A 282697-nucleotide genomic window follows, 5' to 3' on the forward strand; every position below is an offset into this window, starting at 1 on the left:
CCTCAATCACATGAAGAATTCACAAAAGCATTTCTTGGACCTACGATGAATACACAAACAGCTGTTTGATGGATTTTCTCTGCAGTGCAAAATAACACTGAATTCAAATGAAGGCATCTTTGAAAAAATTCGTCATAGTCTAACTCAGAAATATGCTCTGTAATTAATAAACAATATATTTTTTGTTTTCAATGTGTTTGTTTTTTAAAATGAGATTAATCACCACACCTGTAGCTTTTAGATCAAATGAACTGATGCCATCATAATGCGTATTGGCGCATACGCTGATTTTCTGACAGATGAGGATGAGCTGGTTCCGACTGCCGCGGCACCTATGGGCATGACATGAAGCCGCATAAGCTGCACCACATTTAGAGTTGATTGCGATTTATAAAGGGAAACCGGCGTAGGACGTGAGTGCACACCGTTCTATGATTCACAATATTTGTATGCGCACGCAAGTCCTATGTATCGCCTGAACTCCACCTATTGACGTGAATCTTACAGTTTTATAAATGAGGCCCCTGAACTGCGCCCATAGACAGCAATGGTCTGTTATTCAGGAATGCCAAAATTGACCAGTAAGTATCGAGTTCCACAAAGCCATATAATAATTAAAATACAATCTTCATTATTGACCTTTGAGAAGGAGACTCTGGCACAAGATCCAACAGACTACTGATTATGAATGAGGGCTCTGTGTCGACGCACCTCGTTCTAAGATTATTTTTTTGTTGGTAATTTCTTTAAATAAGTTTCCTTCTTAACATCAAGTTCAAGGACCCGGATCAATTAAATAAATCAGTGTGGTCTAGACCTGGGGCTGTTGCAAGAAACCTAGATAAGCGATTAAGCCATCCTGGCTTACTTTATCCATGATCTGGTTGCATGAAAGCACAGGCACCTAAATTACCATGGAGATGTATTCTGTGCTTTAAGCCCGGTCCAGCTAACAGCCAGGCTTGATTCATTCTGCTGCTTTATCTGTTCAGTCAGCTGTCACTCCGATCACAAATCAAACATGTTTCACAACTACTCCGTGATCTTTTAGCCTAATTAGATTTTTATTAGCCATGAAACTACCAGGGATACATTGACTTGGACTTCTCTTGATTGATCCCATTGGGATGACTGCCGCAAATAAAATTGAATTTCCAGCAGTTCACAAAAACACAAGGGAGGTATAAAAAAATACATTATAAGATATTGTGTGTGTGTGTGCATATATATATATATATATATATATATATATATATATATATATATATATATATATATATATATATATATATATATATATATATATATATATATATATATATATACACACACACACACAAACGCACACACGCATACACACACACACACACACACAGTGGTGGAAAGTACATTTACTCGAGTACAGTACTTAAATACAATTTTCAGGTACTTGAGTATTTCCATTTTATGCTACTTTATACTTCTACTCCACTACATTACAGAGGAAATATTGTACTTTTTACTCCACTACATTCTTTTGGTAATTTACGTTATTTTACAGCTTCAGATTATTAATATAAAATCAACAAATACCATATATTGTTATAGATTAAGCTACACAGCAATATATGAAGTGTATAAAACTAGCTCACCTTAATCAGCTGCAATATTAATATATTTAGAGAGAGATTATCAGTGTTTGTAGTTAGCTGTCTTTCCAGAGTAACATTAAATCCCACTGCTCTTTTTAACGTGTTCACCTGTTCGTTTATGAAAAGGACGTGACACAAATGTCAGGTGTATATTTGTGAACACTTGTGCGTTCTGTCGGTCTGATATTGCCCGGCACCCTTTTTCTCGTTTTTGAATAATAGCGGCCGACTTTCCTCTTTCCTAATGACATGCTTCACTTTCTCATCAGTTTGCATTACTTCTTGCTGTTTGCACGCAGAGAGGAACGCTGCACGCGTCTCTTCCTTGTCTGCATCTGTGCGCGAACTCGCGGTCTTACTTTGAAATCCGCTAACGCGCACTCAACAGAATGACTTACACCCGGTTTGGCATAGACGCCGCTTCTCATCCTGGTTTGGCCAACGTGCAACCGATTAAGCCAGGTTGATCAGACCAGACTGTTGTTTTCATTTCATTTTCAAATACATACATTTAAATGAATTAAATTACCACTGTTGCAACAATGATCATTTGAATAATGAGAAGTTATTACAGCTCTCAGACAACAATCAAAACTTAAGGTTTAAATGTGTGAATACTTCTCATTTGTTCTGTGTTGGTGAAAGCAGTGTGGTCTCTTGCCTTCTTTAACAACACCGCAGAACAGCTTATTGTGTATCTTGAATGATAGAGATGGAAAGAAGTCTTATTTTTCTATTTTTAAGTAAAAAATAAATAAACAAGAAATCTTCAAATTGTATTGCGCAAAATATATAAATTCAAGCACTTTCAATGATTCATGTTAGTTTTCAAATTCACAAAGTATTAAGGACCTGTGGGAGCCATCTTAATTTTTTTTTAAAATTATGAATAGACTGATTATCTGTGTAATTAAAACAATAGAAACCTTTTTTTTCAGTCATGTGTCTGCATGTAGCAAAAATTAAAAGAAAATGCAATGCTGGGGATAAACACATTTATTTCCCAATACATAATCACAACCTCATATCATCTCACTTCAGACAGGTCGGGCTGAACCACCCACTGCTTCACATTAAGAGTGATGAGAAGCTCTCTAAGCAAGTGAAAGAGATAATGAGGGGTTTGTTGAGTACATCTTGTCAATAATATATGAAATAAGTACAGAGGAGAAAGCAAAGATAACACAAGGCTGTGTGTTATATAATGATTGTCCCAGATAGCTTGGTTTCCCAGTCGCATCTACTAGGAGATAATATAATGGTCTCCTGCTTACTCCAATGCTTCCGCTGTGACCAAGATAGAGGAGGGGGTCTGGCGGTGCAAAGCAGAAGTGTGCATCAAGATACAAAAAAAAAAGTTTGGTTTTCTGGAAGAGAGAGCAATCCCATTGAAATCTCTCCTTGTTGGGCTACGATAAGTCATTTTAGGATTATCCGACAGTGATTTTCATAAAGAGCAAGCCATAAAATGCTTAAACTACTTGTTCCTAATACTGTGGCAAGTTAGTGTTTGGTATATAGATTGCCATACAATGACTTTCCACAAACAACTGATAAATTCATCATTAAATCATATATATATATATATGCAGCAAATCTGTGAAACACGTTACTAAGGGTAACATTCTGTAGGTAGTAGCCCATTACTGTGAGCAAGTTATTCATCAAGAGTGTTAACATTTCTGAAGCCACAACAGGCTGAGTAAAGAGTAATAAAATAATGATGCTGTTGGACATTACATGCTTCATGGTTTCTACAGGACTTTTAGTCAAGCTGACAATCGGCGTGACCATTTTAAAGACTGAACTTCTGATTCTAAAAAGGAAGAATGCATTTGGCTAGAGTTTAGAGTAACAAGGCAGGAATGTGGGCTTTGTGTGTATGACCTTACGGTGAGAAAATATTTATGTGTACCATGGGAGTGCAAGGGGGCAGGGTGATTGGCTTGTGTGAATGAATACAAAACTAAAAACACCAGCAGTGGCAATATTTCTCCTCCATCTTGAAATTCATAGGCATCTTCTAGTTCCAATCAATTGTGCGATTCAACCCTGTGAAGAGGAAGATCAGTTACTTTTCTTTTCATTTCTACCACAATATGTTGTAAAAAAAAAAGCATAGGTTGAATATTTTGGGGGGCAGATATGAGATAGCTGCGATTAAAAGAGATAAAACTCTAAAGTAGACTGACTGTAGTGGCAGTGGCTGGTGGTGCGTTGTAGTTGAATAGGCCTTTGTAGCGACCCTTTTCCTCCTTCTCTTTGGTGCGGATCCTGTCCTCCAGGGCTTTTAGCTCCTTGTCGACAGACGGTCGCAGAGAGGGGTCCAGCTCCAACACCTTTTCAAAGTCTGCCCGTGCCTCTACCTCGTTCCACACTGCAGCGTTGGCCTTAGCCCGCTTGTAGTATGCCTTCAGATTGTCTTTTAAGAACGGGACAAAGAATAACAAATAAATATTCTTCATGTACATAAATGCAGGTTGGAACCTACGGCCATCAACAACTTAACATAAAAACACAGATAGGAGGTTTTATTAAACCATAAATAACACTTCAGGTGTTTTAATCCTATGGGGCTATTGGTCTATTGGCCACATAGCCACTACATTACAGTACGTTTGTGTGGCAGCCTCATAAACCCTGATAAAACCTAGTTGTTGTGTTTTAAGAAAGAAAGTCAATAAACTGCTCTATTTAATACATTATGTACCTCAATTGTCATACATTATTTTATAGCGATGAACCACTTACCAGTTTTATAATAATATGCGGTAAAATTGCTCAAAATTGTAATCACTGTTAAAACCGTGTTTTTTACCGCGCTTTAAAAAATATTAAAGTTATTACTGTCCAGCATCAACCAAAGTTAGAAACCGCTTTGCAGATGCAGGCGAAGCACCGTGATTTTTCTTTTTCATCAATGAAATATGGTGGAAGGCAGTGACAGCGCTTCAGAGAGTCTAAGTCTGAAGCGTGGTCGTAATTTTGTTTTTCTATGAATGCTGATGGAAACTTGATTGAAGATGGTCACCCTGTCTGCAGAACATGTAGAAAGAAAATCTGCGAAAGGCATGTTATTATTTTAATGTTTATGCAAACAAAAAGTGCTACTAATGCCATTTTGAGGTTTTCAATATAAAACTTGGTGTGTCGGCAATAATAATAACCGTGATGTTATGTAATTTTAATAGTTTCATCCATAATGGCATATGACTCCTTTTTTTTTTTTAAACTATGCTGTGCATTTAATTTTCTATTTTAGTGTATAAATACACCACAGACAGACTCTTACAATATGTAACAATTACAGATCTGCTAATGTCAACACAGCGATCAGCTCAAAATATCAAAAAAGCAGCTAGGAAGGAGACAGTAACCGTGTCTTACTGCAGCTACAGTTATAACAGAAAACCAGAGCAGTTTCAAGGAGCCTGAAGGGATGAGCGTCATTCCTTTAAAAAATATTCCCTCATTTGGTTTTGATTATGGTGGTGGGGGATGCAGCAGCATTCGTTCTCATGATGGTTTTCTGGAAGCTCAACATCGCAACCACAAGTTTACACTTTTTCTAATCTACACCAATCCCAAATAGACGGCTCCCTCTTTGAGATCACTAATCACAGCTCCGTGAACAACACCAACAACAAAGCCTCACCCTCATATTTGAAGACTATTGATGAGCAGTGTTCGATGACTTCGTAGTACTGGCCCTGGAGGAGCTTGCACTGACAGTAGTTGAGGAGCAACGGTGTGATCATATGGTCCAACTTTACCCATACCTCGTCTCCAGGGTGCTCCTTAAAGGGGGGGAGACAAAAGTCACAAAGAGGAGTTAGAGGTTACATTTTATTGCTTATTTATGTTTATACAAAAAAAACATTAATAGGAAAAAATGGATCTCTTTATTTCATCTTGGCACTGACCTTCATCTGTAGATTTTTGAGGCAGGCAATGCCATTGTAGTACTTCTCTGTGGCTTCTTTAATTTGGCCCTGTTTGAAAAGCATGTTGCCCTCTTCATGGATCTGAGGCACAAGTTTGAGTTTCTCTTCGTCCGTCATAGCCCACACATCAAGCTGGAACGATCCCGGAGGCAGAACCTGAACAGAGAACGGGATTGCAGATCAGTGGCAGCGGGAGCTTACATAATAGAGAGTAAAACTGTGGTACAAACATATTATGTTAAAAGTTAAGTGTTTTTATGCTTTTGAGCGATCTATCCCCTGGGATTTTTTGTGTCATGATAGAGTTGTTGTTTCATAATACAATTCAATTCAAATCAAAATAAATAATTACAATACCCCTGCAATGAATTATGTTTAAGTTCTGTCTTTAACATAAGTTTCTGTATTAACTTCAGTTATTGCTTAAAGTGTGTTAAAGAGGTATCAACAATAATTTTTGAGACCATAGTGGGTGAACTGAATTATATCGAGAAGCATTTTCAAAATGTTGTTATTCTCAGAAACACCTTTGTTTTCACATTTGCCATGTGATAACTTTTGATTATTTTGCAAAATTAAAGAGGTTTGAATAAAAAAATTAAGTATACAAATGTCAGAGAATAAAAATGGTTACCTTTATTGGTGCCAAAACACAGGCATTGTGTCTGAATTAAACTAAATAGAATATAAAACATTATTGTGAAACTCTGGGCTCTCTCCTGCCTGCTCACCTCCAGCAGCTCGATGGCGAAGACAAGAGGCTGTGGACTGGCCTGAAGTTGATCCAGGTCCTTGTGTCCTAGAGAGTGATGGGAGTGGATCTGGGCAATGCCACAGCAGTGCCTCTGGCCTTCCAGGGGGTCCTTACCAGCACTTATGTTTCTCAGGGACTGGGACACAAGTGGGTACAGTGATGTGTGCTGAGGAGTGAATAGAAATGGTCAATGCACGCAAAGAACACATTCGCCACTCCAAACCAAATAGCCAGCTCACTAACCTTACTGTCACAGGTAAATTCTGCAACTTCGCCTTGTTTCATGGTGCTGACCACTCTCTCCCACACAGCTAGTTTAAACTTCTTGCCCAAGATGAGCTCCATGGGTTTGCTGTGACCCCCCATGGTTCTGGAGTCATCCAGAACTGTGCCATCACACTGGCTGGTTCTGTAGTGAAAGACCACCTGGTAAAAAAGATCGGACAAAACCAACAACATTAAACACTGCTTAACAAACTATATAAGTAGATTTATTTAAAGCAATCTGTACCCCACTGTATACGGCCCACCTGTGGCTTCATACAGGGAAAGCAACATGCAAAGATTAAAAGTGGCTTATAATGACGGCATGAGACTGCTTCTGAAACTACCAAGAAGGTGTCGTGCTGGCCAAATGTTTGTTAGCGCTGGTGTGCCTAATTGTTCTGCCGTTATAAGAAGTCTTATATGTCGATTTATGTGCGGATTGTCAGTCTCAACGAACACTAATATGCTGGCATTAGCCCGACCAGAACGTCGAGACTGTAGAGAAATTGGCACGTCTGTCTGTTTAAGTGAAGGTTGTTGACCTTATCTTTATGTTTATCGTTTTGTATTGTACTTTATATTAATTGCTATATTTTGTATTTATTGTGATACTTTTTTATTGTACTATGGACCCTCCGATGTGTCCTGAATAAAAGCATTATTATTATTATTATTATTATTATTATTATTATTATCCGGTTAAAATAACGGTTGTGACATCAGGCTTTTATGGATTACGAGATCGATGCCGCTTGTTTACTAGAAAACAAAAGAGCCATCTGTACTTCTCGGACAGGCCTGAGGGGTGTCTCGAACACATTCGGACCAATCACAACAACGGAAAATTGACTGACGTGGTATGCTGACCAATCAGCATTCATAAACACATGCCCATCCTGTCCCGCCCCCTCAATATTTCCATCAGATGAAAAAAATGGTAGAAAAAAATGTAACCCGGCGTAAAAAAAACACATAAATGTGACGTTGTACTTTATCACCACGCAGGCAGCGGTGTCTGTATACACGCTTCAATGCGTTTGGTGTAACATCAATCTAACTGACTGAGTGTAATAATGTGTTGGCTATGATAGCATTAGCTTACGTGCTGCGTCGCATTTCTTAATCTGATCCAGGAGACTGGATTAAACTGGTCCAACCGTCGACAGGTGTTGATTGTAGTCTTACCTTGGTTCCATTGGGAAAGGTCGATAGCTCTCCTTTACCAGGACTGACCAATTTCTTTAGTATTCCTTCCTCGAGAAGCTTGTGTGCCTCTTCCTCCATCCTTGACCGAGTTTTACGACGGATGACGATGATTGCCGAAGTCGTTGCGTGAGGCGTCACAGCGCCCTCTACACGTACACTGCGTAAGTGTCATTATAGTCGAGGCTGTGACTTTTAATAGCAGACACACAATACAGAATATGCACGTGTCTTGTGCACCAATTCGTGAAAATATACGTCAGTCCATTGGCTAACAGTTAACAAGCTTCTTTTATTCAATGACTGCTATTTACTATTATATTTATTAGACACTCACAGGCTCTCATTGTATAATTCATTATATATCCTAGTGATGGTGCAATTAATCCCTCAGTGCAATATTCCTCTAACACATGCTCTGTTTGCATGCGCTTTTTTATATTTTATTCCTTCCTATATTTTTATATTTACGGCATATATGTGTGTTTTTTGTTTTAATATGGCATCTAAAATATATCTATTTACTTTGCAGATTAAAGGCTGAATATGTAGAATCCTCATTAAAGCTATATATTTATTTTAAATAATACACCCATGGGTCGTTTTGAGGGGGTTCAGGATGAAAGTATTGCTTTTCCATTAAAAAATATATTTAGTCTGAATTAATATTTTATTTTGGACTTTCTGTCAAGTTCAGTTTACATTGTAGCAGCCAATAGCGGCCGGCATTGCGTGTTGCCAGGGTTGCCTGTTGTTCGGCGCAGCTACTGTACAGCTACTGTAGACTGGCACTGGTGAAATGGAGTTTGCCAATCCTGCAGCTGCGTTATTTGTCCCAGCAGCTAAGTAACAGGAGGGGGGGGGGGATCATTATAGGCCAAGCATTCACTCGATGGACTGAGATAAAGGAGTTCAACGGCATTAAAACGCACGCCGTTATAGCTACGTTTCTCCTTGATAGGTAAGCTAACTTTCATGACTTAGCTTTAACAGCTAACAGTGACTGTCAGTCAAACTCCTCTGCAATACATGTTTTTATGGTGAGATTTGCCGGAGGAGATGGATTCAAATGGGCTCAAACAGACTCCGGTCTGCTGTAGGCTACTGGGCCGGGGTCTGAAGAACACAGCAACCTGAGTGGTGGAACGATGGCGGTGTTCTGCTCATTCTCCATATTCAACATTTTAGTTTTTAAATACAAAATACAGTGCATGAATGTTAATGTATTTGTTCCAGCACTGATGTATCACTCACTAATATTTATCCATTAGTATAATAAATAATGATACAACACTGACAGGACAGGAGCTTTTCAGCTGCCCAATTAGTACTTTTACTTGTAATAAAATATACAAAAGTTTTATTGTAGTTTCACAGTCATTATTCACACGACATTAAAAAAACACAGGCAAGACCAATCTCCTTCTTTTTCATGTACACATACAGCAATATCAATTCATGTAGTGGAAACATAGTCGAGGCACTGAGTGGTTGAATTAGTAGTGGTCATTACAATGACAAGAAAAACAACAACCATGTGACAATACGTTTTTTTGTTACAAGTGACGAAATACAATTCATTTTAAGATAAACAAAGAATGTAGTGAAAATGTAGTGTCTCATAAAATGTCATTTTTCAAAATACGGTAGGTAGAACAATTTGAATCCTCTCCTTCCGCGAACAGCACAGCTGATGTATATCACATGATACACTGAAGGGAATACAGGGAATTACACGGTTAATATTGACAAAACAAGGCAGGCATTTACTGGTGCAGGCCAGGGGCGAGGAGCAATTTACCTCCAGGGATGAAGAGAAGAAATCCAGGCACAAAGAAAATAGCACTTGAAACGCCTGTAAAATATAGTTTCATTAGTTAAGACCAACAGTAGAGTCACAGTCACCAACATCAATGAATGCAACTACACATTAAAAGAATAGTTCAACATTTTGGGAAATATGTTTATTAGCTTGTTTGCTAGGAGCTGGATGAGAAGATCAATACCACTCCCTGTATGATAACTATGAAATTACAGCCACAAGACTGTTTTTTTGTTGTTTAATATCTCCCTTTCTATCAAAATACTTAACGGTAATGGTAACACAAAGTTAATGTGTAGTACTTGGCAGCAGAAAAGTTGTAGCCCAAGACAATCATTTGTTTCCAACTTTCTTGCAAACTACAACTATGTTATCCAAGGATTTTACTAACAACTGTCAAGTAATAGTACAGTATAGTGTAGCAGCCTTATTCCTTTACGTCAGTTGTAAAAGTAGAGAGGAAAGAACTGCGCTGGATTGAAAAACACCGCTCTTTATCATCAAAAGGACTTTGGCCCTGAAAGACTGGTGCTTCTTCACCATCAACCCAGCAGAGAGAGTGTGTGTGTGTGTGTGTGTGTGTGTGTGTGTGTGTGTGTGTGTGTGTGTGTGTGTGTGTGTGTGTGTGTGTGTGTGTGTGTGTGTGTGTGTGTGTGTGTGTGTGTGTGTGTGTGTGTGTGTGTGTGTGTGTGTGTGTGTGTGTGTGTGTGTGTGTGTGTGTGTGTGTGTGTGTGTGTGTCTCACAGGAATCGTGTACAGAATAGGTTACACAAAGAGCTGCCAAGCTTTGTTTGAGGCCCGCCAGAATACACATTCAAACCCTCTCTATGTTCTTGTTGATAGTGCTTAAATTATTGCTGTTCTAATCTGCTATGCTAATCTTGCATCTGGACTAACAGATTGTATTGTGTCATATAGTCTAACCATATGGTTTATTTTTCTTACCTGCATTTGGATTCAGCTGTATGACAACACCTGTGAAAATAAGTGCTAAAAAGAAACAATGCAACAGAACATGAGTGAGGCAGGGTGACAACACAGTGTCCGTGTGTAATATATACAGGTTGTCCCAATGGGTACACACTTAAAATAATTGTTGTAGGTGTTTATTAAAAGTCATTTAATTTTTAAAATGTAATAGAATTTACAAACATTATTTTATTGTTTTGTTACCGCCTGTTCTCAAACGGATGTCCTTTCTGTCCCAGTCACTGCTGACAACGCGAAGCAATGGAATCACATCACAAACAATTCTCTAGGTATTTGCTTGCATTCACGTTCAATAGCTTCTCTCAATTCAGTGACTGTTGCAGGTCCCATAGCGTAGACTTTGTCTGTATATATATATTTTAGTTATCAGCTGCTAAAGTGTGTTTACGTTTTTGGGACACCCTGTGTTTACACACACACACACACACACACACACACACACACACACACACACACACACACACACACACACACACACACACACACACACACACACACACACACACACACACACACACACACACACACACACACACACACACACACACACACACACACACACACACACACACACACACACACACACACACACACACACACACACACACACACACACACACACACACACACACACACACACACACACACACACACACACACACACACACACACACACACACACAAAGTTCAGTGTGCCATATCACTGACCACTGAACAAACTACGAGGTGTAAACTTAAACTGTTCAAAGCACCATCTTAGGTTACAATAATGAAGCGCATGTACAATTTCATATAATGCACTCCTTTGTCATACAAAATAGTTTCTGTGAAGTAAACAAATCACTTAAATTTACGTTTATTCATTTTATCTACTAGAAAAATATATATATTTCAATTTATGAACCATCTACTGTAGATTTCAGAAACTAATCATAAAGGTTAACAGCCAATTTGGTCATGCATTATTCCTGTGACACTAGAATAACCCTGAGGAGAAACCTGGGAAAATGTGAGAAAAACAGAAATAAAATAAATGCATCTCTCTTTGAGGCAAGAGTTTATCACGGTAATAAAAAAATCAAAAAAAATCAACAACTCTGCCTAAGACTCACCAACTCCAGTGATGAGGAGAAGGAATGAAGCAAGAACAACTCTTCTATTCTTCTTCACCAGCGGATGAGACACCCACCTGGGCAAAATATTTTTTAGAGGAACTATTTTTTGGTGTTTGTGTATGTGTATGTGTGTGTGTGTGTGTGTGTGTGTGTGTGTGTGTGTGTGTGTGTGTGTGTGTGTGTGTGTGTGTGTGTGTGCTCACCCGCAGCAGTGTGCAGAAATCTGTGTTACAGAACTCAAGGTGCTGAAGGACCACTGGGAGCTGCAGTAAGACAGAGTTGCAGGGTCGCTGTGGAAAGAGCAGAAACAGACTTTATCTCACATTCAAAGCACATGAGGGCGAGGGGGAGAGAGGGGGGAGGATATTACCTGTAGGACCCACCTGATTTTAAAGAAGTTATTGAAAGAGGAATTGCCATTATTACCCAGGGCCTCTTCATTTTCCAGATTCTAAAGACGCAGCAGAGGACAAAGCAGTTGCAGCTTCAAGTAAAAAGCTTAATATATACTGTACAGACACTAATTTGTACACAGTATGTTTTAATGTACCTGATACTTTAGGTTACTGTGTTCAGGGGAGCCGGCGGCAGCAGCAGGTGACGGATGAGTCTGAGGTTTGTTGAAAGTTAGAGGACCAAATGTCATCTCTCCTCCTTCTCTGTCCTTCCAGCCTTCTGTCTCCCCATCAGACACAGCTCCGTCCTCATCTCCCTCCAGAACAAAGGCATCATCGATACTGAACTGCGTTGCCATTGTAATTGCCTCTTATATCCCGAGTTCCTGTGGCTTGATGCTCACTGGGGATTCAGAGAAAACATTATGCACTCACACTACATGTGCTCACAGCAATAACATTTTTTTTTTTATAGAATATTTCAGTGGAGACATGCTTTGTCTACAATGATGTTTTCTATGGCAGCTACTCAGCTCTGAAAAAAAGATTCCTGGAGGCTTTCAGACAGGCTGAGGCTGTGGATGCTTTTAAAGTGCACCTTGAGACACACTTTTATTCTCTGGCTTTTAATTGTGTTTATCATTTTATCTGGTTTCCTAGGTTTAAACTTTGCTTTAAACTTGTTTAAATTGGACTATTTTTTCTATTTCCACAACATGTATGCACATATGTCTTTGTGAAGCTCTTTGATGCATAACGTGTTTGCTTTTCAAAGCACTATATAAATGGAAAAAAAAAACCCTCTTTCTCTCTTTCCATACCTACTGGACTACGTGGTGCTCTTTATTGGCACCTTTGATCCCTCTATTCTTTTTTATTGACATCAATATTTCTTTATTGACTGCTTTAATGTCGTTTTGACTCTCTGAGCTACTGGACACAGATTAATACAGTATCCATCTATATAGGATGAGATAGAATAATCCTTTACTAGTCCCATGGTGAGGGAATTTACAGTGCCACAGCAGCAAAAGAGGGCAGTTAAAATAACAAAAGCATCAATCGCAGATGCAAAATATAAGAATAACCCATGTACACATAAAAAAATGAAGTAAACTAACAGTTAAAATAGCTAAAACCTTTTTTTGTGCACTTACGTTTTAGAAGCATTCAAAGTACGTGCACACATGCCTACACGCACAAAGTGTCTGGAGCTCCATAGCATCTAGCTATGCAATAAACTGAACACATAAGCATCAAATAAAGGCGTAAAGGCAGACGATAGCTACAGCACTGCGTCCATTTGGCCTCCATATTCGAGCAGATTGGACCAAAGATGACTAAAACTCGGCAAAGAAGCAGCAAACTGTCTGTATTGTTGGTCTCTGCCATTGTTTGTGCTCTTTCCGCTAGTCGATCAGATGACCAGGAGGAAACTTACTGTCTTTAAGTGTCTTTCTCCGGGGAGGCTCAACATACAGTCTATGGACTCAACTCGACTCCACGTCGCGAAAGCACGGGTCACATACTTGCACACACACTGGAGGTGATCTCTAAAGCCTTCATACACACTCTTTGATTTGCTCTCGAGTGTGGAAAAGTATTTCGTAAAAAGTTTTGCGTCTCTTCCTTTTTTTCGAACACCCGGCTCTCGATTGCACGCGTCTGATTACGCCCAAAGACCTCTTTAGGAGTCAGTCCACTTAATCGAGTGTCGGTTTGTCGATCTACACTCGAGTTCATGAGGTGGATGAAAGTGAAGGCTGCTAAATTCCTGCTACACTGTAAAAAACATACCAGATGCCCAAATGACCTGCATATAAAATGTTAGTAAAGTAACGTAAAAGTTGTGGAAATTACCCTTTTGACGTTACTAGGCTACTAATTGAATTGTTTTATTTATTATTAACCATGTCCCTGTTTGACCTATTATGACTATTTTTGTCACTATTGTTGTCATTGTTTATGTATACATTTGTTGTACGGTAACCGTCAGTCAAACTCCTCTGCAATACTTGTTTTTATCGTGTGATTTGCTGGAGGGGACGGGTTCAAACAGGCTCAAACAGACTCCGGTCTCCTGTAGGCTACTGGGCCGGGTCTGACCAACCTGGCAACCAGACTGCTGGAATTACTTTTTGTTGTTGCGACTCCGATCTTGAGACAATAGATGGTGGTGTTCTGAGGTTCTCCATATTCAACCTTTAATTTGTTATTTTATATATATTGTTTAGCTCTATTTTTTATTTTCACCCTGGTCTTATTTGTATTAATATCTGATTTTGCGGCTTGTCTGCTTGTTCTTAACCTGAAATAAAGATTTCTAAATTGAAAGAATACATCACTAAGTTCAAATGTAGTAATGCGAATTTAAGTTATATGACAAATCTCATACCTGCAATTGGTAAATTTCATATTCATAAAGAGATTGAACACAGATTGTACATGGACACATTAACCCTGACGACTAACAGAAAAAGTTAACACACACATTGCTATATTTTAATGAATTATTCTCCACCGCCCCCCTGAATAATATATATCATTGTCATTGTTTAAATATTTATTTTATATATTTTATTTAGCTTTATCTCTAGTTTTTGTACACCAGAATCTTATTTGTGTAAGAATGTCTTTTTTTTGTTGTTGCTGATTTTCTGTTTGTTCCCGTTGTTTAAAAAAAAACAAACTATTATAGCCTATCATTAGATTGTCATTACTCGCACCTCCATGTGTAAGCCGTATCTTACTGTTGTAGTTGAAGTGGAGCTGTTTTTTAAACTATTTGAGGACTACAACTGATTGATTTCCTAAAGGATTATTTTCTCAATCAGTCGATTTGAATCACACTATTGAGGATACTAGATTTTTTTTTCATTAAACTTCTGGAGCAAATGTTTCCGTCATCAACATATACAGTTGCACAAAATGAAAGTGCTGAAATACAGTGCCTGTTTAAAAACTGTATTTAGATCAAAAGTCCCTTCAGCTGGGGATCATGATACCAATACCCACCATACAAAAAACCCAAAATAAAACAGAACAGTACTTAAAAATTAATTTAATGATCCAATCAAAACACTCAAAAGCCCACTGCCTCTATCATTTAAGCACTTCACTGATATGTTATGATTGTTGTCCACAATGTGGCAAAGCTGTTTTCTGCCAGTTTGCACCAATTTGTCTTCCACTATTTTATGTTGTCATTAGGTGATATGCAACCTCTGACAAAATCAAATTATTCAAAAGCACTTCAGAGCAAAAACCTTTTACTATGTAAATTGAAACTGCTTATCCACCCCCAACTACTTATCATAACAATGTCCCACTTGTCAGCAGTTATGATTGATGATCTTACAAATAGGACCAATATCACACTGTAAGTAATATAAAACTGTGTTTTGCAGTGCAAATAAATACATACAATGTAGGCAAAATAAAACAGGAACATAAATCAGCCCTCTGTATTTGTTGCCAAAATGTGAAATCATGTGATTTCCAGCAAGTCAGAAGACCTGCATTGTGCAAACAAACATCTCTAAACCAACAATCACAGATTAGTCATTGTTGGATGCAATTTGGAGAAGCAGACAGTCAGAGGTGGTAGATGGAGTGAACACTGACTGGGTCTAGCAGAAACACTACTGGTAACATTCGGATATATTTGGAATATCAAGAGGTGTGAGTTATTTAATGTTTCTGTGACTTTTTCTCTTGATTAATCACTTAACTGAAGCAATAATATTTACAGTATGCTGTTATAAATAACTATACTTTATTCTCTGAAGTCTTTTAATGGGATTCATTTATGGAAATAGTGTATTTATTAAAAATGGAAGCTGTAGATAAATGCTCACAGCTTAAAAACGTTTAATAGTGGAAGGCATTACGATGTTTCAAAGATTGCGCCACATTATTGACCTTTTTTTTAGGGCTTGGTGCCATATTCATTTTGAAACCCTCACTTGCAAAACAATTCCATCAACTGTTTGCCAATGTGCTTTTACCTGCTGCTCTGTTCTCTGCTTCAGATGAAACTACAGGCTGTTCTTTGCCTCTGGCTGCAGCTCCTTTTTGAGGTAAAATGACCTGAGAAATGTAGAATGAGCTTTTTATCGCTCAGGCAGAATGTTTACCAATACCCTCCATAGCCATTATTATGACAGTTGACCAAAGGGTTTAAAGGGATTGTTCACATTTTTGAAGCATAGTTGTATGCAGTCCTTATCCATAGTCAGCGTGTTACCTACAGTAGCAGGACAGATACGGAAGTAATGTACTGCTGTGGAGCTAAACATATTACCTAGAAAGTCCCCCATAAAAAATAATAAATATCAGTCTAAGTGTATTCTATATTTAGAATATTTTCAATGCTTTATCTTACTGTAAAACAGCCGGAACAGTTATCTATGCTCTCTTCAAGGCTACCAGACTCCATTGACAAAAGCAGTCACTTGACCTCGTAGAACAAATGTGTTCTACCGCTGCCTCAATCGGTTAGTTTGTTATTCATGTTAGATCAAGGTCATGTGGTGAAAATATTCCAAATATAGCATACACTTCACCTGCTATTGATTTTTTTCAAACTTGGGATGTAACGTGTACCTCATGCAACCACACTTTTGTAACTATCCCGTTTTTGACTCTTTTTTTTGACCCTCTCACGTTTAAAACTGTGTTTCTAATTAGCTTTCTACATGCACAAATCTCCGGGTGATGCAGGGGTCCACTCTGGACCTGCCCTGTATCTCGTTTAAAACTGACTTCACTGGAGAGACCATCACCTGGAAATTCAATGGTCTTGTTGTATTTCCATAACTTCCATTCATTTTTTTTTTTCACTGTATTGCGAAAAGTTATTTATTCAGTTTGGTCTTCTTCTGAATACAGATATTATTGTCACTGCTAAGTCATCTGGCTCGCCTAGAGTCAAACAGAATGGCAGGTATCTCTCAATATCCCCTGTTACTGCTGCCAACGAGGGAGAGTACGAGTGTCTGTTAAAGGAGGAAAATATGGAGCTGAAAAGGAAATACAACATTAAAGTTGATGGTAAGAAATAGATACTTATACATACACAGTGGAACATTTTGAAAACGGCTAGAATTGATATATATAACATTCACGAAAAGCTTGGGTCTAAAAGAGATTGAATTGTATGTGCCTCCCTTTGCAGCATCCATCAGCTATACCATTACGGTAATTGAAGGCAACGCTGCTTACCTCCCGTGCCATTTCCCATATTCCCACCAAATTAAGGCCAATGCACTTTGGTTCAAAGAGACGGGAGATAGCATGAGGAAACAGCTGAATACTGAAGACGACTCTGATGGTAACAGAGTGGAGCTTCTTTATCCACTTGACCATGAGCAGACCATTATAATCAGAGACATTGTTATGGAGGATGCTGGACTTTACCTGTGTTCTGCTGAGGGGGAGACGCTGAGCTCTGTTTATATCATTGTTGAAGGTAGGTTTGGTCTATATACTTCTATGTTATTGAACAGTCCCTGTAAATATAACATTTAAAAAAACAAAAAAAAACATAAAACTTCTTTTCAGTTGCTCCCACTGTTCGTCCTCACTCATGCGAGGGCTTCACCGGTGCATGGGAGCCGTGCCACGATGAGAATAGTCGCACAGGGGAACCCATATTGCAGGAATCCATCACAGAGTTTTCCATGAAGCTGTATTCTCACCTCAGAGAATCACAACCCTCCAGCAACCTGCTCTTATCTCCTATCAGTATCAGCGGGGTACTCTTCCATTTGTTGTTAGGTATGACATTTTTTAAAGGTCCTATATTGTAAAAAAGTGAGATTCCCATTTATTTTTCAAGGTGCTAAATATTGTGAAAGTCCAAAAACGCTCATTCCACAGAGTACTGCACACAGCCTGTATTCAGAAAAAAAGCAGTTTAGCTGATTTGATTAATTGTATGTACTTGCATGATTCTTGCAGTTTGTGGGTGGTATTTTATGGCTGAAAGCACTAATTGTAAGGTTTCTTTGGATAAAGCTAAGTGAATAGAATATATTTATACCCTCCGTAGTAACCAATGGCAAGTATTGAGGGGACAGAAAAATGCATTGCTAGGGTTTTTTGTGTTGAAAATAAGAAAAGTAGACTGCCAGCCTCATCCTTGAATATTATTTGCTCTTAAAGCAGCATTGAACACAATAAACTTTTATATGAATTGAAATGTCACAGGTTTTCTTTACGTATATTAAATGTCAGACATACACCTCCGAGCTTTAAATACTGATCTATGGGACAGTATATCTCTTTCTACATCATGTCTTTTCTTCGTCCTGTTACCTTAAGGTGCACGGAATAACACCCGTAAAGCCATTGCGAGGGCCGTCTGTGTGCCTCATGAGTTCCACTGTGTTCACCTCCAGATGAAGAAGCTGAGAAAGAAATTGGCCGGCTCCTTGCAGATGGCTTCTCAGATCTACTATAACCCACGTATTAATATCACTGTTTGAAGCTCACAAAACTTCTCGGCAATCAAAGAGACAGGTGTGGAGATTCTGAGTCTATACAAAAGGAACTCTATCTCTGTAGCTCATCATGGTTTCTCTGTCCTCTTCCTCAGAAATAAATCTGAGCGAGTCCTTTTCTAACCAGTCCATCCAGTTCTACGAAGTGGAGCCCACCAGGCTGCTAGAAACCAGCGAGGAGAACGTTCAGATGATCAACAGCTGGGTGGCAAATAAGACCAACAATAAAATTCAACATTTGGTCGACTCTGTATCACCCAGTACACAGCTGATGCTGCTCAACGCTGTCTCTTTCAGTGGTCTGTAAAGTCTGTGCGCACAGGTGTCTGTATGTACATGTGGAAATGATGGAAACTAATAAACTGTGTGCATTTGTGCTTCAGGTCAGTGGAAGGTCAAGTATGACATGAAACCCATGAAAGGGCTTTTCACAAAATTGGATGGAGACATGGTGAATGTGCCGCTCCTCTATCACCAAAAATACATGGCAGCTATGACGCATGTAGTTGAGCTAAAGGCGCAGGTGAGGAACAGTCGACACCCTGTTTTTCACATACTCTACAGCAGAGGGTTTCAAACCGAGGAAGGTAGAAAGGAGGTGCGGAGGGAGAGATGTGAGGCAGTGTGGGGTGAAACTTGTCAAAAAGAAAAGAAAGCAAAATATTGATGAGGGGATGTGAAAAAGTTATCCCCAAATCAAAGTAAGACAAAGAAGAATTATAGGAGGAAGAAAATCCGTAATTAACATTTTTTTAGTACTGCATTCATATTTTCACATTAGAGTAGATGGGATGGGGGACTGGGACAGTTGTCTCAATATTGTCTGCGGGGGGCCTATAGAGTTACACTTTTTTAAAAAGACACTGCTGTACAGTATTTTTATTCTTTATTTTGCTGGCAGGTGGCAAGGTTTGCTCTAACGGGGGACAGCAGTCTTTACATCCTGCTGCCTCGCTCCCACACGGCAAGTGACCTGCAGCAAGTGGAGGCGAGGATGTCCGACACGGCCATGATTCAAATGATAGAACAAATGAAAACAACGTCTCCTCAGCTTATCGAAGTCACTCTGCCCAAAATCAAACTTGATGTCCAGCCAGATATGAACATACTTATCAAGAAATTAGGTTTGTTCATCTTTCATGTTCTTTTCTGTCCGTCAGACTTATTCAGCTCATTAATACCCCTAATTGAAAACCACCCATGCTTTTAGCATGTGTAGGCCTATTACTTTATCTACCAGCCAGTTGACAGCCATTATGCCCCAACTCTCATTTGTGAAATGAGCATACCCTTCTGCTCTCTGATCCACTTACTTTGCTTTCCTCCCTGCTTTTTCCCCCACCATCATCTTTCTGCACTTTCTTCCTCCCAACCAGGACTGTCGTCACTCTTTGAGGAAGCCAACCTGTGTGGTCTCTACTCTGAAGAGAAGGTGGTTCTGGACGACGCCAGACACAGAGCCTTCCTCACACTGACCGAACAAGGAGTTGAGGCCGGGGCGCTCACCAGTGTGTCCTTTTCTCGCACTTACACTTCCTTCTCTGCCCTGAGACCTTTCGTCATGCTGCTGTGGAGCGACCAGGCCAACGTGCCACTCTTTATCGGGAGAGTGACTGACCCATGAGAGGGAGAGAGGGGGGACAGGCAGACACAGAAAAAAGAGAGGGGGTTAACAGATCTCCAAAAGGGCAGAAAAGAAACAAAGATATGGTATACAAAGGCCGTCTGGTAGAATTGAAATACATTTATTTGTCACTTACATCATTTCAGAATCAGTATTGCTTCAAGTAGTGAGTGGCCCTCACAAAAACATACATCCAGGCCTGGATGTGGATTGTTTTCAAAAGTGATGATGAATAAACACATGTTAACACAACACGTATGCTGCCTGTCTCGTGTTTTTGAAGAATTAATCAGACACGGATCACGTTTCATTCAAAGGAAGACATACGACCACTGAAACAAATTCAATTTATTTTGCGAAGTAGTTACACAAACCCACCACAGGATGGCAGCCATACTGTGTGATTGACATTGAAAGTGAATAAACAGGGACTGCAGTAGTGAATTCCCCCACCTCATTCGCCCCTGCCCTCCTGCATCATTACCACTGATATCACTTTAAGGAAGACGGAAGTGTCAAAATCTGTGACAGTAAAGTTTTTTTAAACCAATAGCTTGCTTGGCAAAGCACAGCAACTGAGGAAAAAAAATACCCTGAATCATCGTATTCACAAACAAATGCACACTGATGACGTAGACTGTAAACACATCAGCATTCAGAATGATCAGCTATGGTTGCACTCTATTATATAAGCTGAGAGTGATTGCTAAACATGCAGCTGTATTGCAGATAAAATTATCACGAGCAAAGCGGGGTCAATAGACAGGATTTAGAAAATTTGGTGACTGTAAACAAAACCAACAGATCCAGAGATAAGAAATGAGCAACCATCCAGCCTGAAATGTGAACTCTATTAGATCACTGTCACCCAGCCTAGCCCCAATCAAAGTACTGAGTATTCCCAGAAATGCATCTTTGATGCCTGGATAACATGTTGTTTTGGTTTGATTATCTCACTGCCGACGTGCTGGGAGTTCTGATGTGCATAGAGAAAGTACAGAATCAACCTCATGCTAAAGTCATTTAAGGTCTAACTGAAAATGTATGAGCTTACCGAAAATGTTTAAGCTTAACGTTACAATATAATGCCCAAGCCCTTTTTATTCTAAACCTAATTCACCACTGAAGGATCCACTTTTCTTTTTTGCAGTCAACAATGAGACATTCACAAGGTTGTCGAAGGACACCAAGAATATGAGCAGCCTGATCGATTCAACAGTTAGAAAAACTCTGGAGGCCGACTGTGGGTGTGCTTTTGTGAACCAGTGTACTGTACGGTCATGGCTGTGGTGATAGATGAACCGAGGGAGTACGTATCATATCCTGGCAGGCATTTAGACGATTCAGTGATAGTCTGGCCCATATGCACCATCAATATGCAGAGATATGCATCAAGACACATAATGGGCATGTGGGTTAAGTGTGCATTCTGGTGTGGTTTTTCAACATCTTGGATCCTGTGATTATCCACTGTCCCCCTGCTGCCGTGCATACAGGGTGCATTCACATTTTACCTCCTGTGGTTAAAGTGTCAGGGGGGGGGATTTCTGCTAACAGAGCAGTTTATCTCAGCAGGCGCTCATGTGTCAAAGACATGGACACAGTCGTTCCAGTGTCTGCTGTCCAAAGGATGACATATATGCCACTACAGTAAGACTTGATATCTAATAGGTCAGAAGTAACGTGATGAATGTAACATTGATCACAGCAATGACTCTCCCTAACACTCTATGTATTTCAAGCCAAATTTATTGTTAAAGGTGGATTAGTGGATTATTTTTTAAGATTTTGGGAAGCCCTGCTCTCATAAATAAAAGAACAGAAATGCCTGAATATTCAAATTAACACATTGCTGCTGCCATATTGCCATGCAGGGAGAACATGTTGCATCATCTGTGACTGTTGGAGCAGAATTGTAGTCACTGCTTATATCCTGTTAAAGCAATATCTGTTCAGTCATTCATCAGGAGAGTCAAGAAGAGCAGTCAGAGGTTACGCATAAAGATATATTCCATTCTTAAAGTTGCTCTATGAATGTCTGGCAATGGGAGAGAGAGATGGCAAAGGGCCCGGCACACATGATTGACAGCTTGTCAGTGTCCTCCAGCCAGGAATGCTAACACCAGTGAGGAATGTGGTGGTGGGGACGGCAGTGGAGAAGAATTTCTCTCTTGTATATGTTTTATGTCCTTTGTTATTATTTCTTCCCACCTCTGTGCTTCAGAAGCTGGACAGAGACATTTTGAACGGAGCGCAACGTGAATACAGATACACACACACACACAGTACAGACAGAAAATGTAGGCACTCATATTCTCATAGCCCTCACACACACACACACACACACACACACACACACACACACACACACACACACACACACACACACACACACACACACACACACACACACACACACACACACACACACACACACACACACACACACACACACACACACACACACACACACACACACACACACACACACACACACACACACACACACACACACACAACACACACACATTCACAGACATATATGGAAACGTTAATGTCTGATATGAAGGTGTATAGAAAGCCACTGTCACTTAAAGACAATGAGAGACATAAGAACAAGAACACTGAAACGGTAAAGGTACAAATCCACCAAATGGATTGTTTTGTGCTTTATAATACGGTATGTTGTTTTGCATCAGATCAACAACCACTAAAATAGAAACTTCTCAGTATACAATCACCCTTTTATAACATTCCCGCTCCTGTAACTATATACCACATTATGACTAGCGTGCACATACTTTTGGCGTCTTTCACTGAATTCATTTTGAGTACATTAATCTCAAATCTCTTCATTAGGTGTAAATTTGAATGACAGAATATGAGCGACTTTCACAATACAATACGGTCTAAAGCACAATTTTGTGAGTATTGTTTTGTTACGTCAACACTTTAATGAGGGCATCGTCACAATTTGGTTCACCTTTTTAAAAAAACAAAGTATTCAGATTACACCTTATTACCATCACTAATATTAGTATGAATATCATAAACTAATACTTGGTGCAGTAATTATCGGTGTTCTATGATTATTATTATTATTGCATGTTTAATCCTTTGCTCTTATCACTGCTTTACTTGGTCTCTGTTATCAACCATCTTCCAGTGAGATAAATCTGTGTGTGTGTGTGTGTGTGTGTGTGTGTGTGTGTGTGTGTGTGTGTGTGTGTGTGTGTGTGTGTGTGTGTGTGTGTGTGTGTGTGTGTGTGTGTGTGTGTGTGTGTGTGTGTGTGTGTGCGTGTGTGTGTGTGGGTGTGTGTCTTGTGCAGTCTAGTCCGGTTTGTCACTGCTCGGGGCTCCTTGCTGTGTGAGCGTATGCCAGTACTCCACTTTCTTCCCTTTGTTTTTGAGACAGTCAAACCAGTGTCTGAGTCTCTGTCCGCTTGCGTTGATGCCCAGCTCCACTCCACCTGCAAATTGAGAGGCAGAAACATAAAACAAGAATCAAGAGGTGATGGGAAATTGATGGTGGGGGATATAAGGATACAGAGATTGTGAGGAATCAAGGAAAGCAATGAAAGAAAAAAAGATCAGTGGTAGAAGAAGTCTTCAGATCCCTAGATAAAATACAAATACAACAATGAAAAAATAGTCCAATACAAGTAAAATGTCTGCATAGAGGTGTCCCCTGTGACTCATATACAGTATATTACACTATTAAATTGTCCATACTAAGCCAGTGCACATGTAGAATTTTACTGTGGTCGAGGTGGAGCTAGGTTCAACTACATTGTACAGTTTAGCCAAATGGTTCCCAACCTGGGGGTCAGGTCCACTCAAAGGGTCACAAGATAAATCTGAGGGGACGTGAGATGCTTCAGGACTAAACACTCATAAACATGCATGATACTTTCTGGTGTAATAGATCAACAGTCATAAGTCACATTATAGATGTGGCTTATGATGAATTATAAGTTTAAGTGTGTTTTGGATGCTTTTGATTTGTTAAAACTAGAGGTTGACTGATGGGGCTTATCATACATTATGACTACCTATACTCACCTGTTCACGCCTATACAATCAGCTGTAGTAAGGACTCATAGAATGCAACAATGCAGCATAGATTAACAAGAAAAATCTAAATGCATGAAAATGCATCATAGCCTGAAAAGTAACTAGTAACTTTAACTTTCAGATTTAAAAAAAATCGAATTAATGGAGTGAAGAACAATACCTCAAAATGTAAGTGGAAATGCAGTTAATTACCACCACTAGTGGCGTAAGAAAATAACAACAAACAAGGGCACAGACTGACAGACCTTTTGTCAAATCTAATATTCAATAATGTAATTGAACTTTTGCAATAATGTATAACACTGATGGCAATAAAAATCATTATTATTTGACTAGCGGACAGATAGGAGAGCAAAGAGGGAAGTAAATAGACATTTGAGACAAATTCCTCCAGGCAGAGAGAGTGAAATTGGCCGCTAGCTGGGGAATTACAAGACAGAGATTTAGATAACGAAAGACTTATTGCAAGAGCATTGATGGGAGGTGGAAGGGGGGGGGGGGGGTGCACAGGGAAGCAGGAAATGAGTCAGGTGAAAGTCAGTGGTGGTGACGGAGGAGGCGTTGGTGGATAGGCAGACTGTAGGATAGAGAGATGCGGGCAGTCGTCACACTGAGGTTATTACAAAGCCATTCCTTTGGCGGTGATTGCACAGTTAATGGAGCGTGAAGTTTAAAACACAGCATATTGGCGATGCTGTCTTCTAACAGTGTCTTGGAAAATGACAGCCGCGAGCAAACAAGGCCCGATTGTTGATCTGCGACTCATCTGAGCTTGGCATTGAGATGCCCGAAATGCTGCTTTTGGAGGGACAGCAGCAGCCTTTAAGTGGTTCCAAGCCTGAAGCCTCCCTCCCTCCCCTCTTTCCTTTCACACACACAGACACACAACTCTGAGAGCAGGTCCAAACCTGTTGACAGATTCAATAGGATAATCACGCACAACACTACCGCCCCCACAACACTCCCACCACCGTCGAACAGTAATCGATGGAGAGTTTGCAGAGCCTGCAGGTTACTTGTGACAAACGGTCAGCCATCCTGACACGGGAGCAGAAGAGGGATAAGGAACCAGAGCTGAAGGAGATGATGCAGACGAGTGTGAGGCTGACACTCAGGCTGGCAGGCTGAGTGTCAGGTTCGACCGTGTCCTCTGTTTACTTATTTTTACCCCTTACAACATTTTCCTCTTCTGCACATCTGCCTCACTTAACCCCACCAGCAGATACAAAGGAACGTGTGTGGTGAACTAAATATCTAGCAGAAGTGTAGACCTGAAGGCGTGTGCTTCAAACAAAGTTCTTGTTGTTGATCATTGTGTCCAACGATATCAGTAACTTTTCAAAACTGTCTCTGTGTCGTCACACACCTCAACCATATCCTTAGCTGTCAGTAGCTCCTCACAGGATGCTGATTGGTCTAATCCGCTGGGGGTTTGGACACAAACACATTACTTGAAGCCTGATAAGATGGATTTTCATGTGATCTTGTAAGAATCCAGTTGGCGTGCAAGGCAAGCACTATGAATACCTTTGAAGAGAGAATGTCCGAGTGTGTGCACCATCACTTGCACAAATTAATAAAATAATTAATCTCTCTTGCCTTCTTTTCTCGCTCAAATTTTTAAAAAGCAACACTGCACCTTAATTTTAATTATTTGAGTTAAATACTATTTTACCGGCTTTTAATACAATAATGCAATTACAGTTTAAATTGACTTGACTTGAGAGTGAAGATGTTCCTGAATCGAATACCTCAGTTTAGCGAGTCTTCCAAGTACCAATCCGATACCTGGTACAACTGTATATGGTATCTTACTTTGTGAAACTCATTGGAAACATTTCCACGGTAGGTAACATGAGTCAGGGATCGCTGTGACATTAGAGGGTGAGTCTGTGGTTTAAATCTAAAAACAGTTTTAAAATCTATAGTGTCTATATAGTTTCTTTAGCCGGCTGTATCCTGTTTTCTGTAAGGTTTTACGATGTAACATAGACATAACTCGGCTCACTTAAAATCAGAGGTTTAGATTTCATTCATTGTGAAGATGAAATTTCCCGTCTCTCCTTGCTTATCGATTCTTCCCACAAGTCATCTACTTGATTTATTGTCTGTGTTTTTGTGTACTTTTGCCCTCACAAATTTTATTCTCTAATTTTTTATTTTTCTCCTCTATTCATCTCTGAAATCTCACCTTTTACCATGTAACATCCTCTACATCTTCAGCTAAGCCCATTAGCCCGCTTGTTCCTGATCTCTTCTCTTATACAAGCGCACTGGGATTATGTTCGCTCAGCCTCTTTATCAACTCGTTTTCTCCATTCTTCTTTGTCTCGGTGTCAATTTTCTCCCAGCCTGGATTAACATTAACATCACTGGCAGGCTGATGTAGCAAAACCTGTAATGATAACGGTCAGGTGGAATGGTCATTATCGGGGGCTGAACGTCAGACTGATGGTCTTTTCTCCCAGCAGGGCTAATAACTCTGACACTGGGTGTCTCCCACCAACCCACGGCCTCACACTCATGTGCGCACACACACATTAGACATAGTAAAACGCTTTGATCTGAAGGCCTTTAAGCTCACAGGGTGGTAATCCATTCTCACTGTGCTTCCCCACTATTTCCCCATCACTCCATAATCTCCCATGAGCTCTATTGCCATGATATACACATCAGGCAATGCCAGAGCTGTTAAGCAGTCTGACGAAGCAGCAGCGATCTGAACTGCCAAGTCCATGAAGGATGGGGGTACTTTTTGATTTCTAAAGCATCTCTACTTCCTTTTCCAATCAAACGCTCATGCTCGCTCAAATCGTTCTCCTCAAGCCTTATAATTTCCCCTCGTCTCTCTGCATTTATGTATTTTCTTTTACTTCTCTCTCCGCCCACGCTCAGCCTGGTTTTTATGTTTTCTGCAATTGCATTGCTTTCATTCAGACACTCTTGTACAGTCATCTACTTTGCTGCTGCAGCTTCCCTCTCCACCCCTCCCCTCCACACATCAGGTTTGTTCTTTTTCTCAGCCTACCTATGAAGTCGTTGCTCATTCCCAAGTCGTAGTCCCACACAGTGATCTCAAGGGTTTTCTTTGCCAGCTGGTCCAGGGTAACTTCATATGAAAACTCCTGTGCAGGTGGTGCACACAAGAGCATGTTGATATTAATGATTCATTAACACGAGAGTTGAAAGGATCTGAATTCCTAATTTAGTGCATTTTTGAGTAGAAACATGAAGATTGATGCTAAGAACATATTCAAGGAAGGAATGTCAGACTTGAAGGAAGTTTAAAAAAAAAAGTATGCTTAATCGCCATGCTCATCCAAACCTCAGATACACTACAGAACATTATCTTTAGCTCACTGTAGAAAATCAAAGAAGTTGCCAGTTGTATTGTGGTTATTTGTAGAGCAGGAGACGAGCTGTACCTCATTGAATTCGGGGTTGAGAGTCTTTTTCTTCACTGAAGTCTTGTTCTTGGACTTTTTCCCCATATCTGGCTGCAAGATGCTGAGGAAGAGAGAGAAAGGAGAGCAACAGCTAAAGAGGTCATAAATTTATCAGGACTTTGGGGAATAGTTGGACGTTTTATAAATGCGCTGATTTGCTTCTGGCCGAGAGTCAACCGTTGAACTATAGATAGAGATTTAGAAGTGCTGTTAGGTGAAGTTTGTACAATGGAGCTCAAATCTCAAATGCATTTTACCTTTTAAACAAGAACAGAGCAACCATTATTGCTGCAATTCATCCGTCACTTTAAAAAAAAAAATCTTTTGCCCTTTTGTGACAGTGAACTTTGCTGAATGGCAGAAACAAATGAAGACAGAAAGTTTGCAAAATCTATTTTTGAGATAATTGGGACCCAAGTCTTTTGAACAAAGACAGGGGCAGTGAGAGAGTGAAAGAGAAACAAAGAGAGACAGTAGACCCCAGCAAGATCATAATCAGGCTGATGACGGAGGCCTGTGCTCCAGCGAAGAGGCAACAGAAGGATCGCTAAAGGTCGATAGGAGTCATCATCAGCATAAATTCCAAGTCAAGATGTTCAGGCGGTGAGATATCTCACTCTTCCAGCGACGACACCCCCCACCACCAAGTGATGGATCCTGACCTGACAGCTGATGCATGAGATGGGCTCGGGGTTGTGACTGCAGAGCCGGAATCAGAGCGAGTGAAGGATGGAAGGATGAAGGTGGGAAAGAACAGGAGTGGGAGGAATTGATAAAAAAACAAAACAAGGTGATGGCAATAAGACTTGAGACACGTTGTCAGTGATAGACATTTTTTTGGATGAACGTCCAAAACGATTGGACTTTAGTTATCAGTGACAATTATGACTTCAAGTTATCCTAAGAGGCCTCAATATCAGAGTTTGTCCAGATGTTCTCAGCAAGACTCCACATCTACTGTAGAGGGCTTAACGGGTAAGAGAAATCTAAGGGATGCTTAAAGTAGATTTATAAGAATAAGTCTGTATGAAATAACCACATGGTAAAGCCGTTTTGTATACTCCTTTGTGAATTAAATACTTGACAACTGAAAAGAGAGAGTATTTTGTATGTACATAATGTGCGAACATCAGAATGTAAAGCATTGTCAAAATGACGTAGAGATAACTGTAACGAAGCCACAAAGCCACAGAGAACAACAATACTGTTCGGTTTAAATTCAGTTTACTTTTCTGAAACAATCTGAGATGGGAAAGTTGTTCTCTGGTTGAACTGCTCACCACTACATAACTAAATGTGAAGCACTAATTACTACTCATCATAAATTAGTTAAATTGGTGGGTTAGAAACAGGAGCTGACGGATTGGTACAGATGTGTTTAATCTTGTCAGTTAGTGCAGCTACAGCATAATAACCTTCAGTTTAAAACTGTGAAAAATAAGGACATTAGCACTTTGGGGCAAATAAACACAAATGGTCCAGGGGCCAAATATGTGCAAATGACATGTAAATTTGCATGAAGTTTTTCTGTCTGCACACTCTCAACAGCTCTCTCTACCCTTTGGTGAAACACCCTCTGGAAGGACATATACAGTACACATCTTCTGACATGATTTTGTTCATACTACTAATAAACCTACTGTGTACTTTTTACACTCTTGATTATAGTGTGTTTCAGTTAATGACATGTTATCAAGCAGCTTCTTGTCACTAGTCACAGGCTGTGTTAGGTGTTTATTGTATTTTAAAAAGGTCATCTTCTCCATGAGCTAATCAGCATTAAAATACCTGGTGCCTATACAAAGGTCTGACTACCTTCATAAGAAAAGAAACAAGAAGAAAGAGAGAAATCCACTGAGAAGCAGCCAAACAAAGCCTCTGTTTGACCAGCGGCATGTGAGAGGGTGAGGTGAGAGCCTGGGGGACGTCTCAGTCTGAGCCGCGCAAAATCACATTTTACATTCGGCTCTGAGGCCGTTCACACGGGGGATTCCAATTTCCAGAGTAACAAAACACAATTTGACAGCAACATTCATAATAACAACAGCATAAATAGAAAAAAAAAATATGTACAGCAGCAACCAAAATATGCCCAAATTACCATAGAAAATTCAATGTGAAGAATCATTTAACATGGAAGGCTGGCCCACAGAGATAGGGGGGATTATCCCTTCAGTTATTGTTGTCTGAGTCTTTAAAAAGTAGGTCGTTCACTGCAAATAAACTCACATTTTTCAGCGCTGTTTTTCTCTATAATGATGATGATGCATAAATATTATTCAATAAAACTGTTTTGTTTTTCTCATATGGAGCAGTATGGTTGTTAGGACAACTCTTTTTAAGACTGACGTAAGGGGGTGGACAAAAACACAGGAAGAAACCAGAGATAGCATACTCAAACCTTATGCACGAACAGCTCCTCAAAATCTCAAGCATTTATTGATTTACATTAGGTAGTATTTTTTTTTCATGGTGTTAATGCTTTTCCAACTAGCAACTGCTAACTGCTGTCTTCATGCTACCTACCAGCCCATGCTACAGTCATAAGCTTACTAATTGATTGAATAATCTGTAGAATACTCGATTACAAAAAGATTCGATAGCTGCAGCCCAAGTGTGGAGTGACCAGCAGAAAAGTGAGACAATGACAAAAAGAAACAACCAAAATAAAGAAGTGACAGGAACAGATGAGGGAGCTGGTCCTATAACCAGGAACCAGAGTTATGATGGTGAGATGCGAAAACCAAACAAAAATATATGATAGAAATATGGGTGACAGTTGGAACGAAAAGCTAAATATATGCCTGCTGCAGAGAGGAGTCAGGATTTTCACTTCATATAAGCGTTCAGAGGGAAATAGAGACAGAGCAAAACTGTGAAGCTTGGCAGTGTTACTTGGTCAGCAGTAAATAGCTGACATGTTAAGCACTTTTTTCTGCCATCACGTGTCTTTTTTCCTGACAGAATAAATTATTCTTCTAACATTTTGGTTAAAGTGTGAAGAACAGGGGAGAGGAATGGAAAGTCCTTCTGAAGGATGTAAATTTGGTGTTCAAATGCTAATTTGTCCTTTTAAATGAAAGACAAATTAGTTCTGCGATAATTCTGACCTTGTGTCACTTGAATGGCTTCTAAAGGCTGATTGAGAGAAAAGACCAATTGGAAAAGCCCTCTGGGCGAATGCACAGACACACACACACGCACGCACGCTGCATGCACGATAAAGACAGCATCAAGATCAGCTTCGGTTTCAGATTCCTCAAGAGGATTGCTGGTGTTACAGCTGCAGGAAATCACCGCTCTGACAGTGAAGTAGGGCAGAACGCTAGCTAAGCAAATTAATTCTTTACCCCTATGTCGACTTAATTGCTCAGAATACTCAAGAGACATAATTCACCTATGCCAGCAATACATTCACCCCCTATTTTGTTTATTTCTTTGTTAAAGTTAACTTCCCTAAAACTTCAGACCATGAATTATGTTGGGTGGAAATCATAAAAGGATGAATGAAAAGAGCAGCAAATACTCTGCAGAGCAACCACTGAAGTGGGGTGAACTAGTAACAGAGGACAACAAAAGGATAAAGTTGGAAGACAGGCAAATGAAAAAAAAACCCAAAACAAGGTGCCAGAAATACAAATCAGATCAGAGCAGTCGCTTCACAAAATCATGTCAACTAAAAAGAGCCAGTAGAAAAAAAAGCATCCTGTAAAAGGATATAGAACAAGATGAGGGAGACACAACGAAAAAGTAATAAAATGCACCATTAAACAGAAAGAAGAGGATGAGCTGGATACTCTAAGTGCATAAGGACTTTTTTGATGCACTCGAAAACTTTGTGCAGCAAAGGAGACTGATAAAGCACAAGGCGTCACTTTTAAAGCAGAGGAACACATCGCAAGAACGAAAGAAGAAAAATATCCACGTGAGACTTCTTTTATACAATTTTTGTTTCTCTCATTTCTCTAGAAGAACTTTAAAATCCCAATACTGTGAGCAAGTGTCAAAAAGTTGTGCTCAATATTTTGACACAAACAACTAAAAACACTGTCAGACAGAAAGTTTTTCAATACAGTTATTGTCTGTGTCCCTCTAATTCTTCTTCTCTCCCTCTGCTTCACATCTTCCATCTACAACAAGTTTTCTACAATAAAGGCATGAGTATGATTTCTCCATTGCAGTTTGTAAACTCAACATTCAAGGTTGGCCTTGCCTCCCTGGCTCAACGGCAGCTTTTCGCATCACTATTTGCGGGGTTGTTTTTGGCACTGTATCTGCCTTTTTCGGGACTTCATCTTGGATGCCTGTTTTTGCCTGCGTGGAGGCTACACAGCCATTTCCCGGAGACTAATGCCAGGCGCGGAGCCAGTGGCTCATTACAGAGGGGGCGGGGACCTCTTGTGGGCCCTTATATCCTATTGGCTGACAGCTGATCAATCAGTCGCAGTGATAAAGAGGAAACTTACAGAGACAGAAGGGTGGATCGGAGAGAATATGGATATGAAGTGTGTTAATTCAGGGCCATGGGCAGTGCCATGGATTCATTCTTAAACACTGAACTGCTGATATTTCAGCACCATGGCCACCACCATGAATTTGCTAAAACCTGGGTCGTTACTGCAATGACCAAGCATTCTGCATTAGCGCTGGTGACTGGTAATGTTAGGTAAATATGATATAAAATACTGATGTTGGGAAGGGGCAACAACATTCTTACATGTTACATGTTACCTTCTTACGCACCGTCTGCCCTCCTGCTGGCTCTGCCATTGGCTAATGCCCAGAAACATCCAGAACTCAGCCAAGTGACAAGAAAAGAGAAAATCCAGGCAGATGGCATCTTGATGAATGAGAGGGATTCTTTTTGAGTGTTTTTTTCAAGGGAAATCCTACTCATTAAGTCTTTAAACTAGACAAATAGGTTGTTCATCCATGCCTTCTGAAAGGCAGGATTTTGTTGTTTCCACACAAATACAACTTGCTTAGAGATTTGAGTTAAAATAAGTAATCGTTCCATTTATAAAGCGCTTTATCCAAAGAGTTTCACAATTTGACCATGAGGAGCAATTTGGGGTTCAGTCAGCGTCTTGCTCACAGACACGTCGTCATGTGGACTGTAGGGGGCTGCAATAATAACTACGTCTTTAAGATTGTGGAATGATTGTGGTCATGGTTAAAATAAACCAATGTTGACTGTAAATAGGAAATAAACAACAGCCTCTCTTGTTCAATTCTGACGTTTTATTGTCCCTCCCAATCACCCTGACCTCTCTCTGCAGACTCTGTGGCTCTATAATAATGTCACACTACTTCCTACTTCACGCCGATGGACAAGTCATACTTCCTATGCTAGAGGGCGTCGTCACTTCATGGTAAACAAACAAGTCTCTCCATGACTCCAGACTTATCATAGTTATGTGATGGTGCCTGTAAACTTCTCTATGGAATTAGTCAGAGAAGGGTGTTATAAGTAGATGTAGGTCGCAATAACTTAGCAGAGGATCCAAAGTGCAAACCTTCGAGATCTCAAACAGTGTGTCATGCAACTGTGCATGTCAAAAAAGCCAACCAGTTGAACAGATTTTCTGCCAGGAGTTTGGTTGAAAACAGAAAAGAAATCATACATACAGTATATGAATAAATGTGACTGTAAAGTATTAAAACACAATAGCCAAGTAAAAGTCTCTAAATGACACCAGTGCACATTCACTTATGTGCCCGCCAGCCGAAGAATGTTCAAACTTTAAACCTACATTAAGCGCACAAAGGAGGAGGTGGATACTCAGACTAATCCAAATCTTTTCTGCAGCCATCCTCAGGACATTAACAAACATTGTCTTGGTCAACCAAGTCAAGAGTAGCTTATTGAACCTTCAATAACTGTATTCCAATCCACTAGTTTGTAAGAAACGAAAAGTTACAAAACCTTTAGAAGTCCTTTAGATGCAATTTCAGAAACTCAAAGCTCGTTCTGCTTCTAAGCCTCCCACTCCTGGAGGTGGCGTTGGTTACAGGATTGGTTGTGCTGTGTGGGAGCTCTCTCAATCCCTGCACTGATGGTATTTAAGTGCACCAGGCAGATCAGAGATTGAGATGTGTGGGTTTTATCCGTCACCATGCCTTACAGGCAGCTTGGCTCAGGTGAGAAGTGTTGGACACTTTGCCTTTCCTCGGCTCTGTGTTTAAAAAGGCTTGAACTGGTGCAGTCTAACAGAATGATAGCACATTATGATTGGCAAAATAACTAAATCGTTTTAATTAGTGATTACAACCTCTTGACGTTCGGACGGCCTCTTGGCTAAATTAATTTGTGAGTATGTGAATGTGAATATGTTGGTATCATTGTAAACTACACAATCTAAAGAATCCATTGGTACCAACCATAACATGTTAGCTTGTCAGGAAGAGCTTAATTACACAAACTGGCATGGACATTTTTCAAGGGGTCCCTTGACCTCTGCCTACAAGATATCTGAATGAAATTGATTCTATGGGAACCCTCTCCCCTTTGCAGACATGCCAACTTTATTATAATCCCAGACAGTTTAGGGTGAAACAAAGGATGCAGTTTTTCCTCATACAGTACAAATATTCTATTTCTGCCATTCTAAAATGTATTTAAATATTTCTGTATACTGAGGTCCCTAAACAGTCTTGGGATGGCATGAATTGCATCTGACTGTAAAGCTGAGACTCCAATTATATTCATGTGTGATGGTTTTAGTCCCCATAGTAGCCATTTCATTGTAGTGAGACCATGTCTGCTTTTTTTTAAAGATTATTTTTTTGTCAGTTTTCCAAGCCTTTTATTAGATAGGACAGACAGGAAATGGGGTGATAGAGGGGGAGACATGCAGCAAAGGCCCACAGGACGGAGTCGAACCCGCAGCTGCTGGCTCGAGGACCTTCAGCCTCTTTACATGGGGCCATCAGGACCATCAGCCCATCAAACTGCAACCCCTCCCCACCACGACTACGCCTCGATATTCTGTCCATGAAAATCACAAACAGGATTGGTGACAAAGCGCACCCCTGGCAGAGGCCAACCCCCACCGGGAACGAATCCGACTTACTGCAGAGGATCCGGACAGTGTACAGTGTACAGAGATTGGATGACCCACAGAAGTGACCCCCTCACCCCATACTCCCGCAGCAACTCCCACAGTATCTCCCGGGGGACCCGGTCATATGCCTTCTTCAGATCCATAACGCACATGTAGACTGGATGGGCATACTCCCAGGCCCCCTCCAGGATCCCTGCGAGAGTGAAGAACTGGTCCGTTGTTCTACGTCCAGGATGGAATCCACATTGTTCCTCTTCAATCTGAGGTTTGACTATAGGATGAACCCTCCTTTCCAGCACCTCGGAGTAGACTTTACCAGGAAGGCTGATAAGTGTGATACCACTGTAATTGGCACACACCCTCTGGTCCCCCTTTTTAAACGGGCAGTGTCGAGTTTTTTTTAAACTTGTATAAAATGAGCTGTTGTGACCTTTAGGGTAATCACAGCCTCATGCAACTTTACAACCACAGACTAGAGACCTGGATTATTCAGAATGTATATTAGGTATATTGACACTAAGGGGGTTTCTGAGCAGTTTCCACAACAGAAGTGCTCGCCATCCATTCACCCAAAATGCAATTCTTACAGAAATCTCCAAATGTCAAAAATTTGACCAATTACAATAATTGTCACGTGGTAAAAACAAAGTTAAATTTAGCACTAAATCCGTGTAAAATATGGTATCAATGCAAAAAATTGCTGCAACAACACAACAACATTGCTACTGAAACATAATTGGGCATGTGCTAAGGAGTTAATCTAATAATCATTAGTTTTGATTAATTACCGGTAGTTCAGTCTATAAAATGTGAGGAAATCACTGACCCCAAGGTAACATCTTCAAATTGCTTGTTTGATCAAAACAGTTAAAAAAAAAAGAGAAAAGCAGAAAATCCTCACAGTGGAGGAACAACCCAGTGTCTTCTTTGTTTGATAAATGACTAAAACAATTAATTGATTATCAAAGCTGTCTCCTAATTTTTCTTATAGATTCATTCATTCAATAATTTACAGATCATTGCAGCTTTAAAGTAATCCATCCTCCATCATAATCAGCAGTGCGATTGGAGTCGTGTCTCTATTGGATGGCAGAGACATTTGAACATGCCCCCTCTCACAACAGAAACCTTACATATAGATAGATTCTCCATCAGCTAACGAAGATGGAGTTTAAGTGTGTGTGTGAGGATGGTTAAAGGGAAAAGTGTATGTGAAATAACAACAAAGATAACGTTGTCTAACTCTCAGAGCCAAAACTCAGCTGGATTCATACTACACACTAATCAATAGGCTTTGAGTACTATGCATTCATACTGTAGGAGACAAGTGAAAAACTGAAGTATACTCAAAAAGTCAGTATGCAGCCTTAAAAATGTTTGATTCTAAAGTGTACTGTCAATGTACACTTCTATCCTTCAATGTAATCCACAAAGGAAATGGAGCAGCTGCTCACAGGAAAAAAAATAAAAGTTGTGGTTGGTGACGAAACACCTTCAGAAACTCTGAGTGCTCCTTCAATATCCACACATGGATAACACATGGCATGGTTAATATACAGTTTTTAGATGAGATCAAAAAAAGATTATAGCCACATACAGTAGTAGTATATGCATATCCAAATATAACATCAGATACCTTGGCAAAAATGATCAAGATCAAAGGCACACACACCCACACACACACACACACACACACACACACACACACACACACACACACATACAATATATGTTTTCCACAACTCCTCCTTTCCCCATTCTCTTTAAAGGGGGTAGATAAAGTCACAGTTGCCACATTTATGGGAAATACGGCAGATTGAAATAAAGTAGAATTGTCCTTTAACTCGGGCCACTGCTGAACCCATTGTGCCAACCCACACACTCTGACATTTCGCACTGTAAGAACATCACATTACTGTGAATTGCTAATGCAGAATAGCAGCATATGAGCATAATTTGTAGGATGCCAGCTTTGTTCATGAATATCAGACATGACTTACATTTTGACAAAGGGGTCAGAGTAGCCATTGGAGTCCATGGCGGCCAGATGGGCACAGCGTATGATCCCAACGAGCAGGCAGCCCTTCTCTGTGTTATAGCACAGTGACACCAGGATGCGGCCTCGCTGGGGACACAGAAAACAACAGTGTCAGACACAGCACCGGTTTTCAACCTGACGTTCCCCTCTTAAATTAATACACAGTGGGGGATCCTGCAGCAGGGTCAATAAAGATCCTAAAAACTTTTCCCTCAAAGCCACACACATAAAATAAGGAAAACAGGGAAATGGGATTCAATTCATTGTGATTTGCTGCAATGTTTTCACTACCTAGGATATAGTGTTTTTTTATGCACAGGCAACAGGAGGATTTTAATTAAAGCTTATAATTAAAGGCTTTATCTGAGCTTAACAAAATAACACTGCTCCTTTCTCCTTTTAATCTCGAGAAAGAACCAAAAACGAAACTACGAGTCCAATCAGAAACCAAAAGCTATTAGCCTCTGTCTCTGAAATCATAACGTGATATCAGATAACTACCACCAGAAGAAGAAAACAATGTACCAGCAGCATTGGTGTAATTTACGACATGGACTCCTGTGAACAGTTTCCCATCACAACAGTCTGTTACAGTTCATGCCTCAGACACAAATACTCATTAAAAATCACCTGATTAAACTTTCTTTTCCTTTAGAGCTAGTGAAAATAGAGGATCAATTACAATGGCTGAAAAGATAAGAAAATATATCAGATAGAGGAGAGTAATAGGAAATTATAATGAGCCATGTGTTGGTTGAAAGCGGGAACAGAGACGGCTTAGAAACGAGACAACTTAGAGTCATTTACTTTATCTGTGTCATGTGGGTTTTGCCACTGCTCGGCTTTGTGAGGAGACTAGCAGCAGGTCCTGAGTGTATTGATTCCAGTTGGAGAAGTGAACATGAGGACACATCATGGCCGATTCTCTTCCCCCATAGTCACCAAGTAAATATCTGACCATTTTTTTTCACAAGCCACATATCTCCCTAACATTCTGACACCAAAGACACCTATTCAGATAGGATTAGTTTAATGTGGGGACATGAGGTAAAATAGTTTTATCTCTGAACACCTGTAATACAAATGACCAATTCCCACGTGATAAAGAAATACCTTTACTCTACCAGAAGTGGAAGGGGTTACTCGATTTACGCACTGCCATCACCTCCCTGTTGCCATGTGCGTTCTACGTAACTTCCTGATATCACAAAACTAACTTAACACGAAACTAAAGTACAAAATAATTTACCTAAAAGCAGTGATAAGAGTGCTTCTTCAAGCACCTCAGTGCTAAAAAAATGTGGAAACTAGGCATTGATGGGATATGACGGAATATCAACATATGCTTTACAGAGGGTCATATTCGGACAGGACTAGTTGTACTTAGTATTTTTTCCAGACTGTTTTACAAAAGGTGACAATTGCCGTATATTTTACTTACATTCTTCGGAATAATTACTAACACTGCGCATTCGGACAGGACTAAAACCTCTGCTTAAAATGACCTTACCCCACGTCCCTAAATTAAACTAATCCTGTCCGAATAGGGCTTAAAATTGCATTTTTCAGTCTGACAAAGCAGGGAAAGATTTACTTTGTTCAAGACCGGTCTCTGTCTCATTAACACACTCTCGTAAGATCTGGCACCAGGCTAACTTCACCAAACCTTCGCAAACTCCCTCAAGTTCAACTAATTTTCATAATGCTAAATTGGGCTGTTAGCTGTGTAAATCTCTGATGTTAGCAAAAGTGAATATGAATACATTATGCAAATACAATCTTCCATTCATGCATCCACCCTGTCTTACCTCCTCCTCTGCCACGACCGCTCCCTGCTCCACCGTTTGATTGTTAGCTTCTTTATTCTGAAACCAGAGGGAGAGACATCATGGTTATATCACACAGAGCCTCCAGGTGAATATCTATTACACATTATAATGCAGTATTTGAAATTGATGACTGATATAGCCCCCAGGCAAACATGCACAATGGAAATAGGACACATCTTGAAATATGTCCACAGAAACCTATTTGGTATTTATGTGCATGGTCACACATGCACAAAAACACAACACACCTACCTGTGCAATTCTCTCCAGGCCCATATTGTAGCGCTTGTTCTCGCCCTCTTTCAACTTCTTCAGAGCCACTCTCACCTCTCCAATGAATTCATTTCGTCCAAGTCTGTCCATGTCACACACACACAGCCTTTGCACGCATACAGATGCAGAGATGAAGAGAAGAGGAGCAGGTGAGTCATTGAAAAAGGTGCAGATGAACCCAAGACGCTGCTTTGCTCCTCTCATTATTTAGAAGCAAGCGTAGACTGTGCCAAATATATCCAGTGCATCTGAATAATCAGTCAGATCCTCATGTGAGCAACCCTGTGAATGGTAAAAAGTTGTGCGACTGCTGAAGAGAAAAGAGGGGTTTCCAAAGGATGTCATTCATTTCCAATTTGGCTGTTTCTCCATCAGACACGTCGTAATTGAAAGATGTAAGCAGAAAGCGATTGTTTGAAGCAGTTAATCATTTCAAAGGACAATGAAAACAAACAAGCACAATATTCTTTTTCCACCAAAATTAGCAAGTATATGCTTTTTTAAACATAGACTCCTTTTCCATTGCCAGTAGACATGTATGCCTTTCTTTTTCTTTTCCTGGAGTGTCACGTGGAACATCACAAACGGTTAGTAAGCAGTAGAAATGTGGATGGTACCAACAGAAAATATTGAGGTATCTCGCACACTGAGCCGATACTAAAAGGAGCAGACAGCGATTGGTTCAGCTGTTCCTCTGAATCGTGGTTGAAGAGGAAATACAGTGAGAGATGGATGGAGCAGGGAGAAATTAAAAGTTTTTCAGCTCCTTGTTCAGCTTGTTTTTCAGCTCGTTTTTCAGCGCATGGCTCTTACCATCCGGTAATAACCCCGCACCATGAGTAAGTGTACCGTCTGAGGTGGAAACACAAAACAGATGTTAGTGTAAGTGTTTAGGTACACGTCCATATGGGTTACGTACGGTTCTCAAGGTACTATACCAAAAGTGTTTGATGGAAACACAGCTAAAGAGTCACACCAGTTAACAACGAAGACGCAATGTTTTCATCTCTTTCCCAAACGGAGGTGAAGCCGATAAATACCTGTGACTACTGCAGAGTCATTTATTCCAGGAATGAATGCATCCTGGGATAAATCTCTCTTTAGCTGCACTCTAAATTTAAAAAGACAACTGAATCAGTATATTTGTCTTTGTTGCTACAGGTCTATAAAGTGATTTACTCCACAGAGCACACTTATTTAAACTGACGGTGATGGTTGATGGAGGGTGAATATTCCATCAGCTACAGTAGTCTTCACAGCCCATCACCTGCAACAATATTCCCTGTGTGCTCAAATATTCCCAGATGGACTGTCACTGCTCTTGATTTCTTCCTCGCTCTTCAATATCTATTCAACCTTTGTTCTCCGTCTCTCACACACATACACACAAACGCACACCTTCCCTCTCTTCCTGTTCCTCTGACATTTGGACATTTGACATGCTGGTTTCAGCCTTTCAGTCACAACGGATGAGTATATCTAGCAGAAGCTTCAGAATAACTCTGACTCATGACCACTGCTGTCGGATGATTTATGTGCCTTTGCTGTCATACATGCAGGTTGTCTGACAAGAAGATTGTTATTGTGATATATGACACCAGTTCCACCCCGAACCTTTGGATGCATATGTGCAAATGCTTCGTCTGTTTCCTCGTACCCTCTCCCACAATTTTAGGGCTTTAGAAATGCTCTAAAAACCAAACAGACGCTTGTGGAATCTGTTCAACCTGTGGTGCCAATTTTTGTGTGGAGTCACTGACAAAATCCGCCTTGTGTTACATTAGATAATCAGGGTGTTTTACCACTCCTACGTGGTGTCTGTGCTTGAAAGCATCTCTTTAATGGCCTCAAACAAGTAGGACAAGTGTCGACAAAAAAACTGATTCATGACAATGAGGATGACCTTTGCTGTGGCATTTTTACAGCTTTTCAAAAAGAATATTTCCAAGTAATATGTAGCTCATTATTTTATATATTACAAATATATTCAAGTCAATATGAATAAAACAGAATGTTATATGCCAAATTAAATATTCAATACTTAATATGAACATAAATAGCTACTTCATATCCTCTCTCCTACTGTGACACATAAATTGTTCCCCCTCCGCCGGCATGGAGAAGCTTCCAATCCCTAAAAATGCACCTTGAGGCTTCTGAAGGAGCCTAGACCGAGTGAACACAGGTGTATCCTATGTAGAAAACTTTTGACAAGTAGTGTGATGTATAAATTCGGCACCTTCATATAACAGATACAATTGTACAGCATGTCATAAGTAACTGACATCACTTAAGATTGACACTATGGTAGCAAGGATTTCTCATTTGGCAGCTTCGGGGCTTGCGTCTCTTAATTGGATCGATCTCCCACATCCTCGCTGGGAGAAGCTTAGGTGGGAGGGAGAGACGTGGGCGATAGAAGCGAGGACACACGTTAACATAATGAAAAGCACCCATAGTCTGCATTGATTTTTTTGTGGAAAATCACAGCAATGCATGCACTTTAGATAATTAAAGATGCAAATCTCACTTCAATTTCAGACAATGTTTTTAAAAAAATCAAAAGGAGCATTCTGCTGAAGTAATCAGCTGATTTCTTAATACAAGACTAAAAGTCTACCATCATGCTAGCAGTTTTGTGAGGCTGCACAAAGGCACACCAGTGCTTTGCGTTAAATGCTAACATAAGCATGCAAACATGCTCAATGACGATTCCTGCATGAGTGAGTAGGAGGTTTACTATCTTAGTTTATCATATTAGGATTAGCATTAGCATCTGCTAATGAACCCAAATAGAAAGTACAGCTGTCTCTAAAAAATGTTACGCTAATCTATCCAATAGTTGTTGAAACATTTCACTGAAAACCACAAATGTGAACCTAATGGTGGCAGCAAAAGTCAGAATGAATTCATCATCTGGGGACAATGAATGTGTGTACAAAATTTCACAGCAATACATTCAATAGTTGTCGAGATATTTCAGTCCGGAACTAAAGAAAACTGACCGACGGATCAACATTGCCACTAGCATTGAAAAATAATTTTAAAAAGCGACGCTAACCAAATATATAATTCTCATCGTGACATCTAACACCTAATCAAAAATCTTTTTCCCCCTCAAAAATTTAATCAGTACCTGACTATACAGCTCACCTGAGGCATCCAGTAGCCAATCTCAGCCTCACTCTCCATCTACTGTATCAAGCCTTGTATTTGTCCCCATTTCCCCCCACAGCAGAGGACAGTGCCAGTCTATTACGAAGCCTGACAGAGGAACAGAGAGATAGAAGGAAGAAACTGAGAGAGACTAGACCTGGCAATGACATTGTGTTGGTAATGCTCTAACACGCACACGTGCTGGATCTCTTGATACCCTCCCCTCATCACAACACCTCGACGTGCTCCATCTCTCCTCCGTCAACTGGCAGCCTGATAATCGTTTTAGTGATAAAAGCCACAAGGAGATTTAAAGATGACATTCTCCCCCAAAGGCATGAATGTACAATTCACCTCAATTTTTTGGTGCAGCTTTTAAAAAAGGAAAAGTGTTGAGTCATTTAAACAAGGTGAGGGATTGAGGCACCACGTTATCACTGTCACTGCATTCTAAATCATTTGGAATTTGCCAAAAGACAGAGGCAGACTGTTAAACGGATTAAGTGTGGACTTAATCTCAGAATCACGTCGGCCTCATTGCAATAAAACAATCTTCAGAGCAACTCAATCTGTCCTAAATTACAACTTCAAAGGAGACCGATAAATCGACTTGTTCCCAGTGCAGTTTCTCATGCTTCTGGTATTTTTCTAGAAATTTCTGACAGCTTATAAAATCAGCCTTAAAACACGCAGATTTTTGCTGGAGATCAAGTCTTTCCAATGAGACAAATAGAATTCAATAACAGATTAAGTAACTTTCAGTTTGGTTGATTTTTTTTTACGCCTCAGGCAGCCTTGCTGCACCAAATGAAGGATTAGCCGTACGAGGCCAATCGTAAAGTCTGGATTAAGGACATTAGTTATTAGTTTACTCAGCTGATTCATTCTTAATAACAAACGGGACCTCCAGTGGCCCTTGGAGATAGAGTCTGCACACTGAGGAATAGGGTTGTTGTATAGAGAACATAAACAAAGAATTCTTACTAACTACTTGGAGAGATTTTTTTTCTCAGAGCCATTTCAGCTTCTATTAAGCTGTCCCTTTCTATTTAAGTGTGTTTTGCTTCGGCATAATGGCTTTACATAATCACTGTAACTGCAAATGAGTGAATGAATGGTGGAACAAATAAATAAATAAATGCACAAAACCAGTCTTTTCCCCCCACTTTACTAATGCATTAATCTTTTTACAGCATTTATCCTCCAGTACAAAGAGCAGTGAGGCAGAATGGACTTGACACCAAAGAAACTTTTAATGACTGAAGTTTTTTGCCTACACTCTAGCTTTTATCAGTTTGTGATGTGCGCTGAAGTACCAAAGAGTAAAAACAGCTTGAAGACATAATCATAGAAGATTTCCATGACATCAAACCCACTTTTTGATACTATTTATGGTCGTCAGTTCTCTGCATGTATTCCGTAATTACCCTATGTACAGTAGTTTTTAATTGGTAGTAGCTGATTTACCTAAGCAGGAAAGATTCTCATGAAATGTGGTGTACCACAAAAGAAACCAAAGGAGAAAATCCCTCATATGCATGTGTGCACACACCTTCAGGTAAAAAGAGTAGGGCTGCCCCCAAATAGTCGACCAAGCACTGGTCGACCAAAAAAGTCATTAACAAACCAAAATTGCATTGGTCGCTGGAAAAAAAACAAAAAAAACATTTTGGGCCGTTTTTTGTCAAAATGAAGTGAAAATTTATGACGGGCGGCTGGCATGAAAGGCTGGAGGGCTTTTAATTTGAAGGGCCAGATACAGGAAGTCATGACACTCACTCACTGTCAGTGTGTTTGTTTTATAATACGACAGCTCCCTTGGCCGTACATTGTGGTTAGAAAGTTAATAATTAATAGCCAATCATGTCGGGAAAACGTCTAAAATACGGGATCACTTTGAAAAGAACAAGGATAACCCCCAAGAAGGTCACATGCAAAACTGCAAGAAAAACTTCGCCCATCACTCGTCCACGACCAACATGACATACCACCTTAAGACATGTAAGTGACGTAACCCTGCTGATTTTTTCTGACACATTTAGAATTAGAATTTGAAATAATTTGCTGGTGTCATTAACAGGCTGCAGACTGTGCTCACTTGTAAAATAATGGTTATTAATTATGTTGAATTATGTTGTTCAGTCGCTGAGGCTGTATCTGGGGGGGTATATGAGTCAATTAGTTGACTAATCGTTCTAAATGACGACCACTGGTCGACCAAGACAATCCATGGTCCGGGGCAGCCCTAAAAAAAGACCCTGCAGCAGAGGCAAAAGAGGTAGAATGCGGGCTAATGCAGGTTTTCACTGTATTTCTCAAACAACATTTGCATGACAATATTGTTATTGGTAGCATGTCATATGTTGCATTTAAATTCATTCTTTCGGAGTTTGTCCGGTACAGGACAAAAAGTTTGTAGAACTTGGCGAGCAGTCAGCCTCCATATCCAGGCGGGTTATTTACTGTTAAAAGCCACATAATCAGAAACATGAATGAATGAGGCTGAGAAAAAATGGTCAGGTGATAGTAATCACAGGAAAAATCAGTTACAGTGACAATTAAAAGTGCTATACTTCTTATTTTTGTCTGAACCGAGTTTGTTTGGCTGCGCTGTAAACATATATTACACCAGTTGCTCTTCTGTTGTATTTCTGACAGAGTAGATGCTCCCAGAGTGTTTGCTGTAGTAATGAAAAGCACTTGGACAAGGGTCACCAAATCAACCAGGTCTGAAAGCGCTACGATTTCAATTTACAACACCTGAATGAAAACGCTCTTTAGAAAAAAATCCTTGTTCTCCCTTGAAAAGGCATTCATCTAAAAATCTAATGGGTTTGCTCTGACTGCTGGATGGCCCAGTTTGCACTGTCCAGGCCTTCAGGCAGGTCTGCAGAGAGGCCAAGTCTCGACAGTGTCCTCCCGCTGAGCAGTTCACCAAGCACGGGGATCAAAGAGTAAGCAACCCCTCCTCTGCCCCCTGCTGCGGCCGGCAGAGGGGGCGCAACCCAGTGAGTACACAACTCTCCAGGGATCACACTCTCTTTTTACATTCTCCAACTGTTCACTGTTCACTTTCAGTAGAGTAATGAGAACAAAGTCTGTCTATTGGCAGAGTTATCGTGCTGGCGCCTGAACACATCCACAGAGTCCAAGCAGACTTTGTTCCTCTCTCTATCTCTCTCTGTCTGTCTGTCGCTTGCTTTCCCCGTGTTCTTTGCTGTCAGACAGCTTTTTAGTCACTCCTGCTCATTTGCTGCCTCTAGTATTTCTCACTGTCCTCATTCTTTCATTGTTTTGCTCCCCTTTGAGTAAACTCCTCCTCATCACTTGTCCCTTTTTCCTCAGCTAAGTGAATTTCCTAATTCATCACTTTATCCGTCTGACTTCGCTCTCACTTCCAACCCCATCTCTCTCTCTTTAAAATTGACCCATGGATTCTCTCCAGGCTTCCCATTCCCCGTTATCTTCCTCAATCTTGGCCTCTCTAGTTTCTGTCACTTGACATCAGTCATGCTTTTCCGGGACCCAGTGAGAGAGCGGGCCCTCCAACAATGTGTTGGGCAGAGAATAACTGCATCTTATTATGTGCATTAGGCTTCATTCATTTAACCATCATCTCTTGCCTTTATATCAAACAGGAGTGCACCAGAAAATGAGTGCTTTTTGTTAAAGTCAGCACCACAGTAAAATAGACGGCTCCTCTGCTCTCAGGCACTGATGCTTGTTTTCACATTTCAGCATTTTATGGTCAGAGCCCTACCTGTGCTTTCTTTTTATCCTCCGTTCTTTTCCAATACCATAGCTTAAATAACCCATCAGCCTGTAAAATCCAACACATTGTTACTGAAATATATGTGTGTGTGTGTGTGTGTGTGTGTGTGTGTGTGTGTGTGTGTGTGTGTGTGTGTGTGTGTGTGTGTGTGTGTGTGTGTGTGTGTGTGTGTGTTTGTGTGTGTGTGTGTGTCATAACTAGTAACTAGCGTGCACTAAAGCCCATCATAACTACCATATGCCACTGTCTTTCTCCATCTCTTGCTTGACACTGGCCACAGCCTCAATTTGGTTTCCCAGAGCCCCGTTGCTGATTTGTGTCTGTCGGCTAAGTCCTTGAACAGAGGTCAAGTGTGTATCCTCTAGTTTGAGGGGTGTCTCCTCATGCTCCTGTGTGTGTTTAGGGAGGGACAGTAAATGTTATTTTTGAATCTGTGTCTTTGTAAAAGCTCAAGGACGTGTGTTGTTTGCACGTGTGTGTGTGTGTGTGGGTGTGTGTGTGTGTTTGTGTGTGTGTGTGTGTGTGTGTGTGTGTGTGTGTGTGTTTTCTCTACGAACAGAGGAGGGACCATTCATGTTCTTTTCTGCCTGTGATTGACCTTGACATACACACAAGAGGATAAGCACATACCTGACTGTCAGCATTTGTGTGTGGTGCAGACTGGATTCATGTGTGTGTGTGTCTGTGCTTGTGTTTCCTCAGGATAAACAATACCATCCAACCCTATTATGAATCTGCTAAGCAAACTGACACTGATTGTACGCAGTGCACATTCACAAACAAAACACTAATGAAACTCTGTCTCTGAATCAACGTACACACCAAGGATGACACGAGTGTGTCAGACTTTTTGGGCCAAGATGGCTACGCTTGACCTCAATCACTCCACATGGAGAGTACTGTGGGAAGGAGGGGTCAGAGACTCGCTGCGCAGCCAACACCTGAGCAGTTACCGCAGCAACAGCAAGTGAAACAGTTGGCTGGTGTTGCCTGGCTGAAATAATGAATTACCCGGAAAAGCGCACTGGGAAGCATACACGGCTACTAGTTCTCTGGAGGATTGGAAAACATGGATCGTCATCCTCTGCATAATAAACTGGTAATTTGGCTGTCTGTGGAATAGTGCTAATTGCTGGCCAGAGTGAAATTCGGAGTGGCGCACCTACCTTAGCGTTTTGGTGGTCATGTCAGCTGCTGTGATGCCGTGATATATTAGCGTTTCGTTCCACACTGGGTTCAGCGTATTCTTCAGGGTTTTTGTGCGTAGCTTGTTTGCCTGTGGGCACAAAGGAGAAGAAATATGAAAAGACATCCATGGAAAGAGACGGATCAAAAGAAGAATGAGGAATGATTTAAGGGTGAAGGAGCAAACTCCTCAGATCAAAATGAGAGAGAGAGAATTAAAGATGATGAAAAGGAAGCTAAATGAGTGACACTCAGATCAAGAAAGATGGAGAGAGAGAGTGAAAGAGTGGGGAACCATCATTTATCTCTGTCCCTCAGGAAATCGCAGACATCTGCTGCCTACTTTGTAGAGGAGAGGGTGAGGACGCAAAGCTTGCCTCGCCTCACCTGTCCGTCTGTCTCCTCCTCAACGTGATAACACCTCCAAAACAAGCACTGTGTCTCAAACACAACACAGCAGCCAATTAGGTTTCACAACACATTCAGCGTGAAAAATTAAAGCTTTACAAGAGAGGAAATGCCCACAAGCTTTTAATAGCTTCACCATCTATAAATAAAGTTTGAAACCGCTTGCTAGCTCATTTCCCACAGTTGCCTTCAGGATGTGTTCCTCTTGTGTAAGTTTTTATTTCAGAGTTTTTTTTGTATGTATTTAAATGTCTATAATCCCTTCAAGAAATGTAGCTTGTTTGCCAATAAAATGCATTTTTTACCGAGTCCCCAGATACAGAAATTCCACACAGCTCTTGTAAAACCAAACCTCTGGTACATCCTTGTCATAAAATGTGGGTCAATAAGACTTTATAGAGCCAAAGGCAGAACTAATAGGCTCTTCTGAGCTGCAGGAGTAGCTATCAGTGGAGGGAAGTATTTACTTAAGTATTGCAAGTAGAATTGTGTGGTGCTTTTGCTTTGTTTACATTTTCTGCATCTTTCAACATCCTAGTTAGCTCAGTAGGCCGTTATCATCTATTGGTAAGCTAGATCACCCATCTGCGTTGCGCTACACTGTGGCTACGTAGTATGAAGAGCGTCATCAGATATTCATAGTGACCACTCCGTGGGTTACAGGCGGTCTTCCATTCATCAAAGCCATCATTTTACAGAGCTCCCTCTAGAGCCATTGAAGACATAAAACAACTGTTTTTACAGGATCGTGATGACTAAACTGACCTTCATGTGTAAAATCAGTGGAGTGCCCCTTTAAAAACACATAAATAAGCCATAGGAACTGTAGTTTATTTTTATTTAATCTGCCACTGGAAATAGTCCCCAACAAATGCACTATTGACACTTGAGCAGAACTGTACAATACCAGTACCCAGCTTTTGGGGAGTTATGTGTTTAAAAGTATGCATGTATTTGTGACCATTTATAATCTTCAGTGTGAACAATCTGGACTAACACATTGTTGATCTGGGTCTTTTTATGGGATTTGCTGACAATAAGAAAAACAAGGAGCCTCAACAGTCATATCTATAAATTTTCAACAGTATATCAAGTGGTTAGAGTTATCTCGGCCAGTTTCATTGTAAAGATATCTATTTATATAACACTGAGCTATTCTCCTTGTATATTGATTATTTTTTGCTATTGATACTTCAATACTTTTACTAAAGTTAAGATTGGAAGGCAAGACCTTTATTTGTAATGGAGTATTTTACTTTTCTAAGGAGACTCCACCGCTGGTGTTTATGCGTAACTTACGTACTCTCTCAATGTCCAGCTGGTAAAGGAAATAAATACAAATAAACGCCCTTATCTCTCGCTGCCTCTCTCTCTCTCTCTCTCTCTCTCTCTCTCTCTCTCTCTCTCTCTCTCTCTCTCTCTCTCTCTCTCTCTCTCTCTTCTCTTCTCTCTCTCTCTCTCTCTCTCTCTCTCTCTCTCTCTCTCTCTCTCTCTCTCTCTCCTCTCTCTCTCTCTCTCTCTCTCCTCTCTCTCTCTATCTCTCTCTTCTCTCTTCCTTTCCTCCACAGTCATCCTCTTGCTAACAGCCTCAGGGCCAGATGCTGAGCCCTCTCTTCCATCTTCTCTCTTTTGGTCTGTATTTGTCCCTACATCCCATTGTTCTGCTTGTTCTGCCTTCCCCTCTTAGTCCCTTTACTCCCATCACTGTCTCCTTTTCATTTTCCATTTTCTGCTGGAAACTTTTGGCATATCTACAAGAGTCAGACCCCCAGAGCTCGCTCCACGAAGGGCACAAGTGTTTTCGATTCATGCCATTTGTTTGTGTCATTAATGTGCAGGAGGAGACATGCACAGGCAGAGTCACGAATTGCAGCGATGTTGCACAGCTGTAACTGTACCGAAACAACTGAACAAAACAACTATTTCATACTTTCCACATGCTACATCTACAAACACTTAAAACACCAGTTCCATCTCCCTGCCCTTTGTCACTCCCTGCCTCCATTTTTCCCTCTACACTGGTGCTTTTGCATCTGTTTCTAAATGTTTTATCTCTAGCCCTCCATCTGTCCATCACACTCTCCCTTCTCTCCATCTGTCTGCATGCATCTCTCTCTCTCTGTGAAATCTTCCATGCATGTTGACTAAGAATGGGAAGATGAGAATGAGGGAGGGAGTGATGGAGAAGGAGGGACGGATGGAGGCAGGAAGGCAGCATCTCTGTGTGACTGTGACCAAAGCCTTAGCTTTTGTCTGCATACATGCAAGGTCACGCGCTGTATGTGTTGCAGTTCGTAGTCGACATCACAGAGACAGCATGCTGGACTTTATACTGGTTAAAGGGCTTGTGCTGGGGGATGTGAAACTGAGAGAGAGGGAAAATTAGTGGAGCAGAGGAGCCGTGTGCCGCTCTGCTCTCTGTATTTTTGACAACTAAGTTCTTTTGCAGAAAATGACACCTTTTGTGTTCTGGATTATTCACTGCAATGTTTGCATGCAGGGTCAGAATGTGGAAGAGGAGTAGGCGCCTGAGTGTGCACCCGTCATCCTCTCTTCTACACGTGCGCACACCGACTTTTCAAGTGATGCGGCCCCACGTATTTAACAAACGGCTGTTCATGGGTACTTACCTACTCATTGACGCTTTCTCTGCACACCCCCCCACACACACACACACATCAACACCCGCCTGTTGACGTGAGCCGTGTAACAATCCTTCCTGTTTCCATGACAACCACCTGCTGCTGTCCTACCCTCATCTGTCTATCCCTCCCTCCCTTTCTCCACTCCCTCTCCCCCCTTTTTCTCCCTCTCAGTTGTCTCCCTTCTGCACACTGTTGGTATTTCAAGGTCAAAGAGGGTCACAGCCAGATAGTGAGATAGAGAACGAGATAGGGGTGGAAAGTGGGGAGCGGAGAGCGATAACAACGGGAGAGAAGACAGACAGAGGAAGGTTGGAGGACAAAAAAATCCCCCAGACGTTGTTATTGTTAGCACCTTAGACCCCAGACAGTTGCCTCGTTCAACCTATCTTGGCTCCGTCTCCTCCCTGAACTTATCATAACCTCATTTCGTGTCAACCTTGAGCCAAAATGGCCGACAACAGGTTCCGTTCTGTAGTAGCTGGGGGCTGCTGTTGTGGAGAGCCTTATCTTCCCTGCTGCTTGAGCTGAAAACAAGACAAGAGCGTTGCAGCAGACCAGAACGTGTTTGTGCTCGATAAAGCAGAGTATTGGACGAGCCACATTGAGCGGTAACCAACCGAAATGCTCCCCACTCAATGGCTTGAAATGAAACATTAAATAAGCCCGCTGGCATGTCACATTCTTTGCAAGAGAGTCTGAATCAACACTATTATTTACATTATTAATGTAAATCATGTGTTTTGTTTTCTTCAGTTCAGTAATGTATAACATGTTTCCTTATTTTCAGTCTTCTCATTAAATTAGCCTCTTTTGTCAGCAGTTCCTGTGTGATGTGGGAATTGAGGGAGTGTCAGTGTCTGGGACAGCCCAGTGTGGTAGCATGTTACGTTAATTGCCATTGAGGTAAGGTTGGAGCAGTGACCTTGCTAGCCCCGGGGAGAAGATGAAGCTTGACGTATGGATCAGCCAGTCCATTGGAGTCCATGGCTTTCAGTCCCTGTGGACACAAGCACACACGCACAAGCATACCGTAGTGTCAAAGGTGACGTCATCACGGCCTCAAACACTTCACACACTGACAGGGTCATAAAAAGACAGCAGATACGACGGACCTCTTCTACTGTGGTTACATCTCAATAGCGCTCCTGGGTATAACTTTCCATGCCACTGTTTTCTACCATCCTTGACTCCTCCGTGTTGTCCTCAACCGTTGTGTGGGAGATTTACATAATTAACATCATGTGACAGCACACAATATGTAATACAAAGCATGTGTCCTTGTATAATGGCCAAACCAAATGTGTCTGCCACAGCAACGGAGCAACACTATCCAACATTTCATAGTGCCATGAGGTGATGAAGGATTGAAATGACAAGCTGCTGAGGGTGCGTGGCAAACACGTTACTTTAAAAAAAGAAAAAAGGTTCAGAAAAAGCAGTCTGATGTTGTGTGTGAAAACAAAAAAGCATCACAGAAGAATTGTTTTCATTGGGACTTCAAGGAGGATTATGCAACCACACAGACAGATAGACAGGCAGACAGAAGTCTGTTTATACAGTATGAAAAAGGTATTGAAATTGTGTGTACCTTTGCCTTGTGAATAGTACAATGAAGACAGTTGTTCTCCTGATCAAAGAGCAGGGTGAACTCCAATGTTCCCAGGTAGGCTGAAAACAACACAAACCACGGCAATTACTGCCAGTAAATGGAGCAGACACACACACGCTTACACACGCTTACACACGCGCACGCAAGCATGCACACACGTACGCACAGACGCACACACACACACACACACACACACACACACACACACACACACAAGCAGATGGCCTCTTAAAAACATGATGCTGCCTAATATGAATTGATCTGTCTTGTTTCATTACTGTATGAGTAGAAACTTTGCACTCCCACTATTGCTACATTGTCTAATAAATCATCGAAGGCGCTGTGTCACATAAAGTGGGAGTGACAAATACTCTTGGAAAAATGCTTGAATCAACATTTACTCTGTGAGCATGTGTTATGCTTCTGAGGAATAAAAACAAGAAAAATAGATGGCTTTCCTCTCCAGGTTTTAGAATTGTAAGTGTTTGTTTTCTTGTAATTTTTCACATCAATGAACACACAATATTTGACGCAACTTTTCTACCACTAAACTTTGTTCACTCACTGTCTTCGTCGTCAGAGTCGACCGCTTCCTCCCTGTCTCCATCATTGTCCAACCTCCTCTCCCCATCCTTGTATCCTCCCCCCGTCTCCCCGTTGAAAGTCTCCTCTTTCAGGATCTTCTTCTCCCGCGGAGGCGGTGGCGTGCAGGGGTAGTCGTGGAAACGTGGGAAGAAGTCTGAGATCTGTGGGATGGGGAGGATAGGGCCCGGGCACACATTGATAGCAAAGTGCTCCTGCATAGAGATCTTGACCGGCGAGGGAGGGGGCGGACCGGTGGAGTGGGGCATCGCCGAGGGGGAGGAGGCAGATGAGGAAGGGGTGGAGGTGGAGGAAGGGGGGATGGCCAGGTGGGAGGTGGGCGGAGGGGGTTTGGAGACGCTCATGTGGGCTGTCAAACGGGACTGTGGGATGATAATGACGAGAGAAAGATATGAATGAGGTGAGAAAGACAAACAGCTGGGATCATAGAAGAGGGGAGAAACAAGAGACTCAGGACTAAAAGAGAGAAGCAAAATAACAGTAATTTCCTCTGCTTCCTCTCTGAGTGTCTCCACTTTCTCCATGCTCAAGGCAAGTCAATGTTGAGATTGAGAACTATTTCCATCCATTGACGCAAACCTGCCTTCTCAACAGTCAAAATAGAAAGCTGCTGGAACCTTTGACACTTGAAGTGTGACTCACACATTGTGTCAGCACACCTAGTTTGTCTCTGAATTAATATTCAAATAGTGCTGTAAAGTGATGTCACTTGTGTATCTGCACTTCACTCTAATCCTCCCCTTATCTCTGGCTTTCACTCCTCTCTCTCCTGCAAGTCTCCTGAGCAATATTTACATAATACTATTTGAAGCCTTTTCTCACTCCTGTTGTCACCAAATGAAGCTCAATAACTCAAGAACTCCAACCTCGTTAGGCCATTACAATTTCCTTTTTTTTTCTCTCACAGTGATTAAGAGAGACTGAAGACACGTTTTCTCAAACACTTCCACAGTGACACCCTGTATTATTTCAAGAGCTGGTGTGATTTCAGAAATCACATAGACAACCTTGAAATGGTATTCTTCGTTTACTGGTACTGCCCCACATTAACCTAAAACATTCACACTTTCACTATACTGCATAACATGCATGTCACCCCCCCCCCCCCATCACTTTATCTGTGTGCATTTTGACTGATACATCTGTTGTGTGTATGCAAATGAAAAGCCAGTGTGGCTCACTGTTATTTGCCTTATGTTGTTTTGAAAGCTCACAGATCAAAGTGTTGACTCGAGGGCTACAACTACTGATTTTCATTATCAGTTAATCTATTTGGGCTTTATTTTTCAGTAAACTGATTCATCGTTGGGTTTATAAAATGTCAGAAAGCAGTGAAAAATGCCGTGCACAAGTTTCCCAGAGCCAAAGCTGACGTCTTGAAAATGCTTGTTTTGTCTGACCGACGGTCCATAACCCCAAAGATAATCCATTTATAATCATATATAGAAGAAAAAAGCAGCAAATCTTCACGTTTGAGAAGCTGGAAACATAGAATGATTGGCATTTAGCTTGATCGCTCATCGCTCTTAAGAAATTAAGATATGTTTTCTGCCAATCAACTAACAAATTCATCGTTTAGGCTCCAGTAAATGTTCACCAATCATTCATAGCTGACAAATACTGTGAAACCAGTCGGATTCTCGTTTTTCATTTTGTGTTTGAGTTATCCTGTATGTTGTCATAGTATGCATGTTGCCAATAGATTTGAAAATTGCCTTGACATTGAAATTGTCTCAGTTGTATGTAGAAGCCACGCAAAAACCAGGAACAGAAACATAGGTACTAAGATGATTCCTCCTTCAGTGTATGTGAAAATACTGGCATTTTGTTTGATATTGTTTATATCAGTATTGCTATAACACACCTCTAGTGCTCTGTTAAGCATATTAAGACCCTTATTCTTATATACACACATTCACATACATGTCTACATACTGACTACACTGAAGCTTTTGTTAATCGAGCCAACACACATCCACATCCAAACGGAACAAGACTCAATAGTGAACTTGCATTTCCAAGAGCACATCCCTCCTTACTAAGTTACAGCACTTAAGTAGACTGTCTCTGACACACACACACACGCACACACACACACGTGTGAAGACCAGACACATACACAAAAAAACCCAAACTGCCTTCTCCCATCTTCAATATCTACGATCATTCAGTCAATCATTCTTCTTATGTAATGAAACCCAAATTCACTGCTTGGGTACCCACGCACAAATGATCACTTGCAGCATGTTGCTGACAAACTCAATCGCGCTCATCCTTCTTACATACAGTCACACACATGCGAGCACATGTGCACACAAACATAGCCATTCACAAATACGTACGCAGGGACAGTCTTCATCTATGCCAGCACTCCATCTTGCCTGCTCTCAAGTCCTCTGTCTCTCACACACCAAGGAGCATGCAGACCAGCTTTGAGTCAATATATCCCTCTGTATTCTCTCTCACTCTCTCTCCTTCTCTCTCTCTCTCTCTCTCTCTCTCTCTCTCTCTAATTCTCTCCGTGTCTCTGTTGGTTTGCTCTCCTCCTCTCCTCTCCTCCCTCCCTCCCTCTTTCCCTTCCCCTGTAGTTGTGACGCGTCTGGTTAAAATTCACGTCAGTCCTTTGCAGACTGTGCATATAGTGGCGTCACTCGCTTTCTAAGCGGTGGGAAGATTTAAGGAAACGCGGGTAAAAGAGGCATGAGAGAGAGAGAGAGAGTGTGTGTGTGTGTGTGGGGGGTGGGGGGCAAAGATAGAGAAAGTGAGAAAAAGATGAGCAGAACAAGACGGAGAGAAGACACACAGAGAGGCATACATATATACACAGTATATATATATATATATATATATATATATATATATATATATAAATATATGGGTGTGAAAACATTGAATGCACACAATAGGAAGTGTTGCTCTGGGATGAAATGAAACCTGCTGAAGGACAGAGAAAGGAAATTAAATTCAATGTGTTGACTGAGCTGAACAAAACACACTGCAAGCCGTACAATCACACTGCCAGATCACTTTGAGTTGGCTAGGACTATGGCCAATTTATGCCAGGCATATGTGTTCTTTGTCTGTCTCTATGCTTGTCTAGTGCAGTGCCTGTTCAAAACATGCCTGTTGGGAACAAGCCTGGTATTGCTGCCTGCAGCTCACTTGAGAACCGCTCATCCAAACAACTTCACACTTGACACCACGCTTCCTTGAGTCCTGGGCAATACACCTGACATGACATAGCTGCGGCCCCTCAGTATGAGGTAGGCTAGAGTATACATGTCATTTGCAGCCAGCTATATCGGTCCAGGCTATTTCTGGCTACAAAAGCACTAGTAATTCCTAAAGTCGTATTGCTGCTGCTTGAATGTACTGTGGCGAGCAACAGAGAGCGAGCTTTACTCAGTGGTGTAACAGTTAATAGAGGTCCCCTCTCAATTAACTACAGGGTGTCCTGTTCGACTCAAGAGCATACACTTAACACTGCACTTCCTTTGGTCCTCAGCAAAACAACCGTCATGTGTGAAGTTGTTCGGATGAATGGATGTCGAGAAAATCGAAGGACGGACTCACTCGCTCCATTATAGTCAGAGATATCCAACTGTAGCAGCCCTCATAGTAACAGCTAAAACCTGCCACAGTAATACAATTAATCAAAGACAACAATACATAAATAACAGTGGACTTCGGCAAGGTGACTGCAGTAAATTACTGGTGGACATAAAATATGGCTGCAATGGATGAATGAGAAGGACAAGGAATGGATGGGTGTCATAATTTAAAAAGTATACACATTGTAGGACTTTTCCTTTTCTTATTTTATTTTTCTAATTGCTTTAAACATGATTTTGAACCTATGACATGTTTCAGTCCAGAGTCCCAGAGATCTCAGCTGTACAATAGAATGAAGTTGTATAATATCTTATGTATCTGTGAGTGGTGTTGACTGTACTTTTTACACAGCGTTCCCCTCGTGAATCCAAATAAGTCCATTTGGATTTTCTGCTATGATTTTATAACGGTCAATCATGGTTTGATCAGAACACAGACTTAAACTTGTCTGGGGTGTAACTGACCTCATACATAAGTAAAATTATTATACATGATTAGAGTTGCAAAGGCTCAGTCCATTTCTGGAAATTTTCCAAGAGAAGTTAGTGAAGGACTAGTGTGTCAAGATCGTAGCCGCAACAACAGAAAATAATTCCACCACTCAGGTTGCCATGTTCGTCAGGAGACCGGAGTCTGTTTGAGCCGGTTTGAACCCATCCCCTCCGGCAAATCACATCATAAAAACAAATACTGCAGAGGACTTTGACTGACAGTTACCATTACAGCTAAGTAAACATGAAAGTTAGCTTACCGATTAAGGAGAAACGTAGCCATTTCATCATGCGTTTTAATGCAGCTGCAGGATAGCCAAACTCCATTTCACCCAGTGCCAGTCTACAGTAGCTGCACCCAACAATAGACAACCCTAGCAGCCCGCAATGCCGGCCGCTATTGGCTGCTACAATTTAAACTGAACGCGTCAGAAAGTAATTGTTGAGACCCGTAAAAAAAATTTTTAAATATTAATTTAGACTAAATGTTCCCCTCAAAATGCCATGTGGGTGTATTATTTATTTATTTATTTTAATATAGCTTTTAATGAAGATTCTACATATTCAATCTTTAGGCTCACGAAATCTTAATAAAAAAACAAACTTTTCAATAGTGAACTTAATAATTCGCCAAGAGCCCATAAAAAGGAATCCAGTAAAATCAACCTTGATTGATTTTCTGAATGCTTTGCAATTATGTCTGCTTATGATAAGGTAAAAGGTCAGTTAATATCTGCATATGACATGTAAACACAATTTAGCAAAATACCCCATTATTTCTATTGTATTCCCATTATTTCCCATTAATTCCCTTGTAAAGTTTGTGAATGACTTCTGACAAACAAAACAATATAGATTTGTTTATTAGTACCACATAAACTAAAACATTAAATATTTCTTAATTTGATGTGAGTGGCAAAGGAAAGGATCCCCACTCAAATACATTTCTACACATTGGGGTTTAATAAGGTAAGAAGAAAAGAAAATGTCTGAAGGGGGTAAAAATGGTTAATTATGCAATTATAATGAGGTCTCTGGTATCAAAACCATGAGAAAATACAAGATTTAACAGAAGCAATTTCTAGATTTTATAGTAGAATGTATGAGAAGTGGAGAACAAAATTGAATGGTATTATAAATGGGCATTAGAATTTTAAAAAGTGCTAAGAAAATGAGCTAAACACACATTCCCCTTTTGACGTATACACTAGGAGCTCAGTTTATTACAGCACGTGCCAGAGAATATAAAAAGATGCTGACATTTAATGGCGTTTTTCTGGTTGTAAAACCATCAGAGCTTTAATTGATAACTATGTAATTTTCCACGGTTGATAAGTAACAGATGAACAACAACAATCCCGGTCAATTAAATTAATGGTCAGCTAGAGGAAGAAGTGGGATGCCTCCATTTGTAAACACTTTGATTTACTTTTGGCATCTCATTACTATCAGCATCACCTCATCAATATTGTGTTAACAGACCATTACACTGTATATTCATTAATTTGCAAAAAGAACATGAGGGCTAAATGAGTTGAAATGAAAGCTCAGTCTACCAATGTGAAACTATCTATCTATAAATAGGTGCTTCAGACATGGACTACATGCTTCAAGTGGCTTGAAATGAATGCAGAAGTGCTCTTGACGGAATATGAGTCCTCCTGTTGTCTTCATGGGAGATGCTTGTCTCTTTGGTGAAAATTGAAAAAAGCACACAACTGCATAGGTGAGGGCTCACTCCACCCAGAGCAGCAGTAATCAGCTCCGCAGAGCCAAAACCCTCAGAGGCTCTCCATGTAACTGCTGGGCAGCCAAAAGACACACTGTACATCGAGAAGGCTATCACTGCAGTCTACATGTGTTCAGGTCATGGGTGATTTGCACAGAATTAGTTTTCTGATGTACTTTTTCAGGGTTGGTTGAACAAAATTACAAAAATATTACCCTTTGTGGTATCTTGCCAGGGTCGTAGCTACCATTGAGGACACAGAGGTCACGCCACCAGATTTGTATTCCAGGCAGCACAGTCTTTATTAGGGAATAATTTGGCAAGAGAACTATGTAATTTGGTACTAACTACTGGGAAAATAGAGACATTTACTTTAGTCATAGTTTAGTTAGTTGAGGTTATTAATGGCGGATAAGACATTTTCTTGAAGAAACTATACAAATAAAACTTAAACAATTATACCTTACAGACAAAATATATTAAAAAAAAATTTTTTAAATTGAGAGGCTTTTGAATTATTTATTTTTTTATGTTGGTGAAAGTTACAGGAATTCATATGATGTGTGATATAAAATATAGACACAATACTCGTTCATTGTTTAGTTATCATCTACTGTCCTACATCCCTTAAAACATTTAAAAACGTGTGGATTGATACCTTCAATAAAATGGAAGTAGATCTGGTGATGAAGGCTTTTTGAAAAGTCTTTTTATATGGATTGCAGCTGCAGCTTTAATATTTAAAGACTATAGACCTCTCTCTCCTCTCTCTCTCTAGAGCATGCAGGAGGCAGGACATGATAAAGATTATACCGCAGTCACGTAGCGTTAGCCTGTTCGTTATTTGGCGATAAACAACAGAGTTTCTTAACTTTGTATGACATTGTTGGCATCTGTCCTTTCCCGACAGAAATTCCATAATCTTGTTTGCTTTCTTCCAGTAGCGCCAGCCGCATTGGTGGAAACATCATCAACACACCCACCGGCTCGCTGTGAATTCTCCAGACGACCAGCTGGGCTCAATCAGACATAACACCGACTGAACCTTTAGAGTCACCATTATGCTGCTTTTTTTAGCAATCAAATATTCATTTTCAGATTTGAATATGTTTTTTTTATTTAAATATATTTTCAAACTTAGAATATCTATTGCCAGGCCTAATTCCTACTAGTCTATGCTCCTCCAACCAAAACCTTAATTTTTAGTTGTAAAAGTGACTGTCAAATGTACTGTCAAATGTTCCGTCTCACACTCTGAAAGATGACCACAGAACGACAACGGGGTGAGTGAGGTTATAAGTAAATTCAACAGGCACAAGGCTTTAATTGACACCTTTTCGCATTCATAGCAACACCAAAATCACCTGGATATGTCTGGTTTAGCATGTGACAAGGCCGGTTCTGAGGAAGAAACGCAATCAATTGTGCTTGAAGAATGAAGTCTGGACAATGGCACTGCAGTATTGATCTTTCTCAGGGGTAAACAGCCTGTCAGATAGATATTTAACACAGTGGCATTGCCCATGAACTGACAAAAGTAAATAATAGACAGCAGCATCCAAAAAAAGGAAAGGATGTGAGAGAGCAACGTCTGATGATGAAGAAATACAGATGGAGGCAGGGGCTCTATTATTTAGCAAAACTGGAAGGTTTGGGAAACATAACCATAAAACCTACCTCAATGACAAATAACAGAGAATCTAAAAGAAAAACCACGATCAAACCAAAAATCCATCCAGCCGCCATTCGTCCCTCAGCTGCTGTGTTAGTAAGATTAAAGCATTCACGGTCATGAGTACAATATAAATAATAAACATCTAGAATAGGAGAGAGAGAGAGAGAGAGAGAGAGAGAGAGAGAGAGAGAGAGAGAGAGAGATCGGAGGAGAGGAGGGAGAGAGTATGACCAATTCGTGGAGGAGCATTCATCCAGTCCTTCTGCATGGCAAGATAATCTCCTCCCATTACTACAGCACAAAGCAGTGCAGGTTTTCCATTAAGTGTACAACCACAGACTCCTCAGCCTCTCAGCCAGCCATTAGTTCTGAGATTAAATAAACCTCTATTTACATACCGTTGCACTATTGCATGATGAATTTTTCAACATTTGGCACCACATAGGATGGAAAAATTGCATAAATCTTCTGATAAAGATCAAAGGAAATGCTCTCCCTATCCTACATTCTTAAAAGTATGTGTAGACATATCTTGAATTCCTGCGTTACCTCTCTGCTTCTTTGACAAAGTGTAATGCTGAATGTGTGCTGTGATGCTGTGAGCTAAAGTTGGACTGAAATGAAAATGTGTTTATAGACTATATCTCTGGTGTTTGTTTTGACTTGTAAACATATTTGGTCAAAATTGTACTAAGCAAAAAAAAACGCTGTAGTGACAACGCTCCCTATTTTAGCACACTGTACGTTACTCTGTGACTCCAGATTTTATTTGGTGCCATGATTCGAATCACAGCGGTTCAGGACAGAGCTGCAAGCAGCACTTCACGGCGACAACGAATGAATAACCACGCCACAAATGGGATCTGCATTTTTCTATCAATGCCATAAGCTACTGATAATACCCGCACAAGTAAGACTGTAGCAACAACAATCCTGAGTGCTGTAAAGAAGCATGGGTGCATTTTAGTGCTTATTCATTCAGCTCTTTATCTGAAGAATGTGTTATTTCTTCTTTCAAAAGTGCATGCATCTCAATGAGCGGCAGCCATAGGATTCCTTCTCAATGAGAGAGAGATGTGAATGACGCTATTTTTCCTTGAATTTCTGTCAAATTGAGTGCATTTGAATTCAGAAGAGGAATCGTTAAGAAACACTTATCTCATCTCAAAAGCGCACATAAATCCCCCAAAATTTAATTAATTTAATCGTCAGTCTGATGTTGGCGGGTGCATTTTTAAACAGGTGGCTAGTTGTTAGAGTTCCCCCGGGGTGGCAGTTGGTGTCACAGGTGCTGCCTTCGCTCTACATAACTCTGCTTCGGGGGAATCATTGGTCGTGCTGGCAGAGAGTGCTATTCTGTCAACGTGCATTATTCTTTTCACCCCATGCTGTCAACCCAAACTTCAGCCCTGCATTGCTCCTGATCTGGCACAAGAAGCAACTCCCTCTGTCTTTCTTTCTCTACCATCATCTACCACCAACACCACCTTTTCCTTTCCCTAATTTCAGCAGACTCCTTTCTTCCTCCCTCTGAGGGCTGTTCTGACACAGACAGAGGTTGCACACAAATAAAAGACGTGGGTTTCAAAAAAAATCTAAATTCATACATAATGTCACTGAACAAGTTTAAGTTTTCTAACGTTTTGTGACAGGGCCAGCCAGCAATGCAAAAGAAAGAATGACCCCTGTCAAATAAAATAACAGCGAGTGAATGATATTCCCTCAGGTTACATGTGTTATTTCATTCATTTTTTTATTTCATACTTCTCCTCTTGCTCTTTTTGGGTGCACACCGGGTCCCTCTAATATTTGTCTCATTCCATATTTTCATAAAAACAACTCACCCCCTGGTTCTGAAAGAGAAACATATCAAGATTTGACTTATTTCTTGTTTTATCTCCCGTGAGATTGAATCATTCTACTGACACTGATCTCCGACCAGCCTGCAGTTACAACTCCGAAGCAAAGCTCAGCACTAACACAGCCACATTGTTTGCCACTGACCCAATTAAATCCTGCATGGATCCTGTGATACATATTCCTCTCTCTCCTCTCTTTCCCTTGGTCACCCTTTTTCCTATTTTTCCTCTGCTCCTTTTGATGAATGACTTTGCTTTTTAGGACAAATGACAGCTCCGTGATTAATTGTGTGCACCCTTTCGCCTTCTAAAATATTTTTCTATTTCAATTTCTGTTGCTCACCCTGTGTAACTAGAAATATTCTATATTTACCTGGGTTTGCCCCATCAGCATATTCCCATAAATAAAGTGGGGGAGAGGTTGAGGGTGAGCGGAGAGAGGGGTGGAGGGAAGTGTGGCCCAGAGGCAGGGCATTGGGCATGTGCGAAATGGAGGGCTGAATGGATGGAGAGGGAAGGGGGGAGACGAGCCAACTGCTCCAGATCAGTATGAAGGTGACTGGTGACTGCAGTGAATGAGACGGAGAGATTGAGATGAAATGCAAATGTTTGAGAGAAGAAAATAGACGGATGAGGGGAAGGAATGCAAAAAAAATTAATAAAAACAGCTTGAAGTTGAGATGGATATAAAAGAGCAGGAAGAGACATGGCTTAAAAACGCCAGAGAAACAGGGAGAAATTGGCAGAAAAGACTGAACAAAGCGGTGGATTTTATGAGGATGTCATAATAATTTCCACACTATGAAATGAAATCCATGAAAACCTTCATATGCCCCAGTCTTTTCACAATTTGACGAAAAATGGCCCTCGCTATCAAACTATAAAAGAAGGTTAAACGTAGTACATGACAGGGGAATGAACAGCAGAGCAGAAGATGAAGGAGAAAAATGGGGACATATTGAAAAAGCAGTCATTGTAGTGAGGTATGCAGCCAGTGCCCCGTGGCAAGACGTCATGCTGTGCTTAATGAGGCAACAGTGCAAGCAATTAGTTGCTGATATGACATTATCAGTCACCAATAAGTGCACACATCATTAACCATTAACCCCTCCAGTAGCCTCTCATCCACTGTCTCTCAGTCACATACAAACTGCACATGTATGTTTATTTTTTAGTTTCCTTTTATCATCTCTTAATCTACACAAACATGCAAAAAGTGCAAATATCACTAACATCAAACCTGTCTGCAGAAATCACGTTCATATACCACTAATTTGAGACAGCAAATGTTCTAAAGGAAGCACAAATGTTTTATCTCAACATTATGATGAGCATTTTTAGTTAAAAATCTGGGAAGTATCAAAAAAATCAAACCAGAAATGGACAATCTGACACACACCTGATTGATTTTCTTGTCTGATTGACGTGTTAAGGCATCTCACAGCACTGGATAAGGTTAAATACAGAAAAAGTTGTTGTTCTATCAACTTTTTTGGAGCCAATAAACTAGGCTGCAGCTTAATTTCATCCTACGTTGGTGCTATAAGCTACACTTTAGGCATGTATGCAGAGTAAAACAGAGTAAAAGAAGAAGAGATTGTGGACCGAAAAAAAAAAATAGTCGCCTTGGCCATCCAACTCATCTATGAAATAAAAATGGAGAGAGGTCTTCTGGAATTAGTTTCAGTTAGTCAAGATTGAATTGTTCTTTCATGTCAGCAATTATTGTCCATTTTTCATACTGTTCACAGACAAAGTCACGCTACTGAATATCTGGGAAGACAACCATGCGAGTTAAATGTTCGCTAAGTCAGAGTTTACTTGGCAAAGGCGTTTCCATAACCCACGTTGTGCGTTGAATCTTTTTTAACAAAGGCAAAAACCTATGGCAGAATAATCGCAAATGCGTACTATATTGTGTCCTCTTAGAGCATTTTCGATTTCCAAGGGCGTTATCACGATGCAGAGTGATAGGCTTATGGATGCAATTGGAGAGACCTACAACCAATCAGAGCCATGAAAGTTGACCTACAATCAATCAAAGCAACAACATGAAACATGAACTGAAACATTTTATGTGTGAACTAGGCAATATCGTAACAGAATATTGACTCATTTTTGAGCAGAGTTGTCTAGTTTGACAGTTTGATCTGAGTTTAGTGAGCCTGAAAATCTGCACCGAACTGACCTGCAGACTGGACGTTCTTAAACCCACCTCACATGAGACAAGTTGTTGGGCTTGGTCTGCCCAAGGCCAGGTCAGCAGGAAATCTGTCTGAATGGGAGAGTGGCCAGACCTGTCTAGCAGAACAAATAACATACAAGTCTGGCAGATTCGTCTGGCTTCCAGGTTAGCAAAAACTACCCCAAGCAAGTGCAAGAACTTTTTTGCTCAGTTGAGGAAGCTTTATCGAATGTTGTCGTTTCCATACAGCTTTCCTAATGCGATACTTCTTTGTTAACATGTAACTAAAACCAAGTCTCAGGATGTGAATCCTGGTCTCCGGTGTCAAAGTCCTGCACTTTAATTGGTGCTAATGTGCTTCCATCAAAATGTAACTAGCAAAACAAATTAGCAGTAAATAAATGTGATTTCTAGTAGACGGAATTGGGAAAATAAAGTCACTTATGAGTTTGCACAGCATGCAGTATGGCCTCATAAGCAGCATTTCCAGGATTGGACATCATGCTGCTCAAAACTGCACCAATGCTTTCAGCCAATCCAGGCCAAGACAAACAGAAGTGGATTTTCACTTGAGTACACTATTTCAAAAGGTCAACACTCCATTGGGAGCTGACTGGTGCATGACATTATTGCACTCCATTGTCTTTTCCTGTGAAGGTAAGGTAAGTGGTGAAATATCCTCAAAGCAATTTTCAGTCAAAAGCAACTGGTTATTTGTCGAGGAAGACGTTTCACTTCTCATCCAAGAGGCTTCATCAGTTCATGTACGCATCTGACCAGGCTGGGACTGGTCCAACTAACTGTTGTGGAGATCCAGGTATTTAACCTCTCGCAAGGGCGATGACGTCACTGAAACCCTTTTTGCTCCAAGTGCCAACGACTGTTGTTAGAGAGGCCGTCGTTGGGAAGTTGGCTTCGGCTTCGTCAACTTCGCCAACTTCCCACCAATGACGGCACTTGGCGCACCAAAGGGTTTCAGTGACAACATCGCCCTTGCGAGAGGTTAAATACCTGGATCTCCACAACACTTAGTTGGACCAGTCCCAGCCTGGTCAGATGCGTACATGAACTGATGAAGCCTCTTGGATGAGAGGTGAAATGTCTTCCTAGACAAATAACCAAGTCCAGTTGCTTTTGACTGAAAATTGCTTTGAGGATAACGATGATCTGGACAAATGAGAACATTCACAGGACAAGTGGTGAAATAAGTTTCCACTTCTTCAAAAAAGCAAAATCAGAGCTTTGGTTGGACACGCTAAGCATATTTGAGCGTGGCGAGTGTCTGATCGCACAGGGGAATAGGTTCCTCAACAGCTTCCCACTCCAGCACTGCCTTTTTGGGCAAAGAGAGAGAGGGAAGGAGGAAGAAACGGAAACAGGGGATAAGGCACAAAAGTTAGATTCTGTCTTACCTGCAGTTTCTGTTTTCTCATGAGCACAACAAAGTTTTTTCTACTTACTGGACTTTTGTCTACCTATTTAAAATACAGTTGGTTCAGGAGACCTTCAAGACATGCATCTGTAAAATTACAGCATATGTTTTTCACTTAAATTACAAAAATACAACTTTAAGTATTTACACATTTTAAAGCACATTGTGATATTTACAAAAGACATAGGTCATACAGCAGGTTTGTCCAGTGAATTGACTGACCTCTGAAGAGCAAAGCAAAATGCTAAGGAGAGGAACAAAAGGGTTTGTATGGACAGTTACACCTCTTTAATGGCCAGAGGGACTGAAGTGTCATTTATGTGACCCTGGGTCATTCAATTCCTCTTCAATGTTTGTCTTACTTAACAAACAAAAAAAACAGCAGTCAATCAGTGAACTCTATATCTCTAAACACTATGTGATAAAAGGACGGACGGTACAAAGATGAAAGGATCGTCACTCAAGCTATGTATACGTAAAGCACACAGACATGCATACACATTTACCCGCCACTACCCAAGCAGCTGTACACTGTTTTTATCTTAAACCTCAAAAAGTGAATCCACTGTCATTATGTTGGCGACATTTAACATCCCATGATTCAAAAAGCTAACTTGTCACTTCAGGCTTAAATGGACATCTACATCTTTTTCAGCTGTTAGTTAATTAACCTCTTGGGCCTAGAATTCTTACTTCATATTTTCTCTTTGGTTGGTCCAATAGATTTTTTCTCATCTTATTGCCATGTATGCAGTATATATTCTCCTTCCGCTTGCTCTGACATTTCATTAATTTTCAGTGATCATCCAAAGATGCCATGGTTTATATAATATAACCAATAATATTATATTCATCACTCAGTATAAGAAGACATTTGAAACAGTATATTGTAACCAAGTGTTGCATGGAATTAAGGAGGAGGAGAAAATAAAAAAGTGCGATCTACAAATGATAATATTTAGTGCATTGTAATAAAAATAGGATGAAATATTTTTCGGGATGAATAACCATAATGGCCCTCATTTATCAAACGAACATACGGCAGAAAAACGTGTGTACGGCCATTTCCAAGCAAACTTCGGCATTTATCAATTTGGACGTGAGCGAGAGCTACGATCAAATCTCACGTCAGGTCTGAGATCGTGTACGCAAATTTCAGTCTGTGTATTTGCGGTGCAGCACAGCAAAATCTGGCTGAGCATAAGCAGTCACATATTAAGAACAGATCAAAACGGATTCTTAAAACAAATTAAAAAATTTAATTTGTGGTTCGAGCAATTGATTGTACTCATGTGCGTCTGAAGGCACCATCCATGAATGATTACGCATTCATCAATCGCCAAAACTACCACTCGATAAATGTACAGGTGATTTGTGACGCCAAGCTGTCGCTTTTAAACGTGGTGGCCAGGTGACCAGGGGGACACACACGATTCTTTTATATTTCAAAACAGCTCGGCTCCAGCCCCCCGCGACCCCGACAGGGACAAGCGGTTGAAGATGAATTAATTAATGTGTTGGCGCGCGCTGCAGGAAGGCGCACTGCAGAGCCAAAGTCATCTTCTCGGTAAGTGGCTACCCTCGATAAATTGCATTAAATCAAACAAGGTATCAGATGATTGACATTTTGGTATGGTAATTCTAGGTGACAAAAGTTATCCTCTAACGGAATATCTAATAACCCCGCTGGCAAACCCCGCTACAGAGCAGGAGCGCAGGTTCAACAGTGCGCACACACGCACACGGGTCACAGTGGAGCGCTGCTTCGGGTTGACTGCCTCCGTTATTCTTTTCCATACAGCATTTTTATGGGCCCCTTTTATTCCACTCTTAAGACTGCCAAAAAGCACATCTTTATTTTGCTCCATCTCGGATGTCAGGATGCCGATCTGTGTGTCGGAAAAGTTTCTTTTCCTAACAGTGTTTCTCCTCTCCATGTTTGACCTCAGTGGCCTCCGAACCAGGAATATTTAAGGGCTTAACATGTTAATTACGACCGAATTCAGCCGCCGTATTTATCAGGGCCCGCTCATTCGTACGCTGAAATTGGTCAGATACGAATGTTTCATAAATCCCACGTGTGTCCTGCGCCCGTTTTCACGCAAGATTGATAAATGAGGGCCATTGTATGCAGTAGAGGGATAATCTACAGAAGCTGCTATACTGATCACTGAAGCTGTGCACTCTCTTTTTCTTATAGTAGATCAAATTGCAACCTCCGGGTCTGAGAAATGAAGCCAATGCTGAAGTGTCAAAAACTGCAGTTCCGGATATCGGCTTACGCTGACTGAATTTAAGTTGATACAGCCACTAAGTTACTCCCTCGCCAGACTATCGTCCTCTGCTTTCCTCCCTGGTGAAATACTCTTGCTCACTTGTTAGCCTAACTTGTTATCCGTCATTTGTTTAGTAGCTTTGAGTCAGACTTCGTTGAGCCTGCCTTGTCTCTGTCTCTTTGAACGTTTTTGGATTAGCCGGGGGCACGAGGAGCCATGATACTGCCAAGATGGCGACAGTAGGGATAATTCTGTCGTCCCCAAAATATTATATGCAAACCTATGCCCTTGAAAACAAGCCTCTGTAATGATGGACCCCTGTTGGTTGACTGGGGTTAAAGAGGTTTACTAATTTTGCATCTTGTATCTGACGTCAATCTATTTTAGACCAAAATTCATCTTCAATAGTCTGCCTCCCCACATGTCTGCAGTAAGACAATATCATTGCCCTTTTTGTTCTGGAGGACAGTGGCGGTGAGGTACATCTCTAATCCAGACATTTAGCTGGATAATCACCTTTCATTGTATAATCCTCAGGTTAGGTAAGGCTTCATGCAATAGAGATACACCTCATTCATATCTCTCAACCACGACAAATAAGAAGGTAAGCTTGTATAAACGTGTATTTTTCTGTGCTAATGATTTGGAGTGAAGTATCAGCCTTTTTACTTCGTAATGTTTAATAATTCAACACTGGAGCTATAGTTCATTTGCAGTGAGCAAGCCTTGTACACTCTAATAAGAATGACAGATGTCTGTTCTCTGCTGTATAATATTTCATTATCTGGATCTCAAGTATATTTTGCTCTACAAGCCGACAGATGGCCAGCCCACTGTTTGCATTTGTTTTGGTTCAATATTTGTGCCACTGTTGCTTTGCTACAATGCAGTCACATCAACAGATGCCTTTAAACCAGCTCCAATGTGTGATTGTCAGACTGGCGTCCAGAAATACAAAGTGAATGAGTTCGTATTAAGACAACAATTATACAAAGCCATATTAAGATGTAATAGGGAGACTATCCCAAAACAAACTCCAGAAAAAAATGTCTGTGAATGTGAAAAATATCTAACGCTCACACTCTGTTCCCCCCTATCTGTGCCAATACTGAAGGCAACATTCTCATTTCAAAGCTGTGACATGAAATCAGTGGTGGGGTGGGTGGAGGGGGATGGTGTGTGAGGTGGAGGAAGTGGTGGAGAGGTGTTAGGATGGGCGAAGATAAGATGGAGTGCCAGCCCCGATTGCATTACTATAGGTCGTTTATGGATAAGACACAGGCTGGTTTGGCCCTCTGGGATTGATTGTCTTCTGACTGGACAGCTGGCGAATAGAACGATAATACGAAAACAATGAGAAAATAGAAGGAGAGTACAAAGACGACAGAAGCCTCACCTGAACTCACAGCCAATCTGAGTGGAGCTGTGATTTTGGATGTTGTGTTTCTTACATTCATTTTTTGTGCTGGTTTGCTCACCTGTTTAACCTGTTAATTGGAAACAATTCAACAGATTTCAGTGACATTTGATGTAAATTTCGCTCCCCTGCCAAGGAACAAGTAATTTGATTTGACGATTTTCTGTGAACAAATATGTGTGTGTGTGTGTGTGTGTGTGTGTGTGTGTGTGTGTGTGTGTGTGTGTGTGGGGTGGGGGCGACGACTATTAAATATATAAAACATTTGTATAAAGTATTTTTTTAATCCAGAGCGAGCTGCAAAGTAGTGATACATTTCCTCAAGTGATGTTTCTTCAACATCGGTTGGGTCCAACCCAGGGCTGAAATATTAGGTCAAAAACTGCAGTTCCTCAAATGGCCACTTGAGACTGTCTCCAAAAGGGAGTTAATCTCCATAGACCCCCTCATGTTAAAATACCCAACTTTAAAGTTGAAATAAACATGTTTAAAGCCTTGGTGGAGTAATGACCTCTGAGTGTTTTCTATTTCTGTCTGTTTGTGTCACCGTGTGTGAATTGTATGTGGGTCTCATTTGTATGACATATACAATGTATCTCGGCGCCCTTGACTCTAGTGCCTCTTCTGAAATATATTTAGAATATCCATTTAGTGTTTAACCCCTAACGCTCCAGCCAGGCCCGTTCGACTCCTACCACAACATTGCAGCTCTGAAGTGCAGCCCGCTCTCCATCATCAGCTGTGTTAGTTGTGTTTGTTTTAGTCCAGTCCACCTGGCCCGCCATTTCATTACTTCAATTAGTGTGATTAGGATCTAAAATTGCTTGTGTCGGCCCGGTGATTGACAGCAATTGGCCACTTAGGGAGGAGAGCTGCAGATACACATGGTGCTGCTCAGCGGCTTGTGTAGTTTAATGTGCATGTGTACAGTGCTGTTCGGGTGTGAGTTTGTTTGTTTACCCTGATGGGAGTTGTGCTCACTGAAGATGAGAGAAATTTTTCAGGCAAACAATGGGAAACATATCTTGCTTTACACACAACATGAATGTTTGGGGGTGTGTGTATGTGTGTGTGTGTGTGTGTGCGTGTGTGTGTGTGAGTGAGTGAGTACATATCTTTAATGAAACGCTGAATTTATCATCTTCTGTATGTATATGTTTACATAAATAAACAGTACTATAAATACGGTCCATTTTTTAAAGATTTGCACTACTGTAACCATGTGAATCAAGTGTGATATGAAAATTCCTCCTTTCTCCACCCGTACAGTTTAACATGCTCCAAGCGTGTTGCAATCAGCTTGTATCACATGCACACTGATTGCGTGAAAGCGTGACAGTCAGGCAATCACTACTCAGTCATGGCACGTTGTGTCCGACCCAGTGGGAGTTGAGAATGCGGCCCGTTGTGGAGGCGCATTTAACGATTGAGCGTAATTTAGAGGACTGGCCAATCTTTGTGTCTCTTCTCATTACGGCCCCTCGGTGTCTACACGGCCATGAATTGCGAATGCTGGAGTAGATCTTGGTTATCTGTCTTGGTGACGTCTTCGCGGCATGCAAGATGGCGGAGTGAGACGTTATGTTTATAGCACATCAGTGCCGAGTACGGCCGTTCATCATCAGGAGTTGATAGCCAGAACCGCAGAGGTCCATGACAGAACATTAATCTACATATCAAGCAGCCATAAGTCACTCTTTCTCTTCCTCTGAAAGTCCTACACATGTGGTTGACATTTATTCCCTTTTTCTTTCTCTTCATCATCTTCCTCTATTACACACTACCCTCTATCCGTTTTTTTACACACCATTGTTCCTCTCCGCTCCCTTGATCCATTCATCTTGGGCTTCCCACTCAATTTTACTCTTTGTGTATCATTTTAATTTTATTGTTTGGGTGTGCCCTCTTGTCCAAATTACTCTGTCTCTTAATTGGATTAAAGAGAGTCCTCCCCCGTCTCGCTCAGGATGTAGTAATCGTAGTTTAAACAGCACCTGTGTCTCTTGTTTAACGAACTAGAGATTTTGTGGAATTTTATTCTATTCTAACAGTTGTAGCTGCTCTGATCAGTATTGCAATATGAATATTAAATCAATTGACTGAGTGTTATCCATCACCCTAATTTCCTATCCGAGCAGATAGCTGTTTTTAGCAACTACCTGCCAAGCATCCAATGGCAGATACACAAAGTTTGCAACTTGCTCACGTAGAGGATAGTAAAGGAAACAAAGCTAATAATTTTGCCCATGAGTTGATGGAAAGCAAAACCAAAAACACAAATACATGAATTCATCATGTTCCCAGAAACAGAACTGCAAATGAATGCCAATAATGGACGTGTAGATAGAAAATGTTTGCTTACACATATGCTACTGTATAGCAACGTTATGAGGTCAATAATGCAGCTTTAATCTCCATAAACAGATATCTGCATATGAATGCAAGCTTTGGTTGAATGCTGCAAAAAAGGCATTTTGCATTGTCCAGACTGCCACCTTGGAACCAATCAGCTATTGTCTGATAATTAATTAGCCATTATTAGTTGTATTAAATTTAACTGCATTTATATGCCGATATCTGTTTTTAAAAATAAGCTGGATGCAAAACACCTACAAAAAAAATGTACTCCGAGTGTAACAATGAATGACGCAAGTAAGGGGAAGAAAGGACTGAATCATCAAAACAAAAGCAGATGGGTTCAGCTCTAATGATGTTGATTATTAGAATTATTCGGTCCAAAATGCATATTTAGTATGGATGGCTAAGAGTAGTTAATTCCAAGATCGAGGGATTGCATCAATCCAAATCTACTTTTAGAACGCAACACATCTTCCTACAGGAACAATGATGCACAGCAATACAGCCTACCCAACACCTACTGCTTATTCTCAATCAAAACAGTCACAGTTACCCTTTAAAGATTTATTTTTTTTCCCAACCACAACTTCAAAACATTGTTTCCTTACAAAAAATGTAATTAAATTACGTTCCCATTCGGTTAATGATCAGTCCCACTGTGGAGAACAGGCGCTCCCCAGGCAAAGAGGTGGCAGGTATTAGCAGGTGCTGCTTCGCCAAAACGCTTTTGTACAGGTGCCTGTTGGACTTCCACCACTCCAGTGGGGTTTTCTGAGGGCGAATGCATGGCTCACTGAAACAACCTTCTAGCTCGTTGACACCCATATTTTCAAACTATATATTTGAAATATATATATATATATATATATATATAGAGAGAGAGAGAGAGAGAGAGAGAGAGAGAGAGAGAGAGAGAGAGAGAGTCCTCCCTGAAGAGGGTGCCCGGTGCCTCTGTGCTTGTAACCCCTGTCATGTAGGTTCCAAAAATCAAAGGCGTTTGTGTCTCTTGTTAAACGCAGAGGCAAGGGTTGCCGTTGTTTATCAATTTGAGTTCATTTGAAACGAAGATTACTTGAGGAATCGATCACTCACGCCTGTCCCTAATATTTAACTTTTTGGAATCTTGGAGTCTTCTTCATCTCTTTTCACTGTTCCATTAGGAGATATTTTCCCTACACTTACATCCCTTTCTAAATGTTTTTCTTCCATCCAGGATGTCTGTGAAAGGTGCAAAGGGAGGACCAGAAAGTAGATCACCCTCTACTGCCAGGTCAGTGAGATGTAACCAGAATTAATGGAGAAAATGCTAAAGCTGCTGCCCCCAAGACCCGACCCCGGATAAGCGGTAGAAGATGAGATGAAATTAATACACTTACAAAGTTTATCAATCATCTAATTAAAAGCAAAATCAAGGTTGAGGTTGTGAGCTTTAATCCTGTACGTAATAAGGTTTTTATTTTAACACATTGCATCAGTCTAAATCACAATCTGGGGCTCTAATCATAAACAAGAGACATACCCCCAAATGTATTTCTCATAAAGTGACTCACATAACGAGTGAGCAGTTAATCAGGAGGTAGAGGGAGAGATGGTCTAGCCTGCTTTGCAAACATTTTTACTAAGTTTCTGGGTAAAATCATCTTCAAACTTCCAAAAGTTCAAACAATAGTGTCTCATTGTTGCTGCTGTCCATCAGATTTTTATTGTTGGTTATAAGAAACCTTTTAAAAAGTACTTATATAAGAGACATTTACAGTAGTGCACTGTGAAATGATTAAGGCCGGGTTTCCACCAGTCACCAAAGAGCCAAGAGTTTTAATTCCCCTCTTTTCCATGAGGAAACAGGTCAATCAATAGATCATTTACTATATTTATTTTAAAATAGCCCTGTGTAACTGCTGTTTGTGATTGTTGTTTAAGGGTGCACTTACACTTGCCAATCGTACTGTGCCTGAGCACGAATGATGGCACAAGTCTAGTTCGTTTTTTCCAGTGTGACCACTGTTCTGCGCCTAGGCATGGCGCGCTTCTTAGCGAGAGAGGTGCGCTTTAGTAAACCACGGACACACATGTACGAGCATTGACAGTGGTCCTAAGATTATTTTTACGACTGCACTTGCACTCACATTACTAGAAATGATCCGAGCCTCGGCTTGAATGCCTCTTGCTTATAAACATCATCACCCCTCTTTTTTTTCGTTGTCCAACTGCTTTTGAATATTTTCAACTGACAAAATCTGCAGTAAACACTCGTGCTTGTACACGTGCGCATGTGCGTACATCCGTTCGTGCATCCCTGCTTTACTAAAAACCCACCTCTCTTATCCAATCCGCTGCTGGGAAGCGCACCGTGCCTAGGAACGAGCAGTTGTAAACTGATCAAATGAACTAGACTTTCGTGCATCTATCATTTGTTCTTGGGCACGGTATGAATGGCAAGTGTGAGTGCACCCTAAGTGCAAGCGGGCCTGGGCCAGAGGGCAATCACGCTAAAGCACGACTAAGATCATCTGGGCCAAGTGTGAGTGCGCCCCAAATAACTTACTTGTTCCACACATTTGTCAATTAATTGTGTCTGAACAGAGAGCGACAGAGACGAACATGTAGGCTGTCTGTCTGAAATGTGTCCCGAAGATAGCCTGAGTCACAGTCTCTCACAGTCAGACACACACACACACACAGACACACACACACACACACACACACACACACACACACACACACACACACACACACACACACACACACACACACACACACACACACACACACACACACACACACACACACACACACACACACACACACACACACACACACACACACACACACACACACACACCAGAGGAGCAAATTCGCCTGTTGACCAGGGCAGAGAAAAAATGTGCTCCTGGAAACAGCCTGCTTGCACGTCTCTAGATATATCAAATGCAGTGCTTCGGCGGCTGGTGAAAACCCGCTGTGATTAAGGCTTCTTTCTCTCCTAGCATGTCTTCACGAGGGGGGAGGGGTGCAGCTGCTGGCAGATCGCCCGCCTCTGGGAGATTCAAGAACAAGGCTCTTCAGCTCAGCCTCTCCAAGAAATTCTGGTTATTGCGATTTTGTTACTAATCAACATTGATTTGTACAAGGGGAGTGGGTTGTGTACTGTAGGTTGTGTAGATTTTTGTATCCAATTAGTTTCATCAATTGGTATGTCAGCTGCAAAACAAGCCTTCCGAATTTCAAACTTGTACTCAGAAACACACCCTTTTTTTAGTGAGTCAGGTGATTGGAGTGCTGACGTTTTTCAATCATTTCATTTCAAGGGAGGCTGTATGGAATAATCAAGCAAAAGGCGTTTAAGTGTGTTTGTTAAAGTAAGTGAGGAGGGAAAATTATAGGCCTGGCTTTGATGATGACAGCTTTCAACAACTGACACGCAAATGCACACTTCGCAGCTCAAAGTCACAGTCTCCCTCAGACCAAGGGAAGAGCTCTGGAGAGGAGGAGGGACGTCGGCACAGTAAAAGGAGTCTCAGCAACAGCTCAGTGGTGGCCGCTGCCTACATTTCCTTCCTCAATAAGCTCTTTGGACAGGTCAGTTTTACAGCCAATTACCTCTCATACTCGCGGTTTCTAGCTTTCAGTTTTTATAAAACCCTCATCAGGAGCTGGTAGATGTGTCATGAAACAACATTTATGCCCCTTACCCACCGGATAAAAACACCTACTACCACCCACTAACATCTGGCTTCTTTCGTCAGTGGGAAAGGTTACAATCAGCATTAGTCACTGGTTTAACGGCCTCAGCTCCAATCAACAGATACGGAAACATGACATCCATGACACTTTAACTTACCCATCTTTCCTGGAGCGTTTTTGACATGTGCCTCCATCAGTAACTTCTGCGTCTCTGTCATCTCGGCCACAAATTCTGTCCGTCTCTGCCCAATCAGTGCTCAAACATCACTCCGATTAAGTATTCACTGAAATTGAAAAAGAGACTGAATAAATAAGACGTAAAACAGATTGTTTATTGACCCGTTGTGTTTGTGATGTTGCATGTGACACACCAGGAGAAAAAAAAAAACTAAAAGTCATTAGTCTGCTGGAAATGGAAAAGGAGTCTTTTGCCTATTTTTATTTTCCCACGTTTAAAAAACTTGCACACACACACACACACACGCTTATTTTAGTTTAGTTTAATAAACAGCAGGTATGCCAACTGATTACACAGTTGCATCAGTTAAACTAATGATGTTACAGGAAAGCTGTTTGAAAGATCAAAACATGTCAACATCATGTTAACTGATTCCTGACACATCTACCTGTTCCTAAGAGACTGTTCGCGACTACAGAGAAAGTAAAGAAAATAACCATGAAATTTCATTCCAGCAGGGTTTTTTTTCACAATGTCATTATTCCCAATTACTGTTTTATTTTTGTAAGGCCACTTTTCATAATAACATCTATCTAGCTAGCCAGTTATTATTATTGGCTGTACATTCATTCTGGCCTGACCAACAGTCGATACTAGAAACTGACAAAATAAAAACTCCTGAAATGAAATAAAAATGACCTAGAATATACAATAGACTAGACCGACAGTATACTATGGTGTTGTGAAAAGGACATTTGTGTCTCTTAGAGAGATAGTTGGAAGAGACTGGAGAAGAAAGGTTATTAATGTGGAGGTTTATAGACTGAGTGAGCCATAGCCGGGTGAAACAACACATTGACTTTAAAAGTTATACAGAATGAAGAATGGATCCATTTGTTCAGCTGATTCTCAGTGGTAACTATCGATTGAAAATCCAGACACTGGTTGTACCCTTCTGCAGTGGACCATGACTATCCAAGAATGAATGGCCTGTTAACAAAATAGTAATTGCTGATATTGATATAGGTCAAACGATTTTGAAAAGTCAATATCACTACCCACCTTTATTCAATCAAACATGAAACCATTTGATCAGGACTGAGGGGTGTTACCTCATCCTCTAAAGAATCATCCTTTCCAAGAAGTCACTCCAGTAATTTCACTTCACAGATGATTTACTGCCTGTACAGTGGGCTGGCTTCCATTAATGCTGTGGCTGGTTCAAGTGAAGCACTGGTCTGCTTGCGCCTGATCCCAGATTGCTGCAGGTCATTACTGCATATTTGGAAAAATTACAACTGGAAATGAGCCAATGGAATGATCCAGCTCAATGGCACCTTCATCATTTCAGTTAAAAACATTAGGTGATTTATATAGAGAGAGTGTCATTTATGTATAATACAAATCTTTATAAAAGTTTGTAATTTCAGCACTGTAGTCAAGTGGATCAATGCAGTCCTTAAACCAAAGTAATGAAGGTGGTGTTTGAAAAAGTAGGAGACAGAGTAAGACTTTAGCTGAATGGCTGTGTTGTCATGGCAAAAAATATATATTAATTTTTTATGTGTAATAGTGATAATGGAGGCTCATTAGTCAGAACAATGGTCTTTTGTCACTTCATGATTCCTCTTATTTTATTGTGGTCCCACAATTATGTGTTTAATTGTTTAGTGCTTATAGAGTGTAATTTCTAGAACTAAACGGGGTATTATTATTATTATTATTATTATTATTATTATTATTATTATTATTATTATTATATACTATATGTTGATCATTTTAAACTTGGTACTGTATGGAACCCTGGCAAGACCACAAAGTAGAGCCGGAGGCTTTTCCATAAATTATTTCATCACAGAAGAGGGATTTAGTGTTAAAGATAACATAATAACACAATAGAAATCTACACCAAGGGGAGTCGTTTGCCAAAAAAAAAATGTTTTAATGATATTTCATAGCCAGATTCCTTAACAACTAGTGGGACCGTTTCATTGTTTTAAAGCAATTTATGTGAAATGACAACTGTTTCACAGTGACCTTGGGCTATTGTGGACTCCCCTTCCACATCCTTCTCTGAGTTACTACCTCACCTGCCATGACTGATCTGCCTTGTTTTACTGACAGCCCCTGGGTTGAATTTACTAGTAGCCAGGTAGAGAGGTTTGCATCGTATCGACAGGACAGAGGACGCACTGTTTTGGTTACTGCCCTGACACTGAGGCAGGGAGACTATCCATCCCTCAGTCCTCATCCCTGCCTCAACACAAGTATTAATAACCCCCTTAGCAAGGTTCACTGTCAGCCTTCATTAGATCCAATTGAAAAAGGGGCCTGGAGAGACGAATAGCTAAAGAAAAACAATTGATGCATTTACACGTCAGAGACACAGTAGAGGACAGATGTGAAGCAAAATCAAGCATATCCATCAATGACCATCATATGTGCATAGTATGACTGTATTTGTAAGTGTATTTCCCACCTGAGGACCACATGTGTTTGTCACATAAGTCTTATATGTGTTCATGTATCATGCTAACAAAGCAGAGGCTTCTCAATGGACCATGTGATGAACAATGAAATTAACTGTTAATGGGCTCGTTCTGACATGTCTGCATGGTATGCTGTCTAATCCTTTCTGGATGAAAAAAAATCCAATTAATGTGTTGACCTTGCTATCTTAATATGCCCTTGTAGACTGGATGATCCTGTGCAGGGTAACAGCGCTCCTGGAGGTTGTTTTTCTCTAACTGTAGCATCTAAAATCCTATTAAAACTTAAAAAGCATTTTTTTTTGTATTTGAGGCAGAGTACACATGCGGGGAGGTAACTCTAGATGCAACTGCATCTTGGCATTGCATTTGTGTTTGAACTCTGTTGGCAATATTATACAGTGAATAATCATTTGAACTGTTGCCATGCGGAGCAGCTTCCAAATAAACTATGGGGGCCTTCCCTTTTCCTGAAGCTATTGTGCACTTGAGCAGGATGACCTTGTATGATTTATGTATTAGCCACCCTGATTGCCAACATGTATTAGGAGGGAAATATTGCACTTATCTTTGCATTTCAGTTCCACTGCTGCTCTGTTTTTTGTCTTCATATCCTTTATTTTTTCAGTAGTAAAAAATAAAAACTGACGGCTGAAAACTCAGTTTCGTCATAGAATAGAAGAAGATGCTGGATTAATAGCAGGAAGCTGCATTAAAAAAAGGATAGAAATGAGCATTAGATTTGATCAAAGGAAAAACATGCGAAGCTGACGCATTTAAACTATTTCAACATTCAAGGCTATGTTCAAGGCTCTTCTATATCATACTCTTAACAGTGCAATATATATTTTTAAGTTCTTCATTTAAAATCTTATATGTAGTTGCTACAGAAATCACATAATGCAATAAGGCAAAAATGGCTAAATTTCCATTTGAAGTTAAATGGAATAAAAGTAGAATCTGACATAACAGAAATTATAGTACATATTGGATACATATGTTACTTACACCTCTGCTAGTATTTCTTTATCTCAGCCTTAATATTTTTTCCTTACTGCATATCAGGAAGGAGAAAAAAGCCCACAGCAAATGTGTGCTTGTAATAATCAGAGCTTTCATAAGCTTGTGTGTCAGTCTTGTTTCTTTGAACTTATACATCCTCAGGCTTGTGCCTTTTTTGTGCAAAGCGATATCTCCATATGTCAGACTTGGTTGCTCTATACTAGGATGACTGAGTTTGCGCGTGTCTTGCCTCCCCTGTGGATGTGATGACACTTCAGCAGGAGAGTTTCACATTGTTAGTAAGCCCTAGATAGTCGAGATGCTGTTGGCACAGGAATGAGTATTTTAAAAGGCATTATTGACTGGATGAATTCATTTTGGGATCTTTCAATATCAAAGCTTTACATATGTGAATTCAAGTCAGTACATGTTAACAAATATGCTAATTGGAACATTGGGCCTCATGCATGAAACATTTTTATGCACAAATTTGATCTTAAATTATTATAATTTAAGAACTTTTGTGGCATTTAGCAATACTTGTCTATTTCCCACATGTTCCAACAGCACAAAAGCCAATCATTCATGTCATTAATGTGTCATTAATTTGTGAAAAGGTGGATTAAATATGCTCAGTCTTCTTAACCAAACTTCATTAAGTTAAGGTTGTACCTCTGCAGGAGTAAAGTTTGTTCCTTTGATATTTCTTATTCTTATGAGGAATTTCCATTTCCTTCTTCTTTCTTTCTCTTTTGCTGTTTGAGTTTAACGTAACGTGTTAAATGTCAGCGGCTTGTTGGTTTGTGGTTTGCACACAGCACTGAAGTCTTTAAGATCAAATGCGAATCATCGACATGCTCAGGAATGTCAGAACAGACTGCCTGTCAGCGCACATTTCATGAATCCCACATAGGATTTTTTTATTTCCTTCTTTTTGCTTTGTGCAAGAACAAACATAAGAGAAAAATAAGAAAACATTCATGCATGTCATCAATTATAATGTGTATCAAAATTGTCTGCCTGCAGCCACTGAAATCTCAGGCTATTTCATGCTAGAAATATCATGTTGCTATTTAAAGCCTTTAGCAGGACACCTAAATTTCAATGCAACTCATTACTCTTAATGACTATGTTGAGATTTTGCTGCTAGCTCTGCCTCAACGTCCCTACAAACACATGAAAAAAGGGGAACGCAAGAGGGAGAAAGAGGGGGAGAGATCACCCTTGGCAAATTTAAAAAAAAGCAGAGAATGCTGAATGTGTTTCACACACAAGGCTTTATGCAAATCTGTGTCTTAGTTTACATGTTTCCATTTCTTTGCGACAGTGCAAGGTTTGTGCAACTCACTGTCACGTGGTTGTGCGTGGGTGTTTATTTTTCATGCACACAGACTTGAGTTTATGCTGCATGATCCCTCAGGATGCTGCAGATGTAGCATGCGTGTGCGCGTGCATGTCGGAGTGTGTGGTGGTATTGTGTCCTTTTGCAAATTAGAAAGACATGTCCGGGGTGAAATCCCATTGAGTTTACTGTCAGCATGTGGCAATGTTGACATGATATGCATGTTATTCTAATTTGGTAGTCAAAAACAGATTATCACTGGGATATTTCTCAAGAGAATTTGCCGTTTTAAAGCCACCCTGATTTTACATCCTGTCCTCTGATGCTGTCTTGTATTATTATTATTTCCACTGTCTTTTTCTTTTTCTTCCCTCATCACAGGAGAGAGAGCTGATGCCAGAGGAGTTAGATGGTAAGATGCTGTTGGTGTAATTATGATGCAAACACATGATAAATTAATAGTCAATGCACAGCTTTATCAAAGCGCATTGATTTTTTTATGCTTCTCTTCGTTATTTAAGTAAAAGATTGACTCAGGCTGTCTTGAAATGTTTGCCAATAACTCAGTGCTACAAAAACGATTAAACACAATGATTGGGGCAGCCTATCGTTAGGTTTTCCTAGGGAGGTCGGCTTAAGAGTGTTCACAGTTCAGCATCAGCTCGCCATCTTCTTTTCGAGCATTAAAAGCCTGACCAGTGTTCATCCAAATAAAATTTCGTCAACAGCAGCAGAACAGCAGCAATTCCAGTCAAACACAATCCAGATGTATCAGAGGTTTCCAGAGTACATCTCCAAAGTTGGCTGAGATAAATAAAGCAACGTTTTATCATCATTAAAAAACTTCAGCATGTTATAAGTCTGTATTCCTACATGTGTGGGCTGCACCTATTTCGCAGATAGTTTCTGAAGAAATCTCATTGATAGCTTCATATTTTACTGAAACATGACTAGCTGCAGTAAATATTAAGTTTACTTTTATATATCTATACTTGACTTGTGTGGTGCCAACATTATCTGTAAACACATGGAATAAATGTTATTTTGCAATATATCATAGCAATAATGATGATGATAATCATGATACAGATCAAAAACAGAAGTTTCTAAATCAAAGATGATGCAGCTGTTTACAAAGTGTAGACAGTGCCGACATATTTCAGTCATCCGTGGAAAAAAACCTTCATCTCATTGAAATTAGTCTAAAGGTATTTCAGATTTTTTGGTAAGAAGCAGTACAGCGCTAAATCTACAACTGGTGGCAGATTCATGATAGTCTGGGCTGAAGTGAACAAGGGCAGGTGCATTCCATTTCACAAAATACACATAACTCTTGTTTGTGCAAGTGCTGTGTGTATGTGTGTGGATGTATCTGGTATCTTTCATTTGGTCATGCTGTGGTGTATAATGTATTTATGTATCTATGTATTCATGTGATGCATTAGAGAGTGACAAAAAATGTCCTTCCCTTATCTATTTATCTATCACTATATATCTGTGCCCAAACTGTATATGTTTTTGTGTTTGACGCTACGATTTGTTGCAATTGCTGTGATTTGTTTGTCTGTCAGAGCTCCAGGTGGCTTTCAAGGAATTTGACTACGATGCGGATGGCTTCATTCATTACAAAGACATCGCAGACTGCATGCGGACCATGGGCTACATGCCTACAGAGATGGAACTCATTGAGATCATCCAGCAAATCAAGATGAAATGTGTGTATTTATCCATACAGTTTGTGTGTTTGTGTGTATGGTTTTCATTTCTTCCTGAGTGGTTAAAGCATGTGTTCATGAGTGATGGTGTCCTGCTGAAGTGAGTAGGTGTGAAAGCCTGAGTAATGGGTCTGTGACTGTTGCACAAACACATGTACTTGCATATGTGCGTGTTCTTTCCTATGAGTCCGTGAGGAACTGATGTTTGTCTTTGAAGTTGGGGACATTGGGGACATTTTAGCAGACTGATTAATGGCTCCCACACAGCAGGTGCAGGGGTGTACGAGTGTGAGTCTGCATGGAGGAGCGCATGTTGAGTTGAGATCTAACTTTTCCTCTCTCAACTCTTAATGAGGATGTGTTTGTTTTTACTGAATGGTGAGTGTTTTTAAGTTGAACATGAATCATGCCTGCATTGATTTTGTTTTCTCCATAAACCTGGAGAGCTAGCTCCTGCTCTACTGACTCAAGTGGTTTATGTATGACTAAAACTGATTGCACTTAATATTTACTGGATTGTACTATTCAGCTTGTGTGATTATTATAAACTCATGCAGATAATTACCAAGCCTCATTTAAATGAGTCTGCAGGTATTTCTGATGATTTGATGATGTTAATAATAATAATAACAATAACAATAACAATGTTTAAAATAATAATAATAATGATAACAATGATAATAATAACAATAATTAATCTTATAAATATTGTGCATAGCACCTTTTGACAATAAATGGAGTTAAAAGGTTCAAACTGCTGCAGCACATACAGTATCTGCTCCTCTAGGCTGCATCACGTTTGGTGTTCAGAACCCAAAACAGCCAGACAGCATCTGGCTACACAACAAAAGAGTCACAGACTTTCAACAACAACAACAACAACAACAATAACAATATTAGCTTTCTTACAAAAGTTTCCTTCTGAGCTAACATACACCTGAACACACGTCTAAGCTCGAAGCGCGCTGCCAACGTGCTGTGATGCTAATTAGCTTCTCCGCAGCAGGTAACGTTGGTACATTGAACAGCATGTAAACTTACCTGGGAATGTCATTTTGGGGCTATTAGGTGTCCTCACTCTTCAATACCCTAGCTTTAAAAAAAACAAACAAACAAACACTTTGTCCATGACTTCTAACCATAGTGCAACTTGTTTTAGTTTGTCTCTGCTGTCAGTCAAACACAGGCGGGGACACTCCCCCCAGCGGCTGAGATGAGAAGGAGCGTTTCTGATATTTCTACAAACATATGACTAGAATGTGATTTCATTTTTAAATTACCATTTCCCCATAATATTCAATTCAATTCAATTATATTATATGTTATTGTCCCCTTTGCTAAATGTTTCTTGGAGTCCGGCGCTGACAACTTTAGCTGCACTTACAATAGAGATAATAAATATAGGCAATACAAACAGATCAATAAATAGAAACAATAAAAACTGAAGTCAATAAATAGAGAAAAATTAAAAAACAACAACAATCCACATGTAGACAAGTGCAAATCAATGAGGGCCTCATACATTGCACAATAAATGAACAGAACACTGTGACATTATTGCAATGTCCATATCTCTAATATTTTGTTTCCCTATTTGCTTAATTTTCTACTGAGGAAATGGTCCAGATAGCTATACGTAGTAATGGTACATTGTTTTTGGAAAGGGATGTTGAATGTCTTGTCATTACCACCATTGTTGTGACGTAGAGGTGTAGGCAAATAAACCCAAACAGGCAAGATACCATCAGAGATAACTAACTTGTTTTTGGAAATGGCTGAACCAAGGTGTGTGTTAATAATAATAATGAGAGGCTTTGTGATATTTATCGTATACAGACATCTATGTGAATACGCCTGCTTTGAAAAATAGACAGAACTCAGGATGCATTTACACTTGCAGCTCCAAGGACAACAGCACAACGATAATGAGGAAAATTTTGGATTATATATTGGAAACAACAGTTGCATCACGTTGGGTACAAAAGTGTCTCTCAGCTGTGATCCTCTGGGACCAGGGTACAGCTGGCTTCTTTCCTACCAGCTAATTAGCTTCACCTGTTCTCCCAGGTGTAAATAATCTCCTGATTTGATGGTTAAAATGACAACAGCAGGGATGTCTAAAACCAGGATTGAGAGAGCCACTGTTACATTAACCTCACATTAATGTTACAATGTTCAAGGAGTAGGATTACAGAGCTTTATATTCAAGATTCAAAGGGATACCAAATACGTTATGATGACTCACAGGGAAATGTGTGTAAAAACATATATAATTGCCACTTTACCTTGATGTAACGTAATGTTTAAAAGAATTATAAGCCTTACACACTTCAATATATAAGTGTACAAGCAGAAACCAAATACATAGGATGCACCAAATTGTGTAGAAAAGCATTTCATAGCTCTTAAGGGACACTAAGAGAAACATTCATAACATCATGGCTTTGGTGGTGGTGAGTGACTACATTTGATATTTTCTGCTATGTTGCAAACTGTATAATATGAATTATTCATCTGTTCATTGATGCCTTAATTTGACCCATAAGGTAGAATGAGCTTCATATATCCCTAACTTAATCTCTGTAGCATAATCCCTTCAGAGCCACTAATACCATGAAATGCAGTCTTTTTTTTTTTATATAATTAGCATTGCACTATCAATTAAAATAATAACAATAATCTCCCAAAACTTTTGGGAGAATGTTCCCACTCCATGATTATAAACTGACCCACTTAAGGCACATTTCTTCAAGGTGTCAGAAATCCCCCAAAGACTGCTGCTTCACAAGGGTAAACCCAGTCAGCCAAAAAATATACCGTACCTTGAGGCAACATTTGTTACTAACTCAAAAACCATAGAATTAATGGTCTTATTTCAGGATCCTTCAGCTACTGATGTAACTTGCAGATGATAGTTTTACACATTAGTTTCAATATTTGTCACATGCATTACATGTTTTCCATGCAAGAACAGTTTGCCATGGTTTAATTTTCATCCTCAACAGTCCTGACACTGTGAGCCCTGATTACATTTTCTAACCACACAAGGACAGCATGGCTTTATTGAAGATGTCTTTCACATCCACCAAAGACCCAGATAATGAAAACAGGACGAGTCTATTGGTCCACACTATTGAATAAGCCTGTCTTTTGTCAAACTAACATGATCCCTCCCATTGTATCAGTCTGTTTTGATAATTACCATGGAGATCAAACAATACAAAACTGCAGTTCTAACTGGGAAACATAATGAGCAAATAGATCAATGCATTGTTATCACACCCATGCACTGAGAACATTCATAAACTTTTCAAATACTGTAGAAGCCTGGTATTAAATCAGGAGGTGCATTAATACTATACGGTACAATAAGTACAATATTAAAGTGCAGGTTAAACTGCTATTTGTAATATAATGAATGTTTCCATTACGTAGTCTGGGTAACTGCACCACTATCTTTTACAGGGAGATATTGTTCCTTTAATCCACTACATTTACTTGACAGTTAGTTTCCCTTATTCACATTGTAATTTCACATTTAAAATTAGACAAGCTCAGAAATTATGATTGTTCTACATTTATCTACCTGAAACACTTATTTAAAATAAACTTGCTGGTAAAAGTGGCGACAGTGTGCCAAGGTTTCATACTGTAAGGGCAAAGGTATAAATAAAGAAAGGAAAGGAGAGAGTTTAAAAGAGAAATTCAAACCCTGTCATGTCACATTTAAATTGTCGGACATTGATCTTTTTGATCTTTCACTGAGCATTCCAGTTTGAGCATGATGCCATGAACCTTAACGTATGTAGTAGTAATACAGTGGTTTGATGGTGGTTGGTGGTTTGAAATATGAAACACACTGAAAGGGGCCTTTCAGCATATATGTACATTTGCTTGTAATACCTCAGTACATGGTGCACCTATTACTTATGCTTATAATACAATATATACTTATGATCAATATTTAGTAAACTTTATCAAGGGTTTAAGCATCTTTCGGCTTATTTCTTTTTGTTTTTCATGGCCTGTAACTTCACTGTTTTGGTTACCAGGCAAATAAATACACAAAAGCACCGAAATCCTCTGACACCCAATGCATGAATCCAAATGTCTAGCCGAGACAGGGAGGCAGAAGTTATATCTCTGTAGTCAAGCTGTGCATATATGTGTGTGTGTGTGTGTGTGTGTGTGTGTGTGTGTATGTCTACATCCAGGCTATGTGTGTGTCCTCTGTCTTTCTGCAGGGGGTGGTCATGTAGACTTTGATGATTTCTGTGAGTTAATGGGACCGAGGATGCTGGCTGAGACGGCTCATATGGTCGGGCTGAAGGAGCTGCGCTGCGCCTTCAAACAGGTAAGACATCCCCGGCTTGGTACTCTATAGAAGTGTGACTTCAAGCAAGCGATAAGGGGCCTGCTACTGTGACAGCACTTTGAGATGTGCAACAGGACCTTTCCTTAGAGGGTACCATGAGTGTATGGCTCTCACTTGTAAAGAAGTCTGAGAGAATAGGGCTAGCTGGCTATGAATGCAGAAAAAAAGGTTTGAGGGGAATGATATTTTTAGGGAGCCTGGTCATTTATAGTGCCACCATTTATATTTTAGACTTCTGACTCACCTGTTAATTTTTGCATCATTGGTCTGAAAGAAGTATCTGTTGAGATGGCCACTTTGACGTCAATACAGTAGCAGGTACACATGCTGAATTGATTGTCACCCACAGCCAAGCCCCGTGGTGTGACATATAGTCTCCAACCAAGCAAAACAAATGAGGAAATCATGTTATTTATAAGCACAGCTTCACACACCTTCATTGAAAGCGTCACACAGCATGAGAGGTTTTTAACGGTTACTGAGAAACTGAAAACACTGATAATATGCTCTTAATGATTATAACTGAAGACATTACAGAATACAATATGCTATATATGCTAATATCATTCATAATTAATTTAGCCCCAAGTATTTAGTTTGACTACATTCTGGCTCCTTTCATAAGCATGGATAGTACTGTACTTATCCATAATCACTGCATAATGTATAGTAGATGGCGGTCAACCCCAGTTTGGGGAAGCTGGCAGGCATGGAAGCTAAGAACTGTACTGCTGTGGACGAGGGCAGCAGCAAAACCTACTTTAGCCACCTAAAAAAATATATCAGTTTAAGTGTATGCTTTACTTAGAATATTTTCACTACTTGACTTGGCCCTAAGATAGACGTATTTCATTTAACGTTGGGGAAATTAAGCTGTTACCTATGCCAGACACCATTGACAAAATACTTTTACGTGGCAGAACATGCAAGTTTCTGGTCTACCACTGCCTTGATCAGTTAGTTTGTTCATTTTTTTGGTCCCTAAAACACTAAAGTCACACAATAACACAAGGCATCAAGGCAAAGGTATACCAGCAACTCCTGTATTTCTCTAATTTGAGAAAGCAAGGTCCCATTGTATATACCCATTGCATCTGTATTTTTTTTTTTTGTCACAAGTTGTCACGGTCCTGAACAGAAATAGAGACAATTGAGAATATACTTTCAACACATCCAAACTCAGCCCTCATAGTCACTTCAAAAGTTTTTTTTTTCCCACTTCAGTACTAACACCCCATGAGTCAGCATTGCCCCATCTGTACGCCCAAGCTGTTTTCAGACTTCCAGGGACCTCATGCAACCATGTTGTAACAATACACTGCAAATGTGAAACTCTTTTTTGCATGACATGATTGCATGTCTCTTGATAACTTTCTTTCCCTCTATTTATGTCTTTCTCCAACCCTAATTATCACGTACTGTAATTAACTTCCACTCCCTCTTTAGTATAGAAACGTAATGTAAAAATGTGCTTTCCTTCTTTATTCCCTGTGTCAACACTTCATCTGTGATCTATTTATTTCTCTCTCCTCACATATTCACGTCCCCACCTCATTGCTCTCCACTAACCACACACGTTGCAGTTTGACAGTGATGGTGATGGAAAGATCACACTTGATGAGTTAAAGGAGGGCATGAAGACTCTCCTGGGGGAGAAACTGAAGAAAGGAGAGCTGGAGGAGATCCTCACCGACATTGACCTCAACAAAGACGGCAACATTGACTTTGATGGTGAGCAGTTGGGGATTGGGAGGAGTGTTGGAGGGTAGTGGTGGATAGACTCCAGGCAAGGTGTGAGAGGACATTACAGCAATTAATGAAACAATGGGTGAGTGATGCACAGTAGGCTAGTGATTCCCAACCAAGGGGGTAGCCTGCTTTTGCAGCTGCCAGAGGGTTGGCAATTTACAACTTAATGTAACTTACTCAACTAAAAATAAAGGAAGTTGTCATTAAATTAAAAAGATTGCAGATTGGTCTCAACTAAGTACATTTAAATCCTGATAATAAATAAATAAAATCAGTGGATATATTGTTGTAGTTTAAATAGTTAGCTAGAAATAACAGAAAATTATTTGAAATTGTTTGCAAAGGTTACAGAAAAAAAAAGTAGTCCCACTCCAAAGATGTTTTAAAATATTTAAAAGGTACTCTGCTAGGAGTAATATAATATAATATTTGGTTTAATATGGTTTTCTCGCATAGAAAGTAAAAAGAAAAAAAAAAAAAAAACTCTGGGGCTGGAAGCACATCTACTCTCTCTTCTTCATTGAGATTTTCTGCATCTGGCCTCGTCCCGCCAACCGCTGCTTGTGCTCGTGCTAGGTTGAGACCCTTCGTTTACTACATTCTACTAGCTTCTACCCGAGGTAGACGAGCGAGTCCGAGGTAAAGGAGAAACGCATAAACACCTGTCAAAATGTCTAAACACATCAGAGAGAATCAGCCATAGGCCTACATGCTTGAGCTGGCCTCAGACAGGGAAACGGGCTCCGTGATGGGGGGTGGATGAGGTTGATTTATTCAGGAAAAGGTTATATATTTAACAGCATAAACTAAGTCCAAATGAACATTTTGGCAAGCTGCAGTTGGGACTGGAGCTTCCCTCGTCAAACACTGTGGGGCACACAAGCAAACATAGCCTACTGATATCTCACAGGAACAGATGGCCAGGAATAAAAGATGATACACAAACAAATAAGTGTTATAGTTAGTGTACGTTAACTAAGTAATGCATAACCTAGCTATTGTTAGCTTACAGCGTGATCACACTATCCTTTTGGCCGCGGCCAAAACCGGTTTTTCAGCTAAAGCCTAGTACCTTTAAGTAGTGTGAGCGCACCCGCTCCGCGCTCAACTGGGGCCAGCTGGGCCGCCACGGCCCGCTTGAAAGAGGTGGGCTTTAGCGGAGCCGTTTGCACATGTACGAGCACGAGCGTGCGCACGTGTACGAGCACAAGCCCTACGGCAGTAGCGTTATGTCCGCCTGTTCGGACATGTAAATAGAAGGACGGACCATGCGCGGACATTTAACAACAACAACAATGGTGGTGAAAGGTTCACGTTGTGTTTACTGCAGATTTGGTCGGATGAAAATATTCAAAAACAGTCGACAAGACGCACAAAAACTCCGAGGTCTATGGAAAGATTTGTAAACAAAGCCACACACGCGCGATCAATGCGTGTGACGTGTTACGGCTTGAAGGCGTGTGGACAGCAAGAAGCATTGGCCGAGGCCCTGGTAGTGTGAGTACAAAGGGGGCTGGGGCGCGGGGGGGAGAGGGAGGGGGGACAAGTACCCTAAAGTCCGGGTCTCGGTCCGGGAGGATAGTGTGAGCGCGCCCTTAAGGCAATGGGGAAAAACTGTTACCTAAAAGTAGCCTAAAAAAACATTCTGCTTTCTGTGAATCCAGTAATACACTCTTCTTTTGAAAGTACAATTGAGAAACATCCAGTTTTTCCATACATAACGCATCTGAAACATGAGACCAAAAGAAGATAGAGGTTAGATTTGTTCTTAGCTTTGTGATCAATAAGTCATAACCAAAACAAATGGTAACCACTGGTGTAGAGAAGGTAAGAGTGAGCTAGGGAGGCTAAAGCAGAGGGGTCAATGACTCTTGTTGGAATGGAATGAGGAGGAAGGGGTAGGAAGGAGAAAATGGTTAAGAAATGAGGCAGGAAAAGGTTGAGATGGGAAAGGAGGGATTGTTAAGTCAAGGTGGGTTAGATGGGAGGGCCAATCCAATTTAATCAGGAGTACATTAAGCCAATCAATACACTTGCCTGGGCACCTGTCACATGTCACACAAAGAACACACACTTGGGCAGCTCAAGGACTTTGCAGAAACGTCATTACCATATTTTACCCCGCAATAATACAACGGGACACAAATATACGCATGATGAATGTGCAATGTGCAGGCACTTACATGTTGCTGTGATTATAGGCTGCAGCACACAAAGGGCTTATACTGGAGGTGTGATCCTGTTTGTCTAGTCTCAGCAATCCAATCAATTACAATTATTGGGAACATATGAATAGGCGTGTCAGTCCCTGTAGGGATCAATAAGCAGGTGCTCCTCATTATCATCAATTAGCCCCCAGGGCAGGGTTTGAGTGTATCTGTCCAGCTCAGCTGCACATGGCAGAAAACAAGATACCCAGGTGGCAGGTCAAGCTCAAGTGTTAGGGTGACTAGGACCTGCTGTTCCACCTGGTTTACTTCTTCTTTTTTTTTAGAAAATGGTTTGAGGAGTACTTCAGGAGATAATGTTAGTGGGTTAATCTGGAATTAAGCTTTAGTACTCAGTCAATCAATAGATTCACCTCTACAATCAGAGGTCTTACGAAGAAAATCGGCTTCAGGAGGACAATGGGAAATGGAAGACATGATTGACTGGATTGATTTAGTGAAACCCGCCTTAAGCTATCTGCAGCTAGTTTTCATGGACAGGACACATCAATTGCTGTCTTGATTGACAAGTGTATCCACAATAGCTAATGGCAACAGCGAACAGAAACAAGAAATCAAACTGATTACTAATTACAAGAAGAGATGAACAGAGCCTGGAAATGTGGGATTTTTTGTTATTCTCTCTTGGCTTCAATAACAGAAAAAAAAAAAGAAAAACTGTCATGTTTATATGTTTGACAAAAATGATCCTGTATCCTTTCTCTTTTTTTCTTTTGACACATCACACAGTCACTGGTTCAACTTTTGTATTACCTTGGTGACAATGGAAAAAATGTAATTACATCAACCCACGAGCTGTGTTAGTATCAAGTACATGGACTGAAAATGATGTGGCTGCATCCCATGCTGTCCTTTTATGATATTAGAGTGTCATTAGTCCTTATCGGTGCATCTGCTGCTGTCTCCCTCTACAGAGTTTGTTATGATGCTTTCTGCACGATGACCTCTGATGGAAGAAGACGAAGCATACAACACTGAGCATCAACTCATGAACACTGTCTTCTTCCTGCTGCTGTAATTATTTATTTCTCTGGCATTATTAATATGAAATGTCCAATTGTAAAAAGCCGAATTGTATTATAACATTTTCATAATGAAAGTTTAGGTTGAATAAGTGCGGAGGGTAAAGGGTGAGTTATGAAACACCTAACTGTATGTAACAATAATGCACTGTCACCCTCTTGTGGTTAAAAAGTGTACAGACTCTTCAAGTCTCCAAAGTGACACTAGCTTCCTTTTCTTTACCCATTGATTATATTTTAACTTGTATGTTAAATAGCATGTTTTTAATTATCTTGCACATGAATGGGAATAAGGCCCTAAAACGTATTTCCTTAACTCATGACTTATGACTGACTATAATCATCATACTACAATGCATCAATCAGAATTGAGCAATATTTTAATTTGAATCTGATAGTGGTTTAGTTGTGTTCTTGAGTGTTGGAACTCTAGATAAATAATATCTGAAGTTGTTTCTTTTTTTTTGTAGATGAGTTATGAATATTGTCCAGTGCTATTGAGAAATTCTTGAGGCCAGTATTTTGGTGGCTTTAGTCCCTGCTGTGAGCTGAATGTGTTTTTTGTTTTTAGTAGAACAAACATGATATTAAACACTTAAAACAGCAGACTGAGGCTTGAATTGAAAAAGAAGTGCATTTATTACTGAAAATTGATAACTTAAACATCTGTCCAAAAAGCCTTTTTACAGATGATTTACACATAACAGCTTTGACTTGAATTTTGTTTCTTTAGGATATATTTTTACATATTGTGAACAAATGGTGCCCTAAACTATTAAAACAAATTAAACATACTTCACACTATGGCAAAAAGGAATGGTAACCCAGCCAAACACATTGTGCAATTCAAATCACAATGCAAAACGGTGTAAGGCAAATGCAGTCCCGACTGAAGCGCTGCAGGTACCGTCCTCCCTCCAAGTAGACAGAGCAGCTTTGAATGAAGAACAATGCTAGCCCACTAGTTGAATTACATACGTGCTGTTTTTGTCATGTTTTGATTTGTCCTAATATTGCAAGATTCCCATTAAATGTCTCATAAAAAAACATGGTCAGAATGTACAAATATATTCCCAAAAAATGAATTCAGTTTCAGGTAGAGTAATGGGTAGCTAAATCTTTTGGTTTAGAGGAGAAGTAATGCATGAAGAGAATCACATTTTTACAAATCCTATTACTCCACCAAGATCTCCAAAGGTCCATAACAAACAACCGTTTCGAAAGAAGGTTAAGGTTAACTGTGAGAGGAAGAAATAAAGTTTAAAAAGCATAGAATCAAGATGAGATGTTTACACAAGTTGTCCTCCGACCTGATGTTGAGAGGACTAAAATGTTCGATGTTTGCATGACAACTTGGAAGAAAGTCAAAATGGAAACAACGGGAAGAAACACAGCGCGCCTGCTTTTAACAGAAGGGTGCTTTCCCACTACTAAGAGGCAGTGGGGGAAGAAGTGCATAGTAAGCATGTGGGAGAAGCAAGTCAGAAGTAAACATGATGCTCGGAAGATGCAGATTAATACTTTTTTTCGGTGTTTTGATATGCATACGCCAGCCTTTAGTGTCAAGAGTCAATGGTTCATCTAAGCCACATCTTGCTGCCGTGTTTTTGGACTTTCAGCATTTAGGATTTTGTTCCAAAGGATCACTTCCCCGCTCCTTCATATTAACATAAATATTACAGCCAGCAGGCAAAACAAACTTCCCTTTCACTGATCTCACCAGGAATGATCCAACACAAACAATAATACAACTCAGCTCTGCAAGTACCATCCTATAGAGAAGGTACAGTCAAGGCTGATATATGTTATGTTATATACTTATCTGTCACTCTCAACGAATCAATAAAGAGTAACCGCTCTTCTCATTTCAACAAGGTCATTCAGGGACATTCTTGTGAAAACTAAAAGCATTAACAACAAGAGCAGATAAGAATACCTGTGGTTGTTTTTGTCTTATTTTTAAAAATAATTTATGATAGTCACAAACAAATAATGTGTGTCAGTGGACGTATCCCTGAGGCGGTTTAACCACATCTCTGGTTTCAGTGAGCCACCGTTCAAGGATGTTTTCTGCTTTGCTTTTCTATTGTGTAGGCTTTATATGAACATGAGAAAAGTCGAAGGATCGACTGGCTGTAGAAACAAAAGTTGGCGAGATGTTGATACAGAGTCGTTTGAAGGTCTTTTCAAAGTCCAAAAGATGTTTGTGTTGATGAGAAGAGGAAGCTCTAGTTGTTGGGGATGCTCTGCAGATATGTGAGGATTTGCTGGATCTTCACCAGCCGTTCTTTGAGGCTGGTCATGGAGAGGACAGAGAGCTGGTACCTTGGGTCGATAGGCAGAACAGCCAGAAGCCACCAGCAGCACGCTGGACCGTTCGGAGTTGCCTAAAAGAGAGGGGGAATAGTATTAGACTTTTGTGTGTGAAAATAACTGTGCATATCTCCTAGTTTGTGTGTAACTGCTTCCATTCAGAGTTTTGTGCCGCTGCATTCTTGTTTGTACTTTCCATTAATTTTCTGCATTATCACGGGCCTGTAGCTGCCTCAGAGTTCCAGTTCGACATTAAGTAAATAAGTGAAGCACCCTTTTTGTGTGGATTGCAGATTACGAATACACTTGGCCCTTCAACCCCGGACTGAATTAAATCATAAATAACCTTTTACGGTTATCTGCCGGAGGAATGCATGCCTGTATAAGAATTACACAGCTGAAAAAAAGCCTGAGCCACTTAGGAAACGTACTTGGCAAGTCGAAGGATTTGAAGTGAATGGTATTTACTACTTCTGTGTAACATTTTGCATCAGCCAATAGCCAAAGAGTTGCTGTATTGCCAATAATCATGGTCTACTCGTTGCCTTTATTAGCGTGTGCAAACGTGGTGGAGTTTTGGATTCTCCTCATGACACTCTTCTGATGCAACAGGGCTTGTGGGATTAGTTATGAAGCACCCATAAAGCTCTTTAGCCTATATTGTCAACTGACTCCTCCCCATGGTTGTCCAAAGAGCGGAGCTGTAATCCCTTTAGGCGCTGCGGGCTTTGAGTCAGAGCTGAGCACACACACAACCACTATGTTCCAATATAAAGACCTCTGAGGCAGGTGAATCCATGGTAATGTGGGTCTCCTCAAAAGGCTAGTGTGTGATGAGTGGATCTAATTTCTGATTAAGAATTTACTGTGTCAGACGAGAAAATTGTAGTGTAGATAATAACAATAATAATAATAATAATAATAATAATAACAACAAAAACAATATTATATATCAATATATATTGACTGGTGTTCCTTTGCCTATTTACATATCATAGTAATAAACATACTATCCAATAAACATAGTATTCCATGTAAAATTATAGTTTGCATATTCCGAAATCGGATGATTAAAAAAAGGAAATCCAAAACCGGGCCACAGACCAGATTTGATTTTTTTGTGCAAGGTGTGCTTTTTACCCATTGAAGTATTTTGTTTTTCCAACTTTTCATATTCTTGAAAGCCAACATCCCAGGAGCAGTTTAACTGAGCATGAGGTATAATTTTCCAGTTTGCTAGCTCTGACAGCCACTCACTTCAACCCTCCAATATATCAGCAACAATACATTTTTGTTAGACAGTAAATGCAAAGGAGACACTGTATTTTGAAGTAAATCCATGATAAAATAAATCAAAAACTTAGTATTTCCATTGTTTAAACAAGCTCAAAGATTAGTGATAATATTTGGCCTAATTGGCATCTATACTCCTGCTATAGTTACTCTACAGAAGTGTCTAATATTTGACATGTAGTTGATGATTACACTCCTTAAGGAATCACTTTACAATATAGTCCTTACATAATCTAATCTGGACAGGAACAGATAAATCTCTCCAGATAGAAGTAGAGGGACACTGTGCAGGATGTTTACCTGGATGTCAGCTTCTCGTTCTGGCATCGGTCCAAAGTGCTGCAGGATCTGATTGTGGAAGTGGATCTTGAGGTTCTGGAACCAGTCGCAGGCCTGCTCATACACTGCATCATGCAGCTCTTGTAGTCTCTCTAGCTCATCACTATCCACCTAACAGAAAGAATATCAGTCACAAAATACATTCCTTTAAAAAGGAACTGGCAATAAAATGATAGCTCAATGTCAAAAATGAAAACGGGTGCAGCTCCCGTTTAGTTCTCGTAAGTAAAAAGCTGAATTCTAGCGTGTCAACTACAATACAGTATTAGGCCATTGTTATAAATATAGTAATCTGAAATTGAAAATTATTAGTCATAATAGAAAAGGTTGCTTCAAGTCATATTATTAGATTTTTATGTTTTAAAATTATCCTCATAAATTGTTTACCTTACATAAATAAAGACATTTCCACCATAAATTGGTGCATAAAAATCCACCAAAATAAAGGAAATCAAGTGTTAAATGTTTAATTTCTTTTCAATGTTGACAGGAAATCTGCACCCTTGAAAATGAATCTACCTAAAGCAACACCCCACAAAAAATCCTAAAAAATTAAACCACCTTTCAAGTCTACAGGGGTTGTAGTTCAATGATAAAAGCATGCCATACTATAGATAATATTATTCAAACTATAGTTATTGTGCTTCTTACCCTGGTATCAACCAAGTGCTCAATATCAGCAGTACTGTAACCATCCTTCATTCCTCTTGATAGGACCCGGAAGCGTTTTCCTCCGATGGTGTCTACTACTGATCGTCCGTCAGGGAGAAAATGGACACTCCTGATGATCAGCATGCACCCATAATCTACAAACCTGCGGAGATGAACACCATTTAGTTTTTGGTTTATTTAGACAACTGACTTTTGGCAGTTTGTGCCTCCTCTGATGTTCTTAAAGGAACCTTTTTTCTAGATATGTGGATTAGTCTGGTTTAAAGGCTATCTGATATTCATACAAATATGTGTCTATGTGCTTTCATGCTTACCCTTTCTGGGGATCATTAATACACATCCCAAACTGCCGCGTGCCTGTTTCCATGCAGCGGCGAATCATGAGGCGGTAACGTGGCTCGAAGACATGCAGGGGGCAAGGCACGGTGGGGTAAGCCATGGTACACACAAAGATAGGCACATTCTTCGTCAGACTGCACAGAGGGAAGGCGGAGAGAACATTTTAAAGCCTTTGAAACTTCTGCATACGGAAACTCCTGATGATGAATGTTGAAATCAATCAATCAGGCTAGAGACAGAAATGCTTACTCGGAAAGCTCTCTGGTCTCCTCCAGATGAGTTTTAGTCCTCTCTGCATACTCCTTACTCAAATACTGTTTGATCAGCGTGTCCAAGACAGTGGTTACCATGTACTTCCTACATGCTAGATACTGGAGAGAGCAGGATACAAGGTAATTATTAAAATAGGTACTCTTGTTTTACTTTTACACAATAAGTTTAATATCCAGATTCAATACATACAAAGACTGGTGGTCTCTCACCTCTTTTAGGCTCTCTTTGCAGAGGGGACACTGGGGCATATGGTCCAAGCAGCGTTCCAAACAGTTTTTACAGAAGGTGTGGCCACATGGTGTAGTTACAGGCTCATAGAACAACCTGTATTGATCACAGAGAGGCAACATTCAGCATGTTAATTTGGAATCTTCAATAATTTACAATGTGTGTGATTTTCTTGGTAAATGTGTGCACTTGGCCCACTCGTGTGGCGCCGTACCTCATGCAGAGAGAGCACTCTAAGTCATTGTGGTCCAGCAGGTCCTCAGGAACACTTCTGCAGGTTTTAGCTTTCACAGCCACACCTAAATCCAACCACAGAGAATATGGCATTTCAGGGTTATTTTCTCTTACATGAATATGGTGCTAAGAATTTATTATATACGTTATTGGGACATTAAACGTACTTATTATTAATTTGTACTAAGGTTCTACCAAACCCCTTGCACAATATTCCTGCAATATTCCTGTATTTTAATGTCAAATTAAGCTTAATTTTACACACCATTGCTACCAATTACATGTTTTGGGCTTTTATATAAAATAGTGGTGTCAACAGAAACAGGAGAGATTTGACTTGGGAATTAAAATACAATACATTAGAAAGAACAAACAGTAATAAAATTGCCGGGTTTGGATACAGACCTTGTTTTTTAAGCTTGTTACTTCCACTGTCCACAACACAGTGTTCTGTGTCAGACACTGACAACTTCCTCTTCAGCAGGCTCCCTTTGTCCTGGTCCCCCAGCTGAGGAGCAGAATAAACTCTCTTCAGCCCTTCCTCACCACAATTAGAGCCATGCATCCTTAGGGAGCGAGCTCTACTCAGACCAGGTCGCTCCAGGCTTTCCCAACGTTTCTGTATAATGATCAAGACCAAGGGGATAAGAAGGTGACGATGGTTCCTTATAAACTCAACAAGAGCAAGGATTGACTAACAATGTGATATCATTATTTAGTCTGCTAGTACCTCCTGGTCATCCAGAGAATGGTGAGCTGAAGCAGTGTGGACCTGGTGCTGGTGCTGTCTGTGGACGGGGCTCTGTGGTTCAGCTTGAGCATCGGCGACAAGGGTTTTACTACGCAAGTGAGGCGACGTGTTCTGTGTCGTTTCCCTCAGGCCAACCTTGACGGTCTCATCAGCAGGGGAGAGCAGGTCACACAGAATCTGTAAAAAGCACTCGGTTTGTCAGCAGGTATATACGTAGTTTTATTAACTTCACATTTGAAAGGCAGACATCATGTGTCTGGCATGTAAAAAAAAAAAAAACCTACATTTTTGTTTTTTTTAATTAGTCAGGTTTTGTGATAGAAATTAAAATGCTTTAAATTTGTATTTTAAAAAAATATTTAAAATGCTTGAAACATGCAGTGTGTGATGAGGGTAATACAGACTGTTTGTCCTCTACGCAGAAAGAGCGTATTGACAAAAGATTAAACTACACAATACTGTATATCCAATTCCATACCCAAGACCAAGAGCAAACATGGTCATGATAATGTACAATGTGAGGAGAAAAGCACCAACTTTGTTGCCTTGTCCTATGTTCAAATTAGATATCAGCATGACCTCAGTATATCTGACCTAGTACCAGAGACCTTTAACTGTTCCTTCCAGTTCAGGAAATTTAAAATATATTAGTATATATTTAGTATAGGTAGTAATGAATGGATCATCAGACACACTCTTCACATATCTTTTTCCTCATCCTTTATATTTGCATTATTCCTCTGTAGAACAGAAGTCTTGTCGAAACGGTTGATGTTTTAAGTTTTTAGTTACAAATATATATGTTCAGCATCATTTGGATCCCTTGTCATCTTTCAGTGTAACAAGAATGGAGGCTGTCATTTTCAATTGCATTAATTAGCTGTTTTCATTATATGGGTGTTGGAAAGATCTTTGAGACTAACGCGTAATAACAGGCTACACAAACTTGATATGACGTGCTATTGATGCACGCTGTCTGGCTCCCACGCGGTTGTAGATTGATGTCTAGTCTGAACAATGACTCCTTCAGGATCAGAAGGGAAAGGAATTCAGACAAGATGTCAAGTTAACCAGAAACCCTGACCAACAGCTCCAATCAATTTCACACACTTTATACCAAGTGTAAACTGGTATGAGATGACTAATGTGATTATGTATGTTTCCTTATACAATGATGATTCAGAGATGATTACACAAAACTTGAGCAGCAACAAACTTGGGCAGCAACAAACTTTCATGTTATCCTGAAAATGTATAGTATGTAGTACTGCATACATACGTCAACTGTGTTTGACTTATGTAACTACAACACTGTGGTCTATTAAGTGGTACTAATGTCATTACCAACAGAGTCACAAGACCTGACCCAGTAACAACTTACGCAACTACACGACAGACTTAGACTTATCTCAAAGAAGACCTTCATAGAAAGAAGGGCTGAGAAAGTGCAGGTATTTACAAATGTTCTGACTCACTGGACTAAAAGTAGATGAGCAGAATAATATGACAACTGTAAATAATCTCTGTCAGCACATTCCAGGCAATAGATGCATTTCTCTAAGCAAAGGGGACATACACAGCTTAACAAGGGGTACTTTTACTGTCATCAGGATGCCTATAAAACACAGCATCTCCACCTTTTTTCCGGTTTCACGATTTATTTAGTCATAAAGCTTAAGTGGGACTTTAAGATCAATGCCATGTAAAGAGGATCCATTAAGTTAAAGTAGTATAATAGCAGATGCTTACTATAAAAACAGAGTAAATGGCTTTGTGCAATAAAGATCATAATGGTTGAGCTTTATGTTTTCATCGGCTATCCAATAAAACAATGTAGCTAGGTTCCCTGAAGCGATGGTACACGTTTTACTTAAATCTTTGGCTGACAGTGAAATTTGTGGCTCGCTCCTGCAGCCTACTTCCACAAACACAGTGTGACTTCAACTCAACTCATTGACAGACTTAAGGGTGACGGTCTAATATATTAACTTTTTCTCCTCCCATATTCAGCATACTAATCATAACTCCTTCCTCTTAAATTTTCTCACTTTTTCCACTTGTCTTTTAGCACAGGGGAAGTCATCGTCCACAGCCAGGCACTGGAGAAAGACTTGGAGAGACTCGTCCACTTGGCCCATCTCATATAGCACCATAGCTTTCATAAACAAAGCCTGGAAGGACAGGAATAGAGAAATTATACTTTTGTACCAGTATTTATGTTTACATTGTATATTCAATCTCTGGTCAGTCCCTTTAACTAATTGGTCAGTCCATCTTTAGCACATGCTATATAAACCCACCGTCCCAAGCTTGAGTCCAGCCTTGGGACCTTTGTTGCATGTCATATCCCTCTATCACTCCATTTCTGCAATGTCCTCCGTCAAAATAAAGGCTTTCAATTTTAAAAGAATAAAACAAAACATTAATTATAGAAGAAAATCATGCCGAACCATTTTATTTATTTGTTTTAACCTTTTAACCACCACTCCTACTCACAAACAAGAGCCACAGCTTTTACTTATTGCAATGTTTATGTTATTCAATAAATCAATAGTAAGTATGCAAGTTCCTTTGGATAATATACTTTGCATCACAAATAGAATGTCCTGGGCTGCAACCCAGGCATTTGGTCTCCTGTTGCTGATGTAATAGTTAATAATAGTTTTGACCTTAATCACTACATTCTCAGTTGTGATACTCTTTTGTAACTTATTGACACTATGAGAAGGCCTTTATATAATACTAAAAATAGCGCCTTGTAAACAAGCCAACAGGGTCACTCATAACTAAGAAATTATATTTAGACTATAATTCAATGAGCTGCCAAGACACACACCAAAAATGTACTTTTAAGATGGTTATATTCTATAATAAAGCTAATGAAAGATTAAAAATTATATTGTGTGTCTGAAATCTGTAAACTGGCCTACAATTAACTTGAATCTATAAACCAAAGACACAACAAATAAGGTGCTCCATGTCTGTGGCTTTGTGGGTGACAATCTTAAAATATACCTTTTCTTAGTAATGACTGGCTGACCGATTTATCAGAAGAGAGACTGACTAGGAAGTAAAGGGGTGTGTGTGTGTGTGTGTGTGTGTGTGTGTGTGTGTGTAGCATGGGATAACGAATTACTGCAGTATCAGAGAGTGACCTACTTCCGCAGAAAAGCTGGACCTGGGACTAAATTCTATGTCCTCCAAAGCCAGACGGTACAGTTTGAGAGCCATGTATGCCTCTGCCCGAGACAGTCGTGCCACCTCTGTGGTTTCTGGATCTGTGGGAGACATGAGGAAGAAGGCAGAGAAGAATCTAAATAAATATTGTAAAGCACAGCATTTTAGTTTAAACAGATATCAAATTCTGAGTTCTCAATATCATGAAACTTACTACATACTAGCACAAGTAGCACCATACTAATTATAGTGACTACATCAAATAATTTAATGAGCAAGCCTCCAACCTTGTATTGTAAGATCGTGTTCACCTCAATAGAAAGTTAAAGTTAAAACTGTCAGTTAAAGCAAGTCATCTTGCATAACCACACGACAAATACAAACAATATATCAACTGTGTCACTGAATTCTCAGCGAATAATGCACAAGACAAATAGGTTGCATAAGCCCGAAAGAGCTGAACGTTTGTTGGATTTTGTATTGCTATTCCTGGCGGTTGCTTAAAAGGGGACACAGGAGTTACGAATACTGGCATGTACTCAAAATCGCAACATTAAGAAGCCAACTCTAAACACTTTCAGAAATGGCTTAATTATTTGGTTTGATAATTAAATTCAAACTTGTACTTGTGGCTAGTGCATCACGTTCAAATCAGGTATTTCCTCTAATTACCTAACTATGTCACTTTATTCTGAGCAAGTCTCAACCTTTTGTCTGTCCTGCAATTCTGTTGGAGGATTAGGTTAACCTGCAATTTAACGAAATTTCAATAAGATCAATTTTCTTCACAGACAGAGGTGCATTTTTTCAGCACATGGCACTCTTCCATTCCAAGTACTGCAATGTATTTACCTCTGTGACAAATTAGATTGTTTTTTTTCCGGATGTATGGCAGATGCTAGTGTGAAGAGGACCACAGATAGTTTGTCTAGTTGTCGTAACATCAGTAAAACACCCCTGAATATCTGGAAGTTTCTGTCCTGCTGCTCAGGTTTGTCAGCGCTGTCGACAGCAGGTGCTGCGATTCTTTTGTTCAGTGATGTGAGGTCCTTGACCGAATGTCAAGGGACACTCTGTGCCACACCAGTAACATTTGACCTACATAACATGTGTTTGTATTACGTTTTTCTTCAGATTATTGGTGTCATTTTCACTATTATCAGTATGACATGCATCAGTCAAAGGTCCCAGGGCAGAAAAAAAGAATGCATAACCGTAGATGTGGATATGTGGCGTTTGCTTGGACCATTCAACTAAAACCCTGGGCTTTTTGTTTGACTGAAGTTTACATTGCGGAGAGGAGACACAGCAGATTGTGCATCCATATTTTCCAAAGGGATGTAATGTTTTTACAGCCTTACCCAATGTACAGTCTTTCCTTGCACAAATGTTCTAAGCTGAAGAATAAAAAGGAAAAAATAAGAAAAAAGGGTAAATGTGGAGGGAAGTTATTACAGCTTCTCTTAACTGCAGCTAGGCATTCCATTGATGTCAGGATAGCTGGTGTTCCCATTATTCAGTAGTTAGGGTTAGGTTGAATCTTTCACCCTGTTCAAGATACAGTGTTATATCACTTGACCCAGATGCCATAGATGTTTCCATGATCTCCCACAAATCAGGTGATAGCCCACAACACTTTTAAAGCCAGTGTGTGAGAGATCAGAAGTAATAATATACACACATTGGGACTCCAAGTCACCATATCATACCAATAATAAATTGAAATGCCATTTAGGAACGTATAACCCTGTAACTACAATAGCCTGCAAATAACTGATGAAGGAATGTGGCAGGTGGTTTCTTGGGATTCCACTGGAAGGCAGGGCGTGATAACCACAACACCTCACCCTCTTAATTCAGGAAATGCTCTGTAAACATGCTGCCAGTTCTGGTCCCACCACTGGGACAGCTGATTGTTTGGTGCTTTAGTCAAAATAAACTTACGGTTGTGGTTACTGGTGAAAAGGTTGCATATTTAATTGATTTCACCTGTCCTAAGCTATTACAACCATTATTGGGATCAGCGCCCGCAGCCACAAAAACGCCCATTATCCCTGATATGTGGACTATTAAATGATCTGCCTCTGAAGTAAGCAAAGTTTTACTCATTGCATAACTTCAGAATCTCTTAACAACCCTCACATGGTGCATTTAACCTCTTTGGACACTGTTGACCAGTCTATTTATCACTTTTTGTGTTTTACTGTCACTTGCTATTTTTTTTTTTTTTTTACTGTGTACATAGGCTGTTCTCGTATGTTGCATCTATTTTGATGCTTTTAGTATTTGCACTATCCTCTTTTGCTGCTGTTACACTGTACACCCCCCACCACACTGTGGACATGATGAAGGATTATCTTATTTAACATTTATGAAACTGCTCGTATAGCAGCTACAAAATATGAATGCCCTCCCCTCTTGTTACATTACAAAACCGGGCCCACTGTGTGTCACGACCTGCCTTATGCAACTTGCACGAAATGCGCATGCGCGTCTGGTGAATTTCGTAAGGCAAAACCTGCCGGTTATGACACAGGGGGAGGAGACTGGCACCAGGGCACAGACAGATAGGGGGTACTGGTTTTCAAAATGTTGGTCAGTAGAACTTGCTCAGGTTAACATACAAAGACTATTATTGTGCCATTTTCATACTCACAGAGGCTATAATTTTTTTCACAGAGAAAACGTCCCATCATGTTGTGTGCAGCAGACACACATCATCTCCCTCTTCTTACATATAAAGGTTAGCTAAAGCACTTACCACACTGAATAACATCGGTTGCTAGCGACACCGCGTCTCGGTAACATCTTCTTCTACACAGCTCGTCCACCTCGTCCAGCAATTTAGACTTTTTCAGGTCGTCGGGGAACCATTTCTCTAAAAGTCCACACAGGATGACATTCACTTTGTGTTCATCGCCAACGGCTTCACTGCACAGCTTACATTTGGAGATCAGCCGTCGTTGTAAACACCTTTTACAGTACGAGTGTCCGCAGGCGAGGGTGAACGGTTCACCTAAAAAGCCGTGGCAGTTGGGACAGTTAAACACGTCGTCCACGCAGCTAACGTTATCCCCAGACGAGTCCGCCGCAGCCGCCGCTTTGCTTTTAAAGTTGCGGAGGATACAGTCCACGAAGGTGCTTAATTGTTCTGGCTGCACGGGTCCATACCGCATAGCCACTGAAAACCAGTCAATTGCCTCTTTCAGGCAGTTTTCCGATGCTAGCGCGTTGGCTTTCTGTAGTATAAGTTGATGGTGGTGGTCCTGCTCCTCCGAGACGTCGTCCGAGTCAGCGCCGATGAAGAAGGCGCTTCTCTCCTCCGGTACGTCCTCCACTTGCGACATTGTAACAAAAATAGAAAGAAAAACAATGTTACGTAGGTTTATATCTGCTTCTATTAACGTGTCTATTCATGTCTATGGCTAACCGCGGTCCTTCACAGTGAAAATCGACCGACTTTACCCTGATAGACACCCGTTTGTTACGTAAAACAAGAAACACCGTCATGTGACCAGCAATCTCGTGCCCTGATTGGTCAGGATGTCTCGGTTACAAAACCAGTGTTGGAAAGTTTCATAACTACGGAAAGGACGTAGTGAAGTTGATACAGGTTGTGTCAGGTTAACGTCTTGTTATTTTAATTCCACACCCAGGCTACAGTACAACAGTAATACAAACACAAATACATGAAATACAAGTCCTTGTTGATATATTCATCAATACGTTGGAGTTTCTGAAAGCTGTCAGAAAAATTACCCAGAAGGCCCCCCTCATATCTGGTTGTGTAATAAGAGTTTATATAATTTATTTAATCTTCCCTATCTGCATGTTTAGCCACTTTCTATCATGTCTGCACCTTAGACTTTGTGTAGGCCTATTGTCGACTTTTACCACTGTAGTGCAGTGGTTCTCAAACATGTTATGTCACAAGCAACAGCATCTATGAAAGTTTTTCCAAGGCACACCTTTAGGCTAAATTTTCTATGTAAATCATTATTATAACTTAGACTCATTTCAAACCACACTTGGCTAGCTCCCGGGGCACACCAGCTCAGCTGACTTTCACTTCATACGCTTTTGGTATAACAATCTTTATACAGACAAATACCTAAATACTAGACCTGTTTTGTAATTCCACTGCAGATGTTACTTGGTTATTACCAGATGGTAAGAACCGTGGACAGACTTCTCTGACATAGATTTTGTGTACTGTAGTTCACTCTTGTGTTGACACATATTGTACCTTACTTTTTTTATGTAACATGTTATTGTGCTGCCTTTATGTTTTGGTGATATTTTATGTGGTGTTATTCTATTCTATTTTGAAGTCATTCTTCAATAAAATGTGTTAATTTATATAATGTTAAGCTCAAAAATTACAGATTGATCCTTCAACTAAAGCATTTGTTTTCTGCCTCTAAACATAAGTCAGCGTATTTCCACCCAAACCTCTTTTCCAAACCCGGTTTAGCTTAGCCACAAGAGATGCTTACTGCACATCTGTTGTCACATGTTGCAATCTGTCACCAACCGATCATCACCTGTCAACGCCTGGAGACTGGCCCATAACCACTGTGTTGCTTTTTGCAAAATTTGCAAAAGTTTGAAACGTGTCAAATAGAAAATAAAAATGTAATTACCTTAGAAGAATGTGATGGTGTCGGTGCTGATGCAGACCTTTTAAATGATCCACCAACAGGTCACAGATGTAAATACATGTATGGAATTTCCCTTCATGAAATATTATTAATTTGACCAAATTTTGACTTGTATCAAATAGAGATCTGATACCTGGATCGGTTATCAGCTCAGATATTGACAAATTAGCTGGACCGGATATAGGGGGAATGAGGCAGATCCAGCATTCTGATCCAGTCATTTCTTTTTTATTAATTAAATTAATTTATTAATATCATACACACTAATACAGTTACAGCGACCTACTTCAATTCTATGCTTGCAACACCGGTTAGGGTTTTATATTACATTTTAAAATATCTGTTTGCCCTGGGCGCCTCCCTAGGGAGGTGTTCCAGGCACGTCCAGCTGGGAGGAGACCTTGGGGAAGACCCAGGACTAGGTGGAAAGATTATATCTCCACACTGGCCTGGGAACGCCTCGGGATCCCCCAGTTGGAGCTGGTTAATGTGGCCCGGGAAAGGGAAGTTTGGGGTCCCCTGCTAGAGCTGCTGCCCCCCCCCCTGGATAAGCGGTTGAAGATGAGTGATGAGTGAATATCTGTTTGCAGTGCACTTTACATGGAAGTGTTGTTGATTTATTTTTGCTGCTAATGTACACTTTGTTATTTGTTTATAAATAATATTAAGTACATTTATATCTGTGTTAATTGGTTACCTTTGTTTTAACAAAGCTAACAGTAGTTCATGTCTCATCAATGCATGTTACTAATTCAGCTTCTTCCCCGGAGCTGTTTGTGCTTTGTCGTCTCGCAGGTCTCTGCTGATCGTGGTGGTGCCTGCTGCCGTGGTCCTACATGACGCTTCCTGCTGCTATTATCACTGTTACTCATATATACTATCATTAGTTTAATAAACTATAAAATTTGTAGCTGTATCGTAGCTGCTATTGCCACTACTCAGCATTGATCATGTTTGCCACCATAATTATTATCATTTTCATATTCTATAACCTTAGCTGTGCTTGTTTCTACTATTTTGTTGTATTAACTGTCTTAACATATACGTTATATTCACATTACTATAAATATTATTATAGTTACTGTTAGGCTTTGCTTGCATCTCTGGAAGTGTGTCTGTCTCTCTCTGTCCATCTGTGTGTCTTTTCTCTCTTTCTCTCTCCTTTTCTTCCTCCCCAACCGGTCAAGACAGATGGCCGTCCTCCACAGAGCTGGGTCTGTCTGATGTTCGTGCCTGTTATAGTGAAGGTTTTCGTTGCCACTGTACTCTACAGAGGAATTGTTGGGTCTATGTAAATCATAAATAAGTCATTGAGTGTGGTCTTTACCTACTCTGTAAAGTGTCCTGAGATAACTTTTGTTATGATTCGACACTATAAATAAAATTGAATTGAATTGAATAGTATCGAATTGGTATCGGGTATCGGCCGATACGCTCAGCCCAGGTATCGGTATCGGATTGGATCAGAAAAAACTGTATCGCTGCATCTCTAGTATCAAACAATTCTTCAATAAACAAATAAATACAACAAATATAGTGTTTTAAATGTGAACAGCACTAGTACATAAGCCTTCAAACATTGACGCCTCCTTGTCCTCTTGATTTAAAGTCATAAAAACAGCTGTGGTCTTAAGGAAACACATGATGTGCGGTGTGTCACCTGTGTTGAGAGATAAGTAACCATGCCAAAAAGCATGGAAATGAGACTCTACAGAGACTCACTGCTACAGCAGCAGCCCAAAAATAAATTCAATTGCAAATTAATAACAAAATCCGCATTGAAGCCTCTTCTTCCAATACTACGTTGATCAGATATCTCAAAGGGCGTTCATGAATTCTTCATTTGGTTTGCTGTGACCTTAGATATGACCTACAGTATACTAATGTCTTGTCACGTCACACTAAATCCAATCCCGGAAAAACTTTTTTTCCTACATTCATTTTTCTCACTCTAATTTGTGGGTGTATTAGAGCAGCTTTTGCCGTGTTTATGTCATCTATCCAAGCAGAGCCTCAACATCGCTTCTTCTTCTTCTTTCTGTTTTATGGCAGATTTAGATAGCTTCTTTTTAAGGTTTCATATACCCCTACTTTACTGGAGGCATTGCATCTATGAGTCGTGTTCTAGCATTTCTTCAAAGTAAAAGTCCTCTGCTACAGCTTTGCATAATGTAATTGAAGTTATATGAGGACAACCATGGCGTGAACATGATGGAGCTTTGTATACAGTGGAGGGACTCTGTCCTCTAGCGGTTAAAGTGGTCCATTACTCCAGTAAGACACAGACAGGCAGTTTTATTGGAATATGTTACAATTTACAAAATGCTTCCTGAGTAAATGTATGACATAAAATGTAACAAAATAGTAGACATAGAAAAGTTTAGCCAGTTAAATTAATTCATTTGTTTTGCATACAAAAAAATTAATAAACTAATGCAACAAAACCCAAAAACCAAACAATCTTTTAGACAGATTTTGCCAAAGTCTAAAGAACTAAAGTGAGATGAGACCCAGCAGTCATGAAATTATTTTCTGAGTTAGTGTAATTTCTATATTCTCATCGTTAGCTTGTAACGATTAGCAGCAGCATATATATATGTATATATATATATATATATACAGGCTGTGTGCATCTCTCTGTCGGTTGAGATTTTTGATACTTTCACAGTATTTATATAGAACCTCGACCTGCTTTATAGTAAAAAGACATGGAAATCTCACTTTTACAAAATTACCTTTAATATTTTTAAATGTATTAAATGCAGGATAGTCTGGCTTACGTACTGGCTTATGTACAGTGCTGGGCCTGCAGTCCTATTTTTAACAGACACAAATTCAGGCTCCCTATACTATCACTGCTTTCTTTTTTGCAAGGGTATGGTCACTGAATCTGATCTGGGGCGTAGCACTGCCCAAGACGATTAGTGTTTTTTTCTTTTTCTCCAGTGCTGCTGACATAATGCTGTGTGCAGTGTTTCATTTTATGAAGGGAGAGTGGTGTGGGGCCGAGTGGCCAGTTTAAATTGGCTTCACACCAAACAACCACCAGAGGACAGTGTTGGACTATAAAACAAAGAAGACATTAGGTTGTGACTTGTAGTTGCATCAGTGACCACCGGTGTTAAGCCTGCGACATTACAACAAGGTGTTCAATGCCACACAGGTTAAATAAAGAAAAAAAAGTAGAAGAAGATCAAATAAACGTGCCTCCTCCTCCTCTTTCTGTAATCGTCAGTGTCAGGGCTCTGTCTTTCTCTTCCTCTGTCACGCCCACATACAAATGTGAGTACAAACATAAACATATACGGTACACTGCCATATCAGGACTGTGACTCTGCTGACCCCATTACAACCGGGGCACCAGTGATTAGATCATTAAAACAACTTCACTGTGTGTGTGTGTGTGTGTGTGTGTGTGTGTGTGTGTGTGTATGTGTGTGTGTGTGTGTGTGTGTGAGAGAGAGAGAGAGAGAGAGAGAGAGAGTGTGTGTATGTGTGTGTGTGTAAGTGTATGTACACACCAACCTCATATTGGACAGACGGAGAGATCTATTGAAAAGCTTTACTTGCAGCCTTTGGAATTACTGGAATATGGAGATATGATGAGGAATGATATGTGGTCGACTGTAGAAACATTGTGTGACTAAATTCTTTTCCATGTTGACTCTGAAAACACGGTGTTATCAATGATGACATACCATTTCTGTTGCCACAATACCAAGCAAGCCATCGGAGCATTCCAGTCTACGTGAAGATGTGTGACCCATGAGTCCCTGTTTCTTGTGACCAAAAAATAACTTCTTGTGTTGACGCGCACAGCAGAGGAAACAGCATAACATGGTGTGATAAAAATAGGAATCTGTAATAAGTAGGATATCGCTGGTGGTGTCAACTTTTTTTGTTTATAAGCCAGGCAAATGTGCAATGTAGATGCAGAAATAATGTGATTGCTTGCATCATTTCATGAATTATTATCCTTTAGCCATGCAGTTGGTTGCTCCCTACTATTGCCCTTTCCATCATTTAAAAAAAAACAAACGGATTTAAGGTGCTGATATTCTTTGATTCTGAATGAAAATGGATTGGGTGATACCTGATTATGAAAATAAGTACTCAAAAATCACACCTGTATGGATCCAGCAATAACCTTCTAACTGTTTTGTTGCAAACTGAGTGCAGCATTTGAATAGATGCTTGCAAAAGCTGGAAGAAGAAATGCATGCACTTGCACGTTTGCATTCATTTATCAATGTGGGAAACCTTCTGTGTCTGATTCTCAAACAACGGCACAGGAATGCTGCCCTGGTGCTGACTCTTGGTCAGCCTTATCTGGCCCTGTATAATCTCCCAGAGGTGTTTGGGTTCCCAGCAAAAACACATACACACGTGCATGCAAAAACATACCAGCATTTGGAGTGAGTGTGCGCAGACAAACACAGAAGAAGAGAGACAGAAAAAGAAAAAGAGATAAGAGAGAGAGGCTGAATTTGCCCGTTAAGGTTTGTTATTGTCTATTTTCAAACAAAAAGTAAGGCAAAATTCAAAGGCAAGAACATGCACACATCTGTGGTTTCATGTTTGAGTCTTTTGAAGGCTCTGGTTAATCTCTAGTTCCTGAGTACATGAAGTGTTTATGATCCACCAGAAGAAAAAAAAGTGAGTGAGTATGCCAACACAAGATGTAAATGCATTGTCTTGGCTCAATTTGGCTGTGGGCTGTCACAGTTAAGCTAACACTTGTGGAAAATGTGTGGAAAGTACCCGTCCTACGTAAATACACAGTCCAGGTTTACAGATCATAATAATTCCAGTGTATAGATAAGTGCCAAACACGAACAAATCAAGTGACACCGCTGTACAGTACAAAACATGTTTTTCCTCCTACATGTGGTTACTTCATGTTCTGTCCCGGGATTCAAAACATAAAGGGGTACATTTGTCCCCACTCTGACTCTTGAACCCCCCTTCTTTTCCGCATGACTGCCGCCCTCCTTCTCGTTGAGTGCAGACCAGGCCAGCTGTGGTAAAACAGACTCCATTGTCTTTTGCTATATGAAACTGTTATGTAAGAAACAGAAGACGAGTGAGATCACCATCTACCAGTTGATACTCCCCATGCATGTTGCTCATGCCTCTCTGCCCCAGTCATGGATTTATTGGTATGAAATGAAGACAATTCATCATTTAAATGATCATAATATAATTCTTTTTTTTAAAAGGCTTCATAGCTCAACAAATACTTTGATTATTGAATCTATGCTCCAATATAACAAATTGTATACTGTTTAAAATAATCAGAATCCATATTTCATTTAGCCTATGTATGCACTAACAGTGAAACACTTTCTTGTTCTCTCTCTGTCCGAAAATGCACTTCAAACTAGTCCGTTGGCCCTGGTTTGCCGGTTGGAGTCCAGTTTGTAAATCGCATTGCTGGTCAAAACAGAACTGCAACCTTGAAATTATTTACCTTACATCCCTCCTTCCTTCCCATTTCACATCAGATTTTTGGAGAAATTTAAGTTAGTATGTGCTCATTATCAATTCAGACAACTTAATTGTTTCAGGATATCTCGATATATGATTGAAAAATGATAAATCCTCTTTATGACCCCCCCGCACTAGACCCCCAGTATACGCTCTATCTTGTAAGGGATCCAACTGAGAATCTGTGTTGTAAACAAATGACAAATTAAACTTTTTTTTTATCTTAATACATTTAATAGTGCACTTTGATTAACCTGTACAGAAATAATATTAATAAAAAAGATAAAACATTTATTCATTTCTGTAACACAGAGCTTAACATTTACAATAAAATAAAATAAGATGGTATGATACAAAACAAACATATATCTGAGGTATAAATATATTTGTTTTTAAATTAACTGTAATTGTCATGCGTTATTATTTGGCAGAGACAGTTAAAAGTACGAACATTTATGATATGAACAATGGCTTTAGCGAATTAATCATATGACACGAAAAATGTGCGCCCTCAGATTGAAGCGTGTTATGAATGAAGAAGGTTATGAGGACTTCTTTTTAAAGACTGACATAACAGTACAGAGAAAGAAGCTTAGGCAAAGATCGTTTTCCTTCCTTTGAAATCACACAAACATTCAATCCGCCCTCTTCTTTACAGTAAAACCTGTAAAATCTCCACCTTTATAAAAGGACCATTTTCTCTGTTTACTTCTCATCTTTTACAGGACTAGCCAGAGGTTACTGTTGCAAGTTAGAACAGTTTTCTGTTCTCATGTACGTCAAAATAATTGTGAAATCAATATTTTCTAAATGTATACAAGTGATGTCCGGCCTACAACAAAAACAAGTGAACTGACTGTGCTCTTAATAACACTACCTCTTACTTTTAAGAGGGAAGAAAAGCTCAATATGTGGAAGCTACTTGTTTTAGCTCTTTCCATATTTGGTCCATTATTGTGGCTCTATCGGTCTTAGACTTTAGCTTTGCTGGTGTGATCCTGTAAAATATGCAACATCTCTAACACTGAGCCTCAGTCAAAAACAGTTCCTTTTAAGATCTTATTGTTGAATAATCAGCTTTTTGCACTATGCATTATCACTAGCATAGCAACTAATTCGGCCCATACCTTCAAGAACAAATTGATCTATTTGTATGCAAGTACATGCGGCCGTTTCTTTGATGGTTCCTTCTTTTTGGTGAGCCAGCCACCGATTCTCATCTGTCTTCGCCTTCTTCTACTGAAACACCAACACCCTACTATGAGCGACCTGTCATCTCACTATATCCCTTCTATTGTCTCTACTCACTCTGCATATTACCAGCACATTCTCATCTTTCTTCACTCATGGATTCATCAATCAACTGAACCTAATATTGTCTACTATTCCTCTTGTGCCTTGCTGTAACAGAAAACATTGACAGAGGTGACACAAGACAGACACGAACCATTACTGTGAACAGAATATTGTATGTACACTTTATGCTGTCACTGGAAACCGGCGCGAGGAATATTAATGTATTTATTTACCGTTTGCTGCTTTGAACACTCACGCGCACACACTCACGCCCCCTTTGCTTCTCAGAAGCAATAACACCCTTTGGATAAAGTTTAAACCTTGCATCCTGTATCAGCGACATCATGTCCTTTGGCCCAGATACATGTTTGTGTGACATGAGTCCTCTTGGCAGCACATTTAGAGCCCCGACGGAACAGTTTTAAGTGATAACATCAGTCTGTTTTAACAAAATCAGAGCAAAAAAAGTCCTTCAGTCTGGGATCCAGGATTTGTCCTTTAAATGGGAGAGGTAGGAGGCTTGGACCCCTTGTATCTCTCTGCCGGAATGGGTGGAATGAGTAATTTTTGGTCCTCTGTAGGATCCAAATTACAATCCAAAGGAGCTGTTGAGTCTACTGTTGCCCAAATTGCACAATGCTTTCTCATTTGTCCATGGGCACGGTAAATGAGTCACGTATACGTGCCACCTCGGCAGCGCACAAGTGTCCATAGAGTTTATTGTACCACTCTGGAAAACGACCCCTGAAAGAAAACACAGGAAAAGACATGTTGTTAGCCCATTGAGTCACCAGTTTAAAGACATTGAATGACCACAAAACTAGGACTTCATTTAATTCCCAAATTGTCTTTACTCCTGTCAGTCATTCACTCACCTGCAGTCGTTCCTGGAAATATGTGTGAGTCTAGATTTGTTGCTTCCGCAGGGTTCGATGAAGTAGCGTGAGGTGAGGACATTGGCACGAACGCCTACAACAGGTACGCCTTCATGGTCCACAGATGTACACACAAGTGCACACGCTCCCTTTGGCAGGTCTGTTACCCATGTTCTGGTAGAGAGAGTACAGAGTTAGGATTAAGATAGCAACATTAAATCAGAATAGAACATCAAAAAAGAAGTGAGACACAGGGAGGAAGAAAAGGAAAACAGGCTAATGTCTACCTGAGCACTAGGTGGTCTCTGGTGGGATGTGGAGCCATAATGTTCCTGACATACTGGTAGACCTCCGTCCTCTCATCCAGGGTCTCCACCACCCGGCTCTCGAGTAGGTCCTCGTCCCAGTAGCCCTGCTCACGCAGCACTCGTGTCAGAACCTCCTCTGGACTTGCAGGCACCTCCACGGTCACCTTCCACAGCCGCAGTGGAAAGCCATCGTGCATCTGGAGAAAAATGCACAGAAAGACCCAAAAACTTAACATGAGGTTCTTTTTAAAATGATAATATTATTTGATAGCTGAAAGCAGAGAGAGAGGAGGGACATGGGGGGGGGGGAGAGATAAATTGGGAATGACATGAAACAAATGTCCCAAGTCGGGCAGACACCAGGGACATTGTGACTCATGACTCAAAATTTTTCATGGATACGTGAATGATAAGATAGACCTTTATCGAAATCGGTCACAGTGTGAGTACTTGAAATCCCATATCTTATATGACCCCAAGTGATGTGCCTTACACGAGTGTTTGGAAGCTTCCCTTAGGATAATCTTATTAGTCATATTTACAGAAATTAGAAGTGGAATTCCAGCCATCTTTTTATGCACAACAGTCAGGCTGTGTTGCAAAACCTCCCAATGCCCTTTAGCCGAATCAGCTGCTTCATTCTGCCATCAGATGATAAAGAGCACTCTGCTCCTTGTGACTCTCAAACTGGAGAAAAGATAACCTCAGGGCCCATGCACACTAGACACAGGAAATGTAGGCCTGGGATAATCGAGAGGTTGTGTATATTTGTATGTGTGTGTATGTTTGTGTGTGTGTGTGTGTGTGTGTGTGTGTCTATGTCAAGCTGATGTCATTCTGGGAAAGAGTCCAGTACAGGGATTGGAATGAGAAGCCAAGGGCCAGGCCAGTTTCACACGGATGTGTTTCTATACAGGAAACCCTAACTGCTGGTTTTCCACTCGATCTTTAGAGAAGCAGGAGAAAGGGAGAGGCAGACACGAAGAGGAAACGACAGGACAGGAAACACAGATAGTTGAAAGACGGTGGGTGCTTCATCAATGGTGGCTTATTTACACACTAGAGGTGTTTTAATGATCAGTTTTTTTCTCTCTCACTAAGTCATTGTTCACGAATCCACACCGAAAGCAGCCAGAAAACAGACTTAAAAGATAACGTGTGAAAAGGCAGTATTTTTTTCTTTCTAAAATGCAAGTTGAAGAAAAAAACAAGTGGGGCTTACCTTCCTGTAGGCCAGCTCGGCATGCTCAGGCGTGGAGCAGCTGTCGTAACCTTTAAACTTGTCCTTGGCATCTTTGAGGAGGGCGTCTAGGCTGTCCTGGAGGTAGGCCCTGTAACCCCCGTGCCCGGCCTCTTCGCCCGCAAGGTCCTCCAAGCGCCTCGGCAGCAGCGCCTGCTCCACATAGGAGTTCCTGCAGCGGTTCATCTCCTCTGGGATCTGTGGGAAAGGAGGAGAAGGACAATGAGGGGCCGGGCCTTACCTTTCAATTGTGTTGCTGGAGGTGCATGATGGTAAAATGTGTTTGATTTGACAATTAGAAAAGGAGTAGATTCAAGACTTTTAAAATAGTTAACTGAGCTCATTTGTATAAAAACCATATCAGATAAGGCAGAGTATTTTTTTTTGTCTATAAACATGTCTGGAGGGGATCTTTCTCTAAGTTATAAATGTCCTGATATTAAGAGTGATCAGCACTATTTCTCAACTTTGTCAGGTACCTCCACCCTGATGACATTAATCCTCTTAATTAATGGGAAATTGTATTAAAGTGTAACTTGTATAAGGATTCAAAACAATAAACAATGGAAACACACACCCTCCTCTTTTCGTCTCCTTGTTTGCCAAGCTCAATTTAATACTCTTCCTCCTTCTGTTTATGTCATCTTTCAGGTTTAATTGAACACTAATAATATCACAGGCTAAGAAAATGATTTTAATTAGATAAGTTATGGCTTGTTGAAATGGAAGCAAATTACAGTCAGTTATTTTATAGGTCATCCTCCATTTATGAACCCCCACCATAAAATAGAAATCTAATTAAAAGCAAATAATTTGGGAGGTAACTGAGTTTACTTCTTGTGTGATGTGACCATGACGGGAAGTCAGGAAGCAATCTAATAAAACGTAACACTAATGACCCACAGTATGCAGCTTCTTAGCATTTCCTGTAGCATGCCAGAGAAGACGTGCGCTGCATAGACTGACGTTTTAGGCTGAATGGGATTAAAATTGGATCAGTGATAGTGTGGTTTGCTGATTATTTCCTGTTTATCCATTCAAATGCTTCTTGCGGACAGAGAAACAAATTGGATGGGGCGGAATCATGGGTTTGTGGGACTATGACTATTTGTTTACAAATGCTCAAGTTTTGTTTAAGTGGTTACAGAGAGGTAAGTTATGAAACTGGGACTTATGTTTGATTACAGGACACAAGGTGTTGACACAGTGAGCCAGAGGTGACATTCATTCTTTCAGAAAACACGCCTTCATCCACTTAAGTGGCAGTTTGCCACATATATAGCTCTATATCTTCTTTGGACTATGGTGATGTTATTTATATGCATTGTACAATCTCTACTCTTAAACCTCTCAACCCAGTCTATTGTTCTGTTCTTAGATTCATAACTGGGGATGGCTTAGGACACATTGTTGTTTACTTCAAATCAATTCAATTTTATTTACAGTGCCAAATTATAACAAAGTTATCTCAAGACACTTTACATATAGAGTAGGTAAAGACCACACTCTGTAACTCATTTATGATTTACAGAGACCCGACAATTCCCCAGTGAGTAGCAACAGAGTGAGTCACACTATCTTTAATAAAAGTAGTACTTATTATTATAGTTATTATATATAGGATGAATCCAGCAATCTTGTGCACACAGTGGCGACGAACAACTTCCCTTTAACAGGCAGGAACGTCGAACAGACCCAGCTCTATGGGGGAAGGCCATCTGTCTTGACCGGTTTACTTTATGATAGAGTTGGGTGGCAGTCGTTAGCAGTGAGAAGAGAACAACACTGTATTTATTTACAAAGGACTTCTTGGAACTATACCTGGGTATTTTACATGTCTTCTCAACTATAGATAATTTTCACACTGCACCAGGTCCCAAGACTGAGGTTGGGAAAAGTGGCTCTTAAAAAGTCGAACAATCTGCAGAAATTGGTAAATGTTTATCCCTTTTTATCAATTTAAAGCCCTTCTGTCTGACATACGGCAGTGTAAATACATGATTTTTTTATTTGAATTTTTGTTATCCCTTCTGTTAATATCTTTGGCTTGTTTGTTGTATAATTGTTGATTTATAATGTTATTTTATTTTTTTGTTTATACGTAGTGTAATCAGGGCGTCCTTGAAAAAGAGAGTTTGCTCTCAATGGCCCTTTTAAATAAAGGTTTGATGATGATGATGATGATAATATATCAACCAGTAAAGCATTATGAATTCATCTTTGTATGTGACCTCTTGAGCGTTCTCTTTTCATGCCAACTTTAACTGTAAAAGTGAGCAGTTTTCCAAGTCGGGGTTCACATTCAGCCCCAGTGTTGTTAACTACTGACCCGGAAGAGTTTGCTGCACTCCTGGATCATGTGTGCCAGGCCATGAGTTGCAGCCAGGTTCTCATTCAGGTCTCTCTGGTCTGGCTTTCCCAGTGTCTGCTTCCTGTTCATCACCCTTTGACCATGGGAGAAGAGGAAAAAAAGAGGACGACAAGATTAGTAACCGCATCCATCATCAAGACAGTGGGTGTAAGAGAGGGCAGAGAAAGAACAAGTTTTGCTGTGTATACCTATATGACCCTCCTGTAGCTAAAGAAGGAACAAAATGTGTTTTTATCAGGAAAATATGTTTATGTAACCTTGCTATTTTCCTCTGTCTCTCTCCCTTCCTCCCCTTTTCTTCTCTATCCTCCATCTACAGTATCCTGCCCTTTTGTTTCTTTAGATTGACCCTTTCCTGTTTTGAGAATGTACAGCATATTACATGTTATGCAAGCTACTAATACAATAACTGTGTCAGTGAGGGCAATCAAAATAAAATCAACGATATAATTAAAATGAGCTGATTACTGTGGTGTAGAGGTACACACGAACATGGATACACACCTTGGTGAGGAGCTCTCCTTGCGGCGCAGGGTGTTGAGATGGAAGAGGGACGGGGCCAGGCACACAGCCAGGTTGGTGGGAGTCATTTGGTTCTCAGACACGCTGCCCGTCACGTCGCTTAGCAGACAGAGCAGCGTCCGCAGCGCCTCGCGGTTTTCGTCAGGCAGGAGCAGAACGGCGGCACGCGCTGCTTGCAGACGGAGCTCTTTAGGCATGTCTGGAGAGGAAAAGGGTGAATGTCATGGCTCGATTTTTTAACATTATATGCAGAAAATGACTAATAACCGCTGGCATGCTACATGATGTCATCTTTTTCGTGTCTGTTGGTTAACTTAGGAAGGAATTTGTGTAGGGCTCCCCTTCGCCTGCCAGGTTTGAGCTACGATGGGATCTGTGTCGACCGTGTGTTATATAAGCCGACACGTGTGTGTGTGTGTGTGTGTGTGCGCGTGTGTGTGTGTATCTACTCTATGCTTCATGCACAGTGCTGGTTGTGTTTCACCTTATATAAACAGTTCCTAATGCAGCTATTAGAATCATAAAGGAACTGAACTCGAGAGGATGTCCAAGTTAACATTGAATCACAGAGGGATGAACCAATCATATATATCACCTCATTCCGCAGATATTTCCTGCACCCATCTCTTTGTTTACTTTGAACGGTTTCACAATTTCTTGCTCAATGGCAGGCAAGCAGCTGCAGCTCTCAAACAATACCATCTTGTGTACCATGCAATCCTCTTACAGATGTGTGGTTGTCCATGTGGCTGTCCAACATCAACAAGATTTTTTTTATAATTTGAATGTGCGTGTGTGTGTTTTCTTACACTGATAAATCTGGAGGAAGGTCTCAGACAGTTTGGTAGTGAGCAGGGGTTCTGGCAAATCTCTGAAGTACTGCTTTAGCATGTCCGCAACGTCGTATGCCGATTGGCCCTCGTAGTTGACTCCTCCCCCGTCAGCTCCGCTCGCCTCGTTCATCTGACGAAGAGCCTGGATACGTGATTTAACGCCTGATTTCCTAAAAAGACCCACCTGGACAAAAAGTGAGGGACAAAGAGTTACATCATGCACACACATATATAGAGGCCTGAGAAGTCAGCTTTTAACTCTAATTCCCTTATTAGTCTCAGTATCACCATGAGTGCAAAGTCAGACTCTATTATTAAAGCGTATCAAAAATGATTAATGTGCCCAGAGCACAAACGTCTTTTTAAAGCTGTGGGCTCTTATCATTGAAAAATAATATTCCTGACTTATCCCCAAATCCAGGGCTTACAGTCAGTACAGTTACATCACAGCAGATCCTGTTGACTGTATTTACAAGAAGATCCCATGAGGCCCAGTTGGCATTCTTGTACTGAATGTTGTGTAGGACCTCATCATTGGCCTTTTAAGGCTGTATAAAATGGCAATGTTGGGGTTGAAAAGAGAAAAGACCATTGGCTTGTCCGGTCTGAATATTTTCCAGAAGCTTTCACCACTTCCATACAGAGGCGCCTTGTCCTGCTTTGAAAAGAAGACCATCACTCTGTCTTCTGTTTAGCCTTTCGTTATTAGCTATTTTCCCCTTATTCCCTCTTTCTTTCCTTTATGATGTACTCACACAAGCACACAAAGGTACATCTTTCGTAATGTCTCTGGATTAAACAGACAGATACAGGTGACTTAACAGATGCACACTTTCCAGACCTCCACGCTTCAGCGTATATGTATATACATACTGACTAGGTAGGATTTTTTTCTGATTCACTAGTCCATCTTATGTAACATCAAGTGAAAAAAATCATGGATGAATTTTCGACTGATTGCAGATGTCCTAGAATTACAATATAATGTAACTCCAGCACCTTAAAGAAAAAGCTTTTCCTTTTGGCTGTGGGAACTGAAAACCATACTTAAAGCCAAATGACAGACAGACAAGAACTTTGGCGCAATATGTACGCTGCAATATGCACAAGTATATACTGTATATACGTGTACATATATATATATATATATATACAGTACATCTGTCCATATATGTGTGTTTATTTGTGTACTTTATGTTACCTGGTCCAGGCACTGGTTGCGTAAATAGCGCATGGCCTGCTGAATTCCCTGAGGGAGGGGCTGGCCTGTCCGCTGGACGATGACTTGTAGTGGCACACCGAACACATTCCTGTCTTTGTAGTCACGCACCTTGATCCGTTTCATAAACTTTGGCACAGCCCTGCAACATACACACAAGAAAAGAAAACTCATCAATATCTGCCACATATCGACATGAATTTAGCAATTCAGTTGTAAAACGATTTCTTTAAACAGGTCAAAGATGTTATGACATGCCTTTACTCTTACTACTAGGTCTCATATGAAGAACGTATTTAGTAATCAGCATATCTTACAATAAACACCTCTACGGGAGAAGACAACACATACTGATTGACTCACAAAAGGCATTTGTCATAAAATGGATTTGTCACAATCTTGTAGTTTAATTCAGAATGCTACCAAAACGCGTGGGTGTGTTTTATGTGTGTTCTAGGAGGAAACCAGGCGGCTGTAGAAGCCTGTCTCCAGGTTTACGAGAAGGGTGGACAGACGGCGTGAGGGGAAATAGAGTGGGGGAGTAGGATGTTCAGACAGGTGTCGAAAGGGGAGGATCCCACTGTGTTATACATCCGCACGAAGTGTCTGTCTCATTTTGTTACTGTGTGTGTGTGTGTGCACATGCGCACTTGCGAGCAAGTGAACACTGAGTCTATAACCACAAACCCCAGAGTTGAAACATGCAGCTCTGACCGTTTCACAAGAATGCACCCACAGATTTACGGCTGTGTAGCTATCTGCATGGGTGTGAGTGTGTTTAGCAGAGAGACACAATGTGTGACTCAGGACAAGCTGGTCTTTGTGAAAGCAGCCGTTCACAAGACTCAGAACCACAGTTTGGGAAAAATTGAAAGGGAGCATGTTATGCTCCTCAAGTGTCCGACAAGTGGCTGCTGTCTTTCAGTGAGCCTCGGCCTGTCATAAGACTGGCATAACGCCTTCTACTCCTGTCCAAGTAAGGCTTCAGGTAGAAGATAAAGAGAATAAATCACAAGATCTCCCTTAAGTTTCCTCACCGGCTTTCAGATGTCAAAAATAGGTCATTCTAGGTTAAGGCTTGTTTACATCACTTATATTTTGCACTGATTGCCTTAAGGGCTTCCCTATCAGATTACCTAATAGACTTTTCCCTGTAATTTGACTTCAGAAAAAACGAGAAAACAAGAGAAGGGAGTATTAATGTTGGGAGCGAGACAGAGTACAGAGTACAGAGTAAGATATTAGGTGCCATGACCATGAGCAGCTATAAGTGATAGAGAGAAGGTAGTGGTGGAGGGATAATTGTTGAGGACAGATCTTTCCAGCCTCCAGCTCTTGTAACGCTGTGCTTGTGAACTGCTGTTATTGCCCCGCTGAGAAAAAGACAATGTACACCCCTTCCCAGCAATTACGGGACCTGGGAAAAAAATGTGAAACCCAACCTCTGTGGACAGCCGTCACCCGCTATACAACAACCTGCAGATGAAGAGGTTGCCTTTGGGTGGATGGAGGGGCTGAATGGATAAATTCAAGGGCATCGCTTATCAGGAACAATTAGCCAGATGCATAATGAAAAACAAGCTTAAAAATATCAGCCATACGAAATCCCCTTCTCAAAACTCCACAAGTCCTCTTCCACAAGAAGTTAATTTTCCTCCAGTCCACTCACCAGCTGAAGCCATGTTTGTTTGTAGGGGTGTGTCTCTCCAGCAAAGCTGTAAGCTGCAGCAGGGAGAGCTTCTGGAGCAGATTCATCTGTAGCACAGACTGGCAGCTGATCTGGAGCTGGGCCGAGGCCATGCTGGGCCGATGGGAGTTCTGGAAGCTTGGCCAGCGGAGCTTCTGCGGTCTGGGGTACGTACAGACGGAGGAGAAGGAGAGAGCACAAATTGAGATGTGAGACGCGATTAAAAAAAAAGAAGAGCAGTTTAACTCTTGGGATCTACGTCATGCTTTTGTGTACACATAAACTTAGATGACACAAAGCCACACATAGTATTTGTAGCTTTATGTGCAGTTAAGGGATTACAGGGATTTATGTACACATCAATCAAGAGACTGTCTTACAGATTAAAAACTTGTACTCCCCCCCAAATGTAACTCTGCTTGTGGATTCCTGGAGCAACAACAACAGTCCCCATGGAGACGAAGCAGCATTCCAGAGACTATCCAGCACCATTACGTAAGAAGAGAAGTCTCAGCGTGTCCCCCTGTTTATCCTCTGCTGTCACTTTCTAGGGTGAACTCTTTTTTTTGTTGATGCCTCAGTGTTTGTCTTTCTATTGTTTTGTTGTCCTTGAGCTTTCCATGCATTTAGGTAATGTTTGGCAGGAGTTTTACAGAAGACGACTAAAAGCGTGTGCCTGTTTGCTCAAATTATAGTTGCTGTTAAAGCATCAGTTCACCCAAAAAGCAAAAAGTAGGACAAAAAGTTTTATAAAAGGCAGGCGAGGCAGGACTGGCAATGTGAGACTATTGTAACGGTAATACAGCTGACATGAGCCCCCATCTTTTTAGACTGCGGTCAAGCCTGCCGTCACTAGAATCTCTGTGGTCAAATCAGCCGATGCTACAACTGTGCATCCATAGCTACAGTATACTAAATGCATTCAAAAGGCCTAGATCGAGCTGACGGAGAGAACTGACAGGGAGAGCAGTGACAGACTCGATAAAGTTTACGGAAAGAGACACGTGTGACCCTTTCCGTAAAAATAAAATTAGTTTTATACAAAATATATGGAAATGAGATAAATAGGATTATATCTACCTGTTCCCCCTATGAATTAAAAATAGAATACCACTAAGTTATGAGGGGAATGTCTTTATTATTAGATTTTTTTGTTGTTGGAAAAAATATTCATGACAATGACTGAAAAATACAGACTCAACTCAGACATTTTTACTGTATCGATTTTAGAGATATTCCCGAGTAAATGTCCCATATTTGTACCTTGGAATAACTACATTCCTGAATACTTATATAGGTGGTGACTTCTAGTTATCTCTGACTACATACATGCTGAAAATGAAAAAAGTTAAAAAAAGAAAACAAAGATCGCAATAAATCATAATATCGAATCGCAATACTTTGGCTTTATTGTAATAGATATCTAATCAACATCAAAGTATCAAATTTGTAGAAAAGCATATCGTCCCAACCCTAGTGGATGTTGTGTAAGAAAGGGTTAACCAGGGTAGACTGACCCTCATTGACCCAGGTCGAGAGGTGGGTTGGGTGCGGGTCAATGTGACTTGCACACGAGTAAGAAGACAGTTTAGATTTACTGACCTGCTGGTTCGGGTTAGAGATGCCCCGACACCGGAATCCCGTCTCTCTCTCATCCCTTCCTCTCCCTCTCCCAGCGGGTTTCCTGTGCTGTCTTGGTCGCTTCCGTTCTCCGTCTCCTCCAGCCGGTTCTGCAGAGGAGAGGACGGGCACGGGGAGGCTGAGTCAAGTGCTGAATCTGAGTCTTCCTCTTCGTCCTCCTCCTCTTCCTCCTCTTCGCCGGCCGCAGCCTCTGACCAGGCATTCACGAATCGCTGCAGCCCGCTGACATGTTGTAGCACTTGCTCCAGTTTGCGTTCATCCCCCTCCTCCTCCTCTGCTTCCTCGTCCCTCTCGGTGTAGGGGACGTTGTCATAAAAACTGAGCCGGCTGTCGACAGAGCCTGAAGAGCAACGATGCTGGCGTCTACTTTGCCGCCCTCTGAGGACCACGGAGTTCCCGTTATCATTCCCATTGGTATTGCGTGAACTCCCGTCCTGCAGGGCTTTGGGGAAGGTTCCGGGCTTGTGACCTTCTGGTAAGAAGAAGTAGATCATGCCCTCCTCTTCTTCTTCTTCTTCTTCTTCTTCCGCTTGTTTGCTATTGTCTCGAACACTGCCGTTGTTCCTGCGGTTCTGCTCATCGACTGTCATCCCATTACTAGCTTGGCAGGGGATGGGTGGGGCAGAATTGGGTGGGGGTTTTGGCTGTCGATCTGAAGCCTGTTGAGGGATGCTGAAAGGATCAAAACCCTCCAAATACATTCCTCCTCTCTTACTAGAGCCTGCAGCTATGCTGTGGCTGCGAGCGCGAGTCACTGGGCTCGGTGTGCTTACCGCACTTCCACTGCTAGCTTCAGACTGGCTGCTCCCAGTGCTTCCAGTGCTGCCGTTGCTGGTCTGAGTGGAGTAGGATACAGAGCGATTACGGTTAAGTGTCATGGTCTGAGTGGGATTGCGGTGGTGATTGAGGTTTTGGTTGAGGTTGATACTGGAGATGTCCACACAGTTGAGGCTCCGCAGCTTGTCATCATCCAGACCCTCTTTGATGACAGGGCCACTGATTTCTATCTTACCTCCACTGGTGCTCCCCTTCTTTTTTCTCTTGGAGGAGGTGCCGCTGCGCAGCCGCAGACTCTCCATCCTCTTGAGGAAGCTCTTTGCTCTAGAGCGTGTGCTTTTGCCGCTGCCACCTCCTCTGTCCAGACTTCCTCCTATTCCCATACCCATTTTCACATCAAAGGTGAACTGCCCGAGTGTCTCCAGGGGCGACGGAGGCATCCCATCAGACAGAGAGTCCTCATTAGCACATCCTGACCCGCCTGTGCCCGAGGACGAACACATGCTAGCTACAGAGCTGGCACGAGTGGCACCAGCAGGTACAGATTCATTTGTCAGGGCGGCGCCATGGCTCTTCTCTTCTCCTCTTCCTACACTCCCGCTGCTGTGAATGGAGCCGACTTCAGGCTGCTCACTGAGGTCGGTCAGCACGCTCTCAGAACTATTACCTTCACTCAGGGTGAGCTTGCCTTTCTGGGATACTTGGTCCTTAGGGAATGGGGGTGGGTTAGCGTCTGCGGGCAGTGTGGAAAAAACCTCCAGCTCCTCCATACGGGACCAACGCTTGCTGTCCCTCTGGAAGGTCCAGCGGCCACTGATGGCACAAGGCTCATCTTCATCGGAGTCCTCGCTCTGAATAGGGTAGAAGGAGGGGATAGGGGACAGGGAGAAAGAAATAGCAAGAAGAGATGGAAAAAGGAAAGGGAGGAGAAACCATTAGAGGACATTATGCACCGCTACGTTTTCCATTTCTTTTCCAACATTCCTCACCTTGGTCCAGGAAACTTTCTTGGGTTATGGAATTCATTTTTTTTATAATTGTTGCACTTGCACTTTGCCTTGTGTGCATTCACTTTCTGTTCTCATTTCTCTATTCACCTGTAAACTATAGGAAATATACTGCTATATGATGGCTGTCAAATGCCTTCACAACACAAGAACCTTTTTAAGATGTATAACATAACGTAACATTGGTTAAATATAACTTTATCTTAACCTGAGGTGCTGTGGTTAAGCATATGACTTGGTGAAGCAAAGATACCCATGATCAGTCAGTAAACAGGATCCAGCCACTTCCTGACTGCATGGACAATACATGCACAAGACAAAGAAAAAAAGTGACCATCACTGGGTCACATATTGTGCACATGCAACTTCACTTAATGCACACACCTCCCCCAGTTTGGTTAATCCGTCTCAGGCCCTGGAGGGAGTTCAGTAAATTCCATTATGACCCCCATAGTTCACAGTACAGCCGGCCAGACTAGGGTCATCCCCCCTACAGTCTTTATCCCCTCTGTCTGTGCATGTGCAGCATCAATGATACACTGCTACTGTCAATTCATTATTCCTTATCAATGACTAATGACAGAGACAAACGCCCGCTTTCAAATACACACCAACACACACGCACGCACGCACGCACGCACGCACGCACGCACGCACGCACGCACGCACGCACGCACGCACGCACGCACGCACACACACACACACACACACACACACACACACACACACACACACACACACACACACACACACACACACACACACACACACACACACACACACACACACACACGCACACACAGAAGCTAAACTGTGACATTCTATAATATGATTTCACCAAAACACAAAAAAGGTTAAGCAATTATCCGAACCCCCTTTACAAACATACAATGAAATTTGCAGTTTAGAATAGAAAAAAGACTAGTAGAAAAATTATCAAATCCCCGTTCGACTAGCTGAGTGCAAGTGTTTTATTTCCACTGCTCACATGGGCTTCACATACAGGCATTATTAATTCCATGTTTTAATGAACAAAGTATAATCTATCCCTGCTATGTACAGTTTTTTAAAAGAAAGTTAAGGATTCAAAGAGGACAATAGAGGCTTTTGTGACTTTGTCAGGCTTTTTTTCTCATGTTATGTTAGTTGGAATGTGAGATAACGTCATAGAGAGCAGTGATTGGCCAATAGAGCGTCAGCCATTTTTCAACACCGTGGAGATATCTTATCCTCAAAACCATCAAACCACCAAAGCATTCACTGCAACGATGGGCGCTTTGAACGGCACAAGGAGTCTGCAGAATGAAAACTACTTATTATGACACTTCACCAGAGAGAAAGAACAAGCCAGGGAGAATGAGCAACAGGGAGATGGAAATTTAAGAGAGGGGGAATGTTAAGACATGAGGAGATCAATGCATTCCTAGGAAGTCTAAGGGGAGGGGGGTGTCATCCCACAAAGATGGCAAATAACCTCTTTGACTCCTTTAGTCTTGTTGACTCCTGAAATGAAAGGTGACACAGAAAGGGTCATCCTAATGAATACCACCACACACAGAACAAGGATGTTACTATGTACCACTTAAGGCCATTTAGGAATTAACGTTGTTTTGTTTAAAACGGAGCAACTCCTGTCACAAAGTGTTAGTGTAACTCAGTGTAGGCTAGTTTACTTGAAACCATATGATCTAAAACTGGGACATTTACACAGTTATCCTCCTTCCTTCCAAGAAGCCTGTATCCTCGAAAGTGAAATGTCAGAGTGTGGTATTTGAAGGAGTTAAATTTATCTTGCTACTTAAAAACATCCATATTGCATTCGATCAAATACCCTTGCTCGGGTGATCATGGACAGGAGATGTATGGTGGATGGTTCTGCTGCCACAAAAGCAGCGTACTAATTCCTTTTATGGTGAGCCAGAAGTATGAGGAAGTATTTGAGAAAGAAGGGGAGCATGCCTTGAGTAGGGGGAGGTCCTGGTGAATGCAACCCCTTCATTTAGACATTAAAGCTACCCTCCTTCCCCCTAGGGTCGTCACAGCCCACTTGATATAGAAATAAACCAAACAGGTGCCTTCTCATTAAAACAGATGAGAGAAAACACAGCTTCGCCCTGTGGCCAAGACTGAACTTATGGTTAAGGTGACGGAATTCGATTGTGGTTGAGGTGACTTGTAAAGGGGCTTTTCAGAAAGGCATGGAGTCAATGTGCATGCATGAACACTTACTCTTTTTCTTTGTGGTGATATCTCCAGTCTCATAAGAGCACACTTGTTGAGGGTGTTCAGTCTCCTGCAAAAACAAAAATACAAACATGCAACATTGGTTTATTTAAAATATTAAAACTTTCCTAAAACACAAAACCTCTCTTCACCAACAGGATGTATAAAAGAAGAACGGATGAAACAGGACAAAAGACAGAGAAAGGGAAGAGAAAGACAGAGGGGTAGCTCGGGTACACCCAGGCTGGCTAATGAGCCGCTGAAGGATCTCCACATGAGCGGGAAGAGAACGAGAGGGAGGCAGAAAAGGAGAGAGCGTGAAGAATGAAATCTGCTGGAGTGGTGACGAAAACTTGGGGAGGGGACAGAAAGCTTATCCCCCTGGCCACCTGGAGAAGAAGAGTGAGAGGGTGCTGGTGGTGGTGGTGGTGGGCTCCACCCTCTAGAGAGCTCTTAGAGCAGATCATGTAACAATGGAGAGATAAAGGGGTGGGAACTGGGGGATAGCCGGGGTTGTGGGGAGGGGAGTGAAAGGCTGCCAAGAGCGGAGACATTGAGATGATAGCTTCCAGATGTATGGAGGGAAACCTGCTGTGGTTTATTACTGAGAGTTGTAATTTGATGAAGGAGGCGACTTCATTAAAGAGCCATTAACATCCTCATCATATGCTAATTAATATTGCAGGGATGCCAACCTTCTCGGATGGTACTTACCGCCCTTTTTCACATACAATACATATAATCAAGGCTTTAAAACCATGTATTCCCCAGTTATGGGTACGCATCGCGTGACTCTAGCATCAAGCAGTGAAAGGTAGAAGCAAGATATGCGCACTATCAGAAAAAAGAACGAGAAAGTGAGATATAGACAAAGAAAACTTAATGGAGAGAGGAAAAGGTACAATGCATGGCTCCAATGTGCTTATCGTGTCATTCTTTCATCTCATCGGCAACTTTCCAAAGCTCTCCTTTTGAAGTCGTGCCCTCATGGGGTTTATTTGGGAGGGGTGGGGTGGGGTGGGGGGAGATTGCAGAAGAGAAAGAATAGGAAGAATAGCGCATAGCATCAAAAGATGTATGAGAGGTTCAGTATGACTTGTAATCTCACCTGCAGAGAGCCTCAATAGCGTCCCGATCAAGGAAGTCATGGTCTCTAGTGACTGAAGAGATGTCGATAGGAAACTGGGCATCTAAACAGAGAGAGTCTGATTAGTGTGGGCATCTCCCTGCCGCTGATTGGATCAATGTGTGCAGATAAAAACTAAAGATACAATCCCTGGCCCTTAAAAAACACCCACCCACTCAAACACCCACCAGGGCCTTCCGTCCCACCTTCTCCCCCTTCCAGCCTTGATGAAAAGCTAAAAGAGGAAGTAGCGTCTTAGCCGACCAAACAAACACAGCTGCAGCTTTCAGACCCGACAGGCAGGGGGGATGTGGAGCACACAGGGAGTGAACAGGGGATTGATTGAAGAATGACAATAGGTACTCCACCGCTGCTCAGAGGTCCCACTTCCTCTTCTACTTCTCCTTCTTTCTCCCTAGTCTACCTCATTATGAGGATCACTTATTCACCCGGCTTTAGTAATGGTGCACAGTTAAGGTGTGCCTCAACTCAAAGTATATTTAAGCAGTCTGGTACAGGGATGGATGGACGGATTTGAAGATGTTTCTGGAATGCACTGACCCAACCCAAAATGGGAATCTCTCATCTAAAACCCCGGGGGCGATGTTGATAAGAAAATGCTGTTCAAGGGAGGCCGGCACATTCAGCCTACTGTACTAAGTCGAGTCTATCAGTCTGCTTATCTTTAGTGGGGCAATAGTCTTGACAGCACAGACAATAGAGATTGTCCCACGGATACAAGGGAAAGAAAAATGTGTCATGCATCGGCACAAATTCCTACTTGTGTGGAGCCGCCACGAGCGACAAACCAGCGAGGGTGTGGAATCTGCACAGTGACTGATTGTGGTTTGCACTTTTGTGGTGTTGTGCGTGTATGTATAAAAACAGCCTCATCACCTGTGTGTAGAAACACAATAAGCTTTCCGTTCAAATAGGAAACCTTTCACGGTTAAGTGGCAACAAGCAATGGTCCGTTGACAATGGCAGCTTGGTCCTGCTGTCATCATACTGCAGTTACATAAGAGCAACTGGTGTGCCCGTGGCATGCCAGAATATCGTTAGAGAAGCTACGTATATGGAGTGTAAAGAATGTTTGATGTATTTTGGTGAGTGTGTATTTTAAAGCTCGGGGGTCAGGCAAAGCATTCTTTCTCAACCACATGTCATTGTATGAGTAACTTTAAAGGGTAAAGATAACATGTTTTTGTGTTGATTTTAACATGGTCAGAAAGACCTTCGGTCCTCAAAGAGTTACTATGTAGGTTAGGTAACATGATAGTTAATGTTTGGAATACAGTGTGCTATGGTTTATGTGGCTTTTTTTTGCATAAAGCAAAGCAACCACTGGTGCTAAGGAAAAACACACCCCTTACTCCTCAGGAATGTTATCCTGTGTGTGGTATGTATGCATGCACAGGCGCAAGTGTGCATGTTGGTGTTTTGTGTGCTTGACAAAAGACACAGATGTCTTCTACATGAGCTAAACATCATCATTTGGAAATTACCAAAGAAGTTTTCTATACACATGTGATCTCAATTTACAGCGGGGGTATGCAGTTTATTTTTGGCATTGTTGGACAACAAAACCCCGACATAATAATATTTCATCATATTGTTATTCAAGTGTTATGAGAGAAAACTAGATTTCTGCACCGCCTCTTGGCTCTGTTTTCAAGCTTTAAAAAATCTACACCATGACGCGTTCCTATTGGCTCCTGGCAGAGAGAGGAGAGGGTGAGCTGCAAGAAGAGGTCTCACTCTACTTCAAATTCTGGCTTTTTTTTTGCTTTTTACATATTGCAGTTTAATTAAAATTGATGAAAATGCGTTTTATTAGAGCTGCCTAACTGACTTATGTTAAGATTTTTTTTTCAACCTGCAACCATCAATGTGGTAAAAATAACATCTTTTCAATAAAATTCTCACTGAAGTAACAATATAACTTTGAAAATCTGAGTCTGATTATGCTTCCATTCCTGCTTTCTCATACCAACTTTGTATCTTCACTATTAGGGTGAGAGAGTGGGTGGGGTGTCTCACAGGGGTCCTTACCTTCATAAAGCTGGGCGTACTGTGGGAACCCTGCTGCCCGGAGCCAGGTACAGGCCTCCTTGGCTTCAATCTCTGCGGGAGAGAAAAAGGTAGAAGAAAACAAAGGCATGTTAGATGTTGTTGGACACACTTAAATCCAAAAGCTTTTTAACATCAGCAGCATCAATTGAAACATAATTTAGAAAAAGGTTATCCTGTCAAAAATATCAAAGTAAGTCACAACTCTGGAACTGAACACTCCAACATACTAGCAGCTTATCAAATGTGAACCCCTTGACCTTATTAGCTATCTCATACTTAGTCACTCTCCTCTCACATGCTTCTAAACCTAGAGCTCAAAGCATCATTCGTGCAAATTGTGTTAACCCCCTAACACACCAAGTGTGTGCCACTTAAGCTCCTTATTCAGGTAAGGCAGTGGTATCTCCAAAAGCAAACATCGGTGAGGAGCCTTTACCCATGCATCGATATAAATATGCTGTTAATGGTATATTTTAATGTTTTAAAATGCTTTTGTTTGTTTTCTGGGTTTGATTTTTTTTTGACAGCATAAGATGTTTTATTCTGTTACCTCATGATGCCAATATGGAATATTTCAAGGGTCTTTGTTAATTAAGATGCACATACAAAAAGGTTTTACATACACATCAGTTGCATGTTGCTCAAGTGTCCATCAATGCCATTACTTAGGTGGAACATGACACAACGTCCTCCATAACTCCCTTTAAACACAAGGTGTGACATTTAGACTTGTTGTGCTAAGTACTGACTGAATGTTAAGGTCCACTGTGTTAGAGGAGCCATAGTGATGTCTCCCAATTATCTGTGAAAGCCCTTTAGTTGACATATGCCAAATGGCTGCCCAGACCCCAGCCTTCTCAATTGCTCCGTCACCCCCACAGCCAGCAGTTTGTAAAGGGAAGACAGACAGAAACATGTCTCCAGGCCCTAAGGATCAGACTTTACAATGTCCTCTTTAGCGAAATGACAGCAAGTACAAATCTAGCACAACCCTGAGAAAAACTTGTAAACCAAACCGGTGGAACAAAGGCAGGAAGAGACTCTGGTTGGATGAAAGTGTCAACATAAAGAATGACTGCAAAACATGAAAGCTACATACTTGCTAATCCTGTTACAAATGTGAGGTCTGTGTGTGGGAATTAATTAATCTTTATTCTCATTAAACAGGATGTACAATAACACTTCGTCAGGATAGTCAAAAGTTTTTATATCAAATTTTACAGTCCTTGCATTTAGACATAAGTGATGCCTTCTACATTTTTAGTAGGGGTCCTATGTTTGGCTGAGCGTGACTGAGCTAATGATGGTAAAGAGCTGCAGAGTACTTTATTTTATCTTCAAAACACCAGCAGTTCTGCCTCATTTCGAGGCTAAATTATACCAATGAATTGTTATATTTTCTTCAGCTCAAACTCAAGAACAGGAGCATAAAAGGACGGACTGTGCCAGACAAGAGACTGGCGGTTTTTCAGCTATGGAGAGATAACACAAAGATACATGTGGAAAAATAATGTCAAAGAAGGGAGACATTAACATTAAACTGACTTGATGTGGACAAAAGTAACAATAAAGTACTGTCAGACAGACAGACAGCCCGGTTGGAAGAAGACTACTGCTGCAAAGGGTCTGGACCCAACCATATACGAGCATTTACATACCAACAACAAGCCTAGACGGCAGACAAACCCACTAACGACAAGGTGTGACACGACCGAGACAGGGTCTACCCTCTGCCACTGCAGGGGCCAACACTCCTGAAGCAACCCGTGTGACACCAGCATGCACCCAAGTGTCAAATAACACAATAATAAAACATTTTAACACTGATTTTATTTGACAAATTATCTCTACTTTTCCTTGTGTATGTGAAATGACTCAGAAGCTTTGTGTTGGGTGGGTGTGTTGAGCCTAGTATTTTTGGAGCGCAGTGAACCCAGAGGGACGTAGGAACTGAGGGATAATTACACCGACATTCTTGAAAGCAAGCACTGCATAGAGCCAGAGATTCTTGTGTTTGCTTGTGTATCTACGTGTGAGACTGTGTGCACACGCAAGTCTGTGTCTGTTTGCAAAGACTGACCTCATGTTTAAAGACAAACCACTCAAAAGACAGTAAAGCTATTGAAATGCAAATTAGACATACAAAACACGTGGTTAGCTTTCCACCCCCAAACCCCGAAAAAGAAGGCTATGGGATCCATTAAGTGCCTTTGGAGGGAAGCTATCCAGTGACGCACCCCATTGGGAATGTGTGTCAAATCTACTTTACAGTGACATAATGTGATCTTGGTGTGCTTTGGAAGCAAAATAATGACAACCGTATTCACCTTGCGGATGGATAAAACTGAATAATATTTGCCACTGCGCCGCATTGTGTCCATTCAATCACAGAATAGAGCAAGAAAATGTTTCTATCTTTTGTTTGGCTGCAGGAAGTGGACAGGGGCATGGGGCATCTGGCACAAACAACCTAACAATAGCCGCACACACATACAGTCTTATGCATCTCGAATTTAAAAAAAACTTGGATCAACAAAGCCATAAAAGAGGTTTAAAAGAAAATCCAAGGATCGTAAAAAATGTCCCTCTACAACACCATGCCTACTCCTTTATATTTCTGTTTGCTTCAATAACTTGGGATTCGAGGGTGTATTTTATTTTTTTCTCTTCCCTCTCTGTCCACCTAGTTCCTTAGTCCTCGCCAGGGAACTACCTCACTTCCTCTTCCTGCTTCCCTCACAGGAAGAAAGCCGAGCGGCGCTGCAGTGGCCGCAGACCACAGGACTGTAAGGCCCTGCCTTCGTTTGTTCCTGGCTAGATAATAGGCGGGGAGGCAGCCAAGACAAACACTGGCTCCGGTGATTGTGTGTGCTTACCAAACGTCCTCATGGCTAAAGACAGCTACAAAGCCACGCTGGACAAATGTATGTCTTACAACAAGCACTCACTCAAATGTGACATTGAGAAATACTGATAACTGAGGTATCCTCAAACAGAAAACTGAAGTACACTACCTTGATAATGATGGTGATATTCAGTCTACATGTGCCAAGTTGGCTGAAGTACAACAGATTACAAATATGAGAGGAGTCAGGCCAGCACCAACGTTTCAAAGCCAACTACGGTGCTGAAAATACTACTAGCAAATTAATCATGCTACAGTACACACACACACACACACACAAACACACACACACACACACACACACACACACACACACACACACACACACACACACACACACACACACACACCCACACACACACACACACACACTCACTCACACACGTGCAGTGTAAATTCTGTTTCCATGTAGTAACAACTCTTAGGGGTAAAAGCAAGTGCTGGTAAAGGTAGTTATTCCAAAATACACATCAGTCCACAAGAAGTTTGATCCTTTTTTCATTTTGACCCCAGTGACTTCAGGCTACGAGCTACAGGAGCAACACAAAGTACTGACATTAGCAAGTCATTTTCTGACCTTCTGCTAAACCAAACCTTTCTTCTGTTTGGTCAACTGATCGTTGACTCTGGTTGTGGCCTGGTTGGCCCTCGGACAGACGACAAACATACAAACTGCTGGATATAGGTTAGTACATGAGTCTGAGCAGAGACCAGGACTTCTGGTCGTGGCCACACAGGATGTCTGAATCATGTCCATCAGGTTGGACAGAGAGACAGATTGATTTGTGGCTAAAACTGAACCGGCCTCAAAAGGACAAGTTACACGGAATAAATCTACACATTTTAAACTAAATATATTACTCTATGGACAGAAATGCGGACACATCATCTCAGTTGGAATGAAAAAAATAGCAACACACTAGTTCTGGCTGATGTGCATGAGCAAAAACAACCCAGTGAGACGCTCAGTGGGAAAGAAAGATAAGAGCGATTGACAGAAGATAACATGCTAATAGAGATTTCATATGAATCTCAAGTGGCTTTTCTCCTGGATTTCGGCCAAAAGCTGAACTGGTGAACTAACAGTCAGGATTAAGCTTCACTCACTGCCCAGCGGTATCTACTTCTAAAATTATCCAACACATTCTTTTCTTTGCTCTTCTCTTTCCTGCTTTCACCCTTGTCTCCACTGCTCTTTCTGCTTATTTTAATTCTGCTCACCCCTTCTCTTCTCTCCTTTCCTGTGGCAGGAAATTCTCACAATTGCCCGGCCGAAGTTTCCCTCCATCGCAGGAGGCGGTGGGATCGGGCTTGGCCCCGAGTCTGAACGCTCAGCTCCAGTGGGAGTTTGTCAGCGGCTAGCAAACAAAGGATGCTGCTCCCCTACCTCAAAGACTTTGCTACATTCATGGCAACCTGGAAGTCAAGAGTCTGAATACGGTTATCACTACTGGGACTAGGGGCTTTGAAGTTGGCAGATTAAGAAAAATGCTGGACTAACAAATGTTGTGAATTGCGGTGGCTTATCTAGAATTATCTGAACATCGCCTGCTCTGAAAGTGCCAATGTTAAAAGAGCCCAAAAGGCAGGCAGAGGGTTTTTATCAACTCCAGATCTCATCTCCACGGCTCATTTCTGAAGGAGCTGCGAAGTGGGTCCAGACAGGTGATGTGATAAACCAGACTCTGTGGCTCAGCAGTAATCTACTACAAGCAAAGCTAGGAGCCTGGATGCTGCCCATGTTTGTCCTTCATGCAAACAAGGTGACAAAGGACAAACACCTTGATGTGTCCATGAACTTAAACGACGTGTTACTGACTGATTCTGACATACTGACATTTTCTTGTCAAACTATTTCATGAACGATCACAATGTCCTTAACAGTTTAGATCGGTATTATAGCATCGGGACAACTGGAGACAACTCTTATGCATGACCAGTGTAACATACCTTTCAGCACTTTACTGGAATGCAAAAGACGAGTGATAACAGATTTTCCTCCTGATGAGTATCATGTTTTGTGATTCCACGGTCTAGACAGCTGGTGTTTGCTGAGAAGGTCTGGCTGTTAGCTAAGTGAGACGATGCCAGGAATATCGCCATCTGGCTGGCCTCAAGCTATGCCCCATCTCTCTCACAAACACACACACACACACACACACACACACACACACACACACACACACACACACACACACACACACACACACACACACACACACACACACACCAAAGAATGATGAGGTTTACTACCAATGGTCCATTCCAGCTACGGGGACAGGCACCGACACACGGACACATTCGCATGCAAACACGCAGCTGGCCCAGATTGATCATCAGCAGAGCGAACCCCACAGGCCTCTGTGCTCCCTGATGACAGATTTATGCTCCCACAGAGGGCCCTAACCGTAGATCAGGTGACCGGGCACATTCAAATCCTCTGATAAGCTTTCCACAGCCGGATGGCAGCCTACCTGCCAGGGATCCCCATCCACCCCCCAGCCCCCAACTCCCCTTGATAGTTATCCATTCATAAACAGATCCCAGGACAGCCTACCTTCCGCGGAGGGAAGGTAACAGCAAAAACTAACAAATGTGTCTACTCACAGGGTACGAAGAAAACAGTGTGCCAGCTGGACACAAACCTTTCAGATAAGGCCCCAGCCCACTTCCTGTTTCACAAAGAGTGCAATGAAGTGTGTTTCCTTCATTTTCTCTTCTCCCAACACAACCACTGAAACATCAGTCTGCTAAAAAAACATCTAGTCCCATCCCTGATTGAAAGAAATAAAGAGATTCAGTAGAAATAGTGAGTGAAAAAAACAATAACGTGATTCAAAGAGTCACTCAATAAGTGTGTGTGGAAGTATCAGTGTCATACACTATCTGTGTTATTAGTTACTGTATGTAATGTTCAGTGAGCTCCAATCATGATGTCCGAGTGTCTTTGAGCACGTTCTCAGTGGTTCTATGGCTCAGCTGAAACCTGCTCATATCTCTTCCAGTCCTGAGGTCAACTGATAAGGATCCATGTGTGTGTGTGTTGGAACAGACAGTTAAAACAGTTTAGACAAAAGGGCCAAAGCCCACAAATCAAGTGGAGCCTGCCAGCACAGGGCTGAGAACGGGGATTTTTATACAGCCACAACATCCACCTCATATTCACCCCCCTAACTTTAGCAAAAGGCTGAGAGTCAGGCAAAAGGCACACACACACACACCGGAGGCACTGGGTTTCTTATCTGACAGCCCCCAGCGCAGCGCCGTAAAGACGACTTAAAGAGTCTTTTAGTTGGATGTGAAATTCAAACCAACCAACAGCGGCTTAAATACTACAATTAACTACAAATAAACACACTGATTATCCCTGTAAGTAAACTATACAACTCCTAGATAAAAAGAAAAAACGCCTGAATTTATGGGCACTTTTTGTTTTACTTAAAAACATCAAACATAATTTATTCAAGGTAAATCACGGAGCTGACTTACGTGTTAATATCATTGTTTTAATGTCTCGGTCTTGATTAGCCTCAGCATAAAACCAAACTGCGCCCCGGCAGGCTGCGACTGTCCGCAGTCAGGTCCGCTCCGCTGTTAGGACGAAGCCCGCATGATAGATCCAGCGGACAGAAAACTCAAAACTGTACAGTCGGCTGCGGTCGTCCTTTGCTCGTTGTAGACAGTAAATCCATGATTATTAATTTGGTTTTGACTGCGATACACACACGATCCTTCCAAATCCTCTCCACCGATGCGAGTCCCCTGAATGAAGCGGTCCCTGGCAGGAATGTGAATGGAGAGTAGTGTGATTCAAGCTTTAGGAATGGGCAACTCTACCGTGGCTCCACCCCCACCACCTCCACCCGCTCCGCTTCTCCCCACCTGATAAGAAGCTGGAGACACACACGGATCCGCTCAGGACGACCGCTCAGATCACCGTGTGTAGGAAATAAGTAACAATTATCATGTCACAACAGCGTGTGTGTGTGAACTATGTTCTTCTTCTGTTCTGTAACTCTTGTTTATCTTCGTCTTCCACATCCCCCCCTATACTAATTGAATGAACTGTTTTGACTTGTTCTTAAAAAAATATGCCTAACAAAAGTTACCCGTATAAAATCGAAAGTGATTAACTGTGCTCCCCGGGACTCCACCATCCATTCATTTCGGCTCCTGCCTCGGCTGAGCCTCCCCTAACAGGCGGCAATTGGGTCGGTGCGCAGTTTGCATATCATTATAAAAATACTGGAGACAACTGGGGAGACGCTCTTTTGTGACGCGAGATTAGTCTGAAAAGCGCAAGTGGCGCGGTGAAGAGATAACTGTTGCAGGTATGGTAATGCCATTTCGGTCATGCACCCCCCCCCTACCCCCCATTCCTTATGCACGTACATCACACAGGTTAATAATATAATAATAAACTCTATTTATACAGTACAGCGCCTTTCAAAACAGTCACAAAGTGCTTTTCAATGTAAACAGAACCATTTCAAAACCAAGCAAAAAATGAAGTTGAACTAAAAGCCTAAAATACATGAAGGTAAAAATTGATAACATGAAATTAAAAATCAATAAAACAAACAAACAGCTGAATAAATTCAGGATATGCTGTCCAATAGAAGCACTTTAGAAGAGACTTATAAGAAGACACTGACTTAGACAGTCCTGAATGCAGATTTTAAGAAGTCTTAATCTTGAACAGTAAACACTCTGATAGCTCTACACAATCATCACAGGCTACTATAATTAATAATTACTATAACAATTGGTCTAAATTGGCCTTCAGTGTACACGCTGCTAGTTTCTAAACATTTTATTTTTACCTTAATTTATTTTTACCTCACCAGAATAAAAGTAGTGGTTTTAGGGAACTGTAAGCTATCATTTACAATTTATGCCTCATTTGAATGGAAAAACAGTTGAAACCTCACTTTAGATTTAAAAATTTGTTTGTGTGTGTGGGGGGTCACCCGTTTCTCATTTATAATTGGTCTATTTAAAGGCAGCATATCCAGTTTCCCTCTCCTCCGTCCTCAGGAACTTTTCATCCACAGATTTCCAAGAACTGCTGAACGACATCAGTGTTTCGCATCAGCCAACTCTGTGTTATTGCCATGGTAACACACAGGCACTGAGGTGGTGCAAAAAGGGAAAGCCAGAAGAGTCACCATGTGGCAGGGAAATACATGTAATCCAAAACTTGGACTATGATGGGGGGAAAGGATGATGCAGAAAATCCTGGCTAACTGTGCTGTCTGTTGTTGGCCGCCGCACCAGCCGCATCAGCCGCACCAGCCCCAGCTGACTGAGGAGTCACAAGTGATTCACCCTAAAGAGATCCTGCCAGCTAAAGTGCGCAAAATCACGAGTCACATTGGCATTCATAAAAATGTCCCCTGTGGTGGGAATAAGGCCCAAGCTGTAAAACCTGGTGAATTATAATAGATTTTCAAATGCTTCACATCTGTAATAGGTGTTGACAGTACTTTTTATGCTGCACAACACCTCCCAAATCCCAAGTAAGTCTATTTGGATTTCTGTTACTGGAGGTGCTCAACAGAGAAACCTCTTTGGTGTTTAATTGACTACAAACATAAGTAACTTCACAATAAAGGATGACACACTGTACATTCCTTTGTCTGTGGGTAGATTTTGGCAAAAAAAAATTGTGTATATACCCATAAAATATAATAAAAACAAGAACTATTGCCGTATTTAGTGCAATGGCAATTCTTTATAGTAATAAAATTGCTTGATTTTGTGGTTATTATTATTTATACATAATTGGGGTACATGGGAACCCAAACAGAAGTAGAGCCAATGTCAACAAACCACAAGGGGTTAACAACAAGTAGCTTCACAAACACATCTCGCAGTCAAACTATCGACTTTCGATACTTGACAGTTAATACTTGATGCTACGGACACATTTTGGCCAGAACTCAAATTGTATGGAGATTCGCCGCTGGAAAATGTGATGAGTTCATAAACTTAGGGGTTTTTATCATAAATCTGTAACCTGAAAGGAGGGAGAAAGATAATTATGGTCTGTTAGTGAGTGTGTGAGAAAGAGATAGAGGGATACAGAGAGAGACTGAGAGACAGAGAGACAGAGAGAGAGAAAGCAAAGAGAGGAAGGAGAGATGAAGACAGATTACCAAACAAGACCAAATCCCCGAGCCACAAATCCCGACCACCCAGAGACTGCACCCAAAACCCCAATCCAAAGTTACCCTTGACTGAGATGGGTCAACAACCCTATGCAGAGTTGAGGGAGTTTGCCCTCTCGAGTTGTTTTGTGGTGATAAATACACAATAATGCCAGTGATTGTTGATGAATGTGTGTGGTAAAGTGTGAGAGATCAGACAAGCAGACTGCCGCTGCTGCCAGTTGCTCTGGGGCAAATGAGTGTCTCTTGTAGAGTGTCTACGGTGTTCATTCATCAAAGCTCGCCACAGTCAGGCGCTTGTTTGGCTTATGATTCAGATACAGATCAAATGCACATGGGTATAATGAGGGCTTTGGACAAAAGAGAGGAAATGAGGAGATGCATCAGTGTTACAGTAGGCAGACACAAGGGATTAAGCCTGCATTAAATGCAACTTTTTCCTGTATAGGGGATACAAAACAAACACTTTTACCTTTAAGGTATATCATAAGGGAAGTTTCAGTGGATTATCTACCGACTCACTGTACATTTGACTCATGTCTAGCTGTTCTCACTTATATTTCAAAAAAAAAAAAAAAAGCAGCCCAGGAGTGAAAACAAAAGAAATTACCAGCATTTCATTTGAATAAAATTGGCTCTGTTTGCCCCAACAACGTGTTGCTGTTAGGTGAAGATACTATTGTAGGTTGTAAACTTTACAGTGTCACCTCTGACCCTTAGACACAGCGGGAGGGGTCAGAAGAGGAAAATAGAATGAGGATGACAATTAAGAAAAGAAAGACTTTACTGAGACAGAAGTAGACAGAAATAAAGAGACAATGGCAAGATTAAACAAAAAAAAAGCAGAAAAACAAAAAAGCGAGAGGAAGATGAAAGATTTGCCCCCGCCATGGAGAGCTATCCTCTGGGCCTGCCTTGGGGTTTACACTCCCTTCTTCTACCATTCCTAACCTCAAACAGAGGGGCCAGGTGAGGGTCAGCGGACGGACGTGTCAGTCCAACACACACACACACACACACACACACACACACACACACACACATACATACGCACCCAAGGCCGTATCAACAAGGACTCACTAAAGAGATAACCAAGTTACGGGTCTGCAAAGGTCATAGAGTCGATCCTGAAAAAGAGATGAACATGTTAGGTGTATGTGTGTGTTAAGTGTCTGAACAGCTAGTTTATCTAGTTTTCTTTTTGTGGTTTAAGAAAACAAGGCCATAAAGATGCTGTCCCTAATAGATGGGTAGGCCATAAAGTAATCAAAAACAGGGAAGAAATGGGCATTTTTGTTTTTATTAGAATGCTACTTTGTCAATTTACTGTGTGTGCGTTTTATTCAGAAGCAAGGAACTGCCACTGTCCTTGAAACATGAATCTTAAGGCCTCCAATCAGTGCGTTTATAAGCACACCAGTAACCTGAAAATGGCAATGCACCGGTTAAGGGAATAATCTGATTATTGAAGTTCCCCACGTATACATGAGAGGGGGTTGAATGGGAAAATGACGGGAGTAACTTGACCTCCGGTACAGCAGGTGGTGCTCCGCCAACATCGGTCCCAATACAGCTTTATTTTCTGGTTAATCTTTGTCAAAATCACAAGCGGGGGGAAAACGGTCGACTTTTGGACAGAATTACGACAGAAACGGGTCTTCTTGGTAGTGATGTTACTTGCCATGACAAAGTCCTCCCTCGGTTTAAAGGTAACGCTCTATTATTAATGATTTTTTTCACATTGTTTTCGGCACTGTTGCTTCCCTATTTATCAAATTACCGAGTCAAAAGACACTGCCGCAGAATGGGGAGGGGAAGTTATAACCCTGGCACTTGCATGGAAGATAAACCCAATAGTAACTCGGGTAAAACGTGTAGTTGCAAGAGAACTCTGGCTACTGAAGGAGTTCTAGGTCTGTTAACCGGGGTATGGTGTTTACATGGTGTTTGAGAAACCGCGGTATGCCCTTAACCCGGTTATAATCGGGTGAATCGGAAAAAAGACGTATTCAGTCCAGCTGTATGTTGGCGGAGTGCCACCTACTTTACCAGAGGTCGAGCTTCTCTGCCATTTTCCCATTCAACCCCTGCTTATGTATACGAGGGGAACTTCAATAATCTGATCATTCCCTTAACTGGGGTAAGGCCATTTTCGGGTTACTGATGTGCATGTAAACGCAATGTGTGTGTGTGTGTGTGTGTGTGTGTGTTGTATGTGTGTTTAAGAACGAGGTGAGTGAGAGAAAGTGTAAGAGAGAGGGGTGAGTGAGACACAGAGGAGGGAGGGAAATCCTTTTTTCATAACAGGAATCTCCAGAAATAGCTCATCCACGGTCTTGGGGATCAACCCCATAAGACACTGATTAGACAGAGAAAAAGAACGAGAGAGAGGGAGCATATGCTTCCATACACACAATGGCAAGGAGGAAGTGCAGGGACACAGAGGCTTGGACCATCACACACAGACACACACGCACACATACAAACACACACACAAACAAAGGAAGTATGAAGCAGACAGCAGACCAAATGCTTTGCCGACACCCGCTCTGGGCTTTGATGGACTGACCACGTTCACAATAGAAGCAGGAGGCTGACACACACACACTTACACAAACAAAAGGATTGGTGTTATAGTACTATGTAATTTTCATCCAGGTGCTGGGGTTAAAAAACACTTTATGTTGGATCATCCATTTATCATTGAGCTTGTTTACTAGAGTAGTGAAAGCCTATTTAGATTAGGGGCCAAAGCTGAAGCAGAAAAAAATGAAGCATTGAAGCATGGTTGCTGAAGGTCTGCATTGTGGGGTTAGGGTTAGAGGTAACAAGTAAGAAAGTACAAATACTGTAGCGAGCAAGTTATACTTGACAATGGTCACAGTTGACCAATCAGAAAGCAGCATTCAACAGAGTAGATGATGTAGTAATTATTAGGTATTACTGGTTATTCTTTTAAATTGCAAGCTAACGGATGAATAACTAGCTCGCTACTTGCTAGGGATTCTGCTCTGATCAGAGTAGCACATAGGAGAAGTTCAAAAGAAACTACGCAGGGCATTTTTCTCATAATAAGTAAATGCATATTATTTAAAAAGTACGATTTTATGAAATAAATAATGGATATACATGTTATTGACTTCACCTGTGATGTTGCTCCAGGGCTGCCAGGTGCGCATGTGTGGTTGGAAGGATCGCAGATCTATTACTTTCCCCTGCAACCTGACTGTGACCTCAGTGATGTCATTTCAGCATTTTTTTTAACTTGTACCCGTAAACCTGAAGTCATCTTCACAGTGAAGACTTTGTACTCAATTCTAACCCGAATCCAATTTCACAGACTCACAGATCTGTTGTTTGTGTATTTCTGTGGCAGTTACAGCGCAACATCCAGCCCTGGCATGCGTATTACAGCGTTTGTACTCGGTTTCACTGGCTTCGTGTGGGCGCAGATATTTCTTGAGACATGACTGTGTGGACAGAAAAAAAAAAGTTGTTTTTGATCTTGCGGATGTACCCTTAGATGCAAACTTTTTTTTTATCAGCTTCAACAATTGAAGAACCATTAGTGGCCAGAATCTGCTATAAAGGTAAATTTATTATTACTCAGTTGACTGTAAATCTTCCAGTCGTTCAATCACTGTTTCCCCCGAAAAGCACTAGCATATGTGGCTTCTGCTCAACCTTGGCTTTCAGACAATGGCAGAGAGAATTAATGGCCAACACTAATGTTTAAATGCTAAAGCAAACAGTGTGTACAATAAGGTACTTTTAGATGGATACAGATACAGATACAGATTCAGTGGTCTTTTAGTCCACACAGTGACTGGGGTATTCTCTGCCTGTGTACGTCATTCACAAACAGGAATGTTTGGAAGCCGATAACTTTCTATGCCACCATCTGTAAAAATAAAATGTCTGGTGGTAGACATAAATAACAGTTAATTAAACAGTTAAAACATATTAATACTGTTTATTAAAATGTCTCTGTTTGTTCTTTTATATTTAAAGATAAGGGAAATAGTCATTTATGTAATAAAGCAACCAGTTTCTTAAAGACACTGTTCAAAATAAAGCACAAACACACACACACACACTCACGTTCATATTTTTCTTATTAGTCATGCATTAGGGAGCAGATTAGTGATGGTTTGCTTTAGGCTGAGAGAGGGATGGCAGAGGAAGAACAGCAGAACCAGAGGGCAATTTTTTGGAGGTTTTGGAAAAAGATGAAAAAGCTGACCTCAAAAGTTAAATTTTGATGATAAAAACAAACAAAATAAGAGAGTAAAACTGGTTGGGAGTAAGCATCATACACTTTCAATAAAGTTGGTAAGAAGAGATTAAAAATAATATTACTAGGAGGATTACACTGTGCAGTCTCTTGCTGTTCTTTAAGTTTGTTTGATGATTTTGGTGTCGGTCCTTACTGATAGAATTTCCTGAATCTAGTTGTCTCTCCAGTTCTGTTGTCATATTTGTGTATATCGCCCTTCTCCTCCAGGTTTGTTTTGCTTTGCTGTTGGCCAACGTATGATATAAACGTCAGCAAGACACCCCATTCAACTCTGTGGATACACTGGAGAATAGGCGGCTGTATTCACACATGGGCTCATTCAGAGATTAATCCGGTCTTTAGGGAGCTGGCAAGTTAAACTCCGTTTCAGGTCTGGTCCAACTGAATCTGATATTTGCATTCACATATAAAGACCTGCCGGTTAATTTCTAGATAATTTCAGGTATGTAGTGCATATGTGAATAGGGCTTTGGAAAGGACACACAGCAAACAATAGAAGCTGACATTTATCATTCAGTGCGTAACATGTAAAGTAAGGTAACAGGTAAATGGAAACCTTTATTCTTAATTTAAAATGCTGTAACAGCTGTGGTTTTTCTGCAAAGCTGGTTGATTATTTCCATAATCTCGCTGCTAAGACTCCAAAACAACATTTTATGTTAAAGTGCAGTTGTTACTGGCCTGGAGTGAATGAACCACGCTGCTTTGATTTATTCCTACAGGCTCTAACACTGGAGCAATCACATTTCAACACATAGAGAATTACTGTGTGTGTGACCACATCTTCTAAGAATTACAAGAGGTGGAGGTCTGCTTGGGAAACCAACTGAATACTTGGGGAGTGGTTAATGATGCCAACCATATGGCTGTGAAATGAGCAAACATTCTGAGCTGTGCTGGAAATTTCCATAATTCCTATTCCAAAAAAAGTGTAATAATGAGTATTTGGAATGATTTTGTGTTCCACAGTGCCTGATTTTCCAAAAAGAACATGTTGGTTTGTCAGCTGCATCAAAAAAAATTAAAAACAAGATCATGTCTCAATAATCCTGTGTGACTTTTAGTTGTTCTGCCCAACAGACAATCATGGCCCAAGCTGTTGCTTTTCATATTAGTGCACTCTCTCTCTTGCCTTGTAGATTCATTATGAAATATTTCACAATTACAAGTGCTCAGAAAAAAAAACAATCAAAGGTTTCCGAACAACTACTGAATGGACCTTGAGGTAAGATGGCTTTGTCAACGGCATCTTCCCAGCTTTGATAGGTACCGTATGTGAAGATTTTGCCTAATTAGGTTTAAAATAATACTTCTCGGACAAAAATGTAATGACAGCGGTCCCGAAGAATGTAAAGTGGGTTGATATTGTGATGAATTTGTTCTGGATTAAGACAGACTTGGCATACGTCCAGAGGAGTTGGCACGGATGTGAAATGTATGCCAGCTACCTTTCAGCAGCAATGAATCATGGGGCCTTGGGTGCAAGTTTTAAGCTGCAATGAGATGAAGAGCCCTGCAGCAATATTGGCGAGGGTTAAGCGTGTATGAGGATATGGGATATGCCAAATAGATGAGAGATATTTGACATCAGGGTGAAATAATTGGTGTACATGTGTGGATGCATGCCTGTTTTTGTGAGTGGTATGTTATTATCTTTTAAATATATGCCTGAGTGTCCTGCATATGCACGTCCATACTTCTATTCTGAGTTCACTGGGAGGAGTCCTAGACATGTGGAGCAAAGACCAAATTCCAGAGTACCATATGTCCATTCTTTCTCTGTGTAGAATCAATCGGTGAGTAACGCAGGAAGTTGATGCTTTTAGCCTTCCCTGCCCTGACCTGTGACCTCCTTTGAACCTTGACCTGTAGCAAGCCACGCGACAAACCATGAAGACATCTACGCTGTCATGACAAACGCAAACCAGGTTCAGCTGGGAGATTATCACTGATCCTTTGCAAAAGTGCAACGAGCAGGTTTGATTTTTAGAGTGATTTCTTTCAGCTTGCAACTTCATACAGATCCTGTCTTGTGTCTTTTTTCAGAAGATAAGATGAGAGATAATGCTACTGCAGATCAAAGAGAGATGGGATAAAGGACAGATGCTCCATGACAAATCTTATACCAAAACCAAAAATATGACAAAAGTGACAAAAAATAAATTGATTCTTCACCTCTTCACTGTAGAAAATCTGAATAAAACAGATGTTTCACATTTCAGGACCCCAAAAGTCACTACAAATAGTAATTTTCAGAGCAATTCATTGTTTGACGGATACACCACAGACATATGTCAATGTATGTGCCCAGACAGACGGTAAAAGACCAGGGGGCGAAGGCTAGCACCGCAGATGAGGCAGGTGGCGAGATTAGCATGGCAGCTATTGCTCACCTCTGGGCAGAGCACTATACAGCCATCTCTGCCGAGTTCAAAGCCCTCCCCGTCTATCTCAAAGCTTTCATTTCAACGCTCGAAGCAAAGCTGGACCATGTCCACGCCACAGTGTCGGACCACGCTCAGAAGATAGGCTCCCTTAAGGTAAATGCAAATCTACAAGACGAGCGTCTGCTAACGCTGGAGGCCTCCTGTGCCACGCTAACAGAAAGCAAGGCTAAACGGCTGGCTGAAGTCACCAACCAGTGCAATAACCTCTGCGTAACTGGTCTACTTGAAGCAGTGGAGGGGCCGCGGCTAACAGCCTTTTTCGCTGCTCATGGAGGTTTTCGGTGAAGACTTCCTGGAGCCACTGCCGGAATGTGACAAAGCTCACCGCAAGCTAGCAGAGAAGCCAAAGCCAGAGCAGAGACCACGGGCAGACATCATCAGGCTGCACAGATACCTGGTGAAGGAGAAAATCATATGCAAAGACCGTGCCAGGAAAGCAAGCTGCAGTACAGAGGCTCCCCCATTCTCATATACGAGGATGACGCACCGGAAGTGGTTGCAGAATGCCAAAAATACGGAGAGGTGATGTCGTAGTTTTATAACCTGGGCTTCAGACCCGCGCTGTTGTTCCCCGCCAGGCTTGTTATCGTGATGACGGACAGAGGGAGGAGGAGACTCGCTTATCAGTTTGTTACTACATATTTTCTTCACAGATTTATTTTCTTTTATTTTAAATTTTAATCACCCACCGCCACAAGGTTAAGTATTCTTGTTCACTGTTTGGTGACAGCTCCCCATAACTGCCCACAAGGTCTCACCTAATCCGGTTGTCGTCAATACCATTAAAATTTGGAACCAGTTCAGGAAGCAGTACGGCTTTTAAAGGGCTTCGATCCTTGCCCCGGTTTTGAATAACTATGCGTTTCTCCCTTCCTGCACCGACCCTGCATTCCGCATTTGGTCAGATAAGGGCCTCAAAACGCTTAATGAACTGTATGACAAAGGTTTTTTTTTCATCCTTTGCATTTATTTCGCACAAATACAGCCTGCTGAATAACCGCTTTTGGTACCTTCAAATGAGACATTTTATCCAACAGCAATTCCAACATTTTTCCGAACCGCCCCCTGAAGCTGAGATGGACCAATTCCTCTCTCTGAACGTTCAACACAAACGACTGTAATAAGACTGCTCTTCTGAGCCCGGTCCCCACTGCATCGCCTAAAAATGCATGGGGAATGGATCTGGAGGTAGACATTTTAAAACTGGACCACTCATCCTCGATTTGTGCCAGGCACGGCCTATTACAGTGGAAGGTGCTTCATAGAGCCCATTTCACCGGTGCTAAATTGGCTAAGATATACCCTAGTCCCAGTGATGCTTGTAACCATTGTAAGCAGTCCCCAGCCGACCACGCACAAATGTTCTGGACGTGCCCGAAGCTTGATGAATTTTGGTCCGATATATTTGAAACCCTCAAACAGGCTCTTAACACAAATTTGGAACCAAATCCCCTGACTGCTCTTTTTGGGCTCCCTCTATCTAAAAATCTGCCCATTACTACGCAACGTGTCGTGGCCTTTACCACCCTGCTCACCAGACGTAACATTCTCCTTAAATGGTAACATGTTTCTCCACCGACTCATAATAGTTGGATATGTGAATTTTACAATGTCTAAGGTTAGAGAAGTTAAGGCATTCCACAAGACTTGGGACCCAGTGCTGGCTCTTATTATTAATAGTCTTACTGTTACTCCTGATGATGCTGAGGATACTTCCTAGTTCCTGGAAGGAGAGACCTTCCCCCACCCTTCCTTTTTGTTTATGTCTTTCATGAATTACTTTATTTATTTTTGCTGTTAGTTTTGTTTATTTATTTTCTTTTTTTTTTCCTTTTTCCTTTACGTATCTTATTATGTTATATGTTGTTTGATTACTTGGCTGGTTATTGTGACCGTGTCTGACAGTGGTTGTTGGGAGGGATGGCAGGATTCATGTTGTTTTTTTTTTGTTTATGTCTCTGTATTTTCCCTTAAAAGCAAACACTGTACAACTGTTATCCTTTTTCTTCTGTACTTTGTACTTCTGTACTTAATTCAATGAAAAAATGTGGAAACAAAATAAAGTTGTGATATTTAACAATACATTGTATTCAATACATTTCTGATAAATTACTGACCTTTGTTTTACCTTATTGAATATTGTGGATTTGGAACCAGACAGGATACATTTGGTAACATGTTGACACAACTGCAACTTTATTAATGACTTTTACGTGTATTTGACAAAGATACTGTAGTTGTGTATCACCCAGTGTTTATGCACTGCTCTTCCTCCAGTTAAAAATACTTGAGATCAAAGCTTTTTTCATCTCTCATTTTGCAAGTAATTTACAACAGCTCTGGGCTGACAAATCACAGCAGGAAGACAGACATCAGCCAGTGGATATTAACTCCTTACTCATGTGACAACCTTGACCTACTAAACTAGAGATGGTCGCGAGACACCCAAGGCAAATGCCCCGCACATGAAGGAATTAAGGAGATTCAGGCATAGATGGTTCTTTGTGTGTGCCTGAGAAAACCTGCGTATGTACAGGTTTATTTGCATGCTTGACATATTTTTAAGGTAGCCTTCTGAAAGCATTGACCAACAAGGAAGGCTTTTGATATGATTATGAAGGGCTTCGCTTCAGTAGGAAAATCTAAATGTTTGTCTTAATGCATAGTTTACTCAAATCCACTGTGCAGGAATCTAAGGAATCTGGTGTATTAAATTGAAATTCCGACGTAAAGTCATTCCAAGATCTTTTTCGGCAAACACACTCATTAAATAAGCCACCGAGACAATTATTTTCGTGTAACAACTATCAATGAAATTATCCTGGAATCTCGCTAACAGTCGCTTACAGCCGAATTCGGCTAAAACACTGATTAGCTTGGGGCAGCACGGTGATGGCATTAAAGCAGCTTTTTAAACCACTAATACTGATCATGATAACAACAAACCTCTGCAGTAGCATGATAGGAGTCCCTACACATTAACCAAATCATCCATGGGTTCCTTCCTTTTGGACTGCATTTGGTTATTGACTTAAATGGAATTTACTATGAGAGGAGTTGCTACCTGGGCCAGTAGGTAAGTCTTTCAAAACAGTCTTTTAATAAACTCCGGGTTTACTAACTAAATTGTTGGTGCTTCGGTTAATATGTAGGGACTCTTATGCTACTGCAGAGGTTTGGTGGTATCATGAGCAGTATTAATGGTTAAAAAAAGTCATTCTAATGCCATCACCGTGCTGCCCCGAGCTAATCAGTGTTTTAGCCGATTCGGCTGTTAGCGACTGTTAGCGACTCCTGATATCTCCGTTAATAGAAATAAAAAAATTAAAAAATAGTCTCAATGGCTTATTTGATAAGTGTATTTGCCGAAAAAGACCCTGGGATGAGGTTACGCCGGAATTTCACTTTAAGCCAAATAGAAATAGACAGAAGGAAGTTAGTGTGCGTTTAGCTGTGTAAGGAGATTGCAGCATCCCTGTAGATATGCGATGGACATAAACTTGCTATGAATAGACTGTGAGCCATTTATGACAACTACAAGTCAGGGTCAAGCACTTAAATGGCCAAATACAATTACAGACTATTTGAGGTATTTATAAGTTTTGTGAATTATTTCTTATTTCTTCTTCTTCAGTCTTCGTTTTTTTCTTTGTGTTTCCTTCTTAAACGTCGATAATAATAGCATAAAAGCTTAAATGTCAGCATCGCATTTTGTCTTGTCAGGTAACACACTTTAACACTTTATGGGATTAGCCCTGATGCCCTGAACCCTTATTCGTCCACTCTTTTACTCTCTGTCCTGCACATAGACACAGTTGGTTTATTTATTTTAAGAGCTAATGGACAGCACTGATGTGATTGAGGGTGGGGACTTTGGGTGATGAACAGGAGCCACAGTCAGACCTGTGACTCCCCCCTGCATCCCTTCGTTCCTCATCGGCCCCTGGGGGATGATAGCTCAACTCCTGAGTAACGAGGAGGACTAATACTGTCCAGCTGGAGGTTGGCAGCAGTGTCAGAACCTCCATATGCTCTGGCTCTCATGTTGACCCTTCTGTGTTTACCTGGTCCTCCCATCCTTCCACGAATGAAGGAATAGGAGTGCAGAGGAAAACAGGAATATTGGAGAGACACGAGTAGAAATGCAAGAAATATACTGTGGGTAACATAGTTATCAAAGGGGGTAAATGCAGGAATCCAAAAGTAAAATATAATACCGTGTAAGGCCTTTTTAAACACCCTTTCTAGACATTTTAACCTCAGCACCAATTCAAGTACTAACTGGTTATATCAGCGACAAACTTTAACTTATCTTATTTACTTAGTTACTTAACTTAACCGATGGACGGACTTTGCCATACTTTTGTAGGCTTTTGCTATCAGAGCCCCGACAATATGGAGCTCTCTACCCACTCAAATCATACACACTAGCTTATTTTATATCTCTTCTTAAAACCTTTTTCTTTGTGAAAGTGTTTGGAAATGTTTGATATCTTTTAATTTATAATGTTTTTATTCTCATGTTTTTGTTCCTATCAATTCTATAGTTTTTTCTGCCTTGTTAGGTTCTATTTTCTTTTGTTAAGCATTTTGTAACATTGATATGAAAAGTGCTATATAAATACAGTTTATGAATATTATCCTAGGAGCCACACAGCTATCATAGCTGGAAATGGATTTAAATTATATTAACCTGAGTGAGGGAAGTAACAATTTCCTATTCCATAAATGATCAAGGGCGACATGGTGGTGTGGTATTGTGAGTCACAAACAACCATCTTTCCTTTTTTTTAACAAACAAAGATCACTGTTTTCTCAGAGAAGAACAGAGTCATGCTTATACTTGTGTCGTGACGGTATGACCATGGAGAGATCAAACCATGTCATTGTCTGTAGAAAAAAATGTTTCAGGCCTTTGGAAGCAACTCCCCCTCTTTATCCTCCCATTTAGTGCTAATGGCTTTAAGGCAATGTGGCAAGCACAGGACAAGCAGATAAAGAAAAGAAGTGGCTGGGTTACTGTGCTCTGGCTTTATTCACCCACAAGTTTTGAACACGATCCTCAAAACTGTCATGCTTATGAGGTTTCAGTCAGACAGGCTTTTCTAGCTCACGTTTCAGTTCGCACGGAATGCTAAGTCACTTTAGTGGCTTAAAGTGGTTCATATAACAGTTATATTGACCCTGCAGAAAGACAAGCAAAGAGAAAAAACCCCAACATGTTTACCATTCATTAGGTTTCAAATGAAAGCTATTTGAGAAAGGGACAGATGCACACACAGGACTCTCTTAAAGAACTGGAGGTCCGACATCACCTCAGGCAAAAATCAAACAAACCCTCATTTTCATAACATTCTCAGAATGCCCTCTTCGAAATTTTATGGACCTGCTGCTTTGTCTTACAACCAGTGAATGAAAAGTATTGTATTTGATGGAGCAGATGGCAACTTTGTGGCCTATCAGAGCATTTTGTCCAAGAAATGCTGGACACACATTATGTTCACTGACCCTAACCTCAACCACACACGTAAAGACGTTAACTTGTCAAAGTGTCACTTACCCAACATGCTAATGCTAAGCGCTCCAGTGCTTGTATTATTACCAGCTGTAAGGAGTTAAAGCAGAGGTTGGCCTGGACACGAAGGGTGACAACACTCAGCCAGTGGCCTTGTGTTCACCCATTCATGGTGGCAAAGGGGTTACGATCCCTGAGTGATTACAAGGTTGAAAGGTCATTGGTAACACCTCTCGATCAGAGGGAGAAAGGGACATTCAGTGGGCGCTCAATCTAAAGAGAGATTATGTTGAAGCTCCGTGGAGGTCTCTGTTGGGATGAGCAGGAAATTGACATAAAATGAAGTTTGTCCATGTCAGCGCTAGACCAACCACTCATCTCATGCCTCTTTGGAAAAGGAAGTAAACATCTCAATTACCTCAAAAGTTGCCACTGGATAAACTTCTGCCATTTGATGGTAGTCCAATAAAAAACACATCCTGTGATGGATCACAATGTTGCCTTGACACAAACTTTTCCCTTGAAATACTTAGGAAAGGCTTTTTCCTCAGAAGCTCAGTTGATGCATTTTTCTAGGTGCTGATTACCGCTTCAGACCTCCAACCAAATTCTTGTTTCTGATCCGACTATTCTTGGAATGGCTCACATATCTGTAACTATCTCATCTAATTGACAGAAATGGTTTTTGTACCGCAACTGAATTTTGAGAAAACAATCAGAAGCCATAACCATAACATTTACAACATTCTCTATCAGATCTAACAAATGCTTGGAGGACAGTGTAGTTTAAAGAGGTCACTTCTGAAATGGTCCCCTTAGTTGTGCTGCTTAGTCTCCCAAGTCCTCCCTAACACGATGACAAATGCAGAATGGAAAGTATGAGGAGATGGAAAAAGGAAAATGTCTTTCTCCCCAAGGATCGAGAGGCTGTCAACTTCCTCATAAATAAAAAAGACCACTCACTTTCCAGTGCTGAGAAAATGAGGAGTCACAAGACTGGTCAGACATGAGGTGGAGGTGGTATTTTAGCTCAATGCCATTCTGGATCGTGGAAAATCCATCTCTAACCACTTTCTTACCAATTTCTCTGGTGCATCTGGTAATTTCCATTTGAATGCAACCGATGTTTATCATCCCATTTTAGCCAGACTAGCTGCACAGCTCAATGGACAGTAATGTCAGTCTGTCGCTCGGTTGATCCACCGCTTTGAACCAGACTCAAATATCTCAACAACTGTTGAAGTGAGGGATGAATGGAATGTGGTATGGACAGTCATGATCTCCAGAGGATAAATTCTGACACTAAAGTCAGATGGTGAACATGCTAAACATTATACTTACATAGCATCAGTATGTTGGCATTGGCATCGGTGAGCATATTCTTCCCAGAAGTATTGATTGGTTTAGCACAGAGGAGAAAATCAATCAATGAACTTTTCCATTATGTCACAACATGGTACTTTTATTAATACGCTACTCAAGACCTAGTTTTCTTCTATCACATGCAATCTCGTGATTGGCATCGAAAAGAAAGTCATCCATTTTGAGCAGATAAAATTCTTCATAAATATTTGCAATCAGCTGTACAGATCGATGATCATGATGTCTGGCGTTTTACTTTTCAGTGTTTATGGAAACTTTCTGTCCCTTAAATTATACAGTCCCGCTGAAATTTATCTGGCAGGTCACTGCAACGCTGGAAGGACAGTAGTCTCATGCTGGTGAATAGAGTGGCACGTGAGAAAATGGGACAGTACAATTTTAATTCTGAAAATAATGGGACATCATGACCTCTGATCTGTTAGTATCACACTGCTTCGACAATATTAGTCCTTTGGTCCCTGGGATTCTCATATTTTATAAATTGAGCTTAATGTCCTCTGACTTATAAACACACTGTGAGGGACATCTGCTAGTGTTTATAGCTGTTTTGACCGCCGGATAATGACAGGAGATTAAGTGCGGACTTTGTCCAGAGTTTCCCTTTCACACATGTATCACACAACAGGAGAGTCTTCGTGTCAGAATTATTCTCTCTTACTGAAAATACTCCATTTAATTTCGAGGATGGTGGAGGCACTGGGTAGAGCACGAAGGAGGCAGGACAAGAAGCCGATTACACAGAGGTCATGGAAGTGGTCTGCAATTTGATCATAAACAAACAGAGAAGTCGCTTGGTGTTCATTGAATTTGTTTGACGATTTCAGCGTTGGTCCTTTCTGACAGAATCTCGCCGTCTCAACACGCCAACTTGCTGTAAATTCTCCGCACAATGAGCAGCTCTATTCACACATGGGCTTAATGGGAGATTAAACATTCTTTGTACTAGCAGGGGCAGGCTGGCTGGAAGGGTGCATTTAATGTCTGATTCAACTGATTCTGAAATCTGCATTCTCACATACAGCTCTGCTGGGTAATGTCTAGATAGTTTCAGGTTTGCAGTGCTTGTGTAAAAGGGGCTTATGAATAACACTGCACTGTTATGAATTGACAGGGATTCAGGTTAACAGGTTGTATTTTTATTTTGTTAATAGTAGATCTGTGTTAAGACGAACTCTCATAACTGCAACATACATTTCTGCAATATTTTATTATTGGGAAAGTGAAATTTAATTTTAAGATTAGTGTCATTTCCATTAAATCTTGGTCTTGTTTTAATAAACGGCTAATAGAGAAGACTCCATCATGTCTCATTGCTCCAAAACTGTAAGAGAATGCCTCCCAATCAATGGCATTTCAAGGGTCAAAAATACCAACAAGAGCAACAAGATTAGCTGGAAATCCTCCACAGATTGACTGAGTAAATTAAAGATGGCTAAGCCACTGAGACCTGCTAGAGCCTCAAAAAGCAGCATACACACAGGAAATGAAGGCCCACTGGAGAGTAAACAAACAACATACCATGAGATCCGGCACCCCAAGAGGCAGTTAAGTCACCAGAGATGAGACCATTTTAATGGCCCACTAAAATTTGTTGTAAGTACCCATCTGGAAGACATTCTTTTGGAATGTGACTGCTTTACAACTAATGACCAGTGACGAGTCATCACGCCATCATCTTCCGCTTGTCTCACATCACAAGTCTTAAAGTCCTCAACCTCGCATCTTCTGTAATACCTCACAGGTGCATGGAGGACGATCACACAATAATAGGATTTTATGTTGTTGTAAATTTTTCCTCTTTAAATTGCAAATGTATATTCATCATATCATGGTGTTTGTTTATTTATACTTAAGGCCCTGATGTGCATGAATAAACACCCATTACTCATTATACCATACCACATCATACCCACTATGTGCACAAATAACTTTCATCAGAGCACCAAATCTTTTATTTTCATGCAAGTCTTTCACAGCCTTTTGTAATTTCCATGTGTTTTTTTTCCAGGTGTGGCCTCCCCCATCCTCCTAAATCTCATATTTGAGAAGAAACTATAGTTAACTCAGTCTCAAGCAATAATCAAATCACAAATCCACACCATCAATCCATCATCCGTCTACACTAATACCACTGACAATGTGCTGATGATGAAATCTCTGTCCTAGGGGCAACTGAACTTGTTTGCATATTTTCTTTCTAATTTTCTCTCCACTCCATCATCTGCTTTCTCCCTACCTGTTTCCTCTCATTGACAGTACATAGCGTCAATATTGTAAAACACAGCACCACCAATCAGTAGTATTGATTAAAGCTGGGAAGACACACTTCACACAGTGCCTTGAGCTAATAAAGACAGTTCTGTCTCTGCCAACAAAGCAGCTCTGCTCCCAACAGCACTCACATTTCTGCTGACGAAGGGAGGAAAGGTGTAGGAGTGGATGGCCCTGAAAGGCTGCGGTGTTAAATCAGACATTCTCGATCGCCGAGGCAGGAGCGAAATTCCTCAATGTGTGCAAATATTTGTGCACACCACTTTGGGAATCCCGAGCTTTGCCAAATCAGGAGTTCTGTGAGTGTCGGCTCTGTGAGGATCTGCTCCTCATCTCTGTACAATATCAATGGACACTTGAAATAGCAGGCTCGTTGTCCTGGATCTGGATGTTTGAGTCTATGAGGAAGATGAGTGTTTACCAAAGTTCTGCACTGAACAATCACATTACCGTCCAGCTGCAGAGTAAAAGCATGAGCAGCAAATGGGACAATGAGAAGTCAAGAGCGTGCATCAAGTGGGCTACTTGTGGTCCTGCTGAAACGTGCTAGACGTCCTACTTGAGCGATAATTAGGGTGAAAAGGCTGATTAGGATTCTTCTCACGAATCCGCTACAGCTACATGTCCACAATGCTGAGGGCTCAGAGCTGTTTTTTCTGTCTACTTTGGGTCATAACACTGCTCTCTCTATACACAATAAAGTAAAAACAGCATCAAAATAAATATGAAGAAAAATAAATTATCGTTATCACTGTAATGCTACAATCGCATGCCAAAAGTTGGTTGTCAAGACTTTTATGCAAGCTCTGGAGCTGCTCCCTGGATTAAAAATCTCTGCGTGGTATAGACCTTTACTAAAGAACAAATCACAGATTGATTGATCAGTTTAACAGCGAGGGGTCTTATGATTAGAGTCAAAAGGTGCATTCAGTGAGTTGTTCATGTGTTAAAACGAGAAAGTGAGAAAATACTGAAAGAGAGGGAGCACGGTAGAACAAGCAAAGTAAACAAGTTTGGCGTGAGCTTGCTGGAGTCACTGGGTTTAGCAAAACATTCCAAAGTCTTCGAAACAAGCGGCCTTGTGAGTGCACAGGGGCAGAAACAAGGGGGCTTTAAATCACTGAACAGGAACAGCGTTGGAGGACTCTAATTCAATCATAAATATCTTAAGAGTGTTCGCCCTCACACTGACATGTCACGTTAAGTGACTACCAGTCATCTATATAACACAACAGCAGGACAATTAGTCAGAATAATCTTGCCAAACCTAATACAGTGGACAATATGGCCCACCAACACAAGCCCCCTGTAGCAAAAAAGATATACAGTCTATAACCTTCAGACAGAAAATAACAATCTGATAATGTATTGCACTGAAAACATTTGACCTTACAAACAATGAGGTGTACTGTACATATATCAGGCCATATATCCTTATTTATTGTGTTGATATAGGCTGTGGTTAAATTAGAAATAAGATCTTATTACATTTCTGCTTAAGACGAACAGGCTAAAACTAATTAATAGCTAGTTGAGTGCTTGGATATTGGTGTGACAAAATTTAAAAAAATGTAGCATGGCAATCTGGTATTTCAACAAAACATTCAAACGAAATTCAACAAAATGTTGACAAGTGCGTAAAAAATTTCTTTACTGAAGACTGTCATATTACTGAAGGCTCTTAACAAAAGTAGTGAGTAGACTTTTAGTTGGTACTGATTAGTAACTACGTCCAAGGTCATGTATATTATATACAATGATTACACATTGTGCCTCTGATTTCTTTAAAAAAATATATAAATTCTGTATTTATAAAGTCTTGAACAGACAAATCTTTGACTCACAGGTTTTTGAAGTATAGTGCTGGGTTAAAACATGCAAAACAAATAAAAACATACAGAGATACTGAAGGAAAAGACAAACAATGAGGTGTGAAAATACAGAATGTCCCTGGCATGTGTCCCATAGTCATGTCTAGGGGAGATTGACTGTAATCTTATAGTGCACACATGCTTGCACTGTAAAAGAGTCTGTGCATGCTTCTAGGTATGCACTGAATCATTCACACCTGCACACCTGCACACAAACACTGTTTTAATGACTCTAAGTAGTTCAAGTGTGGCACGCTTCACTCACAAGACACATGGACTTAGAAAAAATCACAGGCTCAAACAGAGATAACAGGAAACAGTGTTCTTGGCCTACTTTTTAAATCCTCATGACTGAGATGAGATTCTGGGACAAATGTAGACAGTGAAGCAGTTCATCTGCCTTGATAAAATAATAAGGAGGTGCTATTTATAGATGCAAATCGAGAAGCTTGACCTAAATGTGAAGACATACTAAAACGTGAGGTGGCAACTCAGAATTGGTGGAACATCACAAGCTATTATGGAATGAGTGACTTAATGTGCTCCAATTAAGCCACCGGAACAACCCCATGATAAAACATCAAAGGCAGATCTGGTGTGGACAATGAAGGATGCCTAGAAAAGATTAAATGATTACTTGAGTGTTGTTGTCTAACTTGTTCACTTTGTCATCAAATGTTGATGAAAAAAGGGTGTAATGTTGCAAGCAAAAAAGCACAGGCACTTAAATTATTGACAAGATCAATGTATATGCTGCAACTTAATAAAAAGTTGAGCATAATGAGTTAAAGCTCAATAGTAAATCAAGGTAGCAATGGCTGTTTAAATTAGTGGTTACACAAAATATTATATAGTTTGTTCCTGATTGTTGTTGTTGTCTTGATAATATGCAGAACCCATTCAACCAAAGATGTTCATTCTTCATATTTGTGTTGATCGGAAGGTAATACACATGTTTTCAAGCTAAATCTCTGATTAAACTTTAATAGCTCTATCCATTCATGGGGTTAAAGTATCTTGTCGAACCTAATTTGTTACATGGTTGCCTGCTGCGCTTTCATTTAAAGAGCTCTCTGCTGATGTCACAGTGGTGCACCCTTTCTAACTTCCTTTTTGGGCATCCTCAAGGCGTGAAATGGCCCCGCTGGGTCCCTGTTGAGTCCCGTAGGGCCACAATAGGCCCGGGACATCTGTGTGGTTTAACAGTAGGCACGGCTTGAGTAGACCGGAACAGGTCTATGGACCTCCCACTAACCCACTCTTAAGCCTCATACAAAAGCATGGTTGCCACTTAACAATAACACATTGATGCACAAGTAGGGGCACAAAGACACAAATACACACTCACACTGGCACTTAGGTATATCAAGAATAGCATACATACGTAGCAAATTTCCTAAATCCACACAGAGACCTGTTATTTAATTCCTTGCTGAAGTACAATTTTAAAAGGCATATGTAAAATAAAAAACCTTGAGCAAACCATTACATGAACCCTTATCCTGGGTACACAGGGCTCTATGGATGGCAATGTCGAATGGTTGTTTGGTGGGTCAATTCTGTCCAAACCACTTTAGTCCAATTTCATCTGGTATGAGGCAGATTTTTGTCTGCTTGTATTTGTGTAGTCATTTTGTGTTTTGAAAGGAACCCACCTGTGCTTGCCAAGCTGAATGGAGAAGCGTAGCTGGGGGTGTGGTAATACATATTTGGTAGTGCAGTGCAATTTTGGTATTCATTTTGGCATTAAATTGTGGCTCCACTAAGACTTAGCACAACACAGGCAGTCTGTGCCCTTTTGGCTTTAGTTGGTGAAAGTGCACACACAGGCCTTTATACACAAACCCCTTTAAGGAAAGTTTACTTTTACTTTGTGTTACCTTCTTACAAATTGCTCAAACAGTATGCCTTTTTCTATGGCAACAAATGCCGGAACAGATCTGAACCAAAGACTGCAATTATGGCATGCATCTTAGATCACTGCGCCAATAAGAAGTTTGTATGCACAATAGATACCTATACACTAGGGCTGTCAACAATTTTTGGGAAATTTGAAAATACATTTGAATTGTTAAAAAAAAGACACTATTTCAGCTGTCTGCCTTGCGCGTTCTGGGAACTCACAGTGGGCGTGTTGATGACATTTCTATCATTCAGCAGCCACGAAACGGGATGAAAACAATCAATTGAGGGTGAAGAAGAAGGGTGATTTACATAAAGACGCAAACAAAAATGTCAGACAAATCAGACAAATTCAAGAAACAGCAAGAGGCTGGGCTGTTTCTGGCCAAATTATGAACTGGCTATGTGATTGCATAAAAATCTGCAGCCTGTCCTGCCTCCGCATGTTCTAGAGAGAGGTCTACGGTCTTTAAAGTAAGTTTTACAGTATAGGACATTATTTTAGATGATATTTATTTTAGAATTTTAGTTTTTGTAATGTGTAGGTATGTAGATCTTTTAAAATACATATTTATGTTGAAATGTAGTTATGTCTCCCGTGGTATTGGTTTGCCGTCTTATGGACCTAATGCACAAAAATAGATTTCCTGTTACTATGGCAGCAGTGATCGTTAAAATGATCAACTTAGAGTGTATTCTAGGTGAATTCTGAGAGTGAAGAAAAACGTTTAAGTGCAAGTAAGGGACTAACCAAAAACTAATGTCGCTGACACCTAAATTTCAAAAGCAAGCTAGACAATGCATAATAGCAACTTCCAAGTCTTCACCTTCTCAGTTTCCTCTTAGGAGAAGCCAAGTGGACTTACAGCCCACTCTAGAGCTATTGGGATGTCTGCAGGAACAAAAAGTGACCTTCTTTCAAAGGGTATGAAAGGAACTTTTTGAGGTTTAAGCCTGAGCTGGAGTTCACAAAAAGTACTGCCCTAAGTCTTGTTTTTCTTATTAACAGATGGTCTAGAGAAACTCCACTTATCATTGTTAAGGGGAAAAACCCTCAGTAATTCAATATTGGTGTAATATTACAGAAATGCAGCAGCATCTCACACTCATTTGACATACCTCAAACTTGCTTGAGCCAGAGCTCAAGCAAGACAGCAAGACAGGGTAAAGCTCAAATCCATGAGCCAACGGATATTTCTTCATCATTTGTGACAACAGCTTTTGTCATTGAATGAGCCAATAGAAGCCAAACTAATATATGCATTTGTATCTTCATTAAAGGTTGAATATGTAGAATCTTCATTAAAAGCTATATTTAAAAAATAAATTAAAAAAAAACACCCACAGGGTGTTTTAAATGGGTAGAGAATGAAAGTATTGCTGATGCTGAGTGAACGGAGACGGGCAAAAACGAGAGTCAATATGGCATTAAAACGCAAGCGATAGGGGCTATGTTTCTCCTTGATCGTTAATTTTCATGTTTACTTTCGCTGTAACGGCTAACGGTAACTCTCAGTCAAACTCCTCTGCAATACTTGTTTTTATGGTGCGATTTTCCGGAGGGGATGGGTTCAAACAGGCTCATACAGACTCCGGTCTGCTGTAGGCTACTGGGCCGGGTCTGACCAACATAGCAACCTGAGTGCTGGAATTATTTTTTGTTGTTGCCACTATGATCTTGAGACACTAGATGGCGGTGTTCTGATCATTCTCCATATTTAACCTTTAAGAAAAGCTTACACAAATATCTATTAATTTGCTGAAATTTTCTAAGTCAAAACTAAACCTCCATATACATAACTTTAAAAAATGGATTGATTGACGGATATCTGGTTGTTATGCAGGAGCATAAGACCCGTAGCATTATAGTATAATAAACTAATTCGTACTCTCAGATAACCAGCCAAAAGTGGTGGAAACGGAGAGCAGAAAAAACCTTCACCTTGATGCAATTCATGATTACGTCACATCCCACAGAAGTGGCACTACATTATAAATTACTTTTTAGTGTAAAAACATGACATTTAGAGAGACTGTTAGACAATATCCTGCTCATGTAAAACCTTTTCGTTCAAGGACAGCATGGGGAGCACATACGTATGTGTCAGCTCGGCATAGGTGACACGAAAGAAAAAATAATTCATGTGCTAAGTGGTGTTCACACAATTCATTGAACAGTTACTGCTAAGTGCTGCCTCTGACTATTCAAAACTGCTCATTGGTCTTTTCCCACTCATTCAACGCATTCATTAAAGGTCTAATAATATTCTATCATGGAAATTTGCAAAATTTGAGTTTCATTTACTTCACGGTTTAGGTGCTGAGGGATTCTGAGGGTGAGGGGAGTCCAAATTGTTTTTTGGATTTTGTGATGTACTGTATAAATTGTTTGGTTTATGCAATTTCAGAAAATAGTGAAATAACAGTCTGTCCCAGTTTATCAAAGAGCAAAGGTCATGTCTTAAAACGTCTTCTCTTAATGATATAAAACAGAGAAAAGGAGGAAATCGACATATATTAGAAGCTGGAAACAGCATTTTCTGCCATTTTTCCATTCCATAGTTTACACAAGTGATTAAACGATTATCAAAATAGTAGCTGATTATTTTTCTTTTAATCGATTGACTAATCGATTAATTGACTAAGCGATGCAGCTCTATCTTCTGTACAACTAAAAGCAAAATGCTCAGTTCAGACGGCGCAATCTGAAATTTGTATGACAGTTAACTTTATGATTTGAGTCCTTAATGAACAAACTTAAAGAAATATTTTGCAGGCAGGTATGCTAGATTGGTCTGTTGCCCTCTTTCTGTCTTGCTATCTGCCCTGAGTCCAGATGCCCTTTGATCTGTCTGAAAATGACCAAATCTTATTAAAAACACTGCAGAAGGCACTCATTCCAGACTCTGATGTCCTCTTATGAGTCTTTGCTGAGTTAAAATATCCATATATCCCCTACCTCGTACAAATCAATAGGGCACTTTATTCATCTTTGTCAAGGTTGTAAAGTGTTGAATCTATCAGCATTAGTAAATAATTCTAATGTTTTCACAGTTAACAGCAAGAGAGTAATTATTTCTTTGATAAACAAAAGAAGTCCACACTTGTTTGCAGTCTCAGTGGTGCAGTATCTTTTACTGTCTTGTTGGAATTACATATCTTGGCCTAAAGGAAGGAATCAGAAAAATATTTCAGCTTGAAGCTTTGACCCCTTAAAAGTTCTATTCATACACCTTTACTGCTTAAAGAAGATCTGTCATGAAAAAGGGGGATGATTTAAGAAGGCTCCAGAGGACAATAGCCAGTGATCATTTTGATGACGTCTCCAATAGACAGTGTTCACAGAGACTGTGAGCGAGAGCTGGGTTTTGTCAGTCCCGGACCCGTTCGGTTGTTCATAAATGGAATCTGTGTGTGACGTGCTGTTTTGGCCAAATTGTTGCTCTCCACACCCTACAGGAAGAAAAACTGTCCTATGTGTGGGGTCATATGTTAAAGTCACAATCGGCAATTTTTTTTTGATCATATTCACTGAAACCGAAACTATGCTCCGATAGAACAAGATAAATCACCCAGTTTAAGAAAAAAACACGCCTCTACGTGCACCAGCTTGTTGTTTGTTTTGCAAAAATCCACCACGCCCGTATCATCCTGTCCACTCACAGTTGGTGCAAAAGCCACAGATTTCCCATCCATGCTCGCGCAAGTTGCAATACCACAGGCACACGTCTCAAGCTAGGCATACGCTAAATGAGGTTAGCAGTTGCTATCTATGAGTACGTTAGCCAGCCTACCTCAGTTTAGCATGTACCCCATGCTGTTCATCGATGAGAAAAGACACAGGCACGTTCACAGGAATCTGGTACACTGACCAGCACTGGATGGGAGGGAGCGGAGTTGCTCAGTGGTAGTGGGGGAGGGGCGTGAGAGTTGTAAACATTCAAAATTCGACTGAGTCAACTCGATCTGCCAGACTTGCCGACTGCAGCTTTAAGATTTGTAAAATCTTTTAGTGCAGGTCAGGCATAAGATGTTATGGAGTCAGGGTAATTGATTAAGATTTATAATTTAAGGACACTCAAACACACAACAAGCTTTTCTGATTACTTTTGTGGTGGTCAATAGAATGTGGACACAAACAAGCTAACTAAGAACACCTACAGCTCTCTTGGTACAGTACAGTGTGTTCCTGCCCTCAGAAACACACATGCATGAATTCACACAGTCATGCATTTCCTGTCAAAGCCACAACATTCTGCCTACATCTTGAGGAAAGGGAGCAAATGAACAGAAGATAAATTAGTGACATGAGAGCTGTAATTAGATCCTGTCATAATTCTTTGACCCACTTTTCTACTTTTTCCTCTTTCATGTGGGACTGGGAGCTATGTGGCAACAGGGTGAAACATCCTGGTGGATATTTATCACCTGGTGCTTTCTACTTCAGTAGAGAGGTTAGGCCACAGGGCGCTGACCTCTGGATTCAGTGGGAAAATTGTTACCGCCTTTGAAAAGAAACACACCAGCACCTGTACCGACTTGGAAGGTGCCCAGATTTCAAACGTGATGCAGCTGAACGTCAAGTAAATCGTGACCTTTAACCCCTTCCATTGCCACCCCTTTCTTAAAAGTGTTGAGTGTGGGGGCAGGGGATCTTTAGAGGGAGATAGCAGGTCAACAGTAGATGGTTCACAATTTAATATTTTTTCGATTGATAATTTTTTAATTTATAAAATTGTCAAAAATGCCTCCAAAATACCACATCAAGACACCCAGATGTTGAGGAACACCATAGAAAAACCCATGCTATGATTTTGGATCAAAAACTTTTGACAGTCGGAGATTTCTGCAAGCATTTCAGCGATTGGATGGCGAGCAATTCTGTTCTGGAAACTGTTCAGAAACTCCTCTTGTCAAAACAAGAAAAACATTTCCAGAAAAATCGTACATCTTCTTCAAGTCTCTAGTTTGTGTTTGTGAAGCCTCATGAGGCTGTAGTTATCCTAGAGGTCACAACAGCTCATTTTATAGAGTGAGTTTAAGATTGAATAAAATGCTCTCACTACAATGAAATGGCTACAATGAAGACTAAATTCATCAAACATGAATACAATTGAGCTCATTGGATCCTCAAGAGTCTCAGCTTTGCAGTCAGACACAATTTATTAAATTCAATACTGTTTATGGACCCCAGTATGCAGATATAATCAAAGACTCCATTTTAGAATATGCGAAAATTAAACATTTGTACTGCATGAAGAATGTTTTTATCCCGAAACTACATGAGATTATCATAAAGTGGGTATGTCTGTAAAGTGGAGACTGGTGGGTACCCATGGAGTCAATTTCATTCAGATATCTTGAGGTCAGAGGTCAAAGGACCCCTATGAAAGTGGCAGTTTTTCCAGTTTTTCCCTCGTTATTTAGTTACCCTTTCCGACAAGCTACCATTGTATAAGGTGGGTGCTGTGCCCCCCAACGGCACCCCCTTGAACGTCACATTAATTGTATTTTCTGAATAGCATCAGATCACAACAAAAGTCATTTAAGGATCCCGTTCCACAGCAGCTCTATACCTTGTGCTTTTTCTTAAAAACAAAATAAACAGCCTTATGTTATTTATCTTCTTTGCACAACGGCATGTAAATTATGTCTCTACTATGTTTACAATTCTCAGAAAGCGTTGGAGGTTCACTTGTTCAAAGATCCTTTATTATTTAGTTCGAGAAGAGGATTCATTCCTACAAAAAACAACTAAAACAGAATTTAACAAACCAAAATTCTTTCTTTATTTTGTTGGGCTTGGAATAATAAGGTGATTTTTGATTTAACTTTGGACTGTTTTTGTGGGGAAACATTACTTGGACCTTTTGGACAATTATTTAAAATACATTTTCTGATTCATTGTGCAATACACTGACTTAAACTGAGTTTGCATCGTGGCTGGGATTATTGCCTGTATAATTGTGATCCTTCTGTCTGGTGATTTTAACGCCTTTTAACACTGATTCATTTATCCATCTGGGGATTGACCTTTAAATACGAACCTAACCATTAAATTGTCTGATTAAACACCGACTGGCACACTAAGAAAAGAACATTCAGGCAATCCGCTAGAATGTGGATTGCCTGTAGCGGATTGCCAGAATGTTCCAAGGCTGTAAACCTGGGGGAAACACTAAGCTAGCATAACATGGTTGGTACCAATGCATTCCTTAGATCATCTAATTACATGTGATGCCACCATATTTTGACTCTAAAACTAAGCCTGCGACAGCCTCCGAACGTCAAAAAGTTGGCAGGGCCTGCCGGCATGCCATTACAAGTCAAGGGGTTAGATATTAGAACACCTCTCAGAAAAACATTTTGAAGGGGCCTGAATCTGCAGATGATATCAGCCATCAGCGACCAACATTCCTCAAGAGCTGTTCTGTTGATCTATTTTCTTTGCCGCTGCTCTTATATGATAGAGGACTATCTGTATTATTTATAAGCAAGCTAGCCAGGGAGTTGAAAGTTTATTCGGATGCACTCAATCCTGGGTGTTTTAAAGCAGCTCATCAGTTATACATAGGCAAAACCCAGTTTTCAAGCAACTGTGGCGGAAGCAGGTAAGAGGCTAACACTGCTATCCCAAAGTCCAAAACAAAAGAAATGCATACATGCACATTCACCAACGCAAATTGACGCGCCATCACAAAAAGCGTAAGAAAAATCTTAGTATGACACAAACCTGACCAAGAAACATCTTAACTCGTCAGTGCCTGCTTTTTTGATCTTCAGCATACCCACACATTAAATAAGTGCTGTCTATTGATCTGAAACGCTGTTCACTTTGGAGAAGCCTTGCGCTGTATCCTGTCTTCTCTCTGAGACAATGACAATGCAGTTTCCCCATCCTGTTGTGGACATTGTTTGAGAATCTGAATCTCCATGGGCTTGGAGTAAATTATTATTGTATGTTCTGGACTTAAACACTGGCATACTGTCAATTATTATCACATACACAACAGAGGCAAATAAACATGCACACTATGCTAAGACCTACATACATCGTACACCTGCTGTTTCAGTCACTGCCTTCATCACTCACCTGCTAGTCGACTCACTCGAGCAGGCTTGCTGAGTCTATCTAGGGCTTTGGAGGTAGAGGACCTGATGTGGTCACTGAAGGACCTCTGCAGTAGCAGCAGCCTCATGGAGTGAGACATGCCGTTTAGCATCCACCAAAATGTGTCTACACCTGTTCCTGATATGGGTGATTATTAGGCTTTTGTGCCTAGTCAAACTCACCACTTTCAACTGAAAGCTATTCTTTAGCTTGGACAATATTGATATTTAAGCATTCAATCATAATCTGACTAGTTGCTCCATCTAACTAGCTCTATTCTCTGTACGGGTCTAGGTTCTGCCTCCTTCTCTTTCTCACTCTGTTCTGTTCCAGCCTGGACTGTACACTCCCGTCTGCTGCAGTGAGCATCAGTGCGGTAACTGCTGGGACACATCCAGCCTGTGCTGCAATGCTCTCATATTCTATTCTGCGTGTGTGTGAGTGTGTGCGTGTGTGTATGTGTGTGTGTGTGTGTGTGTGGGTGTGTGTGTGTGTGTGTGTGTGTGTGTGTGTGTGTGTGTGTGTGTGTGTGTGTGCATGCATGTGTAAAAGTGGAAGTAAGTGCTTTCTGACACAAGCTCCATCGCTCTCTGTGAATATCTGAGTGTTTAGAGTCACGACTACCATCTTCATCTCTCTCTCCCTGTCTTTTTTTAGCTCACTTTTTTTTTGCATCTCTTCTCTGTCACCTTCCTCTTATCATCCACTCTGCTTACACCTGCCCTACCCAGTCCAGATCCAGCTGTCCAAGCTAAATACATTACAGAACTCAAACCAAAAAACAGGAAGTGAGATGATGATGATAATGTTTGAATCTCTCAGATAAAGCTGCAGGACAACTGAATGGTTCCCAGAAATGGTAGATAATGAAAACATTTTTTAAGGGATTCCCAAAAGGACACTGATATGTCAGAGAGTGAAAAATAATGCTAGGGTTTAAACTGTGCTCTCACTAGTTCCTCTTGCACCATATAAACCTCTCGGTTATTCCCCACAGCCAATAATCACTTTCCTCAGCCATTCAGCTATGAGAAATGGTCCAACCCATGACATAACTTCACTGTAAATACATTAGAATAGAGTATGCCATGCACACATACACTCACACACTCACAAACACAAGTAAATAAGTTATTAAGAAATATGTAGGTACTGTAAAACTTATGTAACAAAACTTAAGCTACTGAGATGGACAAAAACAACACAATAGAATCCACTACTTAGACCGCTGCTGGGTTGATCGGATAATGCTGATTTAGCTTCCATTAAGCAAGTACAACTCTCTCGGGTCTGTGAAGAAGCTTAGTCATTGGCTACTTAGCGGGTGAAAAACAGCAACTTCACAATAAATAGCTGATGAGGGTTTTACACTCTGGCTTTTATAGAGGATAATTTAATCAGCTCTTAAATATCGGAATACATCTTGCAATCAGGTTTTCACATAATTTAATTTTCATCTTTTTTTAAGTGAATTTTGTGCAGGTTTAACAAAATAAGATCAAAGACAAAGTAATACAGGGTCTGTACAATATGCACATATTTTTTTCATATTATACAATCTTCTAAAGGCTGTACTCAAAATACAGAAAAAAATTGGGTGTGGAGTTGCCGCCACACAGCTTTTGATTGACATTCAGAGTCTAGGCCAGGAAAGGCTTCAAACAGCTTTCACCTCTGATGTGACTGACAAGCAAGCACTGATCTGTAATGGCCACCGCACTCCCGCTCTGCACTACGCACTACCCAGGTCAGGCTTCTGTGGGATAATTGGTGCTCATACAGAGTTCATGCAGCTGATCAGCGGACCACGAGAGGAGGGTAAAGGAAACAGGGAGCACTAACAGCACACACGTGGCCGGACGGCTACCAAAACAAAGAACACAGAAGCTCGGGTTACAACACACAAAGAGGGAGTGTCACTTCATTCTTTGCTCAGGACGCCATTTTTCCACTATATCTTTATAAAGCAATTATTTGTTTACTGCTTTATTAATCTTCTGAATGTCGAGTACAGCCCCTTTAAAGCTGCACTACTTAATATTCTTATATCAGTGGATTAAATGACTATGGGTGACAAACAGATAATTATCAGCCAACTCTGCAGTTCCTCTCAGTTCTACAGAGCTCTTTGGCATCTGGTTAGGGCAGGCTGGTTTTCCAGGCTGCAACTTTAATGTTTTGGTTCAGTCCCACTGCTATCATTTATGTTTTTTTCTAGCCACAGCAGGATGCAGTCCTCAGCAAAGGCTCTGGTAAACACCACTGTAAGTTACCTGTTTAGCACCAAAAAGCAGGTGGACAGAGTTAGCAACTAGCTGGTTAACGTAGTGGAGCATTAAGCAGCTAAAGAGCCAGATATATCAGGAGTTGGTTGACAACCAACAATGCAAAGTGAATATTGTACTCACATTAATTGGGTGGCCAGACACACAAAACGAATGCTTATGTTGCTTCATGTCTGCTGGATGATTAAATAGACAGTATTTTGCTTACGCGTCAACTTTATAAGGTGATAATATTTTTCTCTTTGTGTTTACGGCTTGCTCCCTGCCCCAAAGTAGAAAACTGAATATTGTGTTTATATAAGAGCTGTAGAAGTTAACATGTTAATAACGACCCTCGGGGAAATAGGAAGCGATGCAGAAGTAACATTGTGGATGGCCAGCAGAAACAAACCTACTTGAGCAGAGATCCTTTTGAATGGCAAGTTCAGTTTCAAAGCCCTGCCAGATGGTTCACTCTACATCATCTGCATTTATTGTTGCTGTGAACTGAGTTACCACCGGAGTACGTTATGTCTTGAATACCACTTGCTGGCTAAGCACATGGCTGATGATAGCCCTCCTCCCCCTCAAACAAACTTTCAACAGCGATAGCTAAATTGGTGGCTACAGCTTGCAGACCGATTAACATTGAGGAGGACGATGGTCTGCTTGAAATAATTTGCATCACATCCAATGACTGCACGTATGAATTGCATTGAATCAGAATATTTTTTGAGCATGCATTTGGGGTTATTCTGGAGAATATTCTGGACAGTAATGTCATTGATTTGGATTGTTGCAGAACTTATAAACATACATTTGCATAAAGCAAGCATATTTACCCACCCCCATGTTAATAAGAGTAAAAATATTCCCTTAGAACAGATAAATGTGCAATTCATTTAACTAATGAATTAATTGATTTAAGTTAACTATGGTGAATCTTGATTAATCGTGGTTAAATATTTTAATCAATTGAAAGCCCTAGTTAACCTTTTGTTAAATTTACTGAACTTGTAAATACTGTGTGTGTCATTTTAACTTGGTCATGCTCATACATGTGTGTATATAGCAAGTTACTCATTACCTGAGTGTAAGAGTTCATATGTGCATGTAGCAGTAAATGTTTTGAACTGTTCAGATTGCCCTCCCTTACATTCCACACTAAGCTCACACTTGAGAAAGTCAGCCAATCATGCTGATTGCTCCAGCAAGTGAAGGTAATGTACCCAGCATTGGCTTATTGCAGTCTGCTGATAGCATTGTGCTCATCACGGACAATTGACTTTATGGTTTCTTGAGGTTTGCTGAGACTGATAAGGCTTTGATTCCCGCGTTTTTACTTTTTCACTACCCTTTAGTCAGCACTTCTGCAATTGTGGAATGACCTCTTTTAGGACGTTGTAAATGAGGATTAGGATGGGATATAGCAAAACAAACATCTTATAAAAATGTCTCATTTTTAGTATCCTCCCTCACACACCTGACATCTGAATCGCATTATGGTTTTCATGCATGCATGAGTGTGTGCGTACTCCAAGACATGCAAATGCAAACCATCTGGGTCAGTTTACCTATCACAACAACATATCAGTGTACTTTCCCTTTTCCTCTGTGATGAGGAGGTAATACACAGACTGTAACCTCGATATGAGGGGAAATGTCCTGAAGGGTGGAGGAGAGGGAGGGGTGGAGAGGGAAAAAACAACAGGACTTCTCTCATACCTCAGGAAGGAAAGTCTTGCCCAATGCCCCCTCTATTTAACAAGTGTGCAGTGTGCCAGGAGTGTGCACCTAAATCTAACTCCACAGAACAGAGGCAGGAGAGGGTTATCTGCCAACACACACTGACCTAGAAATTAATACATGGGAGGTAAAAAATTAGGGTGGGGGGTTGTTTCTGGGTGGATACACTTATATTCATTTCAAACAGTGTATATAAACAGTATATGGAAGTCTATTATCAAAATGTCTGTGAAAAACATTGCCCTATACTATATTCTTTACAGCATGGTCAAAAATGTGACAGTAAACTGAAGCATGTATGTGTGAGTGTGTCCGAGTGTGACTGTTAAAAGTCCCTTTGATGTGACCATCTGCTTGAGGTTTTACTCTTGCTATCAAACATAGACTCCCTCACCCTTACTGTCTGCCCTACTCTCATATAACTCCATTCTTACTATCTGATACCTTGGCACCTTGTGTGTGCATCAGTTAATTTGAGAACTAAAGATAATGCTTACAGTACAAACAGACACCTCAAGACACCAAAATATATCCCATATAAAGTTTATCCTTTATATGGGTTTATCCCCCCCGCCCCCGACACCCAGGCGCTGAGAATTAACCAGCCAGGGAGTGACAGAGCCTGCTGAGCCTGGACTCATTCATTAGCCCGGGGGACAACATCTCACACCATCAACACTGGGAGATTTACAATCCCCTGGTTACAGCTAAAAGTACTTACTGGGTAATTTTAGATGAAGCATATGTTCAGGTCAGTTATAGACCCCAGTTATAATGATAACAGCAAGAGGAGTAAGGAGGGACGTGTGCATAAAACAGTCCTTATTTGCTTAGTTAGCTACTGACGAGTTATTTCAGCAATTTATGCAGCAAGATAAAACTAAACACTTGAAGAAAACCTCCATGTATTTATAGACCTACAGGCCACATTAGTATTTTCCTTGTGCAGAATTATGATCCACTACAAAGCTGTCCAGCTGAATATCACTATAAATTAAGTGCATATACGACAATTACGCACCTCACGATTTACGTCAGACATTCAGTGCTGCTGCGGGAAAAAGTGTGTCCTCTAATTAGCGAGTTAGCATATAAAGGTGGCCGTTTGGACAGTGGATCGGAATGTAGCCCGTAGCAGACCTACTATAATGACAATCTTTTCCTAAACATAATAATACTGTAGTTGCTATGCACAGATTGCAGAAAACAATATTTTTATATTTTAAATGTTGGCATTTTAAAAAATAAGTAACTGAATGGAATTTGAGTTTTGTAGAATCACCCAATATTGGAATTTGTATCTGGCGATAAAGCTGAAGCACTCTGAGAAATAGAAAAAATGTTTTAAAATGTTTTCGTCATGTTGAGAAATCCCAGTGAAACATTCCCAGATCTGCACCTGGATCTTGATCTCTGCCAAGAGAATATTAAACACAGACTCCATTGACCACTTTTTTAATTTCTACCAAAACAAACTGAAATCTACATTCTGCTGAAAAATAGGCACAAGGCACTGAAAAAGCATCTTGCAGATGGAAAATCAAAGTGAATTAATGTAATAATCCAAAAACTTTTCATAGTCTGTATATAATGTCTGAAGGATAATGCTGCCATAAAATAACTACAGACACTTCCTCACCATCCATACAATAAATCATTGATCAGGTTCCATCTACAAAGGAAAAACATGATGGCCTATTTTCTATAAAAAGTAATACATGCTTTGATGCACAGTGGGTGATGAAGCACGTACCGATCGTCTGAAAAATAAAGCTAAAGTAAGAATAATGACACAACGTCTTTAATAACTGGGAGTTAAGCAAGCTGACTTCCTGTTGTAAATTCCCCTTCATGCAGTGGTTTCCTGTTCAGAGTACCATAGCCAGGGAGACGGACTCCCAAAGAAAGAAGTCTCAAAACTCACAGAGGAGCAAATAGGGTTTCCGTAATTAGACTAAATCAGTGATACGATGGGGATAAAAAAAAAAAACGTGTTTTCCATAATACACTTATCGAGTCTTAGGAAATGTATTTTTGGAACAAGAGGGACGCTTATCGTCAAAATATGTCAAGATGAAGTCTGAATAAACAGAAGCCTGATCTATCCATCCAGCTATAAAGTATATCCATGCTTGACATCAAGCAAAAAAAATAATTTTCTTCCACTGGGAACAGATTGCACCTGTAAATGTATTTGCAGTTGAGTTAGAAGTTTGAGATATGAATGAAAATTAACTTTAGCATGTTACACTACAGTAACAGGCTCCACACAGGAAGCTGGGGAGAGAGTGTGTCAAATGGGGAGGGGAGAAGAGGGTCTGTTTAGGGGGGAGGTGTTGAGGCTGGCGTAGACTGACGGGGGAGGCCAGGAATGTGACCTTGCACAAGCACAGCCCTTGCTCCTGTACTGTGTATGTACGAGTGGCAAAAAAAGTGGGATAAGGCAGACTCAATCAAAGAACAGGAACAAGTAACAGAAACAAACATCAGTCATGAGCTATTATTTACTTGGCTCCAGGCTAAGGGAGCTTTATTACATCTGTCAAAGCACCTTCTCAGATGTGAGCAATGTCTTCAAACGGCACATTGCTGCAGGGAATAAACAGGGAGAAAGTAGCACAGGTCATAAATGAGGAAAGCAAGTCATGCAGTATGAAAGCTAACTGATTTTACTGTTACATTCTCAGAATAAAGTGGAAATTGGTGTGGAAATTTGAGGACAGGACATGCAATCTGTTGCAGCCATAATCACAAGTTCGATGGATGAACAGGATTCCTCAGACACCATCTGTGCTGAAACGGCTTTGTCAGTTGTTTACCCTGGTAATAAAGCCTGTCAGAAATGGCAGATTTCCCTCACAACACAATTACGTCTCTGTATCAGCTTTTACTAAATTACTTGTTTGGCGTTTTTGGTAATTATCTTTTTTTTTTTTTTGGCAAATGATTATCTCTGCAGGAAGCAAGGGGAAACAACTAGCCTGGCTAGCACCATAACTTAACATATAGTAAAATTTAGAGGTGCTAGTAGGCATTTTTTTTTGCTTTGGACAGTCTTTCCAGTCTTTATGCAGCGCTAAGCTAATCACCTGTTGGCTACACCTCGAGAGGCAGCCAAAGCCAACATGAAGTGCCAATTTTTATTTTTGTTTTCAATAACCATTTAATGCAAACGAATAGCAATTATGTACCACTAAACAACCTGGTTATATTAAAGATTTAAGGTGAGGGTAAGTAGCATAAGGCATTGCCAAGTATATCTAAAATATTGTTCATATCGTAATATATATATAATATTGTCAGTCAGTTTTTACAATATTTCACAATCAGCCCTACATGAGAGTGATCTAACTCTCAGCAAGAAAACAAATATGAGTATTTCAAAAAATTCTGAATTTGAAATGTAATGAACTTTGGGATCACAGATTAGCATTATTATTATTTTTTGTGTGTAATAATATGATGACAAATACTGGGATCTCCAGAGGTCAAGTGTCATTCTGTGTATCGGAAAAGTTAAAAAGCTGCTGCATTTAGAAACGGCTTGAATACCAGTAACAAGAATTTGTCACTGGACTTCCAAGAAGGGAAGGATGGTGACTGGAAGGGAAATGGGGGGATAAAAGAGAGAAGGAAACAAAAGGGACTGCCAGACAGACAGAAATGATGAGACAAGTTATTCACAGGAACCACCAACTCCAAAGTGTCAGCGTGCTCCTCCCTACAGGACTCCACAGAGGGTGCTAAACCACTTCCTCTTTCCTCAGTTTTCCTTTCCTCCACCTACAACCGAGGAAAGTGCTATAGACTACGACTAGAGTCCAGGTAAAAGGTCAGGCTTTACCCTGCTGCTGGTTGGAAGCCCATCATTGTGTTCTGTTTAAATATTCCCACTGGTTTATATATAGATCAAGAAGTTGCAGCATGGTGCCTCTAACTTCAGCAATCAAGTAAAAAAAAAAGACAAACCACTCTTGGAAGCTGGAATCTGAAAAGTGTGATGCTGACAAGCTAACACTTATTACACATTTAGTTCTCCACATTCCTCTGTCACATAAATACAACACAATAACTATGATCAGACACAGAGCTGATACACGTTATGTCCTGACCCCTTTATGTCCCATTTAGTGCTTCTTTAGTTTGATTTCAATAACATAAATGCGCATCACATCTCTCATCACATCACATGCATCATCTCCTGCCATGCCCAACCAATGATAAGGACCGTCATGCAAACTTGATGCATGGCGGTCCTAATCGTCTCCAGATGGTAGGTAGTTTGGAATGAGTTATGCCATTGCCATTCCAGTGCACTAGCACTCTGCAGGGCCTGTGGAGCTCAGGCCCAGACTCAGGCTATGCTGCGTCACAAGAGCCCCATAAAAAACACCTCTAAACAACAGGTTGTCAGTTGTAACTATGCTGCGTGAAGACAAATCCTCTTTGTGCGCAGGAAAAACTGTGACACTGACTGCTCACCAAGGTACACCCAGCCCTGCAGGGAGGTTATCCACTGAGCCATTACATAGCGTGGGCTGTGGAAACTTCTTGTTGATCAGTGGTGTGCTTCCGTTGTCACAGAGATAGTAAAATTAACCGTGAATGAGCTGTCTTTCATGGCAGTGCAGCAGGAGCCTTTAGGGCATGGTGTGTGATGTAACACTGTCACAAATGTGTCATTCCCAAGGGGCTTAAATGGTGGAGATACAGAGGGGGCTTTGAAGTGTCACAATGAACACTGGGCTTTGTGCTCCATCAACTGCCACAAAACGCCGCCAACTCCCAATCATACCCCCGCCCCATTCCTGGGTTCCATCACGCAGACCCAGAGATGGAAGTTACATAACTTGCTTACAGGGTGACAGACTGTTTTAAATGAAGAAAAATGACCAAGCACATTTGGCCCCTTTTGAAGTTAGCACTGTGCGTTTTTTGAAAGCTTCAGCCTCCCTGTAAAAAAAATCTTAGAGTGGGCCTTTCGCCAAAAGGTAGTGCTCACATATGCACACACCCACTCACACACACATAAGAACAAACATACTGACAGTTTCTGCACATTTCCCATGGAAGGTTTTCAGCAAGGGGTGGTAATTAGAAGAAGAGACAGAGCGAGAGTGAGCGAGGACTCCCAGCAGGCTTCGAGACAGCGGGGGGCAATATGAAAGCCTCGTCCCCACGTCGAACAACCTCTCTGGTATTGTTTACCAGCGGACTGACGACACAGGGGGGTGTTTAATGAACACTGCTTCCCTGCCGGCTGTCTGAAAGTAGGTCTGTCCATCCATAGTTTCCTGATGACCCTGTGCATTACTGGCAGACTGCTGACAGAGAGGTCGGAGCCAGAATGGAGAGGCCAGTCACTACACATTGAGTTTGTTCTTAAGATCGAAAAGTGTGCAAAGAGAATGACGGTACACACAGCAAAGTAATCACATATCATGTCAATACTGGAAAGGCTATTCATGAGGAGGAAGTCAGATGAGGATTACACAAGTCCCTTCGCAAAAAAGCATGTGTACAAGGGTGTGTATTTGTAAAACAAATTAACATATTTTAAGCATTTAGCTGTTTATTCTTAGTTGTTGTCTACACTAGAATATCTTCTTGATCACTGAAACATCTTATGAGGAAGGTAAGTAAGAGATGAGGGCAAAAGGTAAATAAATACAGGTCAAAAGTTTTGGGCATCAGACACGACACCCGGTCTGGCTCTTATCTTGGAAAGGCGACTGGCTTGATGGTTTTGTAGATAAGTCTAGGAACTTATCTACATCCAGTGTGTCATAGAACCAGAGCCTGTCCTCCTCCACTCAACCCCTCCCTCCCTTCTCTCTTCTCGCATGTTGTGAACACCGGACAGGGCTATCAATCAGAAATTGTACTGTAGAATCTCCTCGCATGACACCAGATCCAGACCGGATAAATTGCAGGCAAACACTTTTTCCAAACAAGTGACAAAATTTTTTTTTTTTAAAGAAAACTAACAAAATGCAACCTTTTATTTTGAAAGCAAGGACTCACCGTCTTTTTCTGTCTCAGGAATGGTAGAGGTGATCTGGTAAAGAGAGAAGAGAAAAAGATTATAGTTGAATAGTAGATGCATCATTATTCAAACGCACACGGTTAAATCTCTTAAATTAACTGTATTTTAATGAATTGAACATGTCATGATTGTCTCATGAAAAGTAATTGTTAGCTATAGTACAATCCCTTTACATGTTCTCCCTCCCAAATCGATGGACATCTTGTGATCTATGAGCATCAGAATCAACACTCGATTAAAAAAATTCGGAGGGGGCTTTTCTGAGTGTGTTTTAAATATGAATATGTACAGTTCTGTTGGCCACCCTACCACTTGAGCCACAGCTCAGCAACAGCAGCTATAGCAACAGGTTGTTTGCTGCTAGCTTGATGCTCCTGGCCTGCATTTTTTTGTGGCTCGGTAGATTTTGACTGGGGAATTCTGTCATAATAAGGTGGAGAGGCTACAATGAAATTAATTTCCACAAACTAAATGACCAAATAAAAGAAAACCAGATAAATGCAAAAATATATATGTGCAGAAATAAATAACTTGATAATTCTAAATAAACCAGTTCAAGAAAAAACTGAAAATATAAATTAACAACAAAAAAAATGCTGCACCTGTCATAGACGTCCGAAAATGTACCCAATTCAAAGGTCAAATGATGAACGCCAATATGATGTTTAAGTTGGGTCATGGTAGTACATCCAAATAATGGACATAGTTTGGACGTCGTTTAGATGTCCGGAATTGGTCATGGACTGACGGACCCAATAGAGACATAATCTGCACGTCTATCCAATGTCCAATGTTTAGTGGGACAATGATCAACAATATCACCATATTTTCTCTGTCCTTTTAGAGTACTCATCCAAGAGAGTGTTCAGCTACAGCAATGTGTTGCTATACACATCATTATGACAATCCTAGAAACACAATCTGACACTCCTCTGGTTCAATGTTGATCCAACCCTCAAGTACGTCGTCTGGAGATACATTACCCATACAATCACGACACATTTTATAGTCATATTAGATTCTGATCATGCTGTTCACATTTACTTTACTTATTGTGTGTTATTAGAAAACAGATTTAAAACAGGGTTTCAGTCGTTTGTCATTGTGTGTGTCTGTGTGTATGTGTATGTGTGTGTGTGTGTGTGTGTGAGTGGGGGGGGGGGGGTTGTCAATTGGAATGCAAAGGTCTTTCTTGCCTCTGACTTTTGACCTCAGGATTCTTGGCTGACCTCCACACCCTGACCTGCTTTAATCCACACTCCACAGGAACAGATCAGACAGGAGAAGGCAAGGAGGACAACATACATGTATATTCTTAATAAAATATAGGCACTTTGTCAACATTGGCTTTGGTGTGAAAAACGGTGATAATATCTACTTTTCCTCCTGATATTTCTATTTAGATAAATGCCTCCTCTGTGTTTATTTTTTCCCCTCAAGCCTAATTAAAGTGATTAAGCTGTGTCCTGCTGTGACGACTTTAAAGCCTGTTTACCCTTTGGCACCTACTTACACAACAGATTCAGGACAGCCAAAGCCAAAGTGAGTTGACATTTTGGGAATTATGCCAAAGGTAACCACTGCCCAAAGACAACAACATACGACAGGTCTTGTTTTGTTTTTTTTGTTTTTTAATTTTACCAAGGATATGTTTTGAACAATTTTTTGACTGGGTGAACTACCCAGAGTCTCCTCTGGTTGCCTGGCAAAGGGGGCAGAGTGTTGATAAGAGACTGCTGAGATATCACTCATCTCTCACAGCGTGGTCTGCCGGCTGGGATTGGCTCCACCGATGTTTCTGTGAGCTGAAGGTGTGCTTTGCCTCTAGCATTATGATTGATATAATTTTGCTTACTGCTTCTAGCAGTTAATGTAAAAGCCGTTTCACACCAATTACTTTGTGTCAGAAAAATGTGCACAGAAACATTAAAAAAGCTTACCACCTTATTTATCACCTTTATTTAATATGAACACACTACAACAGTTAAAACAGGCTAGTTTTTCCAAAACGTAGCCTAATTTTGGAGCTTTATTTAGCCCCTTCCATAGCATAGGTCTCAGATCTTTTAGTTTCATATGATACCAAGAAAAGAAGAGAAGGTTTTTTTCTTTTGAGAATCAATATCAGATATTTCAACTGAAGATCAGAGCTGGTGAGATTCTACACAATTTAATTTCTCAAAATGAGTCCACTTTGACTACACATTAAACTTTATGATAACTTTTAACTTGGTTAAATGTCTTAGTTCTGTAGCTCTTGGGGATTTCTACTTTGATGCACTTTCTGTGGAGAAGGTTCAAAATTTAGCGTTAGTTTCATTTTTCTTCATTCTGACTTGTATACAATCAGATCAGAGTTCATATTCTAATATGAGAAAGGAACTGGATGAATCATTAAAAAGCAAAAATGTAACTACAGGCCCTTCACTTCTCAAATGTCAAGGGAGCTTTTATATTTTATGATGAACCACCACAAGCGTGACACAGTCTGGTGTGAGTGAATACAATGCTTGCTCTCATACGTGAGTTTGTTTTTGCTAACATGTTGGCTGATTACCACTGGATAAAGTGTTGTCGTGGGCCCAATCTGTCTCACTCACATTTTTTAGAATGTGAAATCCAAATCTAAAAGTCCATCACAAGTGGTAAGGCTGGCGAGGTGTGTCTGTACATGTGTGTGTGTGTGTGTGTGTATGTGTGTGTGTGTGTGTGTGTGTGTGTGTGTGTATGTGTGTGTGTGTGTGTGTGTGTGTGTGTGTGTTTTTGTGTATTAAGTGTGTGAACTTGTATTTGTGCATAATGTGCGGGCAAAAACAGCATTTGATCACTTCATGGGTGACGTTCCAGACACAAAGTGAGTCAAACTCCCCCTGTGGACAAATAGCATTACAACTTAATGCTGATTAATGACCTAAAATAAGACACCAGGGAGAAGCCACAGTCAAAGACTCCTACTCACTTCTCTGTCACTAAATCACCAGCACAAACAGAGCAACAACAGTGAGGTGAAATCAGAGATAGATTTATATTCAGTGCTGTTTCAGCTGTTTGACTCGGTAACATTAACGCTGCTTTTTCAGCCACAACAGTGCCCTCGCTGCATTCCCCTTTGGGAAACACACTGGAGATGGTGGTAGACTCGGTCAAGACATCAACAACCTGTTTTGTTTTTGCCTATTTATCAATTGCATATAAATGGTCTCTGCTTGCCAACAGGTTTGACACAGTGTATTTCCTCCACTTTCTTTTCCTACAACATTCACCCTTACACACAGTTTCATTTGAAAAATCACTGCTATTTTAAATTGAATTATAATTTATAAATGAATTCTAAATATTCATGCTACAGTTTAAAGGATATGGTTGGCAGGTTATTGTCAACGAATCATATGAAAAGGCCAAAACCAACAACGAATTGATCCTACTAACAAGTACTGCCTGTGTTACCACAGCCTGATAATAGTTTGTTTATTTGTGTTACAAACCTATACAAGTTTTCCTATAATGAAGTTAATTTGCAAACTCACTACTTTAGGTAGGCTTAATGGACTTAGGGCTGAGTTGAGGCAGGGTTGGGAGCTTGGAATGAAACGAAACATTACATTGTTGGGTTAAGATTTTTTTTTTTATGATTTGTTGACAATAAGAAAATAGACGAGCTACAGCCTTATCCTATAATTACACTGTGATACATTGAAATGTATAATCACATTGTATGTAACAGCACTGCATCAATTCATGTGTTGATTTGTGCCAAAGGTTTATCCTCTTATACTATGGCACAGTGGTGGTAAAAAAAGATGTAATCTATAACTTTCTACTTTAATATTCAGCTACAACTCCACAACTTGCAGAGGAAAAAATGCCTTATATAATTAAATCAATATGGGAGGTCTGTGTGCCATCTCTGCTTAGCACTAACAAGACATTTCAGTTCACCAGTGTGCGCCCTTCCTATTGTGTAAACACCACACCACGGGTTCCTGTCAATGACCCATGAAGTCACTTACACACTGTGTAAATCTCACCTTCAGACAGTGCTGTGTTTTCCGTCATAATAGCAATTACAGTTGAATAAATGGGAGTGAAAGACCATAGAGCCGAACAAGAATGTGAATGAATGGGTACCAGCAAGTACCAGTGTTTTCATAGCACCGCGGTCACATATTTTTCTGATGTTTGCCTGCATTTTCCCTGGCATACCACTGTGCAGGTTGTCCCAGTATGGGGTTGTCCGGGCCGTGTCAGGTGTCCACTGGGGAGCTGTAGGCTACAGAGCACACAAGCGTCAGCTGCCTCATTTACTGCCACTAATTTACTGGAAGTGGGTTGTGTGTGGGGCACAGGGGGTATGGTATGTGTTTGCTTTACACATGTCTATGTGTGTGTGTGTGTGTGTGTGTGCGCATGTGTGTTGTGTGCGTGTGTGGTGTGGCCTGCAAGCATGTGTGCCTGCATGATTAACTACAGTAGGGTCATTATTGTCATTACTGTAGCAGGAAGCTTAGTGAAGTGGGCTTTTCTATAACAAATCAATTCAGTTTTAGTTATGATTTTTGGAGGAAAATGTTGACTGTTTTTCTCTGATTATTATTGAAACTCATAGGTGGGATTGAGTATTGTGTGAAATGTGTATATACTTGTGTTTATCACTGTTTAAATACAAGACACCACGCAATAAATACAAGTTTTAAATTGAATTTGATTTAAAGACTTTAACATACAGTTTTCCCATCTTTTTTTATTTATAGTTGTTTTCTGCCCGACAGAATGGAATATGTTGTATATCATGTTGTTCCAGCTCTTCTTAGAAGCTACATGATGCTTGTAGGAAATATTCAAACCCAAGTCTCAATGTTGTCTATGGTTTCATCATCTCATCAAATGGAAATGTTCTCCATGTCTGACACATTTTCCCCCAAATTCAGCCCGATATTTCTTGGTACCTCCGCTAGAATCTTAAATAATATTCTGAGGGTTTAAAGTGCTCTTGCACATCAAGAGTTTGTTCTGACTCATTTACTGATGGAGGAGTTTTAAATCAGGAATCTGATAATAAAAATAAATACATAAGAGTAAATATTTGGTGTCCGCTTTTGGTTCTTGACAGATTTTGATACAAAATGCTACGGACACATTTTGGTTGGCACCAAATAAAAAGCATTGAAGTTCAATATGGTTCAATGCCTTCGTATCAAATAGTAGTAGTGAACTCCACATTGTCTACAGCTGTGTGCACATGCTTCTCTGTATGAGTGAGTCAGAGATGTTAAGCAAACCACTGGCATGTGGCTCTTACACAACAAATCTGAGCAGGCCACCATTCCTCTCTCAATCCCACCGCCACCCTCTCATCCCCAGCCCCCTTCCTGCACTGCAGCTGCAGTGTGTGTGTGTGTGTGTGTGTGTGTGACCACCCATGGTCTGTGCTGGCCAAGGATTATGGGGCTCAGGCTAACCCAAACCTTTTTCTCCACCACTTAACGCAAATGGCTAAATTGGTGCAGATGGCTTATGGTCAGGTAAGCTGGCGGCTCCGGCACTAGACGTATAAGGTAACTGTCTGTGATAGAGGGAAGAGAGACAGTTTGTGTATGTGTGTGTGTGTGCATGCACGCGCCTGTCGAGGGCCTTTGGAGATGTTATCTGGAGCTCATTTCTGTTTTTTGACTGGCATGAATGTGCTCTTTCTGCCCTGCACTTATAAAAGAATTTACTCTCCATGCTCTGTTGACCCCTGAGTGCACGTGTGTAGGCAAACGTGGGAAACAATTTCATTTTAGCCTTCTCCTTGAGGAAAAGACTACCCCCTCCTCATACTTTCTCCCCCGCATCCCCTTTCCACATTTTAATCGTTTCCATATGTCACACTCGAAGTGTGTCAACAGGAAGTGATGCGATGTCTTAATGTAATTATGCGTTGGAACATTTCCTTACGAAGATGTATATAAGCATCCAGATGTTGGATTTAACAGCTATTTCAAAAGAAAACAACTTCTGATTAAATTTTGTGACCTTTACGAAATGTCTCAGCAACATGTACTGACATCCTGTATAACACCAGGTATAACACCCAGGTGAAATATATAAGAAGAACGGTTGAACTTTCAGTCTTAGTTGTGCAACGGGGTCGATGATTGTACCATACACATAGTGTATTCAATCATCCACATACACACACACACAAACACACACACACACACACAGGCACACACAAACACACACACACACACACACACACACACACACACACACACACACACACACACACACACACACACACACACACACACACACACACACACACACACACACACACACACACACACACACACACACAGAGACATGGATATGTGCGCATATGTAAACAAACACACACATACGCCCATTTGCCTTTGTTTACAAGAGTAAGCCAAAGCAACAGGCTTCTGGTTTCAGGTAGTGTCTGGTAGGATTAAGTGCTGCACCCCTGGAGAATAAACTGTGAACTGTTGACTGGCCCTTGGAATCCATCACCGGATGAGAGAATAACACTTAAAGGGATAGTTTCCCAATTTTAAACCAGCTCTGTGTCATGGCAGTGTGTGCAGATGAGCAGTGTTTGGCTTCTCTCTGTGGTAGAAATCCCTGTGGAGCAGTGGAGGTCTGCTGAAATCCACAAGTCATTTGTTGGATTTTGGAGGACCTCCAATCCGGCTATTCTGACAAAAACAAGACAGACTTTTTTAAAATAGGCAATAACAAGTTTGGAAATGTATGACAAAAACACACGGGACTGTTTTATTCTACTCCTGTGTTATTACACTTATTAAGAGTCAAAATGTGTCACCTGTTCCCACTCACCACGTTGAATTTGTGGCTTATGGACCAGAGTTAATAGGGATAAGTCTTATGATCCCAATTGCACCAACAATGCTAGCCTGTGGATTAGCTGCTGACATTTTTAGGAGAAAGCAGAGAGTGGGTTAACAACACAGAGGGATTAGACTGTCCTCTGTAGAAGACTGTGGTGGCCCCATTGCAGTCCTGTGGCAGACACTCGGCTTATTGACTTACCAAAAGGACCAGTGGGCGTGACTTTGCTGGGTCACAGTTTTGCGAAATTTACTAAAGAATGCACACTCTTGACTGTCTACTTTAGAGGTCACTGCTTTTAGCTGGCCAGTGGAGCATTGACTGCTGGGTAACCAAACTGTAAACACACTTTGTTGATATGTACAGTTTCACATGCTACAATACAATTTAAATTCTAAATTAAAAAAGAGCTTTCAATATCACAACCAAGAGTAGGATCGGTGATTCCTTCATTTTAAGAAAATGATTGACATTTTACCATATGGCCTTAGTGTGGTACATTCCCTCAAAAATGTAAAAAAACAGGTCAGGGATATAAAACTAATGATCTGCTGATCTTTATGAATTAAGACTCGATCATCTTACAATGGAATAGCAGTCAGTGTTAAAAAAAAAGTTTAATGGAAAAATGGACAAATGTGAAATTTTGCACTAAATAAAAAAAATAACTTTAATAAGTAGGCCACATTCCTTCCTTAAACATTCAAGCTGAGGGCAAGGGTGATTCGTCTGAATTGGCTAAGGTAATGTAACTTTCAGGCAAACGAATGAATGAAAACGCATTCAAATTTGAACACATGTTCAAGCCAAATGTTATAATTAAAACCCCAAATCACATTTTCTGTAGTCAGAAATGTTGAAATCATAACAACACAACAGGGTGTCACAAATGCGGGCCAGTGACACTCCCACTGCCGTACAACCCTGTGGCCAGATCTACCTGAGTCTGTGTGAATTCAGCCTGAGAGTGCATTCAGCTTGTTTGTTCATTCTGTGATTTATGGCGGCTCATTATCAGTGGGCTGCAGGGGTGTTTCCAGATGCTTGCATTATCCAGTCATCCTTAAGATTTACTGTCAACAAGTACCATCATCCTGCAACTATTCTCTGCACATTTTACAGGCTCCTTATGTAATGGTTGTGCGTTAAGCTTCACTGACTCAGTGTCTGTCTTTAACACCAACAATGAGTATTCGTTAGCAACAAAGCAGACTGATGCTTTCTCCTTGGATGAAACACTATGATTTATTTGAGTTTTTAAAAAATTACCAAAAAACACAAGGAGCCAATAAATTAGTATGTTACGATAAAAACATACAGAGAGAGAAGGCTACCATTGGGTGTCAACACAGATTTATGTGAGGTTTGACTTCCACGAAGATGCTAAAACAGAAAACCTATTCTGTCAAACAATTAAGTGTATCATAACTAAAATCCATTTTGTGAAAGTTTTCACTAACACTGAGTAAGGCTGACACATTTCATGATGGCATTTTTTTTTTTTTTTGTTCTGGCTTGTTTTAGGTTTTTTTTTCTCTGCCGACTACAAGAAATGAGAAATCTATTTATTCAGTATGTCCTTCTCTCTCCTGTCCGTGGAGTGCTTTATGCAATGAACGGCTATAGCCTTGAATCGACAGGAAAAACAAGATTCCCTTGTGGGGGTTGAGCAGGAGTTCATTTTCCACATCCTGTTCCAAACACAAGCCTTTTATTTTTTCTTACACACTTTTTTTTAAACCACAGCAGGTCTGTGTTTGTCCCCATGTTACAGCTGTGCTCAGCAGAGGAGTGACCTTGGGGACAATGACACCATACAAAGTGGCTAGCGTGGCCGTGACCAGAGCCACTACTGGCAGCCCTTGTCAGACTGAATGGCGGTTGGTTTCATAGCCGACTGACTCATTATGACCTACTATAGTCTTTAAGCCAAATATGTGGGTGGAATATAGGCAAACATCATTATGCCTGATGCACAATGTATTGACTATTGACATAGGACAGGAGTAAGAGTGAGAGTGGGAGCAAAACTAAAGAGATCAATTAAAGGCAGTGAAAGTGGCAAAAATACTGAGTCTTTTAGCTGCATGGGACGTTGAGAAGGTGTGGTTTTGGCTAAAGGATGTTTGGGGACTGTGAGGCTGCCAAACCGGAACACAGAGGAAGGACAGAGCAGAGATCTGCAAGTGACCTTAGCACGCAAACCACAGCACTCCTATTGTCCACCAAACTACAGACAGATAAAGAGCTATGTACATACACAACCAACTGATATGGAATTAAGTCTTCAGTCATTCTGAAATAGAAACATCGCTCAATCAATCATCTCCCCCAAAAAATCCAGACATGAAGAAAAAAAGAGATTTCCTTCTTATATGGCAGCAAAACCACCTAAGGAGATGAAGTTGTGTTTGGAGCAATGTTGCCGTGGAGACAGAATACAGATCCAAACAAAGGGTCAAAGGTTGCCCTGTTATGGAATGTTTACCAAAGACGATGAGGGGCAGCGCCTTCCTTGTCACCATACACTGTATACATAACATGTAAAACACCCCTGTGCTAAATTTAACAGACGGTCTGTGCCTGTTTCAGTAGCTGAGGTCTGTAGGGGATTCTGAGTATGTCTTGCTGGTGGGAACACTCCACGCTGAGGGTGAGTGATATGTTGTTTCCGACTGTAACACAGAGGAAGGTGGTCGGGGGTCAGCGGCCTCCACCCGCCTCTGTGGCTTGGCACATCCTCTGCAGCCACAGAGCTCTAAAAATAGAGCTGCATACCAAATGGATCTCACACTACGCATAACTTAAGTTTGTGACTACAGATTACACTTAGAAAGCCAAATTAATGACAGCTAATACTGCTTTGACAGGCAATCATACAAATCCTTTAGCCAGTACTACCCAATATTGAGAATAATCAAACCATGGATGAAAAAAAAATTGGATGAAAACAATTATTTTTCAAAAAAACAATTATTGCCGTTTTTCTCATCAATATGACAAACATGGGTTAGTTACAGATTCACAAATGTGAATATTTTCCACCTTCCCTACCGTGATTAAAAAACCTGACTGTTTGGGTTTAAGACTAGTAGTCGGACAAAAAACAAGACCTGATTCATTGAGAAAATAGTCAACAGATTAAACAGTAATGAAACAAATAATCTTTAGTGGCAGCCCTACGTACAATATACAGCCCAATCAATAGATACACATCAGTCTATAAACCAAATAAAAGCCACCTGTTGCAGCACAACAACGCAAGTCAAATAACATTGCAAGACACCTGGTACACTAAGCAAGTAATAGAAACCTGCCAACAAAAACACTCTGGGGCAAAGAATAGCAGTTCCACCATGACAAAAAAACACCTGCTGTGGCATAACATCCACTAGATGTTCACCCCACGTTCGATGCAAGAATAACAGCCACCTGCTGAAGGCTAACAATAGAGAGAAGCCAAGGACCTATTCGCTTGAACCCAATGCCTTGTCCACAACAGTAAGCGAATGACACTAAACATGCCAAGTCAATGTCAACTCATCACACTCACAGTTACCTCTTGCATAATCCAGCATAAGATGGAAGGAATGCAAATGCACAATGATAAACACTTCACGACTCCAAACTGCCTCTACAAACATAATCCCAAAATACACACGCACGCACGCACGCACGCACGCACGCACGCACGCACGCACGCACGCACACACACACACACATGAGACAGATACATTTCTTTCCCTGACTTTCTACACCAACGCTTTTCTGAGATGCTTTTTTTTTTTTTTAAATACCTGGTGCTGGACAGAAGAACATGTAAAAGCTGAGAAAATAGAGTCTGTACACTTGATAATGCTCCCATGATCATATAAGTGTCGTTTTGAGCTTCTGGAGAAGAGCTGCAACTCTGCTTTTAACATGAATATCAGCCGGTAAAATTTGTGTTCCTCAAGTTTCACTCGTATGGCCCGGAAGCATCTTTTTCTCCCCAAGGGACATCAAAAGCAGACTTAATTCCCCTCAAGTCCCCACATTCACTGATGGCACAAGATGGTGGTTCAAAACCATTTGAACTGCTAGCTTGGTTCTGTGAGGCTTCAGCATATGAATACCAGTAATAGATTTCTTAACTAAATGTCTTTGCAAAATACTGCAGGTTTTGGAAAATTATTTTTCACTGATTTCTTGGAGGGTCTTGAATAAAGAATTGCAGGTTTATATTTTTTACATTATATAATTAGCCAAGGATCAATTAATAGTGTAATAAAGTGACTGTAATATACATTAATTTACCTCCTGAAAAAGTGAATTTAGTCTTACAGTAAGTTACTCTTTAAGTAACATAAAAGCCAATGTATTGATGTCTTACTTCCTGACAGAATTCCAGATTTGAACGGAAATGGAGATGGAGATGTTTATTGTGGTACTTCATATACAGTATCAAGGTTTTGTTGTAATAGATCCACATACTACTCCCTTTAGTTGACAACTTGGATGTCTGCTCATAAATTACAAGAGTGTGTACAGTAGCAATATCTGTGTTGATGTTACCTTTAAACAGAATTGTGCTCACCATTGCCTTGCCAGAAAGATATATGTTGTTTGCTGTCCTGTGTAAGCTTGCAAATACCTTCTTGTTAGGAGTGATGTTGAGACACGTTTAATTCAACAAATGGAAATGCTAGTGAAAAAGTTATAAGGCCCACAGTCAGTGATTTATTATCTGGCAGTGTTTTTTATTTTCATAGTTTTTATATATACAGTACATTAGTCTGGCAGCACAAAGTTTGTTTTCAGTGTATCATGTTGGACGTGTGTTCACTGTAAATGGGGTGGACACGTAAGTAGTGAAAAAGTAATAATCCACAAACCCTAAAATAAATCCTGTTATTCTGAAGCTTCTAATGTTGAGCTTTTGTAATCAGAGGTATTGATTAAACTTGATACATTTATTTAAGGCTATAGAAGGTAGATGCTGTCATTCTGTGGAACACAACTGTGATATTGAAACCTAAACCCTGGTTCTTCCTCACATCTGCCTTGTGTTTAAATAATCTAAAGGATTTGTATTGTCTAGCTAAAAAGATTAAGTGGGATTCCAGACACTTTAAGTTTGAAAGGACACCACAGTCCCTTCAACTATTAACCACTGAGAATCCTCTTCATGAAGTCATCATCTCTTTGTATTCGATCAATCAGCACCCACCCTGTGGAGGCTCCACTGTAAAAAGCCTCCTATTAGGCGCAGTGAAAGCACTGTTTACCCAAGCTTAGTGAGTTACCTTTGGTTACTGCATGAGTGGAGGTTGTGGAAACAGTTGGCCACATCGCACATCGTAGAGCATGCCGCTCTTTGTCCCTTAAAGTAACCATCACACGAGTAAAATAGTGCTTTCCTGAGACAGTATCAGAGTTGTGACATGCAACCAGACAAAGGAATTGTCAACAAGGAATTGCGAAAGATAATTCAAGAATGTGAGACGTCCTTTTCATCAAGGAATTTTGACGTTTCCTCAGGTTGAGATGTTTTGTCCTAGTTAGCTAAGAGAAGAGTGCCTAGTTCGCTGTCTACTGGATGGTCACTTTGCCCTCAGTCTAAAGGCAATAGCAAAGGAAAGCTTACAAATTCATTAAGTGAGCAAGCAAGAGGTTTGAAGACAAACGTCTCACTGGGAGTGTGCCCCCCTCCCTTGGTCCCCCCTGCCCTGACTCTTCACCCTCAGACCCCCTTGTCTGACCTCTTTGTTGGGGCGAAGGGGTCTAGGTCTTTGGAAGCAGCTAATTATAGAGTTTTAATGTCTGCTTGGCTAAGCTCTGAGTGATGGGGGACATTCTTACAACTGGGGGATTCACTATATGTGTGTGTGTGTGTGTGCGTTTGTGTGCTTTTGTGTATGTATGTGTGTGTCCTCCCTGTGCCCTGTTTGCTGCTTTTATTTTAACTTTTTGTACCGCTATGTCTCAAGAGAAAAAAGTTAGCTTTATGAAAGACATAAAAGTTTAACAGTAACTCTATGCTCAACAAAATAATTATCCAAAAACAGCCACAACTACGCACAATTGATGTTTCAAGGTCTTAAAATCATTCAAATTGATTTAGAGGTCTGGTTTTATTAAAGTGTATAATTACTATAATTCCTCTGAATCTGGGACAGTTTGAAAAACTCTATGTTACGTTCGAAACGTAGACACAAAAACCTGGCCGTATTAGGTTAGATAAAAAACAAAAAAATGGAAACGAAGGAGGAAATAAAGAACGATGGTGAGGCATGGTAGTGGTAGATGGTGTGTGTGTGGTGTCTTAATGGGTCTCTAAGCAATCATGCTATAGATATTTGTAGCATGAAAAGTGCAGTCTTTCCAAATGTTTCACCTAATTACCTACTGATTATGGTTTAGATGTATATTGGCATAATAGAGCTCCTGACTTACCCCACTCTTAGGCTTTGCTCCAAGGGCTGGTGTAGGTCCTGAGGTGGAGGCAGCAGTAACATGTGGATGTGGGGGGAATTGTGATGCTGCTGGCACAGATCCTAAATGTAACTCCTGCACAGGTAAAAGACAAAGATGTTTTCAAACATCAGACAGACATGGCTATGCCTCATAATGGCCGCTAAGTCACAGATAAGATTACGGTAGATGAGGGAAGACATGAAAGAATGAATGAAGGTAATTTCTTGATCCATTGGGTGCAATAAATTCATTTAATAGAGTTATTTTAACTGCAGTAGAAAATTCAGCCAAATCCAGCAAGGCGACATGCAGGTGTGTACCAGGGGTTGTCGTCTATGGAGGGTCGGTGTGCTGTCCATAGAGGAGGTGGCACTGAGGGCATTCTCAATTTCCTGGTCCAACTGGTCCAGCTTCATCAGCAGAAGCACCATTGAGTCCAGACGAGCATGCTCACGCTGAACAGACAAATCAGAGGGAAAAAAAGTATGACTATTGCATTGAGCTCATGAATGTGGTACACACTGAACCCGAAATTGCTCCCGATTATTAGGCCAGCACCTCACAAATCGTCTCAGCCCTCTGCAAATTGTAAAGGGCTCTGTTTGTTAAGGTAGAAAAGCACCATATAGATGCAGTCCATTTACCATTTGCCTCCAAGGATGGAGGAAGCCAACTGGAATGTACTCTAAGGTTGGATCACAAAGTTGTATATGCGATGTTTCTGACATGCATAGGATGACATTTGTTTCCGGTGTACTTCACTGTTCAGTGTGGGTATGGCTTACACTTAACCATCAAATTATCTGAACATATTGAAAAACCAACTTTCAAACTTCTTAACTTGATCTGAACGAAGGACATTTGACGTTCATTCACTGATGCCTGTGTTTTCTGTTTGATGGTGCCGTTATCTACCACTAAACTAAACTGGATTGAATGAAACTAGATAAATCAGTAATAAAGGTTATATCCATTTAATTTGCAGTCATTCCAGTTCAGGTTACATTTTGTGGGTGACTACCTTTTCTTCCTGATCTCTATCATCTAATCAGTAATAAAGAAGAGAAAACTCGCTGGAAAGTCATACATTTTATAGATTTATCAGCTTGTGGCTGCCTGCTGATCAGTATGGAAGGAATAATAATAATGTCCAAATAATTAGGCTAATGTCAAACTGACTTTTGGCCCATCATGCCAAAAGAATTAAGGGGCTCAATTCCTTAACCTATGCTCACCTTTCTTTCCCTCGTTCTCTTTCCTCTTCCTTTTCAACTGCTGCTGATATAACTTTCACCCACTTCTCTTCTGTATCCATCTCCGTTCTGTACTTAAAATAGTCCTGGTTGTTTTCTCTACCTTTTCTGCACACTCGCATTTAATGCTTAATCTCTTTTGTATCAGCCATCTTCTAGCTCCATTTTTAATCTAATGATCATAAGACTTAAAACATTTCCCCTTAGCTCTCTAATCTTCACTGTTTAATTATCTGTTCTAACGCTGTGGTAACAAGTCTCACACTGACCTCAGGTGGTGTGTCTCCAGTAATACAAGCTAAATGACATACAATCCAGCCTACCTTCACATTCCACCTAGCATTCTGTCCTTGTTCGTCTTTCCCTCAATCCTGTTTTGTTTGATGCGATATAAACCCTTGTCTGAGGTTAGAAAACTTCTTAACACAGTATATGTTTTCATTTTCTTCAGCCTTTCTTTTATCCTGGCTCCGGGTGTGGCTCTCTGTCTGAGCTGCTCTTCCAAGAAGAACCCTGAGAAATTACACCACACAGCTGGTTAATTAGTCCCAAACAAACCTTGTTACAATCTCCACTAACACACCCTGTTAAACACTTTAAAAGGGTGAGCTCATGGGACACAGAGCCACTGTGATTTGTATGTTGATGCAAAGATATAGAGGCATGTTATAATGCGAGTATGAGCCTGGTTTTCATGTGCTGTGTCTTTCCTTACAGATACATTAATCTTACCGTTTCATGTAGGATAAAGTAAACTAAAAATATCCTGTCAAGAATCTAATGCGGCTCAATCTTGTTTTAGATTCTGATCTGCATCAAACAAGCCAAAGCTCCAGCCGTTGGTCTGCTCCGTCCCTAATAACGTCTTATGACTTGCGCTTTCATTTATATTCCAGTTAGTGCCCAATTAGCCTGTCAAAGCAGTTCCAATTGGGTTTTCCGAGATAGCAAATAGACACCGAGGGCCATGTGTGTCATGGAAATGGGTCTCAGATTGATGCATTCATTGGCATTCCACACTAGTTGCAGCACACGTCGCTATGTTCTGTCTCCTTGGCAAAGTATCACAATGAAGCATTGTATTGTCGTAAAACAATGACATCTTTACGAGGCCTCACTGAATGAACAAAAGCATCTGGCTCTAGATGGCAATAACAACCGCAGAACAGCAGAATAAAAAACAAGTGCAGTGCAATGTCAGGCGCCTCAGAAAGGCAATGTTTTTTCGAAGGGCATTCTGGTGGTTTGGGTGTTCTTAGGAGGTTTCTTTGCTCTCGTTCCCATCTTTTGAGGTTTCTGTTACATTCCTCTCCACTTCCTGTTTTTTGAGATGGGAGACAGTTCCCACAGTGTTTGAACTCTCAGACCCCTCCTTCCCCTTTCCTTGCTTTCTTTTTCAAACCCCCTCTTTGACTCGGTGGCCTGCATCCCATTTCTCAGACCTGTCCATTAGATGAGGGTCTCTTTCTCTCCCGGGCTAAACATAGTGTGCAGATAATCTAGCTTTAAATTCTACACATACACTCATGTTTCATCAACAAACAGAGACCAAAAGTATGAGCATTTAATCAATAAATAATACAGAAAGGCAGAAAAGGAGACAGAGAGAGCACCAAGATTATAATGTTGCCAATTGTTCTACTGTCAGATAAACGACAGTTGAGCCAGTGTGGCCCTGAGGTCAGGATAAATCCTTGTTGCTAAAACAAATAAACAGTTACAAAACCCAATATCAGGTTAATCTGAAGCCATTATGCAAACCAGATGGGTTGATTTTACAAACTGAATCTGCAACAACAACACAGTTCCCCGCAGGACATAATCATTTGTTAGTACAATATCTTGTCAGAGATAATTCCAGGTTGCTTTTGCCATTATCCACTAACAGATAATAACATAAGTTCTGTAATTTCCGTCATGATATTCATGATATTCCTCCTTTTTCTTTATGCTAAGTACAGTATGTTACCTCCCTTGAGGATGATAATGTTAATTTTTACTGCATAATTTCTTTCTTGTCTTTGTGACCTTCCCTTTCTTTGCAAAGCAGCATCATACCGTATGTAAATACACCCACGGTGGTAGCCCTGTGGTGCTGTCAAAGAGGAGGCAAGCCATCACCATATGGTGAATGAATTGCCTTGGTGCCTTCCAGTTTAATGGCTCAACTCCAGAAGCCATTTTTTGAAAGTCATCCTAAGATTGAAACTGTAGCCAGTGGTAATAAATGCAGCACTGGCTTTTCCCTGTCCCTGCTCTCTTGTTTTTGGCAGCTGATGAAGTGACGTCAACATTGGTCATGACTGAGAGGGCCTCCAAAGTTTCTATGCACACACAGGATTTAAGTTTAAATAATGCAGTGATATAATATCTGAGATTGCCCAACCCATAGGCTTTTCAGAGCACAGATACAACCAGAGTGTCAGTGTGTGACCCATCATGCCAATACTATGACTGGTTGAATATGTTACCATGCATTCCATGTAAGGTTAAAAGACATTTATCGAATCCATCTTTGAAAAGGGGACTGTGTGTTTTAACAACAGAATGACATCACACATTATCTGTGTGAATGCATGCAGAGCTAATTCATTAAAAATACTTTGAAGCAAGTTCAAAACACAATAAACAACTGAACATGACCAAACGGTACCATCCATCATTACCAGTGTAGCATATTGTCCTGCTGTATAAACCACGCATCCCACGGTCCACTCACTGAACATCAAGCCAATATCGCCACGTTGCACGCTTCAGTGTAGCACTCTGCTCATGACATCCTATCACAAGAAACCTCTTAAAATAACTGATTATGCTGTTTATTTAATACTGATATACAATGGAAAAAACTCTAAACAATAAAAAACACTACATTATAGTGCCTGATAAGCCATTTAAATGTTTCTGTAACCCCTTTAAATGCAAAAAAAACCCTTGAAAACAACATAGGATTTTAATATAATCTCTGTAAGAGTAGCTGTTCACAAGCTGGTGATCGTCTTTAGCTACAACGTATCACAATAATCTAACATTCAACAATATGGTACTTGTCTAAACAACATGCCTGCTTAATGCGCCCTGTGTAGAAATAATGGATTTCTTGTTGTCATTCCAGAAAGGCCAACACTGCAGCTACTAATAGTGAATAAATACTGTGTTCATTCTCAGGCCGTTGCATTGCTCCAATGAGCCGATACAGCTTATACATTTTTTGGCCCAACAAGCACGCTAGCTAGTGTGTAGATAGTACAACATACAGTATTTGGAGAAAGCAGTTAAAGCTTTTCATCCCAGAGATTACATGAGTTTCCAAGCCCCTCTGCGTTCATAGTCTTCATGCCCTTATAGGACCTTGTTTTGCAATGAGTAGTTCTGCAAGGCTGTGAGAGTGAAGTCATTGTTTTCCGAGACGCTTGCCAGAGTGTGGGACAAAAATCATTAGTGGGCCGTACATGCCCAGTAAGTGTGAGTTCGTTTTTTCAAAAAAAAAAAAGGAACTTCATTTTGAGGTTTTGAAGTGCCTAAATTATGATTAGTACACGGAAACTAGTCATTTAAATAAAAATCATGATCCACTGCATTCCTTCTACATCTATATTCAATATAGCCTTACCTTTCTCATGCGTACTTTGACCACGTTGTCCTCTTTTTGATCTCCAAGCTCATTCATTCCATCTATAACTGGACTGGCAACTTGTGTGTCACTGTAAATAATTGTGTGTGCAGCCTCATCTGGAACCTCCACTCTCAAGACTCTGGCTTCTGGCCTCTGGTGTTCCTTCTGACCATCTGCCACCTCGGGGCCAGGTGACTCACTGAGGTAACAACCAGAGGCTTGGTTGCCATGGAGTCCATCTGGTGAAAGCTCATCGTTGACCTCTGCAGAGCATGGTGGCAGGTTTTCGGTGTTCTGCTCAGTAGCTGCATGTTTATCATCAATATGGGAGTGAGTAACATGTGGATTTTGGATTAAACCTGAGGCAGTATTCTTTTGGGGATCAGGTGCCTGGGTGTCATTTGACTCGACGTGGCTAACTTCTGGGATAGTGTCCAGTTTTGAACAGCAATTTTCCAACTGCAGAGCTATGGTTTGATCCTCTTGGCAAGCTAACTCTTTGGACACTGGGCTTTCATCAGTGTTTTCTGTTGGTCGGCTTACAGAGGTGGTCCTTTCTAAATACTGGTCTGCACACTGAGTAGTGTTTGTCTGTATGGGGTTTCCTTCTGAAAATCCACTATCGAGTTTATCATTTGGCACATTTCTGTTAACTGTCGTAGAGCAACACTGACCTTTGCAACAAATATCAGATGACGGGATTGGCTCACACCTGAGTTCTGCTGCTTTCTTGCTGCCTTTTGCCTGTGCACTTTCCTCTCGAGGCCCTTTCGTCACTGTCGTTTCAACAATATGCTGTCCCAACAATGTCTGGTGGGATATTTCACAACCATATGCCTGATCCAATACCCCAGTGCAGTGTTGATGATCCTTCTCTCCTCCTTGAATGTCTCTTGAGTGATGTTTAAATCCTGTATTTTCATTCAGAGCCTCCGCGTCATCCAGCTTGTCAGAAGAATCTGCGCTTTCAGTTAGTCCTTTGTTACATACTTCCTCTACTACTAAAGTCACAAGTGGTCCTGCGGTTTTGTTAGCCGGTGACATCACATCGCCAATCTCCATCGTATTAAATGAACTGTGCAGCACACCAACAGGTAAGGTTACACTTGCATCAGCACGGCCAGAGGTGGAAATCTTCTCTTCCTCTACATCTGGAAGGTCAGTTTGAGGTTCCAGTTCAGCAGCAGAGGACTGGTTGAGTGCGACCTCAGATATTTCAGGAGGTCTGCTGTAACCCTCTGTATGGCTCTTCTTTGTTTCCTGATGATCTGGACGTTTGCCAGGCTGGTCACCAGCAGATCCCGACAGTAAAGGCCCATTGTTTGAAGAGATAGAGATGCATTGTTGCTCTTCACGTGAGATATGTGGACTTTTAAAGACATTATCGTCATTGCAGATGTTGGAACTTTGGCTACTCTCTGTGCCAACTTCACATTCACCATTGATCGCTGCAGTCACAGCGAGCAAACTATCAGTTGCACAGGAAATATTTTCTCCAGACATCCCACTGTTTGAGTCACAGTGAAATTCTCCAGACTTCCCAATGCTTGTGATTTGGAGATGCCCTGATTCAGAGGCCTTTTGGGGAATATTAATGTCCACCAACTCATGAGGGCCATGAACAGACTCCTGCAAATCTAGTGGAACTTTTACATTACTTTCCATCAGCTTTAACTGTTCTGATCCAGTATTATCATTTACAACAGAAGCAGTCACCTCAAGTGTCTGATCCTGGTCCTCTGTGGGCAGTTGGTGGCAGCCCTCTGGCATGGAGGCACACCTTGTCCTTCGACCTTGTTTGAAAGCCCCTGCTCCCATCCAAGGTCCCTTACTGTCCACCCCATGACAGCAGACAAGGTCCAGATCATCATAGCTGTACTGTAAACCTGAAGCATGAGTCACATGCTCCTCCCAACTTCTTTTCCGTATGGCTACTGGCATTGCTATCCCATAGAGCTGCTTTAGATGCCAGGTGAATATGGAGAACCAGATCTGCTGCAATCCAAAAGAGAAATGGAGATAAGAAAAAGCCAGTGTTTGCAAGTTATGAGTGCTTACAGTACATTCACTGAATGTGCAGATGACAACATGGTAAAAAGTGTTTCAATTTCAAATTAAAGATGTACTCCAAAATAACTTAGATATGTTGTTTCTAGCGGCAGTAAGATGAAATTGCAGGCATGCCTGTTCTTTCAGAGTCCTACATCTTGTTACGTTCAAGATCCAAATGTGTGTTGACCTTTTATTTATTTTTTTTGCTCTTTTGTAAACTTTATTGAAACACATTCACCTCTCTACTTCCGGTTAGTCCCCTATATGTTACCCTCTTAAATCCATACTCACACACATGTTCCTATTATATTTCTACCCTTACCGTACCCGCTTTCTGATTACAAGTGAACACAGCATAACTGTTAGTGCCGTGTTCAGCCCATGGTTCAGCTGACAGAGCAACCAACAGCGTCACTAACATGGCGGCCTATTTACATCTAGAATGTCACCACAGACACGGATATTGTAGTGTCAACAAAAAGGCAAGTAGAGGTGCCTTCATTAATGGGTCATATGATCACTCACCATTCTTTGTTTCTCTTTGATAGATAGTAACTTATAAGACAATTAAATAGATGAAAATCTTACAGAGTACAACTTTAAACAGCTAAGGAGTAGTGAGTGAAAGTTCAAGAGGGGCGTCATCATACTGCATTCACTATTCCCTGGAAAGTATAAACTCTTCTGGATCTGTGACAGAATTCCCAGTTATGCTAATCAAACATGGGATAATCTTTTCAAGCTTAGCTGTTCCAAATTTCACATTACAACATGCCAACAATATTGAATGTACTAAATCTGGAACAGTTGGTTTTTCCTGTTGAAAAGCTTCCAAGAATAAAAGCAACAGAGGTTCCTGTATTCTGAAACATCCTGATAATCATCGAGATCAGATGTAAACGTACCTTGTTTACTTTCTAACTTCTTTACACTGAACTGTGACCAAACCAGTTTGTTAAATTTGCACTACCAACCTTCAATACCCATTAACTGTGCAAAAGTGGTCTGAAAAATTCAGGGGGTTGGTAAACTGTCATTCTGTATCTACCCATGCAACTACAAAAATGAGAATGATGTAACTAAAGGGAGCTAAAACTGCAGATGACAGTCAGTGTCCCTGAACAGCTGGGTCTCCGCAAGCAAAAATTACCATAATATATACTGTGTGGGTCCTATTACATGAATCAAACCAAGCTCTACACTGCGCTCTTCTTGTTGTTCGAAGTCAGAATGTACAGAAGTAAAGGAACAGGGATATAACAAGCAGGGTGTACTCAATAAAGCTTAACATCTGCTAAACTAAAAAAATAAAACATCATGATAGAAGAGTATTACAGTAAGTGACTGAAAACTACAGACTTCTAATCTAATTTCAATACAATTTTTCTATCAATGTTCATACTGTATGCAAGAGTTAACACATCTAAAAGTTTCCTAAGCAGTTAAAGTATTTATCAAAATTTGCAACAGCCATTTTTTCCACTTTTTCACCTTTTTGTTTCCTCAGGAGAAGAGCCGGGTGGTACCAACTGTCATCTGCACCCTCTGGCATGAACCTGCTCCTGGTTATTAGTTAAGTAGGGGAGGTTACAAAAATGTCCCAAAGCAGTTCCTGCTTTACTTGCCCTCAAACTGACAGAAAACTGAAACCTCAATAGTTTTCAGATATTTTATACTGGAGGAACAATGTTTACTTCTTGTAAATTCTACAGTGATAACACAGTGTTTGACAATATAATCCAGTATCTATTAAACAGCAGGTGATAATCCAACAAATAGGTTCATAGATCCAGCAACTGTTTTGAGTACAGTTATCCAGAGATGTTGCCTTTTCATTCATCCACTGAAAGCGATGCATCCTTGTTTGGAAAGTAATATCCCATCGCTTTTCAAGTGACTTGACATCCGTTATATTTTGTAAGCAGCCCTCAGTCTAGGTTTCTGCAAGCAATTTTCTGGACTCCCGTCAGTATTTTCGCTGTAGAGTTGTCAGAAAGGCAGTGAAGCCCCCAAAGGCAGGCAGAGAGCCGGGGAGCAGGGAAAAGTCCAAAGACAACTTCCATCTTGATCACATTAGAGTTTTTGCTGACGCTGAATGCCGAAGAGTTGGGGTGGTACAAGAGGGGCAGGGTTTTCTTTTCCCCCACTCCACCAGTGCTCTCCTCAGTTCTATCCCTTTCTCATCAGGTCTCCTCCCCGCTGGTTTTGACAGTGAGTCTGAGTCACATCCTTGGAGCCCCATCCCCCGTCTCACAACCCACCCTCCGTCTCACAACCCACCCTCTATACGCATTATTCACTCCACCCTCCTCTAATGTACTTTTTCTCCTCACAATTTTAAAAACTTTCTCTCTGCTTCTTCCCTTACAATTTGTCTCTTTTCTCTTTTCAGTCAGTGGACTTTTCGTGTTCTTCCTTAGTTTGCTTTTTCCTTAAGCTAGGCAAGGCTCCCACCAGTTGGTTTAGATTAGTACCAGACAAGCTGCCTCGTAAGACCTCTGGCTGTGGGCCAAAAGAGATTGCTCTAATGGTTTGGAAGTTATTTTCGAGGCATGTTTTTTTAATGTTATTTGTCATCTTGTTACTTTACAAGCATTCTTCAACAAACACACTGGCACTTGTGAATAAATATAATAAGAAGATCAAAGAAAGATATTTCTGATATCTCTGTTTTAGAGTAAGACTAAGGGGGAAAACATTAAAGGACTCAAATGTCAGAAATGTATTCCCTATGTAGTCATTTGTCAGAGGCACAGAGGAGAAGCCAAGGATATATACAGTTAATGTTACATCCAGACAAATGTTAATCAGCTAATTTAGTCTCTGACGTTGGATTGAGACACTGGTTGTAAAACAAATTATATATTCTACAAACTTCCATTTTCAGACATTATCTCCAGTCAAAAACCACAAGGATCCCAAAACCTCCTAATTTACATAAAATGTGTGCTTCATAAAATCAGAACATTCTTACAACAACAACAGCAACGATCCAAGTGATCCATAAAGTTATGCTACCTCATTTAACAAACTCAGGCTATGACCAAAGTTATCAGTAGGGTCAGCTGCATAAAGAGCAATGTGTCAAAGTGACAGGGACAACGCAAGCACAAGAGAGATCTGGAATGAACCTCCCTCCAACTGTCCCTGCAACCCCAGCCTCTGACCTTTGGGTCATCCAGATGTGAGGTAAGGCTCTGGATGGAGCTTTTCTTAGGGGCCTCGCTGGGAAACTGTACACTGCCGACAATTTTGGCTCTCCAGGGACACAGATGGTCGTGCTCAAGGGGAAGGATCCAAGTTCAACAAGACTCCTCTGTAGCATGTCACATGATGCGCTTTGTGGTTTTGCGGGAGTGCAGTGTAACGAAATGCAGATCTTTTTGGCCACAGTAGCTTCAATCCATGGATATGGCTGGCGATTGAAGTGCAGAGGCCGACACAGAGCATGACTCAGGCTATCCACTCATTACCTTCTCCTGTAGACATCCAACACAGGCCTATAATTTAAAAGTATGCCTCCCCTCTGATGATCCTACCATCCCGAGCAACCACGGGGCAACTGTTCTGCGTCACAATCTGATCCATCAGTGACGCTGTGCAAACACATGCTAAATCAACATGAGTGTGACTATATGCCCCTCAGCAAAGTGTCTTTATGTACAAACAAACAAAATGCAAGTCTACAGGCATGCTTACATCCTCTGCAGCGGGCATGTTGCCGCTTCTGTGCCCAATGTATTTTGGCCGTAAGATAAATTGTTTAAATGTTTATAATCTACAGTAAGTTAAACATGTTAACATTAGGGCTGCAACTAACGATCATTTTCATTTCAGGCTGGGCGATATGACCAAAATATTCCATAATATATATATATATCTCTTTATATATAAAGATATATATGAAGATATAGCATGTTGTCTGGTAATAAAAAAATATAAATAGTCTATATGAAATAACCACATGGTAAGCCGATGTTTTTACTCCTATTTCAAGTGAAACTGTTTTCCAGCTATTATGTTTACATGCAAGCACGCATAATTGTACGATGTAAAAACGAAACTGCCTAAATGATATTCCTGAGTATCATGAGTTAGTATGTGTGCTTTTATTAAATTATTGCCCAGCCCCATTTTCTTCTATCGATACATTTTCCGACTATTTTCTGGATTAATCATTCGGTCTATAAAATGTCGGAAAATTGTGAAAGATCTTTATCCGAATTTCCCAAAGTCTAAGGAAAGCAGGAAATCTCCATATTTGCATGAAAAAATTGCTTCAACGTTGAATAGATTATCCAAATAGTCGGCAACTATTTTTCTGTCAATAAACTACTCAATTAATTGTTGCAGCTCTTCCTAAAATGCCAACAATCGACTATAACTTCACAAAACAGTTTGAGATAATATGAACTGAAATAGACTGTTTTTTGTGTGCAGTCTTTTTTGGAATCTGTGTAAAAGACTAAAAGTTATTTCAGAGTTTTGTGTGTGTTTATTTGCCCCTGAAGACTCATCGCTACAGGCCAGACTCTGTCCAAGTCCCACATCACAGAGGATGACATGAACATTCACGTAGGCATGCAGCATCATTGGTCACATGTTTAGAGCAGTCGCATACATGGTTAAGAAAGACCTATTCATGATTCACCCTATAATCCCCCGCTGTTCGACCCCTCAGCTTCTTAAGTGGAGCAGTGAGGGTCCAAAGGAAACAGCCTCACATTCCTCACTGATATAGTTTATTATTGGAAAAATAAGCCAGTCTAAATCATGGGCATTGAAGAACACAGAGTGTTTGCCCATATAGGAAAATGTAGGTGACGCTTGTAGAGGGGAAAAAAAGCAAAACAAACCCTGTCCCTCCCATTACGGAGTCATTTTGAGTCCTAGCATATACAAAGAGGGCTTTGAGAAGATTTTGTTGCACCCATTTTAGGCTTCTTTAAATAACCTTTTTCTACACTAAAAAGAAACCTAAACCAAATACCAGAATCTCATCTGAACATCTAAAAATAACATTAACAACCCACATCGAGATCCGTGCATTCCCTTTCTGTCACTTGCTATGCCCTGTGGTTAACAACTCCTTTTCAAAAGCTGAGAGTCATGCCGGTTTAAATAACAGTGTTTGAGGAATGGGTGGGAACTTGAGCAATAGTCTTGAATGAAACAACCCAATATAGATGATGCAACTTCAGAGCATTTAGAAAGACAGTTGAGGCTCCATTGCGGTCTTTTTTAAAAAACATCTTTAATCATCCGATTCTAAATGCAATAAGTCACCGTGGGAGAAACCGAGGGGGCCTTGGCCACTGATCACGGGTTACAGTGTGACTACTGCCGTGGGAACAGGAAGTACAAGTTATTGAGGATACAGACCATACCAATCTCCAGACTAAAATAATCTATCTAATCTTCTTGTGAGAGGATCTGTGTGTATGTGTGTGCACAATAGACAAGAGAGAACGTTATGTACTTTGTGTGTGTGTGTGTGTGTGTGTGTGTGTGTGTGTGTGTGTGTGTGTGTGTGTGTGTGTGTGTGTGTGTGTGTGTGTGTGTGTGACTGCTATAGAATACTGTTTAAACATGTTTGGTTTGTCAAATCAAATGATACGGACTAGTGTCATATGGGCTTTGTATTTTTATAAGTGACAGTGGAAAACACTCTCACATACTGGAAAAAAAAGTCCCATGAGTGTCTCATGATTGTATACTTCACGTCACTAAACATAATCATGTAAATGCCAAACCATCAGCACTAATCATTGGGGAGGAAAATCATTGTCTGTTAAGGCTCAAATTATTTTCCCCATTTTTTGTGCATGCATCAGCATTGTTATCTGCTAGAAGCTGTCATAAATTTACCTTTCATCCGGTTTTGAGTCACATTTTTACAACACACTTTTATATTATATGTGCTTTACTAGCGGTCTGGATCGTAAGTTATTAGAGAAATAAGTCGAACAATTTACCTGCATCTTAAACAGACAGTTCCATATGGGTCAAGGCCAGGCTAGTCGGCAACAACAGCTGGATTTCATCTGCATACTCTGACTCAAACAAATAACCTTATAACCACATACACCTGAGCACATTATGATCATATGAACATCATAATCTAGTATACTTAAATTGGTTTACCATGCAGATGTTTAACTTTGCTTTTTGTTTTTGACCTTTTCTTTGATATTGACACTCACACAAAAACATATCACTTTTCGTGAAATGTTACTCATGAAAGAAAAAGGAACTGTCAGTATTTGATTGGTGCTGATGTTTTCTTGGAAGATGTAAAAAAAAAAAAAAAAGGGTGCAACGTAGACAGTCCAAATTATTTGCCTTTTGGAAGTCGTCACATTTTTTAAACAGCTTGAATCTTGAAAGCATCTGAGGACGGAGACACATAATATTTATCCTCTTGTCTCCTAGTTTATGAGGAATGATTCTTGAGCTTGGACCAGACCTTGTGAGGGCCAGCATAGTGACGCACTACACCCCTCACCCCGGATTCTGCTGAACATATGCTGTGCTGGCATTGACTCTTCCAGTAGAGATCCAGGAAAACGTGTTGTCCTTGGACACCGTTGCCACAGCAGCATCAGCAGGAAATACTTGAGATGAAGAGTCAGGAGATGAGGGGCCAGGAGCTTTTTCATCATCAAGACGAGAGAGACCTCGAAGCACTTATGTTTCTGCTCCATGTTAGTTTGCATTTTGGTTCCAAATGTAACCGCCCAGTAACTGACCTTGTTCACTCACATACATAGTGACATAATCACATAGTATAGCATTTATTATAGCATCATGTGTTCTGGTCCTGCAAAATCTCCATGTCTTTATTTGTATATTTAATTTAATCCATAGTGACACAATAACACCTATTATTAGGTAAGAGGAAAATGTGCATGTGTGTTATTATTATTTATAAAGTCTAAGGCTGCAGGAATTTTGCACTTGTCAGGGACACAATTGTACCTTCATAGGGTGAAATGTGGATAAGATTGCCACAGTTAAATATTAACCCTCCCTTCTGGTCTTCTAGGGGTAGAATAATTTTATCGTGCAAGGCTAGTAAAAGGACAATAATATGCAAGGTGCTTCATTTTCAGGAAAGTGTTTGACATCCCAGCCCACTCAGGAAGTGCATAGATCAGAAAACCTTCACTATGAGGAGAAGAAACCTCTTGAAACATAGCAGGCAGGATTCCTTCTGGATAATGATGCTAATACATACATCAGACTCTTGTCAGGCGCCACAAACGGCTACATTTAAAAAAAAAATACTATGTCAAACCAACTTCAAGCATGGTGCTAAGAGCACAAATTGAGGTTGTCAGGGCAGCAATGGTTGTTCCTTCTGGGAAGAAATAACCATGCACAAGGGGCCTTTTTTTTCATAAACATAAAGATGCTTAAAGATACAACACAGAGGGACAAGATTCAACTGGAATTCCAGGTCACTGACCTTTGCCTTTACTTGGACTTGTGAATATGTGCTCCTACCACATGCAGTGATGTTGCACAGTGAGCGAGGACACCATGCGTCAGCTGGAGTGCCAGTCTCTTTTGTCAGTGGGCGGTCCAGCTGCGGGGCTACCTGGAACGTCTGTGAGGAATTAAAAAAATATATTGATGGAAGAAACTGGCTGTAATAACATAACCCAGGCTGCTGGGGGCGACAAACCCCAATATATTTATCAATATGGGGAGTTGGTGTACCTTCATGTAGATGAAGAAACCATCTGGTATTATAAGATACACATTTACACACAGGTACATCGTCAACTCATTTAACAAAAACAAAAAAAAAAACACATGCGGAACTGATGTACAAGTGTCCTGATCTGTTTGGTCCACGTTAGTGTCACTCACAATGATCTATCATCTGCCCTTTAACGGCAACATTTAACCCTCAACATCTCAGTGTAGATTTGTCCAAAGGGAGAGACTGTTCGCACATGAGGAAATAACGACAACTGAAGCCAATTCAACACAAATTGCATAACTTGAGTGAAGACTAATTAAACCCGAAGCTCGTCATGAACTCACGCTGTGTGGGGTGAAATGGCAGCCGAAAGGTGCCTAAAAAACGGGATTCCTGGTTAATTTGAGTCAATTAAGCTACTTTCTTCTTTATAATCTTGTTTTCTGCCAATGCGAGAGACAAACGTGGCCACAGAATAATGTTCATCCACACTTTCTTACAGTAGTCTTCATTACTCCATTACTCCAGCAAACGGCGCCAAATTCAACACGTGTGTCCTGTTTTACATGTCTCTGCAGTCTACAGACACATATGCTGCTTTCACTGCACACTGTAATTGTCTAAATCCTGAATGTACTTCACTTTTGATAACAACAATAAGAAGAACAACAAGATATAAATACATTATATGGAGTTGCTGTAGCCTTTATATTGTATAATGATGTAAGCATAATAATAGGTTTCGTTTAGAAAAGTGTCCCTATTTTGTTTCTCACTATACAAAGGCTAATATGTTACACTCCTACATACCCTCATCAGAATCAGCTTTAATGGCCAAGCAAGTGTGAACACATACACGGAATTTGACTCCGGCTTTTATTGTCAGTCTCAATTTATATACACAGAAATAGACATACGATAACAAAAAGGAACAAAGGTAAACATAGACATTTTACTAATATGTACAGACATAAATAAATTAAGTACATATTTAAAGAAACTCATTGCAATGAAATTGTACACATGATAATAATGCAATGCATAGTGCAATGGGTGCTGTAATACATATGGGATTATTACTGGGAATTGTCAATGAGAATTCACGAGATAACCAAGGACGTCTGGCTTTTAATTTGGTCTCTTTAGAGATGTGCATTCAATGTTACTATTACTAATTAAAAAATAATAATAATAATAAAAGATGCTAATTGTTGAATCTCGGCGATTGCGGTATTTTTAAATTATAATTTTGATATTTCCGACAGCACGTGAAGGCAGCATAATTACTTTGGCTTCTTCCGCGTTTACCTGCAGCTCAGGGAGTTTCACGAATGGGCGTTTTTGTTTCTGAATCTATAAACAAAAGCTGTACATTTGTGTCCTCACGTGGGTTATTACAGGTAGAAAGAAAAAAGAAAGGGGAGGCAGAAGGGAAAAGGACATGAGCTGAAAAAACTTTCACCGAATGAAAGGCACTTAAAAGTTTTCTATCCGTCAAAGTTGTAAAGTTGTAGGCTACTGCACGATGGGATGTTGTAACAGCACCGCGGTAAGTTATCTTACGTTGAAATGAGATGGAAGTATTGATAAATTGTGTTTTTAGAACTCGAAAGCTGTCACGCTCAGTCGCAGGGGAGTCTTGGGACGACGCGTGTAACGACAGCGTCACTTTTTTCAGCAGTGGCAGCAGTTTGTTTTACAGCAGCAGCAGCAACAACACATTGATTTGACTGCTGATTTTGGAGCAGCACGGAAGAAGCATTAGCCGCAACAAAACACAACTCAGGACATCTGTCAACTTTTCATTGTCTATTATTTATGCCTTGGCAGAGCAAACGTGACTGGAAACCGCTGGAGGACCGCAGCTGCACGGACATCCCATGGCTCATCATATTCATATTGTTTTGTATTGGGATGGTAAGGTTGTTTTTGTTTTGAGTAATATGCGTTTACTCTGTTATTATGTCAAATAAATGCAGTCTAATACACCAGATATGCAACAAGTCTTACATGCATATGTGTGTAAAAAATGTAAATTTTTGTTAAAACTTTTTTTAGGTGGGTTGACATTCTGGAGACTAGTTTGTGCAGCTGTTGCATTGCTTTGCATTAATATCAGGATATTGTATTGCAAGTTAAACATTATCACAAACTACAGCTTCCAAAAAGATCATAAAGTTGAATCAACACCTGTAAGTAGGGTTTATTGCAGAATTATTGCATTACACAGCCTTACTATTAGCTTATAACTAATATACAGACACTTTTGTGTATATACGCATGTATGTTTATAAAATACTATACTGAACAATTGATCGATGCGGAGAAAAAAAGCAGTGATGTGGTAATTTTAATGCAGTTACTAACTGTTGCTTACCTCAGCAACAGTTGTAAAATACATTTAGGTTTGGCTAAAACTGACTCATAGTGTTGATTCAGTTTGTGGTGCTGTGAATTATATCGTGTTACACTGAGAGGTGTTTATGATATTCAATTTACCCTCACAGATATTAATGGGCGGGACAAATAATTAGAAATAGCTTCAAGTGTAACACGAATCTGTTCAACAGCACCACAAACTATACCCTCGATAATGACTTAAGCTGAACCAACACCTCACTAAAACAGGCTGAACCAAAACCAAACATTATAGCCTTCATGCATCTATTGACTGCAGGACTGTTGTATTAGACTGCATTCGTTTTAGTAACTGTAGGTTTAACATACAACTGGAATTGAAGTACAGTACAATTTTTGACAAATTAAATATCATGTTTTGTCAAAAAATAACCTATTAAAGATGAGTGCATGGTTCTATCTGGTTATTAACATAATTGGATTTCATGTTATCTTGCAGATAGTTTTCATTATCTATTCTAATCTGTGTCGTCTGCAGGCGTGTATCTGCGGCTTTGCCATCGCCACAGGCGCTGCCTCCAGGCTTATCTCAGGATATGACAGTTATGGCAACACCTGTGGCAAGAATAACACCAAGATTGATGGAGTACCCCTCAGTGGCCGGGACATGAAAGAAAACAAGTCAGTCTGAGTTTTGCAAAACAAATGACTTTAACGTCTGACATAGGGGTTTATTTACATCAAATGAATCTTTGTAATTTATTGAATACACTATGCATCAAACCCCTGCTGTCCCTCAAGTTTTTCCTTTTTGTTTTCCTGATTAGATCACCCACAGTGACAGAAGGTGTAATTATAGATTCAGTACATTAAAGTAGTTGAGACCTCACTTCGTAGCACAGCAGAAGGCGTTCAGCATTACTTGTGTACGTGTCAGTATTGCATCACATAATCCTAATCTAATTTGCCACAAACAACCAGTTACTGCATTTGTAAACACATCAGTTTTCCTCCTGTTCTGGCTTATGTAGATGATAAGGATCAGCTGTCGAGACCATGACCCACTTACATTCACCTGAAAATTACATATTCCAAATAGCAATATAATAATTAACTTGGAGTAAATCATATATTATGATAGTTTTGACTAAATGTCTCTATCAGTATTGCAGCCATATTGTAGGGTTGACTTTTTGTGCTTTCACAAAATATTTACACTTTACACGTTACATTTTTTAAATAAATAATCATCAGTAATGTGGCTATGATGTCTAAGTGGGTAATGCTAACTTTAATGCAGCCTTTAAACCCAGGAAAAGAAAACACTTTTGTCATATTACAATTCCAAAATCTAAGATGATATCTCATGTCACAATATCGATATAATAGTGATATATTGCCCAGCCCTAAATTCACTCTTGCACAAAAGTTGTAGAAGCTGCCAAATGAAGACGTTACTAAAAAAGCTCAGTTTTTCTCTGCCAGGACAGTCTGATGTTTGCTCTGTTTGAGAGACTTTATTTGCATGAATTGAAGAGAATAAGATGTCATCAGTCAGAAGGTTAATGTAGATTAATATCAGGAACACAGAGTAACAGTGACTCGTGGTCGTGCTGTGCTCTACTGCTTCAATTCCTCACATATCTGAATGAACAGCATAGTTTAAGGGCATATCTCCCTCTTTATAATTTCTCACTAAGAAAGATGAGGTTAATGTGTATTTTTATCACCTGAACAGAATTGTCACAAATTCTCCTTGTCATAATTTATGTGAGAAGTCTTTGATTTCATTCCTCCTTTGGGCAGTAGCTTTCCATCAGCATGCAGCCTGTAGGCCCAGTATGACTGGAACAATGGGTCATGCTTTATTGATGGGCTGATTGCCCATGGAAGCTTTGAATAAAAGGCGTTTTGGCTACAAAGACGGATCTGTGCGACAGGGTAACAAATGTCACCATCTTTCATTTTCTTCCCAGACAGAACAGTCCCAACCAGCATAGTAATGACCAAATATACTGATATCTTGTTCAAGGCAAAATAGTTTCTTATTTTCAGGGGAAGGTTGTGGCAGCACTTAACTGTATATTGACCAGTTAATTAATTTGATATTTTTTCCTTCTTATCAGGTATGTTTTCTTTCTAGACCCTTGCAACCTTGATATACTTAACAGGAAGATCAAGTCCATTGCCCTGTGTGTCTCCAAATGTCCTGCTGCTGAACTGAAGACTTACAGCGATATAAAGAATTTTGCTCTTAATAATGGTGAGGAAACTGTACAACACTCTTTTATGCGATATGTTGGGCGTAAATGGGATATGCATTGAATACTTTTATAAATCCTTGCAGACAGATTATGAATATTTTAATGAAACTGAACATAATCTAACTTTTTGTTTTCCTGCTGATAGGATCTCACCTCTGCTCCTATGATATTTCTCCTACAAGATACACAAGCCAATCAGAAAAATCCGCTAAATGTCCCAAACTCCCAGTTTCACCAAGGTAATCAAGCATCCACATACCTGTACATAGACTGATTAAACAAGAAAGTTACTTATCACTGGACAAGACTCCATTCTTATCGTCTGTTTATGAAGGCCATTATTGTTACTATTTAAAACAGAGCACATCCAGTAAGGGCTGGTCATGGTTTTATTGAATTGATGTGAGTATTATTTGTTTAAACCAGGACAGCAAGTCATAAATATGTGTATGTATGTATCTTGTGTTTATAGAGGGAACTGGTATCTTTTTAGCATTGCTTTTTTTGCTTTTTTTAAATGAATGGATGAATCTTTATTGCCATTATACAGGATGTATACGACTACACTGCTATTCTTGTTGAAATAAGACAGAGCAAGTTGGACAATATAAAATATATAAAAAGTAGAAAATATTTAAAAATATAAAAGGCACACATGGAGATCACCAAAAATAAATACAAAGTGTCTGCAACAGAAAGGTGTCAGTGCAACCACAAATAATGATTACAATAATAAATATAGGGGTAGGAAGGATCACGACCTGTGAGCCCTTCCTACCCCTATATTTATTAAAGTCAGTTCATACCCACATCATGAGTACAGAATGTCGACCATTCATTTATTCAGTATTTGTTTATTGAAGTTTTTGCACACAATTGCACACAAATATGCACTATAGACTAACCTATTTGCACACATTCCAGGACCAAAAAGGACCAAATAAATGATATACCGGTTGATAGATATAGATAGTCTGCAATAATCCATTTGTCTTCTGCTTTAAGGACTATCCATTTAAAATAAATGAACCCATGTTCTTCATCCTTGTCATGTTTGTAGTAAGCCTGTCCCACTGTTCCACCGCTGTATTCCTGTGGATATCGGCTGCTATGCTGAATTTGCCCAGGCATTCATCTCATTCATCAATGACAGCAGTGTGCTGCACCGGGTTATTGCTGGGGTAATGGCTGGCAAGGAGATCATCATGGGCCTTTGTGTGCTGGCTTTAGGTATAACTCAACATATGGTTATTTTGCATTAGTTTTGGCATACATGAATTGTTTATCTAATGACAAATTACTGGAATGTTTTTATTATGCTTCTGCGGCTCCCACTGCACAACCGTAATTCCTCATGAGGATTCAGTTGGAACTTATCAACTTTCAGAAGGGAAGCTATTTTTGTCATTAAAATAACAGGAAATGTCTGAGCGGAAGTTTAGCCCACAGACATTCATTTAAGGACCGCTCTAGCTCCTCCCGTTGGTACCACAGAAAGAGAGAACTGATCCCACATCGTATTGATTGTCAAGGCAACATCGTTCATAGCAAGACAGAGTTTACACACATGGGATGTCTCACGGATTTTTCTCTTCACTTACTGTTTAAATCAAATGTCCATGGCTTAATTGCATTGCATTATTTTATTTATAGGTAAAGAGAAAGCAAAGGCAAAAAGCACTTTTCATGATGTGATGTTTTCCAAGTTACTAGGGTTTTATATACCCATATGATGGACTGTGTTTTTTTTTTGTTTGTTTGTTTTCTTTAGTCCTGTCCCTGATCATGATGGTCGTCATTCGTTACATCACCAAAGTACTGGTGTGGATTCTAACGATTCTGGTCATCATCGGCTCTATAGGTACACCTACCCACCTAATTCATGTTGAAATTTTTATAAATGTCCATGTTTAATTTTGCCTTTCTCAATTACACGATGTTGAGCACAGGAATTATATTTTTTATTATTCCGGTTATATTTGAACCCTTTATTGTTCTGAACTGTTACAGGTGGGACAGGCGTCCTCTGGTGGTTCTATGCGGACCACAGGAAAGCCCTTGAAAATAACACCTTATCAGTATTTGGGAAAGAAGTGGCCTCAGATAATGTTAAGGCCCTGCTTGTGTATGCAATTGTTGCTACAATTTTCACGGTATGTCTGAGTGCACAGGTACTGTATGTGTGTGCAATAATTTGGTGACGGTGTGTATCCTCTATTACTAGACAGTAAAAGTTCATAAACACATTTATTTAGAAGTACATTAAAAAAACACAGACTGTGGGTTTAAATGTAATTATTTAAAGAATTTATATTCATTAGAATCGCTTTTATTTTTGTAACCCCTCCAGGTAGTTCTCCTGCTGGTGATGTTCTTCATGAGGAAGCGTGTGGCTCTCACTATCTCCCTGTTCCACGTGGCTGGTAAAGTGTTCATCCACCTTCCCCTACTAGCTCTGCAGCCTTTCTGGACCTTCCTGTGCCTCATGCTCTTCTGGGTCTACTGGATTGCCGTGCTTCTCACTCTCGGGACTTCAGGTGAGGAGGCTAGTGGGGAGCTGAAGTACTATGTGGTTTGTCAAAACTACATTCACAATTCAAACTGCTGTTATGGTGTATAAATGCTTCAGAATAGCTTTTATTGTCAATGGCGCACACAGACTACTGTAGTTTCAAGCATCAGATGTGTTAGTGGTACCATTCCCAAACAAGTAGAATATTAAGTTTGGTACTTGTGACATCTTGTCTTGGTTTTTCGTGGCATGACTTAACTCCCACATATGGAATCTTGTGGCAGTCCCATGATGTGGGAGGAAGAGAACAACTTCTCTCTTCATCTCCCACTTCTCTTTGCGACAGACGATTTTGTAATTCCAGAAATGTAGTATTTAAAACAAAAGGCCAGTACATGTGAAGTCAAAACATCACCTTTTCTAACTTTGTTTACTATGTTTCTGTGTATTTTGGTATGTAACTGTAGGTAATCATATTAATGATTCCATTTCGATTGCAGTGGGGTCTACACCCTGAAGAGTGCTGTTTGTGCTGCTACGTGTGGGTTATAACATTCAGAATTTCTCCATGAAATAGCCATCTGTACACAGGCTTTTTAACTTTTTGCCTTGTCTTGAGTGCTTTGGACTTTTGTGTTCCTTACCAAAGAGCACCTTTATTACACTTGTTTGTACTTCTGAGCTCTCCATACCTTTTCTTTTCTTTTCTTTTCTTCATTAAGTGAAATTGAAATTAAGGTTCCCACACTCAAGTCCATCATTATGCATTTGTACTGACGTATATCATATAGTGAAGCCTTCCTACTGCATTTCTTTAAAGAGGATAAATAAATAAGTCAAAACATTGACTTTTTTTTATATTCGTAGCCATGCAAAGAGAACATGTTACACAATCTAATAATGAAAAAATGCCATAGAGTACAAGTAGTTAATATATAAAATAGGGTGTATGTCGATGTCTTTCCCCCACAGTAGGTCCTCCAATTTGGGAATTGAAGTTTTGAATTCATGAAGAGCTGTTGTGGCAAGGTGGTCAGTCATATATTATTAAAGTCAGACACAGTCAGGTTCAATTGTTTTCAGGTGAGATGCTCAAAAATATCAAGGAAATATAGAGGGACATCCAGTAGATGCAGACATTTTAGCCCTCGTGTAAAATGACCAAGTCATTAACCGTAAGATTCGACCCAAACTCACGCTCGTGTTTTTCCTTCACAGGGACACCAGTAAAAAACAACTCAACGGGTGTGGTTGAATATCAAATGCAAGGGCCTCTTCAGTACTTGGTGTGGTATCACGCTGTGGGTCTCATCTGGATCAGTGAGTTCATTCTCGCCTTTCAGCAGATGACAATCGCTGGAGCTGTCGTCACCTACTACTTTACAAGGTACAAAAGAAGTTCACAAGGAAAGCTGTCTTTGCTGTCATATTTGATAATTCAATATAATTTCAATTAAATGTTAATCCTCCGTCTGACTCACTTAAGGAATAAATCCAATTTGCCCTCAACTCCCATCCTCTCCTCCATGGGCCGTGCTATGCGCTACCATCTGGGTACTCTGGCCAAAGGCTCCTTCATCATCACGCTTGTCAAGATCCCTCGTCTCATCCTAACGTATATACACAGCAAGCTCAAGGGAAAGGTGAGCTGTGAAATTATGCAGAGTTTATTTTAAAATGCTCCAAACACAGGAAACTATCATGAAAATGGTAACCATCATGACTTAATAAAAATGTATGTATTAAGTTTGTTTACCTGTGAATTTCTTCATTTTTCCTAGGAAAACGCCTGTGCTCGTTGCATGCTAAAATCTTGTATCTGCTGTCTGTGGTGTCTTGAGAAGTGCCTTAAATACTTAAATCAAGTAAGTCATTTCAGATTGGGTTATAAGAACACCTAGTATGCTGCACGATGGAAAGATCCCATAGTATTTACAGTATACACGTCCGTATCGGATCATTTTCAGAATGCTTACACTGCCACGGCCATCAACAGCACCAGTTTCTGCACCTCTGCCCGAGACGCTTTCCTTATCCTGGTGGAGAATGCCCTCCGAGTGGCCGCCATTAACACTGTGGGCGACTTTGTCCTCTTCTTGGGAAAGGTACCGCACAGAGACATATTCTGCTGTATTGTCAACTTAAACCTTTTATATGATATACTCCCCACAAACCAAACTGACCTTGTGAACTGATCTAATATCTTCTCTCTCAGGTGCTTATAGTCTCCTGTACAGCTTTCGCCGGTGTCCTGGCTCTGAACTACCAACGGGACTACACCGTGTGGGTCCTGCCTCTCCTCATCGTCTGTCTGTTTGCCTATCTGGTGGCTCACTGCTTCCTGTCTGTCTTTGAGAATGTGGTGGACGTTCTCTTCCTCTGCTTTGCTGTGGACACAAAGTACAATGATGGCAGCCCCGGACGCGAGTACTACATGGACAAGGCCTTAATGGTGAGAGGATAGTGTGTATAAAAGGGATATAAAGGCTAACAATAAATTAAGTAACACAATAATTTCTCCAGAGGGCATTTTTCTGCCCCAGTGAGTTGTAGAAGCACCTTTCAGCCACTTTCATTCATAAGTGATATGTCCAAAGGTGTGTGAATTTTTTATATTTGGCATATATTTGGCTTTTACATTTCAGTAATTATTGTAAAAATCTGTACTCACATCTACAGCTGCCTCCAGCTCTTTATGCAGGTCACTGTACAGTATCATCCTCTTTTGTACCCTGCATCACTTACTGTAACTACAATATTCTCTCGTCGCACAACTTGATTTTAACATCCTCTTGACAGCCTCTCATATTAGTCATGGACTGCTTTGCTTCAGAAAGACAATTTTTAGCATCAAAGGTCCTGTCAGACCATTTGCTCTAATGTCACAGTAAAGCACTGCTTTGATGACACAGTTTGGAAGTTGTTGTAATAATATCTTCAAATTGTTTTGTGTCCCCTAATACCACTACTGACTTCCGGAAGCAGACTTGAATCTCCACAGTGTGAAATTCTTCTGTTGGTGACATTTTTGTGACTGAAATTTGCACTCAAAGGACAAATTTAGGGGCGTTGACTACGCTAATGATCACATCTTACAACACATTAGGGCTAAGACATGTATTTTGATCAGTTAATGACTAGATTGTCCAGTTATATGAGTTTGGTGAATCTGAACAAACCTTGCAGAAAAAAAAACTTGCACTAGGCCCCTTGTTTTTTGAGTCAGGGTTGTTTTTTTATTTATTGATGGATTTATTTTGACCTCTAGGTATGTGTGAGGCTAGCTGGTATTCTCTGTTGTGCAGTCCCTACATATTCAACAGCTTCAGGCTACATGCCCATTTTTTTATTATGAAAAACTGCCCATATTTCTAATCTGGAGTTCAGTACGAAGACATACTTGGTCCAAGGCTTCTTAGTGAATCATGCTCGGTGACCGTGGGGGAAATTTTGTGTAAATCCATATATGATTATTTGGAAATAGGAAAAAGGGTATTCTTAGTTGACATTTTTGCTTTTGCTTCCTGATTCTTTTTATAACACTTTTTTTGTTTAACAATATACAAGAACCATATTCTTTCAAATAAGATGAGAGTAAAACTAGAGACCGTCTTGCGATAGATCACACCAGCCGCAACGCCAAATCGGGCCAGGGGCGTAAAGTGGTGGGTCCCTACTTCCAAGCCATCCTACTTCCACTTGCTCAGACCACACCCATCTTTGAACGCAACTTTTATATTAACTCTCACTCTCCCTTCCCAGGAATATGTTGAGAACAGTAAGAAACTGGGCTACAAGTCAGGTGATGGAGATGGACGGGAGATGAAGTCCATGGTAAGTTGGAGAATCTTTGTAGTCTTCTCACCGGTATGCTGTACGGAAGCTGTTTCTGTCCCACAGGAAAGAAAACAGAGAGCATTCTTGTAAAATACTTAAAATAAATACACATATACTGGGTTCATGTCCCATTCAGAGTAAGAAAATAAGCTAACCTCAAGGTTGTGTGTAATTCTAACACTCTGTTTTGTGGTTATTTCGTGCAGGCACATGGAGGGACTTCTGCTTGACCACGTGTCAGAAAGAGAACCCAAACCACTAAAAGTACACCCAAGCTTAACTCAGATTTTACCAGCATTTCACTCCAGGGACATCAGTAAGATAACAATGCACTTTATACAAAAGCTATACAGTAGAGTTTCAGCCAAATATGCATTGGGTTTTATTTTTTATTTTTGAGTAAGAGGGACTGCAAATTTAAAGTATGACACTAACAGCTGTTAAATGGCAAAAGCGCATTGGGGTTTGTGTTTTGTAATTAATAGATAGGTTAACAAGTTTTGGGTTTTTACCAAGTTTTCTCTTTTATTCCATTTTAAATAATATGAACGATTTGACATGGTTTAACATGTTTGGTTTTCTTTGTTACATGTTTAGTTTCAGCTTCGGTTTGAATAGTTTAGTGTCGTTTGAAATGCAAAGCTAAAAGTGATTTGTCAAAGACTTCAAGTTTTGTTTTCTCAAATTTTATACTTAAATAAATTAAAACACAAAGTTTTGTTGTTTTATCTTTCATTCACATTTATGAAACCCTGAATATGGTACATAGAGTAGCTCCTTTCTAGCCACAGGCCGTTTGCAGGCGACTGCTTTTTTAAATCCTGGCGATCACCCACTTCTAGTCGGCAAAGGGCAGTTAATGAACTTGAACATACAAATACATATTAATATATGTTGTATAATAGAAACATAGAAAACCAATTTGATAATTTGTTAAGTTTAGGGTATGCTGCAAATGTCCATTAAGGATATTAATGTCAAGTCCTTGTTCCTTTCTTTCAGGGTCCGCTGTTATAAAGTATGGTCCATATGCTAAAATAACAAAATCACTGATGCTAATGCTTCATTATGCTTTCATTAGAGATCAAGAGTCAAGCCTTAACACAAAATGTACAAAAACAATATCTGCCTACTATGTTCCTGAAATGCAAGAGAGTCAACAAGAATAAATAGACGGACTGTTAGATATTAAGGCTTTAACTTTGACCACCTGAGGGCAGCATATCCTGTAAAATGAATGACCTATCCATTGTGAATCCCCTTTGGATGTCATTCCCTTCAAAAATAATGAGAACAAAATTAGCTTTTAACCTCACACAGTACCAAGACTAACACATTTAGAGTTCTCTGAATCCTCTTAGGAAAATAAAGGGTTTTGCCATTTTGGTTTCTCATCACTTTTTGGATGTCATTCCACATTTCCTGACCTAAATTCAGGTATGTTTTAGAAAAGAAGAAACCTGAATGTAGTTATTCATTTCTGAGACACTAGGTGAAAATGTGTAAAATTGAGTTCATGTAAGTAGACAAAAATGTATTTGTATTGTTAAGACTGAACCAAATCGCTCTCTGCAAATAGTGGCGATGTCGATGTTTTTTCACAGGTATCTCTAAAACATTTCTTTCACCACATATTTTAATTATCTCCATCAACAAAGGCAAAATATATATATACATATATATTTTTTAAATATATACGTATATATATGTAAAGATAAATTGTTGAAGTTACCGTGTTTATCCCCATGGATATACTGTAGACCGACTGGCTATAAATCTAATTCCCCATGAGTGTATCCACAATCTACTGATGCATAGATTGCTGCCTTATCCCCTGCTGTTTCTTTCCAATCCAGAATTGACCAGCTAAGAATCATGCACTAAGCAGTTGGAGGTTATTGATGGGAAAGCTCTCTGCATACTGCTGTCCGCCTCCATAAAACACAGGAATCCAGAGGAAAACAGCTTGATGGCTGGTAGTGAGTCACAAGTGATTTCTGTACTTGGAGAACACTGACCTTCCTGGAAACCGTTTTTTCATCATTGGATAGAAAGACAGGAAAACATGCTTTGCTGGAGCCCGCCTCAGCAGGAAACAGCAACATCTGACAACCTGAATGGGAATGTTTTTTGTTTTTTTTTGTAATTCTTTCATTTTCAAATTCTGGTTATTATAGTGAACAAAACAGGCAGGTTTTGACATGTTAGTTAATAGCTGTAGTTTACTGATTCATAAAAGGCTCATCCTCACATTTTTTATATAAATAATTTGAGAAAAGACTTCAGACATCTGATTTCTGTATTTTGGACACCAGCAGAACATTTTAAATATATATCTTTTTTATCTGCGACATACTATCTGAAATATCTGCAGGCATGTTTATAGTAGCTTCTCAGCATACATTTTTAAATGAATCCCACATGCATATTTTAAGCCCTTTTGGATATTTGAAATGCTCTACCTGAACATATTGTGAGGTAACTGTGTATTTTATTTACTTTATTTGCATGGCAGGTACTGTATATCATCCTATATTGTTCTCAGAACAGGCAGTGGAAAAAAAATGCTTCTTGACAGCAGCTCTAAAGCTCTGATTCCACTGCTAAACCATTAAACCTGTTCTGTCCCATCCAATATGGATGTCTATTGTTCACGCTGACTCAGGCACTGTAACATGAGCCTGCTTAAGTGTATGTGTGTATGTGTCAGTGTGTATTGACCAAACAGTGACTTCACCATTAAGGTAAGCCATACTGCTTCCTCGGCTGCTTAGCCCTGGAAGCTCCACTCCTTTCAATGGTGCTTACATTTCAAACACAAACAAGACTTCATGATGAATAGAGCTAACAATGCTGCTCTATCCATGCAAACAGAGAGTAAACCTCTTAAAAAAACTACAGGAAGTTATCATTATCATTATCTTTATCTTCTCATGATAAAAGAGAAGAACACGTCTATACACATAGGCCATGTTTAATTCTGTTTTTACTTTCACAAGCCACAGATGCAGAACAGAATCACCCGGGAAATATGTTGGAAATATGGTATTGATTGTATTTATATATAATATTGATATACCACAATATGGCAAATGCATACAAAAAAACTTTTAAACTGAAGCTGAGGTTCAATGGTCATTCTTGAAAACTTTCAAGTGCCTCCCAGAATGTAATCTCCATCTTTTCTTTTTCACATTCTTGATTGGATAGGTTTTTTTTTATTATAGAGGATGAGCGATGAGTGATTTAGTTGTGGGAATTGACCCTGGGGTGGAGAGTTCATTCATTCATTCATTCATTCATCTTCAACCGCTTATCCCGGGGTCGGGGTCGCGGGGGTGCTGGAGCCAGCTGACATCAGGAGTGAGGCAGGGTACACGCCAGTTTATCACAGGGCACATAGAGACGTACAGAGACAGACAACCATTCACACCTACGGTCAATTTTGGAGTCATCAATGAACCTCACACGCATGTGTTAGGTTCATTATGGGAGGAAACCGGAGTACCTGGAGGAAACCCACGCAGACACGGGGAGAACAGGCAAACTCCGCACAGAAAGGCCAGGATGCGAACCTGTAACCTTCTTGCTGTGAGGCGACAGTGCTAACCACTACACCACCGAAGTTTGGTTTAAATAATTTATTAAGTGTTGATGAACCTTGTCGTTAGCATTTGTGAGTATCAATATATTATATATAGTGACAGAGTCAGTAGGTGATCACACCTCATACACCAACAATACCTTATCATGCACCGGACTATGGAAGTGATAAAAGAACCTGCGTCACAGTATTGCTTATCCAAGAAACCTGATTTCCGAACACACAAGTGCTTCCTGCAATTTGAGGCATTTCCCATCAGCGCTCAGTCAAACTGTCTGCCCATACACTGGCAGATCACTTTTTATTGTTGGACAGCCTCCAACAATAAGCTCCACTGTGTGGAAATGAGCCACAGTGATGGTTTCTCGCCACATGTCTATGGTCAGCACATACAGGTGGAGGAAAAGTGTGGGAAAATTAACATTTATTTACCCAGTGACTTCCCTATCTGGAGATGCTGATGGGTCCTGTTGCCAACATACACACACACACACACACACACACACATACAGCCTTCTCACATTGGGCTGTGTAAAAAAACCTGTAGTTCTTACAGCAAAAAAAAAGGAAACAAACTTTTCCAGGTCAACGAATGTGCCTTTTTCCTCATTTAGTGTATCGGCATGTGTTTTGCTTTACATGTGTTTACGCGTGTTGTGTGTATGCATGTATACGGGTTGGGTGTGACAGTGGCTCATAAAATATTCACCTGTTCTTCTCATACATAATGCAGTAATGTCCCTGCACACAGAACCCATTGCCTACAAACAAGCAGAATTTGTCACTCCTGACTGTCGGCTTTCTCTCTTTTTAAAAAGACAATTTAAATGATTGATACATAAACATATTCAACTTCCACTCATGGCAGATGTGTCATTTGTCTTAAAAGAATAGTTGTGTTTTTTTGAAGTGGGGTTGTATGGAGTACTTTGTGTTACCCATAGTAGATGGTGGTTGACCCAGTTTGGAGAAGCAGACAGGAGTCCCGACACGGAAGCTAAGTAATGTACTGCTGTGAATGGGGGCAGCTACTAAAGGCATTATAGCCACTTAAAAAAGGACCGCCTGATCACCAGTTTAACACTATATTTTGAATATTTTCACAGCTCTACCTCACTGAACACAGGAGTTACTAGTAGTTGGTTATTATGTGACTTTGGTGTTTTAAAGGGTTAGGAACTAACAAAACCAACAAACTAACTGATCAAGGCAGTAGTAGACTAGTGACCTGCTAATATGTGTGGTAAAATTACCGTTTTCGTCAATGAAATCTGGTGGCTTTGACGAGAGCATAGGTAAAAACTTCAGTTCCCCACCCGTAAACTTTAACTAGGGCATTTCATGGCAAGGTAAAACAGTGTAAATATTCTGAAAATAGCATACACTTATAGTGATAGATATCTTTCAGGTGGCTAAAATGCATTAAGCTGCTGTCCCATCCACAGCAGTACATTGCTTAGCTTCCTTGTTTCAGTTCAATTCAATTCAATTTTATTTATAGTGCCAAATCATAACAAAGTTATCTCAAGTTACTTTACATATAGAGTAGGTAAAGACCACACCCTATGACTTATTCATAATTAACAGAGATCAAACAATTCCCCCATGAGCAGCAAGAAGTTGCACAATCGACAAAGACTGTTTGTCCTCATCTCCAAACTAAGGATGGGCCGACCGCCATCTACTGTAAGGAATACATGGTATTGAGTACCTCATACAAACCCCACTTAACAAAATCAAAACAATCCTTTAAGAACTCACTGCACCTCCCAACGACAGCTGTACAACCTCAAATGTGAACTTGTGGTGCTTATGTTTTCTCAGTTCCCAAATACTCCAGCAGCTTGTAGGTCTTTTTCTAAATACAAGCACATAAATACAGAACTTGAACAATAAAGATGGAACAGAAACTTCAGAGACAAAGGGCAATTTGGTGCATGCATTCATGCCTGTCCTCTTAGTAGCACTTAATACTCTGCAGTCAAGCAAACATTGGTCAATATAGCTTTTATTTCAGCAAATCATACATACACTGTAAAAAATGCATCTGTATCATAACCTTTAAGCACTATCGGAGCTGTGATGACAGTGTGTGATTGGTTAAGAGTGGCTACAGTGTCTGAGGTCATCAAAATGATTTGCATGTAATCTCACTCATGAAACAGCACACTTTAAAACTGAAATATTTCACAGTTCCTCAAGTGAATTGAAATTCCAAGCTAAAAGGAATGAAGGGAGCAAAAAAGAAAAAAAAACAACAACTATTGGATAGTTAGATGGCACTTTTCAGGTCTTAACATGGAATTTCAATAAATGATTGATTGAAAATGAAGCCCGAAGGCATGTTATTATTGGAAATGAACTCACTCAACTAATCCCAGGTCTGCATAATCAGCCACAGGAATTGTCAAGAATAAACTAATCTGGGATCACTTTCAGTTTTCAACCCTGACAGATATAAGTAGTTAGAGCAGACCGGGTATAAATCAAGTTTTTGTAACAAAGTAAACGCAAAATACTGTTAAAAGATAATGTTTTTTTTTATATAAAGCTGTCTAAACCAAAGCTTCCTCTAGCCAGTTTACTAATATATAAAACATTTTCAAATCCAGCAGAATCTAAGTGTTGTTATGCCTTAACTGCTAAGTATATCTGTGCTTCTCTACATTCTAGCTATATGTAACAAATCAAAAGATCTGAAATATGGCCTATGTGACACCATCGTAAGAGAGACCCAAAACACAAGCCATACCAAAACCCAAATAGTATCCAAGGTTGACAGTAAAGCCACTCTTATCTTATGCAGTGTAATGATGAGCTTAAGTCAGTCCAATAATGCATGCTTCTCACCCTATCACCACCATCTGTCCTTACCATTAAAAAGGCACACCATACCCTTTATCCCCCGCCTGACATTTTTCTACAGGTCTGCACGGCTCTGTGGTTCAAATCACATATCTGAAAATTTAAAACATCAACTTATTTCTGAGCTGTGAAGAGGTCGTCATGGACGCATTAAACAGTCAGTGAACTTTTTTTTTTAAAATCACAGACTTGTGGCTCAAGCAGTTTATAACTATGCAAGTGCAGTTTCATCTGTACACGCTTGAGGGATCCCCCCTCCTCAAGCTCCATTATGTTCTGAGTTCCACGAAGGGCCTCTGGTTCTACAGACTGAAACAACATCACGCAGTATTAGACATGCTAGGACAAATTTGTTTCATCTTGTGTATTCGTCCAACAATGGATTAGAAAAATAGATAATAATATTTCTCTCCCCCCTAACGCCACCGGCCAAGCAGTAATTTGTCTTTCCTTGTTGCTGAGCCTTTGAGATGATTTGACTTGATTTGTGTCTCTGTGAAAACAGCGAGCATGTCGGTTCTGATTGTTAACCAAAACACACTGTTTTTTTTTGTTGTTTTTTGCCTTAATTTTCCTAATGAAGCATGTCTAAGTCTTATCTTGTTTTTCCACAGTTACAGTCACAATTACAAATAAAGATTAAAGAAACCTAAAGAGTGCAATATTCTCTTATCTACATCATCAACATCCCACCTATACACAGGAACATTTGATAAGGAGTAAAAGGGGCGCAGGGAAAGAGGGAGGAAGAAGATGAAGGAATGAAGAGGGGGAAATCTCTTTAACATTGCACCTCAGGCGTCAATACACTCAGGCATCAGAGTGCTGTACAAGGACAAGACACACTAGAAGACATGGACTGTCCAATGAAGGGAGAGGTCTCTGCACACGTGACCAAATCCAAAGCAAAGGATTTCGTTGTTGATAAGTCCTTGTCATGTTCTCTGGTTGGCTGACAAACAAGTGAACAAGTGCCATTAACCAATCATATTTTTACTTAGAGAGGAAGAGAAATCATAAATGTTTGCCAGGAACATCATTGTTATTTTTTTTTTACTTATGAACAAACAATACACAGAGAGTAGTCCGTAGGCTGTTGGTACAATAAAGTATCTGCCTGGGGAGTCACCTAGAAACGTGCAGTTTGACCAAACAAACAGTTTTCTCTTTTTTCTTTTTTTTCTTTGAAATTACGACAGATATTCGTCGTTGTCATCGCCGTCATCCTCGTCTTCGTCGTCCTCATCGTCCATACCGGCCTGGTCGTTGAGGACAAAGGAATCTTCGTCATCATCGGTGAAGAGCGAGTCTCCGCTGCCGAGGTCTCCGGAAGACTCCAAAATCACTCCTAGAAACAGAGAATAAACCAAATCTTACAATTTAGGGATTCATTTTGAGGAAATACACCACGCTCAATATGAGACAGTTATTTTAGATTCGCATAAAGCAACCTAGCCAACCTTATGGTGAGGACCAAAAATGGAGTAGAAGTCACAGCGTCATTTTGTGTCATATCATTGACATACAACACCTGCGTGGTAAAATCGGATCTGCACTTGCTGAAAAGCTCAACAGCTGGCGCACTATTATAGAACATGGGGTTGATTCATTTGCTTCACTGAGGCAACCACTGTTGGCCTTGGGTTGGAATACATGTTATACAGAAAATAAAGATATTTTTACAGTATTGGACACAGCATTAATTTCTAGCGTTGTCTGCTGTAACCTTCCAACTTCACAGCCTCGGTTACCTTGCGTATGTGTCATACCCAATAGCTCCCATGGGATCAGAGATTGTGTCCCAGCCTTCATTTAATAGCCTTGGTTAGGACAAGGAAGTTACCCGGCCTAGAAATACTACAGTAGAACACAACACATAAACCCTTGGTTGAATAAACTAAACCCCGTTTAATCACAACTTGTCATTTTTAAACTACTTTTTTTTTAAACAAATAAGACATTTGTCAGTTAGTGAGCTTTAGAGGTGCTGGTTTGTTGATTTTGTTACCTTTGCAGAGAGCTAAGATAAACTAACCAGCTGCTGGTAGTAGCTTCAAACTGAATGGGCAGATATGAGAGTGGGATCAATCTTGTCAACTAACTCCTGGCAAGCAATGGAATAAGTCTATCTCCCAAAAATGTCATTCTATTCCATATTATGTTACAAAAACACTTCAGATTTCATGCAAAATACAAAAAAGAATTATCTATTGACCCAATTTTCCTCCATAATGGCTTAACTGCAAATCACGCTCTAACTCATTTGTCCTCGAAACATGACACCCTGTTCTCCTCAGAGTTTTGCTTACCGCAGTTCGCAGGGCCATGAGTGCGTGAGCTGGCCACTTCGTTGCCATAGCGATCCACACACCAGCACTGGCCACTGCTGCTGTGACACTGGTGGGACCTGTAGTAACCTTCCTCATCACAGGACGGCAGGTACTGACCTATGCATACAAGCGAAGACACAGACATGCACATTTTCGGTTAACGTATTAAGTTAACATGCTATATGTGTGTGTGTATTTGTGCTGTTGTGTGTGTGTCTCACCGAGCAGTTTCTTCCCCGCTTGCTTTTTGTTGATACTAGACAGCTCTGCTTTACAAGGGGAATCTGAAAAGGAGAGAGGAGGGACGCTGGTAACAAACTGCAGAAGTCTGCTTTTCTGGGAAGGCATCTGTTTGAGTGAACTTTGCTTTCCCTGTGTACTTTTTGCTTTCGTCGTGAATCGGGACGTTTGTCATCCTGCTGTGTATGCTTTTAAAAGGGCAGCTCCAATGACTCATCTGTAAATACAGTTTCTTTATGACTTAAGAAAAACTCATTTTCGCCCTTCGTCTCATACAATTGCATTCCAATGGAATGTATTGTGTTGTGTTGCATCCCATTGTATTATACAGAGTACATTCTGTACATACAAGATAGATATGCCAGTCTGATTGAATGGAAGGTTTCTATTATTTCCATGCTCTGTAGAAGTGAGTTGAATTGAAGAAAAGTTCAAGTTTATTCCGACTTTAGTGTTTTGGCCATGGTTTCTAACTGCTGAGATTGGGAAACAGCAGAATATGAAGGGCCAGTGAAGTGATCAGATTATCAGACAGGTTTTAAAGCAGCCAACAGTTAAGCCAAATGCCGGCTGCAGCAACGGTGAACTTACAAAATAGATAACGGAGACAGCAGAAGGGGAGGAAGAAGCCGACAAAGAAGATATGGATATCAGGCTTTATTGCAGCACTGTGTATCTGATAAGCCAGACTAAATAATGGCCAATATTTTTTCTTCTACTTCTTTTCAAAATAAGGGGTTTGGGTAACTTGTATGACTGTATGACTGTCTGCTCATGTTTCAAAACTATGAAAATAAGAAAGTATTGCTGTATGAAATCAGAGCTTCGCATGCAATGCCTTACATCACAAGATACAGAGACTTAAGCTGAATGACATCTGTGTTTGCATGTACAGTACTGTATATCCATGTGTGAAATGTATTTAAGGTGTTTGAATGTGAGTGAATGGAGATACCGTACCTGTGTACCTCTGGAAACATGTGCACCACTCAGAGCTGGTTATAACTTTGTCGGCGCGTGTATCACAGGACTTGAAGAACGCGTCAGAGCACGGCTCGTTCCTGTCCAAGTAGAGGCTCTTGATCTCTGACTGGTCCAGCTGGACGTCAAAGTTTGTGTCCAGCCGGGAGAACATCCAGCCCAGAGGGTCCTTACAAATAGGTGACGCCCCGACCTCAAACTCTGCGGGAAAATGGTAAAAAAAATTAGAAGCAGCCAGGTATCTTAGTCTAACAATGAGTGTGATAATGGATAAAGAAATGATATGTATATTCTTGTTTCTCTACTGTGTTAATGCCGCGGGACTCACTGTTTTTATCTGGCTTCTGGATCTTGACTCTCTTATGGTTGCCATTCTCATGCAGCACTCTGAACCAGTCTCTCAGACGACTCACCACCTCCTTCAGGTCCGACTCGCTGCACACTGAGAAACGATCACAATTATGATTAATGATGATTAAATGATGCTTTATTGTCCCCCTACTCCCTTGTGAAGATGAGAATCAAGGGTCAGCCACACAGGTTCCCTGAAACCTGGATTCATGGAAGACTTTCTAATTAAGGAGAATTGACTGCTTTTCCTACAGAGTATCCTAGATTGCAGTGTGCAGCTGTGTGTACAAAACTATGTACCTTTCTTCTCTGCGGAGCTCTGTTCAGGCTGAGAAGGGCAAGGGCACAAGCCAGAACATTTGACGGCGATCTTCTTTCCTGTGATGCATGCCTGGTAGTCTAACTTACACTGAGCAGGAGCAACAGAGACGGAGACAGATGGGACGAGACGAGACAGAAGAGGAAGTAAAATCAGGATGTGTGTCTCATCAAGAGGAAATAAAAAAAAAAGTGGTCTCTATTATGGGAGAGAGATTGCGTGTGTGTGGTGGTACCTTGGTGGAGTAGGAGTGGCTGTCAGTTCCACAAACTGGAGAGGGGTGAACCACAGGGCAGGGTTTGCACTTTGACCCCGGACTCTGGTACAAACTGGCATCTTTAAAACTAGAGAGGGAAAGACATACTAAAATCTGACTGTATGCATATGAATATATTTCAAATAATGTTTCATTTGACATAGTCCCCATCACAATGCCCTGTTTATCTCCCATGCTTTATCCAAACTCATATTTTCTAAGCATTTTATATCCATGATGTATTTTATTGTTCTTACATCAATTTCAGAGATGAGACAAGGATTAGGATCAATGTGCGATTATTCTCAGATTTTGCTGGCACTGCAGTGATAATTGTGTTGTTGATAAGAATGGGAAAGGAGGTCAGTATGGCGTTACTGTCCTCTGTCCAGTCTGCAGTGTCCCCGACAGACAGACAGACAGACAGACAGAAAGACACTAACACACACACACACAAAGCCCATTCATATCACTTGGCAGGACTTTGTGTCCGTTGTAAGGCAGTGCCAGTGCTGGGGTAATTGGACTTAACAGTAATGTCGCAACGGTCACAAGAGAGCCGGGCAACCGGCGGACCAGCTGGTAAAATAGAAAACCAGTCATCCCTCTGGTGTTGTTGCTTATTATGCTGCATGAATAAACAAACAGAAAAATATAAGCGAGGAGAGATAGAAGGAATAAAGAGATTTGATTTGCTCCTAATCCATCATTTGGGTTTAATTTCTGGCATGGAAACATCTGAATGAGAAGGACAGCTTTGAAATGTACAGTACATCGGTTTAAAAGAGTAAGTGGGTGTGTGTTTGGGTTCTTACCTAACTCTCCTCTGGCTGACACAAGTGGCAGTCTTATAATCCTCAGCCACACACACCTTGTGGCGACTGCATTTGATCTTAAGACACGGGTCTTTTGCTGGATCAAGGCCTTAAAAACACAAAACAGAGATACAGATTGAAAACTATTTTCTGTGTTAATCTATATGTGTGTGCAACCAAAACACAGCCTCAGTTTTTAAACAGCCTTCTACAAACACAAACAGAGAGATCTGCCAAGGTTACATTTTCTTTTTGTTCTTTAAAATCCTGAATCAACGATTCCTAGTTAAACCATCTACTTTATTTTCATTTTTACAAATATAGATATGTGTGTGTGTGTGTGTGTGTGTGTGTGTGTGTGTTAATTCTAGCCACGGTCTCTCCACCTAATGCCAATGTCTCTCTCATGCTGAGCTAACGATAATACCATTAGGTATACTTACGGCTAAAAACAGATGGAACTGGTTATAGAGGCTACTTCTGACCTTACATCAGCCTGCAATGACTCATGTGTGCTCTTATTGAGACTCTCAAACTGATCTGGTATCAGATCTATGAAAGGCCATAGCTGGCTGAGATCTGATTTTAGATCAGTGTCACAGACTGGGGGTGTGATCTTTGTTAGTAAAGACAAGCTAGCTGTTTCTGACTGCTCGTCAGCCTTCAGCATGGTACCTATGGTGCAGAATCTAAGGCCCCTAAACTGATCTCAGAACAGTTTTTGAATGACCTCTGCTTTAAAGAACCTTACTGTAATCCCTGAGCAGCTTTGGCAGATTATCCTGCCTCCATCCTCCAACGCAGCATCTAATGCTATTGTTTCCCTGACACATTTGTTTGGGTGTGTGTGTGTGTGTGTGTGTGTGTGTGTGTGTGTGTGTGTGTGTGTGTGTGTGTGTGTGTGTGTGTGTGTGTGTGTGTGTGTGTGTGTGTGTGTGTGTGCGTGTGTGTGCGTGTGTGTGTGCGCGCGTGTGCGCGCGTGCGCGTGAGAGTTTGTTTGAGGATAGAGTGATAAGTGAGAGTGGGTGTCTTCATTGTTTCCCTGAATGTGTGTACAAGCTTATCACTGTCTGTAATACAAAGGGCAATGAGATGATCAAAGAATAAAAATCATCCTGTTTGCTTTTTTCAAATTTTTATTTCTTTGCAGTAGATGTTAACTACATACATTAACTAGTTGATGTAATGAAAATAATAAAGCATAGCTTGGAAATAACACACATACCATCCTTTCCCTTCTGCTTCTAATCCTTGTAACACTGTCTACAGAGACACAATGTGTCACAGAGCCTCTTGGTCACAACATACAGTATTTCCAGCAACAAAATGTTTCTGAGTTAAGTTATCTAAGTAGCCATATAATAAGTGTGACTCAGTTGTGCAGCTCACTCTTGTAAAAAAGTCCAATATTTTTACTGAATATATTCTGTCCTAATTCTATGTTCTCCAATACACTTTCATATAATAAAATACCAAATATAAAGATTTGTTTTGCTCTAGAAGAGGGATGAATTATCTTTGTCCTTTCTAGTGTTTAGTGTTTCTTTCTTTCTTTTATCACAAAGCCAACTGCACAACCACTCAAGGCTCTCTTCTTCACACCCACCTTGATCAAAGGGCTTGGATGGAGTCCATGTTCCAGGCTCCTGAAACGGGTTAACAAATAAACAAAATCATACAAATGTTGTTTAAATGACATCTAGAGTAAATAATACATGACAATTACAAGACTATTAAGCTGTCATACAAACCTCCACTTCCTTTAGTAGAAAGCATTACAGAGAGAGAGAATAAGGAATTCATTTTAGGGTTTTCTTTGTGAGTGGAACCTTTGTATAATGAAATAAATGGATGGAAATCTAGGAAACAGACACTGACACACCATCATGTACAAACAAGTGGAGAATGCGCTTATTAAATCACGATAATGTTGATGTTATGACAGCAGCTCAACACATAAAAAGAAGCCTGTGGGTCTTTGCATGTGAGTTGTGTGTGTGTGTATGCATGTGCTATTTATAATGACCTTATTATCACCTCCTGGAATTCCATTTATATACCATATGTGGCATATACACTCATGATAGTGGGCTGACAATACATACCTAAACAAGCTGAACAGTTTAGAGCTGTGAAAGGAATATAAACCTTTTAGGGTTTGGTTTAGGTCATGCAAATGAAATTTGAAGTGGATTACAACTGACAGGCTTTTTTCTTTTAAATAACATATTGTTTAACTATTTGAAATTAAGGGAAGGCATTAGGCTTTCCCTGAAGTAAAATTTGGGCCATCTATATTTCGATAAGCCAGCAAAAAGTGCATTTTTTGTAATATGCATCTGATTGGCTAGAGTCATCATTTACATCAAAGAAAGCCTGTGTTTAAATGTTAACTTTTGAGTCCAAACTGATAGAAGACATATTCAGTGACTGCATCTAAATGTGCTGATTTCTCTTCTATCAGTCAGAATTCATTGATACTGGCACACCTTAAATCAAATTAGGTCCGATGGAACATTGGTTCCTCCACACTCTAATGGGCCTTTCAGACAAAACGCGTCAACGGAACTGCTGCACTCTCAAACTCAGTATTTTTCCAATGGCTTGCGCCACGCCACAATGGCTATTCGCTACACCAAACAAAGCCTGAGAGCAGTGCAGAACGTGCCTATCGCTGCACTCAAAGTTCAGCCGAACTTTGACCCCGAGACACTGGGACGAATTGCCAGGCATGGGGAAATGGGGCAGCTAGCCCAGACCGTTTTGTATACATCCATGGCCCAGACGAAGCTGATAGTGTGTGTATCTGAGTTCCCCAAACTGTACAATACAAATGTATCAAGACGCATTCCCTCCTTGCTGCTCTTCTTCTCACTAGCAGGGCTAGTGCTAGTGTATACTTCTTAGGAAGGGAGTTGATGCATCTTTGTTGCTGGCAACAACAAAATAGTCCCGCTAGAAGTTTTGAAGACCCCGCCCATTTTGCTTTGTCCTCCGCAACTTGAACATCCTAGGAGACTTGTGGTAAACCCAGAGGCGGGCGAAGCTCAAACCACGTTTAGTCTGAAAGGCTCATAATATTTGCAACATTGAACTTAAAGAATGGATAAGATACACATTTAATCAATAGCTGAATTGTGACCACTCTGGAAAAATACAGACAATTCCTGGGAATATGTGATACTTACACTATGGAGTAGAGCAGAATACTTAAAAAACATTTTTTTTCTCATTTTAAAGAAACTGCTGTATAACAAGAAAAAAAACTAAAAAGTGTCAAACATATCAACATTTATTACCAACACACAAAGTGCTAAGCTCTTTTCCAAAGATTTTTGAAAGCAAGTTGTTTTTTAAACCTTCCTAGATACAGTCAAATGGTTCAATCGTCTAAATAATGACTGAAGGATGTGAGTAATGTGTCTGCGTTTAATAGAAAGATAAGTAGGAGACACACCCAGGGGGTGCTGGCTCATGATGCAAATGTAAAATTAGCTTGACAAATAGTGAGCTGTGCGGCTTTTTACTCAATCTAAGTTCTGCGATCTCATTCTCTGGTTTACCTCTCTCGGCCATCATTCATACCCCACACTGCACTGTGTGTTTGTGTGACTCATTCAAATCTATATGCCAGAACAAAAAGGAAGGGAGGGAAATAGTAGAAAAAAATAATATCTTATCTGAATAGATCCCAGCAGAGCGGATACCAGAGTTCTATCCACCCAATTGAAGCCCTGTGTTGTACGTTTGCACAATTCAATGTTCATCAAATCATCAAATCAAATTTCCCTCAAAAGGAGGTTTTAAATTAAATTAAAGGGGACATATTATGCTCATTTTCAGATTCATACTTGTATTTTGGGTTTCAACTAGAACATGTTTACATGCTTTAAGGTTATGAATATTTATCTGGATATACCTGTATTCAACATCTGCCTGAAATGCCCAATTTAGCGCCTGTCTCTTTAAACCCACCTCCCGAAAAAGCCCAGTCTGCTCTGATTGACTTGTGAGAACGATATAATGCACTTTATAAATATGATAAAATATGATATGGTATAATCTAATTATGCCTGCATGTGACATAGAAAGTTTAGTCAAATCTGAATGGCTTATTGAATCCCATGTTTTATGATCCAGTCATCTCACAAAAACTGAATGGGTTGTCTTATTCCATAGTTTGTGGGTTAATAGGCACCCCAGACACCAAAATGAATTGGTACAAGCACTGAAAAGGTGAGTTTTTCATGATATGTCCCCTTTAAATAGTGAAATTCAGTGAGTGAGAGCTCTGTCTTAATGCTCTTTTTTTAGCCTTCAGTTTTCATTTTTCAGCAGTAACTACAGAGATGGGTGGTATAAAGATCAGAAGTGAGCAGACTTTTGAATCAGCCACGGCACAGGGAGGCCATAGCAACATCACTCATTAATCAATGATGATGCAGTAAAACCGGCTTAAGAAAGGGCCCTACAACATACCCTTTGTTTCACCTTTGTAAATCAATTTACATTCTTTAACTAGCAAACACAATTATATTTTATTAAAACGCAATGCAGTGGCAGCTGCAGTTGTACTGGAGTAGTAATGGCAAGTTCAACATTTCAGTACCTGCAGGGCAAAAAGGGAGTGTAGGAGTTTTTGTAGGTTAAAGGGTGAGTGACTGATGAGTCTGTAAGTATTATTATTATTTATTATTTTAAATGCAGTACTACAGTATACTGTATCACTTCAGATTGCAATTGGTATAAATGTTGGAGGAACACATTTTCAGCCTGTAAAGTGTTCCCCAGGTTTTTTGGCTTGACAAGTTAGCAACACATAATGTAAGAAAGGTTCAGTGTTGAAATGTGGTGGTATAGAGTAGGTATATTCCTGCAGTACTTCACTGCAGTTTTGCAAATGTAATAGATTGTCTTGTTCTTGTATGCTTTGTCCGCTTGTTTGTGACATGCAGTTTCAATAATGTATGTTTCCTGTATTGTCACCCATGGAGGAAATGGCAGTGACAGAGATGCTGACCTGATTTTTTTTAACTGTAGTCTTTTTTCTTTGAGAATATCAGTGCAATTTAATATGCACAATCTATACACATCAATGTAATGAATAAATTGTTACACCTCTACACAGCACTAAGGAGCTGAATGTAGATATCCATGTGTCTGTCTGTATGTACTGCATGTATTTCCAAAAACCCTTGTACTTTACCTATCTTTGCCACAAGATCCCATTATTTTTCAAAATGCAGGAAGTCTTCCTCAGTCTCACCTCCTAGCAGTCTATAAGGTCGGGGTCAACTCTTGCTTTTTCTCAGCTCTAATTAAGTTCTTCCTCGCGTCCTACATTGCTGGCCCTTTCTGACTGCCTGCATTTTCACGACGGACTCTTCATTACTCATTGTATCACTTCTCCCTCTCCACCTTCCATTTCTATAGGTTCATTTTGCAATGTGAGAAAATTCAACAATGGCTCTGTCTGACTTTAGAGTGACACATTGTAAGTAAAGAGCAAAGATAATGATAAATAGAGCTACTTTTATTTTTGTTCCCCTCTACCACTGCAGACCAATGAGACTGAATAATGAGAACATTGCATTATGGGGGCAAGATCCTCTAGACCAGTCAAGACAACAAAAGTGCTTGCGGTCAGATTCCTTAATGGAATCAACAGACGCATGCACATCCACACACGTACATGGTTCTATACACAGATAAACACTAGTGCCAGGATCTCTCAGCATTACAAAACATCAAATAACGATGAATGCACCTCACTGCACATGCAACCAGCCGCCCACTTTCCAAAAAAAACCCTAAATTCAACAATAGGTCTAATGGCCTCCTGAGTGTACGCTAAAAATAACAACTTTTCAATCTATCTCTCCATCTCTTTCCACCTCTGTTCTTCTCTCTCCCTTGCAGTTATAACGGCCTATTTTTCCCTTATGTGAAAACACACACACACACACACACAGAACAGTGTGTATTCTGTTGGCTAACATTGTAATTTACTTGCGTGCATACTGATACTACAATATAAATAGGTCTATAGATAGTAATTTGTTGCCTGTGCCAGCATATACTTTAAATTTGAATTGATTGTTTTTGGTCTATTAAAATATGAGACAAAACAAAAAAAGAAAAGAAAACTAAAACTTAGTACACAGAACATATAGCCTTACATAGCTTATACTGATGTAAATCTACTACGGACACTTTCACAGATCACCCCTACTACTTGTGTCTTAATGGCACCTTTCCTGGTTCCTTGCTGCCTCCCCCTAGCCCCCTAACATCCAACAGGAGAAATATGGGCATGTTTTCACTGTACTGGCTCTGCTTGTCTTGCTCAAGCTTGTCACATGCATGCACACAAAAACACACGAATACACACTGAGGTGCTTTGAAGTGAAAAAGGCCTCAAGCTCTGTACCTTCCCTACATCATTCACCCTCCGCAACACAAACACCACAGGACAGAAACGCACAGAAAAAAAACACAAAGAGAGAAAAGAGGGGGGGGGGGGGGGGGTTGCAAAGGTGTATTCTGCTCTAATGACGCTTTTCTAAACAATTGACTCCTATGCTACACAATTGAACGTCATGCTTTTCATCACACATCCCTTCACGCATTTTTCCTTTAATTGTTAAACCTATCTTCTTCTTCCTCAGCTTATCTTTTTACTTCGTGGCAGTGCTGTAACCTCGCCAAGGGCTAGTAATCAGAGCAGAATGTCTAAAAAAACTTGAGATGTGCAGCAAATAAAGCCCCAGGCTTCTCCAGCCATCCTAACAGGACGTACAGTAAATCAGTGGCCAAGATCCTATCTAGTGCACTTAGCAGGAGACCCACTTATGGCTCTTGCTGAAAGATGAAAGCGAAAGTACAAAGTACATGCCTAACATGTAGAATTTAAATCACAGCAGAGCAAAGTTTGGCATCAGTCCATGAGATTAAAAAAGTAGGTGTATTGATGGTACTCCTGCATTTATGAGAAAAAGAAGAAATGTATAATCTGATTAATTACCAACTGTAAAGAGTTTAGTCCCAGGCTAAGGTATCCAAACTACTAGCATGATAATCACATATTCGATTGGTCTTGTAATCAGTAGGGCTTTTGAGTAACAAAATTGGGTTAACCAGCTGTTAGTAAATCCAAGTACTTCTTTAGATAGCTACTACCTAGTTTTAATAGTGATTTAACAACAAAACTGCACCATTAAAACGTAAGGAATATCTTAGCTAGTGAAGACTGTGGTACCTATCACAATGTTTGGATAGGAAACGCTGGATATACTCTCATCTTATTCCTTTAAAATGTATGCTTCATTAATAACAAGATCTAATTTACCAGTTGGGCCACAGATGCCACACACACAAATGACACTACCCAGCACTAGCAGGTAGTCCGACTGGTGCCGAGTTTTGATTTGGTTTATGAAAGGTGCTAGTAAAACAACACAGTGCGTAAAATAAGCACAGGTGAAATGACAGACAGGTCGGACAGCCGTATTTAACAATATACCTAAAAATGTTACAGATGCAGCTTAAAATGACAACAGAAATAAACAAGTCTGCCGATTTTTAAATATATCTGCAATGTAAATCAACCGGCAGTTATCAACCAGGAAGTGATTTGTTGTAAGCGCTACCTCACATGATGATTCGGTCTATAGCCATGTGTAGATCTGTTGCTAGGATACATCTGTAGCTCTGTACACTCGCAAGCAATTATTTCCATTAAACTTGGTGGATGGGTTGGAAGAAAGAACCAACTAAGTATTAGAGTGGATCCAAATAAGGGGGCTGATAAACAAATTGTTCTTCTCTTTTGTTAACATTGCGAGATGGGGCATGGCCTTATGGTATGGTATATACATACATGCATAAATATTTTTCAGGGTTTGTAGTATTCATACAATCTACAGTGAAAGGGAAATATCTGAAGTGACATTATTTAGGGATTTTGGTTATTGGCATAATGTCATGTAATTTAAGCTACATATGTTGTTTTTGTAAGATGTACTTGAAAAAACTTCCCAGTTTTCATTATTAATAATAAACAGCCTTTCAAGCGTCATGTCAATTGTGGTAATCATATTCAGTTACTGTTTTAACACAAACTAATGAACTTTGTCAGTGATTCAGTTAGCTACCAGCAGTTAGGGTAAACATTTTTTTTTTAATTTTAGTTAACATATTTAACTAGGGGGTAACATTAAGATTAAAACTATTTTAAAAAATGAGACCTAGGCTTACTTGATACAATTTCTATGTAAGAGCTAGTTTGTGTGGTGCAACCTGTTTTAATATAGTGTTGGGTACATCATCACTTAAGAAACGTATACATTCTAACTAGGCTATGTTTGAGCCTACAAGGAGCAGGTGCAACCAGCTCCAGTTATTAGAAAGGTCATTTTTTTAAAGAGTGTAAAATTAAGCAGGCTCATCTTTCCACTTCCTGATATATATAGGCTGTATCTCAAAAGAACAATTTGCAGAATTTATATGTTTAGTATATATACCATCTATTGCAAAAATATGTAATAACACAAGACTTTGTCAACATATTCCTACAGGGTTTATGACCTCTGTATCACTGCATCTTTAGTTATTCAGTTGAATCTCTTTTAATTCCATTGAGAAATAATGCAAAAACACACAGTGATACACACGATCTGGGACACAGCACTAAAACAGGAAATGGCAGGCATGCACATGTATACAGAGCACATAATGCTTTTGTGCGCCACCTCTATCTCTAATGCCTGAGCCTCAAGGTTAAAACACAGTTGTGAATGCACACAGAGCCTCCAGTCCACTGTCCTGTTCACTCGCATTACTTTTTTTCTTCTCTCAGGTATCTTTCGATCTATCTTTCTGTTTTTTTCATTCTGTTCTGAATAGGTGAATGATCCTCTCATTGCCACTGGGAGTATTTATAGGCCTTTGGTTGTATTAACACAATCACTAAGCTCGCACGCACGCGCACACACACACACACACACACACACACACACACACACACACACACACACACACACACACACACACACACACACACACACACACACACACACACACACACACACACACACACACACACACACACACACACACACACACACAATTCTCAAAGAGTTCCAATCATCTGAAATAGCACAGCACATGGCCGTTCACATTGACTCTCTAGCATTTGGTCCTGACACCCTATTTGAATAATCCAAATCCTGCTCAATAGTTGGACCTGAGGTGAGTCACATGGGTCCACCTGAGCCGCTGGGTTCACATGCTTAATTGTGACAGGCAGAGAAAGTGAGATATAATAGAGCATGTTACAAGTTACATATAAAACATGTACCTTCCCTTATCTTTGGTAATAAAACTTGCTTGCTCTCTCTCTCTCTCTCTCTCTCTCTCTCTCTCTCTCTCTCTCTCTCTCTCTCTCTCTCTCTCTCTCTCTCTCTCTCTCTCTCTCTCTCTCTCTCTCTCTCTCTCTCTCTCTCTCTCTCTCTCTCTCTCTCTGACATCAAATATATCAAGGACTCTATTTCAGAGAAAAATCATCCATTAATGTGTGCAGCATGGTAGTAACCCACTCATTACAGCTAGTGTTCATGAAAAGTGTATTTTCCCTTGTGCATTATATTAACACTGTTGGTTTTGCAGTATTGCTCCTAAACAAATAGCATGTCTTTCATCATTTACATGTGTGTGCATATTATACATGTATATGCTTGAGAGAGAGAGAGATAGAGAGAGAGAGAGAGAGAGAGAGAGAGAGAGAGAGAGAGAGAGCAAGTGCAAGCATGTACAAATCACTGCTGCTTGTGTGAACCCATTAGCTGTAATCTGTGGTTGGAGGCAAGATATCCTTCTAACAAATACACTCCACCTGAAACCTACATGACATTCTTATACTGAAAGACTTAGTAACACTTTCAGACCACATCTGTACGGCATGTTGGTAAGGACTCAGAGCTAAATTTCTCCATGCATAAGTTATCATTGTACATGTTATAAAAGTGTAAATACATATTGATACGTCTATACTTCATCATAACATTTCATTCTTGCGGATTAGTAAAGTGTAATGCATGTTCATGCATTTAAAAGAATCTGTGCCGCATCATAAGTGATTAAGATATAAGATGTCAAAATGAAGAGAATCACACAAGTACAGTATAGCATTATAGCAGAATGTGAATCCTTACTACAGCTGATTGTTAGTAGTCATAATGTATTATAGGCCCATTAGTCAACATCTAGTATAACTATTCAAGAGCATCCGTAAGATCGTAAAAAAAAATATGTATAAATCACTAAAAGTCACATCTATAATGTTTTATGATACAGAGCATCATTAAGCAGTGCTGTAATTCACTACGAATGTCCTCATAATGGTCTTCATAGAAAGTGTTACTCAACAATTTTATTTTTACACTGAATTTCTGCACATTTTTCTGTTATTTGTGAAATGCATTCCCAAATACAAGTAGTGATTTTGATAGTGTCTTTTATCTGTAATCTACAGCTAAAAACATAACTCAATGAAGTGTATAAAGCCTAATGTAAAGGTCTCACTACTGTGAAAATAAGCATATTTCTTCATGCGTGACAGTAGAAAGCATGAATTCTTTGCAGTGACCCTTAGCACAGGCATATGTCGATAACTGTTACAAATTAATGCTATAAATGATATTATTATTATTATTATTATTATTATCATTATTATTATTATTATTATTTTCATTAGGGCTACTCCAAACACAGCTCAATGCTCCATCCAGTTTGAACTAATACTCCAGTCACTCTGTATTTGAAATATGAAAGATGAACACACTGAATGAACACACTGGATAACGTTTTGTATTGAGGCACACCTGCGGGAAACCCCATGGGGGGGCACTTCGATGTACCCTTTATCAGAAAGTACATCCAAGCCTCACTGCTGCGGACTCCCTCCCTCACGTACCTGCCCGTAATTAGGCTCCTTTTCGGAGACTCTATGGTGCCTCTTGGATGGCTAGGCTATGGGCATGAGCAAGATGTGTTTCGCAGAGGCCTTGGCTATCTCTGCTAAGCAGGTACTGCTATCGTGACACGCTCACAGGCAATACAATCATCCCAATGTCGGTCGTGTAAATGTACCGTCTAGGCGGTGCGGTTGGACGGACGTGTGACAAATAAACAACCCGTGATACAACGAGAAACGAGGAGCGCATGATCACAAACCAATGAGGGTGGTTATGGATGAAAAAAAAAAAGGGGGGGGGGGTCTAAATGAGATAACGAAGGGGGAAACGGCGTTAATAACACAAGCAAAGAAAAAATAACTCACATCTCTGAATTTGTCCCATCTCCCGGCGAGCCACTTATCATCCAAAAAATTACCGCTGTCGGAGCGAGCGGAGACGCGTCCGAGGGCGACGGCGCACACACACAGCAAGGCGACGCTCAGCATCTGCGGACACACAGCAACAACAACAGCACGGAGAGAGAGGACATCGAATCAGGCTGGAGGACAGACAGAAATCGCGTTGTAAAAACAGAGGCAGTTCAATCCGCATTACATCGGCGATTTACACTGACCGTCCACACTAAATACAATGATGTGGAGACTCCTACCTTGATCGCATCAGCTGCTATCCAGACTGTATGTGCTCGGTGCCGTATTCTGTCACTAGTAATAACAGCCCTCTCCTCCCTCTCTCTCTCTCTCTCTGCCTAGCTCTCGCACCGGCTGTCTGTGCGCAGCAGAAAACGGGAACGCGCATGGCACCGTGCGCAGGCCCTGCGCTCTGTCCCTCTTTTCTGTTTTTTTCTCTCTGCCTCTCCTCAGTGCGGGGGAAACAGTCACGGTGGTTCATCGTGGGCTGTTATCAGGCCAAAAGTGTCTTCCACTGATTATTGATTACCTCTTGTGAAAAATACAATGTTAGCATGATAATTGGATCATATCAGGCCAAAAAATAGAAGGTTGTAGGAATATTTGCACCTATGACGTGTAAAAAACAACAACAAACAAAACAAACAAAATAACAACCATACTGTAAGATTAGTATTAGCCGAGAGACTGTTAAAAAAATACAAATAGATGTATAGATCCTTCTCCCATGTTTCTTCTCTGTTACATCCATCACAAGAGGGCCGCTCAGGCTTGTTTGTACATTAGTGACTCATGAGAGAGTTACCCTCACATTCCTGGCAGAGATCAGGTCAGAACTGTAAACCGATGCTACAAGATAACACTGTCTTCATAAGAAACGGGCCACTCCAGATGATTTGTGGAGGTGGGTGGAACCCCCCATCTGTCAGTGTACTCTTTTCTAGGGCATTTTACAAAGCCTCCAAACGTTCTTCCTCAGAGCGGTTATGATTAAAGGTGTTTGAAAGAGGGAAAATGTGTTGTTGGTGCACTTGTTTTAGGCTACAACAGGATACCACAGCGACCGCTGCAGCTTCGTCACGTATACAGATAGACACAGAGATGGGTGACAAATGAAAGGTGCTGAGCCACCACCAGCCACAAAATCAGCTCTAATATGCTTTGGTTTACATTCTATACGTTTCTGAACTCTACTGGAGGAATGAATACTATTCTTCCAAAATATTCTCTCAAACATTCTAGTTGAGCAAAGAAAAGGGATGGAAGAGAACACAGTGGAAATAAGAGAGCAAAAGTCTTGTGAAGATGGAGAGGGTGAGCAAGCAAGAGAGTATTAATATCACTTCCAGGCTCTTCACAGTGAAGCCTGATGGTCAGGAGGGTCATGGCATTATTATGCACTGTTGCTGTAGAAACCAACCTTGACCTCACGTCTTCATCTTCATAAGATACTGTGGGGGAAAAAAGTATGTGTGTGGGCATGTGGAAAAGATGACAGGGGTGCAGCTATTTGAAAGTCAAATTAGAACTTTAAAGCATGCATGACTGCATCAGAGAAACACGTGAGAGGGTATCATGGGGCTCGTGCAACTGAAATGCTCAATGGTACAACTGCATAAACACACGTACAGACAGGTAAAAAAAATGTTTTGATGTGAGTTATGCGTTCATTCCAACAGGAAGTGTGCAACATGTAAACAGGAAAGTGGTGGTAGGGATGTATTGTTGTTGATACCGCTGTTCTTTGATGCATGCTTTGTTCTCTCAGATCAACACAATGGGGTCTACTTTCGGTTATGACAAGATAGTTGTGAAGATGGCAATGTGCAGGACTGTGGAAGACACGGCCATTCTGTTATGGCTTCCTGTTGGCTTGTGCTTTATGACATTTGTGCAGATGGAAGCGGTAAAAGATGTGTGTATGTGTGTGTGTGTTTGGGTGTGGGTGTGTGCGTGTGTGTCTTCCAGCCCAGGGGTTCATACATTATTCAGTCTCAGACATTAAAGATGTAGATGTGGTCAGAGACATATGCAGGAGACTGCACAGACACACAGACACGCCTAGACACATTCACACACGCTCGCACATACACACATCAGCACACACACACGCACGCACGCACGCACGCACGCACGCACAAGCACACACACACACACACACACACACACACACACACACACACACACACACACACACACACACACACACACACACACACACACACACACACACACACACACACACACACACACACACACACACACACACACACACACACACACACACACACACACACACACACACACACTGTTGTTGGTTAAAGAAACTCTTTATAGATTTTTAATCTACTGTAATTTGATTTTCCTTTTTTTCTCTCCTGTGAGTAAATATAAGATCACACATTGTTGACTCAATCTCCACACAAGCAGCAAGAAAGACAATATGTGAAAGTAGAGGTGGAGAAAAATAGGACAAAAACTGTTTGTGTGTGTGTGTGTGTGTGTGTGTGTATGTACTTGGACGGGAGAGGCATGAAAAGTGTCTCAAGGAGCTGAGATTTCACAGCCCAGTGACTCTGTCACTGTGCACCTGCTCACTGAGACGGTGGGAGGGAGGAAATGAGAGGAACGAGAGAGGTTAGGTGAGGAGGTTTGAGGTAAAAGGGAGTTGAAAATCCATCAAGAGAGAATTAGGGTGAGCGTACCAAAGGAATTTATTCAGTAGAATTTAAAAAACTGCACAGAAAAGCAATTCCGGTCCTCATCATCCCAGTTTACTGTGAGGGTGCCACCTTACCAGACAATAGCATATTATAATATATGACCAAAAGTATGTGGACACCCAAACATAAAACCTTTATGGGATTGTTGAGGTTGGATATGGATGGTGAACAATTCCGTCTCCTAATACATGACTTTCCAAATGTAAACTGCATTCTCATTCACATTGCGACAGGCGTGCATTGCAGATTTTGAACACATGGTTAACGTTGTGAATTAAAAATTACGTCATGGTAAGGTTTAGAAAAAGAAAATCACAATTTAGGTTAAAATAAATAAAAACATTTTTCACGTAACCTAAATTATATAGGGATATGGGAAAAATAACAGCCTAACATCTGGGGCCACTCTACATCCGGTATCCTGCCACCAGCCTTGGTTTCTGATTGGTTGATAAGTGGATCAGGCTTCCTGTGCATGTTTTATTGTTAGTGGAGGCTATTGAGCCTGGAAAGCACACTAGTTTTTGACTGTTGCTTTGCTGATGTTATATTTCTTTGTGAAGAACCCTTTAGTGTACAGAAAAACAAAAAAACATGGATTATGGAGTTTTACTGAAGCACCCGTCAACTATATGCTTGGACTCTTATAGCTTAAGTGGGCAGTGACAGGACAAAGACGGAGCCACACTTACATGACACAAGGATTTCTTTATGAACCTCACTCACCTTGTGCACGGATACACTGTAATGGTGAAACAGAGAAAAGGACCGTTTTTTGGGTGCAGTATAACATTACAAAAAGACATAGGACAATTGGTGGGATACAACATTGAGAGAAAACATTGGAGAGTTGGACGGTGTTAGGACATACAGACACCAGGACATTAAGACAAGTACGGTAAAACAATTTGCTGGTGCTGGTGTGTGAAATGTAAGTTGAGGTATGTTTGTCAAGAGGATGGGTAAGGTAATGAATGAATATGAAAAGTGGGATAGAGACAAGATGCATAACAATAAGTTATGATAAGTAATAATAATGATGAAAACAGAGGATGTAGGTGATTTTAATCATGTGGGGTTGTAAGCTGACCATGTAAGAAAAAAAAGGCCCACTTGCTACAAAGTTGAAATTGTCCAAAAATATAAAAAGGGCCTTTTCACAGATGACATTATGATTCCCACTGACAAGTACAGTTATTCCAAATAATATTAAAGACATACTGTTCCCTCAAGCCATTCAAGTGTGACAGAGATCCAATATAACAGGGCCCTAAAACACACAGCAGACATTTAGACCTATAGAGCAGGAAAGGCACTGGTTAACTCTACTAACATTAATAACGATGGCTCTGTCCCAACAAGTGTCCCAGGAGGCCTCTCCAGTGAGCCAGCATGTATCCTACCAAACCCTGGAACTGGCTTACCTTAATGGAAAACAGCCAATGTTATAATGACTAACCTGTTCTATTCCTGCTTTGATATGTCAAAATGAATGTTGTGAAAAAGAAGAAGCAATTCAATCATCATTCATTTTATTGTCTACTCATGGACTTTTCCTACTGTGACGTATCAAGCCGTCATCTGTGAAAAATGGCCCTGTGTTTGTTGCAGCAATAAGATTTGACATACATGGAAGTAAAGGGCCTCGTCCATGAAAAACAGCCCAGAACAAATGCACAAGTAAATGTTTGGACAGTGGTTTCCAGATACACTTGGCCTTGTAGAATCAATTTAATATGAGTGCCAGTCAAAGAGTATTGCGGATGATTAAATTACAATGCTGGAAATAACGGAGCATTATAATCTCTCACTCTCTCTCTCCTCCTCTCACTGTTTTAATCGTGATGTGGGAAGAAAGGTAGAGGGAAACTCAGGTGTGTCTAAATCTTTAATTGGATTTGTCTGTTCTCCGGTGAAATTAAACATTTGGTTTGGGTTAGTCGACTCTAATAACTGCTTTCTGACATTTTAGCAAAATGGGAACAATGATGTTGTGTGTGACGTTTCATAGGAATTTGTCCAGAACCTTGTATGTGTGTGCGCATAGGTGGGTGTGAGTGAAATAGTTTTAAACTTGGCTGTATAGCATGTGTTTGTGTTTGAGAGAAGGATGGAGATGGAGATGGAGAGAGAGTGTGTGTGTGTGTGTGTGTGTGTTTGTGTGTGTGTGTGTGTGTGCGTGTGTGTGTGGGGGGGGTGTTATCTTGCAAAGCAGACGTTTTGGGGCATAGCTGTTACTATAAGGTCAGTGTGAGTCCTGTGTTTTAGCCCCAGGATGAAAAGCTAATAGCAGAGTAATGACAGAGAGGGAAACTGCAAACAGGAGATAAGGCAGACAGAAACAAAATGGCCATAGCTGAGAGGGCTGATTACAGAGCCAGCGAGCAAGCATAAGAGAGGAATGAAAAGCTAGAGAGAGAGAGAGAGGGTGGGGGGTATGGGTGGGGGTGGGGGGTGCTGGGTGGATAATGCAGGATGAACGATAAAGAAAATGGACAGATGGATGTTCTGACCCCTGGTCTCCTGGAAGTAGCATTCAAATGATTCCCAGTGAATCTTGAAAGGGTCTTTTCTTTGACCCAGAAAGTACAAAAATCACAATGAGAGAGAAATATAGCTGCCTTTTTGATGATACCTGAATGACAATCTAAATGCATCCAGCCGTACTTTTCCATTTCAGTTAACACTCACATGTTATGGCCTCTGTTTTCCCACGATCGGAAATGCATCAGTCCAACTTTTTCATGTCGGGGGACATAACAGGATGTCTTTAATCTGCAGTTGAGGGCCAGAGTCACATGAAACATGTTAAAGGTGGTGTACAGAAAGTCTTTGTTTTTATATTCAGAGGACAAACATGCATACAATTAAGAAAGGCTAATAAGAAGAACGCTGATGATGATTTTACCACAACACACCGGAATATTATGAATCAACTGATGGCAACATACTACAGATTTTCTGGTTATGGTGTTTGCTCTCCCCCTTGTGGTGATTATTACACATTACATCAATCAGGAAAGATTTGTGACTGAAGCACACTTAAGCTGAAACAGACCTTGTAAAGTCCATAATATGAACTCCAAATCAAATTTATGTAAATAAAATGCATTAGCCGTAAGTAACCAAGTACATTTACTCAAGTGAAGTACAATTTTGAGGTATTTGTACTTCTTTTCTACTTTATTCTTCACAATTCAGTTGCAAAAGCTGTTCTTTTTACTCAACTTCATACACGCTTCCCGAGCTATATCCACTATGCAGAATGGCCAACTTATTCCAACACTGACATAATAAAATGACTAGATTTTAATCAGATTCTGATTTGAATGAATCCCTCTGGCAGTGGCTGTAGTTGTAACTGAATAATTATGAGTTCATTTTTTTGCTCACGCTGTGTCCAAGAAGTGTTGGTTCTCCATGTAGATCGTTTTTGAGTAGTTCTGAGCGGCTTAGTTGAATTCATTATGCTCTCAGGTGCATGTTTTTTTTTACATACATGATTGGACAGCGTATTTCTCAATGTGATGCAATCTAATACACCACTAATTACAGCCTCAAGAACTACCACTGAGTAGTACTCACAGAGTTTGGATTTCTCACACGGTTGTTGCAATGGATCGCATTACTTCTGCTGTGCCTAATTAACGGCTAACACAGTGTACATTGAAAGCTTCTATGGCTCTACAACATTGATAGTGTTTAATACACTGTAGACAGTTGCTGTTCCTGTTTCTGTTCCTCAAACGTTGTCGTGTCCAGAAAACAGATCCATGAAGCTGTCTCATCCTTTTCTTTTGAACAAACCACAAAGCTTTGTATGACAATTTCCCCATTCATTAATTCACAATATTAGAATTAGAGTTAGAGTGTCGCCGTTTCAATCCCCAGGACCGGCAGGATAAATCTGGGTGGGGAAATGAAGAAACAGCACTTTCCCTTCCCTCGTTACTACCACCAAGGTGCCCTTGAGCAAGGCCCATAACCCCCAAACCAGTCCAGTGATGCTGCTCAGTGGCCAGCAGAGCAGACTGCGGTTGTACTGGTCAGCTTCCAGGTGTGAATGTGTAACTGTGTGAATGGGATCAGGGCGTTCTTGAAAAAGAAAGCATTACTCTCAGTGTTCTCACCCTGAATAAATAAAGAGAACAATAATAATAATGATAATAATAATAATAATGATAATACTAATGATTTGTAAACATATGCCTCACCACATCCAACACTTTACGTCCATTACCACTTTCAAATCCCACCTGAAAACCCATTTTTTCAGACAGGCGTACAGTACACCCTTTAATTTCTTTTTCTCTGTTAAGTTTGGAATAACCCCATAATTTTCTCTCTGTTTCTATTATTATAAGTATTATTATGTAGTTTTATTGTCTGATTCTTTTACTGTTCTTATGACTGAGTGTTTTTATTGTTTGATTTTGTAAGGTGACCTTGAGTGTTCAGAAAGGCGCCCATAAATAAAATGAATTATTATTATTATTATGTAATCAAACACATCATTTTGGTCCAGAGCTGATGATGAATGTTTGTTGCTTTTCATCACGCTGTGCCCTTGTTCTGATGTATTTTCCTCAATCAAGATTAAACATGCTGAATCTTTGTCGGCATTTAATAACTGTTAACATATAAAACAATTTGTATAGGGGCAAGTAAAAATGAACATCTGGCATGTAGACCACGAACCACTTGCTCGGACAGAAAGATGACCATCCCTTTTTACTTGACTATCCTCTTTCCTATCCTCTTTCTTCCATAGTCAGTCAACATGTGAACAGAATCTGTCCCCAGAAGGGTTTTCTTACAGACAAAGCTCTCTGTAATCTCAGATCAGAAAAGAAAGAAAGACTTTTAATTTCCGCACTGCCATTGGTGCTTAGGTCATTTGAAATGGACAAGGTGGCAAGTTTGTTACAAATCTTCCTTCCCAACTTCTATGGTTAGCATCATTAGCTCCTAAAAGTGTATTATTCAACTAAACTTCACACCTGAGGGGATGACTGTAAAAATCAACATACAACTGTTTACTTGTTCCCTTATTTTCACAAACTGTACCAAAAACACCACAACTTTAACTATTCTATTGTACAACATGCTGTGTTTTATAGTAGTTCCAGTCATCTCTCAACATCCTTGGATAACATAAATACATATTTCAATTCTTGGATTCAATGTTTTTTTCTCCTATCCTACATACACACCCCTGAATAAGTAATTCACATGAAATCCTATCCTGGACTATAGACACAAGATTCACTACTAAAATGAACCCAGAACTCAAGAGCTACGAAGCCCTAAAAAAGTAAGTTTCTCACTGTTTCACACTCATTACTCCTGAAACAAGTTATACGTTACTTCACAGTCATGACTGAGATTCCTGGCTTCCTACCTGAGAAAATGACCCACGCAGAACAGTTCACTCCTGGCCTTCTGTTAGAGAAAACTCATCTTCCATATCTTATCACAAATATGCCTTTGTGTTTTTGATAAGACATGGAAAGTTTCTGTTTTCTCCTCTCTACACTTACTACAGCTCTCTATAAAAATAATTAGCCATAAAATTCCTTCTCTCCCCTTGAATGTTTATGTATATATTATGTATTTTATTTTTCATGGCTCTCACTCTGTACTCATATTGTACACTCAGTGATCATACACCTCACTAAACCTAATGCAGTCTAATGCAACAGCATGGTGTCAGCCCTTTATATCACTGAGGTTAGAGTAGGCTAAATGATAGAAACTTCAAAACCTGCAGTGTCCAAAATTATCACACAGTTGAATCAAGACCTCTTTAAAAAAAAGAATCAATGGGCTATAACCTTAAATAAGTCATAGAGTGTGTGAAAGTGTCCTGAGATAACTTTTGTTATGATTTGGCACTGTAAATAAAATTGAATTGAATTGAATTTCCCTTCAGGAAGGTAGTGGGAATGTTAGACTACATTAGTTTAAGCTGTATCTAAAAAAAACTGGCAACTGAGTGTATATAAGGGTCATCCTGAAGATAGTGGACATGATATGAATGTTTAAGAACCTTATTTATACCAGCCGAAAGAAAGGAAGAGTTCATTGCCTCACCCCTTTACGTCCTTGGCCTAATTTAGCATCGCAGCTGGTGTGATCGATAGCTGTTAATGTTATTATTGTGGTTGCTGTGCATCTCTGGGTTTCTCTCTCTCTATCTAACCCTTTCCCCTCAACTTGTCAAGACTGGTGGCTGTCCATCCCAAGCCTAGGGTCTGTCCGGCGGTCCTGCTTGTTTAAAGGAAGGTTTTTTTTTTTTTACCATTGTTGCTGTTTGCTCATGAGGGAAAATAATTGTTTATTTATTCACTAATATTGTAATGTCTGTATAACTCCAGCAAAAAAAAAATTGAAAATGTATTTGTATATGTGATTTATCTGTGTTTTAATTCATCAATTTATTCTATTACATCCACTTTAGACAAGATTTATTTGCGTGAGTGATATTTGTAAGTGCTATAGCTGCTGTAAACGGAAGTCAAATTGTCATATGCAAAAACACACTTGGCCAATAAAATGTAAATTCTGGGCAATCTGACAGCTTTACATTTCACTCCGCTGACAACACACTGTGTGGCTGCACTGCAGGATTATGATCAGCATAATCGCGATTTATGATCAAGTTCATTTTCATAGAGGGTAAGTGCTCAACTCTTATCATGTAACAGAAGAAGCTTTTGTCAGCTATACTGGATCATTTGATATCTGACTCCAGAACGTGTTTGAGCGCCGGATGATGAAACATTAGCATCAGATACCCTCTCCCGCAGGGGTATTACTTAAAGTGTAAACTTTAATCATAAGGAATTTTAGTGTGTTCTGGAAGAGAACGGATCCTTTCTTTGTTGTTCTTCCTGAGGTGCTGCTAGGGGAGTTTTTCCTCTCTCTGTTCCTTCCTTTTTGAGAAATATTTGTGACTTGGGGCTAAACGTAGGACTATACAGTATGCCTCAACTTGACTACGTAACAAGAACATCAGCATTTTCTTCCGTGGAGATGATTCATCTTTCCTCCAACGACTGATGCTCTCTTATCAATAAATCCATCAATTATCAAATAATCATCTGGCACATGGAACACCCTGTCGTTCAAACTGTTCAATTTCGATGTACTACTATCCTACTACTACTACTATCCACTCCACTATCCACTTCTTCACATAGCCAAACACATGTTGCACAATTGTTCAATCGGAGCTTTAACAATAAAAAGGCCGAAGATAAGCTCTTCCTGTTTTGGAGCAGTGTATGCCAACATAGGAGAGAGAGGCACAGCAAGAGGAATGAGAGTTAAACGAGGAGGATGAGGCTGCATGGATCATGTGCTCAACCATGCTTTATCAATGTGTTCTGCCAGGAGATGGAAGGTCTATGACTGCAAACATTTTTGTATATATTACAGTATATTGTCATTTTGTCTCCAAATACACCTGTCTCTATTATAGTTATACTCTTGTATAGTTTCTATTTTTATTATATTCTTATTTTAGGTTTATTAACCTTTTATTATTCAGTTCTAATACTTTCCATACTATCTGCATCTGTTGTGCTACGGCAATGACCAATATTCCCTGCTACAGATCAATAAATGTGTATTTATTGTATATATTTGTGTGTTTTAAATTTTTTTTGTATATTTTATTGAACAGGTGTAGGAGTAGCACTGAGCATGAAAAAAAATGTTTTAATTTAGTTTAATTTAATAATAATGTTTTCCATTGAGCATGTCAGCATTCAACTGGTTCACAATAGCATTTTGAGAATTTATTACATTGTTTTGAAGGGAGAGATTCATTTTGCAGGAGAGTCGTGGAGTTTTGCCCTTTGTTTTGGGATAATATGGGGTAGGCTTTGCTTTCAGAAAACCTGTGTAAACAATAGAGATACACTTCACTTGTAATATTATTGTTTGTCCACTAGGGAGCAGAACAGAACACTTATGGAACTCCAGGTCACGTAATGCGAAAGATTATTCAAAGAAATCTAGACCCTCGACTCTCCCAGTATAGTCCATCCATCTATTGTTGTTGTGTTGCTTCCTGTGCTTTATACTCCCAGTTTAATTTAGTTTTATTCCAATACAAACTATTAATCTACTTAGTAAATTTATGATGAATTAGCAGTTCCCCCCAAAACTAAGGCATACATCGGAACATTTGCACTTGTTTCAATTTTACTGCTGAGCCGTGCACAACCCAAACTCCCTGTTTCCTCATATTTGCCCATTTTTCTTGTATCTCTCTTGTTTGCAGTCTCCTTGCCCCTTCATCATCCAGCTCTCTCAGCAGCTTTTGACTTCTCTCAAAATATGCAAGTCTTAGCACCCCCTACCTCTCCCCGCTCTCTTTTGTCACACGCATGCACACACTCACGCACACAATGACTACCGCAACTCTCCACGGGAGAGTTCTGTCATGCTCTGTAGATTGGGTGTCCCAGGGTGATCAACTATTTATATAGAGCTCAGGTGACACACCTGATATCTGGGGACAGGGAGAAAAGAAGGGAGGGGGCAGGGAGAAAGAGAATAAGAAGGAGAGGGGGAGGAAAGAGAGAGTGAAACAGAGAAATTGTGTGGGTAAAGTGGGGGAAGAGACACATGGTGAGAGAGAGCACCCACATACACTCCAAATCTACATACAGGCCCTTTTTGGAATTGGAGAAGCCAATGGCAGAGTGGCATATTGTGATGACTCAGGGCATAGCTGAGGAAATGAAATGCGAGGGCAGCGAATGTATCGAAAGAGATGAACAGTGTGTGTGTGTGTGTGTGTGTGTGTGTGTGTGTGTGTGTGTGTGTGTGTGTGCGTGTGTGCGTGAAGCTGAGGCATAAACAAAATGGTTCGCTGTTTGAGAAGAAACATCCATTTTTCTTTAACTACACACATCACCTCCATCCCTCCCCTTATTAAGCAAATGTGCTTTTCCTTCAGTTAATTTACGTGTGCATGTGTATGTTTACCATGTAAACAGACCTACCTCTTTGTGTAACAGTCAAGTCCCTGTGTCAGCATAATGACAACAGACTCGCCACTTAAATCCTTTATCTATGCCTCTTCCCGCGTGATAAGCATCTCTCTTGACTGTTTGCTGGTGGGGAGTTAGCCAAAGCCCCTTTCCCAAACCCTTACTGCAGGCTGACTGCGACTTCACAACTGGTTGCATATAATTTGTATTGTGAAAGAAAATGACAACTACTGCGTTGGTGGATGAATTGAGACAAAGCTCTCTGTAACACAATCTTCACAATTTTCAATGTGAATGGTATTTAAACAATTGATGGAATTTTGTCAACCTAATGCAACACACACACAGAAACTTGCACACAATAAGGGAGTTGTGGTGCAGATGGTGTAATAATGTCCGTCAGCACAACAGTTTGCTGTGGGAAGCTAATTATTTTGCTGATTATAAAGATACATTACAAAACATTTTCACCAATATTGTATTGGTTGAACAGAGTGCTGAATTCCTGCATCATCGGGAACTTTATCTTCCAGCCCTCTGTAATCAATCTTTTAGAAATGCACACACACACACACACACACACACACACACACACACACACACACACACACACACACACACACACACACACACACACACACACACACACACACACACACACACACACACACACACACACACACACACACACACACACACACACACACACACACACAAAAGGTAGGTTGGTGAAATAGATAAATAATGGATAATAATAAAGCAATGTTGGTAATTTTCTTCTAATCTTTTATTACTATCAAATTTATTTTTTATAGTTTCTATTCCTCTTGTTTATTCTACTACACAGAAGCAAATTACATATAATATGCTTGTCACTTTCTAATAAGGCACATCTATAAGTTGTAACTAGAGGCTCTGCTCAAGGATAATAAATAATTTACTTATGCTTTATGGATAAGCTATATAAGCCATTAAACAGATTAACTTCTGGGTTGCCAGGTTGTGGAAAAATCCCTCTGAGTGGTTGGACCATAAGACCACTTGGATCAAAATCCATTTATTAACATAATTTACAACTGCAGACTTGATGGATTAAACACCTTAAATTAAAAACGTATTACTTAGATATAAAACTACAGACTAAATGGAGTTTTAGAATGCAAGGCACCATGAGCATTTACCCACATTTATGACTGCATTGCTACCAAATGGATTATTAGAGAATTATTCACAACCTGCCAGCCACGAAAGGTTCTCATTATTAGTAGTTGAAACAATGAATCCAGCAATCCAATTAAATTGGTAAATCGTTTAAGTTATTTGTTATATGTAAAATATATAAAATGTCTCTCAAATGTTTAGAATAGCTTCTTTTCTCTGTTTTATATAACTGTAAAGTGATTATCTTTTAGTTTTGCTGTTCAGACCAAAGAGGCAATTTGAAGATGTCACCATAGGCTCTAGGATATTGTCATGGGTATTTCGTATTGAGATTTTACAAACTACACAATTAACGTATTCCTTACTAAATATTAAATTAAGAATAAGATTAACTCGTAATTTTTAGTTTAAGCCGGTGAAACTTATAAAAGGTACCTTATTAGAGTGGTACCATGATGTTGAATATTAACATGTAGCCTGATCCAACTTCAATACAACTAATAATTCAAGTTTTCAGATAAGCAATCAACATTTTTGCCTCTTCCTCAGAGGCAGCGGTGACATTGAACCCAGTAAGTACTGTACTTAAAGGCGCTTCATTCAACATTCAGAACATGAATATAGCAAAAACAAATATCTGCTTTGTAAAGATTTAGTGGAGTAATGACGTCCTAAGCAGACAATGAAGTCACTCTGCCTCTGTGTGTGTTGTAATCTGAGTTTCTCTGTTGTTTATTTTGATAGCAGGTTCTGCTATGCATGTTAGTGTATGCCAGTGCCGTGTGTATCAGATGACAATGGCTGTGACAGTATTTGACGAGCTGGTGAACGGTTGGTGAGAGCCCACCTTTTTTCAGTATTTCAAGTGTGGCACATTTAAGTAATTTACTTGAGTATTTCCATTAATGCTACTTTATAGCCTACTTTGAGTTGACTCCATCTCAGATGCAGTTATTGCACTTTTTACTACACTAGATTTATCTGACAGCTTTAGTTACTCTCCGGATTTAGATTATTAATACAAAAATATAACAAATTTCATATTTATTATGTATTATTATAGATTGAACTACCCTGAAGGAATATAGAGTAGGCTACCAGCTGCAACATTAGAGTGATGGACCCATTAATGCATCAATAATTATATTCTAATAATATAATATCTGAAATGGGCAGCTTTGCACAATGAGTAAATTTACATTTGGTACTTTGAGTATCCTTTACTGGGATGCTGATAGTTCTTGATTTTGAATGAATGACTTTTATTGGAACAGAATATTTTTGCCTGTCCTTATAGTCCTCATACTGGTATACTAGGTATCCTTATACTCAAGTAAAATATCCAAGCCCAACACTGCTCAGAGCGAATATCTTCCTATAATGTAGTCACCATTTATGATTCAACATTAAAATAATCCAACATACAGTATAATGTCAGTAAGAGAAGGGTGGCCAGTCCCCCCCCCCGAACCGAACCAACCGCTATGGTCCAATAAATGTTGACAGTCAGCGCCGTCGTATAGGGGGGAAAGGTGATGACAATTCTAAGGGCCCACAGCCAGCCAGGGCCCACACACTGCTCCAGTAGCCTCTATGACAAAATGATTATGCACTGAACTAATATATATTCATACGAATGAATCCGAATTAAAACAAAGCCACAAGTTGTACAATACTCTATATATATGTTTATTCTATTCAATAACCCCCCTGGCCCCTTCTTAGAAAATGGTTTGGTCCACACCGCGGCTCTTTCTTCCCGGGGTTCTTCCTCATCGGAATTAAGTGCTAGCCGGTAGAGAAGCTAACTGCAGCAGAGTCAGTATGCCCCCCAAAAAACACAAGTCTGGACACCAGAAAAGAGTTGAGAAAGAGGTCAGGTGTACGAACAGCAGAGCAGGGGCCCAAGACATCAAAACCTTTTTTTTTAAGAATGGTGAGAGTAAACTACCGAGGGCGGCTTAAACAATTAGCCTGCTTGTTCATTCATTTAATGTCTGTAATATTACCTTTGACGGGGCGCAGGCTGGAGCCTACGCTAGCTGTCATCGGGCCCCGCTCTGGACAGGTCGCCAGTTCATTAAAAAAAAATCGCCAGGTCATTGTAGAGCGACGGTTCCTAGAGTAGCTATAACTGAACGTTACTAATTTAGGGGCTACCACCGTGACTGTGTGTTTCGCACATAACACTGTCGGACAGTGCTCCAGTAAGCGCCCATTCAGAGGCTGCACTCAATTGTATTATGACCCATTCAATTTCTACTCAGTAATTATGAGCATCTGACGAAGGTCAGTTACGTTTTCATGATGTGTTCAATGTGGTCTTGTAAAATGTGTCATTAGTGGGACATTTGAATAGTCTAAATACAAAAAAAGTTAATTGTTCAAAGATTTGTCGTTGTTGTTCTGTTTTTTTTGACAACAACAAAGTAAAAAAAAGACTATTTAGAATTTTGGACAGTTTACACTGACTTTTGAATGGTTTAAAAATATTTTAGCCATATCAGGACTTGAACCAGACACCTTCTGGTTCCCAAGCCAAGTCCCAACAGACTGAGCTACTGACGCCAACAATTGTTGTATACAATATATATAATTTAACAATAAACCTTTATCCTCTGCTGCTCCAGAATCAGCAGTGCCTGCTTCATCTGAGTTTGACCCCACAGCAGACCACTGAAAAACAATACAATTGAAGGTGGCAAGGAATAGGGTAGAGGGGCCCACACCGATATTCTTTCAGGGGGCCCAGAATTCCTAGCAACTGCCCTGTTGACAGTATCAACAGAGTCACCTGAAACAGACAAAGTAGGCCTACCTGTATGGGCCGATACTCCCCACCCTTATTGTGCTTTACTTAACCAACCACAGTTTTCCCTCTCTGCCGCTCCCTTCCTCTCCATCTCGCAATCCTGCTAGTCCCGCCTTCCACCGCCCCTGTGAGAGGGACTGGGAGTTTAATGTTCCCTCTGCCCGTCTTCGACACCCGGGGACTCATTTTTTTATTTTACTGCCATTTCTTCCTCGACACTTTTTTTTGGGTGTTTTAACCTCCCCGACATTTGAAGTTGCGTTCAAGAAAGTTAGACCTGCTGCATTTTCACCTCCCACTTCTCCCGAGCAACATTCAAGTTACAAGGTAAGGCCAACACAGGCGAGCTAAGTGCGTGACACAACAGGTGTATTGTTAACTAAGCCTGGTTTCCTCAGCAAAACATTTGTTTTCATTCTTTCTCCCCCACTCTTATTGTTGCAAAGAGAAACTTGATATTGTTGAAGTTGACAGCTTTAACTGCACCTCCTCAGACGCAGGTGTAGCCAGGTTGCTGTGTTGCGTTCAGGTCCTTTGCGAATTAGCCAATCCCTAGCGAAAATGGCACCGTGGGAGATGACTGAATTCTCATGGTGTAGGCTATTTGTGAATTCACTAGTGGATTGATTCTGGTGTAACTTGAATCTTCTATCACCGTGATAGCCTTAAATACACAATTGTGTATCAGTTTTACTTAAAAAGGCTCGTTTTGCTCTCTGGATTAGCAGACTTTAAGGTTCTGTATGTGTTAGACCCAGTTGAGGTTTTTCACCCACAACGCATACACCGAGACAAATGTACTGTTGCATATTAAACTCCAGAAAAAGCTGTCAAGAAACACAGCCAGGCTCAACTGCGACAAGTGATTGATCGTGTCTAAATTGTACATTTTATGATTCAGTTACAGATATTGGGAGGTTACAGCTTGATTTCAAAACCCAAATCCAGTAGTAGAGTGACTTGTATGACATGAAAGCTGTAGATGCACGTCACTCCAAAAACCTATTTGGCCTTATTATAGTGCTTCCCCCTTGCTGCATACACCAGGGCACCTGTTTGACCTGTAGCAAGTCTATCTCAAACATGCCGACATCAGAATGACTTGGATGTTGATTGAAATTAATGACCTCATTTAGAAATTCTTTGTGATGTTGTGTCAACACTCAAACTGTGTGTGTCATCATGAGGCGTGCCTTTATCCAGATCTTAGCATCAGGGCGTATAGCATACTGTATATTTAAGGGATAAAAAGATAAACTCATATTGACCGAGATGGGCCGCCTCTCTTGTGAAATTGTTTACTCAAGTACAACAGTCGTCAATAATAATTTCATAATGAAAGACATCCCAGGACTTAACATTGCAGACTGAGTATATTGTGTCAGGATATTTAGCCACTTTTCCCCTCTTCTCTGTTTGCAACCAGTCTTCTCATTCATCAGTGCTTCTTTCTTTTCAGTACATTATGTTAATGAGATACTGCTGATGGTTACTGGAAACCTTTCTGCATTGTCTCAGTCACCTGCTTTATTTGTTATTCCAACTGCTAACTCATAGTAAGCTCATGGTAAGCCTGTCATACCTGTTCTTGTGTGTTGATGGTTGCGATATGGCAGAGGTGGAACAATTGATGAAAGATGGAGGAAAGAGGGGATATGAGGAAGGAATGGAGGGTTGAGTAGGACAGTGAATTTATGTCTGTAAAGTTGAAAACAGCCTCGGATTGAAGGTAATGTGGGTAGTTTGGTTGCTCATGTAGTCCAGTAGGCCATTTTGCAATGTGATTTCCATACCCTATGTGTATAAGTAGTAAATCTTCTTACAAATAAGCCTTATTTATATCATATACACACTTTCTGTCAAATGCTGATGAGGGTTAAAAATATACAGGCGTGCCCAGAGACCATGTTGCCAATATAAACAGCCAGTCAAGTTTTTTTTTCCACTTTAATTTTGTTTTCCCTGATTTTCAAGATCCAAAGGCTCTCAACCCTAGCTGAACCTACTGTCCCTACAAAGTGCTCTCTGCTCCACCTTTCATCAGATATTTAATAGGACAAAGGTATTATTTTACAGATATCAAAATATTATCTTTAACCCTCTGTAGACTTTAAGCTAATGTGCCTTTCAACACATGCATGCACTAGGATATGTTTACTGCAGACACTGAAATGAAGCCATTGGCCAATATATGCTTTGGCATTTCGGATGTCATCAAAAATGCATGCTATGGTTAATGATTTCGTTGCGCTTTACAGCTTTTGGTAGGTTACAAATCAGATCTGACCTGAAGGCTAAAGTGAACATCCTACCGGGTCTGCATACAGCGTCTTTCTTTCATTGTTTTTATCAAAGCCTTCCTAACTTAGTCTTACCCATCTTGACCTTCAAGGGACCCCATGTGGATTATTTTATAGTTTTATTTTAACACATCTAAAAGCAGTTAATCACACAAAATCTGGAGCTTTGAATAACTTGTGTTTGACTTGATATCAGTTCTTGGAAGTCATATCTACCCTCTCAACATGGTACATTGAGCTAATGAACCCCCACTGTGGAAACAGCAAGGCTGCTCCTCCTGCTGTGCTAAATCAAGAAAATCTTTGTCCAGATTATGGTGTTAGAGAGTGATACTCACTGTATAATTACTTTCTTGTGTCAATCTTAAATGATGTTAATAGCTTTGTGTGAAAACTGTCATAGGTTTGATTTTCAATAATACACAACTCAAATATGCAATACAAGGCAATTCATTTCAGTATCCAATTATTTACAGCATTCTTTCGTAGAGGCCTAGGTGTTGGTTTGTTTTGCACAGTTGACTCATCTGTAGAGCTGCACAATTTTCTCAACAGAAAAACTATTTTGATAATCGATTTTCATGCAACAATAATGGTCAGATTAATTGATAATGAAATTAATCGTTGCAGCCCTACCGCAATCTGTGAGGTAGCCTAATTCTTACTATGGCTTTTTAAGACTAAAGTTTGAACTGTCGAGCCGGTCATCACAGTTAATAAAAATCATGGACCTGTATAATCCTGTAAAATAATCAAATTGATGTTTAATGCAATGATTTGTGTTCCACGGCTATAACACCAAAATAGTCTTTCATATGTGTAAAACAAAACTCTTACTCGCTTGTTTTTGTTTAACTTGCTAGTAATAATAATCAAGTCCAAATTGAAAATTAAGATCATATCATCACAATATGATTCCTTGAATTTCAATAAGCAGCTATAGGTCTTTTAAGTCTCTCCTTTGTAATACGGCTTCCAGTAGACCCCATAGGACCTCAGCTACCAAAAAATGACATTGGTGTTTATTGAAATAAAACAATTGTTTTCTGGTCCTAGTCATTATCTGTCCTGGATTACATATATGATGATTGCGGAATTAAATGATAATTTTTCATGTTAAGAGTTTGACAGTTTATTGTAAGATTGTTCAATGAAGATTGTGCACTGGAAAAGCGTAATGAGAATGATTACATTTAATGACGCCAATGTGACGTGACGTCATCACGCTTTTCCTCACTCCAAGGTGTTTTGTGCTAGAATGTCCACATTCCAGCATGAAACGGGTGTTCTTTCTTTCAATTCTCATCTGACTGTAAGACTAGGAAGCAGCACTCCAAGTTGTTCCATTGCAATAGACACCAATGTGAATGTTTTGGGAGCTGAGGTCCTATTGGTTCTACCGGAAGTCGTATTACAGGGGCGGGACTTACCAGCCCTATGGGTTCAGACATTTGTTCCACTTGATAGTAATGTATCCATTTAAATTAGGTCTCATATCACAATGCCCTATTGATATATCTTCCAGATCCTTAACATAACTTGCTTACAGACTTTCAAATATGTTTCTCTACTGTTTTCATTTTTGTGCAGCATTCTTCTCCACTTTGTCTTCACCCCGATCACTCTGTAATTTTGTATACTTTAATTCTCTTAATCCAGATAATTTCCTCTGCCCTCCCTGTGTGCAGGGTAACCGGACTCCATTGTTAGTAATTGAAGTCACGACGCAACACTGTTCTCAGTAGACAGTGGCTGGTTTCTATAGTTACTGTCAACAGTCTGGGCTGAGAAGTGTTTGTAACGATATCCTTAGGACAATTCTAAACATAATGGTGGCCACCTTGAGTCCTCTTCCTACCAGGCCCCAGCTGTTTGTGGAAAGAAACTTCATATTGTGAACAAACAGGTGGCAGATACACTATATACTTCTATCATGCCATTTGATATAGATTCCGACATAACGTAAAAAGATATTACTCATACAGAGATGAAGCCTGATGCGAGTGATATTTTGTGTCGCTGACAAGAGAAAATAAGCACTGTTCAGGATGGCAGGTTGCTGCAGCCTATGACAAAACACATTGAGTAAGGGGCAGGGTACGCCCTGGAAAGATTACCAGTCTGACAAATACCTACAGGCATCTAATAATATCCTATTCCCCTAACCTTCTGTCTTTAGACTGTGGGATAAAATCCATTCAAACATTAGAACATTTAAACTCCCCGCAGGGAAGGGTGTTATCAAAGGACCTCTCCCATGTTACATTTGCATACTAGGTGTATCACATTTTGAGGCTGATTAAAGATTATGATAACATAAAAAAAAGATCGTAGGCTACACATATTAGTAAGAGACCGCGCGCAGACAGGTGACTGGCACGACACATGACGAGGGTTAAGAGGGGTCAGTAGAAGCCAAGCCCCCACGACAGCGACCTCCTTGTTGATCCAACATGGAAGTGCCCAAAACTACAGTTCTCTGAGTGGCCACTAGGAGTAGTGTGTATAAAAGATCAGTTTCTCACTGACCCCCATGTTAAATAGGCTGTTTTTCACCGCATAATTAAACCTCTTTAAGGCCTGGTACAAAAACCCCTTCTAGTATGTATGGGGCGTGAATTTTTTTTGTACCAGGCTAGTTTTTATTTTATGGGAGGTTAAAGTTTATGAATAATTAGGGACGAAGCCTCTTGATTGACAGTTAGCCTCTGGCCCTCACTTCGCCTCGGAGGCTAGTTGTCAGGATTAGCATACTAACTCCGTCATCTCGACCTGGACTGCTGTCATTTGTGTGGTGGTGTTACTATAAGTGACAAGATGGTTTGCTCTTCAATCGACTGTACAAACAGATGGTTTAGGAACACACCGTGTTAATGTTAGCTCTGTTATGCTAATTAAATAGGGGCACTTGCACCATGATGTGCAATACAGCCTACTATCTATGGCACATACACTAGATGCTAATCTGGAGCACCGGGAGGATTCGGGCTGTGAGGGCCAGTGTTTTACAGTCAATGAGCATGGTACTGTGTTGAATATCAGTTTAAATCATATATCATAAATGCTGGCTGCCTGCACTTGACTACCGGAGCCCGTGTGTTTTACACTAGACTGACACGCGAGTGCCTTCACTCGACTTGCGCAGCCAGTGTAATCTCTGCTAGAGACATGGAGTGCCGTGTCAGTCTCTGCCCTCTAAACAACCCATTTCCGTTACAAAATTTAAAAAAATTACTCCCGTTCCTTCCCGGTCCAGGAAAATAATCTCAACACTGACTCCCACTGTTTATCTAGCAGCATGTTCTGTTAGCCTAGCTACAGGGGGTAGCTCTAATGTTGCTAATCCAGTATACATCAGCCAGACGCCCGTATCTCCCTCCACCCAACGTCACATTAATGCCATTTTTTGGCAAGAGGAAATGAGGAGGAGTCAAAGTCTGACAAGATGCTGATTCCCAGAGGCGAGTACAATTGGATCAAGTTGAGAGAACGGGCCTCGACGTAGAGGCAACATCCATTTTTTTATACAGTCTATGGTAGTAACTGATGCACCGGAGTGAAAACTCTCTGTCAACCAGCCTTTCTGATGGAGAGACACAAGGAAAAATTGTGTTTGGCAAAGTTACAGAGCTCATTAAAAGTTAAGATAAGATTAATCGATTTATTGCTTATTGCGACAGGCCTATATGTAAATAGTTTAGGAAATTCTTAATCTGCTGTCAGATTGTGTTATGTTGTCTGTAGTTTAACATTTGGATGAGTCATTTTGCAACACAAAGCACTTCTTATGGCTGTGGCTCTAAATCTTTATTTTCTTTTAACATAGCCTTTTTTTCCCACTGCAAAGCATGGCTCGACTTGACTTGAATCGCTCTTTTTTGCTATCCCATTAGCAAAAGTTATGGATTCTGGACTTTTTTTGGTACCACCTTAGTCAAAGGTCCAAGTGAGCGAGAAGCCATACTAGAAGCCCATACTACTACTAGAAGTATGTCCAGACCAAAACCACGATCACTCTTTTGGTCATGGAGTGTCAACGCTCAGCTTATTCATTAAGGCACCACCCCGTGGAAGGAGAATGTGGGTTAATCATTATAGATAAGGAAAATCTGGATAATTGATTGCTCTCGATAAAGCGGTTTCATGTGTTGATGATTAATCCAAGTGAGAGGGAAAATGTAGGCATATAGTGCAAAGACTATGCCATGGTGAAATGATAATGGTTCTTTGTGTTTGTGTTTGTGAATAGAGAGGCTGGAGGTTTAGAATGACGTTGGTGCTACCCACACCACGTCAGTGACGGCTGTGCACAGAGTGAAGGGAGATGAAGGGGTGGAATTGAAATACAGAGAAAGAAAGGCAAAGGTTAATTACTAAGTACTATTGGGGATACAAAATGTATCCCCACAGATACTGAGAAGTTGTTTTCTCTCAACAATATTTGTGTGTACGACAGAACTGAATCTCAATGGAGGATAAGGACACGATTGTCTCAGTTTCCATGCCTAAAGTTTGATGCAAATGTATGATTTTCCCATACGTGAAAAAGTTGACCTTCTCTCAGTCCTGGATAGGCACCTTGTTAGAGTTGGACGTGGTTTTATATCAGGCTCATCTTTGAAGACGTAAGATAAACTGTATTTGGTGTCCAAATAATTCTCAGTATTTAATGTATAATGTACTCTAAGAATAATTTCTCGAAAGCAGTAATAATCTAGGAAGTGTCTCTACCTGCTCAGCAACATTGGTTAATGTCTGTATTATGACATGTCTTTGTCCTTTCATTTTATCTTAATGTCAGGTGTTAATATTGTTAATTTCTTTATAATTTCAGCCATGCTACTCCCCTCGTCACTGCTACTCCTCCTTGGCCTCCTCACCTGGGGTCCCACTGCATCATGGGCTGCTAAAGTGATCGTGGTCCCACCCATCATGTTTGAATCACACCTCTACATCTTCAAGACGTTGGCCACGGCTCTTCAGCAAGAGGGCCATGATACCCATTTTCTAATTTCAGAGGGTCGTGGGGTGCCTCCCTCCCCTTACTACCACTTACAGCGCTACCCAGGGATCTTTAACAGCACCACGGCTGACAATTTCCTCCAGTCCAAAGTCAGCAACATCTTCTCAGGTCGCTTGACATTTCTGGAACTTTTTGACATTCTTGAACACTACTCCCAGAACTGTGATGCTGTTGTTGGCAGTGTTGAGGTAATGACCCGCCTCAAGGAGGCCAAGTTTGACCTGCTGCTGGTGGACCCGAATGAGATGTGCGGTTTTGTGATCGCTCATATCCTGGGTGTGAAATATGCCGTGTTCAGCACAGGCCTCTGGTACCCTGCAGAGGCGGGCGCCCCAGCCCCACTTTCATATGTTCCCGAATTCAACTCACTGCTGACAGACCGCATGTCTCTGGCCCAGAGGATCACCAATACAGCTGTTTACCTGGTGCAGCGCTTTGGAGTCCGTTATATTGCACTGCCCAAGTATGACCGGATTATGAAGAAACACGGAGTGAAGCCTCAAGTGGCCATGTCTGACTTGGTGCAGGGCAGCCAGATGTGGATGCTTTGCACTGACATGGCTCTGGAGTTCCCCAGGCCCACCCTGCCACATGTGGTGTACATTGGAGGCATCCTTACCAAGCCCCCCAACCCACTGCCACAGGTCAGTACTGCGAGATACACAGGCAGCTGACAAGCACATGGTGAGATTGGCAAAGACATCTTGTCTGTGCTTGTGCAGTGTTTCACTTTTGATTGTATGTCATTTTACGTCACACTATCAATGGAAAAACAAGTTAGAGACTTTATAAAGATAAAATAACCAAGACACCAATGTCTGTTTGAGTAATCCAGCTAATTAAACATCTGACACATCATGGTACTTCATTAAATGGATTCAAACATCGTATCAAATCCACTGTGATTTTAATTCAGTTGTGCTCATTGATGTGAAACACTTCCCGTAATGGACTAATACACCCAGAGAAAAGGTAAAGAATAGTTATTGCAGTATTAACCGTATGGCATGATCTGTGGTTGTTGAAAAACGGTATTTAATATAATGTATATTGTCATACGTTGCACAGCCCTGCTGCAGAGCTAATGTAATTTCTCATTTATGATAAGAGATGACCTAATTCATTTATAGATCTACATTTTAAATTGACAGTTTCACAAATACATCCACATGTAGTCCTGTTGGGTTCTACTATGGATGCTGAAACATAAAATAAGGGCTATGTGCCATTGGTGACAAAAGCACTGCAATACAATGTGTGTGTGTGTGTGTGTGTGTGTGTGTGTGTGTGTGTGTGTGTGTGTGTGTGTGTGTGTGTGTGTGTGTGTGTGTGTGTGTGTGTGTGTGTGTGTGTGTGTGTGTGTGTGTGTGTGTGTGTGTGTGTGTGTGTGTGTGTGTGTGTGTGTGTGTGTGTGTGTGTGTGTGTGTGTGTGTGTGTGTGTGTGTGTGTGTGTGTGTGTGTGTGATGATTTCAAAAGATTTAGTATAAGCAACAGGGAGAACATAAATCTACAGCTGTTCTTTCAACTATTATTTTTTTATTGATTGTCAGTGAATTATTCAAAAGTTGTCATGGTGACAGCTCTTATCTTTTACATCACATTCAAGAAAACATTTTTTGTTGGAAGGCGGAATCAAGCCACTACTTTTTCTGAGTCTCCCTTTTCTTGGAGTAATCTCCCCTGTCCAGTCGTAACAGTCGGACTGAGTTTGAGTGTTTTTTTATATCTACCCTTTCTTGTCGGCATGGTCTCCCCTCTTTCTGGTACCTACCATAGTCCAGCTATAAAGCGATCCTTTATAAATGATGCTTGGGTTAGGATGGGTTTGGGTTGAATGGACGTGGTAGATTTTGAGCAAAGAGGCAAAGAGCAGAGGTGGGTGGTTACGACAGGGGGGGTTAGTCCAGTGCTCGGATGCCTAGGGTCGGTATCTACTGCGGGGGGTTTTGGAATGCCACTCCAACCAATAGGGCGCATTGTGCCATGCTGTGTGGAGGGAGTTATAATGGAAGTGAAGGGAGAACGAGGCTATTGTTTTGGGCAGAGGTCTGGGGACACTGAGAGTCTTTTATGGGGTCACTGAGGCTGCGTTGTAGGGACAGTAGGGCTGCGCTGCTGGGACACAGAGCCCAGTGTGCCCCTGATGTTGCTTCGTGCCAGGGCCAGCCTTAGCTGTCGCAGCTGGACCGTTAGCCTTCCACCCTTTGCTTGTCCTTCACTTCTATCACTCCAACATGACTGCTCCCTGATCACCCTCTGTCAGTCCATACATCTTCACTTACCAGAATCTGACCTTTCCTAAGTAATGTGGATATAACTCCTTTGAGTCGAACCTAGGACAAGAACAGAGCCAAAGTTTTATTGATAGACCAAAGCTACGGTTCACACAGATCAGAATGAACTAATTCACAATTAATTTGTTCTTTTTTTTTTTTTTTAAATGAGCTGCCCTGAGCTTTTGTTTTCAGTAGAACCTAATCCTACCCATCTTTACCAAGCCCCCAATCATAACCACTGCCCACTTCCGAAAGTCAATGTTTCATGGAGTCTATCTTGATTTGTTCATAAAACTCCTTCAAATATTCATATGAACTGGTTTCAGCAGTACTCTAAGCTGTTTTGTCTGAATTGTCAGTTGCACTAACTATGCCAGATACTCCACTATAAATCCTCAGGTGTCGTAAAAACAGCATTATCTTCCGTCGACCATTCACCAAAAACATGAACACACTCTTTCAGCGTGTTCACACACAGCATGGCTATTGGATATAGGTAGGATTCTTGATAAATGAGTTTATACCTCCACTTCTGCCTTAAAGCTGTAAGATTTGGGGCTATTTTTCCTGCAGAACCTATATGGTAAACAAAATAGTTGTCATTGAGGTCTGTGGAGTACCTGAAGTATACAAGTATGCCTCTGCCAACCAGTCAAGTTGCAGTTTAAATATAAATTGTCCAGATTTACACAAAATATGCAGTGAAATAAAAGAGGAATTTAAATGTTCTCTGTGCTCAACTCTATATGAAAGGAAGATTTAATGTATGAGTTGAAAAACAGGAAGTGGTTGTGCCTCACAGATGCAGTGCATCTTGATGGAATGGACTGGTCCATTAAGATTAGTCACTTTGTGGTTTATCAAAATCCTTCATTCATTTTGTATTATTTTGAAATAATTATGTATAATGCAACACCAAATTGCAAGCACATTCTTACTTGCAGTTCAGAGGAAAAATACATTTTAAATTTAGTATTTTGCTTGTCAACTACTTTTCCTGTGTTTGAATTTAAGTAGTTTCTCTTTTACAACCAGCTGCAATATGATAAAGTAGATATTGCACTTAAGGGGTTCATGACACTTAAGGGAGTCTCTTATCTTATCTGCCTGTTGCTTCTCAAATTCCAACCTTATAAAAACTTTTTTGGAATACTTTATGCTCATTGATAAAGGGATTCTGAAAATGTCAGTGAGTTTTATGAAATTCTCTTGATGTGAACATCAGAGCCATCCCATGCCTAGCACCTGCAGTATCTAATTACACCTATCACCCCCTCAATCAACACTTCACGTCACTTCCATCTGGCGGGAGATAGGCACAGAGATTTTGTGTACCGTATATCTGTATATGCGGCTGTGTGTATCTACATGTGGCAGTATCTGCATATCTGTGTGTTGCTGTGTGTGTGCTGGCTGTGAAAACAAATACATCTCGTCATTTAATCTAAATCTAAATCTAATCTGATTTCACATTTATCTGTAAACCCATAAATCATTTAGAACATGAGTGAAACAAACCTCATTTTTAAAGCAATAAAGACAACAGTCTTCAAAGTTTATGTTAAAGGTCTGGGTCATTGAACGCTCTCGAATTACACATGAATGAATCTACTATGAAAGAAAGGACCGGTGAGGAACTTCAAGGAGGGAAAAATTTGTTTGTTTGCATTGTATTATTATTAACCTCTCGTATTCCCACAGGATTTTGAGGCATGGGTGAATGACACAGCGGAGCATGGCTTTGTGGTTGTGTCGTTTGGAGCTGGGGTCAAGTACCTTTCCCATGACATTGCTCACAAGCTGGCAGGAGCCCTCGCCAGACTGCCCCAGCATGTCATCTGGAGGTAAAGTACCTGTTTTCTCCCTCATACTAGTCACAGCTGTCACTGCAACAGGATTTTCTAGCAAACTTCAAGTTACTGACTAAAAAAGTATTGGTTTATATAGACCCCCATAATCAGGTATACTACGTCTGTGACACATGATAAATATGTCAACTAAAATAGGTTGTTCCTCTGTGACAGTCTTTGTGTTGAGACCAAAGTCAATATTCTCACCCTATGTTAGCTTCTGGGTGTTATCTGATGGGCCAGGCAAAATATGTCTATGAAAACCTTTGCAGTATCTGTGCATGCATGTGTCCATCACAGTGTTTTAAACCATGAATGCAGGTGTTTAGGTGTTCAGGATGCATTAATAACAAGAGGTCATTCACATAGTTATCTAAAATGTTTGTGCTTGCCTAGTTAGAGGGATAGCTGTGATTAAACTCTAATCTCTAGTAATCATTTATACAGAGTCTCACAACAATGATCCACTGACTGTGACCTGAACAGGGCAACATTTATTCATTTGTTTATTTAACAGGGACAATGGGCAGTTATTGACTGTCCCAGAGTTAGCTAAATAGCTAACATAATAGGAGGAGGGAAAGTGTGGGGCTGAAAGAGAAGGAAAAAAACTAAATGTGATACATCCATTAACCTGTTAAATCTCTTATCTCTTTATATAAGAGAGTATATTTTAGAGTATATTTAAAGTGTAATTCCGGCACATAATCACCCCATGGTCTTTTTCTGCACTAACATACATCAAATAAGCCATCGAGACAGTTTTTTTCGTGTATGAACTATTAACGGAGAAATGTGGTAGAATCGCTGACAGCCGGATGTGGCTAACACTGATAAGCTTGGGACATTACGTTGAAGGTATTAAAACAGCTTTTTTAACCACTAATACTGCTCAAAATAACACCAAACCTCTACAGTAGCATGATCAGAGTCCCTACACATAAAACGAAGCACCAACAGCGTAGTTTGGAGTTTATTAAAAGAGTGTTTTGAAAGACTTACCTACTACCCTGGTACCAGCTCCTCTCATAGTTAAGTTCATTTAAGTCAATTACCAAATGCAATCCAAAAGGACGGAGCCCATTGGTGCTTTGTTTTATGTTTAAGGACTCTTATCATGCTATTGCAGATGTTTGGTGGTATTCTGGGCGCTGACTTTTCTATAGGTATGTAGTTGGGTTAATATTTAAGCATATGCCTGTGTGCAGAGGTTGGTTAAGGTCTTCACTTGTACAAACACCCTACACAATTTACAATTTCATAAATATTTTGCATTATCCTAAAGCACTTCAGTAACAAGTTCACAATGTATGTTTTCATGTACCCAATGGAGATGGATTACTGAATTTTGATTTTTTTGTCATTGACGGTTCTTGTTCAGTTAAAACATTATAACCATAAATATAATTAATGATAATATTCCAACCCATTCAAATTCCTTCTGGCATTCTGTGTGACATGCAGGCATGCACAGTTTACTCTAGACCCCACACATGACAAACATCCATCAGCAAAAAGTTCAATTACGTTCAGAGTTACCAGAATAGTGTTTTTTTTGGGGGGTAGAAAAAATAATTAATTAGGAGAGGATAATATAAAGTTGATATGAATCATAAATCAGAGAATGTAATTAAGTGTGCCTTTTAAAGGTTACAGATATGACACACATTTAATCAAGCAGTTAGTGAGTATGTTGACACCGTGCAGTAATACAGTACATTAGGAATATCAGTCAACCACTTGAGAGCTAAGAGAGAGAAAAGTCAAACGGCACTTGCACAACTAAAGCGAAACCGACACACAGTTTGAACTGTTCCCATATGTACATGTTTTGGTTTAATTATGCAACTTCTTAAATTCTTTATTTGTCTGCACTCACCTTTTGTGCATGTTTTATCGCATATAATAGCAAAAATGAAGCAGTAGGTAGTGTATAGAACGAGGAAAAGCAGCCTACTGTGTCATGCTAGGAGCAGGACTCCCTATAAGACTGAATTTGTGGGGTTGGATCAATGCATTTTAGTGGCTGGAGCTAGGCAGAGACCCTTATATTATTCAAGATGATCCGATTGTGGTTACAGTATCTTGAATTAGGGGATTTTCAGAAAACTTGCCAGGGTGGTGGGCAAAAGGTGCTGTGTGTTGTGATGAGGGATGCTGGATTTACCTTAGCATGCAACGTATGTGCAGGGATGTGTGATAATATGTCATTTTGGAATGGAAAATGGCAAAAGCAAATCTCAAGCACTGATCATTTTTTTTTACAGTGAGATATCAGATAAGGATGCTTTTGTGAGCCCCAAGACTTTGTATGTGACATTGAATGATAATCTGTCTTTCAGTGGCCCTTCCAAACTAATGGAAAAAGGAAGAGGGCTGATGAGAGGGACAGGGACCAAGCCAAATGAATCGTGTCATTGATAATTGGCTGCATGAATGTAGGCTTTGATTGGCAGAACAGTGAATTGGTGCTTTGTTGACGAGAGAAAGAGAGATGAAAGGCTCTGGGTTAGGGAGGGAAGGAGACAGAGACGGACGGATGGGGGTCGTAATGTTACATGCATATGCATTGTGTGCTACATTTGTTGGGAAATGCTTCCGCACACACAACCATAGACACCGACAGATGCATACACAATGTTGTACACATTAACCACCACACGTAGAAGACAAAGGGTTGAAACCTAAATGTCTGGGAGAAACAAGCAAAGCCCTTTTGCTTTTTGCCTTTTTGTTTCGGAAAAAGAGATCAACATTGTTTACTTTCTGCATCCTGTCAATGTTGTTCGTATGCAATATCTTTTGTATTTATACATACTATCCATCCTCTGCCCTCACCACTGTCTGTATGTCTACAATGTCAAGAAGTATCACCAATGAAAGTTCAATATTAAAGCTACTACAAGGGGGTTTTAACTGGTTATCAAACAGTCTCTGTTCAATACTCATGCCTCTACATTACCTACATAAGCAAACATGAGAACATTGGCTATTTCTATATAGTTATTATTAATGCCTGCCTCTGAGTACGATTCCCCGTTTAATCAGACATGACGATTAACAGCGTGCAGGTTCACCAGCAACTCCTTCAGCTCAGATTCCAGTAGGGCCCTCTGGCAGCGTCTAGCCTGCATTGCTGGGCCCACTGGAGGGAAGGCAGGCATAAGAGACCCAGAACCAGGTCTGAGTGGGGCAGACCCTGCTGCAGTATAATGAGAGGTTTTCTAAATGGAGTCTAGCAGCTGCAGATCTTTACACTACCACTGCAAACTTTCTTGTAGTAACTTTACGTACCACAGAGGTGAAACACATTATTGATCTACATTAGTCCAAAATACACAAGAATGAGTAAAAAGAGTGCACATAACGATATGAGTTAGCCCCACAGTATTGAGAATTAAAACACATTAGTCTCAGACAGCTAGTATAATGTCTAGTAGTAAACTGATTGCAGAAAATTAAAGGATTAGTTTTACCTTTTTTGAAAATACACTGATTTGCTTTCTTAACTTCCTGGAGTTTTATACTGACCACAAAGTTGCCTGGCAACTCCTGCAGACTGAAAGTTACAGAACCTAGTCAGTCAACTTGTCCGGCACATAACTCTGCATCCCCATCCCACATAAAAAAACTGTGACACGTTATTTTTTATGCTTCGTTTTTTTCAGATGAAACAAGTGAGTTTAGTGGTGCTTGTAGGTGGACTTTGTTACCTTTGGACACAGCCCTGTCTAGCTGTTTCCCCCTGCTTCCAATCTGTGTGCTATGCATAGCCAACAAGCTGCTCGCTGTAGCTTCATATTTACTGTGCAGTCATGAGAGTGGATCGATCTTATCTTTGAACTCTGCAAGAAAGCAAATACGTGTATTATCCATAATTTCAAAGTGTTCCTTAAGCAAATCAAAGTCACAAAACGGTTGAAATAAAAGGGTACTTACAGATAATGCTTCAACAAAGGTATATATGAAGTAGATAAGATGTCAACATTTGCACAAATCTGACAAATGTGAAATAAATAAGAAATAGGGTGTGAATAGCATTTCTTGTGGTTTTCACACACTGTGATGACAACATCATATAAAAAGTTGAGCTAAACTAACCAATAATTTAATTTTTGAACTTCCTTAGATTCTCTGGAGTTCCACCCAGTAACCTTGGCAACAACACAAAGCTTGTTGATTGGATGCCTCAGAATGACTTATTAGGTGAGTGAATTTCGAGGACACCGTATACTGCTATGTGTAATTCAGCTTTCTGCGGTCAAATTTATTGTATTGCACCATATAAACTGAAATGTATTTGTCTGGTTCAAGACATGTTTTGACACATAGCTGATGCTTGGTGTTTTAAGTTCCTCCTGGCAGTGGGGCAAACTTGGTTTTGTGTTGGTGGGCCTCCTGTACCTACTTATTATCCACCGTAGACGGTAGAATATGAATGTATGCTTTCTGGCTTTCAGGCATCAGGAATGTACAACAACAACCAGATATTGACAGCTTGCATTGTATTCTGCAGTGGTGTAATAGACCATGGTTAGCTAAGCCTGCAAATACTGAAATGCTACGCCTGTCTGGCTTTCTCGAAGGTAAAACAGTGAAACACTTTCGTCACAGCTCTGTTATACCAAAGTGTATTTATTGGCATTAAATGTTGATGGCCAAATGACCAATTCAATGTTTATTGAAATTTCATAAATAGAACTTCACCATCTCGTTCTAAATCTAACATTTTGGGGCTAATTTTAACTGCCGCATGCCATCCAACTGCCAACTAATGCTACAGAGAGGAAAAAAACTGTGTTTAACGTAAGTCTGTGAGTTTCTGTGATGGACTGTGTAATTCTCTTTGAATAGAATTGATGTTGAGATTAAAGTTTTGACATGTTGAGCAACTAAAACCAAACTTTCACACATCCTTAAATCATACTGAAAAGGTCATCCAGGTGGATATATAGGACCCTGATTAAGAGGGGAATCAAATATAGCTGTGTTCTAGGTGAATTACACCATTTTTTAAATGGGTATAGAGAAAATAAAGCTTCTTCATAAAAACACTGACTAAATATTTGTTAATTAAACTGTTTTCTCTCTTCCTCTAACTGTAAACCATCCTCCCCTGACAGTAATTAAGTGGGGTGCCACAGTTTGATACTGCTGAGTGTGCATAAACTGTAATTAATGTTGAAAAAGTAACCCAGCAAAGTAAGCACCCTGTCAAAAATGACTAATGAACATAACGCCTAACTAAAAAAATAAAATCCCTTATCCCACCTGTCATGTAGGCCATGCCAACACAAGGGCCTTCCTAAGCCATGGTGGACTGAACAGCATCTACGAAGCCATGTATCACGGGGTGCCAGTGGTAGGTGTGCCCCTGTTCGGAGACCACTATGACACCATGACTCGTGTTGCAGCCAAAGGTATGGGTATCATGCTACACTGGAAGTACATGACCGAGGAAGACCTCTACACAGCCCTGACCAGCGTCATCAAAGACACCAGGTTAGATTTCTATGTCTTGTATGGACAGTCACACACATGCTTTGTATATTAGCGTTATTGTTCCATCACTGCCATCTGGTGACCACATATGGAACCACCACTCTGTCACTTCATGGCACACATACAGTACAATGTTCATCATATTTATCTTACTTTTATATGTTTGTGCTCTCATGAGTTGGTGCCTTTGCCCATAAAGAGTTGTCTCTTTATCTCCTCACTTCCATCTTCTGTCTCTCCCCACCTAGGTACCGCCAGCAAGCACGTACTCTCTCCAACATTCACAAAGACCAGCCAGGCCATCCTGTGACCAGGGCTGTCTATTGGATCAGCTACCTCCTACGTCACCAGGGTGCCAACCACCTGCGCTCCACCGTATACGAAATTGCTCCCTACCAGTACTTCCTGCTGGATGTGATTTTCACCGTAGGGGCCGCTTTGGCTCTGTTTGTCTTTGCCCTAAGACGGTTGGTACAGTTGCTGAAGGGGAAGGCTGGGGACCAGAGCAGAGGAGGTGGCTTCACCAGAGATGATGGAAACATGGCCAACGGACATTGCCATAGCGAGAGCATGGCCAATGGGAAACACAAACGCAATGGCTCCTTGAAAAATGAGAAGAAGATAAATTAATGTTTCGAATGGCAAAGAGGGATGAGGAAGAAGTTGCCCCAAGGACTCAGCTCTAGGTTTGCTTAAGTGTTTTTTATAAGAGCTTTGAGAGAAAGCTGTTCATAGGTCTGTGTCGAGAGGTAACTGTTACTCAAAGCGAGCGAAGAGGCTGTTACAGGATACACAGTACATCGTGTTGGGACATCGGGTGCTCAAAATCGTGTGTGTGTGTGTGTGTGTGTGTGTGTGTGTGTGTGTGTGTGTGTGTGTGTGTGTGTGTGTGTGTGTGTGTGTGTGTGTGTGTGTGTGTGTGTGTGTGTGTGTGTGTGTGTGTGTGTGTGTGTGTGTGTGTGTGTGTGTGTGTGTGTGTGTGTGTGTGTGTGTGTGTGTGTGTGTGTGTGTGTGTGTGTGTGTGTGTGTGTACGCTGAGACAAATTTAACGAAAACTCTAACAACAGCAGCTACAGCAATACAACACCAAATTGGAAAGTCATTGAGGATGAAACACAGGAAAGACACAATGTAAGGACATTGTTTCTTCATGAGCATCATCTCTCCTTCACATTCTCTGTTGTCTTCCAGCCTTCCTCCCCAGTGGAAGGGTGATGAAGAGGGGAAATCCCAAGCGCCAACCCCTCATCCTCAGAGCAAAACAATAAAACGAATGGATAACTTTTGGAATAGTTTAGGATTTAACGTTTTTAACAGCGAACTCTGCTTCTCTACAAGTGTCTGGTAAACTGTAAATAGAGGACAAATCTATTTATTACTATACAAATGCATTTTAACAAAAGGCCTTTTTAACCTTATCTTATTTTTAATTTATTTCATGTATCAATGGTGTGATAGCATTATGATTGACAGGTACTCCATCCTCCAAACTAACTTTCACACAGCATTGTGTGTGTCCTATTAGTGAAACAAACAAAATAAAGATTGACAGCTGCAGTCATTAAAAGTCTGCACAGGTCCGCGCTTTCTGCAACTGCATTATCCACAGTATTCATGGCGCTCTTGTTTTCATACTAATCAGAGTGTGGAAAATATTTGTAATTTCTCCCTTTTAACATGGCAGTGCCATCCTGTGAATGCAATTAGCTGTGCAGCATTGTGTCTTGACTGACATCTTGCTCTGGTAGAGAAATAACTCGTACAATACAATGCAATGATACAATATACTTTATCATCCACCATAGGGAACTTTGTCTCGGACTCAAATGCTGCGCACATGTAGTTGCGTACAGTGTGAAAGGGTGATCATGTTATCATCAAACGATATAATATTCAATGACTATTGAGGATATTGTGGATAGGCAGAGCCAGATCAGAACTGTGCTCAAGCTCATCAAGTCAGGCGATCAGGGATGAGCAAGCTTAACTGATTTACAATGGCTTGCTTCATCGCCCCCCCATATCTTAATTCTGCCTCCCTCATGTATTTATTAATCGGTAAAGATTTATCACCTGATGCTACACTAGACTTTGTACATCATTCTTCTGATAATTCATTTGATGGATGATTCCTAACATACTATATGCTGCAAAATGCTCAATTTAAATAACTGAAATCCATTCAGTGTTTCTCTCCTGCAAGTGAAAGTCTGTTAGATGTAGCTATTGAGGTTCATGTACAAACTAGACCTTATGTAATTATATTAACTTTGAGTATGAATGATTCACATTCTGTGTGGCCTTTTATAATGCAAATATTTGCGTAAACTTGAATACATGTGTGGGTTTGCTTGGTTCAATGCTTGTGCGTTTAAGGTCACTGTATAGCTTTAGACTGAGTGTAAGGATGAAACAAAGCAAATTAAGTATGTTTTAGCCCACTGACAGTCATGTAGAAAAAAACACTGTTTTTTCTGCCAGTACTACTAGGTGTAAGTCCATGTCCTTTTCTTTCAATAATACTGAAGTTACCTTCTGCTTTGTTTTCATGTGTCAATCCAGTCCACTTTTATTTTCTCGACCATGATGTATGTTAATTCTCAATGCAGATGAAGGAAGGGTTTAAGGAGGGAGAAAGAGCGACTTACTTCCGACAATGAAGGTGAACCCCACTTCTTCTACAGTGAATAATTCTGTGTCAAAGTGACACTGATCCCCGCGGCAAATTCTCTTTTCCTGAACCCACATAGAGGAGATCAAAGTACAGGGCGAGCTGGTAGAGTATCTTTGGAGTTTGCAGGGATTCGGTATCCTGTTACTGGACATCTCAGAAGGGCAGGTGCTCATGGATATGGGCATAAAAATCTCATAAACATGAGACGTCCAGTTGAACTGTCCATCAAACCCCTGGCCCACACTTCCTGTATATTCCCCGCAGCACAGCCCATAGATCTACCTTTTTGAAGTTTCAAATTGCAACCACAATTAGCATTCTAGTAAAGAGATTTTTCACCAACTTACTAAAGCCTCACACATGGACAATATAGTAATGTTTAAAGAAAAACAGAATGAATGCTATAACTTAACCTGTCAAAAGTTGTTACCAACATGTATGTTCACAAATTCTATGTGACCATTTTCATGTTTTTCCTTTGTCTGTGAGCTAAAATTACACTTGCACAGCCCAACCCAGTCCTGCTGAAAACAGACTATTATGCTTCAATCATCACCATTATCTATAGAAAGTTCAGCTGTTGGGTGTGGTAGGTGGGCCTGCAGGTGCTACACAAGCTATGAACAGGGTCTGGAAAGAAATATTATAAAAAATATAATGTGTGAAGATATATCTTTTCATTATTATTTTCAGTATTAATGTTATAGCGCACATAGGTAAATGTCCCACCATGTTCTTTCTTTACTACTTTTTAACGTTTTTGTACTCACCCTGAAGTCTGACGTGTCTCTGTTCTTGTGATGTTTGCGTTTCAACAGCTTGAAGTTTTTCCTTTGTTATGTCGTGCACTTGCTTGTTCCATATGTCCAACTCTTTCTCTTACTCTTCCTGGTGTATTCTGCCGTCATTGTATTCTTGTCATTTTCTTCATCGTCCCCTTTTATATATTAGATGTCTCCACTCACTCGCCATTTTACTTTGATTTAAAATGACATGAAGTCCTCAATTTTCCTGTCATGTGTGTCCATGTTGTAAATAGAACACTGTAAACTAAATACTAATGCTGAATAAAAATTACATATTTTGTTTGCAGAGATGATTGAAAATTATTTCTCAGAAGTCGGATTGCATGAAAGCTGAGAGCGGCTGTGCTTGCAATTAACTTTTTTTTTAATGCAGTTATCTTGTAATTATATTCATTAACTAGAGATGACAAAGCTATTTTTTTCTCGATAATTAACTTATCCCAAGAAAACAAAATATTGTCTCCTCTTATTACTTCTAATGTTTATCAGAGATATCAGCCAGTGCTACAACTGAAGTGTACACACACTGACATTTATGTTAAATGCATTCTAACAGCCCATATCAAGCTGATATGACTTTTACATTGGGATATCTCTACATTGATACAGTAAAATGCTCAATTTAGTATCTGTTTGTAGTCAGAGATGTCCTCAACTCAAATGTATCAGAAACTATTAATTCCCTTTTCCCCCCAAGGATTTAAATATCAAAGAATAAAGGTATTTACCTAACAATTGTGAGAGTGAAAAGCGATATTTTCTTTTTTAATTTATAGAGGAAAAGTTATTTCCTCAAATAACTTTCATACTTAATCAGTTAAAATACATTAAATGAATACTAAAAAATGCGAAGTTATTTTTAATCACCTTCAGGGCGATGAGCGGGTGAGTGGGCTTGCTCATTATTGAACCCAGTTTGTTCAGAGTTCTGGCCCTCAGCGAGTCTGCTCGATCTCTGATAAACATGTTAAGTAATAAAAGGAAACAAACTTTTGTTTCCTCAAGATAAGTTATTTATCTCGAAAGAACAAAGCTCATTTTCTTGAGATATTGAAATAATTAATATGTGATGTTGAGATAACTGCATTTAAAAAAATAATTGTAAGCAGCTGTTTTCAATTTTCAAAGAATTGCCTTTATTTTTATTTTTATTCAAAGGAGACAGATGAAACAGTGAATAAATAGTAGAGAAAATAATGTTTTACCAAAGTATTTCTTGTTAGATTTTGGATCTCCTAGTTGATAATTGCTTGTTGCATGTTATCAGCGTAAAGAAAAATGTTTTTGAGAACTGACAAGGTGGATGTTGATGACAGCAGTTGATGCTGGCAGTCTCAGTTTGATAGGGGATGTATAAGCTTTCTGTTGGGAATTGTTAACCAGGCAGCAAAGAGCTTTTGTAGGTATCAAATGGTAGAATCATCTAAAGTAGCCAACAGCACAGACACATGCACACAAACCAGGTAGATAGATAGGGTTATCTAATGCTGTATGCTTGTGCTGAGTGAGGCTTGGGTAACAAAACACCCGGCCTGGTACCCAGCTTCGCTCTCTGGCCCTGTTAATTATTCACACCGCCTGCAGGGGCCCGCAGACTTCTCTCTCTCTCTCCCTCACACACACACACACACACACACACACACACACACACACACACACACACACACACACACACACACACACACACACACACGCACACACACACACACACACACAAACAGAGTAAAAAGCCTCTGCAGGTATGTTTAATTTAAGTTCTTGATGTTGTTTTCTTTTGTTGTCGCTGGTGGCCAAATTGGGCACTGTTATGTTAACTGAGACAGTATGGGGGGAAGAAATGGAAGGCAGACCTCTGCTGATGAGGAATCTGATACCACAGAGAGCACAGTCGGCATCGTTCATGACATCCTCCATTCATTCTCAGCCACCCCTCCCTCCTTAGACCTTGTAAGTGCCTATTATCTACCTTTCCTCTCCACCTCAGCGGACAATCATCAGGAGTAAGCAACCACTTTGTGTTGGACTAAGTGGACTTACTGTATGGAGTAAGAGTCCTCCCTCTTTAAACAAGATCCGAGTGATGCATTTGTCAATAGTTTGACAACAGGGTGTGCTCTAATCTTATGCACACTGACATCTGCTGTCTTCATGTGAGAGCAAGGCTGAAAGGATATAGTGGGGATTGCATGTGTGCACTTCACCATGGACGTTGGACCAAGCCTGTGTGTGGTTTTTCGGTGTTTATGAGAGGGGAGCCTAAGGGTGTGTGCCGGTTTTGAAATTGTTGACTTAGTGTGTACGAGCTCGCATGAGCTTAAATGAGTGATGACCTTCCTTCAGTGTTTATCCAACTCTGTCACAGCACATATACAGTATAACAGCAACTCTACCTATGGATATGCCCAGAAGCAGAATATCTTTCCGACTTGTTTGAGAGAGATTGACTTCCCCGCATCAACCCCAGAACCGCACTGACCTTGGTTGTATATGAAAGAAAGATCAATTGATTAAATGGCAGTTAAGGTTAGCTGGTGAGATCATTACACAGTGCAAAAAACAGTCTTATTTTCCTCTCAAGTGAGATTTACCAGATGCAGTGTTTTCTTGTTCTCACACTTTAACACGTTTTTATTTTAGTTATCATCTTCACATTTGAATTGTGTTGCTGTGAAACAATGTGCAAAACAGCCTTGCTCCCTTTAACAAAAAGCCCAAATCTTAACATGTATTTTGAGATTTGGTTGATTGTATTACAGCAGAGGCAGGTGCTACAGCGTATGCACGTTGTTCTTGAAGCTAAAAAGATGTGCTTTTGTTCCCATAGCACTAAGCTTGTAAAATTGCACTGCATGTTGACTTGTTACCCTCAAATTAAGGACCATTGGAGCAAGTATACCGTCTTTGTGCACATAATAAGGGCACTCATCATCAAGACTTTGCAAAAGGCTGTTATTTGGTATTCTTTCACTTATTCATTGACTTTCCTTTTTTAATCCAGTGAGAGGTTGAACGTAGGATCAGTGGAGTTTTCATGTTCTGAAGAGTTGGGATCAATGCAACTGATGGCAGCTTCTGCTTTATACAAAGAAAATGGTCAGTGTAACTAGTAGCTGTGAAAGTACTGCACTTACACAAAATATTGTTCATTACATGAGTGTTTCCATTTTATGCAACTTCATACTCCACTAAATCTCATGAGGAAATATTGTATTGTTTTTACTCCACTACATTTGTCTGACAGCTTCAGTTACTTTTCAGATTACGGTACAATTTGTCATACCCCTTCTGTTTAGTGAAAACCATGTATCTCCAAATCTGGCGAACAAACATATGATGATCTTAAATAATAGAACGCATTGCTAAAGATTAAATTACCCAACAGTATATAAAGTAGTGAAAACATATACAGTAATAAGATGCAACATACACAACAATGCAGCAGTAATATTAATCCAAAAACTTCATATATATCATGATGCACTTTTACTTGTAGTGGAGAATTTTCTATAGTGTGGTATTAGTATTTTTATTTAGGTAAAGAGTCTAAATACTTCTTCCACCACCAGTAAATAGTGGGAGTATGAGGTTGAATGTGAGTGCGAAAAAGAAAGAGAAAGTGAGGCAGAAACTCTCCTGCAGGTTACTCTTATGTCCAGTAGAGGGTAGTAGTAATCCACAATCAACATCTCTGGTCATGTCATACTCTTCTCTTTGTCTCTCTGTCGCTCTATCCTATTGTTTTCTCTCTACCCCTGTGCCTCGACCAACAGCTGATGGACCTGTTGACTAAAGTTTCAACAACTTGAAGAAGCTCTGATTTCTGATACAAATGTTTTTCAATATCTACTGTAGTGCGTGTGTGTGGGTGTGTGAGTGTGTGTTGTGGAGGTGGGCTCCTATTGTCATTCTGGTACGGTATATATTCAGATGTAACTCCCATTAAATCTCTCTTACAATCTCTGACTCTGCATGACAGATGTGCCCTGGTGGAATGGTGGAAGCCTTGGTAGAATTGAGCTCAAACATCAGAGACCTTCAAGTGCCGCATGCATGTGTGTGTGTGCGTGTGTGCGTGTGTGTATGGAAGATGTCAGATGAAAGTTAAATGATCCGTGTGGAGAAACAGTGTCCCTTCGGCAGCCCTTAAATATAAGAGAAGGCCAAAAAAAGACGAATGGATGTGATAATTAATTGCAACAAGCAAACATAATTGGCATGTGCTATATTTGTGCATGCAGGCCTTATGTGTGCGCATGCGTTTACATGTGTATTTATATGCATGTGTGTGTCTACGTGCATTTGTATGTGTGTGAGTGTGTGTCAGGGTGTTTGGGATAGATGGAGCCCTGTCACTATGTCACCATGGAGATAAGAGAAGCCTGACAGCAAGGGAGCGAGAATGACAGCTTTTATATCAATCATACTGACTTATAACTGTGCGTGTGTGTGAGTGTGTGTAAGTTAAAGGGTTAGGAAAGGGTATTAAGCTGGAATCAAAAATAAATCAAAGTCATGTGGCTTGTATGTCAACAGCTGTTGTCAGTTTGGCCTCACCTCTCACGGTAATCTCTAAACTCCAGTGACCACACACACATGATGCACTGACACACAAAGACACAGATGCCAGTGTGTGTCACCCATCTCTAAGTGCCTGGACAACGTCCAGTAGGAAAGAGTTGGCCAAATGTTGTCCTGGCCCAAACATTCTACATCTTTCAGATTCTCTCTGATCAAATTTTCTCTGCTTCTGCCTGAATTCCTATTCCTCCCATCAACTTCACTTCCTTTTTGCCTTCTGCTGAAATTTCTTCCCTTTTCCTTTTCCATCCTCCATCCATATTCACTTTCATTCCCTGCCCCCAAAACTCAACCAACCCAGGGCCTCGGCGAGACTCTAAGCTGATGCAGCGTATCTGTGAGGAATTGGGAATTCAATTGGAGAAAATCAGGCTTTTGAGTTTTCAGCTAGATATTTAATTATGGGAGAGAATTATAGCTGTAGCTGCAGGGACACAGAGGAGAGGTAATGTGACTAAGTAAACAATAAATAAGCACTAAATAAACATAAAGTCAATGCCATGCTTGATTAGAAACATAACACCCACAGCTGCCCTTGCTAAACCTCCCATGCTTACTTACTTTAGCAAGCTAAATCCAAATACTTTCAACTCTATGTATGTGTTTTTGTGTGTGAAACATATCACTAATATAACCTGAATCTTTTGCCCCACGGCAGATCTCAGACAGTAGCTGAGAGAGAGGCCAGTAGTGAGATGAAAAGATATTGAAGGAGAGGGTTTGGAAGAAAGTAAGATAGAAATCTAACCTCCACTGTGATTAGGTACTGACCTCATAGGCCTGCTGTCTGCACTGATAAAGAAACAGGAAGACACACACACACACCCTCCACCCCATATCCCTTATTTTGAACTCAGTGAATCATTTGATCCGTATCAGATGTTCATTCATTTCATTTCTCTCTTGTCTCTTTTGCTCTAGGTTTTCTTGCTTTTTCATATTTTTCTGTCTGTTCTCCCAAAGCTAAGGAAAGAGATAATCTTTTCATGATCTGTTCCCGGAATCTATTGTTCATGCAGTCTCTTTCATTTTCTCCGCTCCACTGAAAATGCTTTCTTTAAAGTAAAAAACTAAGTTCATACAAGGCAAACTCGCCATATCTGGAGTTTTCCAGGCTTCACTACAAATTTTCCTGGTTTAAAGCTACCATGTATTGTAAAATGTGAGTAGTCAATGTTTTTTTGGTTTTTTTAATTTAATTATAAAGCAGGTCGAGGTGCTGTGAAAGTATAAAAACACTCAATCCACAGAGAAATGCACACGTATTCCCAAGGGTGCCTTTAAACAAAAAGGATTTTCAGTACAGTTAGGTAGACAACGCCGCTAAATTGTCGTTACAGTCATTCCCCAGCTGCAATGACTGTTCACAAACAAATTAGGAAGGGCCGGAAATACCAACCAATCAGAGCAGACTGGGCTTTTTTGCAAGTTAATAACTTTAGTCTAAAGTATCTGCTGAAATACAAGGAGAAAAAATCTTTTTTGACTTCTTTTCTTGGAAGCAGTTGGAACAGTGATGTTGTTTATTGCTCCAAAGTTACCTGGTTTAATAAATGAATGGCTGAATAAAGGTATACTCAGACAGACAATATGAGAAAACAGTATGTTTTTTTTTATCATTAAAGCATTAAAGCATTGTTCTACTACAAACCCCAAATACAAGTGAACCTGAAAATGAGCAGAACAGGTCACATTTGAAAAAAAGAAAAAAAAGAAATGCTTGCTGATGTAATTTTGCTGATTCACCCATTAAGACACAGAACACGATAAAATCAATGATGGGTGGCATCCTAAGAGCACTCTGCGTCTGAGAAAAGGACACCATGTATTAAATGCTGGCTGATAACTTTCAGTCAGCGATAAGACACACCGACATTAAATTTCATCATTGTGCTCTTTGCTGCTGCCATGACCCTGAAGGCCTCATTTGATCTCAGTCTTCCCAAACTTGTCAGATATCAGATATCTGTACTGTCAATCATAATTCATATTAATGTCTGGGTTAAAGCAGGGGATAACATGGATATCTCTTCTCAAAGCGTTTGCACCTACTGTACATGTTCATGCCCACACACACACACACACACACAAACACACACACACACACACACACACACACACACACACACACACACACACACACAAACATACCTCCATTGAGTCAGTCAGCGAGCTCTCCATCATTGCCAGTGGTAGCCCGGTGCTCTTTGGTTGGTTGCGGGTTGATGGATGAGTCTCCCTTGAGCAGCTCTGTTAAAGCGCCTCTCTATCAGGCTGCAGCCGCATGGGCCCTCACATTTGATTAGATCCCAATGGAAGCCAGTTGCTCCCTGTCATCACTCATACAGCATAGGCCTGAGATGCAACAGAGACGACCAATGGAGCACAGAGCTTGACACGCTGAGGAAGCCATTTCGGTGCAAAGAGAGGATATTATGTGACTCATGTACAACTCTGTCTCACATGGGTGGCGCTGCACTTGGCTCGAGAGGAGAGATAGTGTGAGGGAGAAGGATACTCATAAAGGGTATGTGTGCCCCCCCATTTTTGCAGGTTATTTTCAGAACAGAAAGCCTCATCCGAGATTCTATCAATCAAATTGCCCACCTATTCATTGAAATTACACCTGAATGACAATGAGTACCATTACAGTGCTTCAAAACTCAACAGCCTTCTATCACTTTTATTCTGTCTCTTCTTCTGTTTTCCATCCCTCTCCATCTCTCATCTCCCTCCATTGGTATTTTCATGTAAATGACTTCTGTGTCTTTTTTTTGTCTCCTATTTACATGTCAGTGGCTTTCGCTGCTTGATGGCGCTGTGTTAAAATGAAAGTAATTTGCTCTGTGACAGTCAGACCATTTTACCAGCTATTACTCTCATCCATTCTGGTCAGTGAATACTGATGACAATGAAACCAGGGAGCTGTGAAGAAATTCTGCAGGCTCTCGTTTTAGTGACGCTGGCGTGGCTTTCACGTGTTGGCAGTCCTGTTCCATTCACCTCTAAAAGAGTTATTTTAAATGATATGCAGCATCTTTGTTCTTTTTCTGTTGGCCTTTCTTAAAGTATGCAGTCATTTAAAAGGACTCCTGTAGTAAAACATGAGATTTCCGTGTCTTTTTTAAATTAAACAGCAGGTTGAGGTGCTATATAAATACTGTGAGTCTCAAAACGCTCAATCCACAGAGAAATGCACACAGCCTCTATTCAGAAACTGTGCCTTTAAACGAGCTGTCACGACTTTTGCACTGTTGTGATGTCACAACTATACTATATATAGGTAGAAAGTGCTGGGCCTCTAGAACTGTGATAGCACAGTTTTATCCAGACAGTCAGTATGAGAAAAAGAATGTGTTTTTTTTAACATTAGACATGTTCTAGTAAAGATCCATAATACAAATATGTATAATAAGCCACAGTTAAATCTTTATCTTTAATTACTGTAGTGTAAAGTGTATGCGGAAATACAAGGAGAACAATTCCCTCTGACTCCTCATCTTGGAAGCAGTTGAAATAGTGGGTGTTGTTTATTGCTCCAAAGCTGCCTGGTCACTGCAGCCTTAAGTCAGGCCTGACATTCTTCATGAACTACACAACAATGTGAAAGCCATTACACTTCCAGTAAATTGCTTTGAAAACTTGATAGCTGCACAAAAAAAAAAAAAAAAAAAGCAATTTCAGCAAGATATCATGGTACTTCCCAGTGAAGGCCTGGAGATAAGTCTCAACTGATGATGCAGTTTAAAAATAAAGACTAATTTCCTTTTAATCAGCAGCATAGACTGCACCGCCCAGAGTATTAAATCACTGTTGCAGAAGTGATTTTAGGGAGGGGAATGAGAAACAGTGATGAGAGGGTACTGA

The 282697-nt window shown here is 40.4% G+C and overlaps 10 protein-coding genes across 15 annotated transcripts; 4 read left to right on the forward strand and 6 right to left on the reverse strand.

Annotated features, from left to right (window-relative positions):
- Window positions 1–2612: 2612 nt before the first annotated feature.
- On the reverse strand, window positions 2613–7912 carry aip (aryl hydrocarbon receptor interacting protein; the record flags this gene model as incomplete). 2 transcript variants are annotated; one of them, XM_083922775.1, is made up of 7 exons in its annotated part: window positions 7782–7912; window positions 6573–6755; window positions 6307–6495; window positions 5555–5731; window positions 5287–5428; window positions 3824–4053; window positions 2613–3683 (listed from the first exon to the last, which is right to left on the reverse strand). In XM_083922775.1, exons 1-7 carry the CDS (start codon window positions 7878–7880, stop codon window positions 3678–3680), a joined length of 1026 nt encoding a protein of 341 aa, XP_083778901.1. In that variant the 5' UTR covers window positions 7881–7912. The 2 variants fall into 2 exon arrangements, with proteins under 2 accessions (XP_083778901.1, XP_083778900.1); XM_083922774.1 differs by lacking the exon at window positions 2613–3683 and having other exon boundaries at window positions 3809–4053.
- A 1243-nt stretch (window positions 7913–9155) lies between these two features.
- Window positions 9156–13754, reverse strand: tmem134 (transmembrane protein 134). The gene is made up of 8 exons (XM_083927632.1): window positions 13563–13754; window positions 12277–12524; window positions 12110–12177; window positions 11930–12016; window positions 11724–11800; window positions 10567–10611; window positions 9601–9654; window positions 9156–9511 (listed from the first exon to the last, which is right to left on the reverse strand). The coding sequence occupies exons 2-8, from the start codon at window positions 12478–12480 to the stop codon at window positions 9429–9431; spliced, it is 618 nt and encodes a 205-aa protein (XP_083783758.1). The 5' UTR covers window positions 12481–12524; window positions 13563–13754; the 3' UTR covers window positions 9156–9428.
- Window positions 13755–15707: 1953 nt separating this feature from the next.
- On the forward strand, window positions 15708–20248 carry serping1 (serpin peptidase inhibitor, clade G (C1 inhibitor), member 1; the record flags this gene model as incomplete). The annotated part of the gene is made up of 11 exons (XM_083937394.1): window positions 15708–15800; window positions 16153–16200; window positions 16811–16919; window positions 17012–17173; window positions 17298–17591; window positions 17684–17899; window positions 18446–18589; window positions 18720–18923; window positions 19008–19147; window positions 19526–19748; window positions 20001–20248. The coding sequence occupies exons 2-11, from the start codon at window positions 16153–16155 to the stop codon at window positions 20246–20248; spliced, it is 1788 nt and encodes a 595-aa protein (XP_083793520.1). The 5' UTR covers window positions 15708–15800.
- Window positions 20249–23578: 3330 nt separating this feature from the next.
- On the reverse strand, window positions 23579–54822 carry doc2g (double C2-like domains, gamma; the record flags this gene model as incomplete). The annotated part of the gene is made up of 11 exons (XM_083935076.1): window positions 54693–54822; window positions 52313–52712; window positions 51727–51806; window positions 51061–51135; window positions 47067–47176; window positions 38952–39078; window positions 38679–38735; window positions 36833–36957; window positions 27748–27829; window positions 27351–27447; window positions 23579–23718 (listed from the first exon to the last, which is right to left on the reverse strand). The coding sequence occupies exons 2-11, from the start codon at window positions 52692–52694 to the stop codon at window positions 23579–23581; spliced, it is 1275 nt and encodes a 424-aa protein (XP_083791202.1). The 5' UTR covers window positions 52695–52712; window positions 54693–54822.
- A 17776-nt stretch (window positions 54823–72598) lies between these two features.
- Window positions 72599–91089, forward strand: cabp4 (calcium binding protein 4; the record flags this gene model as incomplete). The annotated part of the gene is made up of 8 exons (XM_083922141.1): window positions 72599–72654; window positions 74372–74473; window positions 74825–74963; window positions 80461–80491; window positions 81651–81794; window positions 86039–86148; window positions 87753–87900; window positions 91061–91089. 8 exons carry the CDS (start codon window positions 72599–72601, stop codon window positions 91087–91089), a joined length of 759 nt encoding a protein of 252 aa, XP_083778267.1.
- Window positions 91090–93261: 2172 nt separating this feature from the next.
- Window positions 93262–104253, reverse strand: lonrf1 (LON peptidase N-terminal domain and ring finger 1). Its single transcript, XM_083929689.1, has 12 exons — window positions 103549–104253; window positions 100770–100888; window positions 99659–99781; window positions 97590–97787; window positions 97265–97478; window positions 96840–96924; window positions 96607–96721; window positions 96374–96495; window positions 96100–96258; window positions 95765–95927; window positions 95075–95224; window positions 93262–93555 (listed from the first exon to the last, which is right to left on the reverse strand). Exons 1-12 carry the CDS (start codon window positions 104132–104134, stop codon window positions 93397–93399), a joined length of 2193 nt encoding a protein of 730 aa, XP_083785815.1. The 5' UTR covers window positions 104135–104253; the 3' UTR covers window positions 93262–93396.
- Window positions 104254–111181: 6928 nt separating this feature from the next.
- Window positions 111182–198435, reverse strand: dlc1 (DLC1 Rho GTPase activating protein). 5 transcript variants are annotated; one of them, XM_083931290.1, is made up of 18 exons: window positions 197785–198435; window positions 194239–196233; window positions 189693–189827; window positions 189352–189465; window positions 176040–176073; window positions 130113–130184; window positions 128043–128139; window positions 126941–127004; window positions 122889–124555; window positions 121269–121448; window positions 119582–119741; window positions 118357–118564; window positions 117530–117746; window positions 116984–117098; window positions 114637–114852; window positions 113394–113611; window positions 113107–113280; window positions 111182–112975 (listed from the first exon to the last, which is right to left on the reverse strand). In XM_083931290.1, exons 2-18 carry the CDS (start codon window positions 196180–196182, stop codon window positions 112876–112878), a joined length of 5715 nt encoding a protein of 1904 aa, XP_083787416.1. In that variant the 5' UTR covers window positions 196183–196233; window positions 197785–198435; the 3' UTR covers window positions 111182–112875. The 5 variants fall into 5 exon arrangements, with proteins under 5 accessions (XP_083787416.1, XP_083787417.1, XP_083787415.1 ...); XM_083931291.1 differs by having other exon boundaries at window positions 128043–128124; window positions 194239–196236; XM_083931289.1 differs by having other exon boundaries at window positions 194239–196236.
- Window positions 198436–205316: 6881 nt separating this feature from the next.
- slc44a1a (solute carrier family 44 member 1a) lies at window positions 205317–215678 on the forward strand. The gene is made up of 16 exons (XM_083929351.1): window positions 205317–205550; window positions 205832–205918; window positions 206898–207040; window positions 208486–208622; window positions 208769–208862; window positions 209684–209853; window positions 210395–210484; window positions 210634–210776; window positions 210974–211160; window positions 212354–212522; window positions 212622–212778; window positions 212917–213000; window positions 213103–213240; window positions 213351–213587; window positions 214898–214969; window positions 215179–215678. Exons 1-16 carry the CDS (start codon window positions 205527–205529, stop codon window positions 215200–215202), a joined length of 1956 nt encoding a protein of 651 aa, XP_083785477.1. The 5' UTR covers window positions 205317–205526; the 3' UTR covers window positions 215203–215678.
- Window positions 215679–220566: 4888 nt separating this feature from the next.
- On the reverse strand, window positions 220567–238478 carry spock3 (SPARC (osteonectin), cwcv and kazal like domains proteoglycan 3). The gene is made up of 11 exons (XM_083929381.1): window positions 238359–238478; window positions 238072–238194; window positions 228340–228379; window positions 226734–226842; window positions 225898–226006; window positions 225644–225752; window positions 225321–225434; window positions 224972–225193; window positions 223993–224055; window positions 223751–223888; window positions 220567–222789 (listed from the first exon to the last, which is right to left on the reverse strand). The coding sequence occupies exons 2-11, from the start codon at window positions 238192–238194 to the stop codon at window positions 222632–222634; spliced, it is 1185 nt and encodes a 394-aa protein (XP_083785507.1). The 5' UTR covers window positions 238359–238478; the 3' UTR covers window positions 220567–222631.
- A 15468-nt stretch (window positions 238479–253946) lies between these two features.
- On the forward strand, window positions 253947–271652 carry ugt8 (UDP glycosyltransferase 8). Its single transcript, XM_083929365.1, has 6 exons — window positions 253947–254147; window positions 260955–261787; window positions 265122–265264; window positions 269400–269476; window positions 270553–270772; window positions 271021–271652. Exons 2-6 carry the CDS (start codon window positions 260957–260959, stop codon window positions 271400–271402), a joined length of 1653 nt encoding a protein of 550 aa, XP_083785491.1. The 5' UTR covers window positions 253947–254147; window positions 260955–260956; the 3' UTR covers window positions 271403–271652.
- The last annotated feature ends 11045 nt before the right edge of the window (window positions 271653–282697 follow it).

The sequence above is a fragment of the Echiichthys vipera genome (assembly GCF_963691815.1).
Source record: "Echiichthys vipera genome assembly, chromosome: 2".
In the NCBI taxonomy this organism is placed as follows: Eukaryota; Metazoa; Chordata; class Actinopteri; order Perciformes; family Trachinidae; genus Echiichthys; species Echiichthys vipera.

Coding starts and splice junctions, on each gene's coding strand:
- tmem134 (XM_083927632.1), bottom strand. CDS start 12,480: ATGGCAACGCAGTTCAGTATCGATGATGCCTTTGTTCTGGAGGGAGAT. Junction 10,612..11,723: donor TCTCCTCATCACTGGAGTTG/GTGAGTCTTAGG, acceptor GTTTCTTTTTAG/CACTTATTTTCACAGGTGTT. Junction 9,655..10,566: donor ACAGCTGAATCCAAATGCAG/GTAAGAAAAATA, acceptor TATATTTTACAG/GCGTTTCAAGTGCTATTTTC.
- lonrf1 (XM_083929689.1), bottom strand. CDS start 104,134: ATGTCGCAAGTGGAGGACGTACCGGAGGAGAGAAGCGCCTTCTTCATC. Junction 100,889..103,548: donor AACCGATGTTATTCAGTGTG/GTAAGTGCTTTA, acceptor TGTCTCCCACAG/ATCCAGAAACCACAGAGGTG. Junction 96,722..96,839: donor GAGTGCTCTCTCTGCATGAG/GTACGGCGCCAC, acceptor TGATCAATACAG/GTTGTTCTATGAGCCTGTAA.
- dlc1 (XM_083931290.1), bottom strand. CDS start 196,182: ATGCCAGTAGCCATACGGAAAAGAAGTTGGGAGGAGCATGTGACTCAT. Junction 118,565..119,581: donor GCAACCAGTGCCTGGACCAG/GTAACATAAAGT, acceptor CTTTTTGTCCAG/GTGGGTCTTTTTAGGAAATC. Junction 112,976..113,106: donor ATTTCCAGGAACGACTGCAG/GTGAGTGAATGA, acceptor GTTTTCTTTCAG/GGGTCGTTTTCCAGAGTGGT.
- slc44a1a (XM_083929351.1), top strand. CDS start 205,527: ATGGGATGTTGTAACAGCACCGCG. Junction 205,919..206,897: donor TATTGTTTTGTATTGGGATG/GTAAGGTTGTTT, acceptor TGTCGTCTGCAG/GCGTGTATCTGCGGCTTTGC. Junction 210,777..210,973: donor TTGTTGCTACAATTTTCACG/GTATGTCTGAGT, acceptor TAACCCCTCCAG/GTAGTTCTCCTGCTGGTGAT.
- spock3 (XM_083929381.1), bottom strand. CDS start 238,194: ATGCTGAGCGTCGCCTTGCTGTGTGTGTGCGCCGTCGCCCTCGGACGC. Junction 226,007..226,733: donor GTCAGCCAGAGGAGAGTTAG/GTAAGAACCCAA, acceptor TTCCCTCTCTAG/TTTTAAAGATGCCAGTTTGT. Junction 225,753..225,897: donor GCCACTCCTACTCCACCAAG/GTACCACCACAC, acceptor GCTCCTGCTCAG/TGTAAGTTAGACTACCAGGC.
- ugt8 (XM_083929365.1), top strand. CDS start 260,957: ATGCTACTCCCCTCGTCACTGCTACTCCTCCTTGGCCTCCTCACCTGG. Junction 261,788..265,121: donor CCCCCAACCCACTGCCACAG/GTCAGTACTGCG, acceptor GTATTCCCACAG/GATTTTGAGGCATGGGTGAA. Junction 265,265..269,399: donor CCCCAGCATGTCATCTGGAG/GTAAAGTACCTG, acceptor GAACTTCCTTAG/ATTCTCTGGAGTTCCACCCA.